The sequence below is a fragment of the Lagopus leucura genome, unplaced genomic scaffold, assembly GCF_019238085.1.
Source record: "Lagopus leucura isolate 7727_CA_CO unplaced genomic scaffold, USGS_WTPT01 Super-Scaffold_73, whole genome shotgun sequence".
In the NCBI taxonomy this organism is placed as follows: domain Eukaryota; kingdom Metazoa; phylum Chordata; class Aves; order Galliformes; family Phasianidae; genus Lagopus; species Lagopus leucura.
In genome coordinates this window covers 94,409,132-94,697,489 of record NW_024962252.1, presented here as the reverse complement: position 1 = coordinate 94,697,489, position 288,358 = coordinate 94,409,132, and the positions used below count along the sequence as shown (strand labels likewise).

General features: G+C 43.8%; 6 protein-coding genes and 2 long non-coding RNA genes across 29 annotated transcripts; 1 reads left to right on the top strand and 7 right to left on the bottom strand.

Annotated features, from left to right (window-relative positions):
• Positions 1–1,319: 1,319 nt before the first annotated feature.
• Positions 1,320–17,258, bottom strand: LOC122194364. Its single transcript, XR_006183124.1, has 6 exons — positions 17,031–17,258; positions 15,468–15,548; positions 10,073–10,210; positions 8,693–8,885; positions 5,975–6,342; positions 1,320–2,985 (listed from the first exon to the last, which is right to left on the bottom strand). It is a non-coding gene; the product is annotated as an uncharacterized LOC122194364 (long non-coding RNA).
• A 34,640-nt stretch (positions 17,259–51,898) lies between these two features.
• TMEM17 (transmembrane protein 17) lies at positions 51,899–56,169 on the top strand. Its single transcript, XM_042862210.1, has 4 exons — positions 51,899–52,001; positions 54,766–54,869; positions 55,123–55,236; positions 55,649–56,169. Exons 1-4 carry the CDS (start codon positions 51,899–51,901, stop codon positions 55,952–55,954), a joined length of 627 nt encoding a protein of 208 aa, XP_042718144.1. The 3' UTR covers positions 55,955–56,169.
• Positions 56,170–68,656: 12,487 nt separating this feature from the next.
• Positions 68,657–79,352, bottom strand: LOC122188846. Its single transcript, XM_042887480.1, has 10 exons — positions 79,177–79,352; positions 78,919–78,958; positions 75,755–77,980; positions 74,451–75,389; positions 73,954–74,019; positions 72,926–73,026; positions 72,185–72,249; positions 71,810–71,961; positions 71,583–71,735; positions 68,657–70,608 (listed from the first exon to the last, which is right to left on the bottom strand). Exons 1-10 carry the CDS (start codon positions 79,270–79,272, stop codon positions 70,286–70,288), a joined length of 4,161 nt encoding a protein of 1,386 aa, XP_042743414.1. The 5' UTR covers positions 79,273–79,352; the 3' UTR covers positions 68,657–70,285.
• Positions 79,353–90,697: 11,345 nt separating this feature from the next.
• Positions 90,698–109,635, bottom strand: B3GNT2 (UDP-GlcNAc:betaGal beta-1,3-N-acetylglucosaminyltransferase 2). Of its 6 annotated transcripts, none has more exons than XM_042887510.1 (2): positions 109,457–109,635; positions 90,698–93,133 (listed from the first exon to the last, which is right to left on the bottom strand). In XM_042887510.1, exon 2 carries the CDS (start codon positions 93,122–93,124, stop codon positions 91,931–91,933), a length of 1,194 nt encoding a protein of 397 aa, XP_042743444.1. In that variant the 5' UTR covers positions 93,125–93,133; positions 109,457–109,635; the 3' UTR covers positions 90,698–91,930. The 6 variants fall into 6 exon arrangements, with proteins under 6 accessions (XP_042743444.1, XP_042743462.1, XP_042743436.1 ...); XM_042887528.1 differs by lacking the exon at positions 109,457–109,635 and adding an exon at positions 108,594–108,664; XM_042887502.1 differs by lacking the exon at positions 109,457–109,635 and adding an exon at positions 108,315–108,399.
• Positions 109,636–119,478: 9,843 nt separating this feature from the next.
• On the bottom strand, positions 119,479–189,835 carry COMMD1 (copper metabolism domain containing 1). 3 transcript variants are annotated; one of them, XM_042893713.1, is made up of 4 exons: positions 189,732–189,835; positions 170,643–170,924; positions 122,025–123,738; positions 119,479–120,268 (listed from the first exon to the last, which is right to left on the bottom strand). In XM_042893713.1, the coding sequence occupies exons 1-3, from the start codon at positions 189,747–189,749 to the stop codon at positions 123,631–123,633; spliced, it is 408 nt and encodes a 135-aa protein (XP_042749647.1). In that variant the 5' UTR covers positions 189,750–189,835; the 3' UTR covers positions 119,479–120,268; positions 122,025–123,630. The 3 variants fall into 3 exon arrangements, with proteins under 3 accessions (XP_042749647.1, XP_042749655.1, XP_042749664.1); XM_042893721.1 differs by having other exon boundaries at positions 123,296–123,738; XM_042893730.1 differs by having other exon boundaries at positions 123,546–123,738.
• A 1,735-nt stretch (positions 189,836–191,570) lies between these two features.
• On the bottom strand, positions 191,571–220,714 carry PPP1R21 (protein phosphatase 1 regulatory subunit 21). 11 transcript variants are annotated; one of them, XM_042881362.1, is made up of 26 exons: positions 220,548–220,644; positions 219,963–220,101; positions 219,183–219,873; positions 218,366–218,455; positions 217,790–217,877; positions 217,638–217,706; positions 217,112–217,258; positions 215,883–215,984; positions 215,071–215,235; positions 214,917–214,975; positions 212,440–212,534; positions 210,349–210,401; positions 208,115–208,264; positions 204,159–204,260; positions 203,999–204,087; positions 203,186–203,322; positions 202,970–203,062; positions 201,119–201,246; positions 200,644–200,796; positions 199,772–199,864; positions 198,589–198,822; positions 197,211–197,246; positions 196,227–196,343; positions 195,277–195,375; positions 194,291–194,419; positions 191,571–192,760 (listed from the first exon to the last, which is right to left on the bottom strand). In XM_042881362.1, the coding sequence occupies exons 4-26, from the start codon at positions 218,368–218,370 to the stop codon at positions 192,731–192,733; spliced, it is 2,373 nt and encodes a 790-aa protein (XP_042737296.1). In that variant the 5' UTR covers positions 218,371–218,455; positions 219,183–219,873; positions 219,963–220,101; positions 220,548–220,644; the 3' UTR covers positions 191,571–192,730. The 11 variants fall into 11 exon arrangements, with proteins under 11 accessions (XP_042737296.1, XP_042737302.1, XP_042737314.1 ...); XM_042881368.1 differs by lacking the exon at positions 219,963–220,101 and having other exon boundaries at positions 220,548–220,601; XM_042881380.1 differs by lacking the exons at positions 219,183–219,873; positions 219,963–220,101 and having other exon boundaries at positions 217,790–217,882; positions 218,337–218,455; positions 220,548–220,651.
• An 8,304-nt stretch (positions 220,715–229,018) lies between these two features.
• FOXN2 (forkhead box N2) lies at positions 229,019–258,838 on the bottom strand. Of its 5 annotated transcripts, XM_042894593.1 has the most exons (7): positions 258,765–258,838; positions 246,870–247,420; positions 243,374–243,498; positions 239,466–239,530; positions 234,077–234,145; positions 233,445–233,637; positions 229,019–229,510 (listed from the first exon to the last, which is right to left on the bottom strand). In XM_042894593.1, the coding sequence occupies exons 2-7, from the start codon at positions 247,404–247,406 to the stop codon at positions 229,495–229,497; spliced, it is 1,005 nt and encodes a 334-aa protein (XP_042750527.1). In that variant the 5' UTR covers positions 247,407–247,420; positions 258,765–258,838; the 3' UTR covers positions 229,019–229,494. The 5 variants fall into 5 exon arrangements, with proteins under 5 accessions (XP_042750527.1, XP_042750501.1, XP_042750522.1 ...); XM_042894567.1 differs by having other exon boundaries at positions 229,019–233,637; XM_042894588.1 differs by having other exon boundaries at positions 229,019–233,637; positions 239,466–239,527.
• Positions 258,839–286,005: 27,167 nt separating this feature from the next.
• On the bottom strand, positions 286,006–288,146 carry LOC122193054. The gene is made up of 3 exons (XR_006182780.1): positions 287,130–288,146; positions 286,321–286,482; positions 286,006–286,172 (listed from the first exon to the last, which is right to left on the bottom strand). It is a non-coding gene; the product is annotated as an uncharacterized LOC122193054 (long non-coding RNA).
• Positions 288,147–288,358: the final 212 nt, after the last annotated feature.

Genomic DNA, 288,358 nt, shown 5'->3' with positions numbered 1-288,358 from the left:
CCCGTCAGGCGTGCTCTCCTGGCAGGCGTGGCTGCTGCTCTGCTCTCCTCGCACCTCGGCGGCTTTGTACACGAGTGCAAGATTTCCTGCCCGGTTCCGCACGCACAGTAATTCCAGCATGCTAAATGCTGACGTGACTTTTTTTTTTTTTTTTTTTAAATGTCGACCAGCTGCTCAGGATTTGGGAAATGAGGCCAGGCGCGCAGCGCCTCCAGGTTATTTTCCTCCATCCCAGCGAGGGCTGCTGGTTGCCCGGTGACTCGTGTTTCTGCCCTCATTATTTATTAACGTGTCCATTTCAGCTTCGAGTTAACGCCAGGCTGCAGAAGCACGCAGCGAACGGCGGTGCTGCCTGCCCTGTTGCAAGCAGGAAAATAGCACTATGACGAATAGGTAGATGCTTTTTTATTAATTAAAGATACGTCGTATCCACAGTGAGATCTCTGTGAACAATATTCCTGTCAAAACTGTTCTTCGCCTGAAGAAAGCTGTGGAGGTGTATGCGTGTGTTTGCGTGTGTTTGTGCCTGTCCTCCTCACCGTCACCTGGAAATGGCACAGCGTGGGCTGCTGAGCGCTGCTCAGGCTGGGATGCTGCTGGGGTGATCAGGGAGTCCCCAGAGCAGCCTGACCTGGTTCTTACAAGCACCAAGGACGCTCTTGCTATCCAAAAATACACGCTCGTGCTCTGTGGTTCCCTTTTCCTTTCCTTCTGCTGACGCTACAATATCCAGCCTCTTTCACAAACTCTACAAAAATCCCCTTTGCTACTTTCCCCACAATTTTGATTCTCATTCCCTGACTTCGTCCTGATGGTGGAAGATTTTAAGCCTCCTGGTCCACGTACAAAGATTAGCTATGCTCTGCATATGTTATTCCCTGTTAATCTCTAAAGCTGTGCAGCCTCTCCCTCCTCCTTCATCACCTCTTCATCAGAATGACTAAGGACAGGTTGTTCACCAGGAAAGAAATGACCTTTGCTAGAAATAGCTATCATTATAAATCTGTTTCCCCGTCCTTCTGTACATGAGCCTGCAGAAATGTCACCGAGGAAATTGACTAATTGGATTATATCAAATTTGCAAGAGCATTCAGCTTTCTGAGGCGATGGGCTGTGCCTTCACCTGCTGCATCTTAAACTTCCTTATCTTTCTGGATCCCTTCAGAAGTTTGATCCCACCTTAACAAAGGTAGTGGACCATTTGCACAGACTTCCCCAGATCTGAGCAAAGCACCATCCCGATCCTCAATGTGTTGTTGCTGACTGATTGATTTGCAGTGCCTTAAAATTCAGTTCTGCAATACATGATGCTCACTGGGTTCTGTTGAAGCGTAGGAGCCTGATGGCTCTTTGCTTTATTTCACCACAACACAAAATGTATGCAGCAATGGAACCAGTTTTTTAATCCTCTCTTCTTCCTTTGTTTCTTTTTTTTTTGCTGGAACAACTCCACTGAGCTGTCTTTTCACACCAGCTGATGACACCAATGGCCATTCTGTATTGGAAGGAAAAATGTTTTGAAGGTTCCCTCTGCTAACTTAAAACTTTTTTTAGGGGAGGTGAAGGTGGAATACTCCATTTTCTCTGTGCAATGAAAACTTGACTTTGAAAGTGGCACCTGAGAAAAGGTGACTCCCTCATGGCAGAACTAGTCCTGTTGCTATCGTAGCCTGTAGTGAAAGTATAAGACTTAAGCAACATGTTCTGTGTTGCTCTTGAGGAAGTAGCACTAAGGATAAAAATATCACAATTTGGATTTTGCCTTACCAGCAAAAAGACAGGATGTGTTCTGTTGGACTTGTTAACACTCTGGCATGGACAGAGGTCAACAGGCCAGCCTGATACTCACCTCCTGATCTGCTGACCTGTGTAGTGTTTCTCCTGCTTGACTTCAGCCCACAGCTGCTATGTGGTGAGACCCTGCTGTGCTCTGGCCAGAAGGAGTGCCCCAAAATCCCATTCCCTGGGTGGCGGCTTCATGTCACAGCCTTTGCAAACAGCTTCACTTCCCAGAGGTTCTCCTGCCCAGCCCGAGGTTCTGTAGGTAAAGCCAAGAGTGTTTCTGCAAGGGAGGAGGAAAAACATCCTCACCTGTAATTCCTCTATCCCACCTCAATCTGGCTGAAATTCTTCCTAAACCACTCAGCAGTAAGGGAGACGACATATTTGTCTACAGATGAGGTCAAGGACAGGAGCCACATTCCTGGAATGCAGAAGCCACGTTGCAGCAGCTCAGCCCTTGGAGCCAAGACGAAAGATGGGGTGTTGATGGTGGAGACCCACACACTGCAGACAGCACTGCCTTATTCTGCCACACAGAATACTGGGTTAGAACTGATTTCTTCAAGGAACATTCCCCAGTATTATTTCCAGTCAGTCGTGTTGGCTGGCTTGCAAATGGTCTGAACAAGTTAACGAGTTTTGTCATCCAGCTTTTGGTATCCTTTAGGATTGTGCCCTCATTGTGGCCTCAGTTTCTTCCTTAAAAAAAAAAAAAAAGAGAGAGAGAAAGAGAGGAAGAAAGGAAGAAAGGGAAATGAGAAAAAAAAAAAAAGCGGTCTGTGCTTTGTCCATAAATAGCAGCTTTCGATCTTTTCATCATGCTCTTGTACCTTTTCCAGTTCTTCAATACCTTCCTGTGTGGTCTCCCTTGCCTTTTTGCAAAGCAAAATTATGCTTGTTTAGGACATCCTGCAGCATTAATGAGATTAAGAGTTTCTTTGTTTGTTGTCTTCTTTTTTGTTAGTTTTTAAATAAAAAAACTACATTTCTTACCAAATAATTCAGCTGTTGATTTAATTTAAGATGCCCTTCAGGAATACTGACCTTGATTTTCTGAAACTGTTTGCTTTTTCCTCATTGTAATAACTTCTCTTTGTCTTCTCTGAAATTCTTTTCACCTTTGAGCCTTCTTTTTTAACATATACTTTATTCATAACCTAATTGCTTCTTACACAGCCTGTCAACAGCGCTCTGCAAAGACAGCTGAAAGGGAGAAGGCCTTTAGACAAGTGATAGACAAGATAAGCAAGGATTTGCAAAAAAATATTTCAGATGGGTACGGCAGCACAAGTGAGAAAGTGAGACTCCTTCTCCACAAAAGCAGAATCTGAACAAAGACCCTTTTCCAAAAGCACTAGCAGAAAATCTGAGATGAAGCAAGTTCAACTGCAGATGGAGGTTCGTAGAGGCACCTAAAGAAATGGCCAGTGCAGTGATGGAGGGGGTCGAGGAGTTACAGTTGTGGAGCCCATGCATTTCTTTTCTTAATCTGAGATCCTGATTATTAGAAACCGAGTAGTTGGACACGCAATCAGAATACCATACTGGAAAAGAATTTAAGCCTTTTAACTGTATTTCAATAACTCTGCATAAATACCAGAGAAATCATAAAAATGTAATACAGCTGTCTCCAAAGATTATGCAGGAAATTCCTCTTTGTCCAAATACAATATCGTATGTCGCCTTTAAAGAGAACGCCTAGTTAACTTTGGATCTACACCATCAGTCATCCACACAGCCTGCTAGGAACAGAGGTATGCTGCCTTGCAGTGGGGGAATTAACCAGGCACAGGCCAGCACAGAACACGTCCAAGAAAATCCTCACCAGGATCCAAACCAGGGGCATGACGGTCCCCCTGTACTCAGCTCTGCTGAGACCACACCTCGAGAGCTGCGTTCAGTGTTGGGCTCCTCACTACAAGAAAGACATCAAAGGCCATGGAATGTGGCCAGAGAAGGGCAACAGAGCTGTGATGGGTCTGGAGCACAAGCGTGATGGGGACCAGCTGAGGGAACTGGGATTGTTCAGTCTGGGGAAGGGGAGACCTTATTGTACTCTTACAACTGTCTGAAAGGAGAGTCAGATAGGAGTGATGGCCTCAAGTGGCACCAGAGAAGATTCAGGTTGGGTGTTAGGAAACATCTCTTCTCCAAAAGAGCAGTGAGGCAGTGGCACAGGCTGCCCAGGGAGGTGGAGTCACCGTCCCTGGAGGTGCTCAAGAACCGTGGAGAGGTGGCACGGAGAGATGTGGGTTAATGGGCAACATTGGTGGCAGGAAGGCAGATGGACATGATGATTTGAGAGGCTTTTTCCAACCTTAATGATTCTATGAGTTCTTGCAGACGTGACAAGACTATCTATTATGCAAACCTAGGCTCCTACTAGACAAAGGAAATTTGTAACACCAGAATAACGAACATCATACAACAAGACATTAGGGCCTAATGCAAACAGTGACATGGCTTAGCCCTGCAGAGGGTTTATGATTAGCAAAGTTGTAGTTAATGAAAATGAAACCATGAACCTAATCTATGCAAGGACACACAAATGGACAAGCATTTGCAGGCATTAGTCCTGGTGTTGGAGACACCACAGGGAAAACCTGTCTTTTTTGAACTGTATCCAGTCCTGGGCTCCCCTACTCAAAAAAGACAAGGGTCTCCTAGGAGTGCAGCAGAGAGCCATAAAGATGATACAGGGCCTGGAGCATCTCCTTTATGAGAAAAGGCTGAGAGATCTGAGGCTGCTCAGCCTGGGGAAAAGATGACTGAAGAGAGATGTGATTCATGTTTATGAATACCTAAAGGGAGGTGGGAGGCAAGTGGACAAGGCCAGGCTCTTCTCAGTGGAATGTAGTGACAGAACAAGGAGTCACATCCTAGAACTTGAACACTTGAAGTTCCATACTAATACACAGAATAACTTCTTTACAGTAAGGGTGATGGGGCACTGGTAAAGGCTGACCAGAGAGGTTGTGGAGTCTCTATCTATGGAGATATTCAAGACCAAGCTAGATGCTGACCTGTGTGATCTATTGAAGAGAACCTGCTTTAGCAGGGGGTTGGACTTGATGACCTTGAAGGTCTTTTCCAACCTGAGCAATTCTGTGATTCTGTGTTGTAAAACTGATTGTAAAATTGCCTTCTCCCATTTTTACAATCTCAGCCATATCCAAACTATGTAATTCAGGTTCAGAAACTGCTCTTCAGTATGTCCAAATCAATCCACATGTATTTAACAGTGTTGCAAATTATTTCAACTGAGTGTATTACTTTAAGTCTTTGTTAATCTCCTTGTACACTTCTAACGCTGTGTGCATTGAAGTCACAATACGCAAATGTTGACTAACGCCTGCAGTGCTCTGCGCTTACACAGAGAGCTGATCTCCAAAGCACAGAATGGGACTTTGGCCCTTCCATCCTGGCACTAATCATAAAATTGTTTGAATCGGAAGGGACCCTTTATCTAGTCCAACACCCCAGCAATGAACAGACACCTACAGCTTGATCAGATTGCTCAGAGCCCCGTCCAGCCTGACCTTGGATATCTCCGAGATGACTTAAGGAGTGAGCGGTCCAGTGCATAGTTAGGAAGAAACAAGTCGGAGCTCACAAAAGATGGGCTGCAGGGCTCATTCTGCCAGATCACGGCAGTGTTTGGCTGGTGGAGGACAAACAGCCTTACCCACCATTTGTCCCTGTGGGAGACTGCTCAGTGAGTCCCAGCTGAAGGAGGAGGTTGAGCTAGTCAGCTGTTTTTCCTCCTCAGTCTGGGAAGGGACATTCAGATTTCTTTCTCTGAATAGTTTTGGGAATCTTATATGCCCGGAAGGAATGAATGCTTTTACAACACCATAGAGCTACAATTAAAAAACAAACTTAAACAGTCACCACAGGTATACTTCCCTTCCATCACTACCCAGCGCTCTGGAGCTCAGCAAGGACATACACAACAACAGCAAAAGGCCGGTGAGGGCATCTCAGCCTTTCTTCCTGATAAAATATCCTGTATCATCCAAATAAGCCAATCTGTCTGTTTAGGGGAACAACAGATAAATCGGACGTCTCGCAAAGCCCAAGAAAAATAACACCTCAGTGCTGTTGAAAAGAAAGCTATCAGAGATTAATTTGTCTGATGATCTGTCTTTATGCTGAAGAAGAACAAGAGTCCTTTCATGCATGTTGAATTTACCTGTAGTGTGTATCAGCTTCTGTCAGCAAAGCTCTAAGCACTGCTGGTTTAGGGCAATGGATGATGGCTGCTGCCTGGCACCTGCCTTCAGCACAGCGCTCTTGCATCCCAAAGCTGAGCTGGCAAGGCTATGGCTCCACCAGGCAGAGGCAGAACCCAGCTCTTGCTGAAGGGGCCTAGAAGGGCTGGGAGAGGAGGAGCTGCTGGAAGAGGCCATCCCATGTTCTCTGGTCTGCAGAAGGAGTGGTGGTGGTGCCAGCCAGGCACAGGGACAACATGGTGCAGAGAAGCAGTTTGACACGAGGTACAAAAGTCATGTCCATTTCCAGCTCTGCCGATGGTTATCTTATACAACCTCTTAGTCAGCTCTGCAACAAAAGAGTACTGATGATCACCTACCTTTAAATGTAGGGGGTTTACATTCTCACACACTTCGTGGTGGGCCAAGACATGCTACAATCAATTAGAAGGGTAAGACTTGTATTCTAGTTTTTGTGATTTCAAATGCACTTGCCTTCCAGCAGACCAAAATCATTTTGTTGGGAAAGGAATGATTGCAAAATAAATTCTGCTGCACATTTGTATGGGATACATTGTATGGGATCCCATGACCAGGAGGTGAGTGGATTTCTTCAGGACAGTGAAGAGCATTTCTTCCTCTACAGGATTTTCTTGTGTCAGACTTCTCATTGACAGGGGAAACAGCAAAGATGATGGGATGGCACAACTTACAGTCATATGCTCCTGTTGCTTATTTAAAGCATTGCTGAAGTTACTTATTTTTCCTACCATCAATCTTAGAAGAGTTGAAGAAGCAAATCTTCCCACCCAAAAGATCAACCTGAAACAGTCACAAAAACAGGCATGAAAAGCCTGGCTAAATTAGAATCATAGAACGGCCTGGGTTGAAAAGGACCACAGTGACCACCTAGTTTCTACCCCCTGCTATGTGCAGGGTCACCAACCAGCAGCCCAGGCTGCCCAGAGCCACATCCAGCCTGGCCTTGAATGCCTCCAGGGATGGAGCATCCACAGCCTCCTTGGGCAGCCTGTTCCAGTGCATCACCACCCTCTGTGTGAAAAACTTCCTCCTCATATCTAACCTAAACCTCCCCTGTCCCAGTTTAAAGCCATTCCCCCTAGAATTGTTTGGCTAGAAGGAACCAAATGAAGAAGCTGTAGCTTGTGGCAACATTACTAACTGTAGATGGACTTCTGTTTGCTAGACCCACTACATCAGTTAATGTTGACCTCATTGTTTGCTGCGAAGTCATGGTGCATTTCTCAGTGCACTGCAGAATCACCTCAGTGAGACCAAAATAAAACCCACAGAAAGGTTTTATATAACATTGAGGCTACAGGATCTCTAATGTAGTTTTCTTATTGGAGCAAGAGCCAAGAACAACTTAAATTCATTAGCTAATGGCCTGTGACAATGAAGAACAAAGACAATTATTATTCCTATCTCCTAGCTGATCATTTCTGTTTGAAGAAAACGCAACAAATTATTGTTCTCCCATATTAATGCATCATAACGGATTAATATCATATTGAGAAAAACCTATTTCTTTCAAAATGCAGACTAATGCTGGATAAATTTGATTTTTATAGATGAAAGCTTGGTAGAAAAATCGAGATTTTATTAGAGCCATGGACAATCATATTACTTTTCGTATGACAGGAAGACTTCAGTATTGAATCAGGAAATTGATATCAAGGATTTTTTTCTCCTAAAGACTTATCAATTTCCTGAGCATCTCTCATTGCATCTCAAATTCTTATCCTTGGATATTATAGCCACTGTATCTTAATGACTAGTTTTATTTATAGGATAATCTGGAGAAAAAAATACAATATGGAGTTTTGAGGGGAAGTGAAAGCCTCCTTCCTCCCTCAGTATCAGTTGTTGATCCAATTCTTTTCACTTGAGAAGGAAGTCAGAGTGGTTGCACGTTTGGAACGATAAATATCATTACTTCACTTCTGCATCATTTACAAAACCTCACTTTCCATGAGGTTTTTGTTTAGGAAAATGTGATATGGTTAAAGAGCCTGAAGATTCTGAGTCTGTTTCTGAAATGCAGAAAAAAAAGCAATATCTTAACATAGAAAGGGAAAATCAACTCCTCAGTTTCAGCAGAACATACACTACATCACACTCCTTGCAGTTTTTAAGGCCCACAGGTAAAGCAGTGAGGAAATGGCACGTCACCCAAGTCTGCCAAGAGCTGTAAATTCAGACTAAGCAGGACCCAGCTGGATCCACCAGGGCCCTTTCCTGGGCTTGTGCACATGCACAAGGAGCTGGCAGCTCTAAAGCACTGCTAAGCCTCCCCAAGGCTGCTAACTCTAGCTCCACGAGCCAGGCTAGTCCCTGTCACACAGTGAGAGAGACCCACCAACATGCTTAGTTGCCCAGCATCTACTGCAACTAGCAGCTGTGGCTTTCTCTAATTTTCAATGTCACTTAAGGTTTTCTGAAGGTTTATGTGCTCCAAGACCACGCTGCCTCTTACCAGCAAGATGCTAGATAACTACTGTCAGCAGACACTTCTCCCAGCACCAAAGCATACGATCCACAACTCTTTGTAGTATCAAGCAATCTTACAAGGAAGCCCGTAACTCCTGGTTTTATGGACAGTATTTTATGGAACTGCACATTGTAGGAAACACCTGCCTGTTGTTCTGGAGACCACATGGAAGTACCCAGAAACTCACCTGGAGCTGCAGCCCATACTTCATACGTCAATTGCTCCTAGTTACCATCTGTGGATGTTCAGACCTCTGCATTACTCTGGTGGTAGCGGGTCGTTCATTTGGGGCTTGACAAACCCCAGACTCATCCTCTAGTGATATTTGCTGGCCACAAATCCTCAGTTAGTAATGCTTTGTAACCCAGCTTTCATCCTTCCTGAAGCAAAAGCAGCTGGGGATAAGTTCTGGTGTCCCAGCATGGCGTAGGTATGAAATTACAACTTGTCCCAAGGATGCTCCCCCATTCCACAAAACAGCCTTTGTACATCTTCTCTTTGCAGCTGACCTTTGCAGTGTAAGCCACTGAGACTTAATAAAATGCATAACGTGGACTACATACACGGAGTGTTACAGATTATGAAATTCAGTGCCATGTTTTAGAAGTCATAAAAACATTATTTAATTCCCAATAACTCCCCTCCTCCCCCTTCCCCCAAGAGACTTTAGAATATGTTTATGCACTAAAGCGCCAAAATGATAAAAGGCGCTGATTTTGTGCTATTTGCATTGTGGTGAGCTAGTTATTACATGGCATTTCATAAATACAGGGAGTCAGAAATAATTAGTATGCTGAATAACAAGCTTTCCTCTACAATGCAGTGCAGTACATTTTAAATCACCCATTTTCAGGAATCACTTGCACAGCCTGGCTCGAACACAACAAATAAAAGGGGACTCTTTGCGGGGAAAAAAAAAGCTGCTGTTGGGTTTTGTTCTGTTTTCTTTCCCTTTAAAGGGTGGTGTATTGATATCAACAGCCCCATGGCCGCAGGGACAAGCAGCAGGAGCTGCGCCTTTCCCAAGTGGCAGGGACAAAAGCGGCAGCATGTCTTGCTGTTACAGCATGAGGGACACGTTCCAAGAGAGCATGGCGTTCGTGAGATTAAAACTAATGCAAACACCAAGCAAAATCCTCCTTTGAAGGAAGGAGATGATTTTAAACTGCTTGTAATTAAGGGAGAAGCAGCAGTGTGCACAGCTCTGCGCCAGCCAAGGAGTTCTCCACATTTTTGCTGCTCGGCTTGTAGTACTTTTTTTTTTTCCTTTTGTAAAAACACAGAGTGGATTTTATTGCCTTTTTTGGATATTAATATGCAATCAATTATAAATTGTGAGCTGCTGCACTGGGTAATTTCTCTGCAAGAATGCCAAGCAGGTTCTGTGCTGGATCAGCCCCTGTGACAGCACAGCAACTAGCAGCGCCTGAGCCATGTTTTAGAAGCAAGCTGTGCGCAGAGGCTCAGCAGGGAAGCTGGAGCAAACCCCATCTCAAGGCCAGCTTGTGATGCTGAACGTTACCCTGCCAAATGTTCTTTTTGGAAAGAAAAAGAAAACTTAGCTCACATTCTCAGCAGTAGTGAATCAGGATAAGAATTGGAAACGGCAGTATCAGCTGTCCACATGTGCATCAGAGGTGCTTGCCTCGATTTGCTCCCCTGCCATCTGCTGTTGTGCCGGCACCACAATCAGGGCTCCTTCTTGCTGCTCACCAAAGGAGAGAAAAGGACAATTTTTAAATGTAAGGTTAAAAAAGAAAAAGGGAAGGAAGTGTGAGCTTTTGTGTCAGTGGTTTGTGTCCAAGACAGAGCTCTGTCTCTATGACTGTGTTGCACTAGCCATCAACATAGCTGATTGTAGGGAATTGTAGGGGAGCTCGATGGCACAGAAGTAGCCTCTTCCCTGATGTTTCTCCTACGAAGAAGTATTTCCAAAAGAACTACTCTCACCCTGAGAAAAAACACAGTTATCAGTAATTGTTCACATTAATCTACGAAAGCCTTAATGACTAGTGGGGCCAAAACAAAGCTGGAAGTAGGTGGCTGTGTCCCCTCTAAGCCCAAGCAGCAAGCACAACCAAATTTGGCATGGGTACCAAACCTGTAAAAATACCACCTGAAGGAGCAGCTAAGAATGCAGGTGTGCAGAAAGTATCAATGTTTATGTCTGCTTTCCATCTCTTTGCTGTCAAAAATCCCCTTGGCTATGTGGAAGAATGTTTTCCTACACTGCAAAAGAAAAGTGCTAGCCAAGATCAGGCTCTACTTTTTTAACATTAATCACAGGACTCAGCCTTGGTGGGTGTCATAATTTGGTTTTGGTAACCTAATACATAATAAGAACCCTACACAGTAACACCAGCTCAGAAAGAAACACTGAGCTGAGGCCACAGCTGTGATACCCAATTGCCTTTGCCTAGATACTGCAGTCAGCATGCATAGTCCTTAATAGGGAGTTTCAAAACAGCCTCCAACATTGGTAGATGTAGAGCTCAACCTGTTTGTTGCAGTGTCAGGAGATTTGAGGACACTCCAGTCACCTTGCTTCAGCACCGCCCCAGGCTTTCAGCAGAGCTCCCTTTCCTCTCAACACCTACATTCACCTGCCAATTAACAGCTCATAAAAAGAACTTCCAAAAGTGTCTGCAGTTTGTCAAAGTCTGCATTTGATGATAAATACTTAAAAGATCAAATGTCTAAATTATCTCCTAGCCCTCATGTTTTTGTGTTTTTTTTTCTTTCCTTTTCATCCTTTACTATCCCTTAATTTATCAGAGGTCTTAGCCAGTGCAAATGAACTACCCACACACACTGCTGTGTGTGACAGCACAATCCATCTAGGAAAATTAATTCAGGAGCAGTGATTTTCTTATGCCTTTTACTTTCTCAGGGCCCAGGAGTTCTTACAGAGCTTGCTAAGGAACCATTTTGATTGGCCTGTTTGTGTGAAAATAACCCACGTTTCCTTGGCATGTCAAGAATACAACATGCCAGCAATAACTTGCATACTTTTGAAGGCCTTTCTGCTTGTGAAAGACTAGCATGCTACTAGCTGTATCAAGAGGTCTAAAACATGCTTGTGGGACTTGAAAAAGGCCTTTCCAATGGCGGATGTAAGTTAATTTGCAAGGCTAACTCATTAAATTAGCAGAACTGCTGCATCTCTCAAGGAGTAATTGCCATGTTATGCAACAGATGAAATGCGCTCATCTAAAAAGGAAACCTCACATCGCTTAGCTAATAATGAAATAACAGACCATCACAAACTCTTTCCAGACTACTCTTATTTGGATGTGCTCCACGTCCTTTTCCAAGCCAGCATAAGCTTCTGGGTTATCCTATCTCCTCTCATATTTCTACATTTACAGTTTGATCCTGGCCTGGATAGGTAGGCAGAAGCAAGCTGAGAGGAACAGCATTACCTTCACAACCTGTGGCAATACGTATTGGAAAAGAGCATTCCATCCATCTGAAGGATTGCCACGTCCATAGGGTTTCATGCAGCCCTGTTTAGTTTGTAGCTTCTTTAGATCACTTTAGATTTAAGGTTACTTAAACTTGTAACATTTCCCTTTTTACTGCTATTGTAAATAGTTATTGCAGGAATAGGGAACTTTTTTTCTTTTTTTAAACATGGAATTGATCTTATGAGCAGCCTCCTTCAATGTGTTAAATTGAAGATAATTATACAGCATCCAATAGGAGGACTGTGTCAGAATCTCGAGATCTCAGACACTGCACGGTCCCTTGCATTTACATGTCCTTCACAGCAAAGGAACAGCAGCACTTGGTAGAAGTGTTTGCTAATGGCGTGAGTAGAACTAATGGCATCTGAAAGATGAACAGCCACCCAACTCCCAGCAAGGAAGCTTTCTGCTCTGCCCCCCTGAGAGCACACCGACAGAGCTAGCTTCCTGCCCTGACACCAGCACAGACTGCTGACCTGTGGCTGAGCAGCATCTCATGTCTGGGGAAGGACCGGTTATGCTAACCCACCAGACCTGCAGTTAGTAACAGCAAGTAACATGCTGCCGAGGAGACCATTCACAGGTTCCTTCATTCACTACACATGGACAAGATGATATCTGTTAAATCATCCTCAGTTGGCATTTACCAGGTCAGCCTCCTTTACCTAGGTGTGTTTCCCTTCTTCTCCCCCCAGAGCAGAGGAGCTGAGGGGAGGCCTGACAGTGGCTGCAGCTCCTCACAGGGAGCAGAGGGCAGCGCTGAGCTCTGCTCTGTGTGACAGCGACAGCATGGAGCTGAGTCAGGGGAGGTTCCCTCTAACTCAGGATATTCTCTGATTCTTCTCTCAACTCAACATAAGAAATGACAGAAACTCTCAGCCACTTCTTTTATAGACATTAGATTAATTTTTCATTCCTGCGGCCAGCTACCAGCCCAGCAATTGCAACCAAACTTCTGCCTGGGGCAGCAGTGCAGCCCTACCCTAGCAGGGCTGAAAGCCCACCAGAGGACAGCAATGGCTCTCCAAGGGGAGCCCCTGAATATCAGAACACCTGCATGGCAGCAAACATCCTGGCCAGATCCCATCTCCAGCCATGAGCTGCATAGGACCTGGTTGCTTGGCCGCATGCTTCAACCCTCTCTGCAGAGCAGAAATCTGCACCAGTACTGCTGCCCAGACATCTCAGAGCACAGAGGCAGGAATGGTATTTGCTGTTACACCTACTTATGTCTCTGTGCTGGGCAAAAAACTAGCCCTTCTGGCTCATCTAGTCTTTACCCAAAGATCTAGAGTTCAATTACATCCTTAGCACATCTGGTTTTAGCAGTGCAAGCTGAATACTCCAGAAACCACAGAGCAAAGGTGTCTGAGTTAAGAATGTGCTTGCGATTAAAAAAAAAAGTACAAAAGTTTTCAAGTGTTTGTTTAGAGAAAATAATTTTCATTTAAATGCTGGCACAATTTCAACAATTTGAGCTTAATTTTGAAGTGTTGAAAATGCCTTCAGATAATTTCTGTACATTCCAGACCCCAAAAGTTATCATAGGAAGTAAGTTACCTAAGAAATCAGCTAACAGCATAGCTGAAACTCATTTCCTGTTTTCTAAGAAAACAAAAAAGGGCTCCATGCTTTTAAATCTTTCTGAGAAAGATCTTCTCGTGAATAGTTTAAACTAGGCAAGTGGGGTTTGACTTTCTCCCGCCCAAAAACAATGTTCTCTCCTTGAAAATGCCTCCAAAGCTCTCACATGCCATATTGGTTCCAGTTGTTCACTGGACTTTGGTACTGTTACAGTTGGTGTTACAGCTGGAAAGATAATTGTGATGAAAACCAAGCAAAATTGGGTCCTCAGCTCAGCTCAGACAAGTTTGCAGATCCCAACCAGACAGATCACAGAAGGGCTCCTACACTGAAGTTTTGTTAGCAACCCCACTTGTAACACAGTGTGCCTCCATCTAGCAAGACAAGATGTTGCAATGAGCTGCAACTGCTGCTGTTGCCTCATACTGGTTTCAAGGGAGCAGATTCTTTAATATTTTGCTAGGGTTTGCTAGGGAAGCTGGTTTCCATTTAAAAAGGAGGGGAAAAAATCTCTCTAAGCCAGCTTTTGAATGCTTTCCTTTGTTAACTAGCACAGTTAACAGGCCTGAATATGACAACAAATTTCACATCAATAGCATGCCTCAAAGGGAGAAAATGAGCAAGGAAAAGCAGCTTGAACAGCGATAAGTGAGAGGATACCTGACAGCACAATCTGCTTTTGGGTTGGTTTACAGAAAGAAAGAAAATATTAAGAAGATAAATATTAATAGCGTTCCCTCTCTGCCAGGATATCCCTTCCCTTGCAATCATGCAGTTCCATTGGACCTTTGTACTCACAAAGCACTGAGACACAATCTGTTTCCCCACTAGGAAAAGATGAGGAATGTCAATTTGATTTTGCTAAACCCAATGGTGTCCGTGGAGGGAAAAGTATGCTAGCACTCTGCTAGCACAGCCAGCGCAAACACAAATATCTGCCTGTGGAAGACAGGGGCTTCATCCCCGTGTTGTTGAGTTTGGTGGCAGTTACCTATTTGCAAGCCGCTCAAATCCTCTGTTACATTTTTGTGTTGCCCTTCCACCAGGCTAATCTTCGCAATTGTAACAAGGAAGAAAAGGCGATGCTCTCTTCAGTATAAACATCAGTGAAAATAATGTAGCCCTTTGCTTTCGTCAAGACTGAACAACCTCCAGGAAAGCCACCTTCATTAGAATTTATCAATTTATCTATCCCAAGCACCTCCACATTTCTTCAAGTGATCAAGCGATCAGCAACTGCTACTGCTTGAAGGTTACCCTGAGATATCATAGAGTCTTTCATGGAAGAGGGTTCATTTTTTGAGATGGCCATTTCGGGTCCTGACTGAAGAAAAATAAAAACTGATACTCACAAAATCCTTTGTTAGATTTACAAATGCAGTCAACCTAATTTTTTATTTTTATTTTTTTTAAATCTTGTTCTTCCTCCAGATTTAGCTTATATCCCAACTTTCTGTTTCCTACAGCAACTTTCTTTGGGCTTTAGCTGAATCTGCACACGATTAACCTACAGATACTCTCCATCAGCATTTCTACTTGGAAGCAGCCAAGAAATTAAAGGTAAATTAGTTCACTGTTGAATCACTTGATATAATAGACTCAGTGTGTTAATCCTGATGTATATGGTCTGGGAAAGAGAGTAGAGAGGGCTGCTATGTTGGTTTGGGAAGTTTTTCTTGTCTGTGCCTAGCACATGTGGTAAGGCAACAGCAATAAATCAGAACAAAGGAAATAAAGCACTAAGGCTTTAGGGAACATGTGTTTTAGAAGAAAAAGTTGGCTCACCACTAAAAACAGTACTGCCTCATAACGGATGTTTAAAATACAGATGTAAAAGAGAAAGACAAAATTATGTAAATAATACAGTGACTTACAGGTCGGTGCAGCTTTCAAACAACACTGCAAACGTACCCATTTTCCTGGGCCCAGACAGACCGCAAGCTCCAAGACAGTGTCCCATCTCATCTTCAAGCTGTGTTGTAACACATCAGGCTGCCAACAAAGCATTAAACAGTTAAAACCAACCCAAGTAACCAACATATCTTTCCCCAGGATCAAGGCTCCCCAGCTGCTATTGACAGCCCCACTGCAAAGCAACATCAGCTTGAGACACGCAGCTGGAGGAGTAATTTGTCTTCCCAGGACTCATGCATCCCTCATGATGTAACGGCATGCTATGGCAGCAGTTTCACATGGCAACACAGGACTTTGCTGAGACTCCTTTCTCAATGCTGGGCAGGCAGAAATGCTCAACTGAAGTGATAATTACTCTGGAGCAGATTTTTCCAACATTTAGGAGTCCTAGAAGGGAAGAAGGGAGAGGGGAGTTCTCAAAGTCTCCAGGTGGGTCAAACCCAATCCCCAAGCTGGGCACTTTCCTCCTCTCTCCCTACAACTTAGTGTCCTTTAAGAAGTGCCACTCTGCACTTTCAGGCACCTCAATGTGTCTGCAAAGAATCTGAGGTTTCATATCACAACCTCCTGTCTCATGGGATGCCCCTGGGACTTCCAGCCAGGCCAGGGGCCAACACTGGGCAAACCCAGGCTGTGGGCAGGAAAGCAACCCCAGCAGCTGGCGGGACACAATAAACCCCAAGAGAATGAAAAGGCTCCTACTTGTCTGTCCCATGCCTGTTAACTTTCTAGGGTAAATGGCCTTTATTTCATTTAATGCAATATCTTTGCCAGCAATCCTCTGGCCAAGTAGTATAACATTAAATGTGCCCTACACACACTTTGATTTCAATGCTGGTCTGTCTTTCCATATTTCCCCTCTTCTCTTGCTTTATCAGTTCCATTCTTACATAGAAACAAAGCCTGTGTGTTGAGAACTGAGCTGGGGCTGTGAAAAAAGTTACAGGAGGAAGACATCATAAAAGTAATCTTGAAAAAATAGTTTGGGTGTGATTGATGAGCTCAGACCTGTGATAAGTCCTTATTTAAAGCAGAAGGTACAGAAACAGAGCCAGCAGTGGGAATGCTTAGGAGTGAGGAGAGTGGAGCCACATCTCCCTGCATCAGTAGGTGAGTGATGGATGCTGGAGGGAACAAGGGTCTGGCATTATCCCCAAGCAGGGCTTTGATCAGGATGCACAGCACAAAGCACAAAAAGGACAGGGAACAGCACAAAACCTGCAGGAATATTGCAGAGGAAGGGGAGAAAAAATGCAATTCCCTTTGCTACTGGCTAGTGGTGAAACAGTAAAATCCTGGCATAACGATCTTAAAATGCATCCAAAGAGTACCTCTCTACAGTGAAGAGAGGAGAAAAGTCATCTCTGTCAGCATTTCTCCTCATTCACCATCTTGAAAACCTGACCAGGAGCCACCAACAGCACATGGTGGGCTGGCTGCTCAAAGCTGAGAAGTATCAGCTCTACTAGATTGTAAGGTTAAAGCAGGGCATACTAGAAGGGGAGTTTACAGACACCAGTGCTCTGAAACAGTACCATCCCACCACCTGAAATCACATACCATGTGATTAACTGGGCAGTGCCTTTCCACCCTTCTGGTCCTAGCAGGCTGGTATTTTACCAGACACTGCCATTTATCATCTGAGAAGTGAAAGCCACTCATATCTTGCAGCAACCAGCGCCAGAGCAGACAGGGCCAGACATCTCTCTCCTGGGAAATGCTCCCATCTTTGCTCCATCAGGTCATGCAAGCACAAGCAACCCAAAGAGTCTCAAAGGGAGTTTCCTCACATAAACGGGCTCTCCAAGCTTCAGTAAATGACATCTAGAAGAGATTGGTTTGGGTTAGAAGCAGAAGGAACTTGGGCAAGTTAAGGGACTGATGAGCAGGGAAAATGCACAGCAATCTGGAACAGCTGCCCTGCAGTATTCAGTAGGACCCAGCAGTGCTTGTTTCAAATGATAAATCTGAAAATGAGGCCTCCAAAATCTTGATGCTAGTTTAAAAACCCAAGCAAACGAAGAACTCAGTGAATTTCTGGTTCTTTATTCATTGCTTTCCAGTTACTGAGCCTGAAGAATATATTCAGGTCATGTTTTCAATCTTTTCTCCATTATTACAAAAGAAAGAAGCATGTTTTATAATATTACATTGTAATGAAAACTGAGATTTCCTCCTTGTGCTCTCTTTCAGGGTCCACACCTCTGAGGAAAGCTCAGAGCACTGTCAATTTGTGAGAAAACAGAACAGGCAGAATTGGAATTCCAGAGGCGGATGATCACAGGTGAACTCAGTACAGACGTTTTATTAAATCGTGCAGACATTTTATAAATCAGCCAAGGCCAAATTATTGCTAAGAGAAGAAATCAATTTTAAACCAAAAAAAAAAAAAAAAAGGCTGTAGAAGCCAACCTAGTCAAAGCCTTACAGAAAAACTCAGAGCCTGGAACACAGGGTTTTGGCTGCTGCCCATGACTGGAGCCCTGCTGTGAGAGCAGCCAAGGACCACCCCACTGCTGGAACACTAACAGGGGACAGCCACAATCCCACCCAACGAGTCCCCAGACACACGGATGTCACTGCAAGATCCCCTCCTTCTGCCATGCCCTGGCCTCAGCGCTCAGGCTCCTGCCCTGCGGCTGACAAACTGGGTCAGGGTAATCTCCAGCAATCCAGCTAAGCCAGCTTTCTGCCTGCTCTGCATTTTCAGCAGCAATGCAGAGCAGATGTAGTGGGGGTCAGGATCTGGCCCCCCGCATGCATAGTTTTAAAGATCACATTCAGCAGAAGCTATTGCGAGGAGGAAAAAATTGCTGAGCCCAAGTTATTCCTCTGACCTTGAATGCTTTAAAACATAATATTTTATTTGGCTGGTTATGGGAAACATGTGGCAAAACCTTCATTTTTCTGGAAGGTTTGTCCTGCAACACAAAAGCAAGAAAAATAATCAAACTTCTATTCCACCTCTCTCTGCTATGCACATCCCTGCACCCACATAAGCTGCTCTCACTTGAATTTTAAGATCTGAATACATTTGATAACTGTATTTGCTCGGCAGAAATGCCAACAAAGTTCCAGTCAAAAACAAACACTGCGGTCTGCAGGTTTGGGGCAAACAGGAACATGCCCCCATTAAAAGTTCATTGCTCAGAGTGAAATCGGAAGGGTCAAAATGAACAGTTACTTAAGAAAAAAAAAAAGTTCAGGACACACATCAGTAGCACAAAACGTTCAGCCAGCAATTCCTACCATACCTAGAAGCAGCTGAATTTTGTTCAGTGCTCAACAGTTATAAAGCTTTACCTGAGTACGAGGCTTTTGCAGAACCATTTGCGGGGAGAAAAGTTTATTTTCAGAGTTCTGGTTTCCAATCTGACCTAAATTCTGCCGCATAGCTGTTCTCTTGTTTAAAAGAGACAGGACTAACTCACTCACCTCCCCAACCTCCTGCACATGCTAAGGATCTCCAGCAGTATTTGCAGGGGAGACATTATATTCAACAGAAGGAACACAGCAAGAGGGTTTCCTGCTTTCTCCATTCTGCCAGCTGCTCTTGCTGCATCCAACTCCCTCCTGAGCCTTTCCTATGGACACATTATAAAAGACCTCTACTATGGCTAGTGGGGCTTCAAGCCCTCAACCTGCAGAGCGAGTGGAAGCCTGCTGCAGCAACACAAGAGGTGCTGAGTCCCTGGTCCTCTCCTGCAGACAGATGATGCTGTGGGCATGCAGGTGTAGAGCCTAGTACGTAGAGCCTAGTGCTGGAAGACAGCAGCAAGCAGCAGTGGGAGGTAGCCTTCCCGGCCTTTCTATCTGCTGTAGACATATCACAGCAAATGTATTTCTAGACATCTCAGAGCAGGAAAAGGGTCATGATGGTTAGGGCAGTGATAGCTATTGCCCTACTTCCTTCAGCAGAGGTAAATCCCACAGCTGTCCTCTAAGGCATCTCTGCAGCTAAGCAGGACCTGTAGCTCCTTCTCCTCCTGCTGAGCAACCAATTAGCCCCAGGCAATCTCTTTCCTTTTAAGTAACAGGCAAGTCTGCTGTTCAAGGCACCTGTGCTCTGTGTTCAGCAAATCAGCTGCCATCTGGCTGTGCTCGTCAGGCAGCCAGTGAGAGCCCCTGTGTGCAGTGCCTGTTGCACAGCCAAGAGCTTGCTGCTGCTCAGCAGCTGGCAGTTGGCACAACAGCCGCGCGTGACTCAGGCTGGCGCAGCGCTGGAGATGCGTTCCCCTAGTTTATATCTGCAAGAGATTCATTGCGTTCAGACAGTGTTGTTGGCGTGCCAGCTATGCTGTAAAAATCTGGAGTTAATAAACTCCACTTTCAGGTCAAGGCACTGCTTTCCAGGGTGCAGCTTTGTAGCGCAGGCAGTGCTCACTCCCACCCCAGCAGTTAGTTGCTGCTGATGTGTTTCCCATTGGGAAAACCCCACGACTGCATACAAGAACAACTCTGGGAAAAGCCTCTTGCTCCACCTCATCTGCCCAACAACCTGGCCTTTCCGCTCCCTTCAGGGTGGAGAGCACAGCCCACAGTCCTGCAGCCCCAGTCTTTACCCCCAACCATGTGAGAAGTTTGCACCTGGAACCTGCAAACTCGGCTCCCCCCTAAGAAAGGAGGGAATATTTAAAATAAAAATAATAATAATAAAAAAAAAGCAGAAGATGTCACAGATGTTGCAACCCCTTGAAACCAGAGGAATCTGAACAATGTTAATTCAATTCCAGGTACAGAATAGTGACTGCCCTGGATAGCACCTCACTGCAGCAAAGCAAATCCCTCCTGAGAGAGCTGGTCAGCCCCTTCTCCTTCTGCTCCCCCTCAAGGGAACCTGTCCCGGAGCATTTCTGGCTACGTAGGCCTAAACCTGCTTCAGATCCACCCTTTAACCTCCGTGCCTTACATCCAAAGCTGCAAGATGGAACATTTTTTCTTTTCCTCACCTTTCCTGCAAGAAAGCATAAGGAAAGGTAAGCTTTGCTCTTTGGACGCTTTTTGCAGAACCATAGTGGACAGGAAGGAGAGAGACATTAAAGGGATAGAACACTGAGGGAAACCTCTTCCCTCTCCTGGCACTTAATCCATCTCTTTTCTGCTGCTCTGCCAAGCATTTGTGGCCCTGGGGGGACACTGCACTGTCCCCTTGTAGGCCTGGGAGCAGTTGGGGTTTTCCCTGCAACACTGCCAGGCTGGTTGCAGCCTGGTGCTGCCCTGCTCAGGAGTGAGCTGCATTGAAATGCTGGAAGATAGACTGCATTGAGTTCACTTATGGAGCCATATAAATAACAGGAGCACCTCTGCCACATGGGCTACATGCTGCTAAACTGCTGCTGCATCTCTCCACAGAATTGGTGACATTTTAAAGAGGGTAAACTAACTCATGCATTACACCGCAGCTTTTCTTCTGCACTCAGCTGTGGATCATCAGCCAGAAAGGGGTGGAAATGTCTTTCACTTCTCAGTATCCCCACAGAACAGGTATGCTTCAGCACTGGCTATATTTCAGTAGAATTATTCACTTACTCTCATCTGTATTTTGAGCTTGTATAAGGTAGACCAACATCAATGGAGCTTCACCAGTTTACATCAGCCTAAGAACGTGGCTCTGTGTTCTCATGGCACGGAGCTTGGTCCTGGAATTGAAGCAGCCTCAGCAGCCTCAGTCTGGGAGCCCTGAGTGGGGGACAGTGGGGCTAGGAGAGGTGGACTTGTTTTGTGGCACTCCTGGGAAGAACAGCCACAGTGAACAACAGGCAAGTAGCATAGGAGCCAGGAAAACAAAACGTTAGGAACAAAATGGGGAACAGGGGCTGGAGGAGAAGTGCCAGAGGCAGAAGAGAGCCTTGACGTGGGCATTAAGGAGTGCAGGATCAGACAGTGATCCATGAGACAGACATAGCTAGTGCCATCCGCTTTTCTTCCCATTAACCAAAAGGATTAAAGCACTTGAATTCAGCCACTCAGAATAATATTGGCAAATACATGACAGCTGTGTGCAACTATAACTAATCCTAAAATACTGGTTCTGTGCCCATCCTTGAGCAGTAAACTTGTGTGGTGCTGAATGCTGGAGGTGAGGGGATGTGTGAACACCCCAGCCTGGTCATGCCATACCCATCAGGGTTAACACGGTTTTACAGCCACCCTCCATCCCCAGCACTTCCTGAACAATTAAAACATCCCTGAAAAAAGCCACCAAACTCTACAACCTCACCAACAGACATCTCAGCCCTTAGGTACATGGATTCAGCTTGGAAACTGATGTGAGAACCAGGCAGAGTACACCATGCTGTATCTTGAATACTGTGGTTGTCTGCAGGAACATTCACTCAGATATATCAGGGATCTTCTAAATGGGGCTGAACATTCATAACTCCACTTTACAAAAGGAATGCAAGCCACCAAGATTAAAGGCTGCCACTCTGACAAAGGAAAGAAAACCTGCAAATGCAACAGGCATGTTAAACAAGATTTTGGCAGAATTTGGCCACCTCAGTTGAAAACTGCAACTCTCGTTCAGCTGCTGCCTGGCCCCGGAGGTGCCTCAACTTGCCTGCTGCCTCCTGGTTGGGATCTCAGCCTCCGCAGGCTGTTATCCTGCTCCCAAGCATGTCCAGAGTTGCTCCAGCCCAACCATCTCGGCTCCATCCCACAGCTGAGTGTGCCAGGCCCTGGCATCACTACCCAGGGCTGCCAGTGCTGTCTTCGTCCTCAGCCCAGGAGCCAGCATGTGTGAAGCACAGCAGGGAGCATTGCCATCCCCTAGAAATGCCTTTTGCTACTGCAGCCTAAGGGAGCACCTGCCCCAAGTCCTGCCCTACACAACTCCCCAACAGCCCCTCAAACATCCTGTTGCTGCACAGGGAGCAAGGCACAGATAGCCCTAGGCACGGTGACAGTGAAAGGGAGCCCAGCCTACTGTGGCAGACACACCAGGCACTCAGCAGCTACAAAGCCTTTCTTGGCTTTCGAGGCTGAAGCATTCAGCAGTACACTGCACAGAGTGGTGGAGCCTTCAGTTACCTTCAAGCTATCCAAAGCTGTGATGCAGTACAGCAAGAGTTGTTTTCCTCCTTTGCAGATGCTCTGCTGTATCACAGTGTCTAAAACAATGCCAGATCTTGTCCAGGGTAAACCAGGCTAGGGTCAGCTGCATCATTTACCACTTTTTCATGTATAACCTAGGCTGGAGGCATAGTTTTATTTCAGAAATCCTGCATCAATTTCTCCTCCTGTTGTGGAAGCAGAGTGGTTTCAAACAAGAAATAGAAAAGAGAAAGTGTTTGTGGTAAATAAGTGCTGAGCTCCAATTCCCTCCAGTACTGTAACCCTCTGCAGCTTTCTCTGGGGTTAGTGCTTATTTACCCACTACCAATATTCCTAGTCTGACAGCTAGCAATGCATTAATCACTGTCATGTGATCTTTGTTTCTGCTTCTCTGCAGGTACCTGTCAGAATCACAGAAGATTGATTATCACACCACCATGTGTGCAGGAACACAGACTTGCACTCCCTTCAGCAGCCACTCCTGTCTGCAAGAAAACACATCCCTTCTCGCACTCCTTCCATCAGCTGGAGCAAAGCTATTCCCTTCGGATTTCTAGCTCCTGTGGTTTCACTCCACTTCAGCTGGCTATCTGCTACCTTTTGCCCAGACATCTGTCCTTCTTCAGCTTCACAAGCAGCACAAAGAGAATCATCAAGACACTTCTCTGCAGCAGTGTGCCATTCCAGGCACCCTGCTCCCTTCATTAACCATGTGAGATGGTGTCCCTCTCTTCTTCACAGAAAGTTTTCTATGGCTCAGGTCTAACCACCTGGCCACATTGTGCATGCAGCATTTAGAAGTGCTACAATCAATATACCCAAGAGCAGTCTCTGGGAAATATTTAATCTCCACCACAGTAGAAGCAGCTGCAGCTCTTCTCACTCCATCATTCAGAAGAGCCCTGGCAAACTGAAATACGTATTCTGGGGTCTGGACCCAGCTGTCCACTAACACTGCCAGAAGATGGAGGGATGCAGTGGTCTGTCTGCATGTAGTGGCTGCAAGCACACATATATGCTGGTGCAGCAGAAAGGGCCTCCAAAGTAGAGTAGTGAAGCTGTTTCCTACAATGTGAGTACAGCTCTTACCAAAAGGAAGAGAAAATAAGCTCAGTCTAAAGCATCTAAAATGAGAATAAATTAAAAAAATATTTTGTCAAATGCAAGCAGCTGCCATTAAGAGGGGCCTCCAGCAATGCCCAGAGCCTTCTCTGCAGAAGCAACCAGGGAAACCTGCCTTGACTGCCCTTTGCTGCTAGCACTGCCTGAGGAAGTAATTCTCTTCTCTCCCTCCCATGAACATTTCTGTGCATGATTCAGCAGCTGTCTACAAAAATCAATTGGGAAGATGAATGAGTTCATAGAGGGAACAACAGAGAGAGCATCTCTCTGGGTGAGTGGGGACATTTCAGCAGATGCAGCTCCCATTTGAGGTATGGGTAAGTTTGGAGGTGTCCAGCCCTGGGAGGAGCGGGAGGAATTGGGACTCTTACGTAAGGTGGGATTGCCATCTATGCACAGTGTAACTCTCCTACCTCCTGGCTTAGCTCTATACTTGCTTATTTTGTAGAGGGAATGAAATCACAATATACCTTAGGATTTAGGTGTTTTTAGGACCTTCCTGCAGAGGCTAAATGCTACTGTTTTTGCTGTAGCAGGATGTGCAATCACTGGGAAAGCAGCCCTTCTCCTCCCCCTAAGCCATGAAACTGCACACATCTGCTTCTATACGGTGTTTGGAGAAAGCATGCAAAACAACCTCCTCATAAATTGTGCTGTAATAGGTCCATTGTTGTCTCTCGGAATCTGGACCCAGTTTGTTTCTTATTTGTAGCTTTTAATAATAAAAAATCTTTCCAAGATAGGGAGATAATTGATTAAGTATCTCTTAACAAATATCTAAACAAGAAAAATTCAAAACATGCATCTCTAAGCTCCTCTCAGCATTTGAGCAATGGGTTTTAGCCACAGGTTGGAATGCATGTATTTCAGAGTGTTCCCTGCTCTCTTTATCTCACCACTGCCATCAAGCACATCCAGATGTTTTTGGTGAGGCAAATTCTGTTGCTCCTAGTGCCAGACTGGGCTTGGCTTTTATCTAGGTTTCTGTGGCAAAGATATGGAAAACGGTAGGCGTTTTTTGGGAGTGCCAGTACCAGCAGCCGTGTGTTACACTCTTACTTCAGTGCACTTTGAGATCCTAGCCCTTATAATGGCTGAAGAAAGTTCAGAGAAGACCAAGTATCCAAAGTATGAAAATGTAGGCACCAAAAGGCCCCAGCAAAAGTTATTGCCTATAGACTCTGGTGATAACAAAGGCAGTTTCACCACATCTGAGGATTTGTGTCATGGATTCTGAATGCTTGGATCACACACAGTGCTCTTGCTTCTTCTTAAAAGGATCCCAGGTGCTGGAGTTGATTCTAGTAAAGGCCTGAGAAGCAGGAATAGACAAAATCAAGCAGTGAGCAAAATCAAACATCTTGTATATGGTGCAAAATTTTTGTTCTAACACTCTTTGAGCAGGCTCATTTGGAGAGGAACATCCAACAGAAAATAATTACACTACCTCTAACACAACTCAGGTTAAAAGTGTAACCAGATACACGAATATCTCTTTCTATTGAGAGGTTTAGTTTATAACTTCTTCCCAGAGACAAATATAAAGCAGGAAAATAGTGCTTACGCCCAATCTAGAATTCTTCAAGTGCTACACTGCTGGGGATTTAAATTTTCAATTTATACCAGGATATTGCCTCCTGTTAAGAAGCTCTAGAGGTTCCTATAATCCCAGCCCTCTGAGGGATCCTCATGTTCACTGGCCTTCAAGCATTCCTCTGGTCAGAGCTTTTCAGCCTGCTGTGCTCCTTATAACACTTGAGAAAGCAGTCGACTCTTCTTAGAGCCTTACTTCTTGAATACTTAAGAATTTTAATTGATTTTCCTGGTTCCAGATACTGGCTGTCCCAGCAAAAGAACAGAGCTACAGTGACACACACTTCTCTCTCCCCTGCAGCACATCTATCTGTGGTCCCACACAGCTCTGGGAATAAACTGCTTTTCTCAGAGAGACCCACTGGCCAGAGTCAGGCTGTCTACAGAAGGCACAAGGAGACTTATTTAAACTCCAAGTCCTCACCAAGGGAGTTTTGGAGAGCTGGAAATGCTCCTGGGAGTGGTGGTGAGGGAGAGAAGAGGCAGGAAGTCAGAAAAAAGATTTCTCACCCCATCCTATGCTTGGAAAGCTTTCCTTTGGGGTCTGCCTGCTCCCTTCCATCACGTTTCCTTCTCATAGCTGGAAGTCTCACTAGTGCAGCACTGAGAATATTTTAAACGATTCATTAATGTTTGTACACATATACCAGATGCTTTCTTTTCTAATAAACAAATAAACAGAAACCTCAAACACCCCCTGAGAGATGGAACATTTTTCCTACAGTGAAAGCCACACTGGGTGCTTGTGCAAGAGGGTGGAAGGTTAAAGAAAAAAACAACTCGTGCGGCCACCACAGAAGCCAATTTTATGAGCATTTCTCCTCCCCCTCTGGTCACTTCCCCTGCCACACCAGTTATCCAGACTTTGGGGAGGTGTGGAGGTACTGAGAGATGTCACAGCTGCTTATTTCTCCCACAGCACCTATAAGGAGCCTGGACTGGGAGCTTTGGACCACCTTAGCTGAATGCAGCTGATGGGACACTGCATTAACACAGCTACTGAAGCCTTTGATGAGTGTTCATCAGAGCACTGGCCTGTGCAGGTACTTCTGTCGCAGTACTTGAGGTCACCACAGAGATTGTTTCAATTACATATGGCTGGGACTTCCCAAGCTATGTGGGTGTTCTGGTAATTTTATCCCAAACCCCTTTTCTTCCAAGATTTTACTACAGTCATTTGGAAATTAAGTACTGTAATTTCCCAGATCTGGCAGTCTCACTCTGTCATGCAGTTTAGCGTGAAAATTGCAGTATTACACAAGGGATGTCTTAGGTGAACAGTAGGTGTGCAGAAATGAGTCCTAAAAGAGTTGTCAGAGAGCTCAGATCCAAAACTGCAGAGAAGGTGATACCAGTAAGAAGTGATCTCTCCGTGTTCATCCTGCCAGCTTTGCTCTGGTGCATCAGCTCTCGTGAGGCAAGGATCAGCTCCGTATGCACACAGCACTCTTGTTGTGGGGAACAGTTCATACACGCTGAACTGATTCTACATCAGCAATCACTATAAAATTTTAACTAAAAAAGTGATGAGTATATTCCTTTTATGTCTTATGCAAAGGCATCTGCTACTGAAAGCAAGAGGGATTCAGGCGAGTGCTCCACAAGATGTGACTAGAATATGTTCCTTCTGAAGTCCTCTCATCAGAAGTAGTAATATATTCCTCTTTTCCCTTAAGACCTGGAAAGCACATTTTAGTGCCTGCCACAGGACTGTCAGGATCAGCATTTCAAGAAGGAATTCAGCTTTATCAACATTCAACAGCATTGTAATTCAGGAATAATTAATGTAATATTAACAGAGTTATTGAGAAAGGTAAGAATGTAAGTGTTCAACATCAAATTCATTTAGCATTTGCTGCAGTAGTGTGATTGGCACAGAGTCGTTTAACATCAGTGCTAGCTGCAGCAGGATGGCTTCGAGGTGTGCCTCCTGCTGCACGAACCTCCCAGGAGTGCTCCTCCTCAAGGGACATCTTGGGAAGTTGTGCCATGTGTCTGTGGCAGAACAAAAGAGAAAGAAATACTTTTGTAAAGCCTGCCAACACTTTGCCAAGGTACAAAACCTATATTTCTACTTACGAACTATCCTAGATAGATCATGCACACGATATATTTAGGAATTACAATGAGAGTGATGAGTACACAGGTCTGTGGTCTCATAGGTCTCATACTTATGTAAAGGTAGATAAAATTGAATTCATAAATCTATCCTGTAGAACTGAGGAATACGTTATGACTTTTATAGAAACTGGTTCTTGACTCAGAGTGGATACCTCGGGCAGCATAATGTGTACTGCTTACACAAAATTATATACACAAGTACGCTGCTATTTAAGTATACCTATATATATACACATAGTTGTAAAAATACATACATAAATTCAGTTAAAGGCTTTGCCTTGCAATAGAGGAAGAGAGATAAGCTGCTTTTCTTCATATCTGGAAAGGATTTTCTGCCTTTCAGGATAACTAGGTTCAGCAGTTTTGGGGCCTGATTCCTTCACTTCTGTTCACTCTGTTCCCAGTACAGCCAAAAGGAAAAGGAGACTGACTGAGAGCTTTCAGTGAGTAGAGTTGCAGTAAATGTCTAGTGAGATTTTCAGACATGCCAAGGCTGCTACCTAACACTGACATTAGCAGGAGCAAGGTGCCCAGGCATGCTGAAAAATCCCTGCAGCTACTTAAGACTCACTTGCAACAGCGTGGTGTATGTGACAGACTGCCTGTATCCAGGACATCCACTGAACTTCAGTGGAACTAGGACATCTGGATCCAGCAAATTCCTCTGCCAGTGAGCACTGGCAGTGCTGCAGGACTGGAGCACTCTCCCCTCATTGTATCTGTGCTGCAGCCTGGTTCCTCGAACCCAGCTCACTTTTTACCTAGCTGACACGATTGCTCCAAAACCTGGGTACAAAGAACAGAGAACAACAGACATGTCCACAAAAGTAAAAACCTTTGCTCAGCATGATAAGCCCCAGAGGCTGGATTCTTCACCATCAATCAGAGGTGACATAAGCAGCATGCAGGGGAATGGGTGAAGGATCAAGACTGACTCAGGAGAGATGATTCTCATGCTATCCTGACAGCCTGAAGCAATTCTGAGGCCACGTTTCACAGCCTTCTTGTGTTATATGACGCTTTAACAGTGTGTCAGACCTGTCATGAACGAGAACCACATCTGTCTTTAAATTAGATTTTAAAAAAGAACTTTCCCTCCAAAGCTTTTTTCTGGGGCAACTGTGAAGAAGCCTCGCTCCGAAGGGAATGATTCTCTCACTGCAGAGATGGGAGCAGCTATGGCAGCCTTCTGCAGCCCCTATGACACGCTCCTGCTGAATCCAAGTCCCACCACTTCTTACTGAGTGCCATACTTGTTTGACTATGTAAAGACCAAGTACTATAGAAAAATGTAAATATTTTTATGGCCTTGCTGGCTTAAAAGCCTGCGAGGATGGCTGGCTAAGTGGAAAGGAATGCTGTGCACACACAGCGGAACAAATTTAATGAAAGACAGAACCCAGATATATTCTTTAACCCAGAGATGGAGTGCTTTGCATTGTTAAACAACGGTTGTTTAGTACACGACAAAGAGAGCATTCAAGTCTAGATAACACAATTAATAATGAACTCTCCAACGCAAAGTACTGTCACCATCAGCATAGCCTCACTCTCTTCATGCACAGAACACAGGCTGTTTTACAGAGCTATTCACTCCTCCCATCTTGCATTTGAGAAACCAGCCAAGTGCCCTGTTCCTTCTGTACTGCTGGAGGGTTACGGTAGAGATGGAGACTGGCTCCTCTTCAGGATGCACAGGAGGAAGACAAAAGGCAAGGAGCACAAGATGGAAAGCAGGAAGATCTGCCATCCATTAGAAGTATTTTCACCACTAGGAGTGCAGGACGGTAGCAGGCTTCCTGTTCTTGGAGATACGCAAACTTCAATCAGACGTGACTCTGAGCAGCTCATTGCAGTTGGATCCGTGCTCAGCAGGGACTGGATGAGGTAGATGCAGAGACTCTTACCAGCCTCTAGGCACTCCCTCTCTCCCCTTAAGGGCAGGATTGGTTATCTCAAAAGTATACTTTTGTTCATTTCTTTTCTTGCCTGCTCTCTGCAGTACATCCACACTGACTGGCTGCTGAAGATACCGCATCTGCCGTACCAGCTGACTGAACTTCCAACCAAGCAGCCCTTATAAAAACCTTGGGTGGAATAGGGTAAAGGTTATTTTAAAGACTGGCTTTGGCTTCTAGATTTCCAAATCCAAAAGTCTATAAAATAGACCAAAATAAGAGGCCAAGGCCAGGAGGAGGTAGCTGCTCAGCTCCCTGGCACAGGAGCTGTAGAGGATGGGTTGCAGAATGTGAAGCTCTTCTGCAGCACACAACAACACATGGCAGCAGCAAGAGCACAGGCAGCCAACATTACCAAATACAAAGGCAGCCTAGATCTCCCTTGTCCTGCTCTGTCTTTCAACACAGAGTTCAAACCAGGTCTGAAACTCATCACGTTTCACTTACTTCATACCGCCTTGTCATTTCAGATGTTACTATCCCAGCTAGGCACAGCGTGGGATCTCCCATGGCTGTTCACTGGGGTAGAGCTCTGAGCGAGGCCAAGAAAACTATGCAAGGTGTAAAAACTTTTGGAAGAGAGCCTAGCTGCAACACCAGGGAAGAGTTAGGAGAGGTGAGCCCTGCGCAATGCTTGGCAGCATCCTAACACAGTTTTTTTCAAATACATTTATTTAATTGTATCTTTTCACATCATCAGTGATTATGAAGTTCAAGTTTAACCTGGGGGTAAAAAAGAAAGACTCATGAGCATGGATAAAAGCCTGTCTAAAGTATCAGAGTCATTGTTAGAGCTAAAATAATTTCAAGTTGTTTCTTCAAATATAAATGCTGTAATTATGTTAAACATAATGTTACTGCTTCCCATTTAACAAGTCCCTGGCCTTGTCTGCACACCTGAAAAAAACAAGTAGACGAGGTTTAGCTGGACCAGGCCAAAAGCACAACCTTCTAAGTCCTGTGTCTGCTTAACTGAGGATGCTTTCCCCTTGATTCTGGGGCTCATGCCAATTTGTTGCTTCCTGCTCAAATGCCCTATCCTTCAAACCCATCTTATCCCCAAGACTCCCTGCTGCCTGGACCCTTCTCTGCCCTGAGGCACCAGGCAAAGCTGACCCTTCTCCCACTGCCACTACCCGCAGCCTCTATCCAGTGACAAGCGATTTGAATTTGTCTGGCTCCTGGATGCTTTGGGGGCATCTTTGCTTGGGCCTGGGAGCCAAACGCAGATGCAAGGAGCCAGCAAGCTGTGAAGGGGTCTGTGGTCTTGTAACTGCGTGACTGCAGAGTGTTTCCATTGAGTTTTACACGGCCCCATTCCCCTTCTCCCGCTATTTCTGGCTGCAGTTACAGCCATGTGCGAACAATGCACCCTGTGTGCATGTTTCCCATTTGGCACACAGGCTTGTAAAACATTTTTAGTATGTGATTTACAGTGGTTCTGGCTTGGACTGAAACTGTTACCCTCAAAAACTGAGCAACCATAGACTGTCAGAATGCAGGGACAAGGTAGAAGCAGGCAGGCACCCAGCAGTACAGCTTACAGGCAGCTATAAGGCAAGGCACCGCTCCTCCCTTGGCCTCAGAAGAGCATGTCCATTTCCACAAGAGACATCCTCTGGAGATAAGCAGTGTTGGTGGCTGTCTGCTTAGACAAAGTCAAAACCAGACACAAACAAAAGCCATTACAGTGTTTGAGCCAGTTCTGTCTGTGACCTTTTCTTCCTCAGAAAACTGCAAAAGTACTACTGGAAATATAGGAGGAATGGAGAACACAGTGGCATTTTGCTCAAACCGGATAGTAGGTGGGAAAAGAAGTCATCACTTTTTAACAGGAATGTATTTGTAAAGGGAATTTTCATGAAAATCAACATATAGTTTAGAGGAATCAGGCAGCCTAGTTTGTCATCCTTTCAGGTCCTTAAACGATCTTTCAAAATGCTCAAGTAACATTAGATTCAGTATCCTATCCAAATTCCAATTTCTTTTTAGACTTTAATAAAGTTTCAATTGGAAAAGATAATATAAACTTCCTGTCCTACAAAACTGCTACCACATGCCACTAAAGCAGCAGGGGAATGAGGCAGCACTGTCCTGAATATCTGATCAGCAGATGGAGAGTTCAACTCTCCCTCATGGTGAAGTGCATTACGAAATGGGATACGGCTATGATTTGATTTTATACCCTTTTATTATAAGACATTGTTATTTCCAAATGCTGGCAAAATACATCTTCGATGATTCTTTACAGAGTTGTTGCTACAGCGTAAAGTGTCGATAAATGTTTCAAAGCCCACTGGAAAGCCTAGCTAGGATGATTTCTTCACAGGTTGAAGAACACAAGACAAGCACAGAGATCTGAAAAGCTCCCCAGACATCACTTTATGAAGAGGGGGGCAGTTCATAAAATAATCATGACTGGATTTTATTTCCTTTTGAAGCATCTTGTCTGTGCTGGCATAAACTCAAAGACATTGAAAGATACTGAGTCCACAGAATCATAGAATCATTAAGCTTGGAAAATATCACTAAGATCATCCAGTCCAACCATGAACACACCCCCACCATGCCTGTCCCTCAGTGCCACCTCTCCACAGGTCTTGAACACCTCCAGGGACACCTCTGTGCTCCCAGCAGCAGACAGACCACTAAGCCCACTCGCTTTGTGTGAGGTCTCAAACCTCCACTTGGGTTGTTCCTCATTAGAAGAGCTCAGAGGTTCTGATCCTGCTGTGCAAGGAGCCTGCATCTATCCCCACTGTCCAGAAACACCGCTTTCCTCATCTGCACCTATCTGCGGTGCCTGAGCTTACAGAAGGCTCCCTCAGGCACTTAAGCAACATCCAGCTGTTATCTGAACCCCTTCAGCTTCAAGGCCAGAAAGGATTCAAAGTGGAAACTGTGGGGCTGCCTGGTTGTTTAGAGCTGTATCAGGCAGGACACTCAGCACTGCAATGTGCTTTGGCACACTAACAGTGTATGGAGCTGCTAGAAACAGCTTGGAGGTCCCATTTTGAATTTTTTTGCATTAAAGTTTTCCTTCAGTTCAGCCAAGTTATCTGTCTCTTGTGTCAATTTGCTGAAGCAGCTTTTTTTTTTTACCAGTTTCTGGAAACCACAAAGGGTGAGGCAGCCCACAGCTTTTTAAAGAATGACATTTGTTTTTAGCAGTATGATTGTCAACATTGCCACTGCACTGCACATGCAAAATGCAGGTTTCTGAGGACACCAGCGCTCAGAAATAAAACACTATAGTTCAGCTGGCATACGTAGGTTACTCCAAGTAATGCCTCCTATTTATTTCCATGGAAACTACAGCAGATAAAAAGAACACAGTAACACTATTTGATAGGGCAAATTCTCAGCTACAAAGCACTATTTTTCAATGCAGTCATCACCATTAGCAATGCATTTGCACCAGCGATGAACAGGAGCCTGCTTGCCATGCTTATACAAATCTGCATGGCCATGTGCAATATGTCTTGTCTTCCATGTCACTGTCACCACTGCTGAAATGCACCACCCTCTCCTCACTGTGCTCACATTCACTATTTGGTCTCCATAAATGTTTAGCAAGCACCGACAAATGCCAGTGGGTGCCATTGTTTGCACATGAAGGAATTAAATGACACCTCTTTGCTTCAGACACATTTCCGTGTCAGGTGCCACTCTGTTAGACTGCCCCTCTCCTGCCATCTGTCCCACAGCAACAACACGGATAATGGGATTGGTGGGAAGGTTCAGTCAGTACTGCCATACCATCAACATCCACCTCTGACGTCCTGGGCCAACAAAATAGAATAGGAAGCATTACTTTTGGAGCATCTCTCCTATTTTCTAGTTATGCTTGAAAAAGACCATACAAAAGTTCTTCATTATTCCCCTCCTGATGTTCCCTTCTCTAAATCCAAGAGCCAACATGAGTTTAAAACCTCCACAAAACATGTTTCCATTTGTTCTGTTGCTCTCTTAAATGAGCTTTTCAAGCCTAGCAGTAGCCTACATATTCTCACAAGTGTCAGGGAGAAGTGTTCTTTCTTTCACCTCTAGGTAAACATTTTTGTCTAAAAACTAGCCAACAGATTGAACAAGAGATGATGGCACATAAACCAATATAAATTAGTGCGGTTCATATCAAATTAACTGCGTGAGCAGAACGAGAAGAAATGAGACAGCACGTGTGTGTGTGCGTGTGTGTGTGTGTGTGTTCAAAGTCTATAGTACAGTAAAAAAAACTCACTGCAGAACTAAGTCTAGTAACCCAGCATCTGGAGGTGCTGAAAGTGAGGTTGCCTATACAAACTCATGTGCTCTCCCTGCCCATTACCTTATGCTAGAGCCTTATATTTCACAATCACATGACATTTTTTTCCACGCCAGATAATTCAGCGTTTAGCAGAGGGGGCACCAAATGAATAAAAAATTATTCAACATTTGATCCACACCACTTATGTTATTGGTCCATGTATTGTCTACCGTGTATGGTTCCAGCATTTATCTGAACACAGAACTATTCATTTTCTATACGGTACTCAGTGAGATGCCTACGCCTATAGATCATGACTGCTCACAGACTTTAATAACTGTCCTTGGTGAAACAAAACAATGATATTTATTCTCATCTAAGAGATGAGGCAGCAGGAGAAACAAGATGGCCTTTTCCTCTTGGGAGCCACTGCTGTCAATGCTCACGCACAGTCCTCTCCACCTGGGCTGTACCCAGCTCTCTACCTCCCCAGGATCTTCTCTACCATAGCATATGGAGAAGAGGGAAGGAGGGCAGCCTGCACTTGCCTTGGCTGCCACTTCATTAATGAGTAAAATTCAAAATGCTAATCCCGATCCACAAAGCCACCAGCGTACTGGGGTCAATTAGCTCTGCAGTTGTCTTGCCCTGTAGCTTATCTGCAACACACTTAGAAAACGCTTGCCAGCCCCCACTGCATGTTTCCTGGGAACAGGCAATGAGCTCTTTTGCCTTTGGACCTGACTTGATCTGAACTGGATTCTCTTCAGGGAACCCTGGATGAGCTGGCTCGTCTCCAAGTGCTACTGAAATCAGGAGTCTCCTCTGCGTGAATTTTGAACCATGCCTCAACATGGCTCTAGATTTTCTCTTTGCCATAATGTCAAACTTCTTACTGAGGCTCTTTAGGTAGGGGCTTAGTTAGGATAGAGCAGGCTATGCTGTTCCCGAGTTGGCAGGAAACAATAGTCCCCAGACATTAACATGACAGACATGTCGACACAGAGAAACGTATGGTACCAATTAAGACAGTATCAACAATTATGCAGAACACAGTTGAGTGGATTAATTTGTTGCCTGGAGTAAAGGCTGCCAGTACAAAGCTGGCTGTCAAGAGACACACTTTCATCTTGCACACTGCCTTGTGCCAAATACTATGGAGCCTATGAAGCCCATGTGCACTAAGAATGGTTGCTGGGTTTTCATTTTCCACGTACAGTCTTAAGCAGGGAAGAGACAACCAGTTAATGTCTCTACATGCTATATATGCTATATATGCTAGCTCTTTTCCTGTTTAAAAAGAAAACAATACCAAGCTTGAAAAAAAAATAAATCTCTGAATGACCATCTTTCCCAAAACACTGAGAACAACAAAGTAACTGGAAAAAGATGGTGCTTTTCATGCTCAAAAAGGTTTTCTTTTGCTGAAGGGCTGATAAAATAACTCATTTGTCAAACACACTTTCTAGTTCTCTAAGCAGAGAGAAGAGAAATAGTCAAGTTGTGCATGACTTCTTTCCAACTTGCTATTTTTGTGCTAACCAGAAGGAAATTTACACATGCTTTGTCTCTTGCTTCCCATCCATTCTTTGCCAAAGAAGATAGAAGCCACAACCTTCCAGAGGTAATCCCAGTTATCCTGCCTTGTCAAGTGCCTCCCAGAGGCTGTAGGTAAAATACTGTCATTCTAGTGGCTTTGCAAGAACAAGCAGTTGATTTTTGCAAAGGTCTATGGCTGTCAGAGTACTAAAGAGTAAACAAAAAAAAACCATGACTTGTAAATAATCACTTACTGCATTAATAAATAGCAGTATTTGAATTCCTGCTGTAGCTTTGTACCAGCTGTGCTTTGTCTCAAAATCCAATTTAAAAAAATCTGCTTATGCTTGTTCCTGCAGTACGAAGAATATTGAACTACCCTTCACAAACCCTGCTGCTGCTTATAGAGCATATGGTCCCACATCAGGCTCTCATTTCTCAGTGTTTATCCTTGTTAAACAACAGCATGCCTACCTGAGATATAAATTACCCAGAGGCTTGGAGTAAAGCCATCCTGAGTAAGGAAACTATTAATAGCACTGCTCTCCTCAGCGTACTGTAGGCAAAAGGCCCCTGCCCGCTTGTAACACAACACATGCCAACCACCATGATGGAGAAATCCAGCTGTAATCCAGCCTTCCCAGCAACCGCCTTGTTCTCTGAGCAGCAGAACTCTGAGGAATAGTTTTCTGTAGGTTTATATCCTATGTGCTTCACCCTCTCCAGCCATCATACCTGTAGGATACTTGCGGCTCAGCAATACTCCCATCACAAAAACTTCCAGCTCCCTCCTACTATCTTTATTCCTACTACGACTCCTTGGATAACAGAGATGGAAGCTGTAGGGGCCCAGGGCTGTCCTTCCATGAGGACCATACTCCCACAGGTCTCTTTTCTTCTGACACAGATTTCCAGGAAAAAGTATTCTTCAGACCTCTACTCCTTGCCCAAATTCGATCAAAATTGGTCAACATTTGGCAGAGCTTTTAAAGATGGAAATACAGAGTGTAAGCAATCAGTCTAACATGAATCCTATCTGCATATTTATCTGCTAGATATTAAGTGCAGAGGGGCTTCCAATAAATTGTTCACAAGGTACCAGGTGTTTAATCTACATTTCTGTTTAATTAATAACATTTGCTGGTATCGCACAGTTAACTCAGAGTATTTAACAGGATATTGAGCCTTCAGAGAGACACGTCATGCTTCCTACCAGTGTCTCAGCCAGTGCACTAGGAAATGGGAAGAAATCTTCAAATTTATTGCCACCACCTCCACCAAACTCTACCTCCATGACCTTGCTGGGGCTTGAGCACTTTGCCTATTTTTCTAAATTAAGATTAATTTTTCTTCATTTCAAGAGCGTTGTTCACAGAGTTGTCTTTTTCACTGTGCTCAGTGATTTGCAGAGACTCAGCATTTTCCAAACAAAAAGATAAAATCTCTACAGACTCTTCCTGGAAAGCAATTTCTGCAGTCAGTAATCTTCCACCTGTTACCAGGCTCATCATCTTCCATGTAAGTACCATCCGGATCTGTGCTTGATAGCTCACACTTCCCCTGCATGGAACGCACAGGGCCAGCCCTCAAAGTACACAGGCTCCCCATCTGTGGCTTCTCTCTGGGCAGGAGCTCCTCTGAGCAGCACCTAATGACTGCAGTTTTCCCAGAGCACGACAACTCCAGCCTCCCAGCCTGTGGTCACTGCTCCCAGGCTGCTCCACCACACGGATCCTTCTTATCTGCAGTTTCCAGCTGCCTCCCACGCAGCCTAAGGGGCAGAGGGGACCAGCAGTAATGCCAAGGAGAATCAAGGAAGGTCAAAACAGGACAGGAAAAAATACATCCATTCAGACACACCCAAATATGATTGCTCTTTTTGATTGAGCTTCTAAACATCTACACCCTTAGGACTTCTGATGAACTAAAAAAGTGTATTCCCTCTTCTCTTTTCTTCCTGCTGGAAACTGCAATAAAAATGGTTCCTCCTGAACATCTTTTCACTGTCACCTTTTTTCCTTTTCCACCCTTGTCTTTGCCTTTTGCTATTTTGGAGCTTTTCCAATGTGAAATGTTTTCAGAAATGGCAAGATAATGAAAACATTCACAAAGCAATAAAAAGAGATGAAGTAGGAAAAGCGACTACATGTCTTCATGTAGCGTTTTACACTTACTAACATAAGAAGAGGAGGAGAAACACGGCAAACTTAAATTCTGAAATATCTATATATCATTCTGCTGAAAAGAAAAAAAATGTGGAAGTTTTTGTTTAAAAACTACTTCTGAATACATGAAGCAAGGCATCTTCCAAAAGATAAATCAGCTTTTGGTAAAGCCTCATTTTGTCTATAGGAAAAATTCCACTGGGGAAAAAAAAAAGAAGAAGAAGAAAAAAAAAACCAACTTACCCTAATGGAAGTTTAGACAGCACCACTGCATGATCAGCAACGTGATGCCATGCCATACAAACTGCTTCCCTGCCAATTTAGGACAGAGAGCAGCTTGGGGACCTCAGGTAATGGGAAAAGATATAGGACAGCACACAGTGAAAATGCAAGAACAGTTATTTTCCAGCACTGCTGGAATCAGCGTGACCTTCTCACTCCTCCCCACAAGGAAGAGGATGGCAGAGTCCACGTGGAGAGTGACATGGAAACCAGGCTGGGTCCTGCAATCGCTTATCCCCCCTGCTGTCTCCTCAGGGAGCGCTCACAACATCAGACCGCACTTCCCAACGCTAAATCTGCAAATACACGGCGCTCTCTAGTGTCTTTGTTCTGCTCAGAGAAACCCAAGTATCCCAAGGTGCTGACACCATTCTGGACAGCATAGTATAAACATCCAGGCAGTGGGATGCTCGAGACATGCTATTAATTAGGAAGAGTTTGCTAGTGTGTCTGAGTGAATTGTCTGGTGGAAGCTACTCCGGTTGTCCTGCTGTGGCCCTCACCAGTCTTGCAATGCCTCCCAAAAGGGTCATTTAAACTAAACCAGGCTTTTAAGCCACTGACTGAGATAATTATTCCAGGAAAGTTTTTGATCTAGGATTTCGTTGCTGCAGAACTGCGTGTGCTCCAGCCAGCTCCCAAATAGACCGTCAGCAATGTATAACTCTGGTTGTAATTTTGGGGTGCAAGCTCAGAGGAGAAATGCTCACTGAGGAGCTGATCCAGAGATGGCAGCTAGGAGGGCTGGGCAGCTCATTGCCTGTCCATTGCAAAGGCAGGCAGAGAGAGGAGTCTTTTGGGGTCTGAGCCACACAGAACAGCTGCATTCATGCCAAGCAGCATGCATGGGAGCAGCTCTGATGGAATCAAGAGTCCTTCCTTCATGTCTTGCCTCTTCCCCATCAGCACTTCATTGGGGGAGAAGGCACAAGCAAAGTGCCTTCTAGCTGCTGAAGGCGAGCACAAGCCAAACCAGCGGGCACAAACTGGCACCAGCTTTGATATGCTCTTAAATGGCTCGTTGATCCCTTTATTACTACACTTTCCACCCCGTTACGGCGCCTCTCTTGTGCTTCTCTGAGGATGACAGCTCATGACAGAAACACAGCACATCCCACAGACTCATAGCCTCAGGTTCGGCCGCGTTTGCCTAAATGACAAGATCAATGTGGCAATCTGCTGCAGAACATATGAGATTCCCTCTCTCTCTCTCTCTTTGTCTCTTTCTCCTTTAATATACATTTCACATTAAATCAGCATCCAAAGGGAGGCTCTTCTACTGCCTAGAAGAACATATTTTCTGAGCTTGCAATGCAGTCTCGTGATGGGGGGAAATACATTTGCACCGTGTAATTGATTTGATGTATGCCACGTTTCGCTGGGATAAACACCATCCCCCAGACCCCTCACATTCCAGCATTTCCAGCCTAAGCTCCTTGTTAAAGTGTGCTGGGAGTCCATCAAAGACACTGAGTAGTTTTGACGTGAAGATAAATGCTCTTATCTTCAGCTCCCAACATTGCTTCTCTGAATAAGCACTCTTGACAGTTTTTGTTGTTTAAACTGCTCTTCAGCTAAGGATGGCAATACAGAGAAACCATTCAATCCACCTTTGATTTCAGCAGACTTCTCTACTGAGAAAATAAACTATGCTTGTCACCAAACCAGATGACTTCCACTGGGACACACCACTGCAATTCATAGGGAACAAACTACGGCCTCATCCAGGCAACACACTTCAGCACCTAACTAAACCTGTAACTTAAGCTTATCTGTTGCTTTAGGGGCTTAGCATGTTGCAGAAGGAGAGTTTCTCCAGAACCTCAAACACAACTGCAACACACCAGCAAAACTAAGCATTCTAACGGCACTTATAATAATAATTATAAGTAAGGTATAAGATAAGAAATAAGTATCTTCTAGGGACCAGTTCGAGGACCAGGAAAAAACTTGGTTCTCCAAATCATCCATCCCTTACTATAATAAGCCGACCCTCGTCCCAGAATATGGGACTAAAAATCCTGCTTTGTGTTTTCAGTCACATTTTGCTGGAGGCCAAACTAGAGATCACAAACGCAAACATAAAGGCAAACAGCTCAGCTGGAACTGAGGGAAAACCCCACTGATTTGGATGGATCTAAGATTTCACTCTCTGCCTCTCTTCATGGAGATTAAATAAATGTTCTCTGGACCCATAAGTGCCACATATGCCTGCCAGAGTTCAATGAAATACTTACTTTAGACATACAGAAAAGTTGCACTCCTTCCCAGAAGTATAGCAGGGGATGAGTTTTAGGGCCAAACATGCATCCATTTCAAGCATCATAAATCCCAACCACGTGTCTTTAATACAGAGGAATCAATTTGGACAAGAAAAATAAAAATCAAAGAAAAATTCATAAGAATAAAGTGCGGAAGAAATAATTCAAAATATGTTAACTACATCAAGAAGAAAACGTCTAGGAAAAAAAAAAAAGGTCTTTGAGAGCCCCTGGAAGCAGAGGGAACAAGAAGGTTGTAAACAAGTCAAACAGTGTCTTTGTAATCAGCATTCACACTAGAACATGACTGGGGTTAGGATGAGGTTGAGGAAATAGCTATTCTGGAGGTGTTTATCTTGAAACACTACCTGACATGCAAGAATAAATGATAAGAGGAGAACTGAGAAAACTCAAAATATCCTACTGACATGCGGCAGCCAGAATAACAGCAGATTTCTAGATGCACTGGTCAGCAATAAACTGAGGAAAAAACTGAGCTCATAACACGAATATGGAAATCATCTTTTACACAGTTGTTACTGCTGAGAGACCACAATTATATGCATCTTTAAGAAGCAGGCCAAGATCACTGTGAGATGAGCTCAACAATTGCCAAATTCCCAAAAATGGTGAGAAAAATCATGTAACTTAGTGTGAAGACCCTTCAGAAAAGAAAAAATCTGCTTCTGCATTTATTAAGTCAGTGAAACTACTCTGAATTTCTAGTAGAGGAATCCAGCTTTGATTCTGCCCAGAGCATTCTGTAGGAGCCTTTGAACTCTGGCAATGAAATATTCAGCTGCACAAATCAACAAGCCTACATCAGTGACCAATTCCAATGAAGAGTCAGAGGGGTGTCTAAAACAAACAGTATTTTCAAAGAGTTTCCGTTAAAATTTTCAGATTGGAGATAAACTGTATTTTTGGACTCACTTGAAAAGTCACTTAAACTATGCACACGCTCATATTTCAGGGTAAAGTTCTGAACTGACTATAAATGTAACTCCATCCCTCTACTCCACAAAATGCTAATCACAAAACAACCCAAATTTAATCCTGTGCTTGCTGAACACAGTATGCTTCTGGTCCTACATGCTAACTATGGTAGCAAACTGCCTCAACAGGAGTGGGTAGCCTTTGCATCCATTGACTATTGGTATCTGAATTCAAGCAGAACAGACAGAAATAGCAGTTATAAGTGGTGAGCCATGCTCAGGCTCCAGCTATGTAAATGCAGACCTCTTACTGAGGAGCTTACAGGGACACAACCCTCCTCCCCAAAGCCAAAAGAAAACAGCGCAAGTGAGGAAAAAAAAATAGAACACCAAAGTATACTGTACATACAATCTCATACAACTATGAGAAACCGGGCAAAAATATGGCACCTACCAACCTAACTTCTGCTGCTTTCAGCAGGAACAGATTTTTTCTTTAGAATAAACAGTTGCCCTACTTTGGTTTGGTTTATGACAGCTACATTCTAAGGTACCTCCTGAAAGATACCTGGAAAGCCAAGCAAGACACAGATGGGCTACAGATGTTATGTATCCCAGACTTGAGTTTTAGAGACATCCTGAAATGTCAGACACCGTCAGTTCTACATGCTATTTGAGAAATGGCATTTCTATCCATTTAATGAGTCAGCTGCAGACTTCCGTTTTGAAGTCTGACCCTATCACACAAATCCAAGTATAGTCTAACTGGATTCTCGCTACAATCTACATCAAGGACAATAAATACTACTTCCAGTTCTGATATGATCTCCATGGTGGAAGCTGTGCCAAATTGTATCAGCTGACTGCCTTTTCTCTATGGTTCTGACCATTGTGCTTCCCACTGTTTGGAGAGTTTGCCAAGGTCAGTCTGTAAGATCATAGGGTTTCCTACACTTGTGTCCAGTGGCTGAAAGAAGTGATGCTCAAAACAACCATGTACAGCAGTGCTTGTACAACGGGGAGCATAAGCAATGGGGACACACACCGGTTAGCGACCTGTCAAGTTCAGTAGTTTTCTCCCAAGTCTACGAACACTTCATGCTGTCTGTAGATAGGGTGGAAACACTGAACACATTTCTGTTTATTTGTTGTTGATTGCTTTGGTGTGTTTGTTGTTGTTCTTTTTTAAGTCTGAAAAGAGAAAAACAAAGTGTTGAGTAATTTATGCATTAAACTGGTTAATAGTCAATTTTTATTTCCTTCTCTCTTACAAGTTACAGGATCAGAGAGAAAAATGTACCAACATTTTCTCACAGAGCAAAATTGTAAGCAAGTACTTCATCTCTTAGGCTTTAAATCCCACACTGCTCAGACTCTGCGCTTCAGGCCAATGACAGACACAACTTACCAGAAATTCTCCCTGGAGCTACAAAGGGATTATGCAGTGAGAAAAAATCTGTCCAAAAAGCAGAAAGGCAGCCATTGGTTTTGATTCTTGGTTTCTCATCATCAGGCTTAGGAAGTCACCGTTTCTGTACAGCACTGAGGAAGTATCATTTGAAATTAGCTTGGCAGCGTCAGCACTGACCCTCTGCTATGGCGTTTTGCTCCTCCATATCAAGGCAAGCAGTTAGATCAAAGTGAGCAGGACTACATGAGTCACTCATGGTCATTTTGCTGAGATCTGGTCCAAACTAATTCTGTGTGCATGTCTCAGTGTGCTCTCTTGCTATCATCATGCATAAGTAGCGCAGCTGGATCAGGACTGTGCTTTTTCAGCATGCCTTCAATACCTTATGGCATGGCGTAGAGATGAGAAGACTGGGGATTGAGTTGACTTGATCAGCTACAGTTCTAGGATTTTTTAATCTGTATAGCATTTACCAGTGGCATTGTTTGTATCAGTTGCAGGTCACAGACGTACCTAAGCAGTGCACTAATTGCTGGAGGACCTTGCACTCACTACAAAATTGATTACAATTGAGAGTACTCCTGCATGAATTAACCTTGGTGCATCAGAAAGGAAACCACCATGAGCACACTGTAGTGTGCATAAGGGATTACTGCATAAGCACAAGGATTGAAGGCAGCTAAGAAGCCCCTCCAGCATACTGTGCCACTAGTCACTAGAGCAAGAGCATACCACATACAGCATGCCAGCAGTGCCACGCTGATCACTGCATACTTGTGCTGTCTGAGACATCATCTGCAAGGAAGAATCGAGGTGCACCCACATGATGCATTTGTCTCTACACTCTACTGCTAGATTTAACCCATTGCCATAATGAAGATGTATAGTATTGGGAGGACAACACAGAACTGTTTGTGATCATGGAGGTTTTTAAAGTCAGATATTAAGGGCCTGTGTCTTGGTATAACCCAAGAGTAACTTTAATTTCACAAGGCAGAGCCTCTCTGAGGCACAGACCTCTTTATTGCATCTCTAGCTGGGAGCCCCAAAGCAGCTGGATCACCAGCCGTTTTCCAGACTCTAAGCCAATATTTGGCCATGCAATGGAGCACTACAATTTCCAGAGAGCAGTATGTGAAATTAATCAGCCCAGAAGCCTAAACACCAGCCAACACTTGCAAACTGGATAGCACTTCAATTTGATGGAAGTTCTAAGTGAAAATTTAGGTATTGGTAAGCAAAGGAATTTTGACAGTTTCTCAGTGTCCCAGACTAGAAAATTGCTTATACGTAAGGAAGTGCAGGATGAAAACCAAATTAATCTGATGAAAAATTCTTCTTTAGATAAAGACTGCATGTTGATATCTTTCTTCATGCTGTCTCTTTTCACTGCTACCTAACCTATGCTCAACATCGTCCTAATTTCTGATCCCACTAATATCACAGCAAGACAAGTTAAGGCTCAGAGGAATGGGATGAAGCCTGTTATCTAGGTTCCTATGCTCACTACCCTTTCTGTAGCAGTCCTACCCGAGAAGTATTTCTTACTCTATACTCAGCACATGCTGAACCAGCTCAAATCAAGAGTGGACAAGAAGCAAGCTCTCACTGCACCAGCAATTACAAAGATCACTGCAGAAGGTTGTACTGAAGTTGTATGGCTTGCTTTATGTGGAAAAAAGAGAAAAAAATCACATCATTAATCTACTTCAGCAAAGTGCTTAGTGCTATTAGGACCTTGATTGGGCTCAGTCAATTTCAGGACTGAAAATGTTTCTACAAGAGTTGTCTACTCTTAGCAAAAATAAGCTCATCCCAAGGAATTAGAGATTTTCACCTGTTGCACTCAAAGCTCTAGTAGGTAAGTTTTCTCCCGCAGTAGTGTGACATTGTGAAATTTAACTGTTCTTTCTCTCTGCTTTGAAATGCATATAGTGAAAAGCTACTCCAAAATATTCGTCTGGCAGACATTCACTCTTAGAAAGACATACAGAGAGCAAAATGGAAATAACAGAAGGATAAGATATTCCATCAATTGAATTCACCCTTCACAAGGATGCGACTTTTGGACTTAGTTACTGGAATACAGCGCGTTCCCTCCCAGCAATGCAGAATGCATCCCTGGCAGGAAGCAGCTCTGTGCACCTCTAACCGGCGGCTGTTCAGTCACTGTGCAAGCTGGGGCAATCTGCAAGCTTTTCTGTGCCATGTCTGCTGCCTGCAGACGTTCCCACAAGTGAGGGTCAGTGGGATTCAGGAATAGACTCTCAGCACAGAACCTTATGTCGGTGCTGACTTTCACAGAGGGACTGCCTAGCAATTTTTCTGAGATGCTCTTAAACTGGGACTCCTTGAAGCAAGGCTGAATGTCAAGTTGGCTGTGCCAACAGCTTTAAGATTGATTTGTAAATTCAAGCAGCTAACTCAGATCTGATGTTAAATGTCCTCCCCATCTGATAACTGAGACTTTTACAATAGACAGTCTTCATGAGGATTGCTAAAATTCACCTCCAGGGTTCTCCAATCTCACAGACTTGTAGGAAAATAATCTCCTTTACAGTATTACACTCTGAAAAATCCACTTTCAGCACAGGAGCAACCACTGACTTATATTCCTTCTGCTCACTTTTTTTTTTTAAACAAATTCACCTGCAGCGACCAGTAAAAAATCTCCAAGAAAATGTTATGTATGCACATAATACATGCTGTTGTGTTTCAGGAAACTGATACGGAGTTCAGAAATCAGAGGATAAGAAGAAAGGTAACACCACAACTAATTCTTCAAAGTAGAAGACCACGCACAAAAACCACTGACAGACTCCAGCCTTAGGAATTCCTTTCCATTCCACATTTGGCATCAAGTTCTTGCTGATTTCTGTACTCAGACATATTTTCCTTCAGGGAAAATACATTACAGTGAGAACATTGCCCATGATTTTATAATATGTATTTATGAAGTTAATTATACACTTCTCAAGGCATCTGTTAATCTGGGCAGGACAGAAATATCAGTCCTGAGTCCTAGTAGAGTAGGTTGCCACACTTAACGTTCAAGGAAAGAACATGTCCTTTAGTTGTGATCAATGAGGGCTTTCTGATACTGCAGCAGGCAGTTTGAAACACTTCTTTTGCCCTTTCTGCCCATCTGGTTTCCTCTCAGTGACATCAGGGCAGACCTACTGTGACAAACATCTAGCATAAACGAGCACAGATCCATTCAACTAGACTTGTTTTATCTATAAAAGAGCAATTGGGGGAGTACAAGATACAGAAATCAAAGGGTAGCTGGAGAAAGAATTAGTGGCATGTCTATAATGGGTAGGATGAGAAGTAGAAATTGAGGAAAGTGTGGCTTAGGTTAGATACTAGTACTTCATTTTGTACAGAGATAGTTAAGCACCAGAATAGATGCAGCCAGGCAGCTTGAGTTGTCACTGTCATTGGAAAGGTGTGGTTTGGACAGGGTTGGCCAGAATGAAATTGCCTCTCCAGGGCTTGCCAATTTACAAAGAGGATTTTAGAGAAGTCACAGATACACCAAGTTACAAGAGGCAAAACCTGGTGGAATTCATAAATTTTTTAAAGGCAAGAGAAACTAGTTTAGTGCCTCCATGTAGAAAGTGGGTTTGTTGGTTTCTGCTTTCCATTTTAATTACTTCTGACTGACCATGTTGGCAAAATGCATAATGTCACACCATAATACAAAGTATACAGCACCTCAGCACAGGTCTTTCTCAGCTAAACTTTGGTAATTTTGTGAAAGAAAGCAGAAAATCTCAGAAAAAATAAAATCACAGCATTATGGCACTTCACAGCTTTTCTCACTGATACCTCTAGTCATTTAGACATGCACAAACACAGGCTAAATGTGACTCTCATTGTGGATGCTGCAGTTGAAGAACAACACAAGCCATCTCTTAGCACTTGGTGCATTTCTAATTAGAGCTACTGCACCAGCATCTGATGTTTTAAGATACTGATGTAATAAATGCTGCAGTTATACACCCAGCATTTCATGTAGGCAGGCAAGATCTTGTAGACAAGTCTGAGGGGAAGGAAAAAAAAAGAAAACTTTCAACTGAGTCCTGTAATAAAGAATTTCAGGGACAGAGAGGTCAAGAAAGCAAGCAAGACTAGATCCTTCAACCCTGCCTCCTCCACTACAAATGTTCATAACTCAGCATGCAGGAAAGGAAATCCTTGATTTTAAACACCATCTTAAGAGCAAAAATCTTTCTAGACTTTCTCCAGTCTTAAATAACGCTTCACAGATTCTGGTTACATGAGAAACTCCATCTTCAAATGACAACAGAGATTTAATATTTTAGAGATAGCTGGTTGAAGAGTTCAGAACGATCATTCATGCTACTACAGCAACTGGTACCACAGCTGAGTCTGAGATATGACAGTGCATATAGCCAACATATACACACAAATAAGAAGTCTCTGCCTTAAATAACCGAAAATGCAATAAAGACAGAATTCAGTGCTCTTCAGAACTTCAGGAAATCACTGTACTCTTTCTCCTGTACTCTTTGATGAGAACTTGAGGCATTTTGTTTTGTTTGGAAACACAGCCAGGAGCTTAAACCTAAAAATACACAGCCAAATTCATATTCTAACAAAGATATACCATAGATTGCAGCAGTGTTGCACTAGCATCCCCAAAAGCGTAACTCACGATGCTTGAACTAAAGGTGCTGAACCAGAACTCTGCCTCTGTGGTATTTCTAGTCATCCTCAGAATCATCAGTCTGGACATGAAGTATGGACAATGGAAACACACCGATGCTGACCTGACAACACAACAGGTACCTTTACATTCAACAAAGCTACAAAGGAGAGAGAGAATTTGCTCTTGTTTGGAAATACAAATGCATATCTGGATATCCAAATAACCAGCCTAATTTTGAGGGTGCTGCTACAGCACAAACATAACAAGGACAGAACAAACATAAGCAGTAAATGCACCACTCCTTCCCAAGATCAGCTTTCTGGGGAAACCCATCAGAGAAATGAAGGCTTTGGATTGTACACATAATATTTAGGATAGCTAAAACTACCACCAGAAAGCTGACCTCACCTCCCTGTGCACGCAAAGAAGATACCAAGGCTGAAGCCATCACACCCTCTAACACATAATTCTCTGTAAGCTGCCAAGGTCTGCAGAGTGACTCCAGATCTGAGGTAGGATTCTCAGAGTGCATTTCTGCACAAAGAGGACAGTTTGGCTATTCTAACAGCAGAGCAGACAAAACATGCTTTACTGAGAACAGCTGAGAGCCCCTGCCAAGTTCCCTCATATAACCTGAAAGAACAAGTCTCAAGTCTGGTTGTCTTGAGTCCTGCTAAGGTGCACAGGTGTAACTGAGGCAGAATGTGTCCTCCAAGCAGAGGATGAAAGCACAGGATGATAACCAGTTTGCTGACAAAGCTCATGATGAGAAAAACAAGACTTGAAGTCTGTTTGCAGTGCTATAACATGCTGTTCTCTGGCTATTCCTCAGCCACTTCTAGAAAAGAATGGACTCATCTGCATTAGTCCGGTCATACAGAGAATCAAAGAATCTTCTGCGTTGGAAAGGACCTGTAAAGGCCATCTAGTCCAACTGCCCTGCAATGAACAGGGACACCTACAATTAGATCAGGTAGCTCAGAGCTCCATCCAGCCTGACTGTGAATGTCTCCAAGGATGGGGCATCCACCACCCCTCTGGGCAACCTGTGCCAGTTCTTCACCACTCTTAGTGCAAAAATCTTCTTTATGTCCAATCTAAGTCTCCCCTCTTTTAGTTTGAAATCATTTCCCCTTCTATCACCACAGACTGTGCTAAAGTTTGTCCCCTTCTTTCTTACAGTCCCTCTTTAGATACTGAAAGGCCACTATCGGTGTCCCCAGAGCTTCCCCTTCTCCAGGCTGAGCAGCTCCAGCTCTCTCAGCCTGTCTTCACAGGGAGGTGTTCATCAAGAATTTTTGCGGACATGAGAATCTAACTCAAAATGCACACACTTGCTGTAGTCTCCTTGTGTATCATACAAATCTCAAGTACTTTTGCAACACAAATGGTAAAGCCTGTTCAATAGCAGTGCTAGCCTTGAGACTTTCCCAATGCTTGGCGAAACTACAAATCAACAAAATAAAACAAGCAGGGGAGCTGTTCCATCTAAATGCAAAGCACAAGAAGGATATCAATCCATGGGTGCAAGTAATAGCCTTTTTGCTGTTGTTTTTGAGGTCTTTAATGTCTTTATGCTTAGGACTGAAATAACCGAGATACATTTAACGCACAGCACGACAGCAGCAATATGCAATGTTTCAAACAGGAGCATCAGACTGATCTCATCAGAAACAATAATTGTTTACCAGACACAAATACCCTGTAGGTGTTAAACAAACACCAGGGACTAATGTACAAGTGACACAGGGAAAAGATTGTCTCGAGGTACTGCACACCAGGAGCACAGCTGTGGAATTTCTCTGACAGCACTGTCACAGCTCATAACATGATCCTTTCAAACACATGCATTCGTGGCAGCTGTAATTTGTTCAAACTCACAATCTGTCACTTCACTCTGAGAACAGGAGGAGAAAGCAAGCCTGTGTTCTGTTTGCTTGCTCATATCTTAACCCACCAGCACTTTTTACATTTTACAGCATTTCTACCAAAACACTGTGCAGGTATTAAGCATCAGGTAAAGAAGTGTGTTATTGCTGTTGCTTGCACACTCACAACTACACGAAAGGCAGACGCACAGGCATCCCAGGGAAAACAGCATTTCTGAGATTCCACATCAGCAAATTCAGAAATACAGCAATTACAATTCAGGTACACAGATAAACCACTGGCACCATTTAAATGAACTCTGTGTTTCTGAAATGCCAACTGTAAAAAACTGCTGATATTTAATTTCATTAGATATACTGCATCTGGTGTTTATGGCTTAGAGCTGTTGCCAGAGAGCCCCAGGAGCTTTGGTCTGGGAGCCAAGCCAGTGTCTACCAACTTAGTTGGACTACTGTGGATACACAAAGATCCAATATTCCTCTGATTTAAAGCTTTCAGGCAGATTTTCAGAGATTTCTATTTTATTTATAGCTAGCATGTGTGGAGAGAAATAAAATGGTCATGTAACATGCTGTGCAATGGTCTTATTGCACATGGTCTTATTTTGAAGGACAGAGTTGGAAATCCGGTTATTTCTACCTTAAATATTAAGACAGGGGATAGACACAAAGAAAGAAAAAGCCAAAAACAGTCTCATCACAAACACTATTAACTTATGTATTCATGCAGATGGTCATCGTAACTGTTACAGTCACTTAACAGTTAAACCTCCGTCCTCCTTCCACTCCTTATGGCCCACATTGATATCTTAATGTTACAAGGAAACTCTGACCTGTCTGGGTGTTCTAATCCATGAAGTTTTAATATTCTCTTGCTTGAAACTTGAGTAGGTGCTCTCCACCTGTAATATAAAAAACCAGAAGTCTGTTCATAAAGTGGGCAAAAAATGTGTGCTTTAGTGTAAAAAAAAAAAAAACCAAAAACCACCAAAAACAGAATTAGTAAAAACAAAGAGTATATTCCATCTTCAGAATATTTTAAGCATCTGCACAGACAAAAATATTAAATGAAAATGCACACAATTTTATTTCACAGGGATGCGTTGGATGCTTGGCCATCTGCTGAAAATGTAAGGCTGCCAAATATCACAGATTCACACCTTGAGTCTGGAAATTGAGTTCACATGGCAAATCCACGCATCTCTTGTGGTGCCTGCATTCCACCAGCCCTTCCTTGACTGACTACTTAGTTTTTCACTTCAGTGACTTCTAAGCTGGATTGCTTCACAGTTTTTGAAAGAGCAGAACCCAATCTTGCAAAGTCCCACTGACTACTCTAGAGCTGCTAGTAGGGTGTATGCTAGACATAATTTTAGAATTGGGGAATGTAAGAACATCATAGTGCATGATCACGGCCCCTGCTCAAAGCCACTGGCAACTAGAAAGGAATGGTGTTGTGCAGTCCTAGAAAAATTCTTCCCTTTATTTTTGAAAAAGTAATCAAAAGGAAAATCCTTAAAGATTGAACCTTAATGGGCCATTAGCTTATACAACAAAAAAAAAACCCTGAGACTTCCTTGAGGATCTCACTTAACACAGCCATACTTCTAATTCATATAAACCTATTCCTTGTGTCCAGTTAACTGAGAGCATGTGACCAGTGTCCTCCTAATCTAAAGGGAGTCAACAAGATCAGGACAAAGGCAACAGCAGCATAACAAAGTTTCAGGCAGTCTCACTGAAAATATCACACAGATACATTATCTGGCCACTGTCTGTAGCTGATTGCTTTATGGTGAGATCTGCAAGACAGTGCAAAAGTCACCCTTACAGTTGTTGAGTCTGGCAGGAAGTACATTCCTAGCACCTACTGGAAATTGGCAAGACAACAAATATAGATTGCACCAGTTAATGCTCAGAAGCCTACCTAACATTAATGTTGGTTTTCATAATGTTTCCTGGTACATTAAAGTCATTTTTAAGCTCTTCAATTATTTACCAGATAGATAGCTAATTAGCCAGCCATCCACTCACAGATTTTTATCACTGAAACTCTGGCATACCTCCAGCGCCCTCACAGCTCAGAGCTCTGGAGTCCACATCTAGCTAGAACACAACTACACGTACCTCTGTGACTGCAGCTTATATTGCTTTACTCCCCCCTGGAAGCAGACTAACTGTTGCAAGCACTGCCATCACTATGCTCACTGCTCCACAAACTCATCTTGTGTAACAAAAGGCACCTCATCTCCTTTGTTTTATGTTTTGATGCCTGTAAGGAATATTTCTCACTGAATATCTGCCTCCTTGGGTCCAGGACACGTGCTGAATGATGTGCCCTCTTCTGTGGATTGCAACAGAAACCTCAAAGAGCATTTCTCAAGATTAAACCTCACCTGTTTAACCTGTAAAATAGGAATAAGCCTCACCCGCACCTTAAGATTTATGTTAAGAGCACTCATGCAGTAAAGCTTGCTGCCTTCCCTGCCCATAATGGGACATGCACAGTACCCCTTGAAATTAGGAGGTATCTGTAATACCTTCTGCCTTCCAATCTGTTGCCATTATTTGAAAATCACTTCCTCCTCATCTCTTCTGAAGGTCTTCAGGTTGGTTTGCTTTGGGTTTTTGGCTGGTTGGTTGGTTTTGTTTGGGAGGGAAGGCTTGGTGCCGATTCCTGCTGCCACATTTGATTTGCAGAACTCTGCAGTCACATAGCACACCATCCGTCTGCTTGTAAGCCAAGTGGATTTCTCAGAAGTTGAGCTTTATTGGCCGTCTCTTTCTGTGGCTTTCCCAGTGGGATAGAAAGAAATTAAATTTAAACCCGGCTTTAAATTATTCAGAGGTAATTGAGTCTGGAAAGTCATACTGGAAACGATCAGCCGGTAAAGTAGCAAAATGCGATTCTGGGGGAGAGGAAATGGGGAGGATTTGGGAGAACTGACGCGTCACACCAGGCACAACGAAACCACTGCTGTTATCGCTCCTTGTAGTGCAGGGCACGAGCTGCTCCTTCATCCTGGCGATGCGGAACGCAGTTCCCTGCCCGCATCGCTTCTCCCCAGAACGAATCTGCACCGCACCGCGCTTCGCCCCGGCACCTCTGGCCAAACTCCACGTCTCCACCGCGCCTGCGCGCCCCCGCCCCGTCGCCAGGACGACAGCGGCCCGCGGCATGTCGCTGCCCGAGCCCCTGCGGCGCCGGCTGGGCTCCTTCAGCCGCACCGTTTTCACCGACAGCCGCCGCGCCGGCCCGCAGTACCCCAGCGAGCGCGCAGGTAAGCGCGGCCGCCCGCCAGCAACAAAAATGGCGGCGGGAGCAGCCAGGGCGGGGGAGCGCGGCCCTTCCAGGAGCCAAGATGGCGGCGTCAACGGTCACCTGGAGGCCGTCAGGGCGGGGCGCGCTGTGGTTTAAAAGCGCGTGCGTTTGCATAAAGCGTTACGGGTAAAGTCCTTTGTTAGGCCGGCGCCGGGCTGCCAGAACGAAAAGCATACGGGGTTGTAGAGAACACCAGGAGCAAATAGAAGAACTGAGCTGCTGCTCTGAGCTCAGCAGCCCTCACAGAGGACGGACTGCAGTGCGTAAAGAGGTGTGCCTATAAGCTGAACTTAGACAGAAGAAACTCAGACTGCAACGTCCCTGCTTTCTCCTCCCTCATCCAAGTCTAAAAGGACCATCCCTGAGGACATAATCCATATCCATAAGAAATGAGAGTTTTTCCTTAGTCCTATTGTGAGGGAAACCTGCAAAAAGCCTGCAGTTTTATTCCTTTGCAGTGACGGGAGCCATGGAAATAAACTGTCTGCATAGGCAGGTTACGTTCATGGAGGTTAACATGAATTTCAACCGATAAATCCATTCCAAGGTGATTAAAGTTATTTCAACACAGGAGCACTCATTAACTTTATGTAGTTGTGCCAGCATAGCTACACTACTAGCATACGTATCAGTTCCTCATTTTGTGTATCAGACAACACTGAAACATTCTCTAGGCTCCCAGAACAGCTTCTCTTTCAGTCATTTCAGCCTATTTTCATGAAAATTCTTACAAGAAGCCTCAGCTTATTGAAAGCAATGGCAAATGTATCATGAATTTTTTTGAGGTCAGGCATTCAAGTTCACACTCACATACTTCAGGGAGTTGCATCAAATTTGCCACTGCAATACAGCCTGGCATTTTCCTGTATTTTTGCTATTCTAGAAAATAATCACAAGTTCAACTTAGGGATAAAAAGATGAATTATAATTTGCTATTTCTATGCATTCATTCAAAAAATTATTTTAAAACTTGAGCAGAAATTAAAAATACCAATACTGGGTCAGTTCAACCTTTAATGTACCACAATATTTTCATCGTCACAATTTAAATTAGAACTCTTGGCTTCTCTCTTTTTACATATGGCTACAAAGCATTGCAATTTCATCTAATACATACAGAGAAGAAACAGCGTTACTTGTGCTTGGATGGTCTTGTTTTTTTGAAAGATGAAAACAGAATCATAGCATCGTTGGTGTTGGAAGGGACCTTTAAAGGTCATCTAGTGCAACTCTCCTACAACAAACAGCTAGATCAGTTGCTCAGAGCCTGGTCCAGCATCCTTTAAAATTGTTTCTGAGTGTCCTCACAAGTCCACAGACTGATTTGTTAGGAGAGCTGAAATAAATTTAGACAGACAGTAAAATTGGTTTTGAAGTACCTATAGATTTTCATTCCTTTGTAGATGCAGTAAAGTGTTGATGCTTAAAAATGGGATTATTAAAAATAGATGCTGGTTTTCTCGCACTTTCTATTTCAGTTTAATCAATTCCTGCCCCTCACACCCTGTCCTTAAGGTCTGTCCCAGTTCTATTCCCAAATACTCCTCCCCTCCCATCTAGTCTAGTAACTACCCTGAATAAATGCTCCTGCATCTGGCATAAAGACTTCTGGAACAGATTGTACCAAGATGCATGTGGCTGAACTGGAAACAGGAATGCCAGACTGAGATGGAAGAAAAACAGGTATGGAAATAGTTGGTACAGAAAGAGAAGACAGTGTCAAAAGAAGGGGGGTTCTGAGTTTGGAAGGAAAACCTTGTGGCTGTTGGACTAAGTTCCTATTGAATATCATCAAGACAGACAGGGGAATAAGACTTGAATACAAAGCAGGTCACAGTGAATACTTTCTAAACACGCTTAGATGCTATCTTCACCAAGTGAAGATATACCTACAGACTTCACTTGAGGAAAATGTAAGAAGTAGATCTGTTGGTAATTGAAGTAAATTTGTTGTAATATAAACTTATTAGTTAATATGGCAATAAATGGTTTGTTAAAAATGAACCATTGAATTGGAATGCCCTTAAAATTTTTCCTTGTTTTCAGTTTGATCTTTTAAAACTATGATTAAATTCTACACACTGAATTCTGCAGACTTTAAATTCTGTTTGCTGTTTTTCTTCATTGTATCAACATCTTTTGTTCTTACCATTCTTTAAAAGACAAGTTTTAGCTTGACACATATTTGAAATTCTTTAATCAAGATCTAAAACAATTACAGGTTTCTTGCAATGTTACTTTTATCCATGTTTATTTAAAGACTCAGAAAACAAGAATGGGCATTATATGCCTAGAATCTGCTCAGGAAGGTCATCTACAAAATGAAGATAATCCAATATGTACTCACCTAAACTCTGACCATCCTCTTCAGAGCAGCAATAAAATTAGCGCTTCCTATTTCTGCAGTATCAGTATACAGCAGTACTTGAGCTAAGCTTATCGGTCAGGTTTTTGACTGTCTGGTATTTTATGGCTTACTCAACTTGAATTTATGACTACGTGATAAAAATTCTTTATCATGTGAACTGGAAGTTGGATTAGATGGTAGGAAATAATATAGCCTAAAATGAGATAGATTAAAAAAAAAAATACTTTTAACACTTAATTTGACTGAGAAGTGTTAATGCCCTCCTTGAAGCTAAGAAGGAGCACAAACTTTCTGTCAGTTACTGAAAGAAGTTATGGAACAAACTAGGAGTGATAAAGACTTCTTTTATCTGCAGATAACGAAATACTTTCCAGTTTACCACTACAGATGTCCCTCTATTTCAACGTTTACTTTTTCCCATTTTGGTGGCTCAGCACAGTTGTTATGCTCCAGCTGAAGGTGAGTCCTGAAGGAAAATAATGATTTGCAAGCGTAAATTTTCTTATCAAAACCCACCAGTACAGAGATGGAAGTCACTGGAGTTAGAATTTAGTAGGTTTGTTTGGAGGAATCCTTGAAACTGGAGTCTCAAGAATATTTGAAAGCTGATATAGCACTGTCAACTTACAGTAGCATACAGTGTGTTCATTTAACAGTGTGTTCATGTTATAAAGAAGCATGGCAGAAGCTTTTACTCTTTTCTTCCCTCTAGTATCCAGTCTTGTCAGATTACTACAAATTCATCCTGGTCACAATCATGATCCTGACTTCTCTAATAGAGATCATTCGACTCTACCTGGGATACATGGGCAACCTGCAGGAGAAGGTACGTTACCATATGTATGTTTTAATTTGTAGAGGAGAGCTTTTTACAACTGAGCATAAATAAAGCAATCTACCAGTTCATCTGAGAGATTTATGTTGATTAGGTGGGTATTTCTGAGTGATATTGTTTACCTTCTATTACCTTAGCATCAGCTTCCATTAACTTTTGTGGATTTCTCCCTCAGAGGTGACCACTGTCACTCCTTAAAACTGTTTTTTTAAGATATAATTTCTGTTAAAAACACATTATATGGAAACACTAAAGCATCTTATTTTCCATTTCACATTATGTCCTGGCTTTTGGAAGATTTATTTTTAAAAAACGGTTTTCTCTACGAACTTTAGTTCCCCTCTTTTTTTTTCCCCTCATCTCTAACTGCCGGTTTTCAGATGGTGATGTCTCCCTGTTACAGGTCCCTGAGCTGGCTGGGTTTTGGCTCCTGACTCTCCTTCTGCAGTTACCTGTAATTCTCTTCTTGCTATTTAATGAAGGTCTGAACATTCAGCCATTGGAAAGATCAGTTAATATCATCTTTGCCCTCTTCCTCATCTTCCAAGTTATTGCAGCCTTTGTCACCCTGAAAAGAATGGTAAACAAACTGGCAGCTCACTTCCACCTTAATGAATTTGACAGGCTAGAGGAAAACCCTGTGCGTCATCATTATGGCTCAAGCAAAGAAGGGAATATACTTCCCATGGCTAGTATGGGTCCATGCTGAGGAGCATCATACAACAAGTTTGGGCTGGGGATCAAGCACTCAGGGCCTGAGACACTAACAGAGGCAGGCCTTATGATGGTACAACTCTGTTCCATTTTGTTGGGTCATTATCTATACTTCTACTTCAGAGACATTAAGAAATAGACTGTAAGTGCCAACATTAAACCTCAGAGTTGAGCTCCACTCTGCAAGAAAAATCAAAGCCAGTGATGTAAGTTGCTGAATGGACCAATTAATTTGCACACTGTTACTGGGTGAAGTACCTACAGGGTAGGTTTATGGGTTTTACATCTTAAAAAGTCATGTGCCATTTCTAAAGAACAGAAATCTATTTTCCTAACTGTTTGCACACAGACATATTTTGTTTACAATAAATCCTTTTTGTATGTTTGTATTTACATCAGTTTTTTGTCTATTCTTCCAGATGCTGTAGATATGTAGTTAAGCAAAAACGGGCAAGAATCTTGAAGCCTAGAAAAAACAGTAGGGGTGGCAGTGATGAGAGACTACAGCTTGAGGTGGTCTTCCAGATAATTCCAGCACTAGGAATTCCTTACTAATAAACTAGGGTGGAGTTGTGAAAGTACTCTTTTGCTCAAAACTCCTGCACTCCTCCTCTTTGGCTTAGCTGGAGTTTTAACTATCAAGCCATTCAAAATGAACAGTGCAATTTTCTCAGACAGAAAATTCAACAAGTCAGATGTAGCAAAATTATAGACAATAAAAAAATTGGTTTATGTCACAGGACACTACATATGCCACAGTTCTCTCATTTCTGTTTGTACTGATGTCTAGACTATCATCTTCTTCAGTTTCAGTAATTGCTGAATGCTCATTTTTTTCTGTCAGGGAGGGATAAAATAAAATACATTTTTCATCTGAATCCTTAGTTTTCAGTAGGACAAAAGTAAGCAATTTTCAGAGCTGGCACAAACATCCAGACTGCTCGAAGAAAGGTAAAGAAGTCTGATGTGAAAAAGGCAGAGCATACTTAGAGCTGTTGTGTGGTTAAAGCTCATAGAACCTTTGTGAAAAAGGAAAGCGTTGCACTTTGTTTTATGCCAGAACTCTTTGTTTCAGTGCATGAGTGAATGTACAACACATTCTATTGAGTTTCCTTTTCTTACTTTGTTATTGTAGACTGTACACTATCAAGGCACATACCCCTTCATTTTTAAACAAAATGCTTCTACCAACAGCAGAACTGGCTGTTGTGCAGAGAAAAAGCATTAGAAACTCCTTGTAAAAACATTCCTAACCGATGCAGTGGGAATATTGTGCATATTTTCATATCAGTTACGTTGCTGCAGAGTATTGAGGCCAGGGCTGATGAGGTAGAGAAGAAACTTGTAGGACTCATTACAATGACAGATAGCAACATAACAGATTCTAACAGCCCAAACAGAAGCATCATAAACCTTGGAGCTTTTTTTTCCCCAATAACTGTAGAGTGCATCTCAAATGTCTTAGTGTTCTGTAGACATTCAGTCTCCTCTTGACGCAGTACAATGGGAATAACTTCAGAGACTGCCTTTCTCTATAGAGGATAGAGTGCAGACCTCCAAGGAGCTCAGCTCCACCAGTAAGAATATCTGGGTGTTACAGAAGTACAGATTAACAGCACAGTGGGAAAGCTGAGCACTGCTAGTTTTCAGTGCCTTCCAGAAAGCAGCATCTTTTCCTTATGTGCACCTACATGCAGTAAACTAAGATCTGAAGAGACAGAGTGATGCACCTATAGTATTCAAATTTCTTGCTTGCACTAGAGAATGCCACACTCTGTTTTTCTTCCGGTATCATCTTAAAAAGCTTAAATTTATTCTGAGATAAGAGTGTAATGAGTGGGAAGGCTTTTGACACCAAATACATCACATACAACATGATGGGGCTGAAAAAAATTCAGCCATTTAATATTGACAACAGGGAATTGGCCTCCAGGGCTAAGGCTGCAAGGCGTGATTCAAAATCCTTGCTTTTAGTGATAAGGAAACCATAGGCTTGGAAGATCAATTGCTATGCAAGATGATTACCGGAAGCCAAAGATAAATGGATACACACCCCTCTGCTGGAGAGAGAAACAGAATATTGATGTGCTGACACAGATAACAGCATTCAGACTGACTGTTAGATTTGCCCGGAAATGCTGAAGGTACAAACCAGTCCAGGACATAAAACTTCAGCAACATGCTTCATAAATCCAAGACCTCCGCATTGTCACCACTCAGGTTTCATAGCATAGTCTTTGTTTTAAATTCCATTACCAGCTTAAACATTCAACTATGAAGCCAGCCTGCCACTACCTAAAAAACTTCACATTCTGAGTCTACAGCTGCAATTTTTCCACGAATTTCCCACTCCTGCTACTCAGAGGCAGGAGAAGAAAATTACAGTAGTACTCAGGAAGACAAAGCAGTGAATGAAGACATGCAATGAAACTTTCCCTTCAGGTGCTAAATTTCACAGGAACTGGTGAATCTTAAATACACCAGTTACTTGTAGCACAGCCAGATTTCAGACATGAAAAGAGCAAGTTTCAGAAACTTTCAATAAACACTGAAAAACAATAACATACATGAGGAGGAGAAAAAGAAAACTTCACAGAAGGTGCTTACACATTACATATAAAGGGAGGAATTTCTATGCATCAGGAACACATAAACAATAATGGCATTTATGTCTTAAAGAAAAATAAAGAAGCTTTATGAAGATTAGAAAAAGTTGCCAGAACAAACTGGAAGCAGCGACAGGTATGGGAGAACTTCCAAGGGATGTTGCAGGAAGGCTAAGAGTCCTTCATAAATAGTCTTCTTTTAGTTACTCAGGTAACTATGAAGGTATGTTAGCCCACAATAGGAAGCACGTATCTGTCTCATGGTGCAAAGCACTCATGAGTAGAATGGGAGGATTTAAAATGCAGCAAAACAAGTTGCAAAGGCTTTCAGTGTGTTGGTTTTTTTTCCTCTATGAAAGGGAAGAAGCTTAAGAACACTGGAAACTGCAGTGGAAGTTCATCATAAAGCCACATAGCATCTAGACAGTTTTGAAAGTAAGCTGTACAATAGCACCTTTTTGTTACATTGCAGTTTGCGCAGAGAACTACTATTGGTGGTTTTTTTTGTTATTTTTATTGTTTTTTTAATAACTATCTTTTTTTTAATAACTAACTCACTATCAGTATGTTCCCCTTCACTAGGGAGATCTTTGAATGGCAGAAATCCGTGAAGAACTAAACCCTGCATTTATATTACTTCAGCAAGTTTACTGATAGGAAAGGTCAACAGACAGTTTGAAGGGAAATTTGTACTGACATTCTTCCTTTAACTAAAGATGAAGTACTGGCATATTGCCTTAAAATTCTATTTTTAGATTACTGATCAATCTGAAGATGGATTATTTTCATTCAAGGGCATTGCTGCTGAGAGTCAGCATGTATTCCTTGTCAGAAATGGACATTGTAAAAGGATTATTAGTATTTTTTTAAATAGTAGGCTGGACTTCTGAGAAAGGGAAATTAAATTTGGAAGAGGCTTCACTTGTGTACCTTGCTTAGGCAGATCTGATAAGGCAGACATGAGATAAGGGACAGATTTGATAAAACCAGACAGTTTGTAGAAGGAAGGGTGTAGCAATGACCTTTCTATAATTCACTCTGATCATACATTTCACTCTTGCCATTGTCTCTTATGAACTAGAATGGAGTTAGCTTTAATCTAAATTTAAACAGTTAATGAAGCTGGTAGAATCGGCACCATTACTGAGTCTGTTAAGATAGTCAATAGTAATATTTGATAGCTAGGTAAGGCTTCAGACATCATTTATTTTGAAAAACAAATTTTGCTTCTCTAGGACGAAGATCAGATGGCAGATAAAAACAATAAAGAGGTCTTCTATAGGAGGCAGGTAAATCACTATATAAGGGTAACTGATAAGGCCAAGAAAAAAAACTAAATAGGTTCCAGAAGCATGGGGGAAATGAATATGCTGATATTAGATGCCTCTGAAACAGTAGAGAATTTATTAAAGGGAAACAAATGTGCTGAATTACTGACTTGAAATCTTACAGGGTTCAGGGGAAATGTTATTCCACAAGCTAAGCAGGAGCTTACAGGACACAAATCCATGTTCACTGAATAAATACAACTTATGCTTGTTATGAAAAACACCTTCTACTTCAGATGTTCCAAGGTTTGAAGGTAATAGAAATATCACGTTTGGGAAGCATATACTAGCCAAGAAACATGAGTATTACAGGGAAACCACAGAGAAAAGCAGAAGAAATATGGCAGACAGCTACAAAAACGACCGTGCTAAAACCTATGGCTTCCTAGGTGGATTGAGGAAGTATTAGTGACTTCTCTAGAGCATCCAGTGCTAGGGAAGAAGTTCCTGCAGTCTATGAAAGAAGCCACTGTTTTTCTTTAAGGGACAGAAAAGACCCTTCTCTATTCACGTTTGTACAGCCATGCTATTTCCGAGTCAAAAATGCAAGCCAAAATGTTTGAACCCTGTTTAATTACCCTGTTTCAGTTTATTCAAGCCACACCCTAAACTGAATTCATTAAGGTGAGAAGAACATTGGATAGACTCGCACCCAGTCACTCACACTGCAAATACGAGGGGGATTTATTTCATATAACTTCACATAGAGAAAGTCTGTGGTAGGCTGGAGCTTTGAACAGCCTGTCCTTTTCCATACAACTGCTAGTACCCAGTTGCTTAAAGAGGAAACTCCAGCTTGTGACTGATACGGATCATTCTGGTCCAACTCCTGTTTGAAGAGTGAGCAGCAGGATTATCCTGGTGAACCACTCTGGTCTGCCACACTGAAGGGCATGTGATGGGAATGAGCATGCTCGGTTGCTGTGTCACACCTAAAAGAACCATTACTCAATGTTGATGCCTGGCAATGATTACTTGTCTCTAAACTAAAAAAAATATGGCTTTTTTTTTTTTTTAATGGTGGACTATTCAGTTTAAGAATTGGTTGGATGGTCACAACCAGAGGGTTGTGGTCCACAGCTCTGCATTCCAGTGAAGGTCGGTCATGAGTCATGTCCTCTAGGGGCGAGTCTTGGGTCTGGTGCTCTTCAACATCTTTATCAAAGACACAGACAGTGGGTTTGAGTATACCTTCAGTAGGTTTGCTAATGACACCAAGCTCAGTGGTGCAGTTGATACAATAGAAGGAAGGGATGCCATCCAGAGTTGGAAAAGTGGGCCAATGCAAACCTAGTGAGATTCAACAAGGCCACAGACAAAGTCAAGACAATCCCAGATGCATACAGACCGGGAGAAGAATTCATCAAGAGAAGTCCTATGGAGAAGGAGTAGGGGGTTCTGATAGATGAAAAGCTGGACATAGCCAGCAACATGAACTTGCAGCCTGAAAGCACAACAGTATCCTGGGCTGCATGAGCAGAGAGGTAGCAACAGAGCAAAGGAGAGAATTGTGCCGCTCTGCTCTGCCTTTGTGAGGCCCCATCTGGAGTACTGCATCCAGGTCTGGAGCTCCCAGCACAAGAAAGACATGAAGCTGTTGGAGTTGGTCCAGAGAAGGGCCAAGATGATGATCAGAATGCTGGAGAACCTCTCCTATGGAGAAAAAAAAAGTTGAGGGAGCTTTGTTTGTTCAGCCTGGAGAGGAGAAGGCTCTGGAGAGACTACCTTACTGTGGCCTTCCAGTACCTGAGGAGAGCTTATAAGAAGGAGGAGGGAAAATGACTTTTTACATGGTCTGATAGCAATAGGACAAGAGGGAACAATTTTAAACTAAAAGATTGGAGATTCAGATTAGATATTAGGATGAAAAATGGAAGGTGGAGGGGCACTAGCACAAGCTGCCCAGGCTGGATGGGATCCAGAGCAACCTGATCAAGTACCTGACCTAGTGGATGGCAACCCTGCCCACAGATTTCAAGTTTTTTTTTAAACTAATGACACCAAAAGAAAGAAAAGGTCTCATTCTAGTAGCCATTGAATTACCATCACCCTGTGCCTGAAAACATACGTGTATATAATCTCCAAACAGAAAAAAATTCCACCTCTACACAAGATACACAGAACTGTAGTAAGAATAAAAGCAAGGAAATGAGCATTTCAACTACATACACACATGAACTCTTGTCTAGTAATAGGAATTATTAAAAAAATCAAAGAAGCAACATCATCCTTGATGTTGACTCCCTGCTCCTGGGTGTGTGGCAGGAACTGACAATTAAAAACAATACTTTGGGGCATCCTTTCTTAGGAGAAAAGAATTGGCTGTAATTTATGCCCTAGGAAAGCAGGTTGAAGTCACCCACAAGGACAAGAGCAGCTGATCTAGAGATAGCCCTTACTTTCTTAAAGAATAATTCGTTGTTGCTGTCATCCTGGCTGCGTGGCCTAGAGCAGACTCCCCCAGTGTCATCCACTTTATTTGCTTACCCCTTAACACCTACGCAGAAGCTCTCAACCCAATTTTAACTACCTCCCTGTCTTGGTGTGCAATCACCTGTCAGTCTGAACAAGCACAGAGCGCAGCTGCAAACTTCTTCCAACTAGGGAAGAATAAAAAGTTCTGAAAGTCATGAAAGTAGAATGAAAAACAGCATATTATGAAAATGCCAATAAGGCAGCAGCAAAAGGATTAGCCAGGCTGGCCGCAGGCAGCAACGATGAAATGTGACACAATAAAAACCTCAGTTATTGCATTAAGATCGTTTTAGGATACTGAAGACTTAAATAAAGGAAAGCTCTGGATTACTTTGTTATTGAATGTTGATATACATATATATTTTTTTCAGAAACACTAAGCGTGAAATACACAGTTACAAGGGCAGTTTGAGAAATAAAAATAAGTGAGGAATAGTCTGCAAGGGATTGTTTGGAATGTTCTGGATAATTTTGTCCTAAACATTACCTGCAACACGTTTGGCCATGTTCATGTTTCTCAGTATAGCTTTTATTTGTACATTGCTAAAGGACTGATGCTGGTTCAGAAAGGCAAGGGAGCAGCAGGACAGCTCTTACTTGCTCTTTTGCCAGCAAGTTTCCACCCGCTTTGCCGAGTGCTTATTGCTCTCATCCCAAAGCCACTCCCCAGCACAAGGCCGCTTTGGCTCCTTGGCACACATGCAAACACTGATGCTGTTGCCCTGTCAATAAGAATATTAACTGGTATTAAAACTCTGACAAAAAGATGGACTCTCATGGGGATCCAGGGAAGGGTTTGTTTGTGTTTTTAATTTCACCGTATGGCCAGCTGCCACTGTTGTAGGCTGCTGAGGCTCTATTGCTGGCAGTTAATCAGGCAGCCAGCAGCTTGAATGTTTTAATGCTGGCTTGCAGCCAGTTGCCAATATTCCAGGCTTGTGCGGTCACCAGCTGTGACAGGAGCTGAAGCAGGACCTCTGCATCAAACTTACTTTCATGCTTCTACTACAAAATGAATGCAAAACCAGAGCAAGCACATGCAGCTGAGGAGGTGCACCATCCCATCTGAGTGAGAAATCGGGTGTGCTTCTCCCAACAGCCTTGACACTGCAACTGCCAGGTTTACAGCTGAACATCGTGACCAGAGCAGAAAGGCCATCCTCCTTTGAGCATCTCAGTCAGGTAAAAGTTCTGCCCATCACCCGCCTAAACAAGTGATTAGATAACAAATAATTTCCCCTTCTTCATTGTCAGAGGGTCAGCAAGCTTAGAGAATCGCACTGCATTTGGAGATACTTTGCTTCTGAGCTGGTAAATTAGCATCAGCATGGGTCTGAAGGCTGATGGACCATTCTCCTCCAAACACTGAAAGACTTTCAGGCCAGCCCTACTTGCCACATGCCACAATCCCCATTGTATGCCATCAGATCACCATCCCACATGAAAAAAAAAATCATTATACAGCATTTCCTATGTTCATATGGGAATTAGACACTTTTCCAGGCACATGTTGGTTCAGCCCTACAAAAAATCCTATGCTGTTCATCTGCAGAACAGTCACATAAAACTGATTTGCTGTTTCAGCTTGGGCGCATATGCCAACACACACAGCTTTGCTGCGACAGCACTGTTGGTTAGCACCCATTTAATATATATCATTAATATCCCACAGGCCATCCAACATCTAGTTTGATCCTGCTCTCAGTTCTGTATGGTTTTGATGCGTTAAACATGTGAACTGTGCTTTTCAAAGCTGTATTCTGAGCAATTCTTACGGTCTCATTTTCTCTGCTGCTGCATCAGTACACTTTGAAAACTAATGAAAATCAAAGCATTGGCTTTACTGTCAGCAGCATACACTTACATAGATGCTGTTGCCTGGAACTGTTCAGAAGAAAAACAATTGTTGGAAATACCTCCAATCCTGTTTTCTGCCAGCAGAGGGGCGGTCCAGCATTTTCTCTTGCTAGCAATGTAAGAAATCCCTGTTGTACTCTCTGGGGCTCATTATCCTTGCTGATAGCTTCCTGATCCCTTACAGTGCATCAAGAAGCTGTGGCAGGAGAGCAAGCACTCAGTTTCAGTGGCCTGGGTTTTATTGCTGCTGAGCCTTCCTGGGTCACCTGAAATCACTATCCCAGGCTACTTTATTCCTCTGAAAACAGAAAGCAGCCTGCATCCAGACTAGTCAATAGGGAGAGGCAGATTGCGTAGGTGTAACTTAGCATACCATCAGCCGGTTAGGATAGGAAAGGGATTATTTTTCTCCTCCTCTACAGCTGGGAGAAATCAAGAGCACATAGACCTGGACTTGAAGCAGCACATCAACTAGCAAACTGAACAAAAAGCCCTTTCCAAAACTCTCTAGTTTGTCACGGTGTGGGTGGGAGGCTGGCACCTTCCATTTCTAAAGAGCTTCAAGTACCACCTTCAGAAAACGCAATCTGACCTCTTTTAAAGCTTCCAGGTTGTACCTTGGAAGCCCCGTCAGCTCTTTTCCACAATCTAAACTAGCCTTGTCTCCAGAGCACTAAGAGGCAGTGACATTGCAAACTGCGCTGCAGCCCCATTGCAGAGCAAGGACTGGGGGACGTACACGCGTTGAACATCAAAGTCTTCACATAACAGTGCATGTTGTCACAGTGATTATGTGGTTTTAGTGTGGAAACTGAGACCAAAATCCCACTATATGTAACACTATCAACCACATTTTTACTGCAACGTATCTCCAGATGTGCAGCCTACACTTAAGAAAAGCACTTAGACTCAATATTTTAGAAAACCCTTAAATAAGTTTAAGCCATTGCACTTATTAAGCACTCAGCAGCATGCAAATATTCTCCCGCTGTGTTCTCCATCCGTGCTTCCCCTTCTGCATCTGAGCAAACCTAGAACACTACATATCCCTCCAAAACAGCTGAAAACATCCAAACCCAGGATTACACAGGTCCACAGAAAATTACTGCAAGCCAGGCCAACAAGAACCGGGGGAAAAATTAAATCTCAGATACCCACAGCAATTCAAGCAGCAATTAGTTTGAATAATTTCAAGGGCAGGTCTAAAACACACATACCAGCACAAATATTTTGGTGATCTCAGTCAAGAGACTCCTCCTCTCCCTCTTCAGGGCTGTAAACAAAGTTAGGTCACAGGAGAAACATCTTGAACTCAAGTACCCTACCAGGAGAACGCGCTCTTCCTTGTTGTTTTAACTATTAAAGCTTTAAAAAGCAGAAGTATTTAAAAACAAAATTGGGATAAAACCAGGATGTTTTGCAAGAGATTTTTTTTTAATCCAGCTACAAAGAGCTTAGTGTGTAGGTTGTTCAGCCCATAGGGCCACATTGGTAGGGCAGTGTTTCAGAGAACGATAAAATCTTTTGAGATGGAAGGGACCCTTAAAGGCTATCTAGTCCAACACTCCTGCACCAAGCAGGGACGCCCACAGCTCCATCAGGTGCTCAGAGCCCCATCCAGCCTGACATAAATGTCTCCAAGGATGGGGCATCCACCACGTCTCTGGACAACCTGTGCCAGTGCCTCACTACCCTTACTGGAAAAAGCATCCCCACTTCCAACCTAAATCCTCCCCTCTTTTTGTTTGAAACCATTTCCCTTTGTCCTGTCACAGCAGACCCTGCTGAAGAGTCTCTCCCTTTCCTTCTTACAGCTCCCTTTAGATTTTGAAAGGCCACTCCCAGGTCTCCCTAGAGACCTTCTCTAGGCTGCACAGCCCCAACTCTCACAGCCTGTCCTTGTAGGGGCAGTGTTCCACCTGAACTCTCTATGAAAGCTTACGGAGGAACTTATGGAGTAACTGTGGGGACAAAGTGGCACGTGGTGGCACTGCCTGCAGCACCCAGCACCAGTGGCTGTGCAAGAATTTGGTAGAAGAACTATAATTTCACCTCTGCATCAGTAATTATGCGTATTTCACACAGATGTCATAGGGTACAATAGATGCTGTGAAGAGTACTCATATATTAAGTAATTTATAGCATAATAATTAACAGTTAATCACTTACAAGTTAAGATGCTCCGGGAACAGTCCCAAGTCACAGTGTGCACTGCCTCCTTCCAGGAAAAACTCACTGTTTAGACAGCACTCCTCACCATCACAAAGCAAGCTGCTCTACTGCGTCCCAGCAGATCCTGTGCTTGCGCACACACACCTGCAGGTAATAACCAGGTACGTGGCAGCAGTGCTAATGAAGAAATCAAACTCTCATGTGCTGTATTGTGATAGCTACAGAGTGAGGTGGGGAGCATCTCTTGCTGATGAAGACACAGAAGGTGAACAGGTTTTTAGATATAGAACAGAAAGGCACCACCTTTTTACAGCTGAGCAGGCTTTATTACTCGACGCTGCCTAGTTAATTTAAGCTGCTGCAGACATATCTATGTCCAGCACATCCACCACACACTGTGGCATGATGATTCTCAGCTGCACGTCGCAGCCTTCCTCCTTCATCAGCACCCATCGACCAGCCCACACCCCGTGGTGGCTTCACTGAAAGCTCAGCTCCAAATCTGCTTCAGATGCAAAGCATCTGATGTTCCTGCAGATACAGCAACATCCTCCCTCCATTTTTTGGTAATTTGGCCACCTTCCTGCTTCCTCTAGGTGCCAGTGTTGACCCCACCAGCCACCTGTGGTTTGCTCTGTTATGTAAAGAAACCTCTTTCTAATTCCTGAGATCTGTGGCCTGAAGCAGGAAGCTTTCTATGTCTGCTGTCCATGCTAAGAACCATTGGGGCACACAGAACTTGCTCTCAGCTACATCTGCTGCCAGAGAGCTCCACCGCCCCATTACACACGATTGAAAAAGAGCATTTCTGTTATGAGTTTAAGGTTTGCTTTTTCAGATTACTTTTCATCCCCTCATTCCAGCAGCATGAGAGAAGCCAGTTTGATGCATATTATCACTCCCACAGCCTGTTGTTTCTTTCCTCTTTAAGTCCTGCCAATCCTAAAGCTTTTCATCCCGGAGCCTCCCCAAACCTTTCCATCACCCTCCCAGTCCCACAGTGGGCTGCATTTTTGAAAAACAGCGATATTGACTTTTCTCTTGGGTTTCACCCTTTGTTTTTGTTTCTGCCTTTTTCAGTGCAAGCAGAGGCGATGCACTGGAAGCCTGTGGTGTTGGGGGCTGGAACCTTTTCACGTGCAGCTCAGTCTGTACATCCAAGCAACAGTGCATTGCATTGCTTCTTGTTATTTTTCTCACTTTCACTGAGGTGCCAGTCATTGCCACCGCAGGGCCAAGCAGATCTCTTTTTGGTGGCTTTTCTGGTCAGGAAGATGATGGGGGATATGGTGAAGGATGCCCCACCAGGAAGTGCCTCCATGTCTTCTCCCCCAGCCCTGCAATTCAGATCTGAGCTCTACAGCCAGATGAGGCCTTCCCCTACCTGCTTCAAAGCTTAAAGCGTTTGGGAAGAACGAGTTCAACCAGGGCTCAGTGACTCTTTAATGAAAAAAATCAGCTGACATTCCATCCCACAGGACACCTCCCTGCTTCCAAGTTAATCACAGGCTCTCCCAAACCTCTGCACACTCTGCAATAGATCACCGATAATGCATGAGGGAAATGGCTCCTACTGCAAAAAAATCATGCCTCACAGCCCATAAATCCACTGAGCGTGTCATTTCACATGGCCCAGAGCTGTGAGCTAGCCCAGTGCTGCACAGAGAAATGACAAATCCATTTTGGATGGCAGAAGCAGAATAGCTTCCAGTCAATCCCAGCCTGCAATGCAAGAATTCAGATTTACAGACCCAGCAGATTTACTTTTTGCCTCGTTTTATTGTCTATTAATTCACTCCACTGCGGATGAGGAAGATTTTGGCAGAGCAGGCACCTTCTGCAGCACACAGACATCTATCCTCATGCCTTCATTCTTGCCCATGCCCCTGGGTTCATGCTGCCCCACTGTGAGCTTAGGGGAAAGCACCAGCTCTGCCCGCAGGTTTATGACCACTGTGGTGCAACATAGTATCACAAAGGATATACATCCCAGCTGGAGCACGGCTGAGACATTAAGAGCACGGCTGAGACACTAAGAGCACAATGATAATTTCATGTAACTGCCAGAAGTCCCAGCTGCACTCTGCAGTAACATAACTCTTTGCAATCTGCTTATTAACCGTGCAGCTACCACAGACAGGGCTGGGAATAGCACAGCCTGGATCAGATTTTTCTTTGAACAATTCACATTCACTATATCACAGATACATGCAACAACAAAAGAGAAAAGTGGGGGGCACATCCTCCCCTTGAGCAAGCATGCCAAGGAACATGACCAGAAACCATCTCGAGCCAGACAAAACAGTGAGACCACGTACAAGGAAGTTTTCTCCCTGGGCTCCCCCACAACGCAGATGGAGGAGCACAGGCACCTGCACACTCAACCTGAAGGGTGCTGTAGCAGAGCTGAAAGGGGAAGAGAAGAGAAGACTCTCTGCTAAATCATGCCTGGGCCCTGGTTTGGTACAGGATGAGTTCCAAGGAGAGGGGCTCAATGCAAGGCCACAGGATGCAGAGAGGGCAGGAAAGACTGATCTGCATCTTTCCCAGCTTTTACTGCCCTATTTCTCATGAGGCTGAGAAAGTTCATTTCCCAACAGCAAGTGCAATATTAATTTTGTCCCTGCTGCATTCTTCAACCTCAGCAGGGAACACAAGCACATACTGTGCAAATACAGACACGTTTGATGGTTTCCTTCTTTGTGATGGAAAATTACATACACTTATCTGCTTCCCAGGGAGATGCTAGCATTCAATTCTCTGGTATTCACAACATACTTAGCTTTCACTGAGTGTTTCCTACACGTGGTTTGCTGATTGCCCATATGTACTGCAAAGGAAGCAACAAGCAAAACATCTTTGAGAGCTCCTTGTGTCTCTGCCTGTTGTTAACCAAACCCAGACAGTGCCAAAGAGTACTAAAAATCAGCAGGGCTGAGGACTTCATTCCACAGGCAGGGGTCCCACCAACACCCCAGCTTTTGGACAAGACTGTGATTGGAGCACACACCCTTCAGCCTCCATATCCACAGAACATCTCAGAGAAAGTGGGTCAACGCATACAAAGAGATTGCCCAGAGGCTGCACCGAGGACCCCTGCAACTGTGTCCCACATCTGGCAGCCCCAGCTCTGGGCCGGCTCAGCTGGTCAGAGGATCCTGCACTAGATTTTCAGTAGCCGACAGTGCCCTCCAGTGGAACATTTGCCTCCATGCCACTTACACACTTCCCAAAAAGAAAAAAAAAGGTTATTAAAATTACTTTCTAAAAGCCCTGGCAAGGAAAGAGGATGAAGTTACAAGTTACAAGCCCAGGATGCAACTGCACCGTACTGCCAGCCAGCAGGATAGAGTGATGGTTGATGCTCTTTGCAGCTGGCATCTCAGCAATCAGGATTCACATAAGCATTATAAAGTGCTGTATCCATTGCCCAGGAAGGCCAGTAGCATCTCCAGGACCTCAAAGTCAGGGCCTGGTGTGTTCCTCAAGCAGGCTGCAAGAGGCTGAGGGCTCTAATGTGGCAGCCTTGCCCTGGCTCCCATAGGGCTCTGCATGATGGGCAGAAGAAAGCAGTGTACCTGAGCACAGGTGCAAGGCTAATCTTTCATTTCCCAAATTAAGCACTGAAACATTTATTTTCTTTAAAAAAAAAAAAAAAAGAAAAAAGAAAAAAGTATTTAATTATTACATGCTAACAGCTCTGCACAAATCTCAATTAGGGTAAGGGGGAGAGAACACAGAGAACATTTGCTTCCAAAGGGGAACAAGCATTTAAAAAAAACCAATAAGTGACAAAAACGAGAAAGGCTGGGGGAGAGTGGTGGGCCATAAAACACACGAGGAGATCCTGCACAGCCAGCACTGACTGCACAGGTAATGAGGGCCACCCTAGAGTGGGGGTGACTGCTCCAGGAAGACTCTGTAGGTCTGGCCAGAGTGCGCCCGAGCCCCCCACAGCCACTCAGGGGGCCTCGCCCTCAGCTTCAGCTGGAAGGGGTCGAGGCGCAGGCAGTCCCCCAGGTCCCGCAGTTCTATCGCTGGTGGCTCCTCCACAGCCTGCTCCGGTGGCTCCTCAGGCCCCAGGGCCCTGCCCGGATGCCGTCTCCGCCATTTTGCCCAGCACAGGGCTCCAGCAGCCACCAGCAGCGCCAGGCTGCCTGTGATGGCTGCCCCCACCAGGATGTCAGCGTGGCGGAGCAGGAAGCTCAACCCTGTCAGAAGAGCCAAGGCCTGAGTTGGGGTTGGCAGAGCACCCATCCCAAACCACCATCCCAAATAAATGTTTAAACCAAGGGCCAGCCACAGGAGATGGGGGCTCCCCAGTAGAGCCATTGCTGAACTTGCATGGAGGCTTAGTAAGCTGCTGCCATTCCCTCCCCTCCAGGCACACAGGGACCCCAAAGATAAATATGCATTTATAAAACATTAACATAATGATGTACCTAACCAGTCTGGATAGGCTTTGATGGTGCAACATGTCAATGAATTTGGAGCTGAGAGAACAAATGAGAAATGCAATTAGACTGCAAGCTCACATTCAGTTTTCAGGAGCCTGTGGGAGGGGATGTGCTTAATTACACTAAACAACCAGCAGTATTTTAGCCTGATGCAGGTCACCGATACAGGTCACCCTTTGGATGCCCATTTAGTCTCACCTCTGAAAGTAGATGCCCTCTAGAACCTGCACAGGACAAGGAGAAGACTATTTGTCCTCCCACTACAAGGCTCACTTCCTGACCTAGATACCCAGCTTTGGAAGGGACCACGTTGGCCTCCAAGCCGCACACATCTGAGCACAAACCCTGAAAAATCACCTGAAGCCAGAGCATGAAGTGCTTGGTTTTTGTTTGTTTTTCCCCTCTACAAGAACAGCTATCTGGAAGTTGCCTTGCAAAGACACAGATCTTCCCCCTTCCTAAAGCCATGGTGCCAGTTGCAGAGCCACTTTTAAGCACAAGATGTAATGCGCAATAGCAAAGACCTGGTTGTTTGGATTTCAGTTAAAGCTGCACACAGCAAGAACAGCTAAATTGAAGCACTCTGATGAGCCACTGGCTGCTGAGGCTGCTGCACAAGAGATTCACATATGCAATGTTTGTACTAACTGTATGCATGATCATATATCCTCCTCAGTACCATCACCATGAGACATGCAGAAGTATGGGAACATTACTGTGTCATCTACCTGACTGGGGAGTACGGATGCAAAGGGTGCCAGACTTGGTGGGAGAATGATCCTCGTAGCCCTTCTTGCAGCGGCACAGGTAGGTGCCCACACCATTGAAGCATTCTGCCTCCTCCCCGCACAGGCTGACTCCTGAGTTGCACTCATTCACATCTGATGGGAAGCAGGTGCCAAGTCACATCAGCTTCAGCATGAAAGGGCGCTGCTGCCAGCCCAGAGGCACCTACCTTCTACCAGCAGCGAGATGAGTTGCAGCTTTCCCGCTCCCACTGAAGCACTGAGCAGCTCTCCCAGCTGGGAGCGCAGCAGCAGGGACATATTTCTCTCCTCTGGCTTCAGGTGTAGCCAGAAGGTGAGCAGCAGGCTGGCATTGCTTGTCCTGTGGCAGGAAGAGCCCAGGGTGAGGCAGGAGGAAGGCACTATGGCCAAGCACTGCTGCAACAGCCCCTTCCACTCAATAGCAGACGGTCACAGTGCTGCAGGCTCTTGCAAAGAGAATTTGTGACGAGACAGCTTTACTGGAGGAGAAAGAAGCCAATATCCAAGGAGCACCACAGGTAATAAAGATGCCTATCGAGAAGGTGGCATACCAACAACCATACCTTTTGGCTTCCTTTAACTTTATTTCACTGACTCTGTTGGCAGAGAGTTTCAGGTTCTGCTGGATCTGCAAGGCAAGTGACCAGTGTTGATTTGATATTTGGTGGGTACAGATATGGCAGCAAACCACTACTTTTCTCCCTCCTGCCCTGCTCTTCTCTTTCACAAACCACTCACGACTCATTAGATGTCCCATAACCCTGTGCTGGGCACCTTTTCACTAGGACACTGCTAATGCCTCCTACCTGCTGAACTTCAGCTCAGCTCCCACAAACAGACAAGGTAATTTAAGAAAAGCAGCAGAAACCCCAGGATAAGCATTTAGATGAGAAAGAGTGGATGGGCTGAGTGCCACCCAGGGTGTGAGTGGCAGCTTTATGGAGCAGGCAGCAGGGTGAGCTCTACACCCACTGTAGGCTGCATCCCAGAAAGCAAGACTTGAGAGCACACAAATCTAACCCCGCCTAGACTTGTGTTCAAGCCACCCTGTTTCTAGAGGCAAGTTACAACCTTCAGCAGGTCACATCTGTTTCTGCAGTGCCTTTCTGCATTTAAACACCATCACTGTGTACAGGCACCCTGAATTCATTGGTGTTAGGCCTTGGATTTTGACAAGCACAAGCAACTCAAATGCTGGCTCATCATGTGACATTAACCAAAAATCCTTGGGACAAAGAGCACAACGTGATCTCTAGCAGCTGAATTTTTGGGATACAGCATTTGTTTTTCCTTCCCATGCTTACATGGCTTCTTATAGATTCTAGGAGATCCCTTCTGAGCTCACTGCCACCAGGAGTGATCCAGTCCTTGTGCTTGATTTCAGTCATTACTTCAAATAGCACATCTACAAAAAAAAAAAACCAAACACAAACACAAAAACAAAGAAAAAGAAAAAGAAAGCTCTGAGCAAGAGTAAGTCCACAAACAGGTTTAAGCGAGCTAGCCCAGGATGTCAGTGACAGCAGAACTGCTACAAGGAAATCCTGTCAAGTGACATGTGAGCATTTTCAGGCATCGTGCATCAGGCAGAACAAGTTGTTGACAGAAGCAGAGAAATCTTAGCTAACGCTCAGTGTTGAATCCTGGAATCGATCTCTGAATAGAGTACACAAAGCATTAACGTACATTCAATTGTACTCAAACTTCCTCAGCAATTATCTTCCTAAAAGGTACCATCATAATTTGTGATATCCTAGAAGCGCTCATCTCTTACCCATCTCTATTTGGAATCAGCACAAACAGCTGGCTAAATCTAGCCTGACATACTCTTACTGAGATCTGTTGTTTAAAGGCTATTCATCCATCAATCTCTCCTCTGTTCAAAGATCAGTCGCCTTCTGTATTGATTCCTTTCTGAAAGCTGTTGCTGTGGTTTGCTCTACCATACAAACCCAACTCTGCTTAATTGCTGATGCTCTCATAAGCAGGTTTTTCTTCTTAGTCTGAAAAGGAAAGCTGAGGAACCAGACAGTCCTGACACACTGTGTGCATGTATTTAAGTAAGGATAGAACTTCTTCACAAAAACAGTATTTAACAACCATCAGCAATAGTAGAGCTCCAGCATCCCTTGCATCTTTTATGCCAGATTCAGCATATGAACTCAGGTTTCTCCAGGGTAAATGCAAAGTACCTTCCAAATGGTCACCACTAAGGAGTGCACTCCACCCTCTTGTAAAGTTGATGGGCAAAGGATGGCCGCGTACAGCACCAGCCAGCACACCAAGGTTAGGGCTGTGCTTTAAGACATACTCAAGTCTTTGCATTGCTTACCTCCAGGCTGGTGCAGGGACTGCAGTGCTGTACTGTTCTCCAGAGATGCCAGAACTGAAGCCAGATCTGTAAGAGCAATGAAAAGGAGACAGACTGCTGATCTCTGCCTCCTGACAAGGGGCAAAACACACATTAGGTGTGTCAGTTCACAAGAAGAGTATCAGCAATGTTTCACACCAAGATGGGCATACACAGCGTGATTCTGGTGTAAGTTGTGGAGGAAAGGCTGCTCCTCCACAGGTAACTCAGAGCCCTGGGATTAGGAGCCAGTCTCTCCCTGTTAAGAGGAGCATTGTCTCATAGATACACATGAAATAGTGTGTAACCCTGTGCCCCCTCCACCTCCAACATCTTGGATATAGTAGGAACTGGGTACCAACTGAAGGAAGCAGCAGTATCTTCAAACAAGAACTCTGTAGAGTGCTGCTTCTCTAGAAATGGATATTGAACAGCACTGAGCATCAGTTCAGCTTCAGATAACCCAGAAGACAACTTACCAAAGAGATCTTCGTGTTCTTCTCCTGCTGACAGCACATCTCCAGCGGGCACAGCTTTGTCACCCTGGGGCATCGCCTCTGAGGCAGGGACATCAGTTGAGTAGGGCGAGGCTGTGCTGACTGGAGCAGGCACCAGCTCTACATCTCCCTCCGCAACCTCCAAGGCAGGCAGCTCAGCTTCAGGCCCAGCACCTCCTCCTGATGGAACCTCCAACACATCCTCAGTGGGTTCCCTCCCCTTAGTGCCACCATATGTAAGGCTTCTTTCCATCTCTGTTTCACTCTGCAGCTCACTGCGCTCACTCAGGTCAGCACCAAGCCAAGCATCTTCCACAAGATCAGGGGGATGTTGGCCCTTGTCCTCTGAGCTTGCCACCTCAGCCTGGATCTTGCCTGCAGCAGGAGGAGTGGATGGACTGAGGGAGGCTCTCAGCATGGGCAGCAAACCTTGTGTTATCCCTGTCCTCTGGCTCAATCCCTTAGAAGTTTCCTGGAGGGGCTCTTGGGGAGCTGCAGCACCACCTGAAGAACTCACAGCTTCATAGTCTCCAAATACATAATACTGTCCTTGGAAGTGCTTGTATTTGCTGCTTAGGGGGCCACTTCTTGACAACAATAACACATGGACTGCAGTAGCTTGTGAAGCAAAGATCAGAGTACCTCGGCTGTGACAGGCGTACACGAGTTTAGTTTCCACACGTGAGAGGACCCCTTGGAAAATGATCTTGTCCTGGTTCTTCCCACAGCTGTCATTGCTCTGGAACCCCTGAACGTAGATGACAATGTGCTTTTGGGGCCCTGCCCAGATGGTCCAATTGCACCAGATGTTGGCTTGGATGTCACCATACAGTGGGAGGTTGAACACCCCAAACCCATCCTGAAAGATGACGTGGCAGCTCCTAACAGGGAAGTACTCCATCACCCAGGGCAGTCCCAGCTCTGGAAGATCACAAACAGAAAGGAAACACAATCAGTGATCAGTGTATACCCCAGGACACAGATACCCCTGTTCCAAATCCTCTACTGCTGCAGAGTCCCTGTGGTTTCAACCCCCAGAGTCAACTCTCTGCTCTGGGATTGAAGCTGAGCCCAGGGACCCAGCTGCTCTGCCAGCTTCTGGGGGCTGGAACTGTGAGCTTTTACTCCCAGAAGAGGTTTAGCCAAGACCATCACATTTTTGGATGTCCACCTCCCCTCCAGCAGCCAGGCCCACACTTGCCAGGCTGGGACTGTTGGTGGGACATCAGTTAGCTCTAGCTTCAGAAGATGGCTCACACCAAAATAAGAAATATTTTGAGACCTACCAGGGTGCTTCTGTGGCTGTCCTCCTAGCATCTCCGTACGTCTGGATGCAGGACCTTTGGCAGCCTCCCGCAATTTCTGGCCTCTTGGCACTGTTTGCCCCCACTGGACTGCTGGAGGATCAGAACGGGCGGCGTGCAAGGAGGAATTTCTCTGCTCTCCCACATCCACCTGCTGGCTTTCAATGGTTTTCTGCATTTTAACTGTCACAGGGAGCAAGGCAGAAATCACTTTGCCACTAGTGGCCATGTCTAATTGCAGCGGAGCTGGTGTCACCCCATGACTCGGGGTGCCCTTGGCCTGAGGAGGTCCCACACGAGGCCTTGGGATGGAGGCTGGAGACAGACCGTTCACAGGAGCTGGGGTTTCTCGTTGCTGGCCACTCACTTCCAGCACACCCTCTCTCTCCCAAGGGCCAAGGTAGCCAGGGGACACATCTACACCCATTTCAGGGGCTGCCAATGGATGCTGAGAAGGCAATGGTGAGGCCATCTCCTGCCCTCCTAGTGAGATGCCTGCCCTTCTCCTAAGGCTGACAGGATCCAAACCTAAAGCTTCCAGTGGGGAGGGGACAGCCCTGGACAGGGGCTGTTCTTCTGAGGGAAGAAGTCCTTCAAGGGCAATGTTGGCAGAGCCGAAGCCCACAGGAACGAGATCAGAATAAGAGAACACCGGTGCAGGGATTATTTCCAACCTGCTCGTGGAAGCAAGCTCTGGACCTGTTGGCCCAGGGGATGCCACCAGCCAAGTCTGTGAAGCAGTGTCACCCTGGTAGCAGCAGCTTTGTGTGTCCCATGAGGATGCAGGAGTTTCCTCAGCAGCCGGACAGCTGCATGCTTGGGTGCTTGCAGGGAGGCTCCCAGGGTGCACAGGAACTGCCTGCAGGACAGGATGGCTCTGGTCACATGAGTGAGGATGAGCCAGGAGAATGTCCCATGGTGATGTGGGACACAGCACCACTTTCTCCTCAACACCACCCCTGGAACTCTCCAGGGGGAAGATATCCATGAATTCCATATGCTGGAGGTCGGATGTTCCCAGCCTGGGCTGAGTCACAGGCAAAGCCCCAAAACTGCTTTGCTCTCTCTCAGGCAGCAGCTGCAAGTGTTCCCCACTCACCACATCATAGGGGCTGCTCAGGCTGGGCATCAGACCCCCTGCAAGGCCAACAGCACCACTGCCTGCTGCTCCGTCAGCTGGGATGCTCAGCTGGGCATGGCTTCTGTCCTTCCTTAAACCCAGCCCCTGGGACACGGTGGTACCAATACACCCAATGGTACCAATGCTTCTGCCAGGAGAGGAGGCCTGTAAATCAGCATCCAAGTCCACGTGAATTGTGCGTGTTGGTTTAATGGTAAATTGGAGGTCTCTTAAATCTTCCAGCCTCAGAGTGGGGTGCAGTACAGACTGTCTACTCTCCCAGCTCACGCCTTTAGGCTGCAGCGAAGGCTCCACCACTTGCAAGGCTCCAAACAAAGGCGTTTCCAAAGGCACGCTTGAAAACTCACATGTATAACCCGAACTTGGGACAACACATCTGTTGGCAGTACAGCTCAACCACTGGGCAGCCCCAGCTATGACTTCCTCTTCCTGGCAGAGCCTTGGCCTCGTCTGTGGATCAGAGCCCTGCGCATAGGCAGCTGGCATGCCCAGCAGCTGTGTACTTTCACCTTGGTATGGGGCAAGCTTTACTGGACTTCCTGTCAGCATCACGGTTGCAGAGCCTCCAAGGTAGTGTTTTCCAGCCTGAATGGACAGACCGTCTTGCTTAGATGGCTTTGGAGTGAGAGTTTCAGGAATCAAAGCACCTTTAGCAGGAGATTTGTGTTCCTGGTGCTGGAAGACGTAATACTTGCCTTTAAATTGGGTGTCTCTGCAATTTGGCAAGTACCTCTTCAGCAACACAACATGCACAGCCTGAGCAAAGGTGGCAAAAACATGCACCTCCTTCATCCAGCAAGCATAAACTACATCATTTTCCACCAGCGAAGAAACTCCTTCAAAGAGGATTTTGTCTTTATTTCTGTTACAATCCTCCTGTGTGATAAAGCCTTGAATATAAATTATGATATGCTTCCTGGAGCCTGCCCAGATTGTCCAGTTACACCACAAGTTGAACGGTGAATCACTGCGATACTCTGGAGGAGAAAATTCCCCATATGTGCCCCGCAAGACTCTGTGGCAGCTTCTCGTGGGCACATATGCTAATATCCAAGGAAATGCTGACCCTGGAAGACAACAGACAACCTCAAGTTTTCCCTCTTCCCCACCTGCCAGCTGGGAATAGTCCTTCCCTCCAGAAATTGCCTTCAAGCTCTCCTATCCCCCATTTGCATGAGCCACCATCAGCAGAACATGCTGTGCCTGCCTCAGGCCCTGCGGTCAGGGGAAGGAGGTCAAAGGGTACAAGCACACCAGCTCAGGATGCTCCCAGATCTGCCATCTCTCCAACAAGGACTGTTTCCACACATACCTGTTGACAACACACTCCAAACCTCCTCCCACCATCTCTCCCCACCAGCGTGTACAGCTCCACAGGACCTTGGTGCAGCTGGAAAAGCCCTGGCACCACATTACATGCTGCTGACTACAGGCAGGGCAGTAATGGCCCAGCAATATAGGAACCAGAAAGCAGCTGGCAATTGCTCTCCTGAAACATCCCATGGAAACTGCTCCACACACTCTCAGAACCCACAGTGTAGAGGACAAGAGCAGCAGGAGCTGGGGATGGATCCAACACACTTGCATAGATGGCCTGAAAGCTTCACATCCCCTTCTTGCTTCAAGGCTTCAGCCAAGCAAGAAGCCTCTCAGCAGGGTAAGAAACATCAGAACTCCACTGTGGTTTAGTTAGGAAATAAACAACATTTTCCAGAAATGCTACCTTCAAGCTAGAAGACCCACAAGCCAGCAGTGAGTTTGCCCTCCAGGAAGGCCACTGTGGTTTGCATTGTGCTTTAATTGCTGCCTAAAAACAGCTTGCTGCAGCCAAATCTCCTGCCTCAGGGCCCTCCCATCACAATGTTCTACACCCCTTCTTCCATCCCACAGCCAGGTGACTGCTCCAGGCTTCCCACACCAGAGATTGACATGCCCAGCAAAACTGAAAATGGAAAGAGAGGAGTGGCACAGACAGAGAAACATCAGTGTGAGAATTAAGTCTTACCTGCTTTAGCATCCTGATGTTCTGAGTAGGACTTGCATGCCTATAAAGAAAACAGTCTCATTGCAGACCTGAGCATCAGCATCTGCACTAGCACAGCCCGAGACCAAGGAACGCTGGCACCACTTCCTTCACCACCTTGTTTTTCCTAGCAGCGATCCCCACCTCCAACAGCAGCAGCGTCACCCAACTAATACTGTAAGGGCCACAGTTAATGCACTACCACTCCCAGAGTGGCCAGGGTACCCTCCCCTCACTTACCCCCACAGCTCTACAGTCAGGATGCAGCAGCCCTGATGCAGGTCCCCACACCAAGGACACCAGGAGCAGGAACACCAGAAGGGCCAAAAGCTTCATAGTAGAGTCTCACAACATTAAAACCAGACCTAAATGCCTCCTAAAGTACCACTTCCTCCCTTAAGCAACCCAGCAAGCTTCCCCCAGGTAGAGTACTTACTCCACCCTCTTGCCAATATATGCACCCATACATTGCCCAGGTACCCCTGATAACAATTAGTTTGTCATGAATGAGAACCAGCTGTGTTCATTAACCTCACAGCATCCTTCCTGCCCTCCCTGTTTTGGTGAGCAGACTCCATCTATCCAAACAAACAAACAAAAAAAACATGTCATGCTGGGAACTGGAATTAAAGCATTGCTGATGTTGATGGTGTGATCTTGAAGCAGAGCCCAGCTTGCTTTTTCTCCCCACTCTCCATAAAACAATAAAAAAAAATTCAAATTACTGGGGGAGAGCACCCTGGTGTAGAGTCGAGTGTTTCCATTACATTTGAACCAGCTTTGGCTGGATGCTGTGATTCCCCCAGATTCCCCAAGTGAAAGCAGGGTTCCTCTCCCTGCCTACACACTGCAAGACATCAAGCAGCCAGCCCAGGTGATGGTGTGCAAATTACCAGATGCCAGCAGCTCTTCCAGCAGCAGTAGCCTAGCTTGTCATTAGGGGCGACACAGAGAAGGCAATTAGGCTGCTTGATGTATGGCTTTGACAACGTACCCTTTAGCACGTCAATCATAATTCAGTATAAATAATAATAATAGTAAATCCTTTCTTCTTTGTTGTCACAGCTTGACAGGCTGTCAGATGTTCACTGACAAATACATTCTTTATTTTTTCTTTTTTTTCTAAGCTTTTCTGCCCATCGCCACCCAGGGCTCAGTCCTACAGCAGCTGTGGGCTCACCAGACCCTGACATAAAGCCACAAGGATTTAACCTGGTTTGAGGAGCCCTGGAGGAGCTGAACAGCATAGTAAGGCCCTGTATGTTGTCAATGTTCTGCTACATAGATATATGAGGAACTCTGACATGCTGGGTGTTGGTTTCTTTGCCTGCTAGCTGTTTCTATATGAGTATCTTCATTCAAATCTACTTGCATCTACACTCCTGCAATGTATAAAGCAGCATAACTTTGCTGAGCTCCGGGTAAGTAAATTAATTCGACCTCCCCCTAGTGACTGTATTGGTGCATGAAGAGAGGAAAAGCCAAGCTCAGCAAAAATTCTTTATTCTCTTCCAAGCAAATAAAACACATATGTGGGGAGCAGTGCAGTTGATGTTGAGAGACAGTAATATAGTCTAGATGTTTGTGCCTATGTCCTGTTTTCTAGGGAACCTGCTTTATCTGGGGGTTGGATTAGGTGACTTTTAGAGGCCTCTTCCCAACCCTTTGACCCTGTGATTCTTCAAAACAGAATAAAGATTCCCAGTGGTGATTGTAAATCACATCAGGTGCACTGGGAGTGCCCGGCCCTACACACAGCCAGAGCAGCACTGGCTCTGTGGCTGGCAGAACACTGCCATGGTTCCATGGTGATTTGTGTAGGACTGGTCTGGTGCCATCTGGGAGCTCCTGGGGGCTTTGTAGGTGGTTTCCCCAGAATGGCATCCCTGTCCCCATTACAGCAGCTGGGGTCTGCTTCCACACTGCCTCCTGCAGGGAAAATGGTGCCTGCGTTGCCCTGTGATCTGGGAAAAACAGAGATGACAAAAAAGACAAAGATGAAGGTAAAAATGAAAAGAAGGAAGAAGGAAAGAAGAGGAAAGAGAGGAAATGCAAAAGGAGGAAGAGAGAAGAGGTTAAAAATGGGGTGGGGGGGAAGGGAGAAGAGGAAGGACAAATAGAAGAAGGAAAAGGAGAAGGAGAAGGAAAAGAACAGAGACAAGGAAAAAAAAAGGGGGGAAGGAAGAAGAAAAGAAGGGGGAAGAAGGAGGAAGAGGAGCACTGCACTGCTGTGCCTGTGCCAGGCAGTGTTGCTCAACGTGCCCAGCTCCGCTCCCATTTGATGATGAAGCACTCCAGTCCCTGCAGCACTCAGCAGCGCCCAAGCAAACCCCACTGCCTCCAGCACCCCAGTAACAAACACCCTCGGAAATCCGGCACCACCGCATCCTTACCCTTTTGTGTCTCAGAGGTGTTTTCCCATCCATACCCCACCCGGGCCAGGGATTTCCCACAGATAGAAATACGTATTTGCATAAATAGTTTTTTCAACACATTATTCCCCGTCACTACGGTGGCAAAAAAACAAAAACAAAAAAAAACAAGCAGAATCTGGGGGATTGATGAAGTAGCACAGTGTCTGTCCCTTACCACCTCCCTTGGGGGACCTGCCCAGGATCCCCAACCATGTCATTCCAAGGGGTGGCAGCTCCCTTCACCCCTCTCCTCTCTACCCCTATTTTGGCTAAGAAACAAACAGCAATGACTGTCTGAAACAGGGAAGAAATCCAGAAGGTGACGCAGGTGGCTCGAGAGCTGCATCATCCCCCTGTTTTGGCAAGAGAGTGCTAATTGCACCATGCGGGAGCAGCGTGCCTGTGGTTGTTTTTCTGTTGGTAATTGCTCACGCGGCCACATCCTCCCCAGGCACAAGGCTCCTTCTGGGCAGAAGCAGAAACACTGCAGAAGATGCTGACCAGAGTCCCATTTCCTCTCCTGCAGCTACGTTCCAAGAGCTGGTAATGAGAATAAGTACTTTCCGCTCCTCTGTGGGCATGGGTAGGTTGCAGGGAAGATGCAGCCTCACATCTGTGCTGGCAACCCAGGAAAAAAAAAAAACAGGCCACAGGGGCTTTCCCAGCACAGTAGAAAAAGTTAGCTGCATTGCTTCTTCTGCCCTAAATCAGCCCAGTCTGGATCTAGAAAAGAAAATGTTTTCCCAGGCCATTCTCATACCACTCTTCTGTCACTGCTTTCCAAATCCAAAAGAAGGGTTGGCCACTTCTCCCAGGTAACAGTGACAGGACGAGAGGGAAAGGCCTCAAGTTGCACCAGGGAAGGTTCAGGCTGGGTGTTAGGAAACATTTAATCTCAAAAAGAGCGGTGAGGCAGTGGCACAGCTGCCCAGGGAGGTGATGGAGTCACAGGCACCAGACCCTGCGCAGCTGCTTGCTCCAGCTTCCAGACGCGGGAAGATGCAGGCGGATGTTGGTGGTGCTTGAAAAAAAATGATGCTGCAAAGAAATGGGTGAACCGAGGGCAACACTGCAGCCAGGAAGTGGTTTGAGAAATGGCAAAAAAGTGAAGATCGAGAACATGTCACCCCTTTCACCTTCAGTGGCTCTCATTGGGTAATTTTGGGAAAATCATGAATCACAGTACAGAGATACTGCTTCCTGGCTTGTATGGGGTTTTGGCAATGAGGAGCAGGGAAGGGAAGAGAAATTCAAAAAGCCATTAAGCCGACAGAACACATAACCCAGCTCTGGGAGACCGCAGGGAGTGCTGCACCTCCTGCATATACCTGCACAGCTCCTGAAAGAAAACTGCAAGCAGCTCCTGCTCCTCCAACAGCACAGCAGCTCTTAACTGAACCTGAGCATCCTCAAACAGGCTGCACTGGATGGCAGAGGGGAATTTCCCTCCCTTCGGTCTGAATGCTCTTTTATCTCTGCTAACAGCTTCACCGAGTAGCAGTGTGCGGTTGGTGCTGTCTGGGCCAAAACCAGCACATGGGAAGGGAGCACATGGTGCTGACTTGAGTTATGGCAAATAGTCCCATGCACTGTGATACAGGGGCTGAACACAGTCCTGCCAACAGAGAAAAATACACAGCCATTGCTTCTGTTGTTCAGTCACAAGGCATGTGCAGGAGAGCCAGGAGATCAGGCCCAGACAGCAGGTTCTGCTTGACCAACCTGATCTCCTTTGATTGAGAGACACTCCTGGTGGACAAGGGAAAGGCTGTTGATGTAGTCTACCTAGGCTTCAGCAAAGCCATCGACATTGTCACCCACAGTATTTTCCTGGGGAAGCTGGCAGCTTGAGGCTAGGACATGTACACTGTGCTGACTGAGGGACTGGGCTCAGAAAATGGAGGTGAATGGAGTTAAATCCAGGTCATGGCTGGTCTCAAGTGGTGTTCCCCAGGAGAAGAGACAGCTCAGGGGAGACCTTATTGCTCTCCTGAAAAGAGGTTGTGTTGAGGTGGGAGTTGTCCTCTTCTCCCAGCAGCAGGACAAGAGGGGATGGCCTCAAGCGGCGCCAGAGGAGGTTGGGTTGGGTATTTGGAAACATTTCTTCTCCAAAAGAGCAGTGAGGCAGTGGCACAGGCTGCCCAGGGAAGTGGTGGAGTCACCATCCCTGGAGGTGCACATCTAGCATCAAGTACCACCAGCTTCATCTTTTTCTCCTGGGTTTTTCTTGGTTAAGATGTTGGCTGCAGACCCAGAGTTTCTTTGGCTTGAAAAACCCAAGCTTTTGGGCCATAATTTGGGGAGTTTCATTCAAATGAAGACTACAAAGTCTTAGTAAATGAGCAGTGCCTACATGCAATGGCTTGTTGTGAAAGCCGTGGAAATAATTATCTACTGCACAGTTGTTAGAGCGTTGGTGTTCCTGCGTGTTACGCTGCCAGTAATTGCTGGCATTCTGTGTGCAAAGAGAGCAAAGAGCTCTGGGCTGGCTCTGGACAGAATGACCAACCAGGAACAAGGCAGTGGGTTGGTCCAATGGTCCAAGCTCACTGCCTGTGCCTTCACAATGCCCACAAGCAACCAACCAAGGAAAAGCGAGGATGAGGCAAACACGTGAGGAATTTGCCCCCCAGTACTTTTCTGCCTTCAGCCCTCAGCAGCCCAGGGGACTTCCAGAGCCAGCTGTGTTCCTCACTCAGTGGCATCCACTTACCACTCTCCTGAAGCAGGTTCTTTTTTTAAATTATTTGCAGAGTTTCCCTGTGACCCCATGTAAATTTTAGCTCCCAAAGATCATCAAGCAGGCAGTTTCACAGCCCCACCATCTGCTGTGCAAAATCCCCACTTGCTGGTTTGTTTTCAGCTCCTAGTGGCTGCTGTAGCAGACCCCACTTCTCCTTTTCCAAGCCACTCTCCCTCCCCTCTTCTGTCACTGCTTTCCAAATCCAAGGGCTGTCCCTAACACAGCTGTTCCCAAAACAGAAACCTACTTGATGTGGATCCCTGTGGTCTGTTTCTGAACCATTTGCTCTTCTCCTTTACTCTTTTCAGATGAGAAAACCCAAAGTGTGCATACTAACAAAGATATGGATGACCCATTGACTTAGCGTGGCATCAAGGTGTACCCTGTGCCCTTCCTTGTCACCTTCAGTGTGTGATTGGCTTTGACCACTGCCCACGGCAACCTCAAGATTCCAGGTTAGGCCACATCCACACTGCTGTCTCCTTCCTTCTGCCCAGCTTTGCTCAGGTCTGCCTGAGCGGCAGAAACAAAAGCCGTTCACCACATCTTCACATCTGTTTGTACAGCCTGGACCTGAATTTCAGAGATTATCCTTTTTCCTTCAGAAAACATCAGCCCAGAAAGACATGATGCAGCTGGTAAGAGTTCTGAGATCTTCTAACTCTTTATCCTCTTTCGTAAATACCAGAGTGTTTTCCCTCCAAGGATGTGTTTATAAAGATTTTCAAATCTTAACATGAACAAAAATTCCCCAGAGCTCAGGCTGGAGTCACGCCATGCTATGTATCATCATAAAAGACAAAATCCAGACGCTGGGACAGCCAGAACAGACCAGAAATAAAAAGGAAGAAATGGGGAATTTAAAGAGAAGTAGGTAGAAGGGAATTTTTAAGAAAGCCATTCCAGTGTTTCTACACAGCAGTTTTACAGCAGGTTTTGGCCTCGGGGTCAGGTTGCAGGAGTGGTCTGTGCCTCCTGGTTTGCCTCTTTGGAGGCATGGAAGGCAAAGGACTGAATCATAAAGGTGGGGAATTAAGAACTGTTCTAATTATCAACTACCATTAAAAATTTCAGTGCAAAACTTCTGTGTAATTAGGTCACTATAAATTACCCTGAGTGAATGATTCAGATCTTTACGTTAACCACCAGCTGCGTACAACCTACACCATAAAAGAGGGAAAATCCACTACAGACCACCTGCAAACAAGCAAAAATAAACCAGGGGAAAGGGTGTTACTTTCATATGCGTCCAAGTGAAAGCAGAACAAGGAGGCCTATGCTACCTCCTGCTCTCCATGCCATCTCTTGCTCTAAAACATGCTCAGAATGGGGACCTTTCAGACAGCTCCAGCACAAAAAGTAGGATAAGGGACTGGACATCTGAGAGTTACAACAGTGGGTCTGTGCCAGCTCATCCTCCTCAGACACAGGCACGTGTTTCACTCCTCCTTAAGCGGGGACAGCTTCCAGAGGCAGCTGCAACTGCAGCATGCAGCATTGCTCAGGCAGTGATCAAGAGCTAGGCCAAGAAAGCACAGCAAAGATACAGTCTTGGTGCAGCAAACAGCAGGAAATGAGCTCCAAAGTTAAGACTGAACATGAATGTTTTTGAAAGCATTTGAGATGCTCAATTTGAGGTCCAAAGAGAGCTCCTCCATGACGCCCCTCAGCTCCCAGAGCACGCAGTAAGTTCCTACCACTCAAGTAAGCCCTGCAGGCTTTCAGGCATAGATGACTGCTTTGATAAGGAAGGGGGGTGAGCAACTGTGTCCACTCAGCTGTGAGGGCAGGAGGAGACAGCTGACAATCACCTCATTCTGGGAGTTCCAGATACCAGGTTTTCACACAGCATGTAATTATGTCGCAAACCTCTTTGCCAGAGCATGCAGAGAGGTTCCAGGAATTCATCTCATTTTTTCCTTGAGCAGAAGATAGCTCTCCTGGCTCGACACCAAGCAGTGTAGACTTAGCACCACGTCAGGGTGAAAGGCTCCCCGGGCTCTCAGAGGCTCTCTGTGCTTCCTCTGATCTGTAACACTTTAAACCATGTGCTATCAACCACTGTCAGTACCTGAAACTAATGAGGGAACCGATGGCCAACCTGGCCTCGGTTTGGTCAAATATGAGCCTTGATGGAGCATAAAGAAATTAGAGCAAGCCAGGTTACATTTATGCAGAGAACCAATGACAGAGCAAACAGTAAGAACAAACCCCCAGACCCACTCCAGTAGAGAACCTGTGTGAAATCCAGAGCGTGAACAAACCCAGACCACACAGCTCTTCTCTCCTGAAACTCACCCTGAATCCTGAATCTCCAGGGATTTTAAAGCATTGCCTGCATTTCAACTTCTATGATATTCATCATTATCTTCACCTAATCACATTAATATTTTCACTGAGCAGATAAGGCTGTTATCAAAACCACATTGTGTGGATTTACAAAAAACAGAATAATTCACTGGCCTCTCTGACACTTGTTTTTGCCTGAGAGGTGGTCAGCAACTAGCAAGATGATGGATTTTCTCATTATGATTATTTTTAATCACTCGGTTTTCTTGTGCAATGGGCAGACCTAAAGCAGAAGCCTGTTTCCTCATGTACCAGGATGACTGAAAGGAAACAAAAGCAGACAGACTCCTTTGGTTTCAGATCTTCAAAGATATTCCCTCACGCTTCACACAGTGAGTAACAATGGGCCCATTTTAGCAATGGGTTATTTGTTCCTTCAGATCAGCCTGCTATTTCCTACCCTGTTTTTTTTTTTACCTTCAAGTTGTACTGTTTGCAGTAGGGATTTCTGCCTCTCCCCTTCCCTGCCCCCAATCATCTGTGTGCTTGCTTGAATGCAGGACAAGAAATGCAAACACAGCAGTGAAGATTTTGAAGAAGAAAGGCAAAAGGTACATGAGCACGCTTTTATTTTCTTCAGTAACATTACTGTAGTATTTCCAATACAATTTTGGTCTAAAAGTGGATATTTCTAACCTCCCCTACGCACAAGGAGAGCTTTCAGTTTTGTTTTCTGTAAAGAGCTGGCACTCATTGGCCTCCCTACTGAGCTTAGTAGTTACATGTACAGAAAATGAATCCCACACCTTTCCTAGCACTAGCACAGCAGCCCACCATTGAATGCTAGGGGATATCAGGGTGGGGGTAGGAAAAAGACAACAAAAAGTGTAATGAAAACATTAATAAACTGGGTGAACCTGCAAACAGGAAAACAGGAAAGAGGCGACTTGGAGAATGACATTGTATTACTTAAGTTGTAACTCAAATTCATGGTGCTAATGAACAGCTTGTGTTCTTGGAAGGAAGTCTCAAGTTTTATGGAAGAGTTTCAGGAGTTCATAATACATGCATTAAGCTGGCAGACCAGCAAGGACACATTTGTGGTGACCACAATAAGAACAAGGCTCAGCAAAAAGCAGAGTTCTGTCCAGACTGAGCCAGTGGGATAGCAAAAGGGGGTTGGACTCGATGATCTCTGGAGGTCCCTTCCAACCCCTACAATTCTGTGAAAAGGACACGAAAGCACAGCCAAAGCCAAACTGCAGCTCTTGGCTTCAACAGCTAACTTCAAAAATCAGAAAGTTTACTTTATTTGCAGCTCTGATTTTTTTTTTTTGCCCTGCTTAACTCTACTATTTGGAACAGTCTGAATCAGGCTTTGATGGAAAGCATGCTTTCTTAAAAACCTGAACTCCCACAGAACACTGTCCCATCTCTCCCACCCATGGGCTTCTGTCACTGGACATGAAGTCACTGAATCACTGAGTACCGAGACTGCTCAGCTTGTGGAAGTCAAAAATGCAACTGCAGTGGAAAATCCATCCAGTGAATCTGAAGAGTTGTTTCTGTTCCTCAGTTAACTTTGAAGTTTATTAGAGAGGGAAGAAATCTACCAACAGCTGTAGTAACATGAGATAGAGAGAACAAAGACATGACAACGTGGAGATAGGGAGGCACTTAGATGGGGGGCTAGAGATGCAGCAGAGACTGGGGAGTGCAATACAGGTCGCTAGCTGAACAGGCAGAGGTAGACAAGGAACATAGGCTGATTAGCAATCTTCCAACATTTGGAAGAACTGGGGAAATCTCCATCTTGCTAAATCTTGTCTTTCAGGGCTCAAGGAATTCCCTCTGTGCTAGCTCAGGGACTGACTTCTCAGTACACCTACAGTCAGAACTGAGTCACACCTGCCAGCCTCTGTGATCTTATCTGTGTTAGTTTCAGTGGGAAGGAACTGTAACACATACCAGACGTGTTACTCCTGGCCTGTTCAGAGCACCTGGGCCGTAAACTTACACGTGGAAGTTCTGAGTCTCCCTTCAAAAGTACTACCAGATGTCTCTTTTTGCATAGCATGGTGTTCGCTGGCCACAATGAGGCTTCCAGAACCGAGCTTGCTTCGGCATTTGCACTCCACTCCTGTTCTCGCCTTCATCCTGCAATGAACTGGGCAACAGCCTTAAAAAGTTTCAGGAAGAACCTGCAGAGAATTGGAAGAGTGATGCTTTGTGCTCATGCTGACTGCCATTCCTCTTCCCAGGCCATCTCCACACACCAGAATCCATTAAGAAGTTCCCTGCCCTATTTGCTTGCTAAGTTGGTTTGCCATTATCGTGTGAAAAGGAAATAGATGTGAACTCATTTGGATTGGTGCCCTCAGGCAAAACACGCACACAGCAACAGTCTTACCCACATGAGGCATAATAAGCTGGAAGGGAAAGGCAACCAGATCTCCGGGAGCTGTCTGAAAGCCACATCAGCACACAGTGAAAGCTGGATTGCTCATCACCACAGCACAAAGTCCCAAATGAAGGGTTAACTGCATGAATCCTCGATGAAGCCCTACTGAATTGCTCACCTAACACAAAAGTTTCATTAAATTCTAATCTGCACCTGATATTCTCCAGCCAAAACTCTTCTCAAGTTTGGCTTGCGGTGCTTTCAACAGTACGCTGAAGAACAGAAAGGACTTCAAGAATGTTCTTATCACCAATCCAGTCCAGTGCAACACTTCATTTACACATAAAAATAAATACACCATGGGGATGTGCAGGGGAGGGAGTGGGGTGGAACTCAAACACAAGGGTATGTGTGTTCCAAGTCACAGAAAACTTGTATTTAGAGGAAAAAAAGATGACTTCCTCTAGAAGCTGTTGTGATCTGTGCATTAATTACAGCTCACTTACCTTCCTTATCCCAAGGCTTGTTATTTCCTCCTCCCAGCTGCACTGGGAAGTAAAGGCTTGAGCCTTTATACAAAGGAGCTAAAGCACTTTAAAGGCTTAACCTGATGCAATGCCTTTTAATCGCTGATGCACTTCATTTTCCCTGCTGGATTCCAGGAAGACTTCACCCTCCTTTAAATCTAAGAGCCATATTCCTGTTATCACAGCCCACTATTCCCGTTACTTTCATTACAATCAAATTTCCTCACACCACTTAGCAGACTCTTTCTTCCCCCTTAAACTAAGTAATCCACTATAAAGCTCTTTACATTCTCCAAACCATTTCTCACTAAATAATTCCAAACAAGTCATTACTACATTTGATAATCCAGTAAGAGTCAATTCTTGCTCAGTTTTCTCAACTCTAAATTTACTTCACAGAAAATCAATATATATCCAAAAAGTTACTCACTGCTCATTCTTAAGCAGCTAGGAGCCACCAATGCTGCAGCAAAGCAGGAGCCTGCCAGCCCCTATACGTATACCCTATGCAACATCCTAACACTCTGCTTTTTAAAGGCTTGCCATCTTCCATTCCCAACTGTTCCCAAATTCCTATATTCTTTATTATGCTCCTCAGCAGACACTCATGTTGTACCTTCTTGTTGCAGCCCATTTCCCTATCTTTGTTCTCAATCTGCTCATTACTCCACCAACTCCAGCTGTTTCCAGGAGAACTGCTTCTCCATGGGAGCAGACAGGCTCAACAGCACTGAAGTTCTGACTGAAGGACAGTCACTGGCTTCCCCTCACCTAAATAGGAGCAATTGGTCCAACTGCCCCTCCGCTGTTTTTTACCTATCGAGCCTAGCAGGGCTACTTACTCAGCTTTCTCCTCTTTCCTCCTTTTCCTTTCTTACATCACTTTGAAGCTGGGTTGATGCCTTCTCTCAGCACTTCTTCTGCCCAGTATCACTCAGCCTGTTTTTCTTTACTCAGTTGAGTCCTTTCTTTCACCTCATGGTCATGGAATGGTGTAAAGCAATGACTAACACCAGCAACCCACGAATCCACTAACTGGTTAGTATCACACATGCACTCCACCCCATCTTACTCCATAACATTTAGTTCTTCCTCTCTTCCCCTGTCCCTTCGTTTATGCAATCCACTCTTTGATCCTTCCTTAGAACTCAGCACCAAACGTATTGCTCACCTGCCTATCCTCAGGATTTCTCTATCACTCGTTGCTCATCTGTTGCAGCACCTAACAAATTCCAGGACAACTGCAGCAGCATCTTCTTGACAATCTACTACCTAAGTGTCGAAGCCGCTGGATAAACTCTTGTAGCTCTTGAAATGTGTTGCTGAACGCTCTGCAGTAGAGCACAATTCAGTCAATACTGCATCTGAGATGAAGCACTGCAAGAAATATTTAAATCACATTTTATTTTTCAAATTCAAAAATAACAATTAGCTTTATTTAACATTACACATCTCACAGGTTTAAAATATCATGCTCTATTTAAATATCTGAGTGACAACACTATACAAATAAAATGTTACACAAAATATATTTAAGAAAATGTTTTGGTCTTCCATCTGAACAATAAATAGACAGGCACTTCTACATATACAAAGGAAGCAATACTACTTAGAATAGCTCTCATAAGCAAGATGTGGAAATACAGAAGAAAATCTGAGATTTGAGAACATGTTTAACTCTACATGAGACATCATGCAACTTCAAATTTTATTTCAAAATTCAAACCTGTTAGGAACTGCACAATCCTACACTTGCTACCGCTTTACAGGAGATCCAAACCATGCTCTTAGAAGCAATGTGCAATTTTGGTTACTGTTAATCAGCTACCTGATCACTTTTAGTGCCCAAGCAGAGAACAAGGATGAACCAGAGTAGCTTTCACAGAGATACTGCGAGTAACAACGTCAGCATTACCGTGTGTGTAAGCTCAGGGTAGGCAGCAGCAGAGCTGTACCAGGCACAAACAGAACTTGTTCCTTCTTTCCCTTACATATTCAGATCTTTCATGGGGTGTTTGAAACCATATTATGTCTTCTTTTATTAAAAAACAAAACAAAACAAACAACACACCTAATAAAAGGGTAAATCCTTCAGACACAGGCATACTTTGCACAAAAGACTGCATGTAAAGGAGAAGATACTTGTCCAGGGTGCATAAAGACTGGAAACTACAAATTAAAAAAAAATATATATCAATAATTGAAGTTCCATAAAAATGTTTTATAGAGTAAAACAGTACTCCTCCAATTTGTGAGTTTCAAATGTACAGTGGTCTCCACACACAAACACGACTCAAGGAAAAAGAACGCACCTGTTACCATCGCAATTAATGAAAGATGCTCTGCAGCAGGCATCAGTAGCTGACAGCTAGTTACTTCCAGTCCTCTTTAATGTTTAGACTGCTACTGAAACATAATGACCACCAGGACAGTGGAAAAACAGGACCAAGTCTTTGTGCCATCCTCTCAGTATGACTACTGCCACTTTTCAGACGTATGTGAAGAAAGTTTCTTGAGAAAATTTGAATAGAACAATTAAACAGAGCTCCAGTGGCTCACCAAGAAAGCCAGATTTAAACTTGGAAAGTTATTTGGACATAAAGTATTTATGCACATTGCTCTAGCAATTTAAGTGTGGATCTTGCAAGCTTGTCCAAATCTTAATCATTTCTTGAGGATTTCTACTATGCACTAACATTAAATTTGTGTAGGAACATATGTTATTTCTGTATTTCTCTTCAATATCAAATGTTTTGAAACCTTTGTGTTTTTCTGGAGCAAGCCCAAGCTTCTGAAGGCACATTCCAGTATACACATCATCAATAGGATACAGGAGTACCTGGTCAGATGCATTATTCAGTCTCAATGCCAGGTCACCAGAGTACAGAAACCCACCACCTCCTGCATACGGAGGATACGAACCTTCATAAACACTTTCTGGGATGTAGTACTTCAATTTTTTTTCTCTATGAGGTCCAGCATCTTTGATCACATCACCTACAAACAAGTCTTTGGCTTTGTCCTTTGATAAACTCTTCAAGTAATCCAGGATCTGATGGGTATTCACAAATACATCGTCATCGCCCTTAAAAATAAACTGGACATCCGCACAACTGCTGCTCACCCACTTCAGAAACAGTACCTCTTTCAGAGTTAAATTGAAGAAAGTGTCTCTGTAGTTCCAGAGGAGAATGTCTTTGTGAGTTTCGCTCTCAAATTTTACCATGTCTGTAAGGTTGGGAAAATGATCCTCCGGTGGGGTCTGACCAAGTAAGAAGACTCTTTTGACCGTTATATCTCCCGATTTTATTTCCTTGCCCCAGGATTCCCTAATTGCTTGCCTTCTATCAAAATGTGGTATAAGTGACTTAATAGCCAGCAGCAGAAAAGGTTTATGTTTGCACTTGTTTGGCTGATCCATTATTAACGAGTAATTTCTACACCTCAAATAGAGGAGGAAGTCTTTGAACCTTTCTGGCAAACTCGCGAAGTCGCTGATCTCTGAAGCGACCCACGGGTCGGGGTCGCAGGAACTGAGAACACTTGAGTTCAAAATTAAGTTCTCTTCCACAGTCATATTGGAAAGCAGACTCAGAATTGGGTTGTACAGCAGTTCAAGCTTCTGTTGCTGCCTGTTCCAATAGGCTTTGTGAGGGGTAAATTTTCTCCAGAATTTGTCCTGTGGTATAATAACACGGTCTTCTGCATTCTTTTCTTGGCTGCCACTTTTTGAGACTTCCACAATCACATAGATAAAAAAGTTTACCATCATCAGAATTCCCAGCAGCTTTAATCTTCTGCGTCCAACACTCATTTCTCATATCTGAAAAGGGAAGAAATGACAGATTCTTAGCGTTCTTCCTATCAAATTCCTGCTTTCATAAAAATGCAAACTACTCTCAAATTAAGTAGGAGCCTACAAAGATGATTAGGGACCTGCAGCATCTTTATGAGGGAAAGCTGAGAGCTGGGAATGCCCAGCTTGACAAAGCCTGAGAAGAGATCTTACCAATGCTTATAGATACCTAATGGGCGAGAGTCAGACAGATGGGGCCAGGATCTTTCTGGCGGTGCCAGAGATGGGACAAGGGGCAGTGGGCACAGACTGGAACACAGGATGTTCCATTACAAACACGAGGAAAAACTTCTTGGCTGTGAGCGGGACACAGCGCTGGAACAGAGAGGCCGTGGAACGTCTCCAGAGGAGCTCACTCAAAACCCTCCTAGACACTGTCCAGTGCAACCTACTGCAGGGAGCCTGCTTTAGCAGGGGGTTGGACTCGATGATCCACAAAGGCCCCTTCCAACTGCCGTGATTCTGCCTGGAACGTGTAAGATATAACCTAAGGACAAAGCTTACCTACACTCAAAAAAGTAGAAACTTACCTACCTCTAATACATGCATACCTGCAGCTAGTCGCATTTGGGGTTCCATCAGCAGACAAGATGTAAGAACAAAGTTTCTACTTCCCACTTTAGAATTTTATATAGCATTTTACAAAGTGTCGAGGTTAGCAAGCAAATTATAACTCTCATTTAAGTCTCCTTGAAACACCTGACTGTTCAGTAATTAAAATCATGGAATAGCTTGGGTTGGAAGGGACCCCAAGGATCATCAAGCTCCAATCTCCAGAACCCGAGCCCTCCGCTCAGCAGAGAGAGGTAGAGTTTTTTTTTTTTTTGTTTTTGTTTTTTTTTGCTAGCAAGGTGAGCTTTAAAAGTACATCATGAATTGCTACACAATACAGTCAGTTCTTTTAAAATTGAGTTTCAAGCTTTTATACTTGTATTCTTTGACCCTCCAACTACAAAATTAGCAAAGCTGAGTTTTCAAGTATAGTTTGTTTCCACCCTTTGCACTTGGCTGTTCTGTGGGAGAGAGGCTGACAAAGCCAACCAGCTGCACTGCTGATCTTCAGAACTCGGCAGACAGAAGATAGCGCAAGCTTTGACTTTCTTTTTCCTCCCAGTAGAAAAGAAAGAGAATGGCAGCTGAACGCCGAGTGTAATTACTGCTACAGAAAACACAACTGAAGAGACTTAAATTAAAAGCAGAGGTTCCCAACATTTGTAAGCCAGGAATAGTAAGGGTATGTGTATTTGTTGTAGCACAAGTTATTCTGAGACCCACGTGCAGTTCTTACAGAGAAAATGCATCAACGCCTCTTTCCTTCAAAGCTGTCAGAATGAATGACATAGAAACAGTGCATGAAGCAACCCACAACAGTGTTCCTCTAAAATAATACTAACACTGCTTACTAGCCCAGAGGGTAGAGAACCAATATAAAAACTACAAAAAAAAAAAAAAAACAAAACAACCTTAACTCATTCTAAATTCAGAAGCCAAACTAGAAAATTCAGGATGAACAGAGTTACATTAAGGCTCCGTTTAAGATATATACAGAATTCTGCAAAGCATCTTTCACTCACCAGAAGTGTGATTAAATAAGACCAGAAAAAACAAGTGAAGTAACACAAAAGCTCAGTTGTAGATGTTAGCTTAGAACTCAGAGAGCAACAGCAGTCAGGAAGGTGCAGTTCAGAAGTACACCATGTACTTACTCTTCTCTTCATACAGCAGTTAAACAAGTTGAAAAAAAGTAACACTTCCTAGAAACTGGAGTGAAATGCCTGTTTTTCCTTCATTTTACCTCACCTTGTATCTGTATATGTATCTCCATATGTGCTCAAGACAGATTTAATTCATGTCCTGCTCACAGCCAACCCTCAAGTCTGCTGTCCAAGTTCCATACCTCAAAGACAAAAACATATCTGTGGCCAGTGTCACCATTTACTCTAAATACCTCAACTGTTAAAAGCACTGTCAGCTTCAGCTACAGGCAGACCATCAGGTAGCAGTTTCCCCCACTGTCTCTAAGCACACACGCTGGATGGAAAGCAGCAGTCCCACATCTCACACCACTCCCCGCAGCTCAGCGTGTATCAGCGCTCACACACCTTGTCCTCAAGTGGCTTTATAGCAAACCGCAGTGCAACAACAAATGACGTGGTACTTTACCTATGATCTCTGTACTCCTGAGACAGCAGGGTGAGAGGCTCACCCGGCGATTGCAAATGCGGGACTGCCGAGAGCTCAGTCACAGCCTGATTTTCCAGAATATGTAGCACTAAGCAGCTGATCTGTTCACTGCCCCCAGCTACTAAGCCACGAGCATTCAACACTTTTGCAATTCATCGTCTAGATGCTAAGATCATTTCCAATACAATGACGCACCATTGTTACAGCCTATTTCAGTGACAAAACAAAATCTTTCCAATCTCCAAGTCTTTGGGGTAAGCATTCAAATTCAGTACCCACAAGGTCTTCCTCAATCTCTGTTTTATTCCCACACCTGTAGCAATTCCCTGCAGCAAATGGGACAGCAAAACCTTCGTTAGTTAAGACTTAGTACAATGTTTCATGACAAAAATACCAGTAGGGAAAAAAAATCACAGCAGTTCTGTCTAATAATATGTGGCACAAATTACCAGTCCTACATATGAGCACTTCTGGCATCATTTTCAGTCTTGCTTTCTAAGAAGGTATAGAATATTGCTGATAAAATTTCTGAGCATTGACAGGTAATGTAACATGAAGTGTCAATGCAAGGAAAATGAATAAAAACAGCTGTGTTGAAAAAGCAACCTTTATCTAAATAAAACAGAGGGACTGCGTTGAACACTTGGAGCACGAGACTGAGCTCTTATCGAAGACAATCCACAGACACCTAAAAGGCTATTTCCAGCAAACGTGTAAACCTGCAGATTAATATTGACTTGAATCACATCACCTGAAGACAGAAGCAATAAGATGATGCCAGCTGAGCCATTTCACATCAAGGGAACGGGATTTACCATGAAGCACAGTATTATAGTCCTCATAAAAACAGGGGAAGAGGAAGTGGCATTTTTAACACTGTTAGTGTTCTTTGTTCCTCATCTGCTTTGCTGACATAGCAGTGATTGACTGAAGCATGATGGCAATGCAGATTGTGTGCCCTAAACAGCTTGCTATGGAACAGCACCACAGGGTACACGAGGGCACCCATTTCCACTCGCAGCTTACTGGCAGCAATCTGGGCAGATCACAAGCACTTTTTTTACTCCAGTAATAGCTTCTTCCATCACCACTTGTATTATAAAGCTTCCAGCTGCCCTTCTTTGACTGATGAGAATGGAAGATCTGCTAGGGAAGCCAGAAATAAACTACAAGCGATTTGGTTCACAGAATCATAGAATGGCCTGGGTTGAAAAGGGCCACAACGATCACCTGGTTTCAACCCCCTGCTATGTGCAGGGTCGCCAACCAGCAGACCAGGCTGCCCAGAGCCACGTCCAGCCTGGCCTTGAATGCCTCCAGGGATGGGGCATCCACAGCCTCCTTGGGCAGCCTGTTCCAGTGCATCACTGCTGTCACTCCAAGGAAACCAGCATGAAAACTCACTGAAGAACTAAAAAGCGCAGTGCAAAGCAATACTTTACTTCGGAAAAAAATTCTGCTGTTTTTGCTTTTAAAAATAGAAAAGGTGAGCATGCGTAGCTAGTCCGCACAAAGAGTAAAATACAAGCACATACTAGATACTGGTAAAGCAAAACACAGTATGCAGAGCCCTGGGAACAAAGATATCCTACTAAACCTTGTTCCAGTTCCAGCTGGGTTGTGATACCTACATTCAAAGTGATCTGACACACAGGTTTTCAATGTTTGCTTTCAGCTTCTCAGGTACCCTGATCTGAAGACAATTCTAGCAATCATTTACGGTTTGTACTCCTCACATTTCTGCTTCTGCAACTTCTGCAGTGCAGTGGTACTGACACAACTGCACACATTTGTTCAAAGCCTTTAGAAACATCCACATGACAAGAAAGGGGTTAATATTAACCACACTCTAGGTAAACCAAGAGCCTGCTGCAAAAACAGTACTTGAAGAGATTTATTTTGCATAAGCTGGGGAGAGGGTGATGGGACATCTGCCTCTTCAGCTCTATTCTACTTCAGTCAAACTAAGACTTGGATAGAAGGAAATTCATCTGTGCAACCATGGAAGGAGCACTGGGATCACGAGATGGATAGGAAAATGGAACCTGGGCAGACAAGCAGCATCACTGTGGGACCGGGCAGTGAGCCACCACACAATTGGGACGACAACAGAAGAAGAAAACAGGTATGACAGAGAAGCCATCAGCTAAAAGGAAAGACTCCAAGCAAAAATCAAGTCCACATAACCTTAATGCAAAATGGTGAGAAAAAGTGCTCACTGATTGCTTTAAAACAACATTATTTTACGCTTTATCTCAAGAGTGAACGTGTTCCAGGAGCTTGTAAGGAAGAGATTTAGAGGAGCTGGTATAACATGAGCACGCGCACTCCATGCATTTCCATGAATCATGCAAGTCACTCTTTTACAGATGCAAGAACTCAAACAGGAGGTCACACATCCCCAACAGAAGGGCCAAGCTCAATGTCAAAACCAAGAACAAGCACCTCCAAATGTACGCAAAGGCCAGATGTGATTCATCACATATAGTTGGATACTGCAGATGAATTCTGATTCGCTCTGTTACAGCATTCTATTTACTGTAAGCACTGCATAAAGTTGGCACACAGAACACATGACAACAATTTGCAGCATTAGCAGTGCAAAGTCTCTGAGGTTGAGCTGTAGGAAAGAGAGGCAGATGTTGCAAGGAAGCAGCTACAAAAAAGGTTTAAAAGGCAATCCTGTCAGATAAAGATGAAGAAGCACAATGGATTTGGAGAGTGTGCTAATCCACCTTTGAAGCAAGGCACCAAAACACACACCTGTATCTAAAGACACTGAGTGCAGCCCCATACAATCAATCCACTAAGAAATTTTCAAGACTCAGAACTTGCTTCAACACTGAGATTTTGGCAGGTTTTGCTCTACCTCAAGGTGGGACAGAAAAAGGTCTCTTTCAGAATGTCCTCATAACAAAGGCCATGGATGAACGTGAAACCAATGGTCAAATGGACAGTTTGACAGGCAACCCTACCAACCTTACTGACGAAGCAAGAAAATTTAAAAAAAAAAAAAAGAAAATTCCCTTGTGAATCAGACCAAGTTTGTATAGCTCGTTCTGCATATATTCAGCCAAACACCCACTGATTGTCAGCAATACCAGAGCATTAACTACCTGCATGGTAGCTGAGATATCACATCACCTCAAGGAACATAACGTTCAGAATGAGTAGAACTAGCTTTATTTTACTACAAGTTCCTCATCAGCAGCTCTTGTCTCAGAGTCTCACATTCACATGCCGAGCAGTGACCGTATTTGTTGATTACTCCTGACGTTTATGCAGCAGAGCCTCTTACTGTGACGCCCAGCTGTGATGCTCAAGTTTCCCCTGCAGCTCTCTGCACACAGATGAGCTCCCATCCCAAGCTCCACCCTTGCAATGCAGTTCACAGCGTATTTCTAACAGGAAATTGAAGAACGGGCACTACAGAAGTGAAAGAAATCATTATCTCACGTATCTTCATACTGACAGAAAAACACAAGTCCTCTCCCATGCTCTTACGTACCTCAGCCCATAGTTAAGGCCAAGATAAATTACACACTGGACAGGCTGCGGGCAACTGTTTAACACCTAAAATAAGAATTATGACTGCAAACAGGCTCCATCATCTCCTTTTCAAATACAGAGCTACCTTTTGAAAATCACTACTGGGCACAATGCAAGGCAGCACCACATTGGAAGCGGCTCCGAACCAGCAGGTAGGTCCACAGCACAACCCTGACCTGGGCGAGGGCATTCACTTGTGTTCAAGATCACAGCTGTATTAAAGAAAGCAGCACTCTTGCTAGACATACTAAACATTAATTTCTTGACTTTTAGACCAGCCACTTGCTATTAAAACATTCCTCCTTTATGCATTTACTTACAAATGATGTTCTCCGCTCTCAAGTTTCAACATGTAGGCTCAAAAGGTACAGCCAAAACAAAGCTGTAATTCAGTTTTCTAAAAGCCTTTCACCTTTTTGCAAGCCCTTTGTAGAGAAGAGCTGCAGCAGGGCTACAGCAGGCTGATCTCAACAGGTAACTTCATTCTGTAGCCTGGTATCCCTTACAGCAGTTAGGAGCAGAAGCTGTGTGTATGTCTGTAATAGCTACGTACAGGAAGAATAAAAAAATGCATTAAACGCATCCTAAGTTACATACAGTCCTTCTACCCTCTTGTGAGATGCACCAGGTCTTTTATCTCTCTCTTCTGCTCATGGTGTGAACAGCAACAGCTTCAGAACATGAAGAAAAGCTTAAGATCCCTGACCTGCTATTAAAAAAGTTTGAGTTGTTCCCAACTTTACAGGACTATTTATTTTTCTAACTATGCACAATCGTATCTCAGAACTTCACAAGTCCACTTTGATACAATGCAACAAAGAACATCTGAAGAACTGGCATGCAGTCAGCACATACCAGCATTCTGCTTCTGCAGAAGCGTGTTGCATTGGTACCACTGAGTAACAGCCAATATTCTCTGAGTTCCACAAACACAACAGCATTCCAGTTGGGAGAAAGTTATCAAAACAGACATGTCAAGGAAATTCAGAGCTGCTGATGCTTGTTTTAACATTGATTTTCATTAGTTTCATGCACTCTTGAACTATCTTTCAGTAGACTATTTACTTCTGGGAGAAATTCACTTTAATACCAAAAGTCACCAGCACCATTTAGTAGCTTGTGGTAGCAATGGTAATGGGAGGATGGTTGGACTAGATGATCTTGTAGGTCCTTCCCAACCTTGTGATTCTGTGAACCTGGGTGTGGTGTTTGGCAATCCAAAAAACAGAGCAGACAGGAAGATGCGCTGGCGTTTACTCAGAACAGCTCAAGGCAGAAGGGACTGCAAGTAGCCTCAATTGCAGCCAATCTAGCTTTACATTCTGTTTCCTACTGGTTATCTTCAGCACAGTCTCAACATTTTCCTCTCAAAAAAAAAAAAAAAAAAAACAAACAAACAAACAAAAAAACCCCAACAGCAAAGAAAACCCCAATGCTAGTGCAGTGAGGCATTTCTTTAGTAATGCTCACCTGGTTTGCTGCAGTAAGGTACGTGAGTGCTTTTGGGGCCAGAACTACCTCTGAACCATATTTAATTACTGTTACTGAAGCTCATTTCACTTTGTCTACTCCCTCTTTGAACCCATGTATACTTCCAACTGTATGAACTTCACTACCAACGTGCTTCTCAATTCTTCTTACAGAAAGAACTCCAGATGACTTGCTTTCCTATTATCAGGCAGAAGGGGAGCTCTTTGAAAGCACAATAAAATTTTCCGTGTTTGCCATACCACATAATACAGCAAACCTTTACACACCATCCGTTCCCTCTTTGAGGGGTGAATATTTCCAGCCTTGTTATTTCTGGAAGTCTTTTGCATCTCTGAATGTCTTTGTCATTCCTCCTCAGCCATTTCTATTAAATCATTTTTGATACGACAACCACGAAAGCATTTATTACTTTAAGCTCATAGTTTATGAAGACTCTTGTTAGAGTCATATATCAACAGTATTCAGTATAAGAGATATCACAGTCAGCCTTGCTAAACATAATAATAGAAGAGAATTAATTAAAAAATAAGCAGAGTTTGAGAAATAACTCCCCACAGACATCTCTGCATACTCCCTTCAGCTTAAGAAGCTTTCTCATTTATGGCAGGTAGGCCAATGCTGAGCAGACCAAAGTCTTCAGTTTCCGTCATTAATGCTTTCATGGAAGGCCACTGCTGTCTTGTGACCCACGGAATGTTACATCACCTCAATTCAGTTTCTAGCATCCACATGTTATCATTAATTAGCGCTCATTTGAGCTGATTAAGAGGACCCGAAGCCCAGTATTACTCACTAAACCAGTTAACTGCCAGACCATGCCCTACGACTTCAGGAAATGGAACATACCATGCACAGCATCACAGATGGTTCATCAGCTCTGTACTACACTTAATATGTTATGGCATGGGTAAAGGCAGTAAAGCAACTCCTCTTCCAAACCAGCTCTCCCTCTCTCGTTTCTGAGGCGGTATTGAAAACAGGAAAGTCTTCCTGAACATGAAAATTCACCTGAAACTGAGAGTATCAAAGTAGAGAGTATCAAAGATTGTTAGGTGGCTGCCTGTCTTCTAATGAAGGACGCATTTCTGCACCACAGCTGTGCTGTTTCCTGGCCAACTACTACTTGCTACTCTCTCCAACTCCGACCCACGCTCTCAGCCAGCTCACAAGCATAACTTCACAGCAGCTACAGCAATAAGCTTGGGCCGTCTCCAACTCCACAGCAGGTTTACCTTACAGGTGGCATGCTAGTTTTTCAAGTCTGAAACTAGGACAAAAGAATTGAAGCTTTTAGTTCCTTCCTCTTACATAACAGAAAACGCCTCCACCCACAAACCTCAAGTGACAAAGCTCTTCACCGTCCCTCCTTTTCCAACAGCTCACCCAAAGCCCTCTTTCTACAGAAGGGTTTTCATACAGGCTCTTGTTCTTGCTTCAAAGTAAAGCCTCTTGGCATCAAGCAGCTCTAAAACACCCCCCCTCCCTAATTGCAACAAAGCCTCCTCCTGCAGCAGCAACACTGGAGCTACTTACAGACTTCAGGAAATAACTGCTCCATTCATTCAGCAGCTTACATTTGCAACCACAGGGATAAAAAGCTTCGAACTCATCTTCTAAAAATAAGGTGAACAAACATATGCCTGCAAACAGATGGGTGAAAATCCCTTGTTTCCAACAGAAGTGCTAAAAAAAAAAAAAAAAAAAAAAAAAAAAAAAAAACAGGAAGGAAAGATAAACTGTCACAACTTCCCCACACAAAGATCTCACTCCATGTGGCAACTAACCCAGCATGTCACAGGAATGCTTCCCTCCCACCTCTTGTAGTTCATACACTCCAGACAAGCTAATCTAATGCTCACGTACAACGCAGCCCAACGGTAATTGAACAAACTCAGAAAAAAGCCTGTAAGATTCTGTACTGTGCTACACACAAGGCCCATTCTTTCAGTTATCCAAACCAGGCCTGCAAACTTTCTGCAACAATCCAAGCCTTTGCTATCATCCAAGGAAAAACCACCATAAAAATGAACGAATGTCTTTCTAACCCCTGGCTGACTTTATCAGGCACTGAAGCAATTGTCTGCACTTGCACACACCTCCCTCCTGCTTTACAAAGGTGACACCCTGAGAAGTCTGTTTTGTATTATGTTTCCTGTAGTAGATGAAATGCAGCAATAAAGGAACAGCCTAAAACAACATGCAAGTTGTAAATTAACATTGCTGCTGTATTTGCTGCTCCATAAATAATTTTATGACAAGCATATTACAGTTATTATACAACCGACAAATCTGAGATATGAGAGAATGGGCCCTCAAAGCATATTTACAGAATACTGGATGCAGCATTTTCTCTAAATAAAATCTCATATAGTAGTACATCACAGCCAGTTTTGTAAACCTCAGCTGGCTTACAGAATAAACCTTACAATGCTCCCTACAGAATGAGTGAAAGATATGCTGATAGTGATCACGAAGCAGCTTTAACTTGTTCTCCTTCAGCAGGGAGAACGATGTGTTTTTCCCAGCCCGATACACAAAGGCCACACGTTGTTTGAGCTCTAGAGTTATGAATTGTGATGTTTGTCAGGAATAACCCAGAGCTGGCAGCTCCCGATTCACAACCCTCAGTTTTTAAAATGCCTCTGAGAAGGCTCCATCTTGGATGAGAGGCAAACCATAAAGAATTCAGAGAGGAGGTTTAACTGGATGGCAAAAAAGAGAAATAATTCTTCGAAGAAAACTGCCATCCATCACTTCAGTTCCATGGGGTACGGTTCCACAGCAGGTGAAAGCAGTGTCAGTCACAGCTGACGTACTCCTGTTATTTATTTCTTCCCATACCGACTGCACAGTCCCTTCTCACCCTTCACCTAAGCGACTGGGCTGCGTCAGTTCAGGGAACTGAAGAGGCTGAATAAAGAACCTAACAATAACAAGGCAATTAGCTCCCAGCTGGCTCCTGTCAGCAGGTTCACTCACCACTGTGCCGCACCAGCACAGAAGAGGCAAGCTGAGACCAGAGCAGATCCCTTTTCTGCTTCCACATATCAGCACTCCACCACCCCTGCTCCCTGCCCTACATGCAGCAAGACCCCCTGGCCGGCCAGGCAGACGGCACCAGAATCTGCTCAACTTTGGGTTCCAACCTCTGATACACCCCTGCTGCAGTCGGTGAGCTCTGCCCCTTCCCCCTACTCAACGGGCTGTTATTCACTGCAATTCACTGTTATTCACCGGTAAGCTCAGCTGGAGCACTGCCCTCCCATAGGCGCTGGAAGGCAGAGGAAGCAGATAACCACCCACCACCTGCCTCCCCAACACCCAGCCCCTGGGTCAGTGCTAGCTGTCACTGCAAGGGGTAGCACTGCAAGCTGCCTGCTGCATTCAGCGGGTACTAACAGTCCGTTGGACAGGACTGTGCTGCTTCATACATCTGTGCTGAAATCAGTAAAAATTAAAGAGATGTAGCCTATCTAGTGAATATGCAATAACCACAGAATCCACAAACAAGCCAGATCATCTCCTTAGCACCTCAGCCAGCATTATCTTAAAACCAGTAGCTATTGCTGCCGTAGCCACTTGCCAGTGACCTTTGTATCTGCACACACAATGCTGATCACTCAGTCAGCTTATAAAACCATTAAGCACTATGCTTCACATCTAAACCATCACTCACACCATATCTTCTTGCCTGACACATGTAAGCCACGCCACTAAGAACCACATTTTAAAAGCAAGGTGCTGTAAGTTGGTATGCCTGACCAGGTAACTACCTCCAGACCATTCCACTGCAGGGTTAAGAGAGACACCCATTTCAATTCAGCTTCCAGGATTTGCTGTTCCCACAGCCAGCAGCCAGGTGATGGGACACTGTGCTGCTGACAACCTTCCCAGACATTTCAGGCCATCTCTCCCAGCCCACATAAGTGTTACACAGCTATTCAACCACATGCCAAATCGAACCAGGTTAATGATGTGAGTATATCAGCCCAAATTTCTAGATTTGCCTCTTTTTGCCTCTCTATTTGCAGTACTAAATTAAATAAGTGTTTAAGAACACAAACGTGAAAAGATTTTGGCCCTTAATTGCTTTGGGTTTCAAATGTAGTTAGCTAACACAGAGAAGACTGTTTTCACCATTCTGCAGGATTCATTTATAGTTGAGAAAATGAGCAGAGCTCTGAAATGCAGAAGTTCATTTTCCTCCTTCAAACTTGCAAAACACAAAACACACATCTCATTCCAACCTATCACATTCAGGGAAGAGGGAGCAATTTCTCCCCCAGTCGTAAGCAGCTAAAGACACATATAATACCTCAAGGATTTTGCAAAAGGCCTTTAAGCAGGTTAAGCAATTAACTCCCATTTGCTTCATTCCCACTGATGTTAAGGGCAGACAAGCACATAACCTTCTAAACCCAACCAGGGACTTCTGCACCTGGTACCTGCACAGTAATACCAAGTATCCGCTGTAACCGACAGTGGCTTAAGTCACCAGTTTCCAGCCATTTTACATCTCTTTCACTTCTTATTTTTATTCAAAAGCAAATCAACAGGTTGCAGTAACATCATTCAACTTCGAGACCACCTTCCACTACCACTGACTTCATCTGATTTCAAAAAAATCATTACCCAAGTAAGGTAGAACAGCACAACTGGTCTGATACCTAGCAGCTCCTTGCACTGAACAGCCTTTCCCACATTTGCATAGCTAGTTGCATTACATCACACAACACTGAAGATGAGCAAGTGGGATGGTTATTTCCCAACATTATCAGTTCCTCACTAAGGCCCCAACACAGCTGCAGACAGCTACCCCAGCACTACAGGAGCACTGCTGCTGCTGCGCCTCTGAAAATGAGCCTCCGTGCACAGCTAGAAGGTCTCACAGCTCCCCTCTGTCAGAAGGAACATTTCCAACATAGACCTGTGCATGGAGAGCAGCCGCAGGAGGATGAGCAGAGCAGCAGGCAGGTGCTGGCCGCAGGAAGCAGCACCGCAACGCTCAGGTCTCACAGAATGGCCAAGGTCGGAAGGGACCTCAAGGATCATGAATCTTCAAACACCCCCTGCCAGAGGCAGGGCCACCAACGTGCACATTTAATACTAGACCAGGCTGCCCAGGGCCCCATCCAACCTGGTCTTGAACACCTCCAGCGACAAGGCATCCAAACCTGTCATCGTATCCTCTGGGGGCACGTTACCAATGAGAATTCACTCTTAGAGAAAAAGAACATCAGTCATTCACTCAGAAATCAAGATGACTGCTGATTCGGTTTATCTAGCTGGCTTACGATTGAAAACATTTAATCAGCTGTCAAATTTCAGAATTCATTTGCAAAGGCGAGCATGACTAGTTGGAAGCTGGATGTTTTTCATCCCTTGCTATTGTATGTTCCTCAAACAACAAAGCTTTCTTAACCACGAAGAAACTGCTCCATCGAGTCTCCCTTTAAAAGTCTCAGCACCACACCCATTGCACCCGGGGATTCCTTCACTTATTTAAATGCTAATTGCTCCTCATGAGACTTCAGCTCAGCTCACCCAGGACATTTTAACGAGGCCGGCTTTTCATCGTGTTCTACACCAACCGGAGACCCGGGGGGTTTGCATATCCAGATTTTAAATCTAGGAAGGCCCAAGGAAATCAGTAAAAAAGAGAAGTGAAGGACCAAGCACAATAAACCCACAACACCTCATCTCCACTCGGTTATTTCTGCTGCGTTTTAAGCACCGAAGTATGGCAGATTTCACCTTCTCTATGCAAGCACTTCTCTGAATGCAGCCTACCAGGGTAGAAACATCCAACACTCATCCTGCAACTCCTCGTGCTCAAAAACATCACGACCGCACCTCCTTCCTCCATACCTGTTACTTTTTTGGTTCAAGAGGTTCTTTTGCAAACAACCACTGGGGATTAAACGTGGGTGTATCTGAAAAAAAATTCTAAAAGTTTAAATTAGAAAAGTAAATGGATGCCCGCCCACTTGCTTCAAAACTAGTTACATACTTCTACCACCCAGCAATAGGAAAACAAACAAATAAATATACATACTAGGAAAAAAAAAAACACTCAGCGAGGCAATAGAAGAGGTCTGTTCCAAGCTTTTGGAAACTGATCAATTCTAGCAGCCTTCCAGAAACAGCAACATGAAAAACAGACATGTTAAAAGCATTAATATTTTAAGGAAATTCTTTTTTTCCCTCCATACTCTGTGCTTACTACAAAGATACAAACTAAAGGAAACAAGCCGTGAAACCTTTGTCCAACCAACAAGGATACTTTCAACAACAGCTTTTTTGGCTTTGGCTTGACTTTTTGGCCTACTCTTGGCAAGTTCTAGAAGGATACATTTCAAAAAGCTTTGTAAGAAGCCTGCCAGGCCCTAGTATTTAGCACAAAAAATGCTCCATCTTAAAAACATGAAAACAAGCAGGACTTTTACAGCAGGAGCAGTACAGCACAGACCTGGCACACCATCCCTCGATGCATCCAGACAGAGCTGCTCCTAACTTCCCTTTCCATCCCAAGGCAGACGTAGCACAGCCAGCCCAGCTATGAGAGCGGCTGCACCAGGTGGCAGCACAATGACGATCACCGAGGCTCCGGACACGTCCTTGCAGTTCTGCTCCCGAAAGCCTCCCTTCTCCAAGGCAAGCAGATGAACGCTCCCTCCCCGCGTACAGCACAGCTTACTCACGCAGATAATGACACCTGTTTGGCAGCACGGAACGTAAAAATATTACATCCTCTGCTCGTTCTTCAAAGCCTGAGGAAGCACTACTTCAACGCCGATGTCCTCAGCAGCATCTTCGCTACCCAGAAGCACTGGGTAATGAAGAAAAGAACTGAGGAGCTCGCGGGCAGCAGTAACCAACGGAGCGACCACCGGTGATGTTCTACTGCCAGAGGCGACTCGTAGAGCCTGCCTTACGGCCACACAGGGCACCGGCACCGCCAGCCACCGAACGCGTGACCTTCACAACAAGTTCCTGCAGCAGCACCTCATTTTCCTCTTCTATTTATAGCACGTGGGGACAGGAAACAGAAAAGCGCAAGGCAAACGAGCCTGCAGACGACAAAACCACTCAAAGCGAGTTCTGACCGATCGCTGACCGCTCCAGCAGCGGGCCGGGGCTGCCGCTCATCTAAGGGGGGCTGCCGCTCATCTAAGGGGGGCTGCCGCTCATCTAAGGGGGGCTGCCGCTCATCTAAGGGGGGCTGCCGCTCATCTAAGGGGGGCTGCCGACAAGGGACCGCACCTCCTGCGCGCGTTTCCTGCCCGGTGCACGCCCGCTCACACGCTGCAGTGCCATCACACGCGCACATCTTTCCGCACCTACGTGAGACTTTCAGCGTCAAAAAAAAAACAAAAAAACAAACAAAAAACCGGTAAAAGCCAAAAGCTGACCCCTCCTCCTCCCGTTCGGTTTAATGATCAACCCCGGGAGATCACAGGGCCGCTCTGCTCACCGCGGCTTTTTGCAGGCTGACAAATGAATCGCGAGCCGCACTTTGGCCGCGATCGCAGCCGCTAAGCCGGCGCCCCCTCCCGGCGGGGCACGGCGCGCCTCGGAACTCGCCGAGCGGCTCCGGGCCGAACCCGCGGGGACCGCAGCGGCGCCGGCACTGCGGCAGCGCAGCGCCCCGGGTTTGACTGGCGGCGCCGCGCCGGTACCGCGCGGAGGGGCGAAGCGGCCGCGCGGAGGGGAGAGGCCTCAGCCCGCCCGCCCCCCCCCCCCGCCGGAGGATAACCGCCCCCCGGCCCCGCTGCGCGGCCCCCCGCCCGCACCTCGCCACGCCGCCGCGGGGCTCCGCCGGGGATCGCGCCGCCGCCGCCGCCTCCTCCACCATGCTTCGGCCCGGCCGCCCGCGGGTGTGGGCCCTCCGCCCCGCTCGGCCCCGCCGGGGGAGGCTCCGCACCTGAGGACGCCGCCGCTTCCCCTGCTCCCTCCTGGAGAAATCACGGCGGCGACGCGCAGCGAAAGGCCGAGCGTGGCCGGTTGGAGGAGCGCGGGGGAGGCGCCTCACTTGTTGCCGCCCGCCTCCGCCGAGGCGGCCGCACGACCCCCCGCGGCTCGAGCACCACGGGCGCCGCCGCCCGCTGCAGCCCCGCCCCCGCGCTGTGGGGGCCGAGTGGGGTGCGCGGGGCGGGCTTGGTGGGGGGGTGGAAGGGGGTCCCCGCGCCCCTTCCCGCCCTACCGGTCGTCTCTGCGGTTGTCGGATCGCTACGGCGCCCTGGAGACAGGCGGGCGGGCGGGCGGAGAGAGCGCGGCGCCACCTCGCCGCCCCCCTCCCGAGCTGGGCGCAGCCTTCGCGCTGCGTCCGTCTCTCTACCCCGGCGCTCTGCCCCGCCGGTCCAACACCTCGTCGCACCACCCTGGTGCCTGCCCGCCTGCCGCGGTTCCCTCCCCCACCGCCATGATGCCTTTCGACACCTCATGCTTTTTCTTTAGTAAAAACCAGAAGCCCTCAGAACGGGTGCTCGGTGCCCACAGACCGCCGGTACCACAGACCCCAAGCCGCGGGGCCCTGCCCGCCTCGGGCGCCGTGTTCTGGGGCGGGAATGAACGTGCTTCTGCCTCGCCTGCTTTGTTCACACGAGATGAGATTTCACCTCCTTCCTGCAGCAACAAAAAGGGGTTTTCTGAGGGATGCAACTCCTAGGAACAGCTTTCTGCAGTGGCAGCCTCTGTCAGTACGGCTGCTGACCAGGGCGGCAAAAGCTCCTCGTGACAACGTGTATTTCCTTCATTCTTCTTGCTGCGCAGCACTGAGCGAAAGCCCCAGGCCGTGCTGCAAAGCGCTGTCACACAGCACGTTGTTCAACAGGTTTCTCCTTTCTAAACGAGAAGGTGTTGCATTTGGTTTACCAGATGGCCCGCAAAACTTTTGCCAGATCTTGGTGGAAAGAAGAAAAAGAAGGGTTAGGTCAGCAGTGCTTCCCTCAGAAAGGGAGCTCCTCAGAGCTCCACATTCTGGAAATCTGCCCTCCGGAGTTGCTATGAACCATGCGTGACTCACTCGTTTGTAACCCTCTTTTTTTTTCCTTGTTGCTTGCTTACCTATTTGCCAAGTCGATGAGACTACAGATCCAGGCTGAGCAGTCTTCTTAAGCGGAGAAATCTCCAAGCCCCTGGATGTTTACTGAAACAAAACAGAGATGTGAGCTGTTACGGCACAGCCCTCCATCCTGTCACAGCAGACCGACAGCCTCCAGCAAACAGTTACGACTCCCGGGGACTGAGAGCCCCACATCTTTTCGTCCTGTACTGAACCAAAACGAGCACGTGCCATTTGCTTCTATTTTAAGCACCTGCCCTCTCAATCCACTTCATGGAGGGGCCCAACCAAAGCAATTATCTCAATGTCACCTGGCACCGCCACATGAACACGGCCTGCGCTGCAAAGCGGGAGTCTCCCCAAAAAGAACGGTTTATGCATCGTTTATACAAAGGCTGGTGTGGTTTGGCAAACAACACAAGTCCCTGCAACACCTATGCGGCTCCCCATACTTGATACCTTTAAATGTTGGAGGCCATAGAAAACCTGCAGTAAGTTTCATGGAGAAGTCTCTTAGGCTGCTCCAAAATCTTGTCCAGGAGTCTGAAAGACATCTGTGACGCGTTCAGAGGGACAGTGCATGTTCCATTCTTCTTCAAATATTTATAGATATGCCTCATGTTTGAGTAAAGCTGACGTTACTGGTGAAGTAGAAGGATTACAGCAGAGGGAGAAATTATCCTAAATCAGTAAGCATTTTTGTCCATTAACTAACACAAGGCTAAAAGGAGAATTCAGCATCTGGCAGTCAGGAGCTCGGCTCCACTGCAAGGGAGTTTTCATAGCAATATGCTTCAAGATCAATTACAAAGAAAAAAAAAAAAAAGGGAAAACAAAAATGAACCAGAACAGTGTGCTGCATAACGCTAGGAGCTAAGGAGCCTGGAAAAAAACACTGAAGCTGGAAGGTTTGGGCCTTGGACATGTGTGATGGCCCACTGTCTTTGAGGAAGGACATTTCTCTGTCCTCCTGCTCCCACACCCACAGCGCTGCCTGCATTGCACCGACACAGCTGGTCATGGGGCTGTGTTGTGAAACCTCGCAGGGAGGTGATGGGGAGGAAGGGTTGTGCAACCCAAATGCATTCTCCAGTGCGATTCACAGCCAAGCCTCATCAATGGGCTAAAGGGGGAGAATACCTAGAACCGATCTTGCCACCAACACAGCATATTGTCGTCCTACTGCCTAACTGCAATGCCTCTGTTGCGTTTGGGACAGCTGCACCCTAAAAACCTGGGCAGAGGGTAAGGCAGGAGCTCTTTTTCCAGCCCCACTCCCCTGAATGCAGGCAGCTCGACCTTCCCCTTATCTGCACATCATGTGGGGCTAAGCATTGAGCTGGGAAGGTTTCTTACCTGGCACTGCCAATGAGTTGGTCTCAGCAGGAGTAAGAGTGAATGCAGTTCTCTCCTGGGGCTGGGGCAGCAGGGCTTCAGTGCTCCTCAGCTGGCAGCAACTGCATGAGAACCGCTCCCTGCTAAACCGAAATCTCCTCTGTCAGTCATCAGGTGTAATACAATCTCATTAGCAAAACAAAACAATCCCACTGAGCAGCATTTCCCTCTGCTATGCCCTCCCTTCAGGCTTCATCCCCTTACCCCACATGCTCTTGCTGGGGACAGGACACAGCCCTTGTTTAGGGGTGAGGTGAGCACTGTGGCTAACATGAGCTAACCAACCCCATGGCAAAGTGAGGGGGAGGGAAGCCCACATTCAGCCCATGCCAAAGGCAGTCTGCTTAATTTAAACTAGCCCCCTTCCTTCCTAGCTGCCTGCCCTAGCTAGTGCAGCATCATGCTAGGCCCACGCCAGCACCTGGTATTGTTTAAAATGTCTTGGTCACTTTCAGATTTATATTTATTTGATTTTACCTGTATCTTTTTCCCCCTTTGCAGCATGCCCTGTTGCTTACGGCCACACAACACAGGAGAAAGTCGAGAGAAGCCATAAATCCACCTGATCCCACACCATCCAGTGTCATGACCTGATACAACCTTATCCACTAATTAACGGGAACCAGTTCCTAACAGCTCCTAGACATGCTGTTCCCAGGCTTGCTGTCATCATTGGTATTGTTCTTTTGAATGCACATATGCAGCCTGGCAGGGCCTGCTGGGGAAGAGGATTTTATATACAGCTGTTGAGATCAGTAGTGGAATGGCAGAGTGATGACTAGCCTTATAAAACACACTTTTTAAAGCACTGATGATGGAGTAGATACTAATTATGCCTGCCAGCATGACTGCTGGGGAGTGCAGTCCCATGGCCACCTTCAGCACTCGTTTGCACAAGGCAGGATGCAAAGTACAGCATTTGAACTCAGTCCCAGTTAAGTTGTCTTCTGGATAGTTGAGTGTGGTTGGGTAAAACTTAACAAAGCTCTGAAAAATTAGATATTAAAATTGTTCTGCAGGATTATCGTGTTTTAGGTCTGTATAGCTGAGTTTTCTTCTTACAATTAGAATAGTAAATTGCTGCTTTTTTTTTTTTCTTTTCTCCGAGAAAGAGAGCAAATGCTTTTGATTGCAGCCATTGTCAGTAGCAGGTACACACTTACATTTAGTTAGAATCAGGAATAATTTTTTTTGCCTACGTATCAAAAACATCACCTTCCCTCACCATCACCATGTGAATTATTCAATGCAGTGTACGGCACTTGGCAGCAAACTGCAGAGCATCAGACAGTTCTCACGGGATGGTAATGATGAAGCAGTACATCCAGGGCACTGGAGCTGCGTCAGTGGGTGACACTAATCCTTAGTGCCTGAGCTTTTCCATAGCAAGTGTGATATTCACAAAAGCCAGGAAAGAACATTTTCAAAGAATTCAACTCTTCACTTCTGACTGAGTTTTAAATCAAGTCTATTTTTTCCAGGCTATTTATTCGTTGCTGTCATAGCAATTGGGTGCACTGTAATAAAAAGTTATTTTGGGGGGCTACTGCTTTTACAGCTGAGCTATATAATTTGGCCTTTTCTGTAGCATTTGCTTTTTAATTAATAATTGGTACATTGCCAGAAGCAAAAGAGAAGTAGGAACACATCCTAGGTTATAAAATCATCAAGGTTATCTTGCTCTTCTTGTTTCACTGCAGCAAAGTAAGAAGCAGAGATGTCTGATGCAGCCAAGCAGCAAGAAAGTGCTGCCACTGCGATGTGGAGCCAGGACCTGCAAGCTGCTCTCTCAAGGTTCCTGCCTGCAGCCACACTTGTGAGCATGGTCAGCATGTCCTCTGTGGCAGAAGCTCCCCAAAAAGGAGCAGAACACCTTTCATCAGAAACACTGATTGCTCCCACATGGAGCCTCTGTAAGTCCATCACAGAATCATAGAACTGTAGAGGTAGGAAGGGACCTCTGGAGATCATCAAGTCTAATCCCCTTCTAAAGCAGGTTCCTTGCAGTAGGTTTTACAGGAAAGCATCCAGCTGGGTCTTGAATGTCTCCAGTGAAGGAGACTCCACAACATCTCCAGGCAGCCTGTTGCAGTGCTCTGTCACCCTCACAGGAAAGAAGTCCTGCATGCTTGTATGGAACTTCCTGTGTTGTAGCTTTTGCCCATTCCCCTTGTTCTGTCGGTGCACACCACTAAAAAGAGCCTGTCCTGATCCATTTGGCTCCCACAAAGTAGACATTTATAAACAGTGATAAGATCCCCACTCAGTCTTTACTTCTCCAGGCTGAACAGTCCCAGGTCTACCAGCCTTTCCTTGTGCAGGAGATGCTCCAGGTTCCTCATCATTTCTGTGTCCTTCTGCTGGACTCTCTGTAGAAGATCCCTGTCTTTTTTGATCTGAGAAGCCCAAAGTGGGCAGATTACTTCAGCCGTGGCCTCACCAGGGCAAAATAGTGGGGGAGGATCACCTCTCTCAACCTGCTGGCCACACTTATTCTAAAGCACCCCATTGACACCACTGGCCTTCTTGGCCACAGGGGCACGCTGCTGGCTCATGGCCAAAATATAAACCATAAAAATGACAGCTGATGTTGGAGTATCTCGGCTCTTCCCGGAACAAGCCTGATTTTCCCACTCAGAAGGTTATAGCCTGGAAGTCAGCCAAGGAAAACACCTCTCCCATGGCAGGCAAGGTTTACCAGCAGGATTTATCAGCAGCATGAACACAAGTAAAGCCTTTGACTGTGTCTCCCACGGTACTCTCCTGCTGAAGCTGGCAGCCCATGGCTCGGATAGGTGTACTCTTCACTGGATAAAAAAATGGCTGGATGGCCGGGCCCAGAGAGTGGTGGTGAATGAAGTTAAATCCAGCTGGTGGCCAGTCACGAGTGGTGTTTGCCAGTACTGGGGCCTGCCCTGTTTAATATCTTCATTGGTGATCTGGAACGAGGGGATTGAGCGCTCCCTCACTAAGTCTGCAGGTGACACCAAGCTGGGAGAAAGCATTGAACTGCCAAGAGGTAGGAAGGTCCTACAGTTGCATCAATGGGCTGAAATCACTGGGATGAAGTTCAACAAGACCAAGAGCCGGGTCACTTTGGTCACAATGACCCCAGGTATCACTACAGGCTGGGGGCAGAGTGGCAGAAAAGCTGCATGAAGGAAAAGGACCTGGGGGTGTTAGCTGACAGCTGGTTGAATGTGAGCCAGCAGTGTGCCCAAGAAAGACAGTGGCATCCTGGCTTGTGTCAGCAGGAGTGCAGCCGGCAGGAGCAAGGAGGTGATCATTCCACTGTACTCAGCTGTGGTGAGGTCACACCTCGAGTATTGTGTTCACTGTTTGGCCCCTCACTACAGGAAAGACATTGAGGCCCTGCAGTGTGTCCAGAGAAGAGCAACAAGGCTGTGAAGGGCCTGGAGCACAAATCTTATGGGAAGTGGCTGAGGGAACTGGGATTGTTCGATCGGAGGACCTCACTGCTCTTTTACAACTCTCTGAAAGGAGGTTGTAACAAGTTGAGGGTGTGCCTCTTCTCCTGGGTAACAGTGATAGGACAGGAGGGAATGGCCTCAAGTGGTGCCACAGAAGGTTCAGGTTGGGTGTTAGGAAACATTTCTTCTCCAAAAGAGCGCTGAGGTATTGGCACAGCTGCCAGGGAGGTGGTGGAGTCACTGTGAGGAGATGTGGCACTGAGGGATAGGGGCTGGTGAGCATGGTGGGGATGGGTTGATGTTTGGACATGATGATCTTAGAGGTCTTTGCCAGTCTTAATGATTCTATGAACTCAAGATCCTGAGTGTTTACACTCAGCCACTCAAATTCGAAAGATTCTCACATCCATCCACATCTCCTGCAGCACCACTAGTTAGCACTGCAGCTTGCTCTCACAGGCAAACCAGAGCAGAAGAGCAATAGTGGAATGAAACTTATCCCTGCTATGTTGCCTTCTGCCACTTGCAAGCTGTGGGCAGAGCTATGTCGTACTTGCACTGATTCACATTTCCATAGAATAGTTACTCCCTGAGCTACTTGGATTCAAGTAAATGCTCTAGAAGGACATAGCTGCCTTTTGCAGGTAAAGACTGCAGGAACTAACCATGTTTTCCTCCCAGTGAAGCTCCTCCTACAGCAGTGTACTCAATGGGACAAGGAAGAATCTACTTGAAGTTCATCTTCTGTATCAGTAGAAACTGGGCAATAATTATCTTGCAAACAACAAAAATATGTACAAAACGTTGTTTGTTTTTTTTTTCCCTGTCCTGGAATTGTGAACATTTTATCCCTCTCCTTGCCTTGCATCAGAGGCATCCCACAGCATTTTGTGCAAGATGAAGAGCTGCAAACCTGAAATCTGCCAAGCAGCATAGTCTCTTCACTGGTGAGAAAACTCAGGAACACATGTACTGGAGCAGATTCAGCTGAACCTCTTCCATTTTGTTTTTATTTTTTTTGCAGATATAGTTTGAAGCACCAGTAAACTCCCAGCTGCAGGAATGCTGCCAGTCCTCATATATAACAGATTTTGAAACATCTTGACTTCAGGCCCCTCCTTGATGAGGCTCTGCTACATGACTTCCCTTGGACTCTCAGAGCCAGCTTGGGTAACCTAACTCCAGTTAAAGCCATTCATTTTGTGGGACAGGTGCTGACATCCAAGCTGGCTGTTGCCTGGGCAGTGTGAGAGCCTGCCAGTAAGCAGAGGAGACCAAGCCAACACCATGTGCAGGAAGTTTCTAAAGACACTCCCAAAGGTTTGGCAAAGAACTTGCAGCCATGACAGGAGTGACGTTTCACCCAGCCCACAGCCATGCAGGGCACAGCAGGCGTTTCACCACCAGGCTGGGACTGGAACATCCCCGGCGAGATGGAGAGAAACTGGGCTGTTCTGAAGCTCCCTCAGAGGCACTCATCATGCTTGATCCCAAAGGAAGTCCAGGGCATCCTCACTATGCCAGCTCCCTGGGAACCCTGGCAAAGCAGCAGTTGCAAGTCATGGTTTCAGTCCTGTAGCTCTGGCTGGGAAATTCCTGCCCCGCACCCATCACCAGACCCTGTGGATTCCCTGTAACTGGTTTCCCTGGGTTTGTGCTCATAAAGCCTTTGCTGGAGGCCACAGGCTACTTGCCTTGTCGCATTGCTGCGTTGCCTGCGCAGTCAGTGCCCATGCCTCAGGCTCACAGCAGCAAGCAGAGGCACATGGTACTGCTGGGGTACAGGATGCTGTCCCCAGCATCCTTCATGGGGCTCCCAGAGCTCAGAGTGAGTCAAGGCGAGGGTGCACAGTGAGCAGAGGTGTCCAGCTGTGTCAGCCCCAACCCCTCCCCACCTTTGGTGAGGGCAGTTTGGAGGAGTACACAAAAACATGGCCTTTCTTCTGCGGCAGTGTGCACACACACCAGAGCTATCGGAAAGCTCTCATCTTGCTATCGTAGAACTCACTGATGAACCTCAGCAATAATAAAAACAAAAAACAGGGCGAGGGGAAACGAAATAATCCACACATCTCATATTAATATCCAGCCTCACAGCTCACACAGGTTAATGAAAAATGAAGACATAGGGAAGATAAATGGAAGATGTACGTAGGGACTGAGATCAGCAATGTCATCAAAGTAAATACAGTGTTTTCTTCTTGCAGCTCTGTGGAGAAATCCCTCTGACGTGGGTGTGTATAAATAAATAGAAGTTTAGGAGCCAGCGCACAGCACAGATGAGATCTGGCCACATAAATTAGTAAATTAGTACACTGTCTCATGTATGAAATCACTGCAGGTTTTGTGCTTGATCCCGTATGTATTTAACCTTTCCCATGTAAACAGTCTTCTGAAGTTAATGGGGCTGTAGTAATTTGCAATGGCTGGGGATTAAGCCAGAGGGTTTAAGCATTCCTGCCGGCTCACACTGCAGCACGCTGTAGTAACCAGGCTGTAGGACAACTCGGAGATGTTCCTGCCCTGCCACAAACAGCCATTGCAGCACATCACTGGCGGTGTCGTGGTGTCCACGGGCAGAGAAATGCAGCTCTGGCCCTGCAGAGGAGCGTGCAGACATGTTGTCGGCCACAGCCAACAGGAAAGCTCATTTCTTGCTTTCTCTCACTGGGGATGTGCCAATGCTTTCCAGAGAGCGTTTCATTACTGTTATGCTGCTTACAAGCATCTTAATTTAAATAGCCTTATAGATGCATTGAGGCAAAATGATCTATCCACAGCCTAAATGATGAACTGGGGTGAAAAACTCCTCAGGCTGCGAGAAGCTAGAACAAGCACTAATTGAAACATATAAACTTACATAACATTATTTATAAAAAGGAGCTCGGCTGTCCAAGGCTGGAGCATGGGAATGTTTCTCTCCGCAGAGAAAAATTAATTACATAGCTTTATATATTCCAGTTGCTTTGGTTGCTCATCTCCTAATGTGCCTAAGGACTACTCGAATGGTATTTATGGTTCCCAGCCACTGCTTCTGGATGGTGGTTTTTAACTTAGCACTTGTGCACGTCATTGCCTCGCAGGATATTGCAGTGGGGGGGTAATTAGCTTTATGCACCATGCTCCTCAGCTTTAAAAGAAATGTAGATTTGCCCTGAGGTTCTGCAGTACTGTAGAACTGTACTTTAGAAGATGCTGGGAGGAGGCCAGGGCTCACCAGATACTTGGTGCAGGGTGGTGGGATGGCTGCTGTGTCTGGAGGTGCAGGCAGAGCTCTGAGGTAGCTGTAGTCAAATGCACTCCTCTCTCTGCACAAGCCTGCTGTTTCCTTTTATCATGGCTTTTATCATGGCTTAATTTCTGCTGCTGCTGCCAGAGAGATGCTACAAAGACTCAATGAAGACCCTTATGCATAGCTGGAAGATCCATGGAGTGGCCAACAACCCAGCATGGGACCAAACATCCTCCAGCAAGCACCCCAACCCAGCTTAGTCAGGTAAAAATATCAGGCAACATCCATCACCTTGCATGTGGGCCAGAGGTGTAGCAGGAGTGTTTGTGGTATGAGTGTTTAATGACTTTGCTGGGAACCCCACGAGAAGTGCCAGAGGGCAGCCTGGCAGTGCCATGCTGGAGGGAAGGTTGCTTGCCATGTGCCTCGCCACTGCACAATGGCTGTGGCTGGTACTTTCAGGCCTGGAAGACAGGTTGCCTGAGCCCTGCCCCTGCGTTTCTGATTTGTCTTCTCATGGCTGCCATTGATTTTCATCATAGGAAACTCGCTTATTGTGCGCTCTGTTACAGGACAGGAAGTGTGCCACTTATTGCAAAAATGCACTGTACAATTTCCTGGTAATGCTGTGTTTGGCCAGGGCTGCCAGCTGGCTGGAAGGCACAGAAAATATGGCAGAAAAATGACATATAATCAAACTTGAATGAGGACTGTTTCCTCTGGGGCTCTGCTTAGAGCTGTGGCTTTGGGATTTGTGCTGTGACTGCTACTTTTCTCCCTAACCACATTTGCAAGACTTTGCTCCTGAAAGGTCCAAGATGCTCGCCAGCATCCAAAAATGCCATTTATTCAATTATCTGGGCTTGCATGTTCTCCAGAACTATCTCCTGATGAAAGCTAGCAGCTGAGTGCTGGAGTTTCAGCATGGCTGGCTGCTAAGTGAATTAAAACACAAATTCCAAGTTACTTGCACTCCAAGGAGGTAAGAGACATGGAAATGTCTTTGGATAAACACCTTGTAGCTCCCTGTTGGGCAATGTCCTCTGGCTGTGGAGCAGCTCAGCATTATGGTGGTCTCCCCAAGGAGGCAGCCCCGGGCATGCTTTGCTTGCTTCAGTAAAGTTAACAGCTACCTGCAGGATGCTCCAGGCAGGCTCTCCTGACATCCTTTTAAACCTGTTTTCCTGCAATTTCTCACATTTCAAGATCTTTGCTACCACTAAAATCACGGAGGAAGGACAAGGCGTTTGGGGTTTTGATCATAGGGAAAACTTCCCCCAGGACTCTGCTGAGGACAAGGGCACAAGATGGCTTTCCCCCAATTTTTTAGACCACCTTCCAGCACCCACAAATCTCCAGACTTACCTCTTAACAGGAGGTTTTCTTTTGCAGCTTGGTTCCTCAGTTCTCATTTCTCTATTTGTTTTCTTTCCCAAGAATGCCTACACCAGGAGGAAGTTACAGCCAGGACAGTTGTGGTGCAGGGGCTCCCTCAACCCCTCAATTTCTTGGGGAGGCAAAGCTTGTAGCTGGCAGCCTGGTCTCCGCGTTTGCTGAACAGCACCCTGAGCCCTGGGACTTTGACAGACCTGGTTCCACAGCAGTGAGTTGTCCACTCATCTATTAGTCAATAGTCAATAATAGTCAATTCTATTTTTCCAGGTACAAACCACATGAAAAGTGCCACAAACAGACATCAGTGGCTGCTGCAAAGGACTCTGTGCCTCCCTGGTCAGGCTGTCTTAAAAAGGCACTGTCTGTACCCAGCACTGACTGAGCACCTTTCTGTAAATATTTGGAATAAATGAATATTTGGAATAAACGAACCATTCAAATTCCCCAGGAGGGGAAGAAAACATTTCCTCCACCAATGTGGAGCAAGCTGAGTCATCAGGCGAAGCTTCTCAGAGACTTACACATCCACAGATGTTCAGTCAATACATAAACGAAGAAGCATACTCAGAAAGATGGTGATTGATTTTATTGATAGGTAACAAAGTATATAAAGGACCGGTGTGCAGAAATGAAAATCTCTCAAATCTCTCAAAATGCCCAGAAAAATGTTCTATAAATTAAGCAGTTCTGGGAATACATGGACTGAAAAAAAAAAGACAATTGCATCCAGAGAAACCTTTTTGCAACCAGATAGCAAATGTAAGCCTTGCACATTGTGCAATGTGTGACTGAAGGCGATGGCACTGGGAGATAATGTGGGGAGCACCAGATCATAAACAAGTGGCAACTTGGAGGAATTCCCAGAAAACAAGAAGTGATTGACTGAAGAAACTGCAAGGCATATTAGCAATGCAAAGGGTGACATCAAAGGAAGAGCAAGACGAAGGTTGCGACAACACACGGCTGCCATTCACTAATTACAGGCCACAGAAAGCAGCAGCAGATGTTGGGATGAGATGCATCTCTGGAGGTGCACATCTGAGGTCATCATACGTGGTGCCAGAGCTACAGCCACAGCCCCATCCCGCTCTTGTTTGCTGTGGGGTGAATCCACCATGATTTTTGGGAGTCATCACCTGTGTCAGTAGGAAAGCACCGGCAGAAACAGGCCAGACTGACTGCTCTGGGCAGTGACAATGCCGATTTCATTCACAGTGAGGTGGAAGGTTTCCTGGATAAATTCATCCAGGGCTTTGTATGGCTGGAGACCTCTATCCCCAACCACTGAGCATGTTGTGGAGGGCAGGAGTGGCAGTCACAGGGCAGGAAACAGGGCTGGTGGCCAGCTTTCACTGCCACTACTGCAAAGATAACAGAAACACAGAATTATTTGAATTGGAAGGGACTTTAAAGGCCATGTAGACCAACCCTCCTGCAATGAACAGGGACACCTATAGCTCCATGAGGCGCTCAGAGCCCCATCCGGCCTGACCTCAGGTGTCTTCAGGGATGGGGCATCCATCACCTCTCTGGGCAACCTGCCACACCATCCTTATCATAAAAACAACTTCTTTGTATCCAGTCCAACTCTTCTCTTTTAGTTGGAAACCATTTCCCCTTGTCCTATCACACAGGCCCTGGTGAAGAGGCTGTCCCCTTCCTTCCTACAGCCCCCCTTTAGATACTGAAAGGCCGCTCTCTCAGGTCTCCCTGGAGCCTTCTCTCTCTTCTCCAGGCTGCACAGCTCCAGCTCTCTCAGCCTGTTCTTGTAGGGGACACATTTTTGTGTCCCTCTTCTGGATGCACTCCAACAGGTCAGTGTCTCTCCTGTGCTGAGGACACCCCATCTGGACGCAGCACTGCAGATGAGGTCTCACAGCACAGAGCAGAAGGGCAGGATCACCCCCCTCATCTTGCTGCCCACACTGCTTTGGATGCAGCCCAGGATCTGGTTGGCTTTCTGGGCTGTGAGGGCACATTGCTTGCCATCCACCAGCATTCCAGGTTCTTTTCAGCAGGGCTACGCTCCATCCTTACATCCCCAGCTTGTACTGATAGCAGGGGTTGCCACGACCCAGGTACAAGACAGCCTTGCACGTAGCTTTGTATTTAGTACATTCAGTATATTTAGTAGGATCACTGATAGCAGGCTAATAGCCCATGCATCCCAACAAAGAGCCAAGTGGTCCTTCACTCAAGGAAGCATAGCAGAGCTGCATCTGAAGCCTCTTCTCCTCCACCACTCAGACGAAAGCAGGCACAGTCCTGCTCAAGGGGGAAATCTGTTCTCCTTGCTCAGTCTGAGAAAGCACAGCATCCTCTGCCTGCCCATGTCAAAGCTTGTGAAGCAGAAACGATTTTGCTGTCCAGTGACTCTGTGTCCTTACCAAGGGTTGAGCAGTGTGGTCCCAAAAATATTAAGCTTTTTTTTTTTTCTAGTTTTTGCCTGGTAGTTTACTAAGATCCACCAAGAAGAAAATGAGAAGGATTCGATTTAAACATCTTACCACTACTAGGAAAGTGTCCAATCATTTCCTCAATGACCCCATCTTTTTTTGCCTCAGCCTCCTTGCCTTGCCTTGCCTTGCCTTGTTAGCCATTTCACGTATTTATTATTCTCTGTATGAAATAATACTTCCTGACATCTGTTCCCAGTTTGTTTCTCTTTAATTTCCATTTATAGCACATTTTCCTATCCTCTGACCATGTTGAAATAAAACAATAAGTATGTTTGACACAGTGCAAGTTACTTAAGATCACGATCCTTCCCTGACCTTGACTTTTTTTCTTTTTTTTTTTTTGCATGTGCTAAAATGCAGAAAAATAATTAAATGAACATTGAGCAGAGGCAAGTAGAAATCCAAAAGAATCAGCAACCACTCAGCGTTTCACTCCTCTGATTATCCAGGGACTGGTGTGAGGACCAGGCTCAGCAGTCCCCTGTTCCACTCTGACAAGTATCAGCTGCAGCCAAATGGGGAAAGTAAAGAGCTGGAGCTGTGTGCTCGTTCCAAAAAGAGGGGAGAAGCAGGTGGCTGCAAGGGTCGGGCAGAAGCATGGGAAAGCAAATGTTAATTCCGAGTGCAGTGGTACAAATCGGCTTGAGTGATGCTTTACCTCCTGAGCAGGGAGATGGGAAGACGTGCCCTTTCTTTGCTCTGAAAAGAGTGTGTGCTTCCAAGTACAATCTGGCAACTCTACAAGCAAAAAAAATCATATGGGGAATCAGCGAGGAGCACTTTAGTTACAGCATCTCTAGCTTAGTACAGACAGCCAATATGATTTTTGCTCAGGAGAAGTTTGCTTATGAAGCTAAGGAAGAAACAGCGTAGCCTCCAACCAAATGTGTGAGCATGCCTTCCTGTTAGTAACAAGAGCAGCACACCATGGTTGTGCTCCATCACTACTCTACGGACTATCAGGCAGTTCTCCAGTAGGAACCATCATGCTCCATGCAGTTCCTCCATGTCATCCTGCACAGGGAAGGCAGTAATTATGGTTAATGCTCCTGTTGTGGCAAAGTGGACAACCTCTGTGAACTGAAACATGTGAAACAAAACATCTCAGCTCATTCCCCCCTGGCTGCACTGCAGTTCTGTGTTATGGCCAGGGAGAGAGGCAGGTTCCCACAACAGCCAAAAAAGCCACAGCTCAGTTTCAATCATGATGCTCTGTATGTATCTTATCTGCCTTTGGAAGTTTTCTTCACACAACTATTTTATCAGTAGAGCTTTATAATCTGCACGTTTGCCAAGGGCATTTTCCTTCTAAGGATTCCTAGCTGAGCACACCCACACTACAAACTGTGGGTTTAGCCTGGGTGTTTTCAAGGTCAAGACAAACATCATGGTAAAGAGCAGCCAAGTTAAATTGCGCACTGACAAAGTACTGGTCTCTCAAACACAGCATGCAGCACCACGCCAGGGCTGTGCCACGTAAGGCTCAGGAGCTGGAAGGCTAACGGGGGCGGCCAGCCTTCAGGGAAGCAGGCTAGAAGTGGCTTTGGAAGCTTGCCAGCAGGTCACTACATCAGGCTTTGGGGAAACCAGTGTCACCTTGAGCTGCCCAAGAGATGCTGCCATGGCCGCCCCCTGGCTCTCTGTGGGGTGAGTGTTCATCAGTGGCCCGGCAGGTACAACTCACGTGCTTGGGAACCATTTACTTCATCCTCAGCAGCACAGAGGCTTGTGATTAGAAAAAAGTGTGTCTGTGACTCTTCTCCCTCAACTCTCTGCACTTCATCTCCTGTGCTCCAAGCTCTAGGCAGGCAGAGTTTGCGTAGGTAGATTTGTCCTACATAGCCCATGGTTTGGAAGGATAAACACAAATCCCCCTAGTCTGTCTGTTCCTTCTGCTCATTTCTCTCCTGCCACAACTGGCCAATTTACCTTTGCTGTTCACTCGGCGCAGCATTTACAGCATCTGGAAGAGTAAAAAACTGATGGGTAGGAAAAAAAAAAGAGAAAAGCTACTCTAAACTCGAAGGGATGATTATGCAAAGCTTTATGCAAGCAACATCACTGCTGCCTTGGAGAACAGGCCTGGAGGAGGGGCTGGAGAGAGCTTTACAGCTTAACTTCATCCATCCTTTGTTCTGAATGTGGTGTACAGTTATAACTAATACTTAACAATCATTACCTATTTTATATACAGGAACAGGCATTATGAATAAGTACTGAGGTCATTTGTTTTTTTGAGTTGCTATCTCTTTATTTTCTGTCAGTCAGGTGGTCTGAGTCAATGCAGTCATGCTGTCCTCTATTTCTGAGAGTTTCTTCAGCATCTGGCTCACCTTGGCCTCATCAAACTCCAGGCAGAGAAATTCAGATTCCTACAAAACAAAATTGCAAAAGCAGGAGTTGAGAAAGATGATAATTTTTGAGATACAACAGAAGAGGCATAGCGCATTCTGCTTTCCAGCTGATTTATATCCTGTATCTCCTTTACTTCTTGTGAAGAGGAGGAGGTTTTCTACCTCCCAGAAGTTTGTAACCAACATACCAAACAAGAGCAGTACACGCTGGAGGCCAGCCTGCTGCTGCCTAAGAGGGCACACGTCAACTGAGCTCCACTCTAGCATCAATGTAAATTCGCAAGTTAAGCAGCAGCACTGATTTGTTATTCTCTGACAGGATGGGTGCTGGGGTGTAGTAGAAGAGCTACAAGGGATCTTATCAAAGGCTCAGAAAATAAAGCATACATAGAGAGAGAATTTCTAATCATATGGTACTCATTAGTAAATACAAATGTGAAAAGGCCTCCTGAGATCTCCAGGCTTTCGGTATTATCCATGGTATGCCTGCAGTCACCAAGTACTTCCTGTGGTGATTCTCCCAGAGGAAACGTTTGAGGCCACAGGGAATGTGACTGCATAGCAAAGGCCACTCCGGGTGAAGCACTGTCAGTGGCAGAGGAACACACTGCAAGTATTTGGAACTGAAAGTGCAGCAAATATGAAGGGATGTTTCCTTATGAGAAATTGGAATAGTTTTAGCAACTGGAATAGTTGAACGTGCACAGAATTTCTGTACATAGCACAGACACTGCAGGAGAGCATCTGCAGTTCCCATTTGGTTTCGAGCACACTCACTTTCTGTCATTATTTCAAAATATGTTTTTTCGTCTGACAAAAACACTTCAGTGTTATTTATGTTCATAGAACAAATAGTTTATGTGCAAGGGTAAAGTCGTCATACAGATGCAAACCATCCATTTTTACAACTGAATTTCTCGCTAAATTTCACAAGCATTCTTCTTCCACAGACACCAGGAACAGTTCCACCTTTTACCTTCTCTCATCCTCACAAGGGCATTGGGTTGTTCTGTTTTTTGTAAAAACCAGCAGGCGACAGGCAAGCCAAGACACTGATGGAGGAGCCAAGGGAGAGTTCTGTGTACAATAATGACAAAAGGCCCTGCCAGAAGAATGCTAACAGGAAGGAAATGAGGTGGCAGAAGTCACTGATCGAACACATGAAGTGCACGCAATGGCTGTGCCAGGATTCCTGCCTGACATCACTCACATGGGGAGCTACCACAGTTCAATACAGCTGGACAGCACACATAAACAAATGTTTGGTGAGGAATTTCACAGCTTACCTCTATTTGGCAGTGGGCTTTCTTGTAGATTCCTGTCTGATTAAGAGTTATTAAAAACATAGGTCACATCTGCCAGAAGAAGATGTGTTTGCAAGCTTAGGAGATTGTGGGAGAAAGGCAAATGAAACCCTTCCTATGCTCTGTCCCTGGAGGTGTTCAAGGCCAGGTTGGATGGGGCCCTGGGCAGCCTGGTCTGGTATTAAATGGGGAGGTTGGTGACCCTGCCTGTGGCAGGGAGGTTTGGAGATTGGTCATCCTTGAGGTCCCTTCCAACCCTGGCCATTCTGTGATTCTGTGATTTACAGCCTGAGGCTCTCGGAAGCATCATACTGAAACCACATCACATTCCCACGCTGGAGTGAATCATTCTTACTGAAATGACCAGAACAGGGCAGACCTTTTAGGAAGGACTGACGGCACCACATGCAGCCCTGGGTCACAATCCTCAGCAGGATGAATCTGCCGCCAGACTCATGCTGAAAACTCGGGCTTTCCGGTCACAACTGCGTACCTCAGGTCATGTGAGCCTGTATTCCCAAGCAAGTTTCCCCAAGGCAAGGTCTGCCCATGCAACCCTTAAGATCTGCATCAGCTGCTTTTACAGCTTAATCACAAGGTGAGTGCAAGCAGAACCAAGCTCCCAATTCTGGTGGAAGTGGTTTTGCAGGAGCCTAAGGCATAATTCAGCTTTTTTCCCCACTTCAGGTTGTGCCAGTTAAAAGAGAAGTAAATTGAGCAAAAGGACACTCTTGAGTTACACTAAGACTGTGCATGCCACCTTATGCAAGTCTAAGCGTAAAGTAAAAGTAAGGCACACTTTTGTCTATAAAGCAGCTAAAAGTTGGCTGTAAGTATGGGATGATAGCTGTGTAATTACCACATTCTCATGTGGACTAACCTGAAATGTGAAGGAAGGGGCAGTAAATCAGGCTGCTCAGAGCTGGGTTTAGTCTCATGTAACACTCTGTTAGTTTACATAGTCCACAAAGTTCTAAAGACAGATAAAAAAGAAAGAAGATGGAGCTCTGAAACTCAAAACTCCACACCACTCCCCTGAGCTGACTTCCAGCAGCAGGACAGATTTGGTATCTCTGCTGTTCCTAATGAAGAAACAAGGCATCCTTTCTGATATCTCCGAGTGCTATAAAAATTTTCATCCCGTTTGGATGCTTTGCAATTAAACAAAACCAAAATGGAACAAGTCATTCATTAGAAGCCAACCCAGAAGCCACCAAACAGGAACATCCCCAGAGTACTGAGCACGAAGCTGACTGCTGACCTGAAGCCACCAAACACGCAATGCAGCACCGCGAGCCCTTTCACTGTATGGGAACCTGCAGCAGTCAATTTCTGTACCTCCAGTACGAAGCAGCAGTGCCGTGAAGCCCTGAAGCACGGTGCACCTGCCTGCAAGCCAGAAAGCTGGCACTGGCTGAGCCTTTGTGGAAACAGAAAAGGTCTTTAGGCAGGAGTGGATATGTGTGTCAGTGGGACTGCCAGAGCACTGCTGTGAGATGGGAACAGCACGTGCATACCCACTCTCAGGCTGGAAGACCAAGCTCGATGCACAAAGAGAACCCCACTGCTCTGCCACTGTCCAGCTGAGCCTTTTGGGAAGCTGTGGGGTGGGCATCCACTTCCTGCAGCCCTCTTGGTTCTGTCCCCACACGCTATCCTACCCCTCCTCCCATTTCCCTTCTGAGCCCAGGCTATAAAAAGGAGCTGCAAAACCAACATCCACAAAACACACCCTCCCCCAGGCATGAATCAGGTCTGCCAGGTTGGCTTGTTTGTTTCAGTAACAACAGAGAGTAGCAAAAATATTTATATAAGAGAACATCTTGTAAACACCAGCATTCTTGCTGTCCTCTAGAAAAATACTCAGAAGCACAACTGTCTGTATCTCAGTAACTACATTTTAAAAAAGCCTCATTTTGAGAAAACCAACTCTCACACATTTGAAAGTCAAGAAAAAAAAACAACACAGCTGTTCCCTATTGCATCATTTGGACTCACTCATTAAAAAGTTTCCCATTAACTTCAGCTCTTCTACTGCTTTATGTAACAGTGGATTCAGCTTAGATGCCCAGATCCTGGCCCTGGGCAACCTGATCTAGCTGTGGTGCTCTGAAAGCAATGCCTCCTGTTTTATTTTGCTGGCCCACAATGTCAGAGGCAGATGGTGGGATGGCAGTACTGATTGAACCTTCCCACCAATATCCTGTTAGTTTTGTTGTGGTGCTGTTATGTCCCTTGCTAGGGAGGTAATGTTATCTTTATTAACAATTTTTGATACTGTACTGATTAAAGTGCCTTATTTATGAAAGTTGTTTTCTTAACTTAAAGAATTGTGGAAGCCATGTCTTCAATACAACTAATGGTCTTCAGATCTCCAGTATGTCATAAGAGTTTAGAAGTGTGGCCTTTTGGGGGGGGGGAGCTGAAGCCCAATGATTCAGCAATAGGTGACTGAAATACAAAGTAATTCATTTCTCACTTCATCAGATATATGGAAGACTGAATCGAAGAAATTCCTGACATATTTCCTATAGAAATCAATCTGGCTGCTTTTTGCAGACCTCTTAGTTCCTCAGGGCTAAACAATGAATAACAAGTTCTTTACTTCTACGTGGCATTTCTCCTTACGGATCACTGCATATTCTGCAGCCAAGCAAATCTTCTACTTCCTCTGTTAACCAGGAAAAATACCACGCACACGTTACATAAGTAATTAACTACATTATCGGTAAACAGAGACTCTGAAGTCACGATGGTCAAACTTCTAAGCATTTTACGTTCGCTTGGACAGGAAGAACAGCAAAGGATACCTCCAAAACACTGAAATGGTCTCTGTGACACATTGGGAGACAACTCCGTGCAGTTCTCCACCTGAACATCTGCCCCGGTCACCCCTGTGTGGGCCAAAGGTAACCCTCACACAGCACCTGGCCCCGGCACCATCAGCCAAACCCTGCAGAGCACAGGGCCGAAGCATGCAGCTCTGCAGGGAGTCAGGAAGAGAGAACACGAGCCCTGCCCTGCCCTGCCCACCCAGTGGGGACACGTCCTCCTGCAGGGATGGGGCTGCGGGGTGAGGTGCCAGGCACGGTGCCCAGGAGGTTGTGTTCCCTGCAGCAGGAAGAGACAGCGCAGCACAGACTGAGGCAGTGGCACAGCTGCCCAGGGAGGGATGGAGTCAGCAGCCCTGGAGGTGTTCCAGAACTGTGGAGATGTGGCACAGAGAGACGTGGGTTAGTGGATGTGGTGGGGGTGGACTGGATGTGATCTTAGTGGACTTTTCCAACCGTAATTCCGTGATTCTGTGACTCTAATCACAGGTTTGTTTCCACCAAAGCAGGAGATCTGGGGTTCAGTCTGTGGTGTCTTAACACCAGGTGAATATTGTGCAATTGACTGTACAAGCAAATTGAGCTGCAAAGCTACAAGCCAGCTGGGATCCCTAAGCGAGTGGGGAGAGAGCTGTCCTGGCATTGCCTTTTTTTTATTCCTTAATCATTAATAAGTTCTAATTATAGTCAAAAAGAAAGTGCCCAGAAACAGCCAGTGAGGAAACCTAAAGAACAAGCAGAAGGGTGGCACTGACCCGACAGCAATAATAGCACCCAAACTCCACAGGTAAGGAAATTACAAAGCACTGCAGGTCTCTGAGTCCTTTTTAGGCACCACACAGTGTGCCCCAGCTGTGGCAGCTCCCCGTCCATGGCAGGCAGTTTTAATGATATCCAGTGTATTGCAATTCTTCCTCTGACAGGCAGAAATAGTAAGATATCAACCTTGAGGTTTAGGAAGGACCCATTTAAAGACTTGCACGATAAAGAAGTGCAAATCTCAGGGGAAAAACAAAACAAAACACAACACAGCACAAAATCAGTGAACATCAAAACAATTCCAAGCAATCCTACATCCAAGAAGGCAACAGAAAAGAAATAAAATCCCAGACCAACCTGGAATCAGAATTGGAAATGAGACGCTTTATAAAACAGTGCAAGGAAGCTTTTTTTTTAAAGACATGTTCTTAAGTCATTTTTGCAATGATGCCTGGTAGCTCTGCTATGGAAACCTCAGACTAACGAGTGTGAGAATTTCCTACTGCACTGTCAGATGGCAACAAACAGTCCCTAGTAAACAAATCTCAACAAAGTCATCTTAATATTGTCCTTACTACTATTACTTGCTTCCAAACTCTTCTATGAAGAGGCCTCTCCTTGACACCCAGTGCACACAATGTAAGTGTGACTCATCTGGGCACTGAGAGTCTGGATGCTTAGAAGATAGTGGGTTTACTTCTCTTTTGGATGCTGTATTGTTTCTTCCATGCAAGCACCTGCTATGTGAGTGCCTCAGCGTAAGTGGCAGAAGAGGGAACCAGAAATGACCTGCATTATAATTCAGGCTACAAAAATATAAAAAATAATGCATGAGTTACCATGGCAGTGTTCTAGGAAGTATGAAGAGATGACCCAAAAAGAAGGGAAATATTGGGTTTGAGCTTATTTTTCTTCTGAAAGAATCAAAGTGGTAGCACATTGAACTCAGTGATTCATGCTAAGAGGAAATACTGATTGTCAGATGTTTATGAGAGTGACTGACTCCTGCTGCTTAGATTCTCAGATCAGGAAAACTGGGGGAGTGGAAAAAAAGCCAACCAAACCAAAGCTGTGCTGCCACAAACCAAGCCAGCAAGATAAAGTAGAAGTTGCATTGAAGCTGCAATCACTTTGCACCAACGGAGATCCTACTGCAAACCTTGGAAGTTATTTTTAGATCATTAATGTGGGTAATTCCAGACAAACTGGAACGGATGGCAATCCACTGACTTTATAGAGGCATGTCTGACAATACTAAGTTCACTATTTTTAACCAAGTTCAGAACTATTTTTGCAACTATAACCATGGCCTTCAAAAACTCTGTGGCAAAGTGTAATTCTTTTCCATGATCCTGCATAAAATAAATTATTACCATACCAACCTAACTCCTTTGTGTCATTCTGGTATTATATGAACCAAGAATCTCTTCAGCTAATGATTATTACATCAACTCAGGAAAAAAAAAAAAAAAAAATTAACGTCCTGCAGATTCCTTTTTAATTCTTTTAATGTAAGATCAAGTCTGTAATACCACGGATTAAATAGAAAGCATTGCAGCAATTGGAATAATCCCAGGCACTAAGACCAGCTCTCTGACACCGCACAGCAAATGTGATGTCATTGCTCATATGTTAGCGACCTACTGAAATATTCCATTCAGCATGTTGAACCCCAAATGAAAGATGATTATTTAGGGTTTACCCTGCTGGTGCTTATGGCTTTTGGAAGCACAGATTTCTTATCAGAAGGTGTTAGGGGAAAAAAATATTAGTGTAACTAATTAGAAGGAAGCTTACTCTGAAAATCTTTCATATTTCACGTCATAAAGAATTATTAAAAGACAACTTTAATACCTTTATGCAAGGTGTATATCTTCAATATGGCTATGCTATTTTCAAACTGGTGATGCTACCCTGTATTTTACCTTACAGGGTAAGCCTTCCAACTTCCTCTCTTTTTTTCTTCAGTCCCTTTGATTTGTGCCTGCTTCCTTTCCTGAACTCATGCAGTGCCCACATCCCTTTCCCAGAGCATCATCCTGCCACATGCTCTCCCCACGCAAACTCTTCCAATGGCTACTTATGTACACTTCCACCTAACAGCACAACACCACCGTGTATAAATACAGTCTGACACAGCCAAGCTGTCTGTGTCTCACAGTTAATTATCCCGCATTTGTGATTAGCAATCTCACATTTCGTCTCAGCGCTGAGGGAGCACTCAGTCACAAGCGCAGCGTTCCAGATATTGCTAGGACACTGCTCATTCATTATTGACTCAAAGGAGCTGAAACCCTCTGTTGTTTTACAGAAAGCACCACAAACATCTTTTCTAAAATCACAACACAACAGTCTTGATGTACTGAAGTGATGTGAATGCTGAGCCACTTCATACAGCACCTTGCGGGGAAGGGAAGGGAAAGGTTATACAAGTCCCTGCTCTGCTGGGGCTAATGTAATTTGCACAAAATGATATCTGTTTTTGTTGTCAAAATGCAAATTTAATTCTCATTTCCAGATGACTTCCTGAAATGTTATACCTGCAACTTGTTATACGGGCATATCTGCAACGGCTCCTCGCTTACCTGGTTCCTGTTAGCCTTTTACAGCACACTCTCATGCAGCTCAGAAAATGATCGCATAAAATGCCTTTCTAAACATGTTGAGGTCATTGGTCATCACGGGAGGAAAAAAGGATGGAAACCCCTTGAGCTGTCCTTCGCTGACAAGTGTCACATGTCTAAATGTATGGAACATGCATAGTGCTGCAGCCTCCTGCCTGTTGAGAGTTCAGGTCTAACGATGGCAAGGTCACTTTGGCTGTATGACACAGAGAAACAGGGTCAGACAGAACTGCCAGGAAAGTCCTTCAGCTGAGTCTCAAAGTTCAGAATGGACCCCTTGATCAGTGGTTTATGTCTGAAAGATTATAGGTGCAATCAGTCCTTCACATCGCTTAGTCAAGATTTCAAGCTATACTACCAGTAAACCAGAAAAGATGCAGAACCCACAGTCCATCAGTTGTACTCACAGTTTGGGATATCTTCTCCCTAACCTTTCAAAAAATGTCAGCATTTTTAACAGTGCTCCACACCTTTTCAACATGGCTCCAACGAGCTTTCAGTGTAAGCATGCAGTTGGGGGATTTGCCCGCTTCTGTCCAAAAATAGGAGCATCTTCCTGGGAAAAGACTGTGAGAGACTCAGTTGGAGCCAGCTCCACCAAGCCTCGTCAAGGGGCTCTCTGGACTGAAACAAGGCAGGAGGCAGCAGGAGGCTCTCTTCTACCTGCACCCTGCATGTGGGAACCCCTACATCAACCCTAGCACCTTGACAACCCATCAGTGAGGGAAAGCTGAATCCAGGGGCACTCTGGAACGTGCTGAATTCGGGTCAAGTTCTCTAGGAGCTGAGCTTCTACATAAAATGTTCACCAAGAATGCACAAACAAGGTTTTGAGGGCTCCTGATATGTCTGCAGCAACTTCTTCATAAGGGTTGAAAGATGCCTCCCTGACTTTGCTGGAAGACTTATCTTAACTTAATATTTTCCTTTCCTTCAGAAACACAGTGGCACAAGTACCTCCTATATGGAAAGACATTTAAGGAGAAATTCTCTAAATGCTGTTCACCTTGAGTATTGATCCTGGAAACAAACTGATGTGGGGAGGGATTCCTCCGACTCCAGCCTGGCGTAGGAGATGCAGACCTTGTAAGCTGGTCAAAGCTGAAGGCTCCTGAACACAGGGTTGGGTAATCCTAGCTATAGGCACTGCCATCACTGTTGTCTTCTCAGAAGACAGAAATAAAGTCATGGTAAGAGAACAGAAAGCATAATGCTCTAATTCCTGGTGCAGAAGTGAGGACACGCTCCTGTACCTAAACCAAACACTATTTTGACATAAAGCATGTCACTACTGTTCTCTGGTTTTGCCAAGTCAAAGCATCTTTGAAAGCAGAGCTGAACTCAAGGTTCTTTCAAGCCCTGCAACAATAAGTGTGGGATGGTTAACCTTCAACAGGGCGTTCTGCTGCTGCTGCTTGACTGGCTTGAGATAAATAGGTGCAACAGCACACAAAATAAATTACCACACCTCCTGAGTCTACTGACACTTCCTTGGTAACATTGGTATACACCCCTGGGAGGGTCTCCAGCCCAGATACTATGCAGAAGAGAAGACAAACAAAGAGTCAAAATCACTAGTTAAGAACTACATTTGTCTTCTAACTCTTCTTTACACACACCTCATTTCCATTAGGCAAGCTTAAAAAACGTCTACAGAGCTTTTAGGTAAAGTTTGTGGTCAGTTTTGGAGGCCCCTGGTCTAACCCCCATTTAGGAGATGGTACATAAAAGCTTCATATGGAATCACGTTTATTTTGTAACAAACATGGCTGCCAGTCCCCAGTCATCTGAAAAGTATGAATTAGACTGAAAACTCTTGGAGTCTCACATTGTTCCTCCATTTGAAAAGAGCTTTCAAGGATCCTGTGCAATTCCAGTGCCTGTCATAAGATGAAATCTTAAAGGAAAACATAATGAATTTTATGTTTAACACTGGCATTCACCTTTCTCCATCTGAATGCCCTAGAGCATACCTGGCAGGGCTTAAGAGGTTTTAAAAGGAAAAGCAATATAGCAACATCCATAAGTTTCACCAAACTGTACAGAGAAGCGTTAGAGACAGCTCTAAAAATAAAGCCTTATTAAATTCCCTTTGTATCACTGTGGCATTTGAATCAATACACATATTTAAAAACGACAGAAATACGCTCTGTTTCTGGCAGAGCATCAGCTTCTCATCTTACTTCCCAAAGCCATTTCCCTGCAGCTCATCCCAACTGCCCCACCTGGGAGCTCTCTCACTGCCAATGCTCACAAGGGTACCAAAGAACAGAGAATTCCATTGCAGTGTATGTGAGCTCTGCTGTGTCAGCTCTCCTCTAACAACACAGCTCTCAGTGGCACCACTGCAAGGTTATGTGCTTTCCTTGGGAGGTGCCAATCCCAAGGTAGGGGATCTTCGGGGTGAACGTCCCTCCTCACCTAGGATCACTATCTTTCTGTGCTGATCTATATTCTTTTTCTATCTGTACTTGTTTTCTTGCACTCTATTTTTGATTTTTTGTTTTAAACCTGATCATGGTTTTGTCGTCTCGCTTAATTGCAACTGAAGAGTATTATTCTCAGAAAAAGAGAAGCAAAACAGGACCGAGCAGTGAGAGTTACTTTCATAAAAACTACATACACACAATTTAAGCAATCTGCATTTAGAAATACCCACATTATCAAAGAATACAGCCAGAAGCTCAGTAAAGGAGCTAATCTTTAAGAGGACCCTGGCATATTCTGGCTGAGAGCACAACCAGCCTGCATAATTACCAGGTTGGTAGCATCCCCCAACCAGATCTTTCCTGTTCCCCAGCTCTTCAATGTTTTAGTTTATCCATATTATATAAAGGCCTCAACTACCCATTAATGTCCTCACTAAAAGTATTACACTGAAAATAAAAGCTGACTGGAATTGAACAGTCTCAGACAGCTCAAGTGGCCATATTTTCCAGGACACCAGACGATGCTGACTCCTGTTGGAATGAGCATTTTGGAATTAGATGTGCTGAAAACCTTCTTTTCTGTCCTCTTCTGAGTCATGCATGCTGGCTCTGTATTCTAACAGGCACCTGGCTCTGCTGAAATAGAAGAACAGATGAGGGAAGTGCAGAGCAAAGTGATGAAACACTTAAAAACACAGAGCTCAAACAAAAATAATAGAATCACAGAATGTTTTGGGTTGGAGGAGACCCTAGAGCCCACCCAGCCCCAATGCTTGCTGTGGGCAGGGCTGCCCCCCACCACTCAGGCTGCCCAGGGCCCGACAAGTCTGGCTTTGGGCACCTCCAGGGATGGGGCACCACAGCTCTGGGCAGCAGTGCCAGGGCCTCACCAACCTCTGAGTGAAGATTTTCTTCCTAACATCTAACCTAGATCTTACACATTTCCCAAATGGTTATTTAAAGCCGCACAATGCCCTTGTTCCCTGAGCAGCGAGGAGCTGTGTCCCCCAGAATTCCCTTCCCAGTTGGATTCCTGTACCTGTACCTTGGAGATTGGCCTGACTTGGCTAAAACAAATACATCCATGTCCAAGAAATAATGTTTTTCATGAGGAAAGTTATTTTTTTCAAGGGCCTCTTTACTCACATCCATCCCCACTGTGCCAGGCATTAATTTCCCCACAGCAGTGCCAGGCATTAATTTCCTCCAGGGTACACGACTACCTAGAGGGAAAGAGCACGAAGGCTGGCCCAGCAGATGCTGTACACGCAGCAGCGGCAGCAGCATCACAGCCCAACAAAACACGGAGCCTCCGCCACAGCACGCTGTGAGTCACACAGACCCAGAATGACACACAAATGGGCCACTAAATGGAGAGTGAACCGTCTCTAATTAGGACAGAAGGGCTCATCTGAAAGCACAAAAATGGTGTTACTACAGGCTTGAAAAGAGGCTTGCAGTTCGGCATGCGTTCAGTTGAGGTTTTTGTGATTCTTCTTAAAATATATAGCACAGTAATATACTTAGGCCAGAGGCTTTTTTGTTCATTTGTTTTTGGTGCTTTCAGGACGTCTATCTACACTCTTTCCAAAGGTCTGAAAATAGATTTTATGGGGACAAGATGGACTACTCAGGAGTTCCGTTGCCACTCCAAACATGAATACTCAGCGGGACCAAAATAATGACACTTGCTTCTCTTTAATAATTTGAATGCATGAACTTACAAAGGACAAATAAGCCAAAGTGGAAAAAGAGTGGTTTTGCTTCATTTTTGATAACCACTGTGTTTTTTCCTGATTAGTTTTAGAATGCAAAGTGCTCTCTTTTAATTCAGAAGCCTCCTATGAGAAGCAGGGCAGCCCCATATTGAGTGGGACAGACCTTGCACTCACATTTATCACTGCAACAGCAGCTCCTGCTGAGCATGACACAAAGCCCACTAAGGCTAGTGGGAATCAGTGCTGCTTCGGTGACCTTTGGTTCCAATGCACTGAAATAGTGGCACCGTGTGCAGGGAAGGCGATACTGACAGAACAGAGCTGAAAAAGTGCAGAAGCTGCAGACTTGCCATTTGCTTTCCTTTTTTTCTTTTAAACACAGAGTACGTGCTTGCTAATATTTGCTGCATGATGCTCAACTCCTCTTTTCTTTCCCTGTGTGAGAGGAAAAGCAAAGGCTCACGATGAAAACTGAAGCTGCAGCTCCAGCCCCGCAGAGCTCAGCGTGGGAGGACACTTGTGCCTGCACAGAATCCCACTGAAGTCAAGCAGCCCAAGGCTCTGCCCACACAGCTCCCTTTGCTCAGCTAATATTACAACTCCGCTTTATTGATGCTGCAATTTCCACATTCATTTCTATGAAGAGAATGCAGGCAGGGCTAAAATGTGAAACCTGCATTACAGTCAAAGCGCTGCACATTGCTGCGTCTGTCTGAAAGACTCATCAGGAGAGCTCAGGACATTGGTTCTTAACACATTCACAATATCAGCCCTGCCACAAGGACTATTTTGATGCCCAGCACTTCACAGCCTTCTTGACAGGCACCACGTTGAACCACCTTTTTTTAGAAAGAGAAAAGATTCAGAGGAAAGTTATCTAATTTTGGTTGACCTCTCTTTCTCAACTCAAGGGCAAGTGGTGCAGAAGCAGGAAGCATTTCCATAACTGAATTGCAGAGCAGCCATTTAACAATTAATGTGTGAACCACTCAACATTGGAAACTGAATGTAAAAATAAGCATGTGGGAATTGGAGATACTCCCACACAAAGAAAGACTACAGCTCCTCCATACCAGATATTTAATTGGCTATTTCTTTCTTTTCTCCCTGCAAGCAAGGGAAGGAGAGGGCTGTGTGTGTTATAAAAGAACATAACCAGCTCTCCAGAAGAAAATGGAGATGATATGAATGACTCATTGAGCTTTCTGCACCTTTGATGCAGAGCAGAATTCTCTCTTCTTTTTATCCATAGCAGTAATCTCACTTTTCAGTCAGGACTTGTGGTTTGGACATCAGCACGTAGCTGAGGGGCCCAAGGCACACACACTCCTCACTGGCACAAAATCCCTAACACCACAGCCTTGTTCTCCTGCATCAACAGAACTTCAGTTTGTAACCCTGGCAGATGTAAGGTCATCGTTCTTGCTTTAGGGCTGCAAGGAAAAGGATGCATCCCACATCCTCCCCATTTCTGTGAGAGGTGTAATACAAAATCTAAAGTCACTCCCTCTGTAAGAAAACAGGAAGAAGAGGAGAAGTGCAATATTGAGCGCTGGTGCCTGTTTTTAGACAGCTGCCCTGAAGTGGATATGTAATATAATATCTGAGTGGGCCTGTGTCCTCAAACCTTCCATACTCACAGGTTTGTGCTGATTGCTGGTCCGTCTGCTGTACTCTTAACCAAAACATATCAACTTGCTTTTTTATTTTGTTTTGTCCAGCTTTATTTCCTACCACTTCTCTCGCTTGCTATCATGGGATTCACTGTTGGAAACTGAATGGGGATTTTCAGTGACCATTCAGCACTCAAACCGTTTCTATCTCCTGTGAACTTTCACAGCTCAAACCTCGCAGAGGTTTACAAGATCCAAATGACTCCTTCTCAGCAGAACTGTTGCCTCCCCTCCGGAAACTGGAGAACTTATCTTGGCTAATATTAATTACAAGGCTGGGTTCAGCCCTTGTTAGCTGTTGTTTGCATGTACTACAAAACCCACACTGATTAACTTCCACCAGCCTGCCAAGCCGTTTCAGGGCAGAATGCAGGACTATGCATCAGCAGTACTGCAGATGAAGAGAGAGGGGCACTGCCAGGACTGCACAGCAAAGGCTGGAATTACAGAATCACACAGAATCACAGAATCACCCGGGTTGGAAGGGACCTCAAGGATCATGTAGTTCCAACCCCCCTGCCTAGCAGGGCCACCAAACATACACATTCAGATCAGGTTGCCCAGGAACCCGTCCAACCTGGCCTTAAACACATCCAAGGACGGGGCATCCAAAACCTCCCTGGGCAATTAGCATTGTTTCACTTTTTACTATGCAGTGTTTCACTTCTAGGAGGGCTAAATTTGCTCATAAATTTAAAACAGAGTTTGAAGAATGGCTAAAAGAGCTCCAAGAAAGAACATTCATGGTGGCACATTGGGCTGTATTGCATTAATTGTGATCTACTGTAGACCTGCTAACATCCATTGGCCACTACAGAAACATACCTTAACTTCCTTGGATAAAAGGATTACTTTGAGATCAAGTACATTGGGAAGCAGCTCTACATTTGGAACTGCCTTCATCCCCACAGGCCCAATTAACAGGCTTTGAACCAAGTTGTGAACATGTAAAGAAAGTTCTACTACAGTGGTATTTTCTAAAATATCAGCATGGCTTATGAATAGGGTGTTCTTGCTATAGTGAGCTGCTAAAATAATCAGAAGACAAAGATGGTATTTTTCTCTTCTCCCAATTGATTCACCAATAAATTGTGTTCTGGATCAGAAGCCAACTTTCCCATTTAATGGTGTTGGTGCTACTTTTGTACACAACCATTCAAAAAAGGGCTGTAATTAAGCACTTATAAAGTACCTTACATTGACATTACAGAACTCAGCTCCTCACTTCAGAATGCTGCAGTATTGGTACTGGTTTTTGCTTGTTTGTTCTCATTGGGACAGCACAACTGGGGCAGGAGGCACCACAAGCACTTGCTGTATAGCCTTCCACAAAGAACCAGGCTGTGCTCCTGCCAACTCCCTGGCCTGGAGTGACAGAGGACAGGCAACAGAACCAAGCTGCTGAACCCGACCCATCTGTGACAAAACCAGGATACTACATCTGTGCCAAAAAGCATCCCACAGATGCTTTGTGGAAGAAGCTCTTCTGACACGCAGTTGAATGATGTGCTATTCTGAAGAGGTTAATATTGATTTTAGCACACCGATGAATTTTGAACAATGAAACGGTTGCAGACAACTTTAGACTTGTTCTTCTGTAAGCTCACTGGGTTTATCCTGTCACACACTTTGCAGAAGATGGATGGAAGAACAGGCAAACTGTTCAACAGTTTTCTCTGAACTTCTCTTGGGCAGGTATGCTGATAGTGTTATCTTGGTACACAGAAAAGTATTGCTTCAGTGGAACTGAGGAAATCCTGACTCAGCAGTTTTGAATCTAACTTAGAAAAATGACAACTCCCCAGGCAAACACAAAAGTTCACAGAGAGGTGAACTCTTCAGGAGGAGGAATAGCAAAATGTCAGCAAAATGCTGCCTGACCTCTCTTATGCCAGCAAGGAGCATTTCACTGACCTGGGGCTGCTGCATCCTCAGCTTTCATAAATTTCACTGTGCCACCAGGTAGTCTTCTGCAACTTGATGGCAGTACTGACCTTACAAAAGGCTTGAATGCTGGTGATGCTGAAATCAGACAAGCTGGGGAGATGCCTGCAATAGTGACAGTGACCTTGCTTCGTTTCACCCAGGTGCATCAGTCACCGATTTACTCACACAACATTGTGTTATGCCCTGAATACATTCTCCCTTGTCACAGCTCACTGGCCTCCTCGGCACTTAAGATGTCTAGTCCGTATTTCAAGGTGTCTTAAGAGCAAAAGCCAACAAAGACCGAGCAGTGTGTGTGTGACACACTTTGTCTTACATATGCCCTTGTACATTTGTTCATATGGGCACGGTGTTCTGTTCAGTTCCATGTGGCAGGGCATCAAACACTAGGGAGATGTTTCCTTGCCTTCATTTCCAAGTTTCCACCACACAAGTGCTATCTGCAAGAAAAACTCCAGATCTCCTCTGTTCCAGCCACAAAACAACCTCCAAGCTTCATCCAAACCACACCAAAGCTCTCAGCCTTCAAGAGGACATATCTTAGGATATGAAGGATATCCTAAGATCAGGACATGGGTGGAGACCTTTCTGAAATAAAAATATCACCTTTAGATTGGGCCTCAGACAGCTTGACCACAACAGCCTTTATGTGATTTGCAGTCAGTATGGACAGTGGGGGAAATAACAATTGTATTTAGGATCAGGGGAAGAATGGGTGTAAATAGCATGTAAGTGCTGCAGTGTGCAGAGCACCTTCACCTCTGCTCAAATTACAGTGACAGGAAAGAAGCCCATGAAGGGAATAGAAGCTAAGGGCTGGCTACGCTTTTTCTATTTTAATCACAACACCAACACATCGATAGACTCAGGAGCTGCAGAAGGACATGCACAGAGTACACAGAAGGGAGACACATTTCAGTAGGCCACGAGCCCCATGGCACCTGAGGAACCAGAACGTGGAGGAGAAGTTAAGGACTTGTACGTCATAGAATCACAAAGTGGCTTGGGTTGAAAGGGAACATTAAAGCCCATCAAGTTCCAACCTCCTGACGTGAGCAGGGCTGCCCCCTACCAGCTCAGGCTGCCCAGGATCCATCCAACCTGGCCATGGGTATCTCTAGGGATGGGGCACCCACAGCTCTCTGGGCAGCAGTGCCAGGGCCTCACCGCTCTCTGAGGGAAATATTTTCCCCTAACATCTAACCAAAAACTACCTTGTTTGAGCTTAAAATCATTTCTCTCTTTTCTATCAGTATCAGACCATGTAAAAAGTTGGGTCCCCCTCCTGATTATAAGCTTCTTTTAAATACTGCAATGAAATCTTTTCAGAGCCTTCTCTTCTTCAGGCTGAACAAGCCCAGCTCCCTCAGCCTTTCTTCACCTCTTCTTCATAGGAGAGGTGCTCCAGCCCTCTGAGCATCTTCATGGCCTCCTCTAGACCCATCCTGTAACAGCTCCACATCCTTCTTTGCTGGAGGCTTCAGATCTGGACACAATATTCCAGATGGGGCCTCACAAGGGCACAGCAGAGGGGCGTAACCCCCACCCTCATCTTGCTGTTACCCCTCTGTTGTTGCAGCCCAGGATACCATTGGCCATCTGGGCTACAAGCACACACTGCTGGCTCACGTCTGTCTCGTCGCTCACTAGGACCCCCAAGTCCTTCCATGCAGAGCTGCTCTCAATAAGCTCTCCCAGTCCCATGTGTTTGCTTAGAGGCACCCAGTGCCCCATGGCATGGAAGGTGGGACTGGGAGATGAGCAGACATCACTCTTTACAGCCTGCACCACTAGCAGAAGGAGACCCAGCAGCAAATCTTGGGCAATACTGGAACTGCATGTGAAGTTCAGGCAGCACAAGGCCCTACAGAACTTCCTCTCAAGAGAAAGAAATGAAGTACAGGTGAGAACTAATCTGTCTGATTGCTGTTTGAGGGAAGCAATGAATGATTTTCCTTGCTGGAAGCCTCTCCTACGTGTCAACTAACCAGGGTAAATTACAGTCTTCCCTCCTCCAATGGCTCTCTAGAGCTGCTTCTGAAGAATGCATGTGATAAAATCTCCAACATCCTTCCAAAAGAGTCAGTGATCCTGTAAGGGACTAAATGTAGTGTGACCACTGCAGAAGAATCTGAAAACCATAGAGCTGTATATGTTTATCACCTTGTGCAGAAGAGGCTATGGGGTCACTGTCCATCAGTTTTTCATGGGACAGAATGAAAAAAAGCTCATTTTCCATGTGGACCAGTCCTCCAGTGCAATTCCTTTTTTACTTGTTTCTGGATGCCCGGGACTGTGTTTCTCAAAATGGTTATTAATAGGAAACTTTAAGTAAATGCAACATCTCCACTTATTCCTACAGTAAGCGATATATTCTTTGTGAGCAAAATGATGCAGACTTTTAAAAACTGTGGGGAAGGGTATCTTTAACTGTTGCTACATTTATGGTGAGCCATTAATGATCTGGGTGCCTCAGGACAGCACTGAAGTTATCATCACTTATTATTCAAGTATACAATCAGTCCAAGTTAAAAATGAAGCCCTAGAGCTTCCAGGAACTGGATACTATTCTTTGAATCATTCATGAACAAGATAAGGACAATAAAGGCCATCTAGACCATCGCTCACCCTTTGTAATGGGTATAATAACTCGAGACATTTTCATCAGTACAAGACAATAAAAATGTAGATCCCCTTCAGAAGCTGTTGACACACAGGATGAAGGGAAGGAAACCTAAAAACAATTCTTATTTACTGACCTGATTAAAGTTAAGTTAAATCTCAAGCTACATACTTTTTTTTAAAAAACAAGAAGAGACTCCAGTAGCTAAAAATAATAGCTTAAGAGGAATATTACTTGGAAAAACAAAGTTGTAATTAGAAAAGTTCTAGTGTTTAAAACCAGGGTAAGAGTTTTTCCAGACAAAACATTTAGAGGATAGTGTATTGCCAACAAACAGAACTGAGGTCATTTCTTGTCATTAAAAAACAAAACATGATACTTTTCTCCATCTATAACCCTTTTACCTGACTATAACAAAGAGCCAGCATTTATGTTCTGCTCTCCACAGCCTCACCCACTACAGTTTACAGTTCACCCTACTTCAGGAGCAAAAGGACGCTGGTACCTGGGTCTTGAGTGCCAGGAGCCCTGTCTGAAGTCCTTCTGTCTCAGAACAGCTGTATCCACAGTGACACGTGATGCACCCCACTCAATGTGATTTATTGCTATTAGGTAAAATGGCCAGAAAAGCAGCTTTAACATGTATATTTGGAGCTTCATTTCCATCACTACCCTCTCATTCCCTCACTGATCACAGAGACACTCTGTTATACAGACCTTACCACAAACACCTTCCCGTTTTGCATCTCCTTTTCACAGGAGAGTCTGCCCCCCAAACAATCATTTTAATATGGTAGATTTGATTCATATTTGAAACACCAACCTCAGTAACTTCTTTACATTGAGGCAATGACTGCACAATTGCTGACATTTTCTAACAGCAAGCAACAGCTCTAATGCCAGTGTTAAAAGCCCAGAAACCTTATAAATACATAATGAAGCATCAGAAGAGCTGCTCACTGCTCTTTCTGTTGACTTAAACATCACACTTTGCTTTGCAATCTAGAATTGAGTTTAACTAAGTAGCTGGTTGAGGATTAAATCCAACACTTCAGATCACAAAAACAGCTCAGAAAGGGGAAAAATGAAAGAAAAGAGCAAGTACTGCCTTGGGCACTTGCTTAGCCACCCTGTCTTGCTTTGTTCATTTCCATGCTCCAGGTGTTCCTGACACCAATAAGCGACTGAGCTGCTTGGTCAAACCTATGGATTTGTGCTTCTCTCCTATTCCTCCTCATTCTTACCCCAGCCCAGAGCTGTATTCTGTAGGTTCTCCTCCACCTCATTTCTCAGGCTGCATGCAAGAAATTCAGCTTCCCGTTTACCACTTCAGTCTCTACTTCACGTCATCAATACCACAAGCTTCCTTCCCATAGACGTTCTCATTAATACATCATCTCCCCACCTGCCCAGAACTGCAAGTAATAAACATCACCTGCCATTCTGCTTATACTACTCCTTCCTTAGGAAAGCCTTGGGTACGTGTTTTGCACTGACTCAGATTTGAGATTTCTTCCCTTTTCCTCCCCAGAATGTCTCCCACCCATCTCTCAGCCATGCAGAGCTCTCTCTGAAATACTTAGGAAACCAGGAAAACATCTATACTTTTTACATTGTAATGTAGCACTTACTCCTACCACGACAGCTGTGGGATTACAGCAATGACAGCAGAAAGAAAAGCCAAACAGAAAAGAATGGCACTTACAATGAAAAAGAAAAAAAAAGTTCTTTCTTCCTCTTAATCTTCCCTTGTTTCTTTCCATTAGCAGTTGGATGGCTAGAGAAGAGAAATGTTATCAGCATGTCTAATGGAATGGGTTTTATCCTGGAATCCCTAAGGCAACTGCAAGAGATGAGAGAAAACTAAGAAAACCAACCTCACACTTTTGCTTTGGAGCAACTTGCGTGTGAAAGCTCCAAAGGGTTCAGCTGCTGCTTGGAAGATTCCTCCCGTTTAACCTAACACACTCAAGGCAAGTGTGTGCAGCTCGTAGGAGAAGCACAGACAAGAAGCACATACACTGCACCCCAGTAACTGGAAGAGTAGGGCACAGGCATATTTTAATTGTAAATCAAGGATAAACTTTATCCCCAGAATTTGACATTCTGCAGTATTCACATGTACTGCAGAAGACAATAAACACCCCAATCTTGATAAGGTGAATACAGCAATCATTTGGGAACTAAAACAACAAGGAAATTCCCATTAAGCTTTGGATTTAATGCCTGAGCCAGTTCAGTTATTAGAAACAGATGTCAGTCCAAAGGGCAAACCTTCAGAGTTTCAAAATCAGAAATTCAGTAATCCACTAACAGTCAGCCATCTTCCGTTCTATTCTAATGCCCTTACTGTTCTGGTCATGGATTATCCAGCTCCTGCTTTAAAAAATTTACGTACAGCATCACACTCCATTACATAATGCTGTAATGCATTTGGTGTGAGAACAGTTTGGCTAAGATTGCAAACCTGTTACATAAGCTTCAGAGGAAACTGGAATGTAAATGGATTTCACCACGATCAATCTGCTCCGAACTATAATCTAGCTTCCAAAAATGTTACTGTGGTTCCCACTCTGTAAAAGAAAGAACATTAAACGTTTGAGATGAGCTGATGAGAAGGTAGAGATGCTATTTGCAATTGGCAATGAATGAATGTTAGCATAAAAGTTTTTGCAATGCTCGCATTTTTCCTTCAGAGTGAGTTTTATATTAATTTTATATGTATTCATCATCCATTAATGATGGCAGCTATCAAATCAGATTGATTTCCATTAAGAACAAAGCCACAAGTTCCTTTAGGAACTTCAGGAAGAAGGAGGAACTGCACAAATCAATGGTCTTCACCAGATGACAAAGACTGGACTTGTTCCTAAGTCACAGTTTAGCAAGGGGCAACACAAGCTGACAAACAGCAGCTAATGGACAACTTAAGGCATGGATTAATTATCATAGCTGCAAAACAGGCTCTGCATCTGAAAACCTGGAGGAAGGTGAAGAGATGTGAAAGACCCAAGATTAAGGCCAAGGAATCTTTCTGATCCTCAAACGTACAGATGAAAAATTGCATCCAAGAACTGCCTCCAAAAGCCTGGAAGAATGTTAAGTCCCTTTCACTTACATTTGACTTTTGTTTTTCTTAACCATGTATACCTCCTGGTGGGGGCATCAAACTTCATGAAGAAGGCTTCTGACTTTATAAAGAGTTTTCTCCTGTTTTATAGGCTTTTTTTTTACAGTGTGTGCTTTTGAAATTAGACCTCTAATCCAAGTGCACTTTCCAAATTCATCAGAAGCAGAAAAAAAAAGAAGAAAAATAAACTAAATGCAAATCTGAATTACAAACTTCTACTATTACTTCCAGCAATCTTGATTAATTTGAGACTTGTATATTCTCTATAGAGCAAGTGCCAGTGCAACGCCTAAGCTGATGTGCAGTGCCTTGCTCCAATGCATTTCACTCCTATTTGAAGGCTTCATGAACAAGAAGTTTTGAAGCTCTAAAGGCCTGTTTTTCTTATTACATTTAATTAGCAACCAGTACTTTTTTTCTCAAGAAAAACAAACAAACAAACCCAAAAACACTGCAAGAGTACATTCATTACTTGTAGATCTTGGACAGTTTAGCAGGTTAACGACTAACAGAGTGAGGCACTCCATGCCATAATCAATGCAGCACCCAGTACACTAGCTTTCAAGAAGCTGCCAGTGAGCTCACCATGAACCATGAAGCCTGGCAATCTCAGCAAAATGGGTTAAGGAGTGTGTAAGGGAAGAGAAAACCACAGGTTCATTTGAGGACAGCCTTTGGGCTGCAGCCTACTGGGGCTTCTACTGGGGTTTGGCCCTCCCCTTGGCTGCAGCCCTCTTGACTTCCTCCTCCTGTGCGTATGAAATGAGCTTAGTATGATCTGAGAGCTGCAGCCTTTGTACAGTTCTATATATTTATGCCTATCTAGATATTTGTTTGTAAAAATTTAAGAAGCAGAGGACTGTGGAATTCGCTAATAAGAGGTTTATTATATTAATCAGGGCTGATTTTGCATCTGGATTGCGTTTATTCATTCACGTTTTTAAACAGATGACCCACTGCATTATTAACAAATTCTATAATCCAATATTCTGTAACATAAAAAACAAAGTTATTTTGGGCAGTAAACGTGAAAAAGGGCAGGACACATCTCCCCAACCCTTTCAATTCTGCTTCCTTGGTGCAGAACACATTTCCCTTACCGACATCCTGCGTCTCATCACAGCTACAATCCACAAGAACCCCAGTAGAGCATTTAAACACAAATTGCAAGGAACAAAACAAAGCCCTTCACATTTGCTGGTAAAACAATCCACACTGCTGTCTGAGCAATCTTCAGAACACCTCTGTTAACTTGTGCCTCAGATCAGCTCTAAAAATAGCTCGCCCTTAAGAGAGCTTTGACCAAAACAAATTATCCAGTTTAATAAGCATCACTCCCTCATTATTCTCAAAACTTCATGCTTGCCAAACAAAAATAGCAGTTTTATATTTGTGAAAACTATCTGACCTAAGGGCTCCCAGCAGAGGTGCAGCTAGGAGCAGTGCAAGAGCCAGAGCTAAGAAGCTTCCAAAGGGAATGCCAGCAATGGTCAGTCAGCCCACCCAGCACCCTGAAGGGCTGGAGGACACACAGCAGCCAGCAGAACTGAGCAATCCTAAACCAAGTTCAGCCTCAGCTCCTGTTCATGGGTTATCAGGTGTTCACATTGAAGGCCTTCACAGCAGTGAGGTGAAGTTTCCAAGAACCATGGAGATGTCAGTGGGCACGGTGAGGGTGGGTTGGTTGCTGATCTCGATGGTCTTAGTGGTCTTTCCAACCATAATGATTCTGTGATTACAGGTATCGTTTGTGACGTTAGCATCATGAATAAACTCCTGAACAAAGCCCAGACTGTAAATATGTAAGTAATAGAGGCTGTGAAGAACATAGAGAAGAAACACATGAGAAGACAGTACCTTTCCAGAAGGCTTCTCATGGAAACATCCACACTTGAACAACCTGAAATTATCCTGAGTATTGTTCAGTGTTCACATAAATTTCCATGTTTCAAAGACTCCCTCCGCTACCACCAGGATATTTCCTGGCAATAAAATCTGATGCTCTATTAACACCAAACATGCCATGGGAACCTTTGTTAAAAGTGTATTATTCCTGCAGGGCCAGTGTCACGGTGGGATTTGAGCATCTCACCCAGAATAGATATCCCAACCCTCAAAATCCTGGAAATCAACCTCAATTTGCAGATTGCCAGCCTACTGTGTCCATCTGCTGCACTATTTTAAAACAGCTCATTTGTTGACAAAACTTCACCTCCAAGTTCCAAGGCTTGCTTATTTTGGCCCCAAAGCTACTGCTTTTATTGGACGACACCACTGAGAAATACTCTTTGTGTACACAATGAGTTTCCACCTACTACACAGTCAGAAATAGAAATTGTTAACAGAAGATTCTTAACATGAATTTATTGCAGTGTTTTTAATTCATCTCTGCAAGCGAGGGACGAGTCATTCAACCTCTCCAGAAAAAGCCTGAAAACTGGGAGAACAGCCAATACCTGAAGGCAGAGAATTACAGAGAAAGAAGAAACACTTGCAATTAAAATGATGTAAAATGAAGTGTAAGTGGCTATTTGCATATGGTTTAAGAACTCACGGGAGCAGTGGGAAGGCAGCTGGATAAACACTGAGCACACCAGTGTCTCTCTCCTTAAAGACAGAGGATACTCACAAACAATTTTAAGTATCACTTGAAGGGATAAAAAAATATTGTTGCTGCAAAGCTTAGTAACAAAATCAGCACAGACCACTGGAATATTTTTCTACCTTTGTAATGAATTTCAAATTTCCTGAGTAACTGTAATCATTAAAGTCTTCTGCATTCTGTAGGTTTCTCTCTATAGTAATAAAGCGAATTCTTAGAAATAGTTACTTTCATTCCAAGCATATAAAAAAATGTGTGAATGCCAAAGTCATAATTTTCTCTTTAAAAGGTTGATGATTTCATAAAATACAGCTTTTGCTGGATCCAAACTATACATAGGCTACTTAGCTGCAAGTGCTCTCTGTTCACAGAAGCAACCTGCAATTGCAGTACTGGTTTGTGTTGCACCCAGTCAAGCTCACACAGAGCCATGCAGGTACCAAGGCCCAGCAGCAGTGAGCGCACTCAGTGTATGTGCTGGAGGATACAACCAAGCCAGCAACTCCATCAAAGCTCTGCTGAAGCCAGTGGTCAGAGTGATTTAGCACCTTGAATCTCTTTGGCTATAAGAAGAGATAAGATTAATGCTCTTTTCAAGCTGTTCATTGAAGGCAAATAAAAATGAAGCTCATCTAACTGATAGCATGCTTCTAAGAGAATAATGCAAATGAGGAAGAATTTCTGAGACATCCAGAATTGTAGCTGGGATGCCACAAGAAACCAAATACACTGGAAAGCACTGGAAGGTTCCCCAAATGTGTTTCAACCCGCTCCTAAGCAAAGCCCACCACCCTGTGACACGTATCCAATCAGACTGGGCACCAGGGATGCTTGCTGCCCACAGGGTCTGTCTGGGGAGTGCAGCCCCCACACACAGGACTGAAACCAGTGTGATGCTGAGAGCCCAGGGCTGTGCTGTCACTGGGCAAGCTGTCCAGGACTTGGAAGAAACATCAAAAGCTAAAAATAATTTGTAATCTTTATTTTTAATGCTGCCACTAACTTCTGTGACACAAACTTTCCCAAACAGTTGTCAGATGCATTTTTTGAAGGAGATATGTCCAAAATTTCACTTTCTCAACACAAGAATGAAAACCTAAACATACACAAATGACTGGATGGGGTATGAGAAAGTCTATCTGACCTCCAGTTGCTCTTCTGTTGTTTATAATACACAGGAGCAACCACCCCAGGACAGAAAGAAAACACAACTTTAAAACACGCGGCATCTTTGAACATTAAGCAGCAGTGCAAGAACATACAGGAGAGATGTCAACCAAGCAGAACCAGAAGAAAGAACACCACTGAAGGACAGAGACGGCAGTCTTCTTGAAGATTTCTAAGTGAAGAGACCAGAGGTTGCAGCATCCACAACTTCTCAGGGTAATAGCAGGAGGGGTATGCAGCTGCAATGGGACAACACAACACATCCAGCGCTGTTGCTACAGCTCACCTCCTGGGGCTCCATCTCCCACTTGCTGAAGACAAAACTCCCGAGATTTCTCACAGTGGAGCTCTGGGTCTCCTCACTTCTGACCCAACTTCTGCCCAAGGAGGCTGTGGATGCCCCATCCCTGAAGGCATTCAAGGCGAGGCTGGATGTGGCTCTGGGCAGCCTGGTCTGGTGGTTGGTGACCCTGCACATAGCAGGGAATTGAAACTAGGTGATCATTGTGGTCCTTTTCAGCCCATTTTAGAGCACTGCTGTGTCTAGGTGAAGTTTTAGTAAAACCTGGAAGGTTTAGGGATATTATTTAGTGCTGTTGTGAACTCCAATGAACAAGAAGGTAACTTCCACCTTTGTATAACCAGGAGCTGTGCAAATCTCACTGCATCTCTGTGCAACCCTGGACTAAGGAAGACTCCCCAACACTGCCTGCAACCACTAACTCCACGAACAGCACTAGTTATCCAAGAGCAAAGGAAGAACTGGTAAAACAAGCTCTCTCCCTCCGCAAATACACCCAGCTCCAAAACATTTTCCAAGAAGCAATCTGTAAACCAACCACATACATCAGTACTGTCTGTGACAGCTGAGTTGGCAAGACGATGCTGGGAATTGCCCCTATCAGACACCACTCTCTAACCCTGAAGGCACACACTGAGCACCAAGTGTGCCCAGCTGCTGCCCGGCTGGCAAGGCTGTGCTGCTTGCCAGGGCTGAGCCTTTTCTGCTCCGTGCTAGACAAAAATGCTTTTCTTGGGTGATGCGACTTTATAATCAAGCACTGGAACAAGGACTTCAGTTCAGAGCCAAGAACACAATAGAAGGCCCTTTCCTTTCCATGTGAGCAAGACGAATTCTTGATTTATGCAGGTCACCGTAAGGCAAGCTAGGTTTCAGAGATTAGGCCTATGTTTTTGGTGTAGCAAAGCCAAAAGGCAGTAAATTTAAATACCACAAAGAAAATAGGCACTGTTCCAGCTCTCCACCAGATCCTCTTCACTGCTGCTCTTCCTTCATGAGGCACCTCAAGATGGAACAGCAGGAGAGTGGCCAACCTCTGCAGGAAAACGCCTCTTCCCTTGCTATAAAGAAAGCAGAGAAGAGGTGGGTGTCTGACCCACAGCCACATACGTGGCCAGGACTGGGGAAAGCACTTATTCCTCCTCCCAGGCTTTATGCGCATGTGTACACCCATGTATTCGCAGTGAATACATACACAAAATCACCTTGTAGAACGCTTTGCCCTGAGCATTAAGCTAATGTTCTTCAACTGCACGAGAAACAACAGATTACAGCACGTGTGACAGTAGGCAGAACATGAAATGACAGAAATAGCACTGCCTCCTTTATTGTTTTCCTTCAGCTTTTATTTAAAGCATTTTATTTAAAACTTTGCAGATAAGCAGAGACTTTCTTTTTTCCAGGTCAAATACAATGAACTTGTCCTGAAAGAATGTAACCTTACTTGCCAGTCGTCCTTCAGACACACTACAGAAAGCAAAGCTTTGGGCGTGCTGGGAAGAGCAGAGACAAAAAGCAAAGCTTTAAGCCATAGCCAGCATCAATCCCACCAGCAGGCTGTAATTCCCCGCTGTCCCAGTGCCAAATGCCAAGAATTTGCTTTGCTCACCACACAGGGCCGTGCTACTCAGCAATCCCCCATTACCTCACCGCCTTTTTCCGGTAGGTTTGGGGGTTTTTTTTGGCAATGCAAATACATGCATAGCATGACAACGCAGGTCAAGTTACTGTAACAAGCATTCGCTGTTAAAATCTTGATGCTGTATTCAATGTAAATTATTCCATGCTTTAAGGCAAAGATAAGTACTCAAGGTAAATAGAGACATAACACTTCATGCAGAAGAAATAAAGAGATGCAAAAAAAATTAAAGAGCCTTAATTGTTTTCGCAGAAGTGTTCACATCCTTGGTTGCAAGTTTAGAAAACTACTTGGAGACGTACAGCAATATTTTGTTGGCAAGTAGGGGTTGGCTTTTGTGTGAAGATTTTGTTTCTTTTATAACGTTAGAGGGACAAATTCTTCAGCCAGCTCTTTTCTTTTCCCCTTCGATAAACAGAAGAGTATTTTTCCATTATTTGTATTACTATAAATGTGCAACCTTTATCACAAAATTGCACTCATTGTGAATTTCCATCTTGTTCTAAAACCTTTCCGAGCAGTCAAATGTAAAAGACACACTGATGGAAAGAGACGAGGCTCCTCCAGCAGCAGGGGCAACAATGGGCAAACACCCTGCCTTTATTTAAGGATGATGTTACAGGCACAGCTCCTGCAGCATCAGTGAGATAACACAAAGAAACACCTCACTAAAAGCTCCTTTCAAAGCACAGCCTTTTTTTCAAGCCTCTTGCTAATGCTAGCAAACAGATGACATACGCAGCGTGACCCTCTGAGAAGCAGTGCAGAAATGCTGCCATAGGAAACATGAGTACTGGTGTGCCTGGGGGGAGATGGGACAGGAGGGGATAACCAGCGGCCATCTCCAAGGACATACAGGTGCGTGTTAGCAGCACTAAGGAAGTGCTCTCTGTGCCATGCACCAAGCTCAAAACGTGGAGAAAAATGAACAAATCCCATCCTTCAGCTGAGGGAAACAAATAAAAATCCAAGCATCTCCATTTGATTCACTGAGTCACATTTTCAGACAATAGTGCAAGCCTTTGGCAGCAGGAAAGAGACATGCGGTGTGGTGAGACCAGCCTGGGGAAGATCAAACATCACACAGAGAAGTGAGAATGAAAGTCCTCTTGAAAGCAAACACATCAGTGCAACGTTTTCAAAATTTCTATTACAGAAACAGCTCTTTGCTCAACTGATATTGCCAGAATGCAGCTACGCCCTTCGTGAAACACAAGCCAGCAGCACCATGGACTTGACATTTATCAGCTGGAGCACTGCGAGGCAGAGCGAAGACAGGCTTACAGACAGAGCTTTAACTGAAACCTGGCCCAGGCAAGTGCTGCATGTTCTGGCGCAGGAGGGGTGGATGGGAATGGCTGCAAACACCTCCGTATCACTCAATGTGAGACTATCCTGCCATGAAGCTGGCACCCATTCCACCACTGGATATCTGGCATGCTCCGTTCCTCGTGTTGCGTTTAGCACCATTGTGTCACTGAATGCAATGCAGAGGCCTTCCTCCCATGGCCCTGGTGTGACATCAGCCCTGGAATAAGCTCGTGACCCCACACACTGCCACTGAGGAACACTAAAGGCACAGCACTCCATGTCTTTCATGTCTTGCTATGTTCAATCAGTTCCATGTATCTGCAGCAGCTGATTTTTTTTTTTTAGATCACTCTTAAGTTGGAAGTCTAATTATTGCCAATATGACTTAGCTTCCCTCTTTCAAGCTCCTTATAAAGCCATGATGAAAGAGAGTCTTTTCTGTTGAAATTCACTAGAATTACCTTCCTCAAACCCATGGTGACATGCCTGTGGCTTTCTTTTTGAAGGAGCAGGGAAAAAAAATTAAAAAAAAAATTTAAATCTTAAATCCTGAGATTAGAAACAAGCAACTTCGCTCCAAATCAAAAGACCCTTTTTTCTTCACATACTGAAAACCAGTCCTCGCCAGGCCAACATGACAAGCTATGTAAGCACAGAAGAATCTGATTTTCTGCATTTCGATGCTTATGTCCTTTGCATCATCCCAGGAGAAGGCTATCCCACTCAACTGAATTTTATTTGGTGGTTTCTCCCCTTTCTCCCCAACCAGACTTCGTAGTCTGTCATCAGTTTATAGTGCTTCTTGCCTCTCGGCCCTTATATGACCCATGATACAGAAGCAAAATAATTACGGTATTACAGTATGCTCATACAGTTAATGTTCTCATTAAGTTGTTAGTTGAGTTTACCAAACTTAACAGCCTCCAAATAAATTTTTAGCTTATTGTGATTGCTGAAATCAACGTGTGTTTCAGATCAGGAGGAAGTCATGACAGGACTGCTGGTTCCATGAGGGCCACCCACCCCATGTGGTTGCTGACCCAGGGCCATCACAGCCAGCAAACAGCAAACTTCCAGCAGAGCTCCCTGAGCCACACAAGGCAGCCAGACAGAGGCCTTTTCCCCTTTCCAAAAAATTCTCCACAAACACAAGCAAGCCTCCCCCAGCTCCGGCTCCAGAGCCTCCAGGAATCACTGAGGACTTTTTTGCCCAGTATCTGGCAGAAAATTCTCCTTATGAAGCAATGGCTTTCTGGGAAAGATGCAGAGAGGAGAAAGAGGACTGAACCCTCATTCAGCTGTGGTGCTGCTATTAGGAAGCCCCTGCTGCCCACAGCAAAGTTTAAACCCAATTCTGAAGCAGTTTTGCTGCTATTGTCATGGCCTTAAGGTCCAAACACAACAGATTTTGCTGTTTTTTTAGGAAATACTGTTTTGGTTTTCAGAACAAGACCATCAGAAATTGCTTCCTGAACAACTAAGAAAATACTGAAGTTGGGACAATACTGTGCCATTTACTATTTTTACTTTCAAAGTAGAAGTAGGAAAGAGTTCCTTACCAGTGTGCTGTTGAAACAAATTCCTAAAAGAAGGGCCCACTGGTATCTCAGTGAGAATGCTTTTACACAGGCAGATTCCTACATGTGTCACAAGTTGTTCTCCTTTAAGCTAAAGCAGTAAAAATATGACAAAAAGATGTTGACAAGCAGTAAGCAAACCATTAAAGATGGATTTCTTATAAGGTAAGTAGTGTGACATTGCAGTTGGAATTATACATGTTTGTTGTTTAATCATCAAAGCAATGTAGCAGAAAGTATTTGACAAGCACATGCAGGTGATGTGGCAGTGTTTAAGATCACCATGGTGCCTGACTGCAGTGTTGCCGCAGTGACAGCAACCCAGGAATCTGTAGGAGTTTCAGACAAGACAAGCTCTGAGGCTTGCTTTTGGATTCTGATTCTTTGCCTGGAAGAAAACAAGTGCCCAAAGAAAAACATTCCTTCCTGCAAGAGAAGAGATCCTGCAAACTGGCGAAGAAATATCGCTATTTCCTTTAGCACCCCGAAAACCTCATGAAGACTGCTGGCTTCAAAGTCCACGGGGACAAAACAGTTCTAGGGTGATGGAAGTCATGAGCAATTTGTACTTCCCACCTTTTAAATACAACATTTCCTAGGTTCAAGCAACCTGCAACAAGAAAAAATATGAAATATGCTAGAAGAGAAATAGAACCTTTGGCAGACTGGGTTGGAACTAGATGACAGTTAAAGTCCCTTCCAACCCAAGCCATTCTATGATTCACAAATACACCCCACAACTGTATCTGCATATTGAGGCTGGCTGCTCACAATCAAGGCACATGGGACTGATCTCTCCCACATCTAAAAAGAAGTAAAGGATTTCCATTTCCCTGCACACCTATGAGGAAGGAGACAAACAAAAAGAGGAGTGTCAGGTAGGAGCTGCCACAGTAATTACCTGTGCAAGATGCACTTTCCATAATGAGCCAGCAAATGGTTAAGAGCCACACTGCCTTCTCCATGCTCAGCATAGAAATAGCCACCCCTATCCTGGTCCTATGGTGGGACCCACGCACCACATGGAAGCTAGTAATTGCACAGGTGACATTTTTGATATGAAACAAAAATAAATCAACAGGAACGCAGCTAATCACATGAGTAAAATAAATCTCTGCCTTTCTTTCGAATGGCTTGGATTTCCATTGAAATTACTTGATTTCTAGTCCTGCAGGAAGCTCCCTGGCTATCTCTGGAGCCTTCTCCACCCTGGAAATCTCCCTGGGTGCCAGCAGCTGCTGACTGGCTCCTAGCACACCTACATGCAGCAAGTTGCTGCCTGTGCACCAAGCTGGCAGGGGCACAGCCTCCAAAAGGGACCAGCTACTGACTGCTTAAATGCAGGCTTTCAAAAAATGATGGAAGTCTGAATGCCAGCAGGCGTGTCTGTTTGTGAGCAGCTGAGTTACAGGAGTAGCCAGTGCAGTGCAAGGGTGTGAAAGATTCAGAGGTGAGAAAGTAGATGAGGCAAAATGAAGAGCAGGAAAAGCCAGGACGCCCTGCTACTGTCAAATCCTCATGCAAATAAGTGCCTGCATATGAAACAAAGTGTACACAGACTTTATCAGCTTTGCAAAGTATAACATTTTCCTCCCATGAGCACACATATCTAACTACGCAGCGCATCGCCCCGTGTACGACATTTTAATGATGTCAGATAGCCATAATTGTAGAAAACACACATTTTCTGTTGGGGTTTTTACACTATCACTTCAATATTCAAACACACGTCCTCCCTGGAAACACGTGACAAGTCTTGCTTATCCAGAAGGATAAACTGCACACACAGAGCACTCTGCTTTGATCCAAAAAGACCAAATATCTTCCTCAGCAGCTGACTTACTGCTTTCCACCTGGCCTGTCTCTAATTAGCACCTGCTAAGTCTATACAGCAAGCCTGAGAAATAAAGATGCATTTGAACAGGGGAGAACGAAACTAGAGACAAAATGTGTCTTCACAATATTAAGCAAAACAGATTTGAACATACTTGGTTTCAGCACAAGAAGTGATGTTCCATCCGCTCTGCTGACCCAACCTTCATCTCTCTCAAAAATACCATCAAGTGTCAACAGGATGCTGGGCAGGCGCTTGGCATTAACAATGCTTGTACTGTGAATTATGTTTACCACTGGGGAAAGGGGAAAAAAATAAATCTATTTCAGCATGCAACATACAGAGCTAGTCTTCTCTAAATAAATGGACCCATTTGTTCATACATGTTGATCTTCAATCCTCAGAACTTATCTTCAAATAAGTCCTCTTTGTTAGAGAGCAGAGGGCAAAAGAGGAAGACCTTTGTACAGACTGCTAACAGATGACAGATGAAGTCCAGAGGGAAGTAAAATAAGACTAAAAAAAGATTATGACCCTCCAGTTAGCTAATGTTAAATGAAACACACAAAGGCACATCCAAGGCACACACCAGTAGTTCTCTCAGTCTGGTTAATCTATCCAGCCCTTTGATGGCACCCTGCTTAAGCTGAGATTGCCACATGATCCACTAGTCCAAAGGGGAAAAACATCAGAAAGAAAGAACTGTCTCCTCACAGGCTTTACAGCCACATGGATCCCTAGTATGCAAAATCATTTGTATAGTCTGATGTCTCATTTTAGTTGAGTGTTTTGCATCCTTCATGGCAAATGCAGTGCTTACAATGCAAACATGCAGTGCTGCACTCTGCCCAGCCCCAGCACTGCTGCTAGTGAAACCTCCAGGGTAACAAGTCTGGGTTTTGTTCGTACCAATCCCAAGGACAAAGCTGATTCTCACTTTTAGCATCATTATGTACAGAACTATACAGCTCAAATGCACAAACCTACCCGATAAAGCTTATTAATAGAATACATTGGAGCATTCGGTGCCAAGTAATTCCTACAGGCTAATTGCTTTATAGTGTGCTCCCAGCTTGGTTTTCTAATGTGGCAGAATCATTTTCTCATTTTAGCCAAGAAAAGAGTGGCAGCACCTGTCCAGGGTGGACTTCTGGTGCAGCTGGGCAGCCTCAGTTTTCAAAATGCACCATTGTATTGCAGGTATCTTACTATACCAGTAATTGCTTTTCTCCATGGTTACCTACTTATTTAAACCATAGATTCACTTCACTGTCCAGACTGCATCCAGTATAACCAAGGTTACATTTCACTGTGTATGAAGCATTATTGCTTAGCACTTCCAAATCTGGAAAAAAAGATGTTAGGAGGAAGAGGCTGTATATTACGTGCACTCACAGGGAGCACAAGTATCTAGTATCTAGGGAAACCACTTGAGATAAAAGCGCCATTTCACTTGCGTTGCAACAACAGGGAAAGAAGAGAGAGGCACTAAAAGCCCTTTCCCAGGTTCCGGACAGGGAGGCATTGATGTTTTGCTCTGCTCTACCTCCAACTCAGATTTTCTTTGGCTGAAAGAATCCCAGGAATATTTTCTCTGGTGGCTCATGAATATCTTAAGTGTTCTGCCTTTATTTGCATGTAACCATTAGGTAAACTTATTTGCTCACCGGTTCTTGCATACATAGTGGCAGTCAGAGCCAGGATTTTCAGCACAGCATCTTAAATTCTTTTCAACTCAAAACACAGAAAACACTGGAATTAGAGTTGCCAGGCAACCTTAAACAACATTGTGCCCTTTGGCACATGCACTGCAATAGTCTGTGACAACCAGATCCCACTAATCCATGGTGTTTGGCATGCCAGAACTGAAACAGGGCTGCGTACTGAGGCTGTGCTCTGCCGAGGTCATTGACTGCAGAAGCTGGAAAGCATGGGGCAAGGCAGATGGGAAGCTGCAGGAAGAGAAAAAGCAAGATTTTATGGGTAAGACAGCAATACCAGGAGAACTGGGCTGTGTCTTAACAGGAAAGCCTGCTGAGCAGCATCACACCAATCACAGTGTCTCAGCTACAGGTTTGCCATCAGAAATGTACTACCACGGTTGAGGCTCAGTCTGAGTGTTTTCCACTGAGTGCCAACATCAGTGGAAATCTTTGTAGTTGCATCTTCTGTCCTCAGACTGCACCTCTGAAATAGGAACTGCAATACTATCATAACTGATTTGTATTTATGGGATTTTTATGATAGTTAGATGGCTGGCCTAGGAGCCTCCCCAGTCATAAACATTACTAAAATAAAACACGAAGAAATTCATAATTTTGTATTCAAAGTACACTGAAAAAAAAAAAGTTCAATAATAAGAAGGAACAAATGAAGACAACAAGCTACTTAACAGCACCCTTTCAACAAGCCCCTTATTATTCTGGGCAGCGAATGAAACGGTGACAGTGTGGGAATGAAAACAAACACAACCACAGCCAAGCAAAGGGCTTTGTGGGAGCATGCAGAGGAACTGCATTCAAACTGGGTAGCCAGATGAGAAAAGCAGAGAGATGACAAGGGAAAAGCACTACTGACAGCTAGCTCCTCACCTGAATGAGAAAGCCCTATCTTGCAGTGGGTAGGGGAGGAAGAGCTGCTGGACAGTGCATCCCCTTGGGATTTGCAGGTAGAAGTGCTTGCAACACTCAGCCCTCCATCCCAAGGGCTCTGCAAGGATATGGGTCAGCATCATCTGCTGGGACTGCTAGTGGGAGCTGCAGGAAGTACACAAGAAGGGTCTGAAAAGATGAGGTTGTATCACAGTCCTGGAGCACAGCACCATTCTCCTGCTCTCCACGTGATTTGAGTTGCAGCCTCTTGCACAGCAAGCTGCCACTGCAGAGAGATTAGCTCACCTTCAGCTGCAGAAGTGCTCTTCCAGTATGCGGTGACTAAGAAAAGCAGTGTCTAAAGCTTTCCCTTTAACCCCCAGAGACAGAAGCTCAGTCTTTGAAACAGATGTTTGTCCACTGCAGCCCAAACACTCACCCTCAGCTGAAGGCACTGTCTGCCTGCTATCTGCTCTTCTCTGGCATCCACCAAGTTTAACTTAAGGTGTTTGCAGAGCAAAGTGCTATGACAGAAAGCAGCTAGAAAACGCCGAAGTGACCCAGGATTCAGCTGTACATATCAGTACACATGGAAGTCTGCTGGATTCAATCAGCATCTTCTGCTATTGTGGAAAGAAGTAGTAAGGAAAGCACCAGAAGACACTGTTGCACCAGTGCCTGCACCACCAGTAAGACAACAGCTCTGCTTCAAGTCCTCACAGCAGCGGGTAACACAAAAGCCAATTCTGTCAAGCATCATGTTTGTTCTCATTGGATAACAAAGATATTTGAAGGCAGAAACAGGTTCCAGCCTAATTAGGTTGGACCGAGCTTCAGCTTTTTCCCAGGCAGTCGTACTTTACAGCAGCCTGTAAGCATCATGGTGATATTTAGTGGAAATGTAAGCGCTCCATTTCCATAAAAGCTGGCAGCTTAAAATTAGCTGCAGATAATTCAGAATGACTGCCTAGAGCAGAAATGTAATTTCCTGAAAGAGGCTATTGGTTTGAGCACGATGCGCTGCTCTCATGCTGTCACACTTCATTACTTCAGACCAGGTAAGCCAGGAAGCCAGGCTGGTGTAACTCAACCATTAGAGACCCTCCCCAATGTTGACTTTTTTTAATATGCTGCCTTCCAGGCTGAACACTTAAAAAAAAAAGCTATTATCAAACTAATTTTCTCAAGTCCTGTGGCATACTTAACAATTAAATTCAGCTTTTTCTTTTTCCTTAATAGCACTTAAAGAACAGCTCCATTTCTGAGAGCGATCCAATAGAAATGAAATCAATTGACTTAAAGTTTACTGCCTGTAAGCATTCAAATATCACTTCACAGGCTTAAAGAAATACTTATTCCAGCAGTCTGGCACATTCAATGAAGGTTCAGAAGCTGTCAGAGAATTTACTGTAATTTCAGTAGCAATTTGTCAATATCTCAGTTGAATAGGCCAGTGCAAGATACTGGGAGGGAACATCACTGATTTACATTGCCATACCTAAGCACAAGGAAAATTTGTTTTTTCCATCCCATATCTGCCTACCAAGATCCACCTAACATTGTTAGGCACCCAATTACAATGTGATAAACTTCACTAACTTCCCCCTGGTGCCATTTATTGCAATTAAATCACTGGAAATGTGGCCAGGGACACAGGAAGGATTAGACTTCAATTCATAGGCTCTCTGATTGGACAGGGTGAGGTGCATTTCTGTCATTTAAACAAGGTGACTGAAATCCTGAAAAAGTTGCATCATTTGTAGGGACTGTATTTCAAGCATTTATTAACCAAATTATGCAAATGTAATTTAAATTATGCTTTTCTTGTCTTATTAACATATTAATGAATATACATCAGTGAGTCGAACTAAAAAGACATCACAGATTTGCATGTTTGATTATCACTGTAGAGTTTTACAACCAACAATTTGAAAGAAGGACAAAAAAAGAAGTTGTGTCAGTGTCTATGCAAAATCATAGCTTAGAGAGCTTTCTTAATCAACAACTTGGTTTGTGTCTTTCGTAAGTTAAAATCAGAATCTCCTTCTAATTGAAGAGGAGTTGGCTTTGGAATGATGCTCAAAGTAGTCATTCTCTGAACATCTAAAGCAGTAAGCAGGACAGTGTTTTAACCAAAACCACTCCAAGGATCTCCTTTTTTCTTTCAGAGAAAACAGGCAAAGTTGCACTTCAACACATTGCTCCAAAGGTATTTTCAAAACAAGCAAAAAGGAGAAGAGGCACACAAGCAAACAACAAACTCTATTTTGTTGATGAAATCTTCAACAGTGACCGACTTGTAACAGCAAATATAAAGAAAGTATTTGTTAAAGCTTGACTAAGTCAAGACCCACAGGGCTGCTCAGCTCTCCTCCTTGCTGCTTCTGTACTTTCAGTATCAGTTCATGCAACTCAGTCAAACCAGTAGGCTCAGCTCACCTTATCTCCCACCAAACAGTACAGAAAACAACTGGAGAATAGGACAAACATTTCAGTCCTATTTAGTATTAATGACTTCTGTGAATATAACAAAGAAATCGAGAAACAAAATAAACCAACACTGCTGCCTGAAATACCAAGATTCCATTCTTACTGCAATGTTATGAGATTGCCATTTGAAATGATTTCCAAACCAGATACCTGTCCCACACTTCTCCAGATTCAGTCTACGATACTGAGCTCACATTCACATATTCATCTTCTGTTAGATATCTGCACACCTTAAGAAAGGCTGTCACTACCAAGAGGCTATCCTAAGTGCTCATAGAAGTTGCTTTATTTCTCACATTCAAGAGAGTGCTAGCAAGTATTTTAAATGGGTGATCCTTTGAACGTATGTGACCATAAGAGCGTTTTTCAGTGGCATAGCCAAGTTCTCAATTTCTTCAGCTCAATTTTGCTGTAATTTTCATCTCAGCAAATTGACCCAGACTAAAAATAACTTGGGAAAAAATTAAAAAGATAGGGTGAGTATCTCATTAGAGATTGACTCACTTTCAGCTCTGCAAATGCATAACTAGTGGATAGCACTGTAGTGAGAACAAGTCACAAATGTCAGGAGAACTAAGTCCATAATGCTGCAAGGAAAAAAAACCACAACACATCTGACCTGCAACTTCCAGCTGAGATTTATATATGATTTTCACTGCAGTTCTATTTACTGGCTTCCTCTTGATCAATGTTAGCAAAGTGAAGCAGACTGTGTACTAAGAAGCACCTGTAAGATGAATCCATTTAAGACACGCACACAAATGAGGTAAGTCCACCTGCAAACACAGATGAAATGTTGGAGCTTTTTCAGTGCAAACACCCACCTGTCATCTGCTGAAAACCTAACCTATACAGCACAGAAGTCAGTGTCTGCAAGAAGAGCCTTGCTTCCTACAGTTTCAGTTCACTCCCTTGGAGTGGGGCATAAGCTTCTCTCTTTTTTTTAATTTTTAAATTTTTTTTTTTGGCCAGCAATTAGAATTGCATGGGTACTGCCAGGATGAGCAACTGATAGCAGTAACAACACCTGCAGAAGGAATGAGAGTTTGCTTTTATACATATTCTGCACTTATTTACCAAGAATTTCATATGTTCACTAATTGCACTGCTGTACAGGGCGCTCTTAACACCTTAGCCTCAATGCTTGGGTACTTGTTGGTATATAAGTCTGTCCTTGCCCTTGATTTATCAAGTCCAGCGGCTGCAACTCAAATCCTTCAGCTAGCAGCGTGGTAATGAGAAAGCTAACTGGGGGGAAAAGAATATGATTTTTTCTCTAGTTTTAATTGGGACAAGACAGATGACTCTAGAAGGAGAGAAAGCCACAGCTTGCTACAAATTAGAAGATAAACACCTCCTTGATAAAAAGATTACCCTGGGAACTGCCTACAAACCACGTACTCCTGCTGCCCATGCCTTATGCTGCCCAATTTATTAACAGAAGTCTCTCACCACATGGGAACTCAATTTGTGAAAAAAGGTGAAAAAAGATAAGCTGCTGGCAAATACCATACAAGCTGCTCAAAAGGAATGACACAGCTTCACTCTTCCTTCAAAAACTAAAAGATGCAGAGAAGTTCAGCAAGTTAAATCAAACAGTTGGCAGCAATTTCGCTTTGCTATTGCACATTTTGGTTTTGGACCAATTCTCACACAGCCCAAGCTTTTTAAAGAGGACATATATATACATATGCACACATGTAAAACAGAATAAAAAAGAATTCAAAGGGTTAAGCAGCAAAGAAGGGTGTGAATTACAAGTATTTCCGCATCAATTACCAGCTTTCCAATTTTCTATCTTCTGGTATTTTCTTCTGCAGCAGCTCTTCCTGATTAAAATAAACTCATAAGAATCCTTTGTTATTTACAGTCCTGTATGCAAATATTCTGGGATCTCAGGAGAGATCACAAACCTGGAGGGATCTCCAAAGAGCTTTACAGTGGCAATGTGGCACACTGTCAAGAGTGGGAGGGCTGGCCAACTGGCAAACAATTCTAAATGTGCTTGGCCAGGCAAGGCCTGTAAAAACAAGACACTTTGTCAGCCAGTGCAGTGAGCACTTACATTCATTACAACTCCCTTTTTTGCTGAGTTTTCTAAGAACAAATTACTTGCTGCTGCTGACATCCAACCGCTCTGAAGAGTGCAGATGGCCAGCAATGCCAAAGCCAAGGCTAAAACAAAGAAGCCAGTTGCTCTGCTGTATAAAGGCTATCCTGCAAAGAAACTCTAACTCCTTCCTGCCTTTTTCTTTTGAGGATTAGGAAAAACTTTTGACTTTTATTAAAAACAGACTAGTGGAGATTACAAATTTTGGTCTTTCAATCACGATTCCCTTCACAAAACAGAACACATTCACACCAAAATCGTGTGCTGCTTGTTTCACAGAAGGTGCATAGTGCCAAACCTAACGACTACCCCCATACTGCCCCTTGGGAGGCCTTAGACCAACAAATGTTCCCTGGGTGCACAACAGGTGGCAACACAGCAGCTGATGGGCACCATCTTTGCATAGTAAAGCTCCTCAACTTCTACTAATCATCAAGGAGCTTCTACTACATACATTACAAACCCATTCTTCTAAGTTTTATTTGAAGTTTGGCCTCCACTAAAGCCTTGCTCAGGTGAAACAAAGCTGAATCTCTAGCTGGCTGCTAAACATGGGACCTGCAGAATTGCACTCCACCTTGCAGCAGTGCCCCAGGCCAGGGAGAAGCTCTGAGTGGCTTCATTGGTCACACAGCCACACGGTGCCAACCTTCACGCAGCACTTCATGCTTTGATTTGTGCATCTGCCGTCAGTCTCTGTACAGCCCTCTCAGCCTGCTGAAAACTGAACTCCACATCACCTGACCTAGAAGTTGAAGCAGTCAGACTGAAGCAGAGCATGCTGTACAAAATCAACTGAAACACTCTATGGTTCAAACTTCTAATGAGGCTAGTAAACAGAAAGGGAACAAAAATTCATGCAGTGACTGGATTAAACCAAGAGCAGCGAAACATCCAGTTCCACCCCAGAGACTGTAGACAGAATGCTGGGGTCAGTCATAGCAGAGACCCTGATGGCACGTCTGACTGCAGGGACTTTATCCAACTTCACAGGTGACCTTAATACAGTTTTAAGAAGGCAAAGAATTTCAAGACTCCAGGACTGAACTGGAAGGATGGATCTGTATGTAGCCGTAGTTGAAATATGAAATAGGTATATTAGAAATACCACAATTTCTCTTGCTAATACCAAGCCTGGGCCACACTTAGCCCATATGATTGATTCCTGGCTTACTAAAAAAGCATTTGGGCAGTTATTTAACTAATATCTCAGTTTAATGCTCTTATCTCTGTAACATATTACACTGAAAAATCCCAACATCCACAAATAAAGTTCTGTTCTCTTTCATCAAATTTCACTTGCTTTTAAGAGGAGGTGACAGAAATTGAATTGATGAAGCAGTGGACTGCAGAGAGTACCATGCAGAGGATTAAGGAAATAATCAAGTTAAGTAAGCCAACTGTGCTCCAGTTTTCTCCTGTGCCGAGTGACCCATTGCCCTTTATGGTTTTTATTTGCTTTTCTCTGTACTGTGTTATGTAACTGTTCCCTCCAGCTCATGAATTTCCAAGGTGAACAAAAGCTCAAGTGATTACATTTGTCCTGGTGGCAAAAGGTGATTTTTTCATTTACTGGGTTTTGTATTTTTAATCACATAAAAAAGCCTGTTGCAGTTAAGTCTGTCGATTCAGACTCCGCACTTCCCACTTCTGGCAGGCACAAAGGTTCCAATAACGTTCATATCTACAAAGATTAAAACAGAAAGAGGCTGGAAAGAAGAAATGGTTTGGTGGTTGCTCTTCCTTCCCTTTTGCAGGCCACACCGCCCTTATTCTGCAGTGATGGAGTCTAGAGCTGTTTTTTACCTCAAGAAGCGTCTCCTCACCCACACTGCTGTCCTACAAAAGGAGGGCTGTCTTACCAGAATGTGTTCTACTGCAAGGACTGCAAGTCCACTGTCTGAAGTTATTTTCACCAATAGTTATGAAGCAGCCTGACCTGAAGCACTTACACCTCAAATCCAGGGACAAGAGCCAAGGCAGACACAGTGCCTCCTCCCTATAGCACGAGCTTACCCACGACATCTTCTCAACTTCATCTTTCAGTGGTGAAAGCCATTGCTACAAATGACCACAGCCTGTGCAGACCATTGTCTTTCACAGACTTGTGCTTACAAAAGTAAGCCAACAGATCTTCAGTAGTATTCAATCTATAATCCTGGCACGGTAATGAGATTTATAGAAGATTTATCAGTTTGGGAGGCAACAGCTGGGAGAGAATTGCCCTTCCCACCCTAAGTGAAGATGAGGATCATGAACACCTGCAGAACTTGAACATGTGTAAGTCTATGGGTCCCAATGAGATGCATCCCAGAGTCCTGATGGAATTGGCTGATGTAGTCACCAAGCTACTGTCAGTTATATTTAAAAAGTTATGGCAGTCAGATGAAATCCTTTATGACTGGAAAAAAGGCAACGTCACACCCATTTTAAAGAAGGGTAGAAAGAACGACACAGAGAACTACTGACCTGTCAGACTCACCTCTGTGCCAGAGAACACCATGAATCAGATCTTCCGGAAAGCTACGCTAAGGCACAGGGAAGACAGGAAGGTGACATGGGATAACCAGCATGGCTTCATCAGGACAAAGTCCTGCCTGACCAATCTTGTCACTTTATGATGGTGTAACTGCATCAATGGACAAGGGAAGAGCCACTGATGTCATCTATCTGCACTTCAGTAAGGCCTTTGACATGGTCCCGCATAACATTCTCTCTCCAAATAGAAAAATACGGATTTGATGGGTAGACTGTTCAGTGAAAAAGGAACTGATTGCAACATTGTACCCAGAGAGTGGTGATCAATGGCCCAATGTCCAGATGGAAATTAGTGACAAGTGACGTTCCTCAGGGGTCAGTATCAGTGCTCTTGCATTATAAATGACATGGACAGTGGGGTTGAGTGCACTGTCAGCAAGTCTGTGGTGACACCAAGCTACATGGTGCAGTCAACACACCCAAGGGACAGGATACCATTAAGACAGACCTAGACAGGCTGCAGCAGTGGGCCCCGATGAACCCTGCGAGGTTAAATAAAACCAAGCGCAAGGTCTTGCAATTGGGTCAGACCAATCCTCAGTATCAGTACAAACTAGGGGATATAAGGATAGAGCACAGCCCTGCCAAAAAGAACTTGGGGATACTGGTGGATGGCATGTGGACATGAATCAGCAATGTTACTCCTGCAGTCCAGAAAGCCAACTGTACCCTGGGCTGCATCCAAAGCAGCATGGCAAGCTGGGCAACTAAGGTGATCCTGCCCCTCTATTCTGCAAGGTGAGACCTCACCTGGAGTAATGCATCCAGATGTGGAGTTCTCAGTACAGAAAAGATGTGGACCTGTTTGAACATGTCCAGAAGAGGGCTGCAAAAATGATTCTAGGGATGGAACACCTCCCCCTCTACGAGGACTGGCTGAGAGCTGGGGCTGTGCAGCCTGGAGAAGAGAAGGCTCCGGGGAGACCTGAGGACAGCCTTTCAGTATCTAAAGGGAGGCTATAAGAAGCAAGGGGACAGACACTTCAGCAGAGTCTATTGTGACAGGACAAGGGGAAATGGATTCAAACTAGAAGAGGGGACATTAAATTGGCTATAAGAAGATTTTTATACTACCGGCGCAAGCTGCCCAGAGAGGTGGTGGATGCTCATCCTTGAAAACATCCACTGTCAGGCTGGACAGGGCTCTGAGGTGTCCCTGTTCATTGCAAGGCAACTGGACTAGATTGCCTTTATAGGTCCTCTCCAACTCAAAAGATTCTATGATGCTGTGAAGCTAAACAGCAGGATTTTGGTTACACTGTGAAAGCATATTCAGTTTTAATATTTGCAAATGTGTGCGAATTCAGCTCATCGTATGTATGCCTGTTGGACAGCTGATGGAAGTTTTCATCGAAACTTCTGTAGAATATACGTAATTAACAAGTCAGAAATGACACCAAAACAATTTCATTCTTCCTCAAAACAGCAAAAGTAGTAAAGATTCAGTCATACAAACTAAAAGTCAATCGAATTCCAGGCTTCAGAGTATAATCTCTTGACCTTCAGAATTCTAATCGCATTTCACTTTCCACGTACAGCACATGACATTACAAGTTCTCTAATTTACTCTGAGTTATCAGGATCTGGACCCAGCCACAAGCAGGCATTGTGATGTGACAAACCTCAGGTAAACCACAAGCTGACAGTTCTTTTCAGCACCTCACAAACACTTGTACTGGTAAAGGGTTAGTTATCTGTTAAGTCTGTTTATCAGAAAATACTTATCTCACTAGTGAGAATTTAGTGTAACAAAATTATCATTAGATCTTCTATTCATCAAAATCTGTTATTAACGTTTGTCTGTTTTGTATGAGGATTATAGGCTCGTTTTATACAAGGATTTCAGTCTTCAGAAAAACGATATGGTATGTGAGGCTGCTCTTTACCATTAATTTTGAATGAAATTATTCTGATTTCATAGTATGCTGCAGCATTTAGTATTTGCTCTGTGGTAGTAATCGCTATCAGTACTCACATTAACTACGTTTTATGATACCTGTGTCAGGTGGATACAAGCATTTTAAAACCAGAAAAGAAGAAATATACAATGCTTTGGGGAAAAGAGAAGTTTTGCAAATCCCCAAGTCAGTATTTGAGATGAAATTATTGATGAAGTACTGACAAAAAAGGCCATAATCCTGATGCTGTTTCCTTAAGTCTTTATAGAAAGAATCCTGCAGTCGAATCCCTGATTTCATGCGAAGGGAAGCACAAAAAATACTCTGTAGAGCTCATGATTGTCAGGAAAGCATCAGCAGAGCAGTTCCAGCAACTGATACACATCATCTCAGTCAGTGCCAGCCCTGCTGAGCTGCACAGGTAAGCGACACATGACATCATGAGTGACAATTTCTGGGTAAAATATTCCTAATCATTTCCAATTGCACACGGCCAACAAAAAAAGTCTGCCAGCAAGTCAGGCTAGCAGGAGGGAGACAAGAAAAAGAACGTGACAAAGCTTGTAAAAAAAGTTTCAATATCTCTTACTACCACAGTGTGGTACATCAGTGTGTTTCTTTTTTTCCTGTTAATATTGACAAGGTCAGATATAAATCTGTAACTGGAAAAAGAGCTTCCTGATGGGAAAGACATGAAGAGAGTGGCTCTCCTTGTTCACCTCTCCAGCCCTCCCCACACATATGCATCCTGCTGAAATTTCACACACAAAAACAGAGAACAAGATTGAAAGGACACAAAGTGGGCAGGGAGATATAGATGGTTTTAAAAGTAAACAAGGTACAGAAGACTGGAACCATTCTGAAAAAAAAAAGAAGAAAACAAAACAGACGGGCTGTTAAAAAGAAAGAATGGAATGGACTGGCAGCAACGAGCATAGAATATCACTTATTGTTAATGCAAAATGAAAGCTAAAGTGCAACTACTTAAGGCTTCTCTTAGTCATATTGTCAAAGAAGAAAGGCTTTTAAGGCAGAGCAATCATCATGGCTAGCTTGTTCATCTCCTTTAACCGGGATGTACAATGCATACACCAGCAGCATCAAGGAGACTTTAAATGTCACTGTAAAATATTTACTGGAGAAGTGTTTTAAAAGCACTAAGAGTTTTTAAAAGGGGCTCATTCTTCTAAAGGATGGCAAAAATTAATTCATTCAAGTTGTAATGAACTCTCAAAACCAGAAACAGCTTTGCTCCATTAGAAAACATAATACTGAACATACTTCACTCAGAGGGTGGTGATGCACTGGAACAGGCTGCCCAAGGAGGTTGTGGATGCCCCATCCCTGGATGTGGCTCTGGGCAGCCTGGTCTGGTGACCCTGCACATGGCGGGGGGGTTGAAACTAGATGATCTTTACGAACCTTTTCAGCCCAGGCCATTCTATGATACCACACATAAACTTGGCCTATTTATGAACCAGATACTTGAAATTCCCCTTTTCTAGCCATATTAAGCCTTGCATATAAACTCTTCCTTCCCATCATAGAAGAATTGATCAATGACAATTCAGAGGTGTAAGAAAGTGGTTATGTAAGTGGGACCTAAGCCCAATCCAGACAGAGACACTGAGAAGAATCAGAGTGACTTCAAACGCTGGGAAGGCATAGCTCCTACAGAGGATTTCTTTCCTTCTGTTATAACATAAAATATTCATGTTAATTCGCTGCACATCAGTGCAGTTGTATACTCCCCTGCTTTCAAACATTCAAAGGAAAACTGCCTATTCTCTTGAAACAGTCAGCTTTCTTCTACGGATTCATATCTTCACTATTCACCACATCAAATCTATGACTGACAGTTTTTACCTTTCAGAAATGCCACTCTCTCTGTTTCAGAAAGATATTAGCATATGTACTTTTGATGTGCTACAAAACTGGCTTTTTAGAACTGATATAAGTGTGCTAATGATCTAGTAGAAATACATAAAAAGGCTATAAAAGCTGATGAAGAGTTTCAAGTTGATGGGCCGGATCCAGCATGCAAGAACAACCTGCTCATCCTCCAATAGCAGTCTCTGCTTCCACCTTCCCAGGAGTCCCCAGATACGTGGGGGAGAGGCTGAGAGCTGGATGAAGCAATCTCACAAGCTGATTACTACTGTTTGGTCCCAAAGGTCCTACAACTCCCCTGCCCCAGCCCATCATACAAGGGTGCATTCTTCTGAAAGCTTTTCAGCTGGGAACTGATTTAATCCAAAGCTGAAGACTATGTGAGACAGCAGCTTCTTAAACATAAGTTTTGACTCAAGTGGTGATAACAGTAATTATCCCACAATTATTTCTGTAAATACAGTCTCTTACTACCCTTTTTGCACCAGACATCAGGCTTGCTGACAGCTCACTGCTGCACTGTCCTCAGCAAAGATGTTACCCATTACATCCCCTCCTTGGTACATTTGAAATGACACCACGCTGCTAAATTAGTTCATTCTGGTTTTGCTGCAGTGTTCTTTGTTACAAGAAATGACTGGCTCGGAAGTATCTATTCTTGATTCATCTTCACATCCCCTTTATCTCTCTGCACAGGGTGAGACAATTACAAATGTACTTACTGATTGATGTTACTGTAAAAATACATTACTGGGGAAAAACAGCTTCTGAATAGGAGTCTCTAACTACATAAGTCCCTTATGGTATACAGTGATGGTTCTGAGTTGAGTGGAGTTTTTTGTTTGTTTTTAAACAACACAGGTATTCTGAGTTTGCTCATTAATTAATTCTGATGTACTTACTATAATCTTTTTTTCCTCTTCCATTGGAATGGAGGGCAAAAAAAATAAAGGGAAGAAAAGCAGACTAAAGAAGTACCTTCAACAATACATACTGCCTTACTTGTACTTTCATTCTAGCCTTGGTATGGTCAGACAGTTCCAGTAAAACCAGTGAGTCTGCACAGGTACAGTCCACATCCTGTAAGCTACCAAAATATTACACAGCCCAAAGGAAACTCGGTGTTAACTGTGAGCATCAAAACCCAAGAATGCCCACAGTATGGCTTGCACTGGCTACTGGTAAGAAGTGAGTTTTAAGATAATGCCCTGCAAAGGAAAAATATAGCAAACTGAAAAATACAGGAATCTGCCTACAGGATCTGCCAGGAAAAGAAATTTGTAAAGGGGAAGCCATGCCTTCAGATGTTGGTTACAAAGATGAAAAAGAAATGCAGAGTTCAACACTGATGGAGCAACATATCTTTTTCCGGCAGTTAAGACCAGATCATGTAATACAACCAGTAATAAAGATCTACTTGTTAGATGAAAATGGGCAGCAACTAAAATAAAGGGGAGTCTTCCCCCTCCCTTGTCTAAAAAGTGAAGATGCTCAACCATTTTTGGCATGTGAATTCTTTTCAGCTTCCACTTGGCGGGCATTATCCAATTTTAGTATTTGATTAGTTTTGTTGTTTATTTTTAAAGCATTACCAACTGACTTTGACTTTGCAGCACATGGAATACAATTTTATTAATCATAAATTTAAATACAAATTTAATATAATTGCTAACATGATTAATTTTATATTTGACTTTTGTGTTCTCATATTTTCCAAGCTGAAAGTAAGGAGAGCTCTAAGCATAAGTACAATGATAAGCAAACACTGCATTCACCACACAGGTGTCCAAAGATGAAACAAGTTCAAGAACATTAAGGGCCCAATAGTGAGAAATCTACTGAATTGATTTGGAGGCAGAGAATTCAGCAACAGGCAAAATATCTCATCCCAAACATAACTAAGTTAGGTTAACATACTTCACAAAATAAAGCTTACCTGACCGTTTTTCCCCAGTTCCATTTCAACTATTGCAACTGGAGTATTTATCTGATCAACATGTCTTGACTGTGACTTCAGATCCACTCTCCAGTTCATGTTTTTCAAGACGTTATCCCAGCGGCTTTGATTTACCAGGCTCTCATGGATCCTCACTCGGTGGTTTTTCCAAAATTTGGCAATGACCGCAGCTTGATCCGACGTGATGCCGCCTTGCTTTTTTGTTTGGGCAGTGAGAAAAGCTTCCAGCTGATTCAAATCCATATCAGCTGAAGCAATTGACTGTAGGGAAAACAGGAGAAGAGAAAGGGAAAAGCTTGCTTACAAGTACTCTTTAAAATTCTAAGCTGAAGGTTGTATCTTTAGGGCTTTACAAATGCATTTTTGAAGGATAGCAGAGGCAAGTCTCAGTCACGGAAATAACAACTTCCATTAGAACTCATTTTGCAAGCGCCTACGCTACTTAACCCAGACTCCTGCCTCAGGACAGCTGGATCTCTTACAATGAGGAGAAAACTGGGAATTCCTTCGGATATGAAGCACACGGTAGCAAGAACGTTTTCACTGCAAGCTCAGCCATATTCTTCAGTGTGCCCTAGGGATACCAACTGGTCTGTACTGGGTGGCTGGGGCAGACATCTGGGGTGATACTGCTGTCCTGATGGCCTGTTAAACAGGAAGGCACAGGCATGCCTTCGGCCAAGGTTGGGACAAACTAGGAGAAACCCCAGCTCATTACGATATTCACAATTTTTCCACCAATGTTTCTAAGGCTGATAATTCTATATAGCCTTAAGTTAGCATTGCTTAACTGGCAGTGGTTGCTAAATACAGCTTTGAAGAGAAGAGAAGACAGGATGTGAAGGGAGGAAACTGTGGTTAAGTTTTCTCACTGTCATTTCAAGCAGACACTTGTTTCATACTCACACAAAATGGACGTGACTCATCTTTAACAAACATGCTGCCTCCAAGCACGCATGGATACAGAGCACAACAAGGAGATACAAGGCTAAAAATCTTGGGACTTGTATCAATTTAATTTTCCTTGATGCTGTATTCCTGCTGTTGTACTCCCTAGGTTACCAGTAAGGTACAAAGCCCTTGGTCTGAAATGCTCCTGGTTTAACACAGGACCACTAAATACCTTACAAGGGATGCCTGCAAGATATCTTGCACTGAATTGCAAGGGACCCACAGGGATCACCAAGTCCAACCCCCACCTCCAAACTGCACCACCCAAACCCAAAGTCTGAGAGCAGTGTCCCAGTGCTCCAAGTCCTGCCAGCTCATGCTGTGACCATCGCCCTCTGGGGCAGAACCTTTCCCTAAGCTCTCCGCAGCACAGCTCCATGCTGTTCCCTCCACACAGCAGAGCTCAGCGCTGCCCTCCGCTCCCTGTGAGGAGCTGCAGCCACCATCAGGTCTCCCCTCAGCTCCTCTGCTCTGCACTGAGCAAACCCGGGGGGCCTCAGGCACTCTGCATAGACCCTTCCTCATCTCTGTAGCACTCTGCAGAATCCAGCACTTGCTATCATTGAACTTCATACAGTTGACCGATTGCCCAGCCCTCTAATTGGTCTAGATCTCTCTGCAGGGCTTCCCTCCCCTTAAGGGAATCAACAACTCTTCTCAATTTAGTATCATCAACACAGTTGCTCAAAACCCCTTCTAGTCCTACATCCAAGTCATTCATAAAAACACTGAAGTGCCCCTACAACAGAGCCCTGCAGAACCCCAGCAGTGAGCAGCCACCAGCATGGTGTAACCCCATTTAATGTAACCCATCAGCCAGCTGCTCACCCATCGCACAATGGTTTTGCCAAGCTGTATGCCAGGCATTTCGTCCAGAAGAACACTGCGAGAAACAGCACAAAAGCTTTGCTGAAATCCAAAGAGATTACATCAACTGGCTTCCCCAGTCAGTGAGATGGGTAACCTTGCCACAAAAGGAGATTAAGTTGGTTAAAGAAGACTTTTCCCCTTGTGAACCTATGCTGGCTGCAACCAGTGACTGCACTGTCTTTCAGGTGTTTTTCAGCAACTCCCAGAATAATCTTCAGCACTTTCCAAGCAAAACAAAATATACCGGCACCTTTTAAAGCTGCTGTTCAAAACGAGGCCTAGCATGGAGGCAAGACCTGCATAGTGATGAGCAAAGTGCCAATCTCACTCCCAAAGCCTCCCAGTAGCAAGGAGGTGACTGTAGCAGCCAGCCAACAGAGCACAAAGCACACAACCCTCATCACATCAGGACAGTCTGAAACACAACAGCAGATTAAAAACAAGAAGAAGCCCCGAACAAAGAGCTCGCACATCATGCAAGTGGCACAGAACAGCAGCAGGAGGTTTGCTGCTTGGAAGCAACTGAAGCCAACAATAACACACACTTATCTCCAGCAGATACACCACATCCTTTTTACTGTGAGTTTATTCAAGAGAAAAGCAAATCAAAAGCAATCAAAAGCAAATCCTCCTCCAAAACACAACACACACCTTGTGATCTGCAACAGAGTTCAGCCTTTTAATCACCCAGCATAAGATCCGCCTCCTGAACCTGGGGTACTGTTTAATTTAAGAGGGAAGCTCTGCCTTCCCAAAGTTGCAAGATGCAGCAGCTGCCATCTGTTACACAATTAAGAAAATAAACAGCTACCTGTACTTGAAACAACTGCTCTGTTCTATCATGATTCCAGCTTAATCAGAGCATCTGGCAATTTATTTTAAAATGTGACGTGTCTAACATACCATTCTGTGTATTTCAATTCACTGTATCTGCATATTGACTGCTTTTATCATGAGGATATTTATCTGGAGGAACATTAAAAGCTAATGATCCTGTAAGTGGAAAAAAAGCTTTTTTTTTTTTGCTTTTTTTTTTTTTCTGTTTTAAAGGAACCATTTAGAATCGCATAGCTTTCATGCATATTTTCCTGAAGAGGCCTGCCTATGAACAGCAGTGTGAAATACAAAGGCTGCTCCAAAAGTAATGCCTGCTATGATATGACATGGGTGATACGGCAGCAGAGGTTGAACCTTCCCACCAATACTACATTTTGGTGCTGTGTGACTGATGGCCAGTCTCAGCAGAGGGCCAGTCTGCCACAGCAGCATCTGATAGGAGAGTGCACACGAAGCAAAAGGATGGAACTGAATTCCTCCATGTGCAAACAATGGCACCCAGAGACATTCATTGCTGAACATTTACAGAGATGAAACAGTGGATATGAGCACAGTGTGGTGGTAGGTGGTGCTTTTCAGCAGTGCTGACAACGGGTCACCTCCACTGCTGCAGATCTGTACAGGAGTGGCATGCAGGCTCTCATTCATCGCTTGGGAAAATGCATTGCTGATGGTGGTGACTGTGTTGGAAAAACAGTGTTTTGTAGCTGAGAATTTGCTCTATCAAATAGTGTTATCATGCTTTTTGTAGCTGTTTTAGTTTCCATGGAAATAAATAGGAGCCTGTACTTTCAGAGCAACCTACATATTTTGTTACAATATTTTTCATATTACTGTGTGTGTGCATAGACCTGTTGTGTGTTCTGACACCAGCTTTCCTTTATATAAATATTCCATGCAGGTTACAGGAGCGAGGAGAGGAATGAGGTGAATAAACAACCCTAAAGCCCAGCACCTTCTGTAAGCCAAGTCAAGCCTAAGATCAGCCTGAGATTCAGTCTCCCCTCAGCTGCGCAGAAAATTCAGCCGTGCAAAAAATGCCTTCTGTTTTATTCCTGCACAGAAACCAACACTAGCATGTTCTCTGCACTGAATGAAACAAAGATGTCATGAATTAACAGTGAACCAAATAACCAGGTCATTCTTGTGTGCTTGATTTTACAGCTTTTGAATATTTCACGTATATAACTTGTGGAACTTTTTCCCCAAGTTTTATCACCTCTATGACAAGGAAAACACAGCAAGATTTCTAGCAACATTTTGCTAAGCTGGTAGAAAAGTAACAAACCACACGAAGTTCCTTATTTTGACACATTATATAAATCTGACTTCTAAGCGCAGCTAACAGAGGAAGCTTACAATCAAGCTTGCAGTTTTAAGCATAAAGATGACAGAAAATATAAGTAGGGCTTGTGCAGGACAGTGAAACTTGCCTGTTTGGCAAAGATCATCCAGAGACTGGGAGTCAAGATTCTCTGTGTCTTACACTTAAAACTTCCATACATTCATATAGAAAATACATACTATATATACACACTTGCTACTTGGTTGTAGTAGCCACGTGTCACAATTAGCAGCCATTTAGATTGTTTTCTCACAGACAGGAGCACACACGTACAGACTGTTTGCTATTACAGATGTAAGAGACACAGCTCCGAAACCATAGCTGTATTGTGATGGAACATATATCAGATAGCATATGCTTCAAATAACACACCAACACAGTCCACTGTTCAGAACAGAATCTCTCGGTTTGCAATCAAGATTACTATCTAAAAGTTCATTTTAAAATAAACGAAAATTATAGTAACTGGAAAAGAATACAAACAACGAGTTGTACTTCAGTGTAACCGCACAAAGACATGACTGAAGACATCTTCTTTGATATTCCACAACAAAGCCATCAGCTATAAAGGTTTTCAAGAAACTAAACAGCAGCAACTCATTTTAATATTCTTCTTCATCCTAACTGGGAAACATTTCATAATGAGACAGGAAACCAGATATGAGCTACAAAGAATGACAGAACAATTAAGCTCTTTGCTGGCCTTCCATCTCTTGCTCTGTACAAAGACTTACACAGCTCGTTCTTTAAACAAGCACAGTTGTATTCTGTTACCCAAATGAATGTTGACAGTTAATTTTTTTTATATATAACTTGAAGAAATGTTTTAATTTAACTTGGCTAAAAATTACAGTTCAGTTAAATTCTGGATAGTATTACAAATTCTTTCCATTATTTTTAACAATGCTCCCTTATTGCATAGTCAGAATATCAAGTTACAGAAAAATACACCCGATTGATATTTCTAAGGATTTATTTAAAGTTAAAGCGTGAGCTGTTCTTCTGTGTTTACAACTAAGGACAGATAAAACCCATCTGATTACAGGTCTTCCTTTCATGCTTTTCAGCACTTGAGCTTAGAATCACAGAGGTTGGAAAAGACCACTATGATCACCAAGCCCAACCCCAGCCCATCCCCACCATGTCCACTGACACGTCTCTCAGTGCCACATCTCCACTGTTCTTGAACACCTCCCTGCACGGTGACTCCATCACCTCCCTGGGCAGCTCTGCCTCTGCCTCTCTGCTCTTTTGGAGAAGAAACGTTTCCTAACATCCAACCCAAACCTCCCTTAGCACAACTCAATGCCATTCCCTCTTGTCCTGTCACTGTTACCTGGATAAGAGACCCCCACATTGCTACAATCTCTTCTCAGGGAGTTGTAGGGAGTGATGAGGTTCTCCCTGTATATCCTCTGCTGTAGACTGAACAATCCCCGTTCCCTCACCCGCTCCCCAGAAGACCTTCTCAGCCTTGTTGCCCTTCTCTGTACACACAAGAATGAGCACTGAACATGACCGGGACAGCCAGCAGCTGTTGTCTGGTCCCACTGCAGTGATGAAGGGCGTTTCACCCTCTGAGAACAACGGTGCACAGATTTCAGCATCATCACTGAAAATGCCTCAGGAATTCAAGGTGTGGAAACCGCTTTATCCACCAGCTCCTGCAGCTGAATTACTTCCAGCACTGGTTCAAGAGGGATATATCACACTACTGCCAGTCACTTAATCCAGATAAGCCTTAGAGTGCAGGATCTACCACAGCCCCACCTCAATCACACACCAAGGACTATGGCACGGAGGGAAAGAACTTACGTAGGATCCAGTTCCTGTTTGTACTGCTATCACAAGTCATTTACTACTTCAACACACAAATCATCAACTAACAAAGAGCAGGAAGGTTTTCTAGGAATACATAGCTGCTCTTTGTCAGCAAGTAATTCCATTTACATTATTACCGCAATTCATTGAAGTGACTAAGGCACCATAAAGCCTGTTTTCACAAGTAGAGTCTTTAAAATTAAAATTAAAATTCTCCTTGTGTTGTACATCCTGAGATTTGATATAACATGCATTTTTTCCTGGGAAGCATGGCTTAGGAGCATCATACAAGGAGCAACTGACTACAGCTTTTTTGCAGAGGCTGGGTAGGTGCATTTAAGCAACAAGAAACAGATGTGGCCATGCTGCCTTCTCCTTGGATTCATCTTCAGTAGAAACCCATTATCTCTTAGAATATAACTCAGCCAATAAAAACAAGACTTCAAATACTATTTCCTTAATGGGACAATATTTGATAACATTGGGATCTTTTGTATTTGCTTAATTAGATCCATTAGACATATGCCTTGGTACACAGAACAGGAAAACAAACTTAAAATCATTATCTCTTCTGAGAAACAGAGCTGGACAGGCACGCAATGCTAGAGGGAAACAACAACTGGTAAAATCCACTGGGGAAAAAAACCCAAAACACTTCATTTCCAGAAATAAAACATTACTTGTCAGTGACAGTGGAAGAGCTGGCTGTGTCAGTATATGTAGGCTTTTATTCCAGATGACCCTCAAAACTGCTGCTAGCCTGCAGCATGCAGAGAACACAAGCTCAGACAGAGGACAGAGAGCTCAGTGCCGGTCTCCACACTAATGAAATCACCTCTGCAGGCTCTGCTAGGTGGGGGTGAGAGGCTATTGCTGCATCAGTTAATGCTGCCATTTGGATGCTCTTTGAAATGCAAGCTTGAAAACTGCTCAGATACTTGGGGCGCATGTACGTGGTGGGGGACTGGCTGCAGGCAGGAATAAATGTAGAGCAGCTCTGAGACTTGCCTGGCCAAAAGACATTGATCACCCAGAGCCAGTTCCAAGCATTGTAGGGCTCCTGTGCATTTTTTTTCCCAGTTAACATCTTTTAAAAAATACTTCATTGCAGATGGGGCAAATGCAGGTTGCCTCTGCTGCATGCAGCTTTGGGAAGTGCAGCTTCTTCCCCTATGTTTAACAAAAAAAAAAAAAAAGAAAAAGAAAAGATCGCCATGAGAGCAGCAGGAACAAAAATGCCCTCAGCATCAGCATCTTGAGGTTGCAATTGCATGCGTGGGTCTTAAAGACACCAAACTACTTGTGAAGGCCAGCTAGTCAATGTTCTACGGCAAACAGCAGCTTCAAACAGGACTACAAGGGCATCTCTGCAGCCTTGTGGTTTCTGGACCCTCCCTCCTAAGCATGCTAACCAACGTCTCTCCCAATGGCTGCAGATACAATCAGTCCCACAGTAGATGAGCTGTTCATACAGCATTTCCTGGAGGGTAGGCTGTGTCCCACCAATGCTATTTATTAGTGTCTCAGAGCTCTCCTAACAATTAGAATTAAGACAAAATCAGATGCAACAGCCTGCTCACATGCATTTGAAACACTGATCTTACAAAAATGTTCACCCCAACCTGCTCACCCCAACAAATTTATAATTTGGAAATCCTAAATGACCTTAACAATACTTCTTAATCAAAGTACAAAGATCTTCATTAAAATCTTAGAGTGTTCACCTAATCCATGGGGATGGTCTTTTATTCAAGTTCCACACTGCATTCAGTATTACTTCAGTTTATGTTTTATTGAGCTGTAATGCAGCTGCAGTGGGGATTAAACTGTTGGCTCACAGAAAAGAGATGTCAATCAATGTGCATGCTGTAATACATTTTATTGATAAGCCTGCAGTTTAAAATTTTCTCCAGTATGTAACAGATCATCTTAAACGTCATTCTAACCTGTAGAGCCTTTGGAGTCATTGCCAAGGAGACACTAACCAGGTCAGTGGGCATCCAGTGGATGTGTCAATATTTCCAGGTTTGGGTTACTCTGACTTCTGCTAAGCTTCCTGCTTGGATAGGACTTAGAACACACAGTGCTGAGTACATTACATGACTGCTACTGCAGATCACAAAAAAACAAAAACAAAAACAAAAACATGCATGGTGAAGTTTCAGGCAAAATTACATCCTTCCTGCATTTCTAATCTTATTAAGCTTGATTTCACACAGACTTGTCCAGTGGATTGTTTCCATGCTCCTCTATGCAATGTTCTCTGCTAAAATCACTTTCTCACTTGAAGTCCAAAAACAATTTCTGCAAGGGAGTTTATATGCAGCTCTTTTTGTTCACCTGAATGCAAAAGAGATCCTAGTATTTGTTTTTAAAAGCTGGTGAAGTTACCAGATTTTTTTTCTCCTGCCTGCCTGCCTTTACCATCAGAGCATGCGTCTGCCAGAAACAACAGTTTGGACACAATTCCCCAGCACATCACTTCCTAAAATAATTTGCAGGTGGTGTCATTTTTCTGTGGCACAAAGGCTCATCTGATGACAAAGGAGGACGAAAGGCCGATTAAAACAGATAGCCACCACGTGAACCACAACCAGAGCCCTTCTCCTATGGTCAGATAGCACTTCCTGCAAATCTACAGCACCAAGCACAAAAAAAAAAGCACTCCCCCACCTCATTCCATCCTAAAAACCATCTCCAGCAGAAGGAAAACTGAGAATAATGGGGATTATTCTGTCTGGCCTTTCTGAAAGGCTCTGTGCTTACAGAACAAGAATGAAAGAACAGAACAAGCTCAACCACTGACAGTCACAGCTACACCTCCTGAGTACTCAGATTATGAATAGATTACAAAAGCTTGGATTCTCAGCACTAAGCATTAAAAAAAAAAAAAAAGAAGTGCTGTCCCTTTCCTGAGTAATAGTTTCCAAATTACCTACATTATTTAAAATAGAAAGAGGAAGAGATGCATAAGAAGAGGCAATGGAAAGCACTTCTCAGAAAGCACAGACAGGCACTGGACAGCATGCAAAAAGAGGTGAGAAATAAAAAAAAAATAAGGAAGTATTCTCTTAATAGCAGACATGCTTGCATCTATGAGGTTCATATACAAGGATTTAAAATACAAATTAATTGTCCATTTGGCCTTTACTCAAATGAAACATATTTTTTAAAAAGTCTTTTCATACAAGCTTTTCTCCCCTCGAGTCAAATTCATCGCTACGGTTTAGAAAACATTTTGCCACACGGGGTGGAGGCAAAGAAATGTTACTTTTCCAGTCCTTCTTAAGCATGCAGCTATGCTACAGACAAGTTTGACAGGTTCAACCTTTTTCAAATGAACACGCATGCACACATGCCCCCTGAGATAGCTGCAGTAGAGACAAGCTACCTTCTGTAACAGCCTGTGAATCTTTGCAGGTTAAGTTATTCAGCCTAAAATGGTTTCTTCGTCATTCCTCCCAAAGGAGCCAGATTCAGAAATAAGAACTTTCAACAAATGGAAGCCATTTAATGCAGCACTGCTAAGGAAAGAGAGGAAAAGGAAAGAGAAATCCAGATAGAACAGAACAAATACCAGATGGCAATACAAAGAAACTTGAGGGAAAGAATTAAAGAAAGGAGAGAAACAGACAAAGTGACAGCCCCAGAATTGGTGGCATGACCTGGCCTGCTCTGAAGAGAGCATGTGATTGTGATTTTTTCCTCCTCCTTCCTCTTGCAATACAGTAAATGAGAACGGTGTTTATCAGGTTTCTACAATCACTCTGGGAAAATTACCTGCTGTTGTGGACTATTGCTTCACATTTAATCTCATTTCACTTAGGAGAGTTAAAAACAGAAGTCAGATCAGCTTATATTTTGAGGGCATGCAGAAAAAAAGTTACAGCCTTACCCTGAATGCAGAAGGGGAGAGACACCAGCCAAGCTTACTGTAGTGCTGTGCAGGCAGCGTTCTTGTAAGCACATCAGGCCATGGACTAACTTGCTTTATAATGAGCCAAGCGCAGAAAACAGAATTCACATCATGAATTCATCTTGATTTTTGCCGACTGTACCTCGATTGTTTGCACCTTAAAGTTTCATTAACTTTGCTAATTTCCACAGTAACATTTGTAGATTAGCTTCCTGTATAGTAAGGCATAGGTACCCCAGCAGCAAACCACATGAAATATTTAAATCACGCACTTGAATCATATCACATCTTGCCATATATTGTGATTTGCAGCCAATTTCTGACTCAAGGCTCTGCTTTCCTTCCTTTCACAGCACTATTGTATGTTATCTGCCGTATCACATTCTGAGCAATAGGTGGAGTTGAGTTTTCCTACCTGGGAGAACAGTTCCTGTAGACATAAATCAGGCAACACTGCCTCTGCCAGGATCTGGGAGCAAACAGCTGGAAACCACTGCAGCCAACTCTAACTCCGCAGATATGTTTAATAGCATCAGAGAGATCAGCATGTAAAGGAGACAAGTTTACAGACTACACAGCTTGAAGGGATACAGAAGCAAGAGTGTTTTACCATCTGGTCATTCGTCACTATTTTGACAAATCATGTTACACACTGACATCTGACAGTGAGAGGTAAGCTTCCAGTCTCAGTGTACCAGACGGCAGGTCTTCCTCTCAGCACGTCCTGAAGAAACTGGCTGATGTTGTTGCCAAGCCACTCTCCATCATATCTGAAAAGTCACAGCTGTCAGGTGAAGTCTCCAGTGACTGGAAAAAGGCAAACATCACTCCCACTTTGAAGGAAGGGAGAAAGGAAGACTGAGGGAACTATAGTGAGCCTCATGTCTGTGCTTGTGAAAATCATGGAGCAGATCCTCCTGGAAGCTGTGATGTTTAGGCACATGCAAGCTGAGGAGGTGATTTGAGACAGCCAGCACAGCTTCACCAAGAGCAGATTGTTGGCTCACCGATCTGGAAAACTTCTATGATGGAGTGATGATGGAAGGGCAACTGATGCCATCAGCCCGGACACATGCATGGCCTTTGACATGGTCATGCACCGCATGCTTATTTCTAAATTGGATAGATAGGGATAGGAAGGCCAGACTATTCAGAGGATGAAGAAATGGTCAAAAACAGGTTGTGGTCAATGGCTCCATGTCCAGTTGAAGGTCAGTCACAAGTGGGGTCCCGCAGGGGTCCAGCTTGGGCCTTGTGCCCTTTAACATCTTTATCAATGACACACAGTGGGATCGAGTGCACCCTCAGGATCTTGCTGATGACACCAAACTGAGTAGTGTACTTAGAAACACAGAACCATTAAAGTTGGAAAAGACTACTGAGACCATCAAGTCTAACCACCAACCCATCATCACCATGCCCACTAAACCGTATCCCCAGGTGCCACATACCCACATTCCCTGAACGTTCAGTCTCCCTGCAAATGTATTGATTCCACAAGAAAGAATAGATTTCATTAGTCATTAATTCCTTGGATTCAGAACATGACTCTACATGCCCTTCCTAACTGGAATGCGTACAATCATTTATCAAAAGCAGCAGTTTCCAACCACAGTGATGTTTCTTAGAAGTTATTTGAGGGAAATAGCAGGCCTTTCAAAGCAGCACTGTATTTAGCAGAGAGAAATCACAGTAAGTTACACAACCAGGGGGACTTGTACAGGCTTGAAAAGTAGGTTCACATGAACCAGAAGTGGTTCAAGTAGGCCAAGTGCAGCATTTTGCACTTGGATTGGGAGCAATTCCAGCTAAGTGTGCATTAGGAGAAGAACTCCTTGAGAGCAGTCTGGTGGAGGTTGGGGATCCTGGGGGATGAAAAGCTGGACGTGAGGCAGCAGTGCGTTCATCACCCAGAATACAAATTGCATTCTGGTCTGCATCAACAAAGCAGTGGCAGCAGGGACATGGAGGGGATTGTCCCCCTCTGCTCTGTTCCTGTGAAGCCCCATCTGGAGTAAAGCACCCAGGGCTGTAGCCTCCAGCATAAGATGTGGAGCGCTGGAATGGGTCCAGAGGAGGATCCTCAGAGGGCTGGAGCACCTCTCCTATAAAGAAAGACTGAGGGAGTTGGGCTTGTTCAGCCTGGAGAGTGATCCCAGCAGACCCCATTGCATATTTCCAGTATTTGCAGAGAACTTATAATCAAGAGGGAGCCTAACTTTTTACATAGTCTGATACTGATAGGACAGAGGGGAAATGGTTTTAGACTAAAAAAGGGGGAGATTTAGGTTAGATGTTAGGGAAAGTTTTTCCATCAGAAGGCAGTGAGGCCTTGGCACTGCTGCAAAGAGATCTGTGGGTGCCCCATCTCTGGACATAGATACTCAAGGCCTGGTTGGATGGGCCCTGGGCAGCCTGAGCGTGTGGGGGGCAATCAGTTCACAACAGGGGTTCGGGCTGGGTGGGCTTTAAGGTCCCTTTCAACCCATGCCATTCCACATATGATTCTGAGTACAAAGTGGGTTTTCTTCCTGTCAGCTTAGTGAAACAAAATTATGTTCCCCAAACCACAAGCAGTCATCCTAGTTGCTAAAAGCAGAGCCATTATGAGGGCAAGAGAGCAGTAAGCCAAACTCTGCACTGTGGGAACTGTTCTGTATGGGTCCTGTTCCCACCATGGTGCTGGAAACCACCACCAGTGCCTGGAAGCAAAGGCCAGGCTGGAATGGCTCAGCAGGAATCACTCCTCACTTTCCCATGAGGACTTAAATACTATGTGCTGTACACAAAATGTTCTTAGAACTGAATCTAATACGTATTTTCAGAAAAAGTTAAAGACTTACTGAAACAGGCAAAATATCAAAGTGTTCTCCAATCAAATCACACTAAATATTTATGACTGCTTTCATTAGCCCAGAGGGAATTCTCCATTTCAATGAAACTAGATCAAGTCACCTCTTGGTAGAGCTAGCCAAGCAATCAAGTTTTCCAGTCCATCAGCTTTCCACTGCTGTGCCTCCACAGACCACTTGCACTGCCCTTGAGAGCAGGACGTGCACAGCAGAGGTTTCCAGAGCTCACAAATACATACCTCAGTTAGAACTGCTGGCACTCTGCAACACTTAGCTCTGTGTTTCACTGCCACAGGCTCCAACAGTGAGACTCAGATGTTCTAAGATAGCGCATGTCACCAAAAAGCTCATGTTCAAAGTTCAAGTCGCCCCTTCTCCCATGGCTGTTAGTCAAACAGGGGCTACCTTATATTAATAAGTTCCTTATAGTTTGTCCACTTGAGCTAGAAAATTTCTCCAGTACTTACGTTTCATTACAGGCTGTTTAGATATTTCCATGACGTCATAAAAACAATCCAGTAAACAAGAGCACTTCTGCTAAGCAATGAGTGACCAGCATCCTTCTAGCCTTGCTCTCAGCAAGCCACAGCCAGATCCGTTGCTTTCTCTTCACCTTGTAGGCATAGCAAACAGAAGCACATGTGGCACACATGCAGCCACATGTCACGCAAGAGGAGAGATGTCCAGAAACCCATTTGGGCATTCCTTCTGGCTCCTTATAGCTCTTCAGCTGTGACATGCAGTATAACAGCCTCTAGCTTCAGGGAGCCATCAGGAAAGCACAAGTCTGGCTACACAGGGATGTCATACTGGAAAGAAAAAAGCACGCAGTGCAAACACAAGGGGTGCCCTGTGCAGAAGTAAACAGCATAAAAGAGCAATAGATTCTTAATCTCAAAGCCTAAGACTGATGGGTTTGCGTGTTGCAAGAGGACAGGTTTAGACTAGATATATGGAAGACTTTTCTCCCCAGAGGTTGGTGAGGCCCTGGCACTGCTGCCCAGAGCTGTGGTGCCCCATCCCTGGAGGTGCCCAAGGCCAGGCTGGACGGGCCCTGGGCAGCCTGAGCTGGTGGGGGGCAGCCCTGCCCACGGCAGCAGTTAGAACTGGATGGATTTCAAGGTTCCTTCCAACCCAACCCATCCTATGATCCTAGAAAAACCAAACCTGTCACTCAGGTGTGTTAGTAGGGCACTAATTTCTGACCTCTCTCCTTTCTCATTTCTGCCTCTATGCAGACATGGACACGTGCACACACCATACATTTCACCATCTATGAGATTTATGCCACACTACCAAGATGTGTGGTTTCTTAATTCTGTAGAAAAAGGACGTTATACACAGTTTGTTTTGAGAAAAAAAAAAAAAAAAAAAAGCTAAAGTGAGGCTTAATAAAGAAATACTGAAGAAATCACAACTACTTCAAATATATAAATATTTGCACAGTGTTTGAAGATGCAAAACTAAAGAGTATTTATACAAACAGTACACCAATTACACTTGAACCAGAAATGGCAAAAAGAGCATGAATGAATCACACATCAGACACGACAGTCTGAAGAGAGACAGCGGAGTCACATGCAAAAAAGACTCAGAGTAAACACATCTGTTGCTCTCCTGCCTTTTACCAAGATTCTACTTCAGTGCCTGCATGTATCCTAAAAGCACATTTCACAATCCTGACATCAGTTTATGGAAACCGCAAAGCATGGAAACTACCCACCAAGCTGAGTTAGGAATCTTTTGGCAGAGATACAGATACGTATTGACAAGAAAAAGAATTTAACCTTATTTGGAAAAACCAGGAATTGACTCTAACTATACTTGCACTGCAATTATTGCTGCTAGAACTGAGAGAAGCTTTCCAACGTACATTAACATCCTAAATGAGAGAATTATGAAATATATTCTTCACAATTGAGGTCTTCCAGTTTCCAGTCTGATATGACATTAGAAGTATTTGATAAGTATGTGGAGAAAAAGTTACTGTGTTGAAAGTATTTAGCATTATTTATAATGATTAAGAAACAAAACAACTAAGTGAAATATTTGAAATGCTTAAGGCTTTCTCTTTAAGGAAGTCACTCATTTCACCTTGTCCTGAAGATGAAGCTCGTCTGGGGATGAATTTGAGGCCTCTTCAGTAAGCTGTAACCAAACCTTCCACCAAAGGAGGAGCTCACACAGAGCACAGAAAGATGTGTTTTGGTTATGCTGAAATTCATTAGTCCAGCCTGGCTGCTTTCCATTGGCCTTAGCAAGAGCCTAATCTGACCGAAGACTAAAGAGTTGGATCTTGCTTTTGAAGTTCATTGCTACAAATTAAATGCTTCTACTTTTCTTAATTAGTGTTTGTCAAACACGTGCTTTTTATAATATATCTGAAAAGGGGAAGACTCCCTTAGGATTCACATGTAGTTCTCTGCCTTTATTTCAATAACACTTATGCTCCATTTCCTATTCCCAAAAGAATGGTGGAAATGCTGAAGAAGATAATGAAGTCACTGCCATCTTTCCAGTTCCAGTTGTTTTCTAAACTATTAGTTGCCTTTCTACTATAATTCAGGCCATGAAAAGGGGGAAAAAAACGTAAGTTGTCTCTTTTTCCCCTCTGTTTGATACATTAATAAGAACTAAAAGAAAACCAATCAAATATCCATGTGGTAATTGAGGAAAAACAGACTTATTTTGAGCAATGCAAAGCTTAGCACACCTATTAGATCAACAATGCAAGTTTGCCTCCTCCTTTTAATTTACCACTTGGCCATAGATAAGACCTCGATAACTCAAAAGGTGGGCCCATGTAAACCTACTGAGGCTCAACAAAGCAAAGTGCAGGGTTTTGCAGTTGGGTCAGAGTCATCACAGATGCATATACAGACTGGGAGAACTCCTGGAGTGTAGCCTTATAAACATGAGAAATCAACTTTCTCTTTACAAGGATAGATAGCGATAGGACACGGGTGAATGGCTTTAAACTAAAGGAAGGAAGATATAGATTAGATGTCAGGGGAAGTTTTTCACTAAGAGGGTGGTGATGGAACAGGTTGCCCAGGGAGGTTTTATATGCCTCACTCCTGGAGGTGTGCAAGGCCAGGCTGGATGGGGCCCTGGGCAACCTGCTCTAGTACTTCACCTAGTGGTTGGCAACCCTACTTACAGCGGGGGGTGGAACTTGATGATCCTAGAGGTCTCTTCCAACATGAGCCATTCTATAGATCTATGAAGATGACACATAAATGAAATAGGTCAAGTAAACCATTAAATATGAAGTACATGATTTCCAGTGACATTGCACATTTATGCTATATCAGTACTTCACAGTCCCAAATGAAATGAGTCTAGGATTGGTCTCATAAGGAGGCGATCTTTCACCCTGTCTCGAACCTTGAGTTGTGGAAAATACTACTGCTTAAGTGAACCATGCTATACCAGAGACCTTGTTTCTGCCTGCTCTCAGTAACTGCAGTCATCACTGCACAGCAGCAGGAGCACCACAAAGGTTATTATTCCCAGGTGGAAAGGAGAATTGCTGCCTACCCTACTTTGTCTGAATGACAGCCCAATTTGTAGAAGTCTGCTCACACTACAGATTTCATCACCTCAGCATCCTCTAGCACCCAGCAAAAGCATTGCCATCTAAGTGTCTCTTCAGCAATTAAAATAGTAATGGAAACAGAATGTGAAAGGCTTAAGCTTAATAAACCATTGAGTTTTACAATCAGAAAAACTGAAAATGATGACTACTAAAAGAAATCCAGAATGATGAGAGCATACTGCTCTTATTAACTGGCACATACGAGCAGACAATTGCTGCTCCAGGCAGTGAAGCACCACACTACTACTTTAAGTGTTCTCCAGCTGTCTAACAGCCTGCAGCCAGCCCTCCTCACCCATTCCTTCTTTCAAAGAACTTCTCTCCACTTCAGTGTTCTTCCTGCAACTGGCAGCTGCACCAGCCCTGATCTGAACTGACTACATACACACAAACTGAAAGCAAAAATAACAAACATGGGAGGAACCCTAAAAAGAGCAAACATTTTTGTCACTGTAGTATAGTAGATGGCATTTAAAGTAAGCATTCAGCTCTCTACTATTCTATGATGATGCTGAAATTTAAAAAGAAAGAGATAACATTAGGCATAAAGAACAGAAAATGAAGGGGTAGCCAAGCTGTATTCAGACTAGTGAGCTATGTAATAGGGGTGCTTTACTCAATTAAAAAACTAAACAAAATAAAAAAGCCTATGGTTGTTACTGAGCTGTCCCAGGCAAGCAGCAGTTTAGTTCATCGTTTTCCCATGCATGTCCAGTTACAACACAGTAAATATATCTTCCTCCCCTCACAAAATTCTATGCTAAGTTATTGTTAGCACATTTTAGCCTAGCCCAATAACAAATGAAGTAGTCCAAAATAAGCACAGCCATAACAATGAAAGGTTTGAAACTATGTACCAAGCTAATGTGGGTAGAATGTATCTGATATGGACAGAAGACTTGCTGATACTATTTCACAGGTTAACTGTTCACTTTCATAAAAGCTGATAAGAATAAGCATATCCAATGATCTCTGTTAGCAGATGCAGGCACAACAGCGATTCTAACCATCAGAAAACAAGCCATCTTTTGCATCAACTTTCCCAAACTGTTTTATCTCAGCCTTTGCACTGAGGCTGCTCTGCCTCTGAGCCATGCAGGAGCTTAGACTTGCATGGTAACTGCAAAGCATTCAATAAAAGGAGCCCGTGAGCAACCCAGGTATTTGAAGGTTTGTAACTTACTGAGAGAAGGAAAAACAACAGCGACAGCTTTCTTGACACATTACAAGAGGCAAGAAGGTTGGTTTTTTTTTTTTTCCCTGCCACCAATGGCTGCCAGAAGAAATCCTGAAGAAGATACAAAGGCCTCTTTTTCCACAGTGAGTAAATTCTGAGTGAGTAAATTTTACACCTATATTTCTGCTCTGACTTGTCACATGAGGGCAGTCTCTTTTATGAAGGCCAGTAGCTTCAAGGTGGGGCTTGAATAAACTGAATGCTAGTAGCACCACAGAGCCACACAGGTAAGGTACCATCTCCTCCTGTTTGAATAGCAGTGAGATGAAATACTATGGTCACCAGAAAAGCTGGTACAAGTGTCAGGCAGTTGCTCGTGAAAACAAGAGAAGGAAGAGGGCTAGAGACTGTTATTCACGTGCACATAGTATGGAAGCATTTCATATGTCACATCTCAAACACTGGGTTGTCACATGTTCCTTATGTACAGTTTAATATTTTACCAGCAGCATACTGGTGTAGTTGTTACAGATGGTAATGCGCTCAGTGAAAATACATATTGATAATCGAATATAACAACATATTTAGACTCCTTGTGCTGACTTTGGGCTCATTTAGGCAACGTACAATTCTGAAGCACAGCCGGAGCCACGACAACTCCAGCACCACAACCAGCACGCACAGTAATCCCAGTAGCCTGCTGCCACCAAAAGGAGAAGAGCAGAATTACTGCAGATGGAAAGGCGTAACTTCTATTACCACAGGACCTAACTCAGCAAATTCAACTGCCATAAGGAAGAGACAAATTCGGTATTTTCATCAAGGTGAGGTCTTTGAAAGCCAAAAGCTGGGAGAACCTCCAGGAGCTGATCTTCCCCAGTTTCTCAATGCTTTGAAGTCTGATGGGGTAGGAGGCTGGGAAATACACAACTGAAATGCTGCAAGTCTCCAAGGCCAGCCCTCCAGAGCTTTGTTCTACCTCCTAGGAAGCACCACACAAGGAATTACATTTCTCAAAAAAGTTCACATGATGTGAAAGCAGTACAGTAACATGACTGTTCCATGAAATAAATTGGGCACCTTAGAAAGGGATCAAATGATCGTAAACGTTCTGCAGAAAACTACACAGTTCTACGGAAGAAATGGATCATTAAGACAGCTTTTATAAATAAATCAGGAGTATACAAAGATCTGGGGGGGGTAGGAGGGGGCAATTAAATACTTGTTGCTGCAGTAAATTCTATGGCCTCTATTTTACCTCCCTGCTTTCCTCGTGCTCCAGAAATTACCAAGCTTTGCACATATGGAATGTGGGAGGGCACGTGGAAGCCCTTTACCTTCACCAAGCCCTGATACAATGAAGTGGTTGATTTACCATACTGACTTCTGATTACTACTTGGAGGACACTGAGTACCACGGAATTAAATATTCACAAGGGCAATGCAACTTTCTGCCTCTAACCACGAACCGACAGCACACGGATATAACAGAGAAAAAACTCATCATCCCATCTAACGTAGGTGCTCACACCCCTACAAGGTCAGCAAAAGTCGTAAGACAGGGAGTCTTTTCCACACTGGCAATACAAAGGACCTCGGCCCTCCCTTCTGGCTGCTCGACACCGCACCCGGGTGTTAATGACGCCCAGCCAGGGCTGCGCTCCCCCTCATGGCCCCGCCCGCCCGCCCGCCCGCTGCTACCTGCAGCAGGCCGCCCATCTTGGCGCGCAAGGCGCGGAACTCCTCCGGCGCCGCCTCGGGGTAGAGCTGCCCGCGCAGCAGCTCCTCCGTGATGTCGGCCTTGCCGTAGTAGGCGGCCTGCGCGATGCCGCCCAGCAGCGCGCTCAGCGCCTTGCTGCCATCGGCCGCCGGCGGCTGCTGCTCGGCCGCCGCCATGTTGGAGGGGCGGCCCGCGCCTCAGTCCCCGCCTCGGGAAGGGATGCCGCCGCACCGCCTCACTGGGCGCCACCCGGGTGGGACGGGCCTGGGCGCTGGGTCGCTGGGATAGGAAGCGTGTTTTGAAGCTTTAAAGCGGCTGCAGACGCAGGAGATGAACCTCGGTCAGATGGACTGTTCTGCGGGCACCCAGTTCCTGCTTCTGACCAAAATGCCAAAAACCCTTGGAAGGCAGCGTATGAACCAAAACAGAGTTCGTATTTAGCCTTCGAGAATGAGATACTAAATGAATTCATGACTTAAGAACTCAGTGTCTGCCTTCCATACTTAAGAGGGCCTGCTCAGAGCATGCAAAGCAATGGCCATGCTGCCTAAATCAGCACGTTTACTACTGCAAAGTAGAAAAAAAAAGTGGAAGCAATGATTCGTGTTAAGCGCCTTCCAGCAGCTCTGTGCATTTAAGTTGTGTATGCCTTATCTGAACAGGCAAGCAGAAAAAATACAACTCCCCAGATTGAGCCTCCACTGATTTTTGAGTGCAGAAACTGGTTGGGATAAAAGGAAGCTGGGAAGGCAGAAGAAAGAGAAGAGCAGGCAACATAAGCTGCCTGAACTGCAGAACTGCTATGCATGGCCCCGTATCACTAGCTACAGGCAACAGTTCACACAAGGATGGCTCAACCCCTCAGAACATCTCCTTGCAATCTCATCCTAGGAAGAAGCAGCTTGCTGGGGTGATGATCTGGTACAGCCTTGAACAGCATACTGCTCATGAGCCAGAGTAACCGCACAAGGGACAGCTGCAACCCAGACAGGGAATCAGGGACCCTGGTCACTTTACACAACAGCCTTTTGCTGCTCAGAACTGCTATAATCACTTTCACACCTCTTCTGGGCAGTAGCAACAACTTCTGGCTATAAAGATGTGGAGAAAGGGATACATTGCCTACAGATTTCTCCAGAACAACCAGAAATGTGTGTTTTTTCCTAAGGAAAAAGAATGTTCCTGATACTGCCTAAAATATAAAAGCAATTCACTTACTCCTGCTGACTCTTGGAGTTTCAGACTATCTTCTTTCTTCTGCAGAGGACTGAGTCTGTATTAAGTCACTGAAGCTCCCTGCCAGTTGACTTCACCACATAGAAGCAGCGCTACAACATCCACCCATGCTGATCCAGCAGCTTCAGCCTTAAGTTGAAGATCTGTTTTAATTGAATGGTTAAAGAAAGTAAACACTTCCCAGCCCTTGTATCTGCTGAGATGCAGTTCTATTCACCAGGATGCTGTAAACTGTGCAGCTGCTCCCCCTCTCTTCTCCTACTTCATGACTACATCCATTTTGTCCTTAGAAGGAAAAACTTGAATCAAAACAGCTCAATAGTTGTGATCAAGCCAGAAGGTAACTTCTGCCACTGAGGAGGCACAAAGGTGAGAAGCGCTGACAGGGAACCAAGTGCACTTTGCACACCACAGCACTAGTGCAGAAGTTCGGGCTCACTCAGACAAACATTCAAGCAAATGAGCACTACTAAGAGTAATCAGGATTACTGCTTCAGGTCACCTCACCAGGAGATAACCTTCAATTCCTTACCATGGTATCACATTCTGTAAGCCAGGCATAAACAGAACTAAGAAAAAAACGGTTTTGTTTAGTTGATTTTATTGTTACATATTGATAACACATTGACACAGCTGATATCAGAGCAAACCCTTATGGGACAACTAAGTGCCACAATGCACGTTATAGAACTGAAGATCAGTGTGAAGCAGCACAACATCTGGTTTAAAAAAAAAAAGTCAGATGTCATGAAACCGTGTATTATTAGACTTCACTTAAAGAATCTTGAGAGGCCAAGAGATCACAAGCTTCCCAAAGCACAAGAAAAGCTATGTGCAGCTCCTCGGTCGTCCCATCAGAACTAACCCCACGAGGGACTCTTTGCAAATTCAGTGTTTCAATGTTCTACGTATTTTATATTCTTCATTGTAAGAGAGCACAATAAGCTGATCTATTCTACACACACATATACTGCTTCACTCTTTTGGGGCAAAATTACAATCACATTTTCCTATAGCTTTTAACAGCTATTTCAACCAGAATATATACACATGTATACAAAATGCCAAAATTAGGGCTTAAAGTAATTTCAGAGAAGTTTCCCAATTCAGCTGTTTGTGCTCTTTATTTCAAAATCCAAAGTGCCAAATACAAGTAGCAAGAGTTTCCACTATTGCAATCTAACAACAACAAAAAAAAAAAAAAAGAGGTGGGGATGAAGAACGATCCCACTTATCCATGGGAATTTGGAGAAATCATTTAAAGACACTTGAATTCATTTCAGAGGGCAGGAGTACATTTACAGTAGTAGCTGCACAGCTCACGTGGCCAGAGTTTCCAAATTAATTTTTAAACTGTCATTAGCAAGAACTGAGTGTACAGCTGTTGACAATTTAACATAACTCAGAAACAGACAACTGCACTGATACCAAATTTCTTAATGCATAATCATATTTGAAAAATATACAAAAGCCAAAGTTATTACAGGAAATTAAAACCCAGTTTTAAAAAGTGCACAGTAAAAACTGAAGGTAATTACAAACTATCCACAGAGTATACGTGTCCTGGTTTAGAGACAACACCAAGTTCTATCTGTTGGAAGTGCTAAATATTTTAAAGCCATGTACAGCACCAAATCAGTTCACACGAGACCCAACACCACCCTGCTTTCCGTAACAAGAGGCACCAGACAGTATCTGCACTCTCTTCAGCAGCAGCCTCCACAGACAGCTGATGAGCTGGGAGCTATCGGGTTTTGTTCTTTTTAGAGTTTCCCTGCAACAAGAAGCAACCAGTGAATACAATATATAATTCACTAAGAACACCTACACAGGAAACGTACAACCCAGGGTCTGATAATTTATGCCTACAGCAAGCAAAGGAGCACTGTAAAGCTGAAGATAAGCAGTACTGCTTCAAGTGCTTACTCTGAAAATCCCTCTGTGCTTACAGCCATAACACAGGAAAGTACCAGAGCTTTCAAACAAGCACAAGAACACCTTAATTTAATTGAAAATTATGAAAAAGACATTGAGTTGCATCCCACAACACTCAACTGTATTAGCACCATTTATATTGCAAAGCAGACTGAAGGCAGGTCCAGTCCTAATTTGACCCCGAGTGGTATTTCAAATATAAACCTTAGAGAATCAACGAGGCAATCATCCTTCACCCTAACGTTTTGTCCCAAAACAAATTTAACTTTAGCTTGGACTAAACATTTGTACTTGAGAAAAGGATTTGTGTTACAACAACTTTCTTACATCTAACTTCCAACAACTCTACAATGCAAACACACAGCTTAAAAAAAAAAAAAAGCACAGTAGTTTCTTTTTTACTCTTTCCTTAAAATAACATTTGTTTTTAAACCTAACCAACAAATCTGTTCAAATGATAATGGCTTTAAGCTATATCACTTTCAACTGAGTTGTTTTCTATGCTTGGTAGCATCTGAAATACAAAAACAAGTGTTTATTATTGGGAGATTAAAAGTCACTTCCTTAAAGACAGCGTATCCTTTCAAGTTTTGAAATTATGAGAAGTGAAAAATCCACAATTATTTTTTGTATATTTTCATGTTTTATAACAACATGAAATGCTATGAGCAGTGTACAGCTTCTTAAGAGCTCATACACCAAGAAATAGTCCTGAAGAGCCTGGTCAACTTCAAAGTTTAGATATCTGAAGAACTTGAAAGAATAAAAGAGATAAAACCACAGTAAAGGAGCTCTAATCTAAACACAGATTTCTCTTCCCCTCGCTGAAACCTGCTTCCCTGCATTCCACAATAAAGGAGGATTATTCATTTCATAACAAAACGAATGAAAGATAAAGACCTTCACAATGTATATTCCTTCCCAGAACCCCCAGGACAGGATGTACCATGGTGTAAGCACCCTCTGTTCTAAACAGCAGACTTCCACTTTTTTCATCATTAAGGTACATTGGAAAACCTTGCCTCTGGGTAAATGGATGGTTCCCTGCTTGAAAAAAGCTCAAGTGTGGTTTAAGAAAGTTCACAGAATGAAGCAAGTTTTTCATTCCTACATGAAAGAAACAGACAACCCAGACTATGGAAATAAAACAGAGCAGGAAGAAAATTGCCAAGAACCAAGTAGCTGCAACTAGGGTAAGAGCACAGGACAACGTGCATGACCAGACTTGGAGTTTTCTTTCCAGCTGGCCCAGGATAGAAACCACAGCTTGTGGATTGATTTGTGAAAGGGTATTACTGCAGCCATGGCAAAGGTAAACACAGAGCTCCCAACTACAGCCAGCATCTAGTGTCAACACTTGGCAACTGACCTTACTAGTCATCTTTAGTGTGTCAATTTCTTCCCTTTGTTTAGTTAGAGTCTCATTCATACTGCAGAGATGGTCACTCATCATACTTAACTGATCCTCATAACTTCTCTTTGTCGTCATCAACTCATCCTAGGGGGAAAAAGAAAAAGAAGTCAGCAGTTTGAAGCCTTTGTTCAATGTAAGAAAACGGCTGCTTTGCCAGTTGGTCCCATCTCTGCTGGAAGGTAAATGCAAGTAAGCCACACCATTGAAAAATATCACAAAAAGCCCATAGGTCCCCTTTTACCTGAAGACTCGTGTATTGCCTGTCACCCTTAATTTTGATTGGTTTCCTTAATAATTTTCCCAACTCTTTATAGCTTACATGAAAGTTGAACAGCTACATTTTCCAATATCACTTCTAGCCAAGTAACAAGTAAAATCTATAGGGTTAAAAAACACCACATGTACATGAACAAGTGTGGTAGATGAAGCTCAAGGAGTCAGCAACCCATATATATTTGCAGTGTGACTGTGCCTCTAGAATTAGAGATATGGAAAACCTGTGCACTACTTGAACATAGCAATGACTAGATACAGACCATAAACACAGACAGGATAGGAAGGGGAGGAGTTGCACTCAATACAAATGCATGGTTTAAACACACGATGTTATAATTGGTACCTGTATACTTCAGTAATCTTCCCCTCACAGAGGGAAATAAGGCTAAAACAATCCTGTGCTTACACATACAGAAAACACATTTTTATAAAGCAGCCTTGACAGCGGGCTAAAAACACAGGCTTGGCCACTACAACCATTTCCTTGCAAGGATCTTCCACTTCAAGTGTGTTATTTCCATCTAGTCTCCACATACCTCTATTTCTTACACCATATTACTAAGGACCGAAAAAGCACAACTGCAGCTTAGAGGTTTCTTCCCCTTCCCCTTATACACAATTACCTTAACAAGCACATCTATTGCATCACTTAACATCTTACTTGCCTGTAATCTACTGATGCTTTGACTAGCCAGTTTCAACTCTTCTGTGAGTGATTCCTTGGACTTCTCTGCTAAAGACAGTCTTTTGGCAAGTGCTCGACACTGGCAGTTAGAGCAGCAAAGGGAAGACAGAAGGGAAGGAAGTTAGTTCCAAAGTGTTATATTGTGCCATCTTTAAAAGCTTCGAGTGTTTCCATCTTTTTGTAATCCTCAGATATCAAGAAACTTACTCAGAATCTGCGCAGTTTTAAATACAAAGATAATGCAATAAGTTTACTGTTAATTGTTTTTATTTTACAGATTTTCCATATTATTAAGTGTTCTGTTTTCATCCCATTCCTGCTAGGAAATATTTCATAGAAAGCAACACAAACATCTCACTTTGTACATTATTCAAGTATCATACAAAGAAGGCTTACTATGTCATCCACTATCAAAAATTAATTTTTAGAAGTTGCTGTTAATCCCACAAGAAATATTCACTATGTACAAGAATTACTTCTTGACCTAAAGTGAAAAGAGGAAGCTAGAGAGACCATGAATTATTTTATTAATTCTTAAGTACAAAAAAAAAAAGAAAAGATTCTCAAGGGAGCTATTTTCATTTCTTCATGATACATTCAAGTATTGAATGTTCCCAGCATCGCTTTAAGCTGAAACCAAAAATAGCCTTTTTGGCTAACTAAAACCAGCCACTTCAATTTATATCAACAGACCAATACACAATACACATTTTAATTCTTAAGCTTTTTTCAGCCTTACTGGGTGACATTTTTCCTCCTGTTGTTTAAAGTCTTTCTATAACATCCATTTTTATGCATACAAGACCACAGCCAAAAAAATGTACTGCATAAACACATTTTTCCTGGAATACATACCATAGATTTAACACTTGCTCATGGAAAATTCAGAAGGGGATTTACTGTTTTCAGTAGAAACAACTGTATTCTCACCTCTGCATGAAAGTGTACTGATTTGCTGTCAGCAAGCTGTAGATGGGATGTAAGTTCTGCTATTCTTGCCATATAGTGTTTTTTAATCAAGTCTTCACGAGATTCAACATCTGGAATCTTATAAATATAAATGACTGTTTAATTTTTTGTTTTAATAGACTGAATACTTACACCACAACACTGTCCTCTATACTGAATCCCCTTCTGTACTGAGGCCTCCCAGTCATATCCAAAAGCATTTATTTCCCCAGTTCACAACAAATTACAGGAGGTCAGCTCATACTTCCTTTAAGGACCAAGGATGCAAGAGGTTTGCTTACTTTAAGATATGAAGTCTGATGATGAACCCACTGCAAAAGCTCATTCTACCAAATTCAAGAAATCCAAACACTTACTGGCTTTTCTCTTTAAGGAATAATTCTTCTGCATAACTAAATTTCAGAAGCTACTAAACTGTAAGAACTACAACTAATGTCGCACACTCTACAAGATCATTCAAGATATATTTTTGTTTTGTTGTTGATATTTTGTCGGAGCTGCTCCTATGTTTCTTTGAGAACAACTTCTGGTTTGGGATAGCCTGTACTTGTGTTAAATACAGGGCACTTGAGCCAGCGACTTCCTCTCTCCCCAACCTAAACCCCTTTCTCAGGGATTAAGAATTGAGGCTTTGAATCCATTCCTGGTTTCTAAACACAAAAAGCAAGACTCTCCTTCAGGTACAGAGCACAGATCTGGACGAGCTTGCACTGCTCCGAACTGCTAGCACGAATAAGAGCTACAATTCATGACACAGAAGAATATTTAAAAGAAACACAAAAACAAACAGAAATATCATTTTAGAAACCTGAAATACAGTACACAAACTACCTGAGTGACTTCTGTCATTCTACTGTTATTTTTAATAGTTAATTACACCTTTGGAATAACACTGAGTTTTAAATTTTTACTAGATACATTTTGATAACATTTAAAAGAGATTACCTTCTCGTTATCAGTAGTTATAGTCAACATCCCAATCTAAAACAAGGAAGACAATATGCATGTGAAAACTGCAAAAACAGACATCAGTCATAAAAGGACTTCAGTCAAAAACAAATTCTTGTGACAGTTAGAATTAAGTTTAAGCATCTCTACCTGCAACATAAGCAAGGGTGGTGCAATGAACGCCCTGAATAGATTTTAAGGCGACACCAACTCTCCAAAAATGAAATATCCTTTCTACATGTTAGGAGGCTTACAGGGTAACAGCAATGAAATCAAACAAGATCTAGTTAGCTTACCTGATTATAGCTCCTATATTATACACACATGAAAATTAGTGCTTTCGTGTATTGAGATGTCTCTTAATTAGCCAGCTTTAAGAGCAAGGAAATTCACCTTGCATTTCTTGAGTACCTTCTGAATTCTTTTCTCTGCAGTTTGATTAATAAATTACACTGGCAGCTCAGTTTCACATACTCACAAAACTCCAGCTGAGATGTATGTGAATAACAAATTTCACATCTGGCCCTTTACAAAGACATTCTTACATGTTTTCCTTGACCCGAACAGGACTACAGATTAACGTCTATGGGCAATGTTTACATGGTTTACTGACACACCAGTTACAGGAAGCACCAACCAGAAAAAGATGTTCTCCTTAAACTCCTAAAGGATTAAACTCCAAAACTTAACATGACAGTTTATTTCAAAACTGGTTGGCCATGATGACCTTAAAGGTCAAATCTTTTCCAACCTGAATGATCCTATGAAAACAACTCGTTAGTATTTTTGTGGGCTATTATTTACCAACATACAAAGACAAGACAGAATATACGCCATATCCAAAAGCACTGTTGAACCCAAACTCTAAGAACTCATGAAAGTTATGCAAAATTAATGATGCAGTGAACACTGGAAACGTGAATGGCTTCAAGTCCAAATTAGGTTATACTACACTGACCTGTTCTTTCTTAATCCACTTAAAAATACTGATCACCTATTTCTGTTTGCTTTCACACACCTGCAAGTGAAGAAGTCCTGGAAACTCAGAGCCAATCTAAGATATATATACTCCTCGCAAGGCTTCCTAGCTGTAGTCAGAAGAGTCAACAAGTCAAGCACCTATTATTTCCCCCTCAGCCAATCAAGTACAGAACTACATGAATGTTTCTATTAATATCAAGATACTGAACAAAGTCTCGGAAGTCAAGAAGTTCCAAACACTGAGGAGAGCATCAACAAACAGCTTTGCAAATCAGGAGCTTAAGCATGACTGCATTTCAACATCAAAAAACTTTCAATATTAACGTTCCATTGATCAAGTAGTGCTGTTGTCAACTACCATGTTTTTTTTCTATTGAAGTAAGAAGTCACTTACCAGACTAGTACTTTTGATAGGTTCCCTCTGACTCTTCTCTGTAGTTTCCTCCTTTTGTTCAGCTATATTTGATAAAAAAGAACACTCTTGTACAGTTTCAGCTAATTGTCCACTAAGAGAGTTCTTCAGCTTTTGGTTCTCCTTCTCCAGTTTTATTTTTGCTAGCTGGGCCTCCAACATCCAGTGCTCTTTCTCTTGTTCAAGTTTTGCAATTTTCTCCAAACTCTGCTGGACCTTTTGGATGGAAGTTCACAGTGCATCTTACTGAACATAGGAAAAAATACCCTCCAGGAGATGTTTGAAGACAGTACTATTTTAAACTATTATACAGGTGAGCTAGTAAGTAGTAGGCTGCTATCTGTAGGCTTAAGTGTGGTCATGTATCACAAATGACTCATCTGCTCAATGAGTCTGAAATAAGGGTTACCAGTTACTGCTCAAAGAGCCAAGGACAAATTAGATGAAAATCAGAGCAGGCAGAGGTTAGAAGAAAAACAGGAAAGTTTAAAAGATGTTTGCAGATAACAAAGCAATGCTGGTGCCAGGCACACAAGTGAAACACAATCCTTCCCTTCCCAGACATTCCACTGACACATACAGAAAACCCCAGCTTGTCCAAGTAAGGAAAGCTAAGGAAGGTTATATAACCTATCCCTCCACACATTTCTATTTGAAGTCATCTCATCTCAACTAACATGCTCTGAATTGGTTATTACAAAAAACACCAAAGTCTTTCTTCCATAGAAGTTAAAGGCCATAAGCACAGCAAGAACATTCAATCTAATAGCTAAGTTTTAGTCAGTACATCAGTCAGTCTCACTCAGAGATGGACAGATTGCACATGCCTTTTAAGCACCACTTAATCTCCCTTTGCCTCACCTTCCAGAAAAAAAAACAAACACATACTTCAAGAATGATGGGAATAAGACCTATTTAACATACTCTAAGAAAGTTGTTGCTATAAACAACTTCTGCGTAGTCCAAGAAAACCCACTCAAAACAGTACACAATATTAAAACAGTTTGCACTCTTTTACTTCCAGAATTGTAAATAAGATATCTAGAGTCTTATTTTAAGACTCAGAATTTCTATTTATGTACAAAACTACACAGATTGACTACTGAATACTACTTTGCCTTTATAAATACATTACTAAGTATTAGTAAAATGTATACCAGGATACCTGTTGTGCGAGACCTTCTCTACTTTCTGTGGAACTCAGAAGTACTCTGCGATTGGCCAAAGCCTCTTCATAAGGCACTGAATCTGCACAAGGCTGCAGAAGAATAGGGAAAAAAAATAAAATCAAAATGTTTGACAGTAAACCAGAATAAGTGTTCTACATTTATTTTCTTCTTACCCTCGTTACTTTACTAGAGGGAAGAAAAACATTTCTCCAGGTGTTTACCATCAGTAGAAAGAAGTTCCAACTTAAAAAAACCCACCTACTCTCCATCAAAATGCACACCTAATTAAAAGGTGCTAAGAAAACTATGTGCTACTTAGTGATCAAAAGTATCTTTAGGTCCACTTGACAGACATCAGAACATCAAAGGGGAGCGATGATAACCCTTAAGTACACCTACATCACCACTTAGTTTTTAATTTTAATAGGAACTGCAGGAGATTTCGTATTGTTCAGTCTTTCAGTTCAGCATATTTTCTCTATCATACTTATTTCCTAACATCTGGTTTCTTCTTCATTTGATCTCAACTGTCTTCAGTGAATGCAAATATAAAAATGATGCCATTCAATTCACATTCTTGGCAAACATGGAAGGCAGGTTAAATCAGTAAAAAAGATCAGCTCAGGACCCTCCTCAGTACAGAAGTTACTCATGGAAATAGGTAACAGCAGAACCAACACATACTGTCAGTTTTGAGAGCAACTGTGCTCTCAGATTTCTTCAATACCATTATTTCTCTGTTTCTCTATTTTCTCATTGAGAAAAATGCTTTCCAAATACTGGAAGCCACTGATTTGTATTCTCTTTGTTACAACTGAAGAGCAAGCTAATTATGCTATCTCTATGCAAGCACATGAACTGAACAAACCTTCTTCAGAGTCTTCATATAGGCAACTGCCTTTTTCTTGTACTGCAGCATACACTCTGCTGAAAGAGGGCTGATGAACTCTGTTCCTCCTTTTGGGCCATAGCTCAACGAAGAAGTGAAGTGATCCAAGTTGTTGCTAAAGAACGAAGCAATCTAGACATACCAAGAGAAGTCACTTTCTGAATTAAGCTGAACAGAATGACTTGCCAGAGCAGTTACATGTTTAAGTGAGGGAAAAGCACTTAGTGAAACTGGACTTCACATAGCTCAGACATCACTAAGGCAAAACATCCTTTTCAAGGTACCTACTATAATCACCTATTGTTTTTAATGTACAGCACAAAAATACCTTAGAATAAGTCTGAATATAGGTAGGAGTACTGAAGACACATTTACATTTCTCAAATCATTCTTTTTTATTAAAGAAAAAAAATGCTCAAGTTACGGCATTATATTTAGACAAAGTTTCCATTACCTTGCCTATTCCATTTGTTAAAGACAAAATGGAGGACAAAATACAGTCATTTGTAGTTATGAGCTTCTGTGTGGCAGTTGGAACATCTTGTTCTAGTGTAGCTTTTTGACTGTAGTGCTTGGAAATGTCTAGAAAAATAAAAACATAGATAACATTTATGTTTTTGTCTATTTAAGTGACCATTTCCAACTTCAGCTTGTGACATTGAAATTTTAATACTTCTACCCTCCTTGAGTTGAATAAATGTTTAGTCTGGGTACTCTTAGTTGTTCCATAGATTGCCATAGATGGTTGTTCATGATCAGAACAGACATTGTGTTACAGAAGGGAGAACAAAGAGACATATTTAAGTGTGCTCTGTCCCAAAAACCATAATTAAACAGGGAAGACAAGCTCCCACTGAACACGCACTTTGTTCCAAAGCATATTTTCCACTTCCACATACTTATATCAGGACACTAGAGACAGACATTAAACATTACTAACAATTAGTCCAAAGCTTATGGAACTTCAAAGGGTAGGGTATTAAAATCGCCAGGGCAAATCTAGAAGGCTATGAAAACTACACAGCACAGCAAGAGGTATTCTAAATTTCTTTCAGGCAAAATTAACAGAATTGTCTTCTGAGGGTGGGGGAACAAACAAAGAACATCACCACCACACAGAGAACTTTCTGAAAGTAATTTACAAAGAAGCATTAGTTTCACAAGTGAAGTTTCACAGGTACAAAAATGAGAAATCTCAGGTCATTATCACCAGAAGTTTTAACCTGATGCAAGCTTAAGGAATTGGAGTTACATTTGGGTTAGGGAAGGTAGAGAGAAACTACAGATCAATAATTCTCTTATGCGGGAGTCTGAGGTGTTGCAACGTTTCCATTGCTAACTAATGAGTTCTGAAGTTTTCTTCAGACTTTCTCAGTCTTCTTTACTTCTTTTGTTAAGTACAACTTACACTGATGTTATGTTAGAGAAACCATAACAAGAGGCAGAAGGCACACATCAAACTTACCTATGCTGCAATGCTGCCTGGTTTAGTAATTCACTGTGTTTGACCTACAAATCTCTACCATAATCATTTAATTAAACCAAAGATTCTATAAAATTAGGTAGTACTATTGACATTATTACTAACAGATTAAAAAAACCAAAGCATCTTGTTTAAATTAAGACCTTAATGTTTATATAGCTGACTGGTACCAAACCAGCTCAACTACAGTAATTACTCTCCCCAAAATAGCGACACAGGAACAGATGTTACAGCATACATAGACACACTATTGCTTTAAAACTCCTTGAGTGTTAACCAAACAGTACCCCATTAGAAATGCAACATACCCACGTTCTTTATACATAAGGAGAGTCAGTCATTTAGAAGGAAGAAGTTCTGTTTTAATTTTGAAACCAACTCCCTCATCATTTCTGGTCATAGAATCATATTTTAAAAAAAAGTGTAATCAACTTGAAATCTAAGAAAACTTCTACTTTGATGATAACGCCAGGTCAACATTATATAAACAGGGAATGCATACATACAACATTCCATTCTATATGTGTTCAATTACAGCAATACAGTTCAAAAACTAAGGTGCCACAGCTCACAAACGGCCTAGAGTGTCACAATTTAATCTTCCAGAAACTTACAAGAACTAAACTAAGAACAGAGTACCATAAAACATTTGGGGGTGACAAAAACTTGTACGCAGCAGGTTTGGTGTCAATCTATAAAGGCAAAACAAATCAGATTTACTATGTACCACACATTTAACATTGTAACAGAGAAAGTTGATGTTTGCTGTGTTGAAAGACTAAGGATGAAAACTGAAACCTACTACTACTCACGTAGCCTTACCTTTCAGGATGTCATGAGACGCATGAAGGCTTGCAGCAATGTTTGTAAACACCAAGCTGTAATTTGTTCTAAGCAGTCCTTCTGGTTTCGTACCTAGAAGTACCATGAAAAAGGAGAAAAAAGTTAAAACTCTATCATTAATGAAAACATTAACTCTAAAAATCTAAGACTGGTTTCTCCTAGCCTCAAAGCAACTGAGCCCAAGCTGGCACTTACTTGGTAAAGCAAGAAGACTAACGTATGTATGTAGCTTCTCAAAGATCGCCGTCAACCTTTTCATGTCTCTGTGTAGCTCCATATTTCTAGCTTTCAAAGCAGCTGTGCAAAGAGAAGACTCACACTCTTCTTCCAAACTAGGAATATGATTTTTAAACACACAAAAACACAAATGAGCAAATCTCTTACATAAGAATTTCAGGATCTTGGGGATAGATAGGTAGTTCTTTCTACACTGCCAGTCCAAAGAAGCAATAAAGAGGTTATTTTAGAAAGGCTAACTTATTGGAGTTACACAGCAAAGTTACAAAGAAATCATAAAAGCCTTTTTCTTAACCCAAATCCTCTTTTTAAGTCTTCTTTCGCACTGACAAAGTACCTCCCTTTGACCAACTCAGGAGCACACATTTTCACTACAGAAGGGATGTGCATCCAACAGTTTTGCTACACATACAGATTAACAAAATCTTCAGACAGGCCCACGAAATTAACAGTTCCAGTGTATAATATCTGCATAGTATCAATACTATTGAGTAATACAATTAAGCATTAAAGTCTGTACAGCTTTTATTAAAGCCACATCTTCAAGGGGAGAAGTTTTAAAATGTAGTGGTTCAGTTCCAATGCCTACTGGAAAAAATGGCAAAAAAAAAAAAAAAGCATAACAAAGGCTCAAGAAACAGTATGCAAAGAGAATTTCTGCCTTTAAGGTGCTTTAAGGTTTGAGTTAATATTTGAGTTGTAGACATCGTCAATGTTGCAAATCTGACAGTGCCCCTCCAATGTGATCTATTAAACAAGTTTAAAAAGTACCTTTTTAACTGATAAGGAAGAATCTTTCTTAAAAAGCATAAGTATGAAGCTAAATGTTCTGAAAAGGCCTTCAATTTCACAGCTGTTTCCTGGAAAGAAAAACAGTGTAAGTATTTCTGCTCTGTTAGTCTTTTTTAATACTAAAAGTAAGAAATCTTACCAGGACTGTCACAGTATCTTCTGTAATACTCTCAAACAACTGAAGCATTCCTTCCTCCAGAGGGCGAACATAAAAAGCATTTTCATGAAGATACTGTGAGAACTGAGTACAGAGAGATATTTGAGATGGCGCTTGCTGAAGACTCTCAAACTGTTTCACATTTAACAACAGAAAAGTCAATTTTAACACAGTATCTATCACTTTAAATGATTCCCAAGACACCAATAATAAAATCAAGTGATGTGCAGCCCCCTCCTCCACATGGCACACAGACCTTGAGGGAAAGCAAAGACAGTAATGGAAATCCAGGCAAACCCCTCCCATGTACTGCTCTGTCACAGCACCTTATCTACCTATACCTGTCATGCACAGTACACCTGGGTTTTTGACTGTAAAAAACTTTGTGTTACTTGCTCAACTACATCAAATTAAGGCTAGGTCCATGCACTCAGTAGGTCACCAAAACAAGCTGTGCCACCTTCCTCTCAGCTACTGTTTTATCAGCCCTTGTGCTATTAATCAGCACAAACACTTCAACAGTTCTGCTGTACAAAGTAGTGAAGAACTGAACTGAGTTAGAACTGACAGCAAGAGAAATGTATATATTTTATGTTTTCAGTCCAGTCCTCCTTGTGGGCAAAAGTATGCTTATACCAGTGTAAAGGATGGAGGGGTAACTGAGCAAAGTAGGAATGGCTGCTGTCAGCAAATGTGACAGTTAAGAGAAATCCTGAAACTCTGACTTCATTGCACTGCCCACCTTTCCTAAAATATGCTTAAATAAATGTTATGGCTAATTTATCCTCCAAAAAAGTATGCCACAGAACAGAAGTATTCACTCAACCTCTTCAAAATAAACACTGGCGGTACTGTCAGGTTTAAAAAGTTTAACAATGTAGAGATACGTATCACAGCACTAAAGAACCTTTTCTGCAATTGATACTGGCAACCAGGATTCACCCCACAGAAAGATACTTTCACCTTTGGTTATTTACACTACAACAGCAAGTAAAGATCCCAGGCAAACAGGGTACAAGAAATTTTTCTTATTATTATTATGCTGCAGTAACACAGTGTTAACAAGAAGAGATGCCAAGCTCTTATGCATGCACAAATCTGGATGGAATTATGGTCAGTTCTTAAATCTAAGGAAAAAAGAGCCGCATGCAGAAAGCTCCTGCCTCGTGTTGCAAGGAAAAAGACTGGAATTATCTGGCAAGATGCTGAAGCCCCAGCAGAAACCAGCAATCCAATGCTTAAGGAGAAAAGGAATACTTGAACCTGGAAAGGAATTGTCCACATCTATTTTGAGTGTCTGGTGGGGAAAATAGCTTGAAAACGCCAGACAAGACCTGGAGTTGGGGAAAAACAGATCAGCACAAGTGTGCTAAGTCACTGCATGATACTTGTTTCATTTTCTGTGTTAAGAAAGGCTTCTGAAGCACTCCGTGCAGAAGCTAAGGCCACACTGAGAATATCTGCTAAGCAACTAGGTGTGTTAATTGAAGACACAGGAGCAACAGCAGCTTCAGTGACTGACAAAGGAGACTTTGTTGCTGGGAAATCACCATAAAAGCTGTGAGGTAGGATGCACTAAAGCATTTAGCTCACAAACATACAAGAATGAAGGTAGGCTACAAGAGAATTCATGATGACAAAACCTAAACAACTATCCAGAGAGAAGAATCAGAGTTGGGAATAAGTTGCACCTTTCAGCTGTGTGAAAGCACTTTTATCTGCTGAAAAACAAAGAACTGCTGATTAGGACATTAAGACAAAAACATGCATGAGAAATGATGTCTGCGAAACCCAATTTATCTGACCAGAGCAAACAGCAGTATGTCTGTGGAATGCAATCACCACACTAGGCCACATAAACAAGGAGACTCAGTTTCTGCCCCGAAGAACTTGGAAGATAACAAAATTACAGTTTTTAAAAGAAGGATGTGTCATTCTGAGTATTATTAGTGAAGCAAGAATATACTATTCTCAAACAAAGATCAATGTTGAACCTCTGGGAAAGCTTATTCTTTATTATATACGTAAAAGGATTGAGAAAGTAAATTGAATAGGATTTCTCTAGCTGATAAATATCCACAAAAGCGTACTTGTTGCCTGTAAGGAGATTAATGGAGGCCCTTCTGAGAACAGAAAAGTTTTGCAACAGTTTACATTTGCTTCTACAGGTGTTATACAGCCATTCAATGAAAGAGATGAAGACTTCAAAGTCTGAGCCATACAAACTACTAAGCTGAAATCATCAGTTGAATCACAAAACACCGGGTCATCTAGCAACTTTAATGCATGTTTGTCCGCTGATGCTGCTTAGTCAACAACTCAGATGTTAAAGCAGTTTTATTCCAAAGCATATATACATGGACCTCCTGCACAAATATTTGTGCACAAAATTATCATCTGTGCTTCATGACATAAAAAGAAAACCTCAAAAGATGCAACTTGAGAACTCTGGAAGATATCCCTAAGAAGTCACCCCATTGAGTTGTGAAAGAAGAGTCAGGTCAGATTTCTCAATGTCATCATACTTCAAGTCATCGCAGAATCACAGAATGGCTTGAAAAGGACCACAATGATCATCTAATTTCAACCCCCTGCTGTGTGCAGGGTCGCCAACCAGCAGACCAGGCTGCCCAGAGCCACATCCAGCCTGGCCTTGAATGCCTCCAGGGATGGAACATCCACAGCCTCCTTGGGCAGCCTGTTCCAGTACTTCACCACCCTCTGCGTGAAAAACTTCCTCCTAATATCTAACCTAAATTTCCCCTGTCTCAGTTTAAAACCATTTCCCCTTGTCCTATCACTATGCACCCTCATAAACAACTGCTCCCCCTCCTGTTTATAAGCTCCTTCAAGTGCTGGAAGGCCACAGTGAGGTCTTCCCAGAGCCTTCTCTTCTCCAAGCTAAACAAGTCTAGGTCCCTCAATCTTTCCTCACAGGAGAGGTGCTCCAGCCCTCTGATCATCTCAGTGGCCCTCCTCCTCCATGAGCTCTACCTCCTTCCTTTACTGGGGGCCCCAGGCCTGGATGCAGCACTGCAGATGGGGCCTCACAAGAGCAGAGTAGATGGGGACAATCACCTCCCTCTCCCTCTGGCCACCCCTTTTTAATGCAGCCCAGAACACAGCTGGCCTGCTGGGCTGCAAGTGCACACTGCTGGCCCATGTCCAGCTTCTCATCCACCAGGACCCCCTAGTCCTTCTCTGCAGGGCTGCTCTCAAGGAATCTTCCCCCAGTTTGTATAAAAACCTGGGATTGCCCCGACCCAAGTGCAGCACCCTGCACTTGGCATTATTGAACCTCATTAGGTTTTCATGGGCCCACTTCTCCAGCCTGTCCAGATCCCTCTGGGTGGCTTCCTCTCTTTCTAATGTATTGACAGCACCGCTCAGCTCGGTGACTTGAAGCTTCAGAACACTTACAAGAGAGCTCTTCACACAGGCAGCCCAAAATAAATTATTTGACAAGTGAACAGTCTCCTTCATAAACCTAGCTTACATCCAGTTTATTTCATGTTGTAGTTACACCATATTCCATATGTGTATTACAACATATTCCATACCCCAGTACATTTTCCTACTACTTGTCCAGCTAAGACAAGCATCCAGGTAGCAGTGCAATATTTAAATAATCAGCTCAACTCTTCAACAATGCACTTCCATTTAACGTTTCAAAAGCAAAACTATGATTTGATGACCATGCTGCTGCTCTCCATGCTGTTATTTTAACAGAGGCATAGAGGGAAAGGAATCTTTGCACCCACCCCTTTGAACATGGACAATCCACCCAGCAGAAAAGACCTCCCATGCAAGAGAGCTTGCCTCTCAGGAACACATTTACAACCTTCCAGTAAAGGTGGCAGAAGTTTCCATCTGTGATTATTCACTCAGGAAAGTCGACATAACTGAATATACGTACAGCTGTAATCAGAAAATTTTACCTTCTGATTTAACGGCGATATAGTGTCTGTTGCAGAATCAATGGGAAAGATCTGGACCTTCTGCTCAGTATACGTATGAAAATTCAGAAGAGCTGTTACAATTTCTTGCACAAAAGACAATGCCTGGCCAGCAAGGTCTCGCAACTTGAGCTGTGAAAACAGTTATAAAAATGACTGTATGACGTGAACCTATTTAAATACAAAAAACATCCTATGTTCAGATACAAGAAAAAGGCTATGACTTCTTTCCTTCTAGTTCAACCTAAAACAGTAAAGCAATCATTTATAATTTTCCTTAAACGTTTTTAATATACTACAACACAATTTAGAAGTGCATGTTTTTCTTTGATAAAGTGCACTCCATACAACAAATGATGATTTTGCTCTACTCAAACTATGGGCCATAAGAACAACAGCAGTTACTATAAGGACAGACTTCTAAAGATCAATAGATTAATTACTGATGACAGCTCAGTTCTGTAAGCATGGCAACACTGAGAAGTTTATGACGACTTGCTGTAAGGGAGCTTAACTAGGTACTGAAAAAACAATGGGATAAAGGAATGCTTATCCTGTTCAGTAGAACTCAATTCTCCCACCTGGACAGAACTGAGCTGCTGCTCTCATTAGGCTGTTCTTTAGTTTTACTACAGCAGGAAGGTATCTGAGAAACAAATTCAAAATGGAGGCAGTCCAAAAAAAAAAGCCCACAAAGGCAGTGAAGAAGAAAACCATGTTCTACTGCGGATGTAAAAGACAGAATAGTATGACACTGCAGACAAGAATGAATTATTCTTCAGTGATGAGCTGGTAATACTTCAGTGAAGTATTAAATGATGTGAATCTAAACAGTGGATCAGGTTTAGAGGGCAAATAACAGTTATTATACTCAGTCTGTGTATGTCAATTAGTTATGTAAGGAAGGAAAACAGACCATTACAGTTTTTTTGCTGTCTTTTATGCTGCAGCCAGCGCTTCTACAAAAGAGCAGAGTCATAAAAATCTGTCCCAGAACATTCTCAAAATTGCAGACCATTAAATGTGAAGTTCTCTCACAAAGGACTACCACACAACTGTAAAGGGATAAACTCCATGCAGTTATTCAGATTTTTTTCTGGTACTCAGCAACAGGCTGAATTAAGACCATTTCCATCACAGAACTGTACAGCAGGTTGCCATTTCTCGATGCAGGCTTATGAGGAACAAGATCACTTACAGACATATCTCCAAGAAAAGGAGAAAGAAGCTATTTGAAACCCTTCTACAGAGAAACATGAATGCACTACCTCAAAGATTCCAGCTACACAAGTTGGACTAACCACCTCTGCATCATGGAGTCCATCCTCATTGATAGCACAGTCAGTACTGACAAAGAACCTCATTTACTCCAGTTAAATCCCTAATACATATTGGAATTCACACAGTACTGTGGTGCATTTTTGAATATAGAGCAAATCATCTTCCCAAGGAAGATGAAGGAAGTTGGTGATATTACAGCAATGAACTCAAACTGTTTTTAATATTTAAATGATCGATTTACTAATATTTAAATGATCAAGGGGAATTTGGCTGCAATAAAAAGTGATTTGTCTAGGAGTATTTCATAAAATGCAGATGCATCTCACAGAGTTCTCAAAATTACACGATTTATTCCCTGAAAGGATTACAAGCAATGACAAGTAATATTAACTAATATAATATTCTAGCGTACAACCATGCATTTTACAAACCAAAACATTCTTTGGAGCTCCAGTAAAGCAACTAAAGAAGCTGACTTTCGATGAAATGGAATTTAAGGTAACAAAACTTTCTGTTTTTCAACACGAAGTTTAAATCCTCTAAACTAAAGCATCTTTAAAAATAAAACGTTAGATTTTAAACAATGCAGGTTGGCGCTGTAAAAAATAATATCTCATGTAACTTTTACTATAGAAATACTTAAGCCTTTTTACCACTTTTCCTACGGAGGTATAAGTGAATTAAAACCTACAACAATCACCATCTGGGAGTTAATGGACTAGGTCTAGGTCAGGGTGAAATAAGCAATTAAGTATTAATAACCCAAGAGAAAAGCATCTTTAACAAGTGCAGAGGCTTTGTGGATAGAAGTTTTCTTGGAGTGCCAAGTGAGACAGGCCATCTTCTGCCACCGTGGGTTGCTAAAATGGCAGGTTTTATTCAATACCTGTGTAGAAAGTTACTTCTTTACACATGAAGTCCCAAGAAGTGCTTACCTGATATCTTCTGTTGTGCAACGGTACATTCAGAGCATTGTACCGATTAGATCCTACAGGGCAGAAATTGAGATGTGTACTTATTAAAACACTTTTTTTTTAATAAGAAAAACACATTTATTGGTATACAGCAATTTAAATGAAAATTTCATTGCAGTAACATTATAGTTCATGTAAGCAATAACAAGAAACTGGAAGAACTTATTTAATGAGGTTGGACTAATCACTGCCACTCAAGAATTGTTACTGTGACTAAGTGGAGAGGAAGTATTTCCATGTTCATCTTTTAAAAGTGATTTAATTACCTGAACACCCTAAATTTGATAGGAAACCTAAGAAACTTCTTGCACAGAAGAGCAGTATTTATTTATTTACTATGTAAGAGTGAGCAGTCTTTTTAAAAAATCCTCACAAAATTTAAGATCTGCAAATTTCAGTTACATCCCAGCAACTGTTAAATAAGATTGGCGTATTCTTCCCACTGTTTGTGTGCACTGAAAAGCTCCTCTACCTACATCATTCGTTGATAATTTAGAATAAGATCTACTCTCCATACATTTCAGGCTTTGTTTAGCTATAGAGCACCTGGAACGATTAGTCAAATAACAGATGAGCACACTTATAAAGAGGCAGAGGGATATTTGTACCCAATGAACAGCTTACAAAGCCTAAGCACTTAAAGAGAAACAGATCCATTCTCAATTAAATGCAATAAGCACCACTTCAGTTTAAATTGGCATAAAAGAAAACTTACAGCTTCTTACTCTTTTTTCCTGTTTTTCACAATGGAATCCCTAGCAAACAAACATTTCCTAACTTTCTCTCATTCTTCTGTCACTTAAAGGCTTTCCATTCCTGCAATGTTTTCTACACAAGCAGAAGTGTGCTATGTGATCATGGCAGTTGAGTAAGCAGATAAACTACTTGCATCCAAGATCTTGCTACAAGGACAACCACCTGTGGATATCAGCCAAAGCAGGCAGAGAAGCATAAACAGGAAGACAGTAGGCAAAGCTCCCTACTTGTGAGAGGAATGAAGGGGAAAAAAGGGATATCAACTGAAAGCACTGATATCTACGCATATTATGCTGTACGAGGGTCAATGTTTTCTAAAGAGAAGGATCTGTTTATTTCTTTATTTTTTCCACCCCCAAGCCAAGACTCACTGGATTGCCAGCACAGAACCTGGATGGCTCACCCTGCAGCACCCAGCCAGATCAGCTTCTAGAGAACATAAGACTATTTTGAACATTTTTCACAGAGCTTAGAACCTCATGAAAATGCAAAAGCTTCTACCAGTAATACCTATAAGAAAGACAACAAACAGCCTAGTTCTGCTTCTCCAAACTATCTTACCAAAACCAGCTTTTTCACTATTCCAGATCCTCCTACTCTCACTGCCAAAATAGTAGAGACTGACATATGCTTAAGCACAACCTCATTTTCAAGCTATTGAAAACAGCACCCAGCACTCATCTTGCACATATTGGTTTTGGTACCAAAATAGTCCTTCAGGTCAAAAGTCCCTGTTCAAAAAAATCAAAGTATCTTTTCCTTGGAAATATGAGTGAGCCCAAGATAAAAGATGAGTAAGTAGTAATCTGAGTGTTTCCTAATCAGAGGTGAGAAATGTGACAGACTTCCCACAAAGCACAGATCCTTACTTAAACAATATATTTCCATAGCTACTAGCTTATCTTTGGTTTAACAGGATTTTAAATACAATCTACAGTAACACCCTTTCAAATGAAAACCTGAACAAGTGGAGAAACTTTCATCTTTCACAATACTGTCAACACTAAGCAACACAAGCAGCAAGTCACTGGAAAGCCTTTTAAAGTTTCAGTTTTCATTCTATATATATAACACTTGATACTTTAAAAATCACTAAACAAAAAGATGAATGTCATCACAGAATGGTTTGGGTCGGAAGGGAGCTTTAGGAATAGAAAGTACAACTAGCACCAGGTACCTGTTTAGATGCTCAACTTTTCTTACATCTAATGCATTTTAATTCTTACAGTGCATTTCCTCCAGATAAACACCCAAAAGTAAAGAGGGCTAAAAAACACACACCAAGGCAATACCTACTTGTGTCATTAAAAGGTACTTTTTCATTGATTATGCATAGAGATTCTTCCAGTCGACTGCCCAAAGCTGCTTGAAGATTCTTTAACTGCTGCTGACTAAATAACAGAACAAAAACACAGAAAAAAAGCACCACATATACACTGTAAAACTTCAAAAGTTAACCTGTTTCACCACCACCTTAGCTCACCCTAAGCAACCCTTCAGTGCACAGGACACGTCTCTCTCTGATGTCAGAAAGAGGAGAGTTACAGTCATCCCTTCTCCTTTGTGTCACATTTCCAATACGTGAATGTATTTTAATCATTAACAAACACATTGAAAGATGCAACAAGACGCTGTAGATCCCAAATTGCATTCTCAAGTTACTTTAAAGTTGATCTTCACATTATTATCCAGTCCCACAGTTACTGTGTGTTGTATAAAAATGTTATTTCCTACTGAAATTTGAATGGGAATGCAAAAGGGCCTCCATGTTAACTAACACATACTTGATACAGTATTTCAACATACAAGCAGTGAAATGCTGACAATTCAGTAAATCACCACATCATCATTAGAAGTATCTTGAGAGCTTTTCAAAGCCCCCTATTTAAGCATTTTTACCACAGCACTTGTTCTCACAAGATCTTGCAAATTGTTCTGATACATTCTGAAGCAATTTTTCCTTAGATCTGCTTCACTTGAATCTGATTGCATACAGAGAGGCAAATCTGAGTTATTATGACTATTAATATCTCTAGGATAGAGATGAACAGTAAACTACTCCAGCATTATATACAAAGATTACTGAGTGTTTATTTTTTTCAAACCAAAATTCTACACCTTACCCAGCTTAGGCCCTCAAAATCTTCATGTTTTGTTTCCAGTTTGACATCTAGAACCCCTGCACATGTATTGGAGGGTAGGAGGAAGGTGTCAAAGCAATAGTTTGCTTTTTCTTTCAATAAAACGTTGAAATACATGGAATTTTATCAGGACTGATAAGAATCCAAATAGACAAGCAATATACGGAGAAACTACCCAGTAAGGAGCCCATGCACATTAACAAAGATCTTTATTGAAGAACAGACCCAAAACTGCACAGAAACTGTATAATATGAAATACGGTAGCATTAAGCATGACAGAAAAACTCAGATTGCAGAAGTACAGATGTTTCCCTCTTATAATATAAAGGAATGGCTTATAATTTATTTGATAAGTTTCGCTTCACATTTTGCCCCCTAATTTCCTAGGCATGCACACTGACAAGTATTATATCCCTCGCCTTTCTAGGACAAAGCTTGGATCTCAAAGGAAAATGGATCCCTTCCTCTAAAAAGCTGGGGAAAATGTAAGATAGTGCTTCCATGAAGGAATATTAAAATAATGATCTGTTGAGCACTGGACATAATGGCTGAAATCACTCAGTTTCAGGCTTTATTCTTATGAGTCTCCCTTCATAAAGAGTAGGGACAATTTCTTACAATGACATTAATTACCCAGTCAGACACAACAGCTATGTTTAAAATTGAAAGTAGATTAGGATAATGCTTTTCTTTTTTTCCAACTTCTCTTAAAATAATCCCCCAAAACTGCAAACAAGCTGCAGTAATACACAGCTTCCATCATCTTTTAAAGTCATTCACAGGTGAATTCACAGTGATCGTTTAATCAGAGTTGGTAGAATTCAACTATCCTTATACCTGCCAAAATAACACATACACTTCCAAGATTACTATTGCATGGAAGTTTTTCATCTGTCCACTGAGCATTACTGTGCATTTTATCCATCTCAATAAGGATCTACATGGCAATTTTTTTTTCTAAATGCACTACAATAAGGAACTTCAGAGAAATACACCCTAACTTGATCTGGCCCGCAATTTAATTCCCCATTTTCTACAACTTGCCTTCAATACAGTAAGACTATTCTAAACTAGTAACAGAATCCTTGAGCCAAAAAAACAGCAAAAAAAAAAAACAAAAACACCTCCAAACATTCCAGCTGAATGTTCTACCTACAAAAAAAAAGTTACTGTTCAGGAGGCAACGGAGGGGGAAAGTGGGTAGAACAAGAGGGAATTCTTAAAGCTCCTTAGTTGGTTGCCTTGGTATCTTACATAAGTTTTCTGAGGCTTTTTGTTGTTGTTGTTTGTTCCCCCCACCCTCATGTGCAGCTTTTAAAAACTCCTATCTTAGTTTCATGCAAGTTCAGTAGCCCCTTCACAGTTTATAGTGTTCAATTACAAGCACTCATCTACTTCACAGCTACCTAAAGCATTCCAGCAGACAAAATCATTTATTAAGTGCTGCTCTGGATCTGCTTGTCTAGACACACACAGAATGAAGAGGTCAAACCTGCACCACCTTGATGATATGCTGTTGCCTCGTATTTTCTGTTTATCAACTTTTTTTTTATTAAACATTATCATTCCTTAAAAGTAATCAAGTCAATCTTTCAAGCCAAGTTGTTGTTATATTAAATAAGAACACTTACCATTCTTCGGTTCGAAGCCTACAGTCCTTAGCTTCTCTTTCTAGTGTCTGAGACTTGATCTTTATGCAAGAAGATAATCTCACAATGTAATTACTGACAGAGCAAAACATTTCAATACTTTTTAAACTCGTCACGTAACAGAAAAGCTCCTTACTTCCAATTTGGATTTATCATTCTGCAGCTTTTCAATGGTATCTGTGTATTTCCTTGTTAAGCTGTCCACTACAGCTTGATGCTGGGCAGCATCAGTTTCCAGAACTTCCAGTTTAGTTCTCAGCTCTGCTTCTAAACGTTTATGCTGCTCATCTGCTTCAAAGTACTACAGCAAGAAAAGAAGAACCTTGCATTAGTTTCATTCACTGCAGAATCTAGTTCTGAGTTACACTGACGTTCAGTTTCAAAACAAGTACAAGCAGAAATTCTACGTTGTTCTTTACAGAAAAAAACTATTCAGGATCCAAGCACTTTCTGCTTACCAAAAGATCTGCAATATCAAACACTTAAAATCTTTCTGGTGGAATTTTGAGAAATTAAACTTGAACCACAAGGTTTTCTGCTCACATTTTTAAAACAAAGTGAAATGTATTCTCGACTCAGTGATGGCAATTTGCAGAAAATACATTAAGCTTCAAAGCAGCTCCAAAACCGTACGTGAATCTAGAAGTTTCCAAATCAGTGTGAGCCACATGAGTACTTCCAGTAGATTTTCACCTTTTCGTGACAGCTAATTTAAGTGAGAAAAACATCATTATATGAAATATTTCACACATGGTCTTCAGAACCTGAAGTGAAGATACTTTCTTGTTTGACAGGGGAAGATATTTATAAGCAATACAGTCGGATCTAATCTACTATTGTGCATGCAACGAAATGCCTAAGTACACTACATTTTTAGGTGCTGTTTTACTCTCTTCATCATTGTTTGTGTGACTAGTTTTATCAACTAAAATAAGATTGAAATCTTACAAGTATATGCAGTCGTTCGTTCTCTTCTATCTTCTTCTGAAGATCCTCATTGAAGACACTTTTCTGCTCTTGACTCAACTGAGATGAAGATTCTGCACTTTTCTAAAGGAAAACAGATGCATGCATCATCCCCAGGTATGTGGGGGTATCCCAAAGCACAATCTCAGGTGATTGAAAACGCATTGCAATCACCAATGTCCAACAGAAGCACATAAATATGTATTCCACCGAATCAAATATCTCTAACACCACGCAATATTGCACACAGCATTAGCTTCAAAGCAGCGCTTTTTCCTTCACGCTGTTTTTACTGTACTGAAGTAGAATGCTCATTTAGGGACGACTCAGGAAGCCTCTACACAGACTCTACATTCACTCTCATGAAATGGCTTCCATAGCAGGTTCAGGACATTACTTGAATCTCGCATGATTCCAAGCAGTCAGTAACATTAAAATCTATGCTTCCTTAGTTCCAGGACCTACATATAAGGCACATTTCCCCCCATCAAGCATCCATTAAGCTGGCCTGGTCATACAAAAGATGAGGAACAACCACAGGAAGCACTCTACACTCTGCCATCAAATAGTGCAAAGAAGCACAGGAGAGCACAAAGACTACAAAGTAGGACACCTGAAACACAGGCATATATTCCCCTCTTTTTAAAAGGGCTGCAGTCTGACACAAATCATCCATCAGAAACAATCTAAATAGATCTAGATGCAATCTACTTCATCCCCCATCAGCAAGAATCATAAGGATGACATAGAATTTAGTACACTTATATTCAATAGATCATACTCAGAGAGACTCAACAGGTAAAACTATCTTTTAGATACGTTCCATTTAATATAAAGACACCTTACAATACTACAGAACTGGGTATTCTGGTAGTTGAATACAAAAGGAAAAAAAAAAGTCAGTGGTGATGGCTCACAAAGCTCTTCAAGCCAGGCTGAGATCCTTCCAAATTTGGAAACGTCTAGAGAAGCAGTAGGTAACATAACTTGAAATAAGAAAAGGACCAAACTGCATTTTGAAGAGTCCACTGTGGTTAATAACACAAATAGAGGCACTACACTTCTCAATCAAGCAGATAACAATGCAAAGGTGTTTAGGGAAAAGAAAGGAAGATGAGCATATCATTAATCAGTTGAGTGACTTCTTCAGCATCAGTCTTCAGAGCTGATATCGCACATTTTGAGGGATACCCAAGGAGATGAGCACGTACCTTGTTCTTCTTGCCCCTAGTTTCACTTAACGAAAGTTCATCTTGAAGTAACTCCACCCGTTTGGCAAGCTGCTGATTTCGAAAGGTCAGGCTGTCCATTTCTTGTTGCAATTTTCTCAGTGATTGGTCCTTCATCTTCAATTGCTCCTTGGTGATGAAGAAGAACAATTAAAAAAAAAAAACAACAACATTATTTTACTAAAAAAGCATCAAAAGAACTCATTAAAAATAGTCTTTCTTTCATATTTTAACCGTGACAAGTAAAAAACATTCTACTTCCTTTAGCTGCCTGCAGATCATTCTCAAGTAGATATTTAATTCTACAAATTAACCATTAAGAAGCAACCTTCCACTTTCACAATACCAGCACCTGCAGAAAACAATGAACACAGCAGCCACAGAACAGAAGTTCTTACTAAGCTAATATCTTTATTTTTCTCATCGTAATACCAAGTTCAAAAAACCTTCCATTCATCTTTTTTGCCACAGCTGAATACATTTGACATGAGCAGTTTTTGGATATTACCTTCAGAGATGCAGAGTTTGCTTGCTCATCCACAACTCCCTTTTTCAGTACTTGGTTCTGAGCTCGAAGCTGAAAAATAAAGAGATGCCACTAACTATGCAGGACAACCAAACAAAAGCCACTCACTAGAATGTGCATAAAGCATCATATACTTTCATGACAGCACTAGTGTGCACGCTTCTTACAGCATTCTGTTCAAGAAGGTAGTTCCAGGCAGAAAAGTTGCACCAAATTTGTATCCTGAACTGACAAGAAACACGATGTTATTTTACCAGCTGAAATTCCTGAGTCAAATAGAATAAAATACTTACTATCATGAAGATTAGTTACTAAGATACAGTTAAGGTTTCAAGAACTGTAAACAGCTAAGGAAAAGTCACAATCCTTGCTTGGATTCATTGCTACTTCTGCCTCTTCCTTCTTCTCCCCATAGCTGTCTATGACATTAAGAGAAGCTCAGAATAAACAGTTAAAATCTCTTTCAAGAAGAGCTAAGCTATACTTTAAGGAAAAATACATATTACCATATGTAGCAGCAAATAATCCAGAGATCAGCTCAACAAACAGCTGAAGAAAATATAACAAAGCATACAGGAAGTCCTCTCAGACTTTCTTATGGAGTTTACAAATCTGAGCTACAATCACTGAAGTGAAATATAACACTCAAGAAGACTCTTTCCCAGTCACTTCACGGAGTACCTCTACCCTGTGGCAGTAAGGATACCAACAGCATCAGCTTCCCATTTCTTGATGATTGCTTGAATCCTGGTTTCTTTCTTCAATGGTAGATTGTATTCATTTGATATGTTTTAGTCCAGCTGTTACAGATACAAATTAAAGGGGTTTGTATAGTCCTTGGGAACACCTCTGGCAGAAGCATATAAGGCAAGATTCAATGTGAATCAGCAACAGCACACCTTCTCTGATGACTGAATATACTTCAGAAGGTCAAAACCCAATTGACATCACTAAACACAGGCTTTCACCCTTCAGTATTCCCATTGTGTTGCTAGGGCATCACAAAGGTAAGAAAAGAAACTCGCAAGAGCACCAGAGACTTCCAAGCACAAGGTGTCCCAGCAAGAAGCACTGCAGTAGCTTTCAATTCCTCTTTCTGACACAGCCACTAAGGCAGCAACACGTGAGATGCAGAAATGAAACAGAATGAACTCGCTCAACTGTGCTGCATCAAGTTAACTACGCTGAAGTGCAATCCACCAAAGGCTGTCACACATTGAAAGCTCTCCAACTACTGCTTCAATTAGGGCTGTGTGAGAGAGCAAGAAGCTGTAACTCAAAGGGAAGAAAAGTTTGAGAACACAGATCCTTCTTCTGGACTGCTCTGAACTGAGAGGGAAAATTATCCTTTGCCAGATACTTCTCTTATCACTTTGTGAATCTATTGAGCTCTTGTCTGCCCCATTCCCTGGCTTTCACACCGTAATCAGAAAACAGACACATAGCTTTACAGATCTACTCTCCTTTTCCACCTGCATACAATAAGCCACCAACTCTCCAACTGATTACTTGCATGAAATGAGTTACCTGGAAAGGTGATCCCACAGTGTTCTGGGGCTGTTCAGCAAAAAAAGGAACAGGAATAAAAAAAAAAATAGTTCCCACAGAGATCCAGTGGAACATTGCAGGCTGACAGTTGCAAGACAAAGTTAAAAGAACACTTCTGGACAATGCGATTTTAGAAGAGAGTGGATCCAGTAGCTGAAATATTCCAAAGCTACAGTCAGAAGGTCCACACAGCAAAGGAATTAAGCAGCAAGGTCCTTCAGTTACCTTATCCCGAGCCATATTTAATGTCCAAGGTACAGCAGAACCACTTTAGAAAGCAACAAGAAATACGAACGGACAACAGCTGTGACAGACAAAACCCTAAAATCAGTTCAGTTTCCTTAAATGTTCCCACAAGGTGAGTTTAAGAAACACATATCTATCTGTGAATAATTTAGACTCAGTACAGTCATTTACAGCAGTTCCAAGAATAGTATTTAATGTGTTATTCTGTAATCTTGAGAAAAGTGTCAAATGCAGTCAGTGTCTTGTACCAAGCTCCTTTTGATGTAGAGACATATGAAAATTAAGTGCTGACTTTCTTTCTCAATGTTGTAGAAAAACTCTGATATTCAAAACCAAAGTTTCATCTTCTTTTCAGTGAACAAACAGAGAGAAGAGCTTTGGATTAACCATGACTCCCACCATCCAGGAAATCATTTCAAATGCACTGGAAAAAAAAAAAGCACTTTATCCAGGGACAGATGTCTTTGCAAACACTTCTGCAAGCAGTATAAGAAACAAGAAGCAGTCAGTCACCTCAGACAGCTGCAGAAGGATGGGAACAGGGGTAGGACAGGTGTGAAGTCAAGCATCCTCATCGCCAAGAGGCTGCAACATCCCTGTGAGCACCCCTACTGCCTCTGACATCCATATCCACCAGTCTGAGCAAACTCAGCTGCAGGTAAGAGCAGCACAGACACACACTCAAGAAGACGGCTAAGCTTCACACCTGACTACGAAGTGAAAAGCCAAGGGAAAGCACGACTCAGCTCGCCTCCCCAGCGCTGCAGAACCACCTGCTTGTCCCATACATGCTTTGCAGACGATGCCACCTCTCCTCTCTGCAGTTTGACCAGCCGGCAGGCGGCACCACCGCGCTCCGCCCGCGTCTGCAAACCCACACCCCCAGCCTGCCCAGCGTGCCCTCTCCTCATAAACAGGCGATCTCCGGCCCCCCCGTCATCTCGACTCGTACAAGCAACAGCCGGCGGGAGAGCGCCGGGCAGCACCGGGGCTGCGCGAGGAAGGGCCCCCGGCCCCTCACAGGAGCAGCCGTTAGGCGGCGGCAAGCAGCGGCCGCGCGGGGAGCGGCTGGAATGCTCGCGGAAAGGCTCCCGATACCTTGGAGTATTCCTGAGCCAGCTTCTGGTACTTCCCCTGCAGCTCCGCGGTGGCCGCCATCCCCCCAACCCGGTACGGCCGCACCGGCGCTAACGCAGCCGCCGACCCCGCACGCCCACCAGAGAAAGACGCACTTCCGGGTTCGTGCGGCGGCGGCGCAATGACGTCACCACACCGCCTCGTTCCCGCGGGGGCTGAGGGCGGAGCTTAAGTCGCCGGCGCCACCATCTTGACGCAATTTCCAAGATGGCGGCACGGAGGCGGGCGGAAAGGCGGGTTGGGTCGCGGGACCCCGGGGAGGCGGTCCCAGCGGCCTTCGTTGTCAAAGCAACGGCCGCCGGGCCCTGCGCAACGCGAGCGCGGGAGGTCGGGCGGGGGCCTTGAGGCGGCGCGGGCGCCATTTTGGCGTAGTCCGGCGCGGGGCGCTGCAGCGCTGCCGCTCGCCCGGGTGGGGCGGCGGTCCGGCTAAGGCACGGCTGGCGCTAGGGGGAGCCCCGGGCACGAGCCGGCGGCCGCCTGCCCGTGTGGCTGTCCGGGCTGTTGGATCTACCTGGCGCTTGGGTCATCCTGCGGGTCAGACGCTGAGAAGGGAAGGGTGGCCAACTGCTGCAGTGCGAGCAGTTTGCTCGCAGCCCGCGGTCTCAGGGTCCATTTTCAGTCTTGGCAGCCTGTAATTCCCCAGAGCCCTTCTGTGCCATCTCGCGGGTCCCTTTGTTTCAGAGCCACATTTATCCTCACGTTTGGCATTTGTTAAGATGCATGTACACCATCGGCGCTCTGCATTGCAACTGGTGCGCTTAGTTATGCCAGGCATCTCTCTCATAAAGAGTTCTGGTTTCAAAAATGCCTGAGGACGGGGGTGCAAGGAAAAGAAATAGTAAGGCAAAAAATGGTGCTACACCAGCGTGCTGTGAGCGCCTGGTGATGTGCAGGTAAAGGGCTGCCTAGTTAAGGATGGACATGTAAAAGCAATTCATTATTTTTGTGTAATTTCAATGGAATCATTATTTTCCACTGAATTCTAACGTGGTGTCTTCATAGTCCTTCAGCAATAGGCAGTGCTAGCAGTGCTAAGTGACCATTTTTATACCTTCTTTTCTCTTTGCTTCCTTTTAGAGGGAAGTAGTGGCCCACAATGGGTCCTTCTCAGCCTTGAAGCTGTGATGGTGTGTGCTGCTGTTTTTCTCATCACAGGAGCAGTGTTGTAAAGCACTGAATAGGGCATGGTGCTCAGCTTAGTAAATATGTTTGTATCTCCGCAGGAATCCGTGTGTTGGAGGACGTCACTGATCTGTATTGCCACAAACAGAGACTGCATGTTTTTAGGAAGTCTAGAAGAGGGCAAAAGCAAAAGACATCACTATTCACCCCAGTGATTTGCTGCTGTTCTGACTGACCACAAGAGCTCAAATAGCTTTACAGGAGTAAATAATCTCTAACATTTAATAGTAGACTCATATTACACTACTACTCCATTTTGTATTCCGTACTGAAGTTCCTAACAAAGTACTTGAAAGCACACTGCAATTGCTATTCAGCATACAGGGGTTAATCACAGCCCGCTTCACATGGCACATCTTTTAACAGCTCAGTGTGGTAAATGTTATACTGGTGAATTATTGAAAACCTTTACAACTAATGCTAAGCCTGTATTTTCAGGTTTGATTTTCTAGGATGTATCTTTCATGAAATGTTGGATTGAAAAGCTTTGAGCGTATGTTGCAAAATGTGGCACTCCCATTTTGTGATGAGTTCAAAGATGCTTTTGTGATAGAATTTTCTCTTTACGACTGACGCAGTGAATGCTGACAGAGAGGTTTCACAGCTGAAAGCTGGGAAAGAGAGCTGATGGACATAGGGTGTGTAGCTGTAGCTGAGTGAATTGCTTCCCCACTGACTGCTGCAGTGACTGATTGGTGGGGGAACATGGACTTTATCGACTGCATCCATGTAGAATAGCAAGATCCAAACATACGTTCTGTTATATAGGGTCTTTGTCATAGGAGATAATACCAGTTTCTTATAACACGAGCAGATTGAGTGGATCAAAAGATAGGTGGTCTTACTGCTGAAAGGCTGTAAGGCTGAGAGCTGACTTGAGATTTTTAGGCTCATCAGAAGCAGGTCTACTTCAGTGCATTTTGAGCACCAGGCTGGCCTCATGTATTTCAAAAATGCAACGTCTCCTAATCAGCTTCTCATAGATCATGCATGAGAATAGTGCTAGCAACATATAGTGTAATTTGTCACTGTTCTGTGGTGGTACTTGGTAAAAAGGTCAAGTCAAAGTTCCTCAACCATGTATGTAACAGAAAGTTTATTTTTTTACTTTCTCTTAGCAGATTGTCAGATTTATCCTTTTGATTTTGTCATTGCAACTACTTGCGATGCTACTTCCCCTTCTTACAGCTCTGAAAAACTTCTCTGTTGTGCTGTTTCCACTCAGGCACTTTCTTAATATCTGCCTTCTTCAGAAAGCAGGGCTGTCCAACCACTGCACTGGGGAGGTGCACAGCACATGCTGCTGCAGTGCAGCGTAGCCAGTGATCCGGTATGTAATTGTGTAAGATTGACTCTGTCATCATAACATCAGAGCAAGAAAGGTCGACTGGGTAGAATGCCAAGTAGCGTGTTGCGGTTTCCAAAGAACCCCCAAAATGTTGTCTTCTGCAAGTCCACCCACATGAATAGAAGAACACATTACCACAGCAAAACTTGAAGCAAGCTGAAGCATGTTGAACAAAATAATCCCTTACAAGGGTCATATAGCATTTGTGCTTGTCTTGTTGGCTCTCACTGGGGTGAATAAAGAGCCAAGGATATACAGTGGATCACAGGTTGTCCTTTTTTTACATCTGCACCCAGCAGCTAGTACAATGGGTGCTGAATTCTAGGCGGTGCCTCAAGATGGAGAATTTATTTAGGAATTACAGTGATTGTTAGGATATGTTCCATTTTCAGGCTCATTTATCCTCCACTCCTTGCTCAACACTGCTTTTGCCTCTATCTGCTTAATCAGAACTTGCATTTTGCTTATCCTGTAAATAGGTGCATATAGAGAAATAAACAACGAATGTATTTTCAGTCACCCAGGATGTTTTCTGTGCTTTGTGAAAAATAAACTTCATTGTCATCGCTTGCATGCTTTCAAGTCTTCACAACAAAAGGGCTTCTAAGGTCTGGAATAATTTCAAAACCTTTTGGAAAGGAGCCATCTTCAGTCTTCAACTATCACAAGAAATGCATAAACCACATCCTCAGAAGCTGCAAACACCCTAAACTGCTGTTTTGTTTCTGTTATCTTAGCAACGGCAAGTATGAGCAGCAGGATATGTGCTCACAATGTGCACTCGTTATTTCTCACCATGACTCTGTAGTGAGCCTTTTGTTATAGGCAACCTTTCACCTTGCTCAAAATCTGATTATTCTGATAAAATATAAGAAAGCCAAGCACTCAAAGAAGTGTGACAAACAGAAAAGCACTTCACAGAACAGTTTCATTATCTGTAGTCTTCACTATCATAATTTCAGGGTTTCCGTAGCATTTAAAAAAAGAAATGAAAACAAGCCTCTGCCTCTCGAGCCCCTCCCCAGCCCATAGGATAAGTAGCTTGAATCATTTATAGGGTGTGTGTGTGACCACAGGAGCGGTGCCTTTGCACAGAGAGAAATGACTGAGAACAAGAGTACAGAACAACTGAGCAAGCAGGGTGCCTGTGATAGTTCAGGGCTGACTTTGCAGCTCATGGCAGTTCTCTTCACGTGCTCCAAACTCTTCTCCTTGGGGCTTGCTTCCACTGCAGCACAGCCCATACCAGCCCGTGGTGCAACAGCAGCGACTTGGGTATCTTCACCAAAAAAAGAACAGCCATACTGACTTCTGCTCCACTTAACCCCAGAACTCTGCAACAGCTGAGAATGTTTTGCTTCCATTTTTCTCAAAGTGGAATTTTGTCTCATCCAGGCAAATGCCACCTCTTCCCTCACTCTACCATCTTTTGTTGGAGGGCTACTCGTATTCTACAATCTCAGTTCCTGCTTTTCTTCTTTTGGGGGAAAACATTGACCCAAACAAGTCCTGCTGCACTCACATTCCAATGTTGCACTTTCACAGGAGAAAAAAACTGCAGACAGTGTGCCTTATTTTCATTGAGCCAAATTAACCAATTTCATAGAAAAAGATAAAAGAGCTGAGGATTATGGAGATCTTAAAGTGAGAAGTAAACACTTTTTCTTGTACGTAAGGTGTGGACAGAGACCTGCAAGCCACTGAAAACAGCTCCAACTAACCTACGTGAGTGACAGCAGCAAAGCAGGAGCTGTATCTGCAGTAAAGGTGGCAGGGCTCTGCTTTTGTTTTCCCAACGTTGCAGAGAGAAGAGAGAGAGAGAGATCCGGTGGATTTGCTGGTCATTCAGGGAACATTTTAATCAGAACTGTTCCTGTTTACAAGGACTTGAAGTGTCACCACCAAAAATAGTTTAGACTTTCAGAATGAGCGAAATGCATAAAGATCTATTGTGGAAAAAAATGAGGAAAAGGAGGGGACATGGTTCCCCACTGCAACAGCCCAAAGAGAGCAAAAGGAGAGAGCCATAAGTGGTTATTCAAACATCCCAGGCAGAGATGGGAAACACAGACCTGAAGAACCAGAAGAGGGGATCCCCAGAAGAACCGAAAGCAGAGGAGCGTTGTGATCACACCAACTGCTGGAAAAGGGGCTGTGGGCAGAAGCAGAATTGTCTTTGTGTATTAGCATGGACTGGAAAGGAGAAGCAGCACGGAAGGCACAGCCACATTGGATCTGAATCCTAACAACAGGAGGAAGAAGAATCTTAGTGGAGTTCACAAGGCTGAGATGGGCAATATTCACATTTTTAAAAATATGAATGTTCCAATTGTTTTTGTTTGCATTTTACTAACATTTTATTTTTGTGTGCGTTTTCTTCAGTGTTTTCCCTTCCTTTGGTGGTTATGGTACTATGCAACAGAAGCAGCATTTTAGCAGCTGAGTGAAATACCTCGTGCCTTAAAGAAGCAAGCAGCAAACCAGAGAGCACTTTAAGGAGACACGTATTAATGAATCAAGGAATGACACAGTCAGAAAGAAGTTCATTTTTTGTAAAATATGAGAGTAGGCTTCCAGGGCTCTACCCTTTAGACAGCAATAAAATGCAGCAAGCTGTTTTAAATATATATTCATTGGCACTTCTTAGTGATCTGTAAATATTCTTTGTAATCTTTTAAGCTTCACAGCTAGAAAAAGAGTGAAAAAAAACCAACCGTCCACCATTTCAAAATGCCAGCAGTGTGCTGGAATGGCTTTAGAGAAGACGACAGGCTTCTGGACCTCGGTGAAATCCAGCACACATAACACTGCTAAAGATGAAAGCCAAAGCGTTCTTGGCACCTTTCCACCTGTAAGCATTCATTCATTTGAAAAATAGTATTCCTTAGAGAGGAGCAAGCTAGCAAAGAAAGGCAGAGTCACAGAAGGACAGCGCACAGTTTTCCACTTCCAACTGCACCCACAATTTCTGTGCACAGATCAGCACTAAAATAAATTTTGGATCAAGATCTGCCTGGCTGTAGGTGCTGCACAAAAAATTCTGCACCACGAGAATCAGAGTATTTCCAAAGCTGCAATTCGTTGGACACCAACAAGTAGGGATTAACAACCACATCGGAAATAATGAGCCTTGACAGATCTAGGGTTAAATACTTTAAAATTAGATCCTGCTGAAAGCTGAATCCTGTTGCTTAGCGACGGCTGCATGGGATGCTGCTGTCACTCCATGATGCTTCTCTGGGGAGTCAGCACTGCGCTCACAGAAGTGGGTTATGATTGGGTCAAGGTGACATCATGAAGCACGGCGGCAATATTTTTTTTAAGGTAGCTTGTAGCACCATCACATTCAGTACAATAGCTGTGTAGCCACTGAGAGGCTTAAAGAAACATCTGGCTTTTCTTTTGAAAGGGCTCTGCTCTACCAACACGGTACCTGCCTCAAGGAAGGGCTCACGGACCCCATGGAGACAGCAGGTTGTTCTGGCAAGCCTGCCATAGTGCAACACAACAGGTGGACTTTTAATCTTTTCCAATTACTCACAGCCAAAAGAAAAGAAAGATAAAATGCCTGTAATTTGTGGAGGTCAGGCTGTGCATGTGGAGCATGGAATCCTCCACCAGCAGCTCAAAAAACACATGCACAAAGCTCAGAGAAAGGAAAACGCATCCTTCCAGAAAATGACTGAAGAATCTGGTTTGCTGATTTCATGTGAGCTTCTAAAGCCAAGAACCTGCTGGATCTTAGTGAGAAAATACCAAAATACTGATTTAATGAAATAAAAAATGTGTTGCTTCTGAGGTTGGGCTGGCAGGGTCCAACCTGAGTCCATAGGCAAGGAAATGCCCAAGTAATGAATCACCACCACTTTTTTAGGAGTGAATGCAAAAATGGTGCATCCAGTCCAACTGACTGTGCTGCCTGTTAGGTCTTGGGCAGTCAAGAATCAATAGAAATGGAGATTATGACAACCATCGTAAAAGCAAAGCTCAGCTGAACATGCGTAGCTTTAATAAAAGTCAACTGTCCTTTTGCAGATGCTGAAAGAGCTCACAAGTACTTGGTTGAAGGTAGTCATTCTGACGACTCAGAGTATGACAACACCAAACGTGGCATCTCATAGGAGCAGAGGTGCTGAGGCCAGAAAGCTCTGAGGCCAGCTTGCAGAAAGCACTGGCATTCCTGAGGAGCATCTGTAGATCTTACCAGTGTGTGTCAGCATGCTGAATGCAAACCAGGACTGAGCTGAAAGAACCAGAAGGGTGGCTACAAGAAATGCAGATCATGTCTTCCAAACGGAAAGCAAATGATCTTGGTTTGTTCAGTAGCTCAAGAGCCTAAGGAGGGGAATGATTGCTTTTGTACTGAGGCAATGAGAAAATAAGCACTCATGTTTAACGAAGCTCTTTAGACAAACACTGGCAGGGGATAGCTAATTACGTTAGCAGGAAACGGGCTGTAGCTGTGAGAGCAGGAAGCTTTCAGGAGAGCCTGCTTGAAGAACAGGGAGAACGAGAAACCCACTCCATCTGAAGACTGAAAACTTCAAGCACAGCTGATACTGCTGTCTTATCTCAGATGCAAGAACAACTCACAGCTAAAAACAGGAGTTTCTACATCCAGATACACTAGGGAGAGCTCACAACTTCGTTGGACTTTTACTGGTACTGTGATTATCACAAAGTGCACCAGATATTTGCTGTTACACACACAGAACACTCAAATTAAGAACACATACAGGTATACAGAAACTCAACATCTAAGAAAGTATCAGCGTCAAATTTCGACAAGCATTGTCAAAAATAAATCCAATCTAAGAAGTCATTCCTGAACAAGCGTCCTTAAAATCCAAGTGGCATACCTGGGTAATTGCTTTGGTGAATGCTTTGTTCCAGGAGCTGCAGCTCCACACAGAAGATAATTCCCAGCAAAGTTGTCACAGAGGAAAATGCTTTCTGACATTTAACAACAGGACTGTGAATGAAAACTAGATGTCATTAATATGTGATTCTTAGCTGTGATTTTGTCCAAGAAAAGTAACTTCTCTATGAACTACACTGAAGTGAATACTTACACAGTTCTGCTCCCACCTCCTGACTGCTCTGCTCCCCAGGCACTGGGAGGAGTTCATGCACATGTGCTCATCCAAGCAGCAGATCTGTCCCCTTGGCAGGGTGCAAGCTGAGACAGGTGGAGAAGGGATGGGAGCATTTTGCTCCTGCTGCTGGAGGAGGGTGCTGCTACTGGTATGCCTTCCATAAGGCCTTAGGTATAAAGATGCAACGGGCCCTGCCGACCACAGCTAAAAGGAAATACTGAAAGAGCATCAAGTGAGAACTATGAAGCTTTATCCAGGGATATGCTCTTACAATTATCCATCCTATACTGCGTTGCTGATCTCTAAGTGCTACACAAGCAGCTTAACTGCAGCAACACGGATAAAGAACAAAATAATCATAGATAATCATCAGAAAACCGAGTTGGTTTGTTTTTTTTGTTTTTTTTGGTTTTTTGTTTTTTTAAACCAAAAAGCAAAATAGCAAGGTGAGATGTCTCACACAAGGACAGAAGGTGTGCAGTAGCATTCCAGCAGTTTCCAAAACCTTAGAACATTCCTTGAGTTTCATTAAGTTCCAGCATTAATAGAATATACTTCAAATATTACAGCCAGTTATGAATGAACTTGCCTGAAAACAGATCCTCCTATGTGTTACCATACAGATTACTTCCACGTGCACGCAACATTCTTTACCAAGCAGAGACCTACAGCCAATTACATTTGCTTTTGGTTTTTTTTCCAATCCAACCCACTCTTGTGGAGCAGATTTAAAGGAAAGCAGAGGACTCTCCAAGCACCCTTTGGGACTGATACCACCACCTGTAGATAAAGAGAGAACGCAGCACTTTGTTTGCAATGCCATTTATTTTATAAAAGCCCCTTTGATCATCTGAATGAAAAATGTGGGCAAAAAAGTCACAAATGTTATAAAACAAAGTTTATTCTGCAATATTTTGTCATAATGAATTGCATCTCTTTGGTAAAAATAAACTTTATAAACATTTTAATTAACAGAGATTAGCATACAAAAAACTAAACTTCTGTAAATATTCTTTAAAACGGGTAAAGGACTAAAGTGGAGGAAAGAGGGTTAGAATTGGTCACCTACAGGCAAAATTATCCTAACCAAACCCAAGGACGCTGCTTATGCTACATCAGAAACAAGCAAGAGGGAACATTTTAAAAACAACTCTGGATCATTTGATCAGAAAGCATTCTTACAATTCACTTTTAAATAAATAATAGTTACAATGAATTGGCAATTATAAAATGTTTTATATCACTATATGGCAGCAACATAATACTTTTAATTATGCACTTTTTAGTTTGAAGAAATGTACACTTATAAAACAGACTTGGTAATGGCACTGGCAGTTAGTTGTGAAGAATGTGCTTTAAGATAGAATGGCAGGTGCAACATTTAAAATATTCTATGTCTTCTTTCCAATAAATATTTTGACTACACCGTTATTAACACGTGTGAGCGTAGTTTGCTTTAACCAAAGCTTTTCCTTTTCAGCCTAATGAGAAGCTGCAAACTAGGCGACCTCCATTTTAAAACTGGATTTTAAAACATTTGAGGCAAGTTTCACAAAAGCAATAATTTAGTATCTGGGTCTGAAAGACCAGCACAGGTTTGTACAGCATCCACATCACAATTTACCCAAAAGCAGAGCAGCCTCCCTTCCACACCAGTCCTGTGCACTTCTCCACTGTGTTTAAAGGAATGAAGGTGGTTCATTAATACTTCTGTTGCCTTTTAACTGCTGTTAAAGTATATTTGAGTCAACCATTGGCATGAACATTTTACATATGTCACTAAAGAAAACCAACCCACCAACAGTCAAAATAACTTTTAATTATACTCCATTTATACTATATACACCAGGGTCTTTAACTCAGGTGGCAAACAAACCCAAACCCCATTCTAGCTATGGAAGCGAAAGGAACCGCAACTATTCTGACCTTCAGTTCTCTCCTGCTGAAAGCTGTGAGGATGGATGCAGCTTTCTCTGTTAGCTGCTCACCAGCACAGGTTTATTGCTTGTTGCATATGGTCATTAAATGCACTGGTAGCTTCCCAGTCCCACACGATCACCTTCTTCAGGGTGAGCCATGGCACAGCCATGCTCCTAGTTAAGTATTAACCCCCTCAGGTTTTATCCAAGGCCAAAAGAAGCTCAGAATCAAACCCAGCCATGGAGCTGATATTGGCACGTTTTCCCAAGTGACCGGACATTGATCTGGCTTTCCTTGGAAGCCAGAGAAGAGTTGCAACCAACTCCAGCATGAGCCGTATGGCACCCTTCTTCAACAGCGCCCCACTGACGTCACGGCACCGAGCAAAACTCCTGACTGCTAACAGCATCTCTCTGTAGGTGAATCCTCATTTTCTGCACTGATGCAGACTCTGCCCTTTGCAGTATTCAGTCAAAACGCCAAAGCAAACTATGAGCAAAAAGTAATTCCGCTGAGCATTCACATCTGCACTTCCCAAAATCCTAAGAACCACTGCATTTATCTGTAACTCTCTTTCAAATAGCGAATTTCTCCCCGCTATTCATCAGTACCTTCCAATATCAGATCTAATTGGCTAATGCACCACTTGTGATATCCAGAAGACGTACACATCTGTACATTGTCCTGTTACAGGTGTAGACTAATGGGTGTTAACACAAAGTAGGAATGCAGCAGAGTTCTTCTCTTTCAAGAAATAAAACAATTCATTCTTAAAACAGAAGTGATAGGGGGAAAAAAAAAAAAAAAAAAAAGGAAAAGACATTTTCTAGTGTTTGTGCTTTAAAAAGAAAATTGGCTTTGAATTCCAAAACATGCTACAAAAGAACCTCAGATATTTCAGGCTTGATCCTACAGCCATGAAATCAGTGGGAGCACCACTATTGTCTTCAAGAGGCACTGAACCAGGCCCTTAGAGCAACAGACCCTCAGCAGCATGGCTGCATTCATATTTAAAGTAGACATTTATGGCAGTACTCATGAAAAGATTGACAAATAAGAAAAAACACTGATCTCTAAAAGGCCTCCAAAGAGCCAGAAAAGCATTCCACTAAGGATGGTTACCTTTTGGCTGAACCCAGCACCGTCTTCAACCACCGAAACAGTGGATGCTGGTTTCCTACTTCTAATTCTTACTCAGCTTTGCCCAAGAACTGCTGGAAACAACAACGTGTTAGCTGAAAACTTTATGGCACATTGCACTGCCCTTCAGAAACACGAAAGATGACCGCCTATATTGTCTAAGATTCTGAAACATACTTAAGGCATCCGTATTGTTACAGCACAGTTAAAACCCACTCTAACAGCACTGAGTACCCATTTTTGGGCAGAAAACCTTTCTTCTTTAAAGAATAAAACAACAAATCAATAAAAGATCAGAAACCATCACTTATATAAATTAAAGAGGAAGAAATTCACCATAACACTATTTTTTTTTTTTTTTTTTGGCCAAATGATGTGTGGGAACTCTACAGATTCTTTTATTGCAAAAATGAACTGTGAAGGAATTCCTTCCCAAAACAGAGAGCTACTACAGACATCCAAGGGGCAAAGGCTCGCCTTGCTTGTTAGATGCACTGTATGTGGCAGGTCTAAAGGATTCACAGAACAGAAGGCACGCTGATCTGGGAAACAGAGTACGGACAGCCAAAAAACACAAATTGCTTTTCTGTGTTCAGTAATTCAAAAGGAAGCTATTTGGCTTTGTTTCAGGTTGGGGGTGAAATTTCTCTTGTCAGCGGCCATTCATGACCGAACCACCTAAAACCTCTACCTTACTTCCAGTTTAACAGCACGAGCTGCTGTTCTTTATTCTGAGTCCATCTCTTCCACTGGGGAGCAAGGCAGCAGATGTGGCAGTGGGGCAGCAGCAGAACTTCTGCTCATGCTCTCAGACACGTGGTCTGATTATCGGGTGGTGGTACGTGGAGCCTGGAGTTGGACTCAGTGATCCCTATTTTTCCCTTCCACCTCAAGATATTCCACAGTTGTACGATTCTACTACATGTTCAACAGTGGCAGTGATAAGAGGACATCAAGCTTGGAAAGCAGCTTTCACTGTAGGCTACACCCAAGATGTGTGCACATCTGTAACAAAATGATCCCTAGCCTCTGCCCCCCAGGACATTATGTCTTAAGATGGAAAAAACAGCAAGAAAACAACCAGCAGGTTCAGGAACGTGACCTGCAGACAGCAGGCTGGCAGTGAGGGTACAAGCAGGAAAGAAAAATAAAGCAGAGGGTGGCATCCACCTCAGCTGCCCCTTGTCCACTCTGCCTGGGAGGGCTGTACTCCTTCCCTCTGCCCCTACCTACAGCTTGCTGAGAGCACCTCCTGCAGTGGTGCAATTTTCAGACACCGTACTGGATGGGCTGCAAACTGCAGCCACTGGGAGCTACCTCTGCAGCATTTCCACTGAAGAGCAATTAGAAGAGCAGAGAGGAGCACATGGGAGGAGGTAATTCAGGCCAGAACATTTCTTTTTTTCCTTCTTTCTTTCCTTTTCTTTTTTCTCCTCCTTTCTAAATCTTTACATGGAAGTCAGAGCCCTTAGACGGGGCAAAATTCACATCTGCAGATGACGCCAGCAGAGATGTCAACATGAACTATAACATGCATCTGAGCAAATAACTCCAGAAAAAAAACCAAAAAAAACTATTAAAAAAAAAGGAAAAAAAGAAGGAAAAAAAGTGATCATTAAGAAGTATGCTTTCAGGTTTTCACAAGTCATGCATCTCTTCTAATCTGATTTTTTTTTTTTCTTTTTAGGCAGTGATTTAAAAATAAATGGCTAAATTACAGTTAGTGCCAAAAATAAAAAAGCAATGAGTCCTCTTATGGCTTTGATCTCCCTTGTGAAGGGTAAAAGTAGAAGAGTATTGCCACAATTAAAAAAAATATATGTATATATTCAACATTGACAAACATACTATTTTTTCCTTTGCTTGTGACTGTGGGTCTTTGCAGTACTTATTAAGGAACCCAAGCACGTTTGGATGCCAGCAAGGTGGAGCAGGGACCCCGCTGCTTCTTTCAGCTCCTCATCAATTTCTTGACACAACTCCTTGAGCGCTTTGTTGCTAGGCTGACTTTTCTCAGAGGTATCTACACAAGGTTGTGATGCATAGCCACTGTCTCCAAGAGGATCGTCTTCGTAGTCAACGTCTGTATCCACTTCACTGTGAAATCCTTCACTGCCATCACTTCCAGCATGGCTGTTCTTGGAGATAAATTCATACACCTCATCAACAGAGGACAAGGAAGACACACTGGACCTAGATGCACAACGCTGCGAGCCCAAACTGCTAGCACTGTAATTATGATCCTCCTTCGGATCAATATTGGTGGCTGCAGAATCATTTTCTTGCAGATTTATGGAACTGGAAGGATTAAACGCACTGCCGTAACTCCTCTTCTTAGGTGTCTTCAGAGACTGAGGTTTCTCACCTATTAAAAATTAATTCCATCAGTAAGCATATATTCAGTAAGCATAAACTCAATCACTTTTGAAAAAACCCATGCTTTGGCTGCTGAGTGCAAAGAATAAGCTGGAAGCTAGCACTAACAGAGAGCTAGAATTTCTTGTGCACATTTCCTGCCATCCACGAAAGACAATGGTCTTCAGCTAATCACAGATGAAAGATGGAGACACAGAGAAGTAGTTAAGAGAATCTTCTTAGCATCTAGTACAGAAAGGGCAAGGGAAGAACTTTGCACAAAAAAAAAAAAAAGGAAAAAAGGTGGTTCTATAAAACTAACGCTAGCAGAAAGAATGATAAATCAGATTTGCTTCTTGACTCTTCTTACTACTGGTGAGATCCACCACTTTAAAGAAAACATTTAGCCACAGGGTAAAGGAAAAACCAGTAAAATGGCTTATGCTTACAGTCTAGCATCCCTTGTTCTATTGAAGTATTCAACAGCATCATCGCAGTAGCAGCATCAATATCAGATTCTGCAAAGGAAAAGCAGCAAAATGTTACAACTTGGGAAGGACTGACAAAATTAGGTCTTTAGAACACACAAAAAATAAAAATATATCTGCAGACATTGGTCTGCTATGAAGAACAGCAAAACAAGTGTCAGGATTCAGACCCAGCATGATTCTAATATGGTAAAAAATTAAGGCACAGTGATCCAGAGTGGCACTGTATGAGCAATATGGCTACAGAATGGCCATGTATCTCAAGTATGATAACTCTACTAATGCCAAACTCTTGCTGAATTCTTACTTAACTGAATTCACATAACCACATCTGAAGCCAAGAAACAGCAACATTAATCAGATGCTCAAGATGATGGTATTACAAACAAAAGCCACTTGTTGATAAAGAAAGATAACGCATATGGCAAAACAGGGCACCTAGTCAGCTTCATACCCTCATCCTCTGAATGAACGCACAAGACTGAAGAATGCTGTTAAACACAGCACTGATTCAGCACACATTTTCTGCTTCCTATTACCTCAGCACAAAGTGCCCTCTTCACAGGATTTTTCACACTAGGAACATGTAAAATGGAGCAAATAGAGAAGACAAAAAGGGAAAAAGAACAGAACTGCTCCATCTAGAAGATATAGAGATATGCATAAGAAATAGGCAATTGAAAAAGATTCAGATGAACAGCAGTGATTTAGTTATGGTGACAAACTACTTGTAAGATGCTGTCCTTTGCTGCACTGAATGGATTACAAGCAGAGAAGTGGGGCTGGAAGAAAACGTCCTGGAAAGTGCCAGCATTAAGTGGTCTCTGCATCCTGCTCAGCTGCTGCTGAAGTGAAACATCAGCAATCCCATTTGCAGTCCATCCCCCACTCCACTACGTGCATTAGCTGTGTAACAGAACTTCAGTGGGATTGAATTTTGGGAGGGAGACTGCAGAATTGCCAATTTGATTTCCTTACCTTACACAGCTTTTGACAGCCTCACTCCACTCAATGGGAAATTTGAAGAACACCATGTTGGCTTTTATTAACACGGAAAGTGAATGAGCTGCTGCTTCCAACACAGGTTGTAAGACATACACCTTAGCCATTATTTTCTATCATTTTTAAATCAATATACTTAAAGGTCTTGTTCCACTGCGCTTGCAAGATGTTTTTATCTCTGATTTAGCAGTAACGGAGCAACTGAACTGACAAGTCATAATTCGCCATTTATGGTGCAACTGACAAAAAGAAGTAAAATCTTCAACAGTTACTTTCTTTCGCTTTCCATAATCAGAAAATGAGACAGTCTGACTCCTTGCCTGCCATCAGACTCCTTCCAACAAACAGTGTTGGTACAGAAACACCACCCTGACACACTGACAAGTAATGGGAGGCACTAATGAACAGCTACAACCTGCAAGTGGTGTTTCTGAATCACAGAATTATTAAGGCTGGAAAAGATCTCTAAGATCATCACATCCAACCCCAACCCGCTCCCACCATGCTCACCAATCCCCATCCCTCACTGCCACATCCCCACAGTTCTTGAACACCTCCAGGGACTTTGACTTCACCACCTCTCTGAGCAGCCTGTGCCACTGCATCACCGCTCTTCTGGAGAAAAAGTGTTTCCTAATATCCAACCCAAAACTTCCCTGGCACAATTCAAGGCCATCTCTCACTAGTTTCCTGGGAGCAGAGGCTGATCCCAGCCTTGCCACAATCTTCTTTCAGACAGTTGTAGAGAGTGGTAAGGTTTCCCCTGAGCATCCTGCTCCCCAGACTGAACACTCCCAGTTCCCTCAGCTGCGCCCCCATCAGACTTGTGCTCCAGACCCTTCACGGTTTTGTTGCCCTTTTTTGAGGACACTCCAGGGCCTCAGGGCCTTCCTTGTAGTGAGGGGCCCAAAACCAAACACAATGCTTGTGGTGTGGTCTCACCAGAGCTGAATACAGAGCGTTAATCACCTCCCCGGTCACGCTGACCGCACTATAGATTCTGCATGCTAGCATCCCCAAAGAAAAAGGAGGGAGTTGTGCAGCAACTTCATTCATCTTGAAGAATTACCAGTGCTCCTCGTCACCATTATAATGTCTTGGCTTCCCTGGCAATTGCTCTGCTTGAGCAATATTTCTCAAATCTGTCTTCGGACTCACCAGCAAAATCACTGAGAGAGACCTCTTATACGCTGTGTAGAGCCCTGAGCATCCTCGGTCTGCTCAAGCAAACATATTCCTCCTTCAGTACTGCATGAAAGCAAGCAGGGACATCCACCAGCTCTGCAGCAGAAAAGGGTGCTTCCTTACCACCACAGCACAGCCAGAACCCCTACATCAATGTGGTCACTATCACCTGTGGGACAGGCTCTGCCTTTAAAGCCTTGGCTCTGCTGCCCAAGCAGTGCTTCTGGTTTGTGGCTGAAGACTAAAAGCAGCCTCTCACCTCAACAGAGCTGGGCGTCCTGTTGCTGCAGCCCTGCTTTGTTGATGGCATTTTATTATCCTTCTGAAAGAGCTCTAACAACAACACAACAACAAATTAACCAATGCACGCTTTTTCTTGGAATCAGCTGTTTAACATTTGAGCACGATTCACCTCCCAGCACTTGATTTTTGAGGAGGACAAACCGTCAGTGGATTTATCTTTATTAGTGAGGTACAAGACCTGCTTCTAAAGAAATGTGGTGATATCCCAGTATGCTGCCTAGCTCCTTTCTGGTGCGAAGGAGCAATACAGTGTTGTAAAACAAGGAAAACTGTACAAGCACATATGGGAAAATGAAGTAATCATCTCCTGCCCAGCAGCTGTTGCTACTTCTATTTGCATTTGTCTATCAGTGAAAAACAGATTTCCATCTTAAATTCATCCTTTTTTTTTTTTTTTTTTAATCTTATTCTGGTGTGCTGTTCTTCCTCATGGAAAGTGAAAGCACGGCCAACTCCTCAAAGCCTTTAAAATCTATAAGAGTAGGTAGATACCAGTGGGCTGAGGAAGAGGATATCAGGAAGACAACAACACTGCATTCAGCAAGAATTCCCTGAAAATAAACAGTAAAACAACCCAAGGGATGCAGAGGTGAGCACACCAGCTAGTTACAGATGTAAATTACACACAGCCCTGAGTCCTGCTTCAAACCATATTTCAGCAGGAAGCTGCTCCTCCCAAAGCTTCAGCAAGGCACCTCCACCTGCAGGTGTCCACACTAAAAAACAACTCATTCCTTCTTAGGAGCAGCCTCCCTTTGGTTTTGTCTGTGCTGCAAAAGTGGCTACATGGACATCCCCTACTTAGCTTGCATGCTGCTGCTGGTGTGGCTGTGACAAGGGGTGCAATTCTGCAGCTGCCAAGAACAACTGTACTGAACAATGCTACATCACCTCAAGTCCTAGTGTTGCCTACTGCACAGGCAACCAAGAGGGGTGGGCATGTCATGGAACATCCTTCAGACATCTGCAGTCACCTGCACTTAATGTGGTAGATGGGGAAATGGATTGTACTATGGAGTTCTAGCTATGGCCAGAAGAGATCATAGAATCATCATAGGATCCATTTAGCTTGGAGAAAATCTTCAAAATCACCAAGCCCAACCATCAGCCTAACCTACTGAGTCCCATCACTAAACTATGTCCCTTCATGCCACGTCCTCACATCTGTTAAACACCTCCACAGACAGGGACTCCAGCACTTTACTCGGGCAGCCTGTTCCAGTGCTTGACTATCCTTTAGGTAAAAACTATCCTTTAGGCAAATAAATTATTTCTATTGTTCAACCTAAACCTCCCCTGGCACAACTTGAGGCCACTGCCTCAATCCTATCACTTGCCACTTGAGAGAAGAGACTGACCCCCATCTTGCCACAACCTCCTTTCAGGCAGGTGTAGAGGGCAATGAGCTCTCCCCTCAACCTTCTCTTCTCCAGACTAAACTGCTCCAATTCCCTCAGCCACTCCTCACACGTTTTGTTTTCCAGTTCCCTCACCTGCTTGGCTGCTTTTTTCTGAATGTGCAACTCAGAGTCTTATAGTGAGAGGTCCAAACTGAACACAGTACTCTAAGGTGAGGCCTCACCAGTTAAGTTCAGAGCGAAGGTCACTTCCCTTGTCCTGCTGGCCATGGTATTCCTGATGCAGGTCAGGAACCACTGATCTTCTTGCCCACCCGGGGACACTGCCGGCTCATGTTCAGCCACCATTAACCAGCATCCCCAGGTCCCTTTCTGCCGGGCTGCTTGCCAGGGCGCTCTTCTTTGAGCCTACACTCAATCCCCTCAACCAGACTGCTGATAAAAATATTAAACAAAACTAGCTCCAAGCCAGAGCCCTGGGGAATGCTGGTAGTGACTAGCCACCAAATGGGTTGAGTTCCATCCGGCATGACTCTGCTGAGCCCAGCCATCCAGACAGATTGCTCCTCCACAGTCATATCCCAGCACAACTCAGCCCAATCCAGCCTTCCTGTCCCAAGCTTTGGTGACAGTGGTTAAAATAATAACTAGACAACGTGAACTCTTGCAGTTGTGGGTGCAACTGTTGTGGTTTCTTCCTATACCTCCTGCATGACTTGTGCAGTTGCAAACACACAGGCATAAACTTGGTTACAGAGCAGCACAGGTACTGAGGAATCAAGAACTACGTGTCAAGTCAGTTTGTTAAACCCATTCTGCTCTTTTCTTCTGAGGACTAAAGGGAACATTTTGCATTTTTTAAGGTGATGCCTTAACTAAACAGATATCATACATCTATTCTGTTCATCAGCAAGTTTAGATATTTCTACACAGCTACACTGGCAACAATATCAACTTGTGCTTAATTCTTTTAGCAAACGGGTGAAGTGCCATCTGTGCAGCACTCTTCTGACTCGTTCCTCATTCCCTTGTAGTTACTGCCCAGCCACCTATACCAAACACCCAACTTTTAGGCACTACTGTGGCTACATACCACATACAACAAAAATTTGCTGCCTTTCTGTCTCAGTTTTGTGGTAACCAATAAAAACCTCAAACTGACTAGACAGTCCCCAGTGTAGAGATGCAGAGCTTCCAAACTGGTTTTCTACAGAACTACTCAGTCTTAAAGTAGGTCATATTTGATGTGTCTGCTAAATGCTTTGCTGGAAAACAACAAGACTTCTTTTACAGTTTGAAACCAATCTTATGGATTTATGCTTAATACACATGTCACTAATACAATAAGCATGCATTCTATTAAATGAGTTTTGTGTTCTTTTGATGTAGCAGACCCTCCAGAAAAGGCCTACATAAAAAATAAATCCAAATCACCTGAGGTTTAGAATACACTTGTGACTAGCAAAAGCAGCACAGCAGATGGAAAGAAAATTCATAGTTACCTTTGAGAGATCGGCCATTATTCTGTTTAAGTACTGAAGATAAGTAGTGAGGAGAAGATGACCTACTGGAAAGAAATTCAACAAGTCAAACGAAACCTCAATTAACCAAATAATGTATACAAAGTGTATTAGACACAATATTATTATCATAGAAAAATTAGAGCACCCAAAAGACACCACAGTTTGGCTGATAAACCAAACAGGCAGCAATTTCTATTGCCTCAGTGGAGTACTGGACACATTGATTATTACACATTGTTTATATAACACAATGAAGCATCATCAGCATTTGGGAAACACCACACACAGAGGAGAAGCCTTGCTGGCAATGCAGACTTCACTTACTGAAATGTATCTTTGCTTGATCCTACATCTGAGCAAAATGGTACCTGATGCAGAGACACTCAGAATCTGGGAGAAGCAGCACTGGTAAGAACCAGTTGTGTTTGTTTCTTTTGCAAATGATGAAAGATTAGCAAAAATTAAAGATGCTTTGTGCAAAAAGCTGGGGAAGGACAAGAACTATCTGCTAATTCCCAAGTCATCTGAAGCTGGGCTGCTCTGTGGATGACATCCGCATTGTGCATTACCTTAGCAGCTTCCATCTGGCAAAGTACCACTTAATAAACTGCAGAATACAAGTTGTGCTATACACCCAACCCTAATTATTCCCTTCATTACAAATGCACTGTCAAACAAATAAATAGAACAGTAACAATACACAACTTTTAAAATGGCATGAATCACAGCAATAAACATTTTTAAACTTCTTTTACCTGTACAGTAATTGGGCAATAAAGAGACCAGTCCAATCTATAAAAGCTACCTCACAAGATTAATAGAATAATTTTATCATTAAGGCATGTTTACATCTTATACTAGTTCTTAAAAATAAAGCTCCCTACCAAAGATATCTCCTCCTCTCCACTTCCCCTCCCCCCCAGCACAAAGCTGCTAAGTATTTAATCATATAGATTTTTAATTATTGGTCTAGTTCATTAAATAAAACCAAACCAACTGCATCAATTATTAAAATACCCTTTTAAAACTAGAATATTCCTTCTTTAAGCTGAATCGTGCTGCTGTGGCTGCAAACTCCTTTCCCATCCTGCATCAGCTGCTATGGGGGGTGCCCTTTAATGCTGCTGCTGCCCAGATTTGCCATCACCACTGTGCCCAATCTCAGCTTGTCAATGGTGACGGCTCCAAAGGTTGGCGCAGTGCAGACTGCTAAAGACAAGGAGAAAGGTGTGCAAACTGAAAAGCAAGGTGACTTGAAACGCATCATCTGAGACAAATAAAGAGTTCCTGCTGTGCTGCAGCTTGCCTAGCACTGGAAACCAAAGTTCCTGAGAAGGACAGCAATATTTAGCATCTCCCAGTGAAGTAGGCACAAGAAGAAAGATTCAGCATAGCTGAGTGCAAACACACACAAAAGCCAAGTTCACTGTCTGGTATGTTTTCTTGTGGGGGCGATGGAGTGCAAAGGGAACAGATCCAAAAACAGAATTGAAAAAAATCACAGGGTGAGCAGTGGACTCAACCTAACATGGGTCACTCCCAGGTAAAGTGCACAAATAGATGCTGAACTTCTTCACCCTTTCGTTCAAGCCCAGATCCTTCAAGATGCACTTAGATCTTCCCCACAGTAAATGAACGCTTAGTATTAAGACAGCCTATGCGTATGCACAAGGCATTTGTGAGATGATGGCTGTGGAGACTGCCAGAATCAGGTGCTAGGAACAGAATGCAGCCAGGCAACCTGCACCAACCTGCTGAACAACCTGCACAGAAATGCATCACTGATGCTCATCACCTACTACAATACAATTCAGTTTGCTAGACACAAATTACAGCTTTGGAAAGCTTCTGATCAAAGGGACACTTTAAACTGTATTTCACAATGCTGCTGAGTTACAGGTGAACACAGTCAAAAAAAAAATTACAAACAGAAGCCCACCCACTGAAAAACTCAGGTATCGCCCTGGAGTTAAGTTTGGATGGTTCAGTCCAGCTCTGCCCAGCAGTACCTCTGGGCTTACTCTTTCCCTCTACACATAGGGCAGTGCCTTGTGTCCCTTCCTCAAAATTAAGCCACAATTTAAATCTCAAAAATTTAAATTAAACTTAAATTCAAGAATTTTTAAGCACTGAAGAGAGAAGAAAAATACATATGTTTTTCTGCCTATGAGTGAAAGTCTTAGAAATGTATTTTTAGTAGTAATTTTTTAAAAAGCTATAATTAGGGAGAAGTTGAGCATCTTAAACTGCTGTTTGTATCTTACTATTCTTACAGATACAAGCACTATAAAACTCTTCATATTTTGAAGTCAGTGGGAGTTTTGCCACGTGCCTGTATTTCCTTGTAATTGCAACTGTTGGCAAGTGTCACTAATCCCTCAATGAAGGCAACCAGTTACCAAAACCAGCAGCTTCAAACTGAATCTTGGTCCTGCAAGCACTTCAGAATACTTCCCTACACCTAACTTGACTGCACTGTATTTATACAAACAAAATTAATCACGTTAAGGCTTGCATCATCAGACTGACTTGAAGAACTTGGAGAAACTGAAAAACGTAACTGGACAAGGCTCTGAAGAACCTGCCCTGGCCTGGGTCTGACTCCTTCCCTGCCCCTTTGGCACACAGACAACACCCTGAGGTCCTGTTTCATCTGCACCACTCCTACAGCTACAGCTGGCACAGTGTGCGGGATCCCAAGGTCAATGTCCTGTGAGACTCTTAGAAAGTTCTGCTAAATATTCAGTATCGGTTTCACAGATTGTGTCTGCAATCCCAGTTCCTCCTGGTTGTTAAGGAAACTCTTTGCAGTAAGGCAAGGCACAGGGCAACGTACAGACATCATAATTACCTCTTATCTCACCCCAATTGTTCGCCAATCTAGATAAACCAGCCACATGCCTACCTAACTCCTGATCCCATCAGCAGCTGTGCATTCCTAGCTACTTTCCATCCTCCTACTCTCTGTGCCACCTCTAAGTGCTCACTCTGACTGATGTTCCTCTTCCTGTACCAGGAACACACTATGATGTTTACTTGAAACTCTCCAAAATTTATTGCCTAATCTTAAAATGTATCAGATGAGGAAGCCTCATTGAGCGTCCTCTGAGGTGGAATCTGCTAGTGGGAAAGGCTGTACTTCTCATCCCCACCACAAAATGTTTCTAACAGCCTCAGAGAGAAATGCTCCTCTCTTAGACCAGCTTTTCCAGGCATTTCAGACCATACAGAAGTTGACTGTTCTTAACAGCAGCATATGATATATACATTTTATATCCAAATGCAGTGATTTATGAGAGAACACACACTCCCTTTCCAGGAAGCATCACCAGATACATCCCAGATGGTCCAGATGACCTGTGCTCAAAGCAGGATTTTGCTGCAGTTAGGGCCTCTGCCTGCTCTCCAAAGAAATGGCTCTCATGAGCACCCCATCAGCCCAGCCTCGTGTCACCTCTTGGAAACCAGTGAGAAAAGCAGTGGCTGTTTGCAAAGCCCCACAACAAAGGCAGCATAAGCCTCAGCACTAATTGCTTGCCTGGGTTATTCCAGCCAGGACCCCTAGCAAGACACAATAAGAAAGGGGAAAAAAAAGAAAGAGGTAGAAGAAAGAAGAGAAAATATTTAAGAGAAAGCACTTCTTCAGATCATTAGTGACCCCAGATCTACTATCTGGGAAGCCTGAGCTTGTGACCTCTTTCTCACTTGTGACAGTACCTCTCTGGTCCTGTCTAGCCAGTCTTCCTGGCCTGTCTACACAGCTCACCGAAGTCCCACTCAAATTCTTCTCCTAGTAGAAGTCAGTCATCAACAACTGCTCAGGTATTTCCTGTGGTAGGTGGGTGAACATAACTGCATGTTGCACTTGTATGAGAAGATTCACCTACCTTGGTGGTGATGCCGGTGGAGTGTAGAGTGCAAGTGCTGAAGGAAATGGCTGCTTTTTCAGTGCTTGAACGAGATTAGGCTTATATTCTGGATCGACACACCACAAGGAACCTTTTCCATTCACCTGCAAAAAAGAAGTACAGAAAAGATGCTACAGAATTGGTAACGCACACAGCAGAAGGGAGGGCTGGCTCAGCACCTGGATAGGACTACAGTTCTATGGGATGAGAGATGTGTACCTCCTCTGTTACCCTCCACTCTTGCAGTACTGCAGGGCTAGTGGCACATGCAAGAAAACAATGTGCTCCAACTAAGTGTGTGAAACTATTAAAAGATGGAAGTGGTCCGGTCAAGGCACAGAGAAAAGTCTCAAAGCAAACCTCAAAGTTTGGTGGAACACCTCCTGCAAGCCCACGGAGGCCACCAGGCCATCTTCACCTGGTGATGAAGTGGAATGCAATTTTACAGATGGATACTCCATGACTTCAAAAGACTCATAAGCCATACAAGTTTGAGGTCCTACATTAGTCACTGGACTTCTCAGAAAGAGTAGAAACATTCTGCTATTAATTAATGGTGATAGGAAATCAAATCAGGGAGAGTTTCTGCCTGAAAAATAAAGAGAGATACTGCTCTGTAATTTTAGTTGAAACCACTGTCCTTCATACAGATGTCTCACAGCATCTCTCAGTTATTTATTTTTTTAACCTCAAGCTTTCTTACATCAATCTCTTCATGCTAAAAATGAGCACAGCCTGAGAAGCACAAGATAGATATCAACAAGCTTACCCTTAATGAAGCAGATAACCCCTGCTCCATGATGGCTGACAGGAGGCTGTAGCAGGCTGGCCAGTAACAGGGGGATCCTCTCAGCTGGCTCCATCCACCTTCTCTGCACCAGACTAATGCTCTCATCAACTCCTGCATCTCTCCTGGAGCTCAGCACTTGCCCTGGCCTGCACAGTGGCTCACTGGTTATCCCCTATAAGAGGCCCAAACCTGGCTTTTGTTTCCTTTCAGAGCTTTGAGGCTCTTCCATTCACAAAGTTCTGGGATCTCAACCCACCGCTCTGCACTACTTTATCTATTACCTTAGGCAAGCACTTCTACTTCTGGGTTAGTATGAAAACATATAGCTGTGCACCACTATTTACCCTCAAAGCAGACATTCAGCAAAAAAGATGACCCAGTGCCTGTAAAACTGCTTCTAGTCCACCACTGCACTTGGACCTACTGCTTAACAAAAATAGCAAGAAGAAAGCCAACAGTTGTAAAGTCAGTGCCATGCTTCTACAGGAAGCAAAAATGCAGGTGGAAATTCCATAAAGTTTTCAGAAGGCCAGCGATGCTTGGTAAGGATGCAGTCCTGCCTCCTCACAACTTGACCCCTGCTGGTGGCAATTAATAAAAAATAAATAAAAACCCCCAAACCCACAGCCGTGTAATAGTTTAGCAAAGAGCAGTTGCCTGACATCTCAAAGCAGTTACTTGCCCTTCATCACTCTTCACCTCACTAAATTATGTAACTGCCAGCATGCAAAAGCACACAGCTTTTCAAATAACTGTCAGTAAGGGCAGAGGAAGAAATTTTCATCCCCCCCTCCTACAAAGCCCAAGGCCATACATACTGCCACTACTCTATTGCACTGTGAGAGGGCTCACAGAGGAACAGAAACACGTCCCTGGTGAACCAAACAGGCTGCAACCCAGAGCCCCACATCCCTTGCTTGCTGCCCTTTAACCATACAACTTTCCATATCGACTCTACCACCTTCCCTGCTTAGAGGGAAAAAAAACAAAAACAAAAAACAGAAAAACAACAAAAAAACAGAATACATTTGCATGAATGCAACCTTTGACTTCTCTTCACCTACTCAGAACTCAGTGGATTCGCTAAGGAAGGAAAGGAGTGGGCAATTCCTGCTGCCCTTACACCAAGACATTTGGTGCAACTCCCATGCGCACCATGAGGCTTCCAGATCTGGAGCAGATGAGCTTTAATATGCAGATCCACAAAGCAGCAAGCTGTAGACCAGTTTCCAAGACTTCCCTACCCTCGCTCTTCTGAGCTTCACATCTCTTCTCCCAAAGGTGCCCACCCATTTAAAGTAGGCACACTGAGAACCAGCATCCAGCCCTGCAGTACAACCCAGCTCTTCCTGACATCTGCTGAGCTCCAGGCTGTACAGCAAGGACCTCCATCTCCATTGAGATGCCAGACACGCACTACGTGCACTTCTGATAACAAGCCTGCTACCACTTGTGCTGAAGTCCAACCACGTGGTTTGAGGTTTTGTTTACTGACTTTGGGGTGAGGGCAAGTGTTGTTTCACTTTGTTTTGGAAGCCGGAGCAGACTCTTTGAGAAACACAATGGGAAATGAGAGAGGGAGGATGGAAGTCAGCAATAAAATCATTTGAGCCAGTAAGCTATCTATAGAGAAGCCTCCTTGACTTTAAGAAGTGGATCTTTACACGCAGCTTGTCTCAAGAAGGCTTTTTCATAGAGACATGCAGAGTTATAACAACACTGTTATTGCAGAGGTTAAAACACTACAATGCATTAAATGCAGGAACTAAGAAGGTTTTTTGAATGCTAGAGCTGTGCCAAGAGACCACAAGTGAAAGGTCAGTTTTATATTCAAGGCAACTTTCAGTTAGTTCGACCCATTTTTTTTCTGATAAGATTCCCTACCACTGTGATGCCTCATGTTCTACAGCACATGTGTCTCCCAGTTACTTTCATTCCTGCTGGCAGAGCACACGTGCATCTTCAGAAAGGTGTGGAGGTGGGAAGGGGACAATAAGTGTCCTCAGGCTCCCCAGCTTGGCACCTCACACCAACAGCAACATCACCCCTACTGCCACGGCACACAGCAACACACTCACTGTAGGTACAAACTGCAGTGTCACCTGCCAGGCTGCCAAAGTCACCTAGAGGGGCAGAGCTCCAACAACAGTCATCTGTAACGGGTTCCCTAATGATATATCCTTCCTAGCCATGAGGATGCCCTTTGCCAATTCCAAACCCTACATGTGACACTGTTCCGAAAATTAGCATTGGCAAAAACTTAAATAATTGCCCTCAAATTAGTTCCATTAGAAGAAAAACAAAACAGAGCACACACACCAGAAAACAAAGAATCACTCCACAAGACATCCTGAAATAGATGTCTAATATCTTTGGCTGAGTACTATAGCCTAGCAAAACCCTAAGTGGAAATAAAGCCCTTTACAATATGGTTCGTAAGGAATGTATTGCAGATGGCTCTAACCAGCTGAGTATTAAACACAAACACAGGATCAATTAAGGCACTTAAACACTTGTCAGAAGTGGCATTTCCAAAATATCAACAGTTGTGAATAACGTGTTAAAGGATTTCAACACACAACTGCTTCACACGTGGTGAGGGGAAGAAGCCCTTGAGAACAACAGGGTCTTCTTAATTCCCTTGTGAATTACAAAGCTTATTTAACTCCCTCCCCATGACCTCACCTTGCCATGGCTTCGCTCCACCTTCCGGAAACATTTATTCAAGGAGAGGTTGTGTCGCACAGAGTTCTTCCATCCTGTTGGTGCTGTGGCGAAATAGGGGAAGCGTTCCAGGATCCAGCTGTAGATTTCTTTGACTGGGAGGCTCTTGTTGGGAGAATGCTCAATAGCCATATAGATGAGGAGGCTGAAAGAATAAGGAGGCTTGGAAGTAGAAGATTTTTTTTCTGGATTCTGGTAGCAGGAGGGTGAGAAGGATGGCACGCTGTCACCCTCAATGTCATATAAAGGGCTAACAATTGGAAGACCCTCACTTCCAAGGCTGAAGTTTGTTAGAAGATTAGTACTTTCATGCAGCCAGTTCAAGTTTGTGAGCTCATCGTCTGCTGAATCACTGTCCACTACAGTGGCCTTAGGCCTCCCAGCATCTCCTGCATCAGGCAGGCTTCCCATCCTGTGTGACTGTCTTAGCCCTGCAGCTTTTTCTGCTCCTGGAGTTTTAGCTTTCTTATCCGGAGTCATTCCAGTGACTGGACCCATTTAGTTTGATTGGTCTGCAACAAAGGAGACAGAAATCAATGCAAAATTTCAATATCATATTGAGTGGCAGCATGCCAAGCCAAAGAAGCTCCAGGGGACCATGACACTGTACCATCCACATACTGTTGTCACCGAGGAGAGCCAGGCCTAGCACAGCTCCTCCAGTAACCTCATAATGGCCTTTTAACTTCCCTATGGCTACAGCACACAGTAAACAAGTGGAAATTGCTCTACTTCTCTTGAAAAGTCAATTGAGACACAGAAATAATAGAGATGACATCAACATCTGAAAAAGACTTCATCAGGTAGGACCTAAAACACACTCTTCTCACATGAAGTCTTTAATGATACTCATCGTATCGTAAATTAATCCTATTTGGAAGTGTTTGCTTTTGGTTCCTAAAGAGGGAAAAATAAGTCACAAAACTTAAATAGCATAAAGTGAATTCATGGTCTTGGTGCAAATGGAGCCTTTACAACCCCCTGCAAGTCACAAGCACTCCCTCCCACTGGGGAGGTTGAAGCAGGCCAGCCAGCGAACTGTGAGCCTAACAGCTGCCTTTTCTGCTGATGTAGTCACATTAGAGCCTCGCTGCACCTAAACTTTGGCCAACATAGCTGTGTCAGAAGCACAGCCCAACAAAACCACTTTACAGATGTAGCTTGCTATAAATGCAAGGCTATCCACTCCAGATGCAAGTCCACCAGCAAAGCTGTTGATCACATGAACTGTAAGAAGTAAAATCCATAAAAATCTGATTGACTTCCCTGTCCCTGTACATGAGCTATCATTCTGGTTTCATGCTCTAGCTCCTACTGCAATGGCTCAATTGTAAACCAGACAGCAGATGAGGATGGTTATCTCATCAGACAGTGTGATACAAGTTACTGGATGGCTTTTTTGGAGCAGTTTTTGTAGTATTTGCTATAAACACATGGCTTAGTACACTCGTGTCTCTGCAGAGACAGCAGGGACAAGGACCTGCTCCACACTTGTATAAGGGCAAACCATACAAATGAAGTCTACTGCTATTAAGATTTTAGACAGAAATTATCAGGTAACACAGAATTCACTCCTTCCCCAGACAACGCATCAAGCAATTTCTTCTCTTCATCTACTTGTACTTTTTCCTGTCAACTCTTGCAAAGCTCCCCTTGTAAATCCCAGTCCCCTCTTCTCAGAGGATCGTGCAACCTGGAGCAGCTGAACACCCAGACTCACACATGCAATCTGCCCAGCACACAGTGGACCAATTTCTCCACCTTCTCCAGCAAACAAAAGCAGTACTTACCTGCACCAGTACTGGAAATGGTCCCCAAATTTTCAATCTATGTGCAAGGACAGGCATGATTAACTATTGGCTCAGCCATTAACTAAATTAAAGGAAAGCAAACCGCTCACATAGCTGGTCAAAAGTAATTCTGCTCTGCCTACAAATTACTTCTCCGAACTATCAGAGCAGATTTACATTGGCAGCTGATGAATGTTGGCTTTAAAACAAAGCCATTTATATTGTTGATCATTAATATTCGACATACAATTCTTTGCAAACAATATATTTATAGTACATTAGCATATATTATTTAATGTTAATACATATAATAACATATAAATATAAAAGTGATGATATGCCATGTTTTTCTTAGTAGTTGCATTACAGAAAGTAATATATCCTCCATAGTTCTTGTTTACCACCTTATACATCTTCTACACAAACACATCAGCAGAAGTTACATACTTTTTAGAAGGTTATAAAGGCCATTATTAGACTATTATGGTCTGATCAATATCGGTGGAGAGGAAAATCAGTTCCCTAACCACTGCAGTCTTCAAAGGTGGCCTTAAGTGTAAGCATTGTATGACTGCTGCTGGGAGCAGGAAGAGCTTTGGGGACAGGATTGATCCTGGGGGAGTATCACAGGACAGCAGTCCAGCAAAAAGCATGGAAGCCCCGCAGAGCAGATGCTGTGACAGAACTGTATACAATTGGACCTCAGTGTTTTTCCTCACGTTTTTCTCCGCTGTCAGCTGGGAAGGTTGATGCAAACAAGGTCAGAGGCAGCCAGTAGGACTTGCTCTCCACCATGCTCCCAACCAAGCTGAATTAGCAGTACCAATACAAAACAGGAGAGGCCACTTACCAGCCTCTCCAGTTGGCAAACCAAATACTCAGAAACTCGCTCCTATTCCCATGGTGACAGCCCCAGCCCTGCCAGCTGCGCTAGAACCTCCAGCCTTCCAAATGCACGAATAACACTTCGACTGCATCTCTGAAAACATGAAGCAGTGCACACTGAGTCTGCTTCACAGTAATGTAACGTGCTGCTATCAACATCAGCACTTGCAACAGAATGCAGAAATACTAATGGCATCACACACACAAACCCCAGCCAACTCAAGCATTTATCTTCAATGAGCACCTCAAAAACAAAGTACTGCAATGGAGAAGGCTGTAGATGTATTCACGCAGGACAGAAGCTCCAACATACCAGGAAGATATTCAGTGTCACGAGACACTGCACACGGTGCTGTTGCTGAATAAACCACTCCACACCACTCAATAATCACCAGTTCATCAGAATCCAATGAGTTGCTAGCTGATGTGAGATCATATTACGTACCAGAGACAAAATTTTAGCCACGCACATACAGATTGAGTGCTTGTAGCAAACCTGGAGGCTGAGCACTGGCACCTGCAGCCTCTACCCACTGCAGTTTGCACACAGAACAAGCAGGGAGGTTGCCCATTTCTTTTCTGAGCAATGTATTCAGCTGGAAAATCCTTGGCAAGCCCAATGCCAAGTTCAAGGAAAACCTGTCTCTTCTAAACACAGAGGACATTCCTCTGCATGGCTCTGCACTCCCGGTGTTCATTCATGGTGTTAATGCTCCACTTCAGACCTGGATTCTGCTTCCACCTGGAAGCACAGCATCACCTGGTTTGAGATTGCTGCTATTCTGGAGAGACAGGGCATAAATTTCTTATTTATCATGAGAAGAAAAGAAAACACAACCAAATATCAACATTTCTATTAAAAAAAAAAAAAAAATGGTGGTGGCTTCTGCAGTCTTTTTTTGAACTCACTAAAGAACTCAGTTTGTGAAAATCTTTGGGGGCTGAAAGATACTCAGTGTAGCACATTACTATGTGGTTATGCCAGGTCTGTACATCTCCATACATGCATATATATTGCAGCTGTTACTTCATTTTGATGAAAGACACTGAGCCCTGCTATGTTCTCTACCACAGAAATGAATATTTGTGAGCGTTACGAGAACACAAGTTCTTTAATTTCTGGCATACAGCACGTGCATGTACTCATACAAACCACAACACGTTATGGCCATAAGCAAAGTCACAGTACTGTTGCCACAGCATTTATTGTGTGATCCCCAGGCAAGCCGACACGACTCAATTCCTCTTACCTCCTGTTCCCCTTTCCTCTCCCGTTCTTGTGTCCAAGCATAAGATCCTGCCCCATAACACCTCCAACGTGCCAGAGCTTCACCAAGCAGGTGAGACAGAGGAAATCTTCCAAACACTCCCCTTGGGACAGCTTTCTGCTCTTTTACCAAGTGCCTAACACAAGGCACAGTTTTGCTAACAGTCTCAGATGCAGCAGACTCCAGCTTCCCTATGTGACACGGACCCTTCCCTGAACCAGCAGCGTCGCAGGTAACAACGCACAGTCATTGTTTTAACTCTGTAACTGCCACAGCCAACGCATGGCTCGACTTCCAACCAGAGAAAAAGCATTCAGCCTTTTGTTAAACAAACCAACCAACCAACCTTTTCTGCATAGCATTGTGTGGGCAGGGCTGCTACTTAACTCTTCTTCACTTTCCAGCTCAATGCACGGCAGCCCGAGATGAAAGCTGCCATAAAGCACCCACGATGCCCCACGTTGCAACAACCTTCTCCAAACACGACCACTTGGTTCTGCAGGACCAGCCAAGCAACCAAGTGACCTCAATAGCTATTTGGGAAGACCTGGAACCTGCTAACAGCCTAGTAATTTCTCACAAAAGTTAAAAATAGACCATGCATGCACTGTCTAAGGAGCAGCGCATGGCTTTAATCCAGGAGGTTTTTAATGGTATCACACTGCCATCACATGAGGGCAGCTCTGTCACCATATTCTCAGGGTGTGCAGCCTTAGTTACAGCAGTGAAGTATTTGTGCAGTCAGCACACAGGTCTGTACCCACGTACACAGGCTCTGGGACAGTATTTAAAACATCCATACGTGCTTTTGTATACCAGCAGCTATACTGGTGTCAAACTGTTCTATTGATTTTTTTTTTGTATTTGCTTGCATTTATTGGAGCTGCATCTACACCAGGGATTGTCCTGACTTAAATACATCAGTGCATATACTCTATCATTAGAACGGGACAAGAAGTACATGCATGGCTGCCACCACTCACTCACGTTTGCAACAACCCTTTAAGCCAGCACACACACAGCAAAAGACCAATGGCAAGTGTTTTGTGCATCAAATGGAGAAGTAACAGAGCTCTCACAGCTAGTGAAAACCCATGGAGAAAAAGCTGTAAGTGCTGAAGGTACAACAGCCGCGTGGCTGCAAGCATCCAGAGCCCAGCACTGGACCACTTTCCCCGCACTGAACCTTCTCTGCTCTCCTTTGTCTCAGGCTCCCCCCACAGCACCAACCACAGGCTGGGGCTCAGATTCAAATCCCCACAGCACTGCAAACGGCCTATATTTGATTACGAGGCCGCGTGATGTCACGTATCCAAGACAACTAAAACACCACAGTCTCCTGAGGACAAAACCACCTCTTGGTCGCAGATCTGAGCAACCTGGCAGGCAACCAATCCCTTGTCTCCAGACCAGGCTGCCATGCTCGCCAGCAACACGGGGCACAAGCACCTCCTGCCTCACAAACCATGACAGAGAAATAATTGTTCGAGGTGGTTGTCAGCTTAAAGCCAGCCTGCCACACAGACAGCACGGGAGCTTCAGCATTTCTTCATCATCCTGCTCAAAGGAAACGGGGTTTCTAGGAGTAATATTTCCAAGCTTCTCCCCTTTTAATGTCAATATCCTCCCACAGCATTTCGCCTAATTACACAGAGGGGGAAAAAAAAAAAAAAAAAAGAAAAAGAAAAAACCCTGATTTTCCAATATCAGAAAAAGCTACAGAAAAATACTCTGCACAATTTAAGAACAGAAGGGAAATAAAACCTTATCATAGCCCAGGGAAGGGAAGGCAAAAGGGGAAGAGATTTCATCTGACGTCTAACAGAGTGGTGGAATGGCTTCGGTTTTGGAAGGGACCCTGAAGATCATTTACTTCCAACTCCAAACTGTGTGAAAAAAAGTCAGTTCACCCAACAGACGTACATACACACACGGGAGTGAGTATAAGTGCTTTTAACCGAAATTATATATAAACTGAGACGGGCACAGGTAGCTGGGCCCTGTAGGTCTCGCTGGGCCCAGAGCCATTGGGTCACATCCATAAGTGCTGCCAGCAGCGGGCTGGGAAATGCAGGGCTGCCCAAAGGCTGCAGCCAGCCTGGGACCTGGCTCCTTGCGCCTCAAGTTTAACATGTGCACATGAAAACAGTCTGACAGAGAAACTGGGAAGTGGAAAACAAGAAATAAGAGGGAAATCTATGCCATTTTAAAAAAGCCGTGGTGTCAATGAAGGAGAAAAAACGTTTTTGATTAAGAAAAACCCTTCGCAGTCAATAGTAAATGGCTTACCTTGCAAAGACAAAAGGTACCAGCCATGTACCAAATTCTGTATGCTGTTGAATGAACTGAAAATGCAAATAAAGAAGTGAGCCATTCACAAATGAGTCATTTGAACAAATGCCTGGCGAAGACTGCCTGATGCTAATTTCCTTTCCAGGATAACTGTTACACGTTTCTCTACCATCCCCTTGAAATAGAAGAGAATATCCTTATAGCTACATTTCAGCTGGTGTCAGTAACAATTTCCCAACACTTGAAACATAATGCTCCATTTTCCATGCAGCTTGTCAGCCTTCTTCAGCCTTAAAGCACCAGAACATCTACTTTCCAACTGAAAACCACCAAGTTGAAACCTTACCTGAAGCAACCCTTATGTAAAATTTAATTTAAAGGCAACATCAGAACCAAACACAAAGCAGACTCCACGTTACAGCTTAGCAATTGCCAAGTCGTCACTAATTGCTGTTTTCCAGTTACTGCTTCCCAAGTTCAAGTTTTCCTCTTACTATTTAAGGTCTGGCTAAACTCTGAGAGGGCTTTTCAGGAATTCTTGCTGCCCAGCAAGGACAGGAACTACTGCACCGATGCTTCATTTTCTTTTAAGCCATATCCTGAAAGCTCCATAAGAAGGAAACTACTAAAAAGGCAACAAAACTCAGAAGTCACTAGCATTAATATACCTTGAGACATGCCAAAGGGATGAGCAACACCAGCTTGCATCCTCAGAAACACTCAGGTGCTGCTCACAGAGCTCCTGTCACCCCAGGCAGACACAAAGAACCCAAGGCAAAGCAGAATGACGTTCCTGTCCTCATGCTGCCCATCTCCCCAGCTGTTCCAGTAACAATAACACAACACCCACCAAACATGCTACTGGCCAGCTCTCTCTGAACTTAGCCGTTTCATTTGTTCTAAAATGATGCCAGAATAATCCCTCTGCTCACAACAGTTGTGGCACAAAATTGTTTTTTCTTCCATACGACAACCACACACTGGAACAACTGGGCCAACCGTGTCTCTTCTACAGAAAAGCCATCCACTCTATCACACAGAACCCTGCATTCTGAAGGGTACACCTTCAGTGAAATGCTATGGATGAAGTAAGCTTTGTTTGTAATGGAAAGGCATCTGTGGTAATAAGGCGAGGCTACACCAGGCGACATTAAACACTTCTCATACAGCACGGTCAAAAGTCCAAAAGCAAACTGGCTCGTACTTTGACTAGTCAACATCCCCCAAACAAACCATGTTTTCTGATAGCTGGATAGGTCAATTTGCCTCATCAGCACGTGGATGAGGGCTGCTGCCTGGCCACAAGTTTCCCAGCTCACAGCTGGGGTCTGGGCAAGTTTCTCAGTCAATGGGCAATCTTTGTGGACAGTAATTACCCTCTAAGCAACTACATGCTTGCCCCAGATATAAGCACAATGCAGAGGAGCAACAGATAGCTGAAAAAAGGAAGCAAACAACCACATTAGAAGAGAAACTAAAAGTAGCTACAAAGTGCAAGCCTGAAATGCACTAAAAATGATTTGATAAAAGAAACAAAGCCTGAGCATGATATCAAGACAAGCTGCTCCTGGAGATAGGCCTTGGGAATACACTGAGTCACACCTCACAAAGTTCACAAAACAAAGAGAAAGAAAAGCAACTGCAACTGACATGATATACACAGGTGGGATGCTCAGCTGGTGGAAAAGAAGTCAAATAATACAAAGACGGAGTAGAAATGTGCCTGAGTACCTCCAATCCAGCCCTTAATGGATGGAAAACAGCCTCTCCAGCAGAGTTAAAGCTGCCCAGCGATGCTGCTGAGAGGCACATCGAGCTGTGCCAGTTGGTAGCTCTGGTTTGGACAGCTGGGTTCAATGCCAATGAAGAGATGGAGAGCACTGCTTTTCCCCTGCCTGCCACAAAGGGCATGGTGGGAAAGGGGTGACCTCTGCAGCAGCAGCTGAATGAATAAATGAGTTCCGAAGGTGCCCTAACTTCTGAAGAGAAAGAAGATAAGTTGAACTTATGAACACATCAGAAAGAAGCAGAAATCCACATCACTGAGTTTTTGTATATACCACCATGCACAAATTGCAAAAGCTTTCCTTAAAATGAATCTGGCACCAAGTAATATTCTGTAACAGAGACATTTCCCCCTAAACACAGCAGCCAGCCCTCCCAGCCACTTCCAGGCCCTCAGCAGCTCTTTTCCAGAGCAGGCTCCAAGGCTTGTGCTTTGGAGGCCATAACATTTTACAGGAAGAAGGCAAAGCAACAGAGGTCATAAGGATGCTATCCAGCATCAAGCAGTGCTTCCTCAAGTAATTTATTACTAAGGCACAGGCAAGCTGACTTGAATTGTCTTTTGCAAGTGCCCTGGAGTATCACTATGTGCTTTTACACAGCACAGTAAGAGAAAGTTGGTTTATCACTGCTCAGCGTGCACGTGGAACAGCACAATATAACAGCCAATGAATAAATAAAGGTGTATGAAAAGGTCCATCCAGAGACAGCAGAGCATCACCTCAGCCATTCCTTGTTTTACTTGTGGCTGTCTCCTCTGGAGTCAAGAAACTGGGAGAAGACACATACACAGCACACACGAAGCCTAAGACAGAAATCAGTCCTTTAATCTACTATAGAGGGAGCAGGATGAGGTGTGCAGTTTGCAAGTGCACACTTGTTGAAAGACAAAGCAGCATGTTTCCATGAGTCACGGAAGCACCACTGACAGCAGGATTTCTGCACAGGAAGTTGCACAACACCATCTAATTGTCTACAGACACACGAGGTAGACTCAACAACTGCCCCAGCCCCTACCTACTTCCTTCCATAAAGTAAATGGGTTACAACTAGCACTGTGACATCTCATGCATGAGCGTATGCAGAATACATCTGCATAGGGAGAAACAACCGAAAGAAAACTCAAGGAGCCAAAAGGAATAAAACTGGTAGAATTTACACCTTTGCCAGAAGGTAAATGGAGGTGTGTCCTGCTCCATCCTTGCAGCTGACAGACTCTACTCAGGAGACAAAAAGGCCTAAGGACTGCTCATCACTGATAAACAGCCTGGGAAGGAAGGCTGTATTTACACAGCTCGTTTTACACCCTGGTGGGGCAGTACAAATATCTCCATGAAGAACACAGCATAAGAGATGCACAGTGTCACATTGTCACCTCTTCCAACATCTGGTTCTGTCACCTCACAGGTTGTGATCCAGCTGGGAGAAACCCTATGACAACAGCATAACAACTGCTGATGTTTTTATGGGAATCAACATCCCCATGCAAGAACTGCTTCACTTTCTAATCAGTTTGAACTAAATCCCTTGCTTGTCAGGCACTCCTTCTATTGTGGTAGTGCACATTCCTGTACCTGTTAAGTCACTTACTGGGCTGGTGCATTCCTACACTGACAGCTGCTGGCAACGCCGGCACCTTTCATCCCATGCTCCCAGAGGCAACTGGAAGGCTGTTCAAGAAGAAAACTCCTGGCAGATGGAGCTCTTGAATCAGCACTCTACTTAGTTGGTGCCTCTTTTGGGATAAAACACATTGCTTTTGGGCTGAGCAATCCCTACATAGCTTTGTCAGTACAGCCTAGCCTGCAGCACATAAAGGGGTTCCAACTTAATTCTCTGGTCTAGATCCTGGCAACAAAGGCATCAGCCAGGCTTTGTCCTGAGTACAGGGAGCCACACATCTCCAGTTCCAAATTACTCTGCTCTCCAATGCAGCACTGTAGCTGGAAGGAACACAGCATCCTCACCACACTCTGCAAGCAGAAAGGTGATGGACAGCATCAGAGCTCAAGCAAATCAACAAAACCAACCCAAACTAATAAAAAAATTAAGATCTAAAGAGCATAGAAAAGTCCTAGGTATCTTTTAGGTAACTCGAACATTTAGTGTGAGAACTACTACCTCTGCCCTTCTTGTTCAAAAGCCAAGACACAGCTCAACATCTGCCAAAAAGGGCCTGGCAATATGGACATGAGCCAGGAATGAGCCCTTACAGCCCAGAAAGCCAACTGGATCCTGGGCTGCATCAAAAGCAGCACGGCCAGCAGGGCGAGGGAGGTGATCCTACCCCTCTGCTCTGCGCTGTGAGACCTCACCTGGAGTATCAAACCCAGATGTGGAGTCCTCAGTACAGGAGAGATGCAGAGCTGTTGGAATATGTCCAGAAGAGGGCCACAAAAATGATTCCAGGGACAGAACACCTCCTCTGCATCAGGCTGAGAGCTGGGGCTGTGCAGCCTGGAGAAGAGAAGGCTGCGAGGTGACCCGAGAGCAGCCTTTCAGTACCTAGAGGGGGGTTGTGAGAAAGAACGGAACAAACTCCTTAGCAGGGTCTGTTGTGAGACGGCAAGGGGAATGGTTTCAAATTAGAAGAGGGGAGGATTTAAGCCAGATATAAAGAAGATTTTTACACTAAGACTAGTGAGGCACTGGCACAGGTTGCCCAGACAGATGGTGGATGCCCCATCCTTGGAGACATTCAAAGTCAGGCTGGATGGGGCTCTGAACATCTGATCTAACTGTAGGTGCCACTGTTCATTGCAGGGCAGTTGGACTAGATGGCTTTTAAGGGTCCTGTTCAACTCCCACGGTGCTGTGGACATTGCTGCTCAGCTACACCCACCAACTGAAACTGTGCCACTCATTGTTGCTGTGCACCTTTCAGCCCTGAGCTGCTGCATCCAGCTGTGCTGCAGAGGTGGGAAAGGTCAGGGGCACCTGCTAAAAACAACTAAATACAAGACAAAGCAGAAAAACAGAAACAAACCAAAGCCGTATGTAAAACTACCACAACTCTATTCCAAACTTGGTGACATAAGGCCACACCAGCTTCACTTCTAACAGATTCATCTTCAATTCCTAGGAGGAAGCAAGAGCCCAAACCAAACCAATGACTAGAAGTTGACTTCAGTGAGTCACACGGCGGTACACGACAGCCCAACCGCTCCTCAAGTCCATTCAAACACGACTCCACCATAACACGGTTCGCAGTACGTATCGCAGGTCAGGCACGAACCTCTCCAAAAAGTTACTCCCACAGCGTTCAAGTAAAACGCGAGCCCGTGTTTCCAACCTCCACGTGTCGCACGAGAGCTTCACTCCCGCCCAGCCAGCGAGGCAGGGCCGTTCGCCGGGCCCGACCGCTCCGCCGCGGCCGCGTCCGACCCGCCGCGAAGCCGCGCTCGCTCGGCAGCCGCCCGCACGGCCGCCACGAGCCCTCGCCGGGAGAGGCGGAGAGCGGCGCGGGCGGGGCCGCCCGGTGCCGGGCCGCGCTTCCTGCTGCACGCCGCCGGCCGCCCCGGGGGCGCCATTTCGGGACGGCGGGAGGCGCGCGGGGCCCGGAGCCGGCACCCCGCAGCGCCGCCGGGCTTTGTGCGCTCAGCGCCGCCCGGCACGGCCGCGTGGCCGCGGCGCGTTCCTCCGTCACGCGATAGCCGCGGGGCGCCCGCCCTCCCCGCGCTGCCACCCCGGCGCCGCGCGCCGCTTCCCGGTGAAAACCTTTCGGATCCTCCAAAAATAATATTAAGAAGGGGGAGAAAAAAACAAGCAAACCAACCACCACAAACCGGGGAAGGATGGGAAGGAGACGCTCCTGCCTGCCCGCCTCGCTCACTCACCGCGGTCATGAAGCCGTGCTGCCGGGAGCGCGGGCACAATATGGCAGCGGGGGGATGTGTCAGGGAGCAGCAGCTGCGGCGGCGGCGCCTCCCTCCCCGCCTCCCCATGGCAACCGGCCGCCCGCCCGCCTCTCGCCCCGCCCCGCCTCGCCGCCTCCCGCCCCGCAGCTCCCTGCCGGGGGCGGCCGGGAGCTGGGGCGGCCCTCTCGGAGGGATGCACGGCCGCTTGGCTCGAGTTTTCTGCCCGGCTTCGTTTCCTAAAGAAAGAAACCAATAAGAGAACGCCCCCCGCACGCACGCAGCGAAGTTAGAAACGTGGATCTTTGCAGTTTTACTTCCCTTTCCTCTTCCCTCGCATCCCTGATTGCCCAACTGTGCGCTTTTGCCTCTTTTTTGCCTATTTCTTTTTATCCTGAAGATCGCAGCGTGGGGCTTTCCTTCCCCACAGTTTAAAACCGCTTCTTTTTTTGTTTGTTTCCTTATGTCAACTGCACAAAGAATAGGGCTGCAGCGCCCGCACGCTGCCATGTTTGCTCTGCCATGTCCTGCATTGTGCACGGCCGTTCCTCCTGCTCTCAGCTCTGCAGGGCTGTTTGCTCAGCAGAGCCCACAGGGCTGCGTGCACTCGTGGCTTTACAATATAATGATAGGAGCTGGGAACTCATTCACAGGCAGCAGGAACAAGTTCTGCTGCAAAAAGTTTGTTCAGCTTCTGCGAGGCTGCCCTGCCTGCTGAAGGGCACAGCCTTCGCTTGCCCCTGATGCATTGCAGCAATTTCTTTTTGTGAGGGAGGATGGGGAAGTGTGAGCATTTCAAGGAAATTCCCCCACCACGCATTTGCTGGAATCATCTCTCTGTTTATCATGGAACTACGGGTTGGAAGGGACCCTAAAGCACCTCCCAAGCCCCAGTCCCTGCTGTGGGCAGGGCTGCCCCCCACCAGCTCAGGCTGCCCAGAGCTCATCCAGTGTGGTCTTGGGCACCTCCAGGGATGGGGCACCCACAGCTCTGGGTAGCGGTGCCAGGGCCTCACCAACCTGAGTGAAGAATGTCTTCCTAACATCTAAGCTAAACCTCCTCTCTTTTAAGTTTAAAGCCCTTCACTCTTGGCCTATCACTATCTGCCCATGTAAAATTTGGTCTCCCTCCTGATTGTAAGCTCCCTTCAAATACTGGAAGGCCACAATGAGATCTCCCTGGAGCCTTCTCTTCTCCAGGCTGAACAAGCCCAGCTCCCTCAGCCTGTCTTCATAGGAGAGGCGCTCCAGCCCTCTGAGCATCTTCATGCCCTCCCTCCATTTTGGATCCTCTCCAAAATCTCCATATTTTTCCTGTGCTGCCACGTCCCCACATCATGTGGACTATGAAGCCATGCGTTTTTAAAAGTTCAGCAGAGCAAGCAGGCTCAGCCAAAAGTCAGAGAGTGCCAGTTGGCCACCTGAAAGGGATACTTCCATGTATTTTGCAGGAAAGCACTGCTGTTAGCCACTGAGGATGGTGTCCATTCTCACCTCTCTGCTTGGTGTTACCACTGAGTTTCATCCTTGCTTTACTATGAGTTTGCCTGCTACATTCTGTGGGCAGTTCGTGAGAGCAAGAGGAAGCAGATGGTGGAGGGCCAGGAGCGGCAGTGCTGGGCCGAGCCGAGGCCACCTGTGGTGCCCTGCCACTCATCTGCTCAGCTGTGAGGAGCTGCAGCATGGAGGCTGACCTGCCAGCCTGCTTTGTGCAACATCCTTGAAGGCAATTTGTTCTGAAATTTAGGATTGAAGCAATTAAATTTTTCTTTGCTGCAATTTACCTTGTTCCACTGCCTTGGTCTCCCTCTCACTCCCTGAGCGTTGTCACAAGGACTCCAGAGCGTCTTGGTATTCTACTGCATGCTGGCAAGAATGAGAGCTGCTGAAGAAAACCTACAGCAAAGCAGCAACTAAGAAAGCCTGAGCTCCTCTGATAGACATAACAAGAAAGCAGACATTCAAAATAAAGGGGAGATGTGGGCCATGGTGCCTTCACACAGCTCCCCAGGATGTTCATACTGCTTCCTGCAGAGCTCCAGAGGTGGCTGCAGGAGGCATAGGGAAGGTGGAGTGGAGGGAGACACTGAGGAAGTGGCAGGAGGTGCCCACCCCCCCCCCTCCTCCTTCTGCTGTTACCCACTCAGAGCTCAAGCAGACTGAGTGAAGGCTACTGCTGCTGCTGCTGCTCTGCTCCAGGCCTGTCCTTGTAGGCACAGCCCACTCGAGGACAATCACAGCTGCTGTGCCAGGGCGACTCTTCACCAGGTGTCCCCTTCCAGGCTCCTGTACCGTTTCTGCTCTCCTGGGAGAAGGACTCTCTATGGGCCTATCAGCCATACCTGATGAAGCATGTCCTTCCCAAATGGAGCAGAGTGGGGACCAAGGGAGGGCCAGAGTGCAGCCAGCACCATGCTGATCTGCTGGCAAAGTGCAAAGACCTGGCTGAAGGCCCAGAAAGAGATACCAGAAAAAAAAAAAAAAAAAAGAAAGCAGTAATGAGACTGCTAAAATGGCTTTCCTTAGTGGCAAACTATTCACCGCTTGGACCCTGAGATTTATAGCACAACAATGGTGCTGTTGATTTCACAGCCCTGTCTGTTACCAGCAAGAACCTGCAGGACTGATACTTTCCATGAGACACAGCAAGTCCTGAGGTCTGGGCTGGGCTGCAGAAGGGCAGGGGCACTCTATGTTGTGAAGCTGGCTCTCACTTCGGTACAGGTTGACTCTGGAGCCAGGTGTGTGCGGTGTTGTGCAGTCTGTCAGTTGAGGAGCAAGGAGTGGAAGGTGTCAGTGTGTAGGAATACTTACAGCCTGAGAGTCTGGAGAGCAGGGAAGGGAAAGTAGAGAATTTGCACAGGGGCAAGAGTTTGAAAGGCACAGACGTGTGACAGTAAGACTGGCACAGAGCCAACAAGCCCACGATACCATGCTAGGATTTTGGCAACATATGTGAACTTTCAACCTGAGTTTACAGTGTCTCCTCACCTGGCATCACCAAACCACTGTCCCTTTAGTCGCAGTAACCTACAGCCGTACATCACTGTGTAATGCACTAACACATTAGGAACAGCACTGCCTCCTCCAAAGCAGTGAAAGAGTGCTGTTCTCAGTATCTGGCTGACCTTTGTTTCTGCCCAGGGATTTCCATCCCTGCTTGCCATTAGAGAAATGCTGTTCTGGCTCTGCTTGGACACCTGATTCTTCCAGGACTTCTGCTTGCTAGGAGCATCTCAGATTTGCATCGACAACTTGTTTGAAGTGATGACTTCAAAGGGACTTCCTGCTTCTTTGGGTTGGTCTGCCTGCCTAAACAGCTCCCACATGGTAACTTTCTGCTTGTGTCAGTGGACATCTGCTACATCTGATCTCTTCCCTCACTCTGGGCAAAGTCACAAGGGATGCTGTAGAATACATTATTTTTTACCATTTCTATACCTGACACCTCAGCTCTCCCTCATCTCTTGCTATGACCTGAATTAGACTCAGTGCTTGAGATTCTTGTTCCAGACTGGTTGTAGCTACATTCAGACAAGCCATAACTCCCTCATTTTAGGGACTCAATGTGCTCTCTGTTTCTTCTTCCCTTAAAAATCCCCTCTAAGATCGAAGGGGGATCGCCAAACATCTCCCAGAACACACCCTTCACCACACACTACCTCTAAAGAGTTGACCCAGAGCTCAGACAAGCAAACATCTATAAAGGAAGTCATGGTGGCAATGTCATTCTGAGAGTAAATAACACTCTACTGGTGTTTTACAAACCATATGAAGTGTGATACAACCACACTGACAGGAAAGGTGTCCAGAGCTGACCTCTGCTTGAAGTATCCCTGCTGCACCGCATGCTGCATTTCTAAGAACCAGTGTGCATGTTTTGGATGTCCACTGAAACACTGTGACTCTAAAACATTGGATATCTAAAACTGCTTGGAGCCAGTAAGTTATCTGTGTTAGAAAGACCTTGACATTCTTGATATGAGAGTGGGAATATCAATTATATTTGTATTTATTTTTTTGGAATGCTATCTCAGAAAATTACAGAAGCCCAAACCTGCTTGAGATGGTTCTGCCAAGACAGAATAGTGTATATTTTGCCAGCTATTCAGCTATGTCACTTAAAGGTACACTTGCCAGATTTCTAAATGATACAGCTAGAAAAGCAGACCCAAGATCAGCCTGGTGTTAAAACCTGTGCAGAAGAACCTCCTCAAGAATGGGTAAATCAGACAGGAGTAAAGCAAATGTGGTCTCCCTCAGCATTTTGCTATGCATTTTGCAGAGCCATCTATATACTCTTACACAGGAGGAAGCTTATCTGAGGGCTTTCTATTCTTAACAATGGATGAGAAATAAAACCAGCACTTTTGCTATTGGAGAGAATCTTGCATTTTTAAGAGATAACTTACCTCCTTCTCTTCATGGGTAATAGAAATACCTTACAGAAAATAATAGCAATTTCCTAAATAAGACCAAGTCAATTGTTTCTGTTGTGCACAAACAAAAAGATTCATGCATTTTAGTAGATAGCCCACTATGTAATCTGCCAGGCTGAATTACCCAGAGATACTTTGTTTTGAAAGGAGTGCAGAAATCCTGCAGGTTTAATTGCCAATAAATCAGCATGACCTCCACTCCCTGACAATTTTTTTTTTTCCCCCACAATGATCTTTTCAAGCAGAAAATGAAGAGACTGATTTTTACAGTGTGTGCATACTGCCTTTAGTGAGATAAGAGCAATGGCACACATGCAGGTTCCTCCATTAAAAGCTATGCTAGATAATGAAGGACTCAATCAATGGTGTTCTGTTTGCTTTCTGTTTATTTTCACCTTGTATTATGGTGCTCTGTTCTAGTCACAATTAGGGGAGCACTTGCTTGTTTAACAATTGGCTTTCAACTTGTTGTGTTTGTGCATCCTGCACTACTTGAAATGAATTTGTGGTTCGTTTTTATACTGACTTGTAAAATTTTAAGGCAGATGGCAATAGGTCGAGTTCTCACCTGGATTTGAATATCTGCCTGAACGTTCTGCTGCTTAAAGAGATCTTGAGGATTTTTAATGGGAAGTATTTTGTTTTGATTTTAGTACGAGATGTTCATTCTCTGTTACAAAGGTTTCATGGACTTACATAATTATACAAAATAAGAAGTATGAATTAAAGACCAATGGGGGAAAAAAAAGAAAGGAACAAAGAAAAGAAAGAAAGCTACCCCCAGCCTTACTGCACATTGTTTTACTTCTATATAAGGTTTTACTTAGCCGATCTTTAACCTAAATACCTTCATAAGTGCTTTACTGCAAAACAGCGTCTGAGGCAGCCGGTTCTTACAGGCTCCTCTAAAAGATAGGTAGGTTGATAAAGGGAGGGACCGAGAGGGAAACAGCATCATTGCACTGTGGAGGGCTGGGGTTCAGCATCTCTGCAACAATCCCCAAAGCAATTTGCTTTCATTCAGCTATCACGTTTTTGGCTGAATTAGAGACATAACAGAAGAGCTGTTGCTTTGCTCTCAGGCATCTTTGGGCTTCCCTTAGATAGGTTGGTGAGCCTGAGGTGATGCCCTCCCAGTGGTCAGTCCAAGGTCAAGAGGAAACTTCAAACTTTCCACAGCAGTTGCAGGGAAGACAGCTTGAAGAGATGCTATCAGAGAGTCACCTTTCCCACTGAAGGAGTGGGATTATGGATAGGGTAAACAGGACTGCAAATATCTTACACCTTTTACACCAGGCTCTCTGTGCAACTCTTTCATGTCAATTACTGTCAATATTGTCAATTGTACCAACAAATTTCATTTCAAATCAGAAGGCTGCTATACAGTTATGCTCTCGCTGGTATCAAACGACCCAGGCAGCCCAAGTTAGCGGTTCCAGGGAGTTTATGTAACGGTAAGAGCTCTTAAAAGAGCAGTACTGAATTCCAGGTCCTCTCAGTCCAGGCCACGCCTGGTAGGGATGTATTAGTAAATACAGTTTTGCAGCCTGTTTGCAAGAAAGTTACCACTGGTCTGAGTTTCACGCATAAAGTAACTTGAAATTTTCCTCATGCAAGAGAAATCGAGGTGTGCTGTCCTTGCACAAGGCAGATAGCAGTGGCTGATTTCATGCCAGCAAAACAATTTTTGATGATCTTCTCAAGCCGAAGAAAGTCACCCTCACATAGATGGTATTCCAGCACCAAGCTGGAAAATTCACATCCTGTTCCAGTCAAGAACTTTAAACAGATCCCATATCTGAAAATATTAGAAAAATATTTGTCAAAGAAGTTGTGTCTGGTTGTTGTACTGTCTTTGACAACCCAAACCACATTTTTTATTTTTTACTTTTTTTTACTAACAAACTCTGAAATCCTTATCACCACGTGTCTGGGGGCTGGCAGGTCTCCTGCTGATTGTTTCTTAGTGGCTGATGTGTAAAAATTAAAGGAAGGCATACCAAGTAGATAAAAGTAACAGCTTGTGACCTTGCCATCATTCAGGGATAAAAGTCATGGGAGAAAAGGGGTAACAAAGTCATGTTTATTCTCTAAACAAGAATTCACTCCTTCATTGTCTGGGTAGGATGTGCAGGGCTGAAGGATCAACTGCACTGAAACTCCCAGCTGTGGAATTAAACTTGTTCTCTTCAGTGCCCTAGCACTGAATCTAATCTTGTGAGTAAGAGCAGGAGATGGATGAGGCCTCAGAAAATCAGCCTGGACTCAGATGTCCTGTTGATTACTGCCTTATTTGGAGAGAAGAAAGACTATTCAGCACCATCTGGTGCATTTATCTGTTGCATTCAGATAGGTGCCGTCCAGTTGATTAAGAGCAGCATAATGATCATGCAGCATTTTGTTCAGTTGATATATTCATGTACTCACTGTGGCCAGCAAACCTTATGCCACTAATGGCTGTAGTTGAGTACAGCAAGCCTTTTTTTTTTAAGCCAATCCTAGGCATATCACAAAACCCATCAATCAGGGGTAATCGAGGTTTTAACCCACTTCACTATTAAAGCACCAGCAGCTTGTTCTCTGACATTAAACCTGTTGATCATGGATCGACTGGGTGTCTGAGGTACTCGTGCTAATAATGACATCCTTTATGTGACTGGTAGGTTAGACCTCTACACAGGCTAACATATCCAGCTGAGGAATGGCCCTTGGAGTGCTTGAGAGGCTTCTACAGCTATGCAGCTGAGTAGTTGGTCCCCATGCACCTTAGACACATGCAGCATAGTGCCTTGTAGACACATATCACGATGGCATCCAAGTCTGAACAGTGGATGGAAGGATGTTTCAAATGGGTGGGAATTTACAACCCATTAAAAAGCAGCTACTGTGGTGGGTGTGCTGAATGTGGAAAGGACGCCAAGCAATTCTGTGAGGTGTCATGTGTACCTGTACACAAATGTCCAGGAAGAGTCCTGATCACTGCCCAAGTCTGGTTTTAGTCAAGAACCAAATTATAGAAGATCTCACTGAACACTTATTGAAACTCTAAAAAAAAAAAACAAACCTTCAAAGTTTGTGCTACAGTGAAGTGACACTTTGAAAGAGAGGTTCTTTGGAGCCTTGGACATTGAAACCGAGCTTGGCTTTGGCCATGCACACTGTTGTTGTGAATCTCATTCCACTCCCGTTGGTCCACCCTCCTCCAGCTTCTGCCATTTCCAGCCTCTTGCCTTCCATCCATCTTCCCTCCCATAGTTTCTCCAGCCTTATTCCACATTCAGCAACACGGGGACAATTTCAGACTTTCACATCACTCTTTTTCTTACTCCTCTCTAGGTTATTATTGTTGGCTTTCACAAAAAGTTGGAGAAAAGGCAAAGATGGTCCTTCAGCCCTGTGATCTGTGCCCTGAGCATAGAGTGTACAGAACACGCAACAGAGGGAAAGAATAGAAAGTTTTATGAGATTCAGTTATGAGCCTGTCATCACCCTAAATTGGTTAATTGGAGCTGTTCTGTCCAAGGGTTATACCACGGGGTTCATTAGAACATCAGAAGTCAGCGATGCGTATTCTCTGTTATGTACATACACTATTTTTACTTTTCAAAAATGACATGTTTTGTTGTATGAAACTTCATGGGAAAGATTTTCTCTATCTCCCACTGGAATCAAAGTTTGAGATGATCTAAGGTGGAACTAATACTCCTCTGATCTTACTACATCCACATATTACAATTTGCTAGAATGACCATAGTCAGAACACTTATCACTGAACATTACACTTAACAATCAATTTCTGCATTTGCATGGAGCACTGGTTACAGTTCAGCAGCAGTTTACAAATCTTTCATCCCTGACTGAGATTTTCTCTGTGTACCACTCAAAATACCCTATACATCTGGGGACATCTGTGCTCATGTTCAGGTTAAATAACTGGGGATACAATAGGGTGAAGAACAGCAATGAGAAATAGCTAGGTTCAATCACATAATTCTTATCCAAGTGAATTTTCCAGGACTTTCTTGGTATCTTTCTTGGTTTGGGATTTGGACTCAGAATAATTTTCCTTCATATAGTCAGTGGCAATGTCTGTAATTGGATGCACTAATTACACAGGTACTCACGTGCAATAAGAACTGCTTCTGCCATGAGGGGACTTTCCCTAATCCTTGCAAGAAGGGATAAGGGACCAGAAGGGAGTTCAGGCTTCAGCACAGTTGTTCCCAGTTGTTTAGAACCTGGGCTCCCAGGTTTTATTTTCCATGGAGATGCTCTAAAACCCACCAGTGCTCATCTGCAGAGAAACAACCACCACTATGTTCCCACTCAGCAGAGCACTTGCGCTCTATATTAGCAAATCTGATCAGAAGACTGTGCCTGCTCAGAGCACTTCTGCTGCTTCCCATGGCCACTTTCTGTTATATTGCTCTTATTCTTTTCAAAGTAACTCCAGACTTAACAGCAGCATAGCTTAGATCAAAATCAGTCTCTGGCTCATATTCCACCTATTCTCTTCCATAGATCACTGTACTTTATAAACATGGATGTTTTGTGTTGCTATTATTTTGAAAGTTAGTCAGAAATCAACAGCATTTGATATGAGCTCCAATGTCAGGTGTCAGCATTCTGACTGACAGGCAGTGCACCTTTTTATTAGCACACATTAATGTAGATTAGTGGCCTTATTGGAAATATTGGACAGACACATCTGTGTAGCAGCTGGCAGGAATCTCTGTCTGGACCTGATTCCAGCTGTCCATACGACTTGGAAGCTCAGGCATGTCGACAGCCTTTTCCATAGCTGAAAATCCATCTATTTCTATTCAATATATGCATAAAAGACGTTGCGTCAACAAAATTCCATTGTTCCTGTTCCCCCAGAGAGAGCATGAGGTCTCCAACCACCACAGCTGCCTCGGCCATTGCTTCAGCCAAAATCTGGAGGTAAAAACAAAAGCCTTCGGCCCACATGGATATAACATGTAAGTACTATGGGAGGCATCGGGGAAACCAAAACCTGCCTGGGGGCCTCAGTGTTCCAGATGTTGAGGCTCCCCAGACAGCCCTCTTACAGGTGTGGAAGGCATCCTTTAGCCAGAACATCCATCAGAGCTCCCCCAGGCCAAGTCTTTCCCAAGCAATACGAGTTTCAATTAATTAATTCTTATGATGAACAAAAACTGCATTGAATACTCTACAAAAAAATTGTCAACAAGTGGCACAACTAGAAGCTGATCTATTGGCATCTATGAGGCTATATGAAACCACACATTTGTTTTCCCTCCTTTGGTGCAATTTGGATTTTGGAGTTGCAGTGGGTTGGGGTAAAGCATAGAAACTGCTACTCTTTATTTAGTGGTTCATTAGCTTATTGGGGAAGCCAATATACCCAAAGTTACTATACCCAAAGTTTCGAATCACCAGTATGGAAATCCTTCAAAACCAATCATTAAAACCGCTTCACATTGCCCAGGAACCACATGACGGGGCAGCAGTTTTGCCCCAGAATTCTGCTTTCAAATGAAGAGAAGTTAGGATGAACTGTCTAAGAGATGGATGTGGGTGGCCAAGCAGTATGGGGCTGGTGGATGTGTCCCTGCACAGTGGGTTATGCCCAAACAGGGATGTCTGGCCATCAGATGTGGAGCAGCCACAGATGGGGACAACAATGGAGACGCATGGGCATCCTGGACTTGCTGGCAGCCAACAACAAAAACAAGACATGCTTCTTAAGGTTTTGGGCTCATTTTCCAGTCCCAAGAGGAAGGAGGATGTGACAGGAAAGTAGGAATTACTCTTCTGGCTTAATCTCAATGTCCATTCCATTCAGCAACCATACTCCTGATGCAGACCAGTATTGGATGCTTCCCAGAGTGTAGAAAAAGCTGCTTTTTTTTTTTTTTTTTTTTTTTTCTTCCAAGTCCAGGCTTCCAGGAGAACATTAAAGAGCTTTTTCAACTTTATTCTCATTTGATTTAACACTGACAATAGCAACACTGGGTATTCTTGATAGTGCCTGCTCCCTTTTGGAAGGCAGTGGCAATAGTACTGCCTGAGACAGGAAAGCGGAACTGGAAATGATTCGTGGGACTAAAATCCGTAGAATAGAGGTGAATTGTTGGCCAAGCCAGTGTTCTCCCACGTGGGCTGGTAGAGGTAGCTTGGAGTTTTGCAGGGAGGAAAAAACGCCTGTGTGAGAAACTGAAAGACCCCCAAAGGGCTTTGCTAAGCCTTCTTAAACTTCCCGATCACATCGCTGTGTTTATACCACCAGTGTTATTTATTGGCTGTGTGCTTGACAAGCGGTTACCATGAGGAATGCTAATTCAAGGAGGCAGCAAATTTCAGGCAGAGAAGCAATGCATTTTTCAGTCTCTATTATTTGCAGCTTCACCTAGGCATAGTGACCTGCATATGTGGAGACTCGTTCAGTAAATGGTTCTCTGTATGTACACTTGTTGGATTTTTTCAAATATGTAAGTGAAATCAGTTTAATTTTCTACTAATCATACTATTTTCATAAGCCAACCAATAACCTCACACCTCCACATGATAGCTTGCTTTCTGATTTTTCTATTTGCTTTATTTGAGGCAAGAATGGACTAATAGTACTTTCTTCAACCCCATGACCAGTTTTACAAATGAATGTATAGCTACCTCTTGGTAAGAATAAAGCCAATTAGCTGCTAAGGCGTTCAATGTACTGAAGCATTCTGCCAGGAACATTTTTATCACCATATCAAATGCTTCTGACTCTCAAATCAGGAGTAGATGTATTTATTGTTTTTTTCACAGCTTCCTAAAAGCAAACATCACAGCAGTCAGGGCTTGGAGCTGCTGGGAGCCAGTGACTGTTTAAGGTTGGCTCCCATTTGGAGAAGCAAGAGGAAATTTGCCAGTCAAATGTGAGAGAATGGAAGCCAGTGCAAAGCCCTCAACTATCCTTCATCACACCTTAAACTGAGATGAAGCTTTCATAGAGTAGATTGACAAAGGCATAGAAAAATCAATTCCCATTACATCGTAAGAGCCCATTGTCACCTGTGAAAACATGTGATGTGGTGTTTCACAAAATTGCAGCTATACATGACAACAAGTTCCTCCATGTTAGATAATCACAATTGGCTGCAACCTACCTGTAAAACCATTTTCTGAATTTTCGAAGCATTCAACCCTGCTGGCTGGGCTAGAATAGCACAATGATGACTCGTGCAACAGAACTTCATGTCAGGTTGGGTATTAGGAAAAGTTTATTCCTAAAAAGAGTTGGTGATGCAGTGGCACAGGCTGCCCAGGGAGGTGGTAGAGCCACTGACCATGAAGGTGTTTGAGAACCGTGGAGATGTGACACTGAGGGATAGGGATTAGTGGGTAATATTGGTGGGGATGGGTTGGACATAATTATCTTAGAGGTCTTTTCCAGCCTTAATGATTCTATGATTCTGTGTGAGTGATGTTCTATCATACATAAATGACAATTTCCTTAAAGCTAATTACGGCAATCCTAAATTGGTAGATCCTAAATTGGTAGAAACTGTGACAGAAGTTCAAAAACAGATTTAACCGCTGGAGTTGTCCCTAAAGTTTTCCCTATACTGTTCCTGATTACATAAAAATACAAATTCAATTCTTTATTTATTTGCAAGCCCCCAAAACAGACACTCTCCTTTTTGGTTAAGAACGATATCCATCCATTACTGTGTGATATCATAACACTCCTGCGTATGTCAGCACTGATTTGGGGGCAGTCAGAGCCTCCAGCTCATCCTTCAGGCCAAGCACCAACGGTAGCATCAGCCACACATCTGCCTCCAAGCTCCCTTTTTTTTCTCTCCTTGCATAGGTGGCAGAATTAAATACAGAGCACAGAGAAGTGGCTTCAGTAAAAGAAGGATGGTTGGGCAGAACTGCTTGCATGCAGCAAATCGAGCACAACATCAATGATATCAGTGTACATCAAACCCGACTTCAACCCACAGCACTGTGCAGTCTGGCAGCATTGCTCCACCACCACCCCCTCAGCACATCAGCAGCATTTTGAATGCAAGAGTGAAATGACAGGGTGGTTTGCAAGGGAAGGTGAGGCTCACCTTGCTATGGGTCAGCTGGCTGCCTCATCTTCAGGGATGTCACTTATACAAATCCAAAATACAATTGAAGGGCACATAGAAACTTTGCTATTCAACTCAGTGGAAAATACAATTAGTCTCTATTGGAAATTAGCTCCATTTGTCATATCTGGAAAACGTTGGGCGGATGCACATCTCACAGATTTGCCACTTAGAGCAGTTCTCTGGCTATGCTTTATAAACTTGCTCTAAATATTTCACTAGCTGGGTGTTACTGAAGTGATGCCTCAAATTCATGAATTGTGATCTGATTCTTGGATGGCCCTGTGTGGAGCCAGGAGTTGGACTCAGTGATCCTTACTGTTCCCTTCCAACTTGGGATATTTTATGATTCTATTGCAGCAGAGGCATCATACTCAGTTATGTTTCTTAGGAATCTCCCTGCTATCTTTTCCTGTCTGCTATTCAGCACCATGCTGGCTGTCGGCACGTCATGAGTTAGAAATAACAGAAGGAGTTTTTCCCCATGAGCATTAAAACAAACCAAGAGAAATTAGCTGAAGACCATCTGAAGCACTTGAGAAACACCAGATCCTTTAAAGTTAGTTCCACAGGCATTTGTTAGGATACAAGTGAATGTAGACAGCACATCTACAATAACTGCAGTCTTCTATTCCCTGTGGTGACTGTAACAGAGAAACATTTGCATGGAGTTACAGATGTGATAATTGGTTTGAACACTGTGAAGTACAGGATGTGAGAAACTGCTGCTGCTAAAGAAGTTCTTCCTGGTTTTCCCATAACACAAGAGAAAGCCAATCAATGTAATTTGCAAAGATGTTCTGAAGTGAGTTATGCCACACAATCAAACGAGGCAAACAAGTGATTTAAAGTGGTCTTCATATCCATCTCAAACAGGTTTAAAATTTTACACGGCACTGTGTGGAACAGAGTTGCCATAAAGACATGGAGCTAACTCATGGAAAGGGTGAAGTCCACTGCCTTTATTTTTTCAATCACATCCTGCAGCCTGACCTACTTGGATCTGCCCTTGTATTTGCAGCAAGGCAGACCTTCTATTGCAGCACTGCTACCCCTCATTTAGCACGGATGATGGGTCTGGTCCCATTCCTGAACAGCACACACCTCCAGGTGCTGCTCTCATTCCTGCATTGACTCTGAGGTTGGTTTGATGTAGGATTTCCCTTCCAATAGCATTTCTCTCCCCCCTTCATACTGTGGTTGGAGTTCACAAACTTCTCCAGCCATTTGCAGTTGCAGACAGCAGCCCTTTAATGCAACAACAGTAATGGAATGCCCCTAACGAGGCAAACAAAATGGCTTCCTAGTCAAAAAAGGTGATGGTAAGGGTTGTTTCAGGAATTTTTTTTCATCATCCAAATTTCCTACAGAGACAAACAAATGCTGCTGGGTTTAGATGGGTAAGTCCTGTGCTTCATCCATGTGCTTGATTAAAACCACTGCTGGGTTTTCTCTGCTCAGTGAAGGAAAGTTTGTAAGAAGAGACTGTATCTTTTATTAATGCAGCTACCCATGCAGGAATAAAGTTATCCATTGCTTCTGGGACAGAAGCCCTTCTCGTGGTCATGAGACTTCATCACAAAATGCTTGAAGCACAGCCCTATGGTGCAAATACAAAAAAAAAATCAAGCTGTGCGCATTTTGCAACAGGGCAACAGTGCCCAATCTGAGGTTTCTGCCCAAGGGACTTGTCTGCCTGCCCTCCACCTTCACTCCAGCTCCTGCAACCAGAATATGAGGGCCTGCTTCTTAATAACATGCTGCTCTTGGAGGAAACTTGACTACACCTTATCCATTACCACTGCAAATGGAGCGCCAAGGTTTTAGCGATTCAGGAAAAAGCAGGTTTGCCTTGTCTTCTAAATTAACTGAAGAAACAGGATGTGCTAGTTATATACCCAAAATAGAATGCCAGGGCTGGGAATTTTCCACAAAGATGCTCCTGTGGGATCCCAGTGACACAGCAACTGTCCCACTTCATGAGCACAAGTAGCACATGGCTGAAGCAGGGTACGTGCACTGAGTTTTCCTAGACTTGTAGCCAGCACCAATAGAGTTCCACAGCAGATGTTTAATGGCATGCACTACAATGCCTAAAATGCATTAATGACCAAAGGAAGCTTTCTTCTAAATTCTGACCACTGCCAATTTCCTCATGTCTAGTTTACATATCATTGATGCAGATAGGGATGCTTTCATTGCTCCTGCAGATGACACAGCGCTTGCTCAGCTTCTGCACGCGCAGCCTCACTGCAGCAAGCCTTGTGCAGAAATACTTCCCTCACCATCATGAAGTCATAGTTTTCACTGCGCTACAGGATGCTCAGTAGGGGAGGTGAGTACATAGAGGCAGGGAGAGCTTTTTGAACAGATTTTTCCTCTGAGACGAATGTACAAGTGCTACGTGCTGCAGTCTCAACTGAAAGGCCCGATCAGATCTCAGCATCTCCCCATCAGTTGAGGGCCACAGTAGGAGCAGGCACCACAGGGTTGCACTGAGGGACACTAGAGCAGGAAAGAGCTTGACCTGCCTCTCACATCTGCAATGCAAACACTCTTTGCCTGACACGCAATGGGAAGTGGAGCTGCTGTGACCTGCATGATCAAACACTGCGAGAGCACAGTGCAAAATATTAGGAAGCCACTCAGGGATGCAGATATTCACCTCTGGCATGTGAAAGCAGACTGCACCAGTCCACACTGCCTGTGCATATAGCACTGCCAAGACATCGAGGAAAACATTATCTCCTCCATAGCAATAAACAGCATTTTATTTCACTTCATTTTTAGCTTGGTTCCTCCTCTTCCTGCCCGCATCTGAGCCTTTCAGCTGAAGGCAAAGGTCCAAGAACAATAGTGTTCCGAGCCAAGGACTAAGCTCGCAGTTGGAAAGCCAGAGTCCAGAGATGACAGGCTGCTCTATTTACCAACACAGTGCACATAAAAACAAACCAAACCAAAATAACCTACTGCCATGTTTTGGCTTCGTATAGCAAGGAAAGCAAGCCTCACTTGCACTCAGCTCTGATGTGCTACCACCAGGAATACCCTGAGAAGTCGGATGAATTATATATAAAACACTGAAACCCTTGTGTGTACGTTCTTGGTATAAATTTGAACCTCAAATGGGAATGTGATTTGAATTTAAACACTTAAAGCTGTGGCCTTAACAGTAGACACTTTTGTATATTCATGCTTCTGCCACTGTCCTCAGTCTCCCATGGTCCTGAATGATGTGTTGTTCAAAAACAATTGGCTTCTTGTGTGCAGAAGAGCAGCTTGGCCCTCTCCCCTCCATTGTCTTTTATGTCCAGTGAGGAAAAAGGGTGTGATGAAAAAAGAGAGAGATTTCAGTCAAAAGCACTACACTGATAAGCATTTAATAACAGCCTCCCTTGTGATCAGATGAAATCTAACGCATTATATTTCACTGGCAGAAGTGATAACTTCAAAGTACTGCCTGTACAGATGACTACCTGTGTCACTTCAGACAGCAGCAATTCCCACCTCTCCTATTGCTGGTGCAGACCCTGCCACAGACACCTCATTTTAAGGACAGGAATTTGCAGAGTTAATTGAATAACACAGCAGTGGTGTTTAGCAGCCACAATCAATGCTGAAGTCAAAATTATTTCCCAAACACACACAATGAAAGTAACAGCAGAGAACTAAACTGGAACAGGCAGGTGCTGTGATGAGCACAGTGCTCCTGGGTTGCCTTTTAACCATTCCAGCAGATTTTTGTGCTTAGAGGTTTGAGGGTTGGATAACCCTCCATCAGACCCCAGCCTATGTACAGGGTGACTGAGACCTTTTTGCCATCTCTGATATCTCTTTATGCCAATGGGAAGGAACAGAGGGGCACGTCACAGTACTCCCTTAGGTTGCCAGAATGAAACACAATGAGATGCCGTGTAGCTGTAATGAGTAACTATGGGCTTCTTACTCTCCTTCAGAAATAAAACCACCAGCTAACAGTGATGGCAGCCACCTTGTATTTTTTTTTCGTGGCCCTCCCACAGTTTGCTGGAAAGCATCACCACTCAACACCCCCTGTCCACATCAGGACACTTCTTGGTGACAAGCCCCTGTCACCGCTTCCCTCATATAGAGGCAGTCCAGTCCAGAGTTCTCACTGCAGCTGAATCTCTCCTCCTCCAGACATCCACCTGATAAGTACTGCAGACAGGAAAGCAGCATCCCGCTGCACCCATTAGTACATCTGTAAAGCACTGGCTAAGCTGTGTGTACACAGGCTGACGTCCTGCATGCAGTGAGAGCTCAGCAGGCTTGCTGCTCATATAATAAAGAGTATGTGTCTGCACTGGAATCAAGGTTCCCAGAAATCCAGGAAATTACCAGTAAAATGTTGGAAGGTGGAAGATTACTGGTAGAAGTGACATTCCAAAGCACCTCAGGTGGCTGCAAGGGGCTTAACACTTCAGAAGTGATACATCAGTTGAAAATAAAGGAAGAAAAGCAATGCAATTGGAGAAACAGTGCAAGCTCAGAGAGCTCTGGTAAGAAGCACAAACACTCAAAATGCAAGGCTGTGCTGCCTCCGGTAATGCAAGGGTGTGGACACAAGCTGGTGTCCCTTCACCTGCTTTTAGCCCCCCAGTAACACAAGAGCCATCTACACCGATGAAACCATTGCCTAAAAACCCATTACATACCCACTATCAGTCCTGTCACTCTGAGTTGTTTCTCCCAGCCTCTTCCCAGGCCAGGCCTGCTGTGAGGAGATGAGATCTGCTCCCATTTATTGCAGTGAGCCACAGTGCAGCCAGGACCCACCTCAGCAAAGCACAGAAAGGCCTGGGATCAGTACTGTGACACAGCAATCAGTGCAGCAGTTTTTGGAGCAAAAGACTGAAAAGCTGGCAGGAAAATCAGGACTTGTATAGACAGTTTGTCAAACTCACGTTTGCCAAACTCACGTTTGCAGTTGTCCCACAGTTGGTCATCCTCACACACAGCACTTCACCTGCATGCACCCAAAGCACCCTTTGTGAGCACAGCACTTCGAACGTTGTATATTTTGTTGGATAACACAGCCATGCAGAAGGCCAAATCTCTCCATTTTATGGAAGACAAACTCTATGCTTTGCAGATAGGATTTAAGTACAGGAAGCCACAAAGCAAGGCTGACAAACTGTTAATGGGAAGCAGGGTCCCATTTTCCTCACCATCTCCCGTCACCCCGTGCTGCACTGTCCCCAGCAGCAGCTCATCTCTCAGCCAGGAATGAACAGAGACGCCCTGAACCACAGCTCCTGGATACGAAGAGTCCAGCAGGACTGCTGCAATTGACCTCACAGATGTTTTACCACACTCCTGTTCCCCATCTGCTTTGAGCAGCAGCACCAGTCTCCCTTCACTAAGGTCAAAACGAGCGCACACAGGCAGATGAATACTGCTTGCCTGTGCTTCGATACAGTTAGATTTGCTGAGTTATGCCTGGGTCGGTACTCAGCAGCTGCGCCGGTCTCACTGTGCTTATGGCAGGCAGCCATCTGCCAAAAGGCAGCCTAGAGAGGCAGCAGCAAGGCCAAGAGGAGCAGTGCCAAGGCAGCCCTGTGAAGCTGTGGGATGCAAAGGGATGAACACTCGTCCGGCAGGAAGGGGCACAGCACCATGCCATGCTCCGAGTGTTAGCCCTGGCTCTTTAGTGGTATGTAAGCTGCTGGGCTCGTATGAAGACAGCTGTCGTCATCCCATATGGAAAACAGATGCAGCTTTCTAAATATGCATCAGTCAGAATTGTTACACTCAATATTACAGGGGACACTAAAGACCTCGTGCTGTATAGAATAACGTACTGCAAAACAAGATACATTCATCCCTTTGGGCCGTATCACCATATTCATTCTGACAGCAGCTAGCATTCTCACACAAGGTATTTATACTGTACCCATATGAATACACCCATTTCATGGAACAGTAGCATACCTTGTTACAAAGGCTACCTTCCCTCCTCATCTATAACCTCGCATTTCAGCAGCTCCTATGTAATGACAAAACAATTCCACTCAAAAAGCATTTATCCATTTATATTTAGCCTATTTTTATTTATTTATTTATTTATTTATTTTCCAAGCAGCAGGAGGTTTTCCCCAAGCTTGAAAAAAACTGAAGAAATACATGGAATAAGTGTGCTCTAATTGTTAGGTAGATAGAATCACAGAATTGTAGAAGTTGGAAGAAAGTTGTAGAGATCACCGACTCCAATCCTCTGCTAAAGCAGCTCCCTACAGCAGGTCGCCCATGCAGGCATCCAGACAGATCTTGAGTACCTCCAGAGAAGGAAACTCCACAACCTCTCTGGGCAGCCAGTTCCAGTGCTTTGCCGCTTTCACAGTAAAATTCTTTCACATCTTTGCATGTTTTTGGTTTTTTTTTTTTGTGCCTGCTCCCCCTTGTCAGTTTTGATACAGTTCAGATGGGAAGCAAACAAGCATCTACCTATAGGAAGTTCAGATACCTCAAAGTTCTGATTAATTTGTCATTGTGGATGCGTCTCCTTTAGAGCACACAGCTCTTTCCAGACCAATGCAGACAATAGTCCCTAACACTCTATATTTCTTTCTGTCCTTCTAAGGATTTGTTCATCAAAAAATCCAGAACAATTTGGATGTATTAAAGGTGACACAAAAGTTTCAGGGCTTCAGGAAGAATGACAGTGAGGATGGCTGGAAGAAGCTTGAGGAAACTTGAAAGAAATCAATACAAGGATCCTCACTCACCTCAATGGGAAGAAAATTAATACCTTCTGAACAGTAAGCTAAGGAAGGTAAGATACTTCACACATGCCTATGTCTTTAGCATGGACTGCAGGTGGGAAACAACACAGGTTAGGTCTCTTATTATGACATTTACTGTAGCTGAGCAGCTACGCTCAGGTTATGGGCCCAGCTCTCAAGCCTGTCCAGGTCCCTCTGGATGGCATCCCTTCCCTTTGAGCAGCTATGAGAGGTGGGCCAATGCTAATCTCACAAAGTTCAGCAAGGCCAAGTGCAAGCTCCTGCACCTGGGTTGGTGCTATCCCAAGCACAAGTTGGGTAGAGAGTGGCTTGAGAGCAGCCCCAAGGAGAAGGATTTGGGGGTGTCAGTTGATGAAAGACTCAACACAAGCCAGCAATGTGCACTTGCAGCCCAAAAAGCCAACCGTGTCCTGGGTTGCACCAAGAGAAGCATGATCAGTTGGCTGAGGTGAGACCCCACCTGGAGTTTTGTGTCCAGTTCTGGAGCTCTCGACACAAGGACATGGAGCTATTGGAGTGAGTCCAGAGGAGGGCCACAAAGATGATCAGAGGGTTGATCCTCCCCTATGAGGACAGACTGGGAGAGCTGGGGCTCTTCAGACTGGAGAAGGCTCCAGGGAGACCTTACAGCAGCCTTTCAGTACCTACAGGAAAGCTGAAGAGGAAGTTTTTAATGAGGACAGGTAGTGAGAGAACGAGGAGAAATGGTTATGAACTGGAAGAGGGTAGAATTAGATGAGATATTAGGAAGAAATTCTTTAGTAAAGAATTTTACTGTGAGGGTGGTGAGACACCAGAACGGGTTGCCCAGAGAGGATGTGTCCTCCCGGGAAGATTCAAGGCCAAACTGGATGGGGTTGAGAGCACCCTGGTCTAGAGGCAGGTGTCCCTGACTGCAGCAGGAGGTTTGAACTAGATGACCTTAGAGGTCCCTTCTAACCCAAGACATTCTGTGACCCTATTTCTCGTGGGCTGAGGTTGCTGTGGAAACTTTCATGCAGAGGGAAGACTGTAAGGCCAAGTATATCTACCCACGTTTCAAGATGTTCCTCTACTTTTTTTATGAGTATTTGTGCAGCCTGCTACCGTCACGTTTTCCAAGATCCTGAAAACATTTAAGGAACTGCAACAGTGTACTGTCTTTTTGTGTTTCACTGCCAAAGGAGCAGAGAGATCAGATCCATGCCCACAAGTTGTGGGCTTTTTTTTCGTTTGTTTTTTTTGGCACATATCTTCAAGGCAAAGTGGAGGATTAATGCTACTAGAAGCTGAGTGTTACCAAAGCAGCTCTCAAAATAAACCCCACGAGACAAACTAACCGCAACAGAAAGCAATGCACAATAATGTATGCAACAATTTTGTCTGCACATTTTCCCAGCTCTTGAACTGGTTGGGAATTTACTGCCTCACTTTGGGATATGGACCACACAGCTCAAATGAAGCAGTAATGGAGCATTAACTGAATTAGTCCTTGAAAGTGCTTTGTAGGCTAGAGTTATATGTTTCCATTCAGGATGATGGGATCACTTTCCTACAGTAATTAGTGGAGCAGCTGACATTAACTCCATCAGTGACCTGCTTGTTACCACCACTGTGAATTGAAATTAGATTAGCAGCCCCCTACAGGTGTGGTGTGCAATATGGGAGTTAAAAGCACTAGAAGTGCCCTGCCGACTCAAAACAAACCAAACTGCAGAGGGATTACATAGCATTTGGATCAGCTACACGCAGGGAGGATTTCAGGGAGATCGTGTAGCTTCAGGGAAGGGAAGCAAACTGTAGATACCACAAACAGTCCTTGCCAGGTATGGAAATATCCATCACCAGTTCCTCATCAAACCCACCATCATCACAGGCTGTATATATATATGCCAGCTTTTCAAAAGCACCAGATGAAGAGTATGAGTTACATTGGAGGCTTAAGTGCAGGGGGAGTTGTTGTTAAAACTTACCTTACGGGAACACCAGAAGAACTGGCACCTCTCATAATTACACTATATATCTGACAGTATTTGGTGGTTGAAAGAGATGACACAGGAATCCTAGTTTTACTCTGAAAGATCAGTTCTTAGCACTCAGGGTTGCAGAATAAAGCTTGAGAGCGTGACCCAAATGTATCCAAAGAACTTATTAAAAAGGCAAACAAACAAAAAAAATCAAGATAGCTCTAACTTCTTAAAAGCAACCCAATTCCTCAGCTCTTCTCAAGATGCTGTTGCTATCTAACAAAATTTATAACACCTCACTACTTCAATTCTGTTATCAGCTTTTTTCTTTCCCCCTCCCTTGTGCTGTAGGATGTGGTAAACCATAATCTGTAAATATTCATGCAACTCTCATGTCACCTTAGAAATTAGACTGCTCTCAGAAGTAATTGACTCCTTTTCTTGCCCCAAGAGTGATCTATTCTACCAGAATAGAATCCTGGGCTGCACCTAAAGCAGTGAGGGCAGCAGGGGGAGGGAAGTGATCCTGCTCCAAAATTTCTGCTCACAGGCCTTTCATCAACAAGCAGTGGAAAGAAGAGATCAAAGGTACCTTAGTTCAGAGGTAACAGTGCTATTAAAGTCAGGAAACCAAGCCTCGCTCCATTAAGGAACTTTGGCAAGACAAATGGTAATGAACAAAGCCAAGAAGCCAGTATCTGGTGCTGCCTCAGCTGTACTGCTGTTCTTCACAGACTCTTTCAGACTCAAGTTCTGCCAGGAGGTTCATCAACAGTGAGAGTCTGCTTTAACAGGCCTAAGAAACAGGACTATACACCAGAGGCTGAACGCTGGGCTTGATTTTAATCACAGTTATTCTAGCAATGCCTTTCTCCCTTCATTCTTCCTCCTGTTATGTTTCCCATGCTCTACAAGATAAAAGATACCACCGCTCAGAAAAAGTGAGGCCATAGTTCAACCAACATGGATTTTGATGTTCAGAACACACTACCACTACCTTGATACAACTCCCTGCAGTGTAAAAAGTCCTCAAAGATAGAAAAAAGGCTGCCCACCATCTCCAGGAAAAACAGTGTTAAGTACCATATCTCTGAAACTCCTAAACATCATGGTCACTGATACGGTATTTTCAGACAAAGCCACTGCTAGCTCTTGCTTGTATAGAGTCAAAACATGTGAGTTTGCTGATTTCGAGCTCAGTTGCTTCTGCACACAATAGGTTGACTGGAAACTGGGTTTCCTTATGCATAATTTGACAAAGCATCACAACTGCTTAGAGATGTGTTAATAGCAGACAGCATACAGGTTATCTCTCTTTAAAGCCTCCAGTGAACAACATTCTGCTGTGTTTAGACTTACATTTGTGATTTGTGTGTGTGTCATTTCCCCTAGGGCAACTATACAGGTTAGATCCTAAGCTAACATTACCATACATTGGAGAAAGTGAGGGAAAGCCAAAATTCTGCATTCTTGAGATACAAGTGCTTGATTCATATTCAAAATAACAATACAAAACCGAACAAGAGAATCATTATCACAATTATGAACAAAAAAAACCTCGGATAGTATCTTAAATAAAAAGCCCACAGCACAACAAACCTCTATAGGTAGATTAAAAAAAGCCTCTGTCGTGTGTCATTCAGCAGAATGCTTTAATTTTTAGTTTACTTTTCAAAGTTTCTCTTATCTAGACCTTACTAGATAGTAAGAAAGAGCTCCTGAGCATTGAAGATGCATTAAGTGGGACATAACATTATTCAAACTAACAACATTCTTGGCTGACACAAGAAGGTAACGGCTAGTTCTGGAGGCTGCATTCCTTTCCACACATAATTCCCCAGAACATGGGAAAGGAAATATCTGTGCTGAAGCACAAACCGCTCCCATTACAAAGCCCTCACTGCCATTGATTTTTCTACCCGTCCACAACAAAGCTCCAGCAAAAGCTCCATTTCCAAGAAACATCTCAAAAACAAGTAACCTGCCCTCACTCACATTTTAAAGCAATGAAAATGATCACAGGAAGACACGGAAATATCCAATCACCTTCCTTTCACACTGTAACATGATGGAAAGTAGAGCAATAACAGCAGACTAGCAAGGTCCCAGGCTGCAGCAAGCAAGGGTTTGCTCAAATGCAACAGCCATGGACACAGAAATAAAGAAAAGATGCTACTTACCCTTAGGAGGCCTCAGGCATGCAAGGATCTCCAGCAAAATCCCCTTGCCTCCCCTGCCAACCCTTAAATGAGGTTTGGGAAGGGCTGGATCCTGGCTGCTCCGCTTTTGGTCACTCAGATGCACTGAGCTCCCCTGGGTTGATTCCCTGAGTTGGACCTGTCTTCCCACCAATCACTCAATCACATGGCTCAGCTGTAGCACTTCTGCTACTTCAGCTGTAGCATTTCTGCTACACACTCCAACTCCTGAAACCCCTATATCTCCATCACACCAAGGTGCGCTGAAGGTCAATCAACTGATATAATTTTGCTCATCTGCACTGGAGGAAAGTGACCTTAAGCCAATTTGCAGCAGCTGATGCTCTGGCAGAATAGGGTAGATGATGACAGTGAGGGAAAGGAGGCATCACTCATTTGTGTTCTGTGAGATTTGGGTACTAGCTTCATGTCCGATAGCACCTTACATCAATACATAGGGCAAAACAGGAGAGGGAGGGGTAAAAACAGGGTATAGAAACTGAGAACCACAGAGCTTAGTAAAGCACACAGGAAAAAAGCAAGAGTTCCCACTGTGTGTACGTGTCTTCCTCATGGCTCAAAAGCCTTTGGATGAGTTGCATAGACACACTCTTGAATTGCTAAATCCGTATCATCATTTAGACTATTTTCCTGCTGTGAAAGGATGGGTAAGAATGTCTAGACACTAAGAGGCTGAGCCTATTGATGCCATCAGGATCTGTCCTCATCATGCTGTCAGCTCTATAGAGCACCACAGCTGCACTCTCTGGCTCTCCAGCTGTGCTGTGCAATAGCAAACTGCCTATGTCCCTACCCACAGAAAAGCAGAGCTATTACGTGATGATGAAAAATACTTATTTTTTTGGGAATTCATTTCTCAAACATAATCCAGTGGATCTTCTCCAAAAGCCTCTTAGGCAGTCTATTCAGAAGTGTTTGTATGAAAACCAAAATGATTTAGCAACCTTTAGTCATGTCTCCATTTGCACATATGTATAAGCACATACAAAGCGAGGGAGATTCTGCTTCTCATTTTTCTCATTTCATTGAGAAAACCCAGGGCTGCAGCACTTTGCCTTTTTCTCTCCTAGTATGAATTAACACAGTGGAGAGGGACACCAGATGCAAGTATGTTTGGTATCCTCTTGGCTGGATCTTACAAAGGATGAGTGCAGAACTAGAAGGGAGAGAAAAGGGCTAGGAAAGGGGAGTGCATGGTTCTTGGCATTTGACAGTGCTCTAGAAGGTAGCCATGACACTGAGGGCTTTACTCAGTTCCTCCTTGCTGTCTTTAGCGTAGCAGAACAATGTCAAGTTTCTTAGGAGCTACTTGCTCTTAAGAGTTTCAAGCCCCACAGTAATTTTTTATTATTATATTTATTTTTATTATATGTATCTGATGAAAAAAATCATGCCGCTGTAGCCTCTAGCTGTGTTTATAGGTGTTATTACTTTCTGTAATGAGAAGGAGAAGGAGAACGGGTGCTGCAGCTCTCATAACAAAGGGACATCAAGGATCTGTTGAGTTGCTGTTAGGTCTGGATGCGCAGATCTCGTTCAGATTCACTGCACTATCCAGTAATAAGCTGTCTTTGCAGACATTTCCAATGCAATTAGAATTGTTAGAAAGCCGTTCCTTAACATTGGAACAACACTGCCTGTTGGAGACTTTTCTGACAAAATTCAAACATGGGGAATTTATTTCAACAGCATTTTGATAGCTGGGAAGATTCCAGCCTGTCACGAGAGAAATGGGCGAAATTAGGAATCAAAAAGAAGAAGGCTTAACTTAGCCAAACTCTTCTGAGTTGTTATTTAATCTGGCTTTCTCAGCTGACGGTGCTCAGGTGATGTTTCTTCAGCTAACTCAAGCCAAAGCACAAGGCCAAAGAAAATTTGCATTTGATTTATTTACAGCTGAGAAGACTGAAACTATTGAAGAACAATGCAAACAGCCAGCAGCAAAAAAACGTAGGGGAAGCAATGGAACTCCTGCACTTGAACCTGAAGACCACAGAGTATTTGTAATTAGAATTCAGTTTGTGTTTCTCAAAATTCAGGTCACGAGAGCCAGCGTTTTCTATTTTTCAAGGCCCCTACACTTGTGGCTCAGACAGCCCTCCAATACACAGCCCCAGCTCCAGCTGTTAGAGTTTATTGACTTCAAGTGAGCACAGAGGCAAAGGTTTGAAAGAAGTATGGCTGGTTCCTGCTAAAGGCTGCTATTATGAGCAATACGGTGCTTATTCAGCTCTACCATTACCATTGTTGAATTCAGAAGCCTACATTCTGATCACCATTGACCAATGCCCAATTTCACCCAAACTCTTGCACTGTGACCTGCATAAACGCTATTCACACACCAGCTCATTAGTGATGTAACTCTGCACAAGTAGGCATGGTGCATCAGCGTAACAAAAAGGCTGGATCGTGGGTGACAAGCCTTAGCAGCTGTGGGCCAAAAGCTCTATGCTGTAAAGGACAAAACTGAACCAAATTCGAGGAACTGGTTTTTTTAAAGACTTATTCCTGTAATCTGCATTGGCGTGGTGGAAGAGATTATTCAACACTCTGCCCCCCCATCAATCCAAGCTGGTGTTCCTCCCTACAGTGGGCGCAGGAATTGTGCCCGTTCTTGCCGGTGCAGGGATGAGCTGTGATGCACCAGTATTACCAAGAGAACAAAGATTAGCTATTTCCACCTATTCCTACCATTTCACATGTAGGAAGATATTATTTGCTACATAGAGGGTAATTCCCCTAAAGGACAGCACGGTTAAGTGACAAATTAATTTGCTGCTTACACTCACTAGCTCTTCCAGCTGGCTTAATTCTCATCAGCCACCATAATTTATTAACAGTGAGGTGAGAAAAGACATGAATCAGCTTAATGTGCTATAAGTAGGGCATTGTCATGGCAACAAGATGCGGACTGTTTTCTACTATTTATGTATGGTTTGTATTGTACTCAACCTTAAGATGCTGCTTGAGACAACTAGAATTAGAAACATCTTTTTTTCTCGACTTCTTTTTTCCCTTCAGTGTATCTTTTAAAAAAATTATCAAAATAAGTATGTGAAAGGCTCCAAGGCATCTCTCCAGGAAAACAGCTAGCTATACCCTGCGTAACGAGTCTTCCTAGAAACAGAAGCTTTTACTCTGATCTCACAATCATTTCCTCACATTGTCACACAACCAATTCCACGGATTAACTCCTGGTTTATAGCGGTCTGAGATCAAAACCAGACCTTCCCAGGTCCATACATATGGCTAGGAACTGGGGAAAAATGTAACAGTGTTATTTGAAAAGAAATTGTTTTGTAAAAGTAGTACATTCTATTTAGCGCAAGACATGGGAAAACAATTCAGTATGTTGCATTTATCACGGACTCCTGATGGAGAGGTATGAAGCTGAAAGTACATAATAAACGATTTTTATGGCCTTTCCAACTAAGTCTAAATTCTTTGCACCATTTGCATCAGCAACTAATAGTTTTCATACATGCAGATCTTCATCCAAACATCCCATTATTTACTACCGAGCTGCACAAAGGGAGCAGCTGGAATGTTAACACAGCACGCTGAAAAACAATTACTGATATTACTCTTCTGATTTTTTATTTTTGCACCAACTGCAAATTGCAATCTGACACTAAATAACTAAGGAAAATTGAAATATCTCTAGGATGTCTGGAGGAGAACACAGGGAAAAATGAAATCATTTTCATGGAAAGTCTTGCAATCTTAAAATACAGCTTTGTTCTGAGTAGGGACAAAAAAGGATTGAAAAAGTCACACGGTTTTCTCCATTCAGTACTCATTCATTATTTTAATGTCTGGTTTTATATTACCCAAGGTATTTGTTTGCACAACATGTAGGGCAACAGGCAGCTGGGTTGGACCATGACACAAAAATGTTCACATCTACCAACCTGAGACAAAAGAATAAACAGTATCATTTTGAGCACAAAACTTCTGTCAAGCTACAATTGCATATGTTCCATTAAACACCACTAAATGATATCTGCTGAAGTCAACCATAGCAGCTAGCTAAGCAATGAAAAATCAGGACAGCCTTACCTCGAGGTTCAATGGATTATTCTCCTCAGTGCTGCCAATGGCCCCAAGTGCACACAGGTTGATAGCAGTGAATTAGAATGCTTATGGAGGTCAAGTTGGGAGTCTTGTTTTCAGCACTTCCTTACTCCGTGATCAGTGAGCAGCGGGTAAGTTTGGCCTCACCTGGAAACAGTGGTGTCTTTCTGCAGTAGCTGCTCTGGGCACTATAGCCAGCCCTATGAGCTCTATGTCCTTCACAACTCGCCTCTCCTAGCAATAATGAATAAGCTGTCAGCCATCCAGATACTTAAATGGTATGCCCAGTCCTTCCCTGGATACCTTTTCACTGCTCGAGATCCACCTTGCATTCTTCAAGGTAGCAGTGCCTAATGGACAGATTATGTTGCAGCTGCCTTCTCCCTCAACAGAGGGTGACTATAATTATCTTGGAAAGGACATATTCAGAAGTGGCTTTTGGTCCTTTTTCCTTCCTCATATGTAAGAAGATGGCCTGAATGGTTTCCACCTTCCTGGTACCTAACTGCTCAGAGTCACAGGGTAAGATCCTTACCGGGAGGGAATGCTCATCAGCCCTTAGACAAGACTTCCCTCACCCACACAGTGTATCCTTTCTCGATGTTAGAGAAGTGCTAAGTCCCAAATGACTTTTTTATCCCACTGTTAAAGTGTATGGGCATTGTGTGTCCCAGGCACATCAGGTTGCTACAGGTCTGGGTACAGCTTACAGCTGGAGTGTCTCCTTTGTGCTCATCCTGACTACAGGTAAGTGCACTGAACGAGAGCCCATTACAACGAAACAAAAGGAATACCTGCCCTTGTGCAATCATATGACGTTTTTCTTAAGCAGAAAACAAGGAATATACAGCTGACTCTTTCCAAAGCTAGTCCTTCCATCAAAAATAAATATACATTCTGATACCAAATCCTTCTTTTCAGATTTCAGCTTGTATCTGTAGAGAGCAATAAATAACGTATTACTTATTTGTTGTTTGATCCCAAGTTTTTTTCGCTTCATGATTCTTGTTACTGAAAAACACTGATGCAGGAGTCTACCAAAGGAACAAGACTGGAATATACTTCATTATTTGCATTAGCTCTGGTTGTGTTATTTAGAACTAAATTTTTACCTCAGTGAGAGCATCACTGAAAAAAGCATTCTTCAAGTCACATGTCTCTGCCCAGTTCTGACAAAATGGCAGAGGAAGAGGGAAAACAGTACAGAGCGAAAATAGTACAGAGCTTATGCTTCCCAAGATGGGGAGAAGAAGAATGAAGATCTGGGCTTAGTTTACTTATTGTTGGTAAACAATATATTTAGATCAAATCTTGAGAAGACGTGAGTTTGGGCAGCCCTTTGCAGAAATAGTTGGAGGAACTGCCAGTCCCATAGAAAACAAATAGGAAGTAGGTACCTCCTTCTGAATGTACTGTACCAGCCCATGTCTTAGGAAAAGGGCTTCCCCAAGAGGCAGGCCAAAGTCCTTTATTCAACCCCAGGGTATCCTGAACTCACCTTTCTGCAGCACCTAAATCCTGCCTGGAAAATACTGCTTTTGTTGGCAAAGACTTGTTTTGGGAGGTTTGTCTGAATTCAGGTGATGTGAAGCCGGGGGAGATCCTTGCCCACTGGAGAGCTTGGGCTTCAAAAAGGAGGTTCAGGAGACTGGTGAGGAATCTCCTTGGCAGCTGGAAGGAGTCCCTCTGAGATTGCTTTTAGCTAATGATGCTGGATGTAGGACTAGACAGGTGCAAAAGAGTTAAAACATAGAAGTACTTGAAGATGAAGGATTCACCTTCCTTTACAGCATTCTTTCCATATAATTTAAAAGACAGCAAATCAGTAAAAGCAGGGACTGTTTTGCAAGAAACACAAAAGTCTGCGAGAGATTTAGCATGCAGAGGAAAAGCGCTAGGAACAACTTAATATATAAGGATTTCAAAAAATCTAAAAGGACCATCATGAATGAGAATTGCAAGAAGATGCAAAGAAAACCCGGAGCGGATTTGCAGAAGTTGCTGTGCTAGCTGCTCTGCTACA

Coding starts and splice junctions, on each gene's coding strand:
- TMEM17 (XM_042862210.1), top strand. CDS start 51,899: ATGTCGCTGCCCGAGCCCCTGCGGCGCCGGCTGGGCTCCTTCAGCCGC. Junction 54,870..55,122: donor TTGTTATGCTCCAGCTGAAG/GTGAGTCCTGAA, acceptor TCTTCCCTCTAG/TATCCAGTCTTGTCAGATTA. Junction 55,237..55,648: donor TGGGCAACCTGCAGGAGAAG/GTACGTTACCAT, acceptor TCCCTGTTACAG/GTCCCTGAGCTGGCTGGGTT.
- LOC122188846 (XM_042887480.1), bottom strand. CDS start 79,272: ATGAAGCTTTTGGCCCTTCTGGTGTTCCTGCTCCTGGTGTCCTTGGTG. Junction 78,959..79,176: donor CTGACTGTAGAGCTGTGGGG/GTAAGTGAGGGG, acceptor TTTTCTTTATAG/GCATGCAAGTCCTACTCAGA. Junction 71,962..72,184: donor AAGTTAAAGGAAGCCAAAAG/GTATGGTTGTTG, acceptor TTCCTGCCACAG/GACAAGCAATGCCAGCCTGC.
- B3GNT2 (XM_042887510.1), bottom strand. CDS start 93,124: ATGAGTGTTGGACGCAGAAGATTAAAGCTGCTGGGAATTCTGATGATG.
- COMMD1 (XM_042893713.1), bottom strand. Junction 123,739..170,642: donor AACTGGGGAAAAACGGTCAG/GTAAGCTTTATT, acceptor TTTGTTTTGTAG/GAATCTGAATTTCTCTGCCT.
- PPP1R21 (XM_042881356.1), bottom strand. Junction 217,259..217,637: donor CAAACTCTGCATCTCTGAAG/GTAATATCCAAA, acceptor TTCATCACCAAG/GAGCAATTGAAGATGAAGGA. Junction 204,088..204,158: donor AAGATACTGTGACAGTCCTG/GTAAGATTTCTT, acceptor TTTTCTTTCCAG/GAAACAGCTGTGAAATTGAA.
- FOXN2 (XM_042894567.1), bottom strand. CDS start 247,406: ATGGGTCCAGTCACTGGAATGACTCCGGATAAGAAAGCTAAAACTCCA. Junction 243,499..246,869: donor TGGAGCGAAGCCATGGCAAG/GTGAGGTCATGG, acceptor TCTTTTTTGCAG/GTGAATGGAAAAGGTTCCTT. Junction 233,638..234,076: donor AGAACAAGGGATGCTAGACT/GTAAGCATAAGC, acceptor AATTTTTAATAG/GTGAGAAACCTCAGTCTCTG.